The sequence below is a fragment of the Balaenoptera ricei genome, chromosome 4 (genome assembly GCF_028023285.1).
Source record: "Balaenoptera ricei isolate mBalRic1 chromosome 4, mBalRic1.hap2, whole genome shotgun sequence".
NCBI lineage: Eukaryota > Metazoa > Chordata > Mammalia > Artiodactyla > Balaenopteridae > Balaenoptera > Balaenoptera ricei.
Window position 1 is genome coordinate 103,463,419 of NC_082642.1, and position 288,358 is coordinate 103,751,776.

Below are 288,358 nucleotides of genomic sequence, written 5' to 3' on the forward strand. Positions count from 1 at the left end.
CAGTTTCTGTGGGTCAACTAAGAAAAGAACCGCCTCACACTGAGAGCTGGTAGGATATTTATCTGTTTGGGCCTTGCCTCTGGGAAAAGGGGAAAAAAGAAAATGATTCCTCTGAAATCCTAACCACATCTCTGCCCTCACACAAATTTAGGGCTAAAATTCACATCGATTGTAAGACTCAAATAAACCACATGCTAAAAATTTAGTTTAAATCAGGCATTGGTATGGTCCATGGCCAAATCCAGCCTGTCATCTGCTTTTGTACAGTCCATGAGCTAAAATAGTTTTTACAGGTTTATATGATTGAAAGAAAATCAAAATCAGAAAATATTATCATGACACAGGAATGTTACATGATATTTGAATTTCAGTCTCCAACAAAGTTTCACTGGTGCACAGTCATGCTCATTTGTTTACACACTGTCTATAGGTCCTTTCACTCTACAATGGCAGAGTTGAGTCATTGTGACAAAGCCTGTATAGCCCAAAGCCTAAAATATTTACTCTCTGGCCCTTTACAGCAAAAGTTTGCCGACCGCTGGTTTAAAGTGATCTCAGGTTGGCAGGAGCAAACACTAATGCTCTCTGGTAAGCAAACTTTATACACAAACCTCAAGGAATTCCACAGATAATGTTCTAAGGAATAAAAGTTCACTTTTTAAAGAGGCAGTCACTAACATTCAAAGAATAAGATAGCATGGGTGATAACAGAAATAACTAATTAGAGAATCCAACCTACCAAGAATATAGATACCCAAATTATCGGACACAGAATTTAAAATATGTTTTTATCACATTTGCCTAAGTCCATCTGGGAGTCTCTATCCAGTCATATTTCTGTATGTATTTGTTTGTTCACTCATCTGTTTTTTTACCTCCTGTCTTCTTTCTTCTTTTCTTTACAGAAGGTGATTGGTGGTAGTTCCTTTTTTTTTTTTCCTACATGCATTATAAATGCCATCCCTTTCATAGAGCAGGATATTTAGGGCTTAATTTTAAACTTTGTTTAAAAGATCCTGGAGGCACTTTAACACCAAGGTACAATCCCAACACTGGCATTTCACCTCCTTAGAATTTAACTGCCTATAATAGAATTGGGAAATTCTAGTCTACTGGAGTACTTACCACTAAGAAGTATTAGGGTTGGCAGCGATTCCTAACCAGGAGGGTTTCACAACTTCTGCTCAACAGGTAATCACTGAATTGGAAAATCTTCCATCCATTTGACCTTCAAATAGGTCAGCCACCTGAAGATACCGAGCCATGCTAGCTGATGCTGTGGGTCATGCTCTTTGCTCATATCACTAAGGCCTCACTCAACTCACCTTGTAAGAGAGGCCTTCCTGAGCACTCCTTTTGAAGATTCTCTCTTTGTATGTGGACCATTTTTTTTCAAAGTCTTTACTGAATTTGTTACAATACTGCCTCTGTTCCCGGCCTTTTGGCCGGGAGGCATGTGGGATCCCAGCTCCCCGACCAGGGATCGAACTCGCACTCCCCACATTGGAAGGTGAAGCCCCAATCACTGGACTTCCAGGGAAGTCCCTGAGCACTCCTTTTAAATAACCCCTACGTACACACACATTGTCTTACACGTTCCCCTATTTAATTGCCTTCAAAGTACTTCACATTACCCAAATAGTATTTATTCAGATAGTCACTATCTCTCTCTCTCTTCCAGAATGTAGGTTACATAATAAAGGAACGTCTTTGTCAGACATCCACATTACTGCTGTATATGAGTACTTGTATCCTTAGGACCTAAAAGAGTACCTGGACCAGGGGTACTCTTCACATTTAGCCAATTAATGGTATCTTGCCTGAAAAGATGAATGAAGACAGGTCTATCCTTTGCTTGAGACAAGTTAGAAATTATAAATTTTTTTGGTCTCTCTGTAAAAGCCAGTGACCTCTGGTTTACTTTCATCTCTGCCAAAGAATTCAGGATGGTCATGTCACACCAGGCTCCAGATTTCATTTATTTTCAGCATTGAAAACCCAGAGAGAAGAGGTTATAAGTTTTTGGGTTCAACTGCTCTTGAACTGTGAACTCTGTCCTTTCAATCTGTGCTCTCTCCAGCTGAGTGATCACAGCAACAACAATTATGTGGCCATTCCCAGTACGTCGAAACACCCCCCAGCTAAATTTACAAATGACAACGAACAAACCACCCTGCCTCTCCCAGAGTCAGTGTGCTGGGCTCATTTTCTCAGTGGAGTCAGCTTTCATCAGAGTGCGCCCCTGGAGATTCTACCCTTGTTGGAATTAAACTGGTCTGAATCTTGGCGGTTATTTCTTTGCCTTGTAGAATAAAGAGGCATATACATTTATTACCCTATTACCACACAGGTGACTTTTTCCAGTTACTGTTTATTGCTGTGTAACTATCCCAAAATGTATGGCTTCAAACAACAACCATTTTATGACATGCCTGGATTAACAAGTACAGTAGCAGCCAGCACAGAAGGGGTGGCTTGTCTCTGCTCCATGAAGTCTGGCACCTTATCTGAGAAGACTTAAAGACCGGGGATGACTTGATGGCTGGGGCTGGAATCATCTGGAGGCTCCTTCACTCACATATCTGGTGCCTGGACTGCACTGACATGTGGTCTGTCCACGTGACGTGACTCCCTCACCGCATGGCGGCCTCAGGGTGGTCACACCCCTCAGTCGGCGGCCCAGGGCTCCAAAAGAGAGCGTTACAGTGGACAAGGCAGAGCTGCCTCACCTCTTCTGAGTCCAGCTCAGTCGTCACACAACATCATCACCACCGCACTCAATGGTCAAAGCAGGCCCTCCACACTCGGGGGACGGGACAGACCTCAGCTCTCAATGGGAGGAGTGTCAAAAAATCTGCTGCCAATTTTTTAAAATGCTACACTCTCCTATCCTCTTAAATATGCGCCTCTCTCCATGCAGCCTAGTGTATCTACCACTAATAAAGGCTAATAAAAATGTCTCTTACAATCTGTGTAAGTTTTGGTATGTATCTTTTGTTAATTCATCTGCACAAAGCTTTGGTAACGCATCTTTTGTTACCTCAGCGGCATAGTAAAGGGGTTAGACTTGATGACCCTTAGTTTTCTCCCTTCCAGCCTTTACTTTACATGCTTCTACTATTGTAATGGGTTGAATTTCATAGTGTTATCCACAAATTCATATACACCTGGAACCTCAGAATGTGACCTTTTTGGGGCAACAGTGTCTTTGTAAATGTAGTCAGTTAAGAATCACAAGATTAAATCATCTTACATTTAGGATGGGCTCTAAATACAATGACAGCTGTCCTTGTAAGAAGAAAGGACACAGAGAAGGAGGCCATGTGAAGACAAAGGCAGAGATTAGAGTTAGGCTCCCACAAGCCAAGAAATCCCTGGAGACACCAGAAACTGAAAGAGGCAAGGCAGGTGTCTCCCTCAGAGCCTTCAGAAGAGGCTAGGCCCTGCGGACACCCCAATTTCAGACCGCTTGCCTCCAGAACTCTCTGAGAATCAATCTGTGTTGTTTAAAGCCACCAAGCTTGGGTAATTTATTATAACAGTGCTAGGAAATGAACACAGCTGGCTTCTTCCATCTCTTCCTTTCCGAAATCAAACCTCAGTTATCACAGGTAAAGGCTCCTCCCTACTCCGCACCCCGGACCTGCTCCCCAGTGACTCTGCGCACACGGCAACAAGACATGAGTGGAAAGGACAGAGACACTGGGGGACATGCTCGTCATCTAAAGCCGTAGTGCACCCAGGTCACCTCCGAATTGCTTTGTCGTTGTTGTTGACCTTGCGCAGGGGCAAAAAGTGAGGCTGAGGCTGAGGAGAAGTCCTAGTGTGTGGCAGACACAGACGTGCTCTAACGCAGGCTCCAGGGAGCGAGGCAGGGAGGACAGGGAAACATGTAAGTCGTGTCCACGGTAGATGCTACTCCTTGAGAAGAGACACCCAGCACGGCACAACTGCAAGGCTGAAGGACAAGTATCTATGTTCTCGAGACATGGAATAAAGAAGGGGTGGACTAGGTAGAATGATGAAGCCAAATCAATTCAGATGCTTAAAAATTTTTTTTGTCTGAGAAGCTGGAAAAAACAAGAAATAAAGAAAAAGTAACGTAATGGGGCATGAAAAATCTATAAGAAAATGCTAAAACTGCAAATGATTCAACTGTTCATGTTTTGACTTCTGAAGACTCTGCAAGCTGCCAAAGGCTGTCCGCTCCTTCTTGCCTTGAGAGACGCTCTCATTCCTTCCTCCTGACTCTGATGCAGCTCTCTCCCCACCTGGAGACTGCTGAGTCCAGAAATGTGCTGCATTCTCACCGGAGAGCGCCCCTTCTCTCTCCCACATCTCATTTAAATTTCTAATTCCCCAAGGCCTAAAAAAATGGATGCCTCAAGACAAGCTGAACTCAGAAAGTCAAAGTGAATAGGAAAAAGGGGTTCAATTACAGACCATGCACTCCCCTTATCTGGGTGACAAACACACTCAAGTAATTTGAGTTCCTGCCCTCATTTTACTTTGAAAGTGATTAGAAGGTCTTAATATATTTTGAAAGAAAGTATCTCCCCCGCCCTTATATTCTTCACAGACCACATGCTAAGCTAGCCTGTAAGAAGAAATTTTATTTCAAAGAAAGATTAGAAAGTGCCTTGTCGAATGCTATCAAAGCTGATGCTGAGATGTGAAAGGTACAGCTAATCAGATATTTAGAATATAGAGCCTTGCATCATTAAGAGGGTATATTTTTCATTTGCGCAAATCATTTTTGAGTAGATGGTGAGGGAAAAAAACTTATGTAATGAGGACATTAATTTTTACTTTATAAGGCAGAAGCTCACAAGGGGAGCAGCAAATGAGCTGAGCTGTTTACCAAAGGGCTTCAATGGAAGAAGAGCACAGGCGGTTGCCCAGCACAGCGTTCAGGTCAGTGAACACAGAGGCACTATTCACAGCCCTTCTGGAAGCTGCAGAAATTAAGCTTTTTTGTTCTTGTATTGTGGCCTGGTTGACTTTGCACCAGGTCGAAGCAATGATCTGTATAATTGCAAACCCTCCCCTATTACCAGAGCCTGTCACTTCAGAAAGTGATGTCTGGGCTCTGAGCCAGATTTTGGTTTCACCTTAGTTTTCAGGATACTCCATATTGATAAAAGGAAATATATTATGTTGCCTAAAGCAGGGAGAGAGGGAGCAGGCAGCAAAAGGGAGAGAGAGGAAGGAAGGAACAGAAAAGCAAAGGGAAAGAAAGAGAATGAAAACTGGGAGAGGAGGTTGGGCAAGAAGATGGTCTGCGAGGGCGTGAAGTTCTTTTAGAAACAGCATACCTGTATTTGTCTGTTTATGGAAAAGCAGTATGAGGAAGTATAGCAGATTTCCTTCTAACCAAGAGGGAAAATGACATGAAAGAATGTTGCTCTCTTGGTATGCTCTGCTGTGCCCTGTTCCTCTGGATAATTATCACGCTTATTCTTAAGATTTGCACTCAAAGAATAATTGTCCTCTTAAATCATGCATCATTCATTATTTAAGTTGAAAAGTAAGTGCACAGAAAACATTGCAGTGTGGGAAGGCACAATTCAAATTTAGTGGAGGCAGAGGACTTGAAAGAATGATGTGGTGGGATGTGATCACAGCTCCACTGAGTCATTCTGTGGAACTCATTTCTCCTGAGAAGTATTTAGAAAACATAAACGTCTCTAATAGAAAAAAACGGTCTATCACTCCTAGAAACTCAAATCTTCCCATAGGCTGCTGCCGTCCTTTTCTTTTGAGAAACATTGATCCATCTTCCCCTTAATTTCTTTTTGTCCCAGGTTGTTAGTTGGTCCACAATGAATGGCAGGAATAATCAGGGGATCAATACTGGTTAGTCCATAGTAATAGGGAATGTTTTCATACTCACAGGGCTGGGGAAGAAGCAATAATACAATTGCCCTTCTCACTGGCAGGTGAGCAACTCAAGAAATGGTGCACCAAACCCCATTACACGCTGCCTCCTTCCTCAAGGGGAAGGCAACTCTGCATCCTCGCAGACCCTTGGGTGGACAAGCTCTCCCCTCTGTATCCTCTGTGGAATCTCCAAGGTGACCAGGTCATGCCTTGCACCCCTCAACAGCTACAATTTTCTCTGTAACAGCTCCTTTCGGTTCTCAAAGTACATTCACATATATTAGCTTATTTGGTCTTCTAACCATTCTGCTTTCCTTAGGTGAAGAAAGCCTCAGAGATAAGTGGTTTGCTCAAGATTGCATGCCTAGTAAGAAGGGATTCTGGGCCAGGAATCCAGGTTTCTCACATTATAGAAGAACTAGACCCGCCTAGCTGCTCTGAAAACACCATTTGGGGTTGGACAGTGGGCCTAAGTAAATAAATAAATGAATAAATAAACAAGTTTTAATTTACAAAAGATAAGTAGGAAATGTGGCTGAAGATAAATCTCCTGGCCCTAGGTAATAAGACAAAACAAGAATTGGGGGTTGGGAAATATTAGCAGCAGAATCTCTACTTACGCAAAAAAAAATCTTGGTGTCCTTGTTTTTAAATTAATGGGATGAAAAAAGGAGTTATGACAGATCTCCTAGTCTCCCAAATGAAGTGAATCAGTGCACATTTTAGTGGCTGAAATTACCTTAAGGCTATGGACAATATATTAGTGTTTTCTAAGTTATGCTCTTCGTAATTAAAGATGATTGTGTGTTTATGCTTGATAAATGGGGAAAAAAGCAATTATAGCTTTTTATATCCCTATTCCTATGACCTATGAAAATTAGATAATTAATAGTTCTCTGCAAGAAAGAGCCTACCCCTTGGTTAGCACTTCTTCCTACTCACCTAAGCAAACCCCCTCACCATTACTTAGCAGCTTTCTGCCCATCCATCTGAAACCAGACTCATGTTATTCTACTTCTGCTGTTGCAAACTGCAATATGCCTTTTCATCAGTACTTCAGTCAGCACACCTACTACAATATTTATTGAGAATATACCATGTTAGGTACCAAGGGTACAAAAATGATCAAAGCATCAAAAGTAATCGTTCCTACTGATTATACCTGTTTTTTTAAACAGCAAAATGGCTGATTTAAATCTAACCATTTTATTTTGTATTGAAATACAGTTGACATATAACATTGTTCATTTCAGGTGTACCACTTATTTGACAAGTATGAGGTTGTATCTCATTGTGGTTTTAATTTGCCTTTCCCTGATGAGTAGCAATGTTAAGAATATTTTCATGTGTCTGTTGGCTATCTGTATGTCTTCCTTGGAAAATGTCCTTTGCCCATTTTTAACTGGGTTGTATGCTTTTTTTGATATTGAGTTGTATGAGTTCTTCATATATTTTTTATATTAAATCCTTATCAAATATATCATTTGCAAATATCTTATCCCATTCAGTAGGCAGCCTTTTCATTTAGTTGATAGTTTCCTTTGCTGTGCAAAGCTTTTTAGTTGGATGTAGTCTCATTTGTTTATTTTTGCTTTTGTTTCCCTTGCCTTAGGACATATATCCAAAAAAAATATTGCTAAGACCCACGTCAAAGAGTGTAATGCCTATGTTTTCTTCTAGGAGTTTTATGGTTTCAGGTCTTACATTTAAGCCTTTAATACATTTTGAGTTTATTTTTGATATGGTATGAGAAAGTAGTTCAGTTTGATTCATTTGCATGTAGCTGTCTAGTTCTCCCAACACCATTTATTAAAGAGGCTATCTTTTCCCCACTGTATATTCTTGCCTCCTTTGTCTTAGATTAATTGACCATATAAGCTTGGGTTTATTTCTGAGCTCTCTATTCTGTTCCATTGATCTATACATCTATTTTTATGCCAGTACCATATTATTTAATTACTGTAGCTTTGTAGTATAGTTTGAAATCAAGGCAGTGATACCTCCAGCTTTGTTCTACTTTCTCAAGATTGCTTTAGCTATTTGGGGTCTTCTGTAGTTTCATACAAATTTTAGAATTATTTGTTCTAGTTCTGTGAAATATGACACTGGAATTTGGTTAGGAATTACCCTGAATCTGTAGATTGCTCTGGGTAGTATGGACATTTTAACAATATTAATTCCTCCAAGTCATGAGCATGGTATATTTTTCCATTTGTTTCTGTCATCTTCAATTTCTTTCATCAATATCTTACAGTTTTCAGAGTACAAGTCTTTTTCCCCTTTGGTTAGATTTATACCTATATATTTTCTCTCTGATGCAATTGTAAATGGGATTTTTTTCTTACTGATAGCTCATTATTAGTTTATAGAAATGCAACAGATTTCCATATATTAGTTTTCTACCCTGCAACTTTACTGAATTCATAATTTAGTTCTGTAGGTTTTTGGTAGTGTCTTCTGGATTTTCTGTAGATAGTATCATGTCATCTGCAAACAATGACAGTTTTACTTCTTCCTTTCCAATTTAGATTCCCTTTATTCTTTTTCTTGTTTGATTGCTGTAACTAGTACTTCTAATACTATATTAAATAAAAGTGGTGACAGTGGGAATCCTTGTCTTATTCCTGATCTTAGAGAAAATGCTTTCAGCTTCTCACTGTTGAGTATGATGTTCACTGTGGTTTTGTCATACACAACCTTTATTACGTTGAGGCATGCTTCCTCTTTACCCACTTTACTGAGTTTTTATCATAAATGAATGTTGAATTTTATCAAAAGCTTTTTCTGCATCTGTTGAGATGATCATATGATTTTCATTCTTCAGTTTGTTAATGTGGTGTATCACATTGATTGATTTGCAGATATTGAACCATACTTGCATCTTTGGAATAAATCCCACTTGATCATGTTGTGTGACTCTTAATGTATTGTTGAATTTGGTTTGCTAATATTTTGTTGAGGATTTTTGCATCTATGTTTATCAGTGATATTGGTCTGTAGTTTGTATGTGTGTGTGGGAGGGGTGTCTTTGGTTTTGGTATCAAGGTGATACCTCAGAGAATGAATTTGGAAGCATTCCTTTCTCTTCAATGTTTTGGAATAGTTTGAGAAGAATAGGTGTTAACTCTTCTTCAAATGTTTTGTAGAATTCACCTGTGAATCTATCTGGCCCTGGACTTTCGTTTATTGGGAGTTTTTGAATTCCTGATTCAATTTCATTATTGATAATTGGTCTGTCCATATTTTCTATGTTTTCCTGGTTCAGTCTTGGGAAATTGTACATTTCTAGGAGTTTATCCATTTCTTCTAGGTTGTCCAGTTTATTGACATGTAATTGTTCACAGTATTCTCTTATGATCCTTTGTATTTCTGTGTTGTCAGTGATAACTTCTCTTTTATTTCCAATTTTATTTGGTCCCACTGTCTTTTTTTCTTGATGAGTGTGACTAAAGGTTTATCAATTTTGTTTATCTTTTCAAGCAACCAGTTCTTGCTTTTATTGATCTTTTCTATTTTTTTAATTCCCTATTTCATTTTTTTCACTTTCATCTTTATTATTTCTTTCCTTCTACTAACTTTGGGTTTTGTTTGACTTCTTTCTCTAGTTTTTTTTTTTTTTTTGGATGTAAGGTTAGATAGTTTATTTGAGAGTTTTCTTGTCTCCTGAGGTAGGCCTGTATTGCTATAAACTTTCCTCTCAGACTGCTTTTGATGCATCCCATAGATTTTGGAATGTTGTGTTTACATTTTCATTTGTTTCCAGGTATTTTTAAATTTCCTCTTTGATTTCTTCAATGACCCATATTGTTAGGAACATACTGTTTAAATTCCACACGTTTATGTCTTTTTAGGGGTTTTTTTGTAGTTGATTTCTAGTCTCATACCGTTGTGGTTAGAAAAGATGCTTGATATGATTTCAATCTTCTTAAATTTACTGACATTTGTTTTGTGGCCCAGCATGTGATATCTATCCTGGAGAATGTTCCATGTACACTTGAAAGGAATGTATGTTCTGCTGTTTGGGGATAGAATGTTCTATATACAGCTATTGAGTCCATCTGAAGTGTTGTTTAAGGCCAATGTTTCCTTACTGATTTTCTGTCTGGATGATCTGTCCATTGGTATCAGTGGAGTGTTAACATTCCCTACTATTATCGTGTTACTGTCAATATCTCCTTTTATGTCTGTTACTGTTTGCTTTATGTATTTAGGTGCTCCTTTGTTGGATGCATATATATTTACAATTGTTATATCTTCTTGGATTGATCCCTTTATCACTATGTAATACCCTTCTTTGTCTCCTGTTACAGTCTTTGTTTTAAAGCCTATTTTGTCAGATATAAATATTGCTACCCCAGCTTTCTTTTCATATCCATTTATATGGAATATCTTTTACACTCCCCTTTCAGTCTGTGTGTGTCTTTAGATATGAAGTGAGTTCTTCTAGGCAGCATATATATGGGTGTCATTTTTTTTATTCATTCACCACTCTATGTTCTTTGATTGGAGAATTAATCCATTTACATTTAAAGTAATTATGAATAGGTGTATATTTATTGCCATTTTATTAATTGTTTTATGGTTTTATAGTTCTCTATTCCTTTTTTCCACTCTTGATCTTCAGTTGTTATTTGATGACTATCTTTAGTGTTATGTTAGGATTCCTTTCTCTTCTTTTTTTGTGTATCTATTATAGGTTTTTGGTTTGTGGTTATCATGAGGTTCATATATAAAAAACTATATCTATTGGTATCTATTTTAAGTTAATGATCTGTTATGCTCAAACACATTCTAACATCCTTATATTTTTATCTCCCCTGCCCTGTTTTATGTTTTTGATGTCATATTTTACATTTTTTATTTTGCATATCCTTTAATTACTTATTGTGGATATAGATGATTTTACTACTTTTGTTTAATAACCTTCCTACTAGTTTTATAAGTGATTGATCTACTACATTTACTATATGTTTGCCTTTACCAGTGAGATTATTCCTTTCATAATTTTAATATTTCTAGCTGTGGCCTTTTCTTTGCCACTTAGAAAAGTCCCTTTAACATTTCTTGTAATGCCAGTTTATTGGTGATGAACTCTCTTAGCTTTGCTGGTCTATAACATTCTTTATCTCTCCTTCAATTCTGATTGATAACCTTTCTGGGTGGAGCATTCTTGGTTGTAGGTTTTTTCCTTTCATTACTTTGAATATATTTATTTGTGCCACTCCTTTCTGGCCTGCAAAGTTTCTGCTGAAAAGTCAGCTGATAGCCTTATGGGAGTGCCCTTGTATGTAACTAGTTGCTTTTCTCTTACTGCTTTTAAGATTCTCTCTTTATCTTTAATTTTTGCCATTTTAATTATAATATGTCTTACTCTGAACTATGCTTCCTAGACCTGGATGTTGGTTTCCTTTCCTACGTTAGGAAAGTTTTCAGCTATTATTTTTTCATATATGTGACTGCCGCTTCCTCTCTCTCTTCTTCTTGGACCTTATAATGCAAATGTTAGTATGCTTAATGTTGTCCCAGAAGTCCCTTAAGCTATCCTCATTTTATAAACTTTTTTTCTTTTTTCTGTTCAGCTTGGGTGATTTCTACTACTCTGTCTTCAGATTGCTGATCTGTTCTTCTGTATCAGCTAATCTACTGTGGATTCCTCCTAATGTATTTTTCATTCCAGGTATTGTATTCTTCAGTTCTGATTTTTTTTTTTTTTCTAAATTTTTGTTGAAGTTCTCACTGTGTTCATCCATTCTTCTCCTGGGATCAGTGAGCATCTTTATGATCATTACCTTGAACTCTTTATGGATAGATTGCTTATCTTCATTTTGTTTAGTTCTTTCTCTGAGGTTTTGTTTCATTCCTTCATTTGGAACATATTCCTCTGTCTCCTCATTTTGCCTAATTCCCTGTGTTTATTTCTATACATAAGGTAGGTTTGTTACATGTCCTAATCTTAGAGAAGTAGACCTATGGGGACCAGCAGCACACTCCCTCTGACCACCAGTACTAGATGCTCCGGGAGTGTCCCCTACGTGGACTGCATGCTTTTTTTAGTGCTGCTAATTGTGGGTGAACTGGTATGTGGGCCTGGCCCCTGGCCTGGCTGGTTGTGAGGCTCTGCCTCACGTGGTTGCTGCAGGCCCGCTGGCAAGCAAGGATGGCTCCCCAGGCACCTGGCTGTGTAGCCTGGTGAAGCCCGACTGCTGCTGGCTCATTGGTGGATGGGACAGGCCCCTGGTGTTAACAGGCTAGAGGAAGGATTCCAAAGTGGCACTTGCCAGTGCAGGTGTCAGTGTGGTAGAACAAGATTTCAAAAATGACTGCTGCCAGTGTCTCCATACCCAGGGGGAGTCCAGTTGCCTCCTGTCTCTCTGAGAGGCTCTTCAAGATCAGCAAGTGGGTGTGACCCCAATGCCTTTCAAACTACTGTCTCTGTGCAGGGACTCAGAGAATTGAGATTTTGTGTGTGTTCTTTTAAGAATGGATCTCTGTTTCCTATAGCCCTTCAGCTCTCTTGAACACAAGTTCCATTTGTTTTCAAAGCCCATCTTTCTGGGGGCTTATCTTCCTGGTGCAGGATCCCCAGGCTGGGAAGCCAGATGTAGAGCTGGGGAGGATCCACATAAGGGAGGATCTCTGCAGTTGCGATATCCCTCCCATTTGTGGGTCACCAACCCAAGTGTGTGGTTCTTGACTAGACTGTGTCTCTACTTCCCTACCTTTCTTTCTGATGTGGCTCCTTCTTTATATCTTCAGTTGTGGACAAACTTTTCTGCTTGTTTTCAGGTTGTTCTTATAGATAGTTGCTTTGTAAGTAGTTGTAATTTTGGTATGCCCTTGGAAGGAAGTGAGCTTGGAGTCTTCCTACTTCACCATGGTGATTGCCTCCCTCTCCCCACCCTTTTATAAAAATCCATCTGCAAATGGCTATGCTGCAGGGCAATAAAAGAATGGATATGGTGACTCTGTCCAAGGTGCCACTATAAACACTTCCCTACCTTTCACCCCCCCAAGAAGGAGTCAATGCTTAGATTAAAGTGCAAAATCTGGCACAATTAAACATATAGGAACCCTAATAATAAGTACATAAATAAGATATATGATGTGGAATAAAATCTTAAGACTGTAATAAAGTAGGTATTTATATCTGTTGGCAGCTTCAGCCCTCCTGGCAGTGCACCACAGATTGTACTTTAAAGTTTTCATTTTGTCAATAGGAGATTTTTTTTCTGAATGGTAAATAACTACATTGATCTGATATCGGTAATAGCCCTATGGATTATTAGAACATTTTCTTCCAAGTTACAGTGCCTTTGAAGTTTATTGCTGGTAATTTATTGCAGCATATTTAGCAGAGCAAGGGAAGACTGGGTTAGGTCAGACTCACAAAACACCCATATTTCAAACATCAAGGATTCTCTGGAATCTTATATTAACTGACTCAATAGCCTATGTGGTTCCACAGCTGTCTCCTTTATTCTCCCACTTTTACTCACTTAAAGTTTATCTGCTTCTAAAAAGAATATTATATGATTTAAATACACATACTTAAAATGAAGATTAAAGAAACAATTTAGGGGAGAAAAAATAATAATTTTATCCATACCTAGAATGAGATCATTACTGTAATTAAACACTTATTTTATCCACCAGCTTCTTAGTAGTCAAGGCTAACATTAAATGTAATATTATATAGTTATATTAAAAGGAAGCCCACAATTTTACCTGGGGAGGCATTTTCATGGCACTAAATTCCTGGACAATGGTTTTCCATTCTACATCATATATGAAACAGTAAGCAATAGAGCAAGTACAATGAAAAATAATAATTTTGGAGGTGATAATGAAATAGTCTTCAACTAGTTCTTCCCTATATCAAAATTTAATAAAAACCCAACAACACAGAGAAAAGTTTGACATGAATATAACTTTGTGGGAAGTTAAGATAGCAGTCCTGGTATATAACATCCTGATGATCTCATTTTTTACAAGGATAGAGTTTGAAGAACCTAGATAAGGTACTGCTTAGCCTGTCTCTTTTAACCACAATTTGTCAGTTATACTTTGAGTGGATGCTTTACAGGGGCCACTTCAAGACTGAGATCTTTTAAAGGTGTCTAAACTGCTGATTTTTTTGTGCTGTTGACTGATAACAGTGCTGTGACCATGAGATGGACTTTTGCTAAGTAAAATATAGATGAGGTTCCCTAATGTTTATTATAAGATACTAACTTTGACACCCCTTGCTCCTCTGGTACCACAACCAGAATGAGCTATCCCTGTTCAAGAGAGTGATTTAGCTTACCGACTACCCTGAACACCACCAAGAAAAAAAAATTTACAATTTTTGTCTTAACACAGTATGTATTAAGTATCCAGTCTTTGTCAATAATTCATTTGTTTTTTGAAAGACCAATTAGCTCAAAGTTACAGTCAGAGAATTGGAATCTTAAAATTGTAAGATACTCCTTCAACATTGGAATGTGAACACATTCAGTGACAGGTAACTCACTACTAAATGAGACAGCTCGTCTAGCTTTTAAAACATTCTAAATGTGAGAATGTACTTTCACATAATGCTCTTTTATAAAATTTACTTCTGCCTAACTTCTACCTTCAGCCTTTTCTTCTGCCCTCTGATGCATGCAGGATATGCATGATAAATAGAAAATATCCATTTCAAATCACTGCTATACAGACATTTTAATTACGCCATGGGTCAAAAGTTCATCTTTGCCCATAGTGATGTGTAGTGCACCTATATCATTTCAACACAGAAAGCTCATAGCACAATTGCTTTTTGTGGTGTTAACAGCATATGTAATTCTTCTCTAATGACTTAACACTTCTCTTCTTCCCCCTGTGGTGAGAACTTAATCCAAATGTTTTGCAGGCCTGCCCTTCCTACAGTTCCTAAAAGGTCCATGCTATTCAATATGTGCTTCCACCCCAACCTAGACCATGACTGGTTGGAATACAGATAAATATCTCAACCAAAGGCCACCAACTCATGACCTGAGTGCTTTGTATTACTTAAAGGAAATGGTCTCATAAGATTCTCTCTCTCTGAAGACAGATGTTAACCTATTGTGGTAATCATTTCACAATATATGCTGTATGCCTTAAACTTACAGTTATGTATATCAATTACCTCTTGATAAAACTAGAAAACATTATTTAAAGATTCTCTCTTAAATACAAAATACGTTGTTAGTCAACAGTGAATGTTAGAGTAGGAAGATCATGAATATTGGAGGATACCTTACAATTTAAGCGGTCACAGAGAAGCTGATTAATAAGATAAAATAAGTATTTAAAGAAAGGAGAGTAGAGTGTATGTGCAGAGGAGGACTGCCGGTATTTTATCAGGGCCCGAGTAATAGAGAAGAAGTTTTGACACCTGGTGCCTTCTGTTTCCACAAGGCCTAGTTAGAGTGGTTCCAATCCTCAGATCCCTATGTGAGCTCTGTATTCTTATAATGTCCTCCCACCTTTACTGGATCTGATCTGACTAGGTCTTTGTTCCTTAAAAATGAGATAGCCCTGACTGAAGAGGAATGAAATTCAGACATCCCAAGTGTAAAGATGGAGGATCTAAGTTACAGAATGAGATTTGAGTTAAGAACACGGACAGCTATATGCAGCATTGGCAACTGAAATCCTCCCATCTAAGTTCCATTTTATATGGGCTAATTTCAGTGACAGAGATTGTTTTATATGCTTTTATGCATAAAAAAGGCAGAAATCAGATTAAAACAGATTAACCATGACTCCAGTCAGCCTATGTGGCTCAGAGCGCAAGTATCTGCATATAAAAAATTAAGTGTACTTTGCACCATAGATCATCCCCAGGAACTTGGTCTGTTTCACAGTAAGATGCTGGTTCAGCATGCAACTTGTCCCAGTTCCAACTCCTGATAAGCAGGAGTTCAGACTGATGTTGGAAAGCCCCACTTCACATGAACAGAGCAGATCACGGAGCGTATGAAAACACACTCGAGGAATCCTCCTCACACACCTCTCATCTGTGGTTGTGCTGGAATTCCAAGAGGATAGATTGGGTCTGATTGAGGGACAGTGGGGCAAATGAGGGACAGAACTGCTTATGACTGCTAGGAGGGGAAGATATAGATGACATTTGAGAACAACTGGTTTGGAACATGATTCACAGTATTTTCCAGAAAGGGAGTTTGTAACTCGTAGCGCACAATTTTACACCATGCAATATGTATTCATTTTCCCCTCCTTCTCCACTCTATTATAGACTTTCAATGAGTCATTCTTGACACATGTTATATTGTTCTGGACACCAGTTATTTTGAAAAACAGTATGGAATAAAATGCTCTTTCATTCTTCATATCCCTAGGAGCTATTGATAATTTCATTTGGTTTGTAATATTTCTTTTTTTGATTCATAAAATATACCATTCACTGAAGCCAAGGTAATCACACACGAAAATAAAAACATTCGAAAGCAAAAATTTACCTCACAAAATTCCCATTTTCTCTATGCCCAAGGGAAGTTTTCTACTGGGAATTAGAGTGGGAAGCGAGAAGGGGGAGAGAAAAAGACAAAGACTTCACAGATAAAGTGATTTCTAACAGGCACAGGATATTTTTAAAAATGGCAGAAGTTACATTCAGCAAAGCCAAAGCAAAAAGGCAGAGTGAAATGAATCACACAAATGTCTGCTCAGAATCTGAAAATTAAAATACTACTCTGAATAAAACAGATATGATTCCCAATTGAACAATGAGCTGAAATCCAGGAAGTTTTCAAAAATAAATAGAAGGTAATCACGGTGAAGAATAAAGATAAGTGTGCCTTCTCATTTACATGTGCAGACAGTAGTTCCACAGACATTTGCTTATTAAAATGGATGGCTACCCAGACCGCAAGGAGCAAAATGAAATGGATCATAAAGTTGCTCATTTTAATGCTACAATCTCTCAATGAAAATGTATTTTCAAATTAAGATATAATATGCAAGATGAAATCTCAACAACATCTGAGTGATCATAGAATCACTGAGAGGGATTTTGAATTAGCCAACAATCTACTATTTGGGGCAAAGTGAGTTTTTGTCTAAGTGACAACCCATCATTATAATTCAAGGGCTTGTTAGGGTATCTCTGTATATCCTTCCCTCACAGACACTCGCTATTCTTACCTTTTCCAGGTAACTGTAGCTCTGCCCTCGTTGCTGCAGAGTGACTGGGTCAGCCATGAAGTTACTTATCTAGGCACCCAGGATATAAGCCCTACCTTCAATGAGTTTACATATCTGTGAATAAATTATTTATTGCTATTTAACAAACTATTCCAAAATTTAAGGACTCAAAACAACTTACTGGCTTATGATTCTGCAATTTGGGCTGGGCTCACCTGGGCAGTTTTTTTGTTTTGTTTTGTTTTGTTTTTTATTTATTTATTTATTTATTTATGGCTGTGTTTGGGTCTTCGTTTCTGTGCAAGGGCTTTCTCTAGTTGTGGCAAGCGGGGGCCACTCTTCATCGCGGTGTGCGGGCCTCTCACTATCGCGGCCTCTCTTGTTGTGGAGCACAGGCTCCAGACGCGCAGGCTCAGTAGTTGTGGCTCACGGGCCCAGTTGCTCCACGGCATGTGGGATCTTCCCAGACCAGGGCTCGAACCCATGTCCCCTGCATTGGCAGGCAGATTCTCAACCACTGCACCACTAGGGAAGCCCCCACAGCTGGGCAGTTCTTTTTCTCAACTTCTTGAGATCACTCATGGTGGCCTGACCAGGGGTGGATGATACAAAATGGCCTTATTTAACTAGATCTGCGGTTCCTCAGTTCTCTTCCACATGACCTTTCCATGTTTCTAACATGGAGGCAGCAGCCTTCCAAAACAGCAACCCCAATATTCAAGTACATATTAAGACTCTGTTTGCATCATTTTTATTGATGTTCTGTTGGCCAAAATCACATGGCAAGTCACACAGCCAAACCCAGAACCAATGTGGGAGAGAAATCACACAAAATTGTGAAATTCCAGAAGTCAATATTCACAGGGCTATTAATGTAACAGTACACTAAAACTCATATTTGAGGTTGAACATAAAACTCAAAGTTTAAGAATAAAGTACAAACTACTTAGCTTGGCATTTCTGCATATTCTTATCCCAAATCACCTTTTTGTTGTCCAACAGAAATGTTACAGTAGCAAAAACAACCATGTGCTTCAACCTGAAGACAAATTTGCAAGCCGTATCCAGAATCTGTTTTGCTATTGCTGAAATACACTCTTAGGGTCTCCAGCTCCTTACATCTACAGAGAATCCTGGCCATCCTTCTAGGTGCAGGTTATAGGTTGCCCCTTCTGTGAACCCTTCCACCATTGTCCCAACAAATGGGTATTTCTCCCTTCTCTAAACTCAGTATCAAGGTGGCACAGTGTAGTGGAAATGATTCAGGCTTCGGAATCAGACATATCTAGTTTCAAACCCCAGCTCTTTCGATTATTAGTTTGTGATTATGATCATATTACTTCAGGTTCCTGTTTTGCTTTTTATCCTCTTACTTTGAGAACATGTCTTGTCAAAGAATGTGAATCTTTAAAGACACAAATAAGTATTAACACCATTTTATTGCCCAAGCCTACCTCTCTGTCACTCCAATATCTAGTGTTTATTCAATGTTAGCTGAAGGCCGAAAAAGAGGAAAGAAGGAAAAGTAGAGAGGGAAGGATGGTTGGTATTCACTTTATTTCTTAAAGCAAATGACGTCAGTTGTAATACCTCTCTTTGTGAAGGGGGAAGCTAATGATCACTGCCTGGTAATTACTGAAACTGCTAAGCTGCTAAGACATACTAAGTGTCATTGTAGGAAAACATTTTTTTAACTGTAGTAGGTTTCTATCTGATAAGTAAAAGTATCATGGATTTATAGACCTAGAATAGATGCTAAGAAGTTGTTTAACCTAGCTTCTCCCTTCAAACAGAATTACACTGAATTCATGAAGACAAAGGTGAGGCTTGCCTTAGCAGTGGAGGGAAGGACAGATTCTGCTGAGAGGAGGTGTGGCAGGCCCATCACCTGGACAGGCTCCCATTGCTGAGACACCTTCAGGAAGATGATGATGGTGGATATGTAATTTCTAGCAAGTCACTGTTAAAACTACTTACTTTTTCGCAATCACAGGGATGTGTCTATCAGCCTGGTTTGGAGCAGTGCTAGAAAGTTATTGGGGAGAAAAAAGGGAGACAATGAAGCTAACAAGCAGGGAAACAGGACAATGTGATTTGAGTTGAAGGGAGGAAGACTTGGGTAAATGATTTTAAAAGTTGCCATCAGAAGAAATTTGTCAAAATCAAATTTTCATTTCTATGTGTACTTCCAAATGTCCTTATCTTGCACAGAACTATGTAAAATTTTCTAAGGATATCAACTGATGCAGAAAGACAAATACTACATGGTATCACTTGGATGTGGAATCTTAAAAAAAGTCTAACTCATAGAAACAGAGAGTAGAAGAGTGGTTTCCAGGGACTGGGGAGGGAGGGAAGTAGAGAGAGGTTAGTAAAAGAATACAAACTTTCAGTTATAGAATGAATAAAGTCTGAGAATCTAATGTATAACATGGTTAACTATAGTTGATAACACTATTAAATGTTCCCACCTAAAAAGAAAAAAAAGGTAAATATGTGAGGTGATGGATATGTGAATTAAGTCAATGGTGGGAATCCTTTCACAGTATATATGTATGTCAAATCATTGTGTTGTACACTTTAAATATCTTATAATTTTATTTATCAATTATACCTCAGTGAAGCTGAAAAAAAGGAAAACAAAGAACCAGTCTCTAAAACATTCCAATATTCATATTACAAAGGTCCTCGAGATGCAGAAAATTAAGAAAGCCTCTTTAGGCATTAAAGTTCAAATAAATTATTCAACCAGAACATTAGAGCTAACAATTTTGTCAATTATACCTCAATAAAGCTGAAAAAAAATTATTGCCAAAGCCAATGTCATGAAGCTTCCCTCTGTTTTGTCCTAGGTATTTCATAGCTTTAGGTCTTACATATAGGTCTTCAATTCATTTTGAGTTAATTTTCTTATATAGTATAAAGTGTCCAATTTCCTTCTTTTTTCACATGGCTATCCAGTTTTTCCAGCACCATTTGTTCCTTTCCCCATTGTGCAGTCTAAGAACCCTTGTTGAAGATCATGCATGTGCAGGGGGGTGGTTATTTCTGGGCTCTCTGTTCTGTTTCATTTGTTTATATGTATGTCTCTATGCCAGCACCATACTGTTTTGATTACTATAGCTTTGTAATATGTTTTAAAAGCAGGATATGTGAAACCTCCAACTTTGTTCTTTTTCAAGACTGTTTTGGCTATTTGGGGTCCCTTGAGATTCCATATGAATTTCTGCAAAAAATACCATTGAGATTTTGATAGGAATTGCATTGAATCTATAGACTGCTTTGGGTAGTATATACTTTTTAACAGTATCATGTCTTCTAATCCATGAGCAAGGGATGCCTTTCCATTTATTTGTGTCTTTAATTTCTTTCAACAATATGTTACACTTTTTAATGCACAAGTCTTTTACCTTAGTTAAATTTATTCATAAGCCTTTTTAAAATGTTATTGTAAATGTGATTGTTTTCTTAATTTCTTTTCTATTGTTCATTGTTAGTATATAGAAATGCACCTGATTCTTCTATGTTGATTTTGTATCCTGCAACTTTGCTGAATTTGTTTATTAACTCTAACAGTTTTTTGGTGGAATTTTTAGGGTTTTCTATGAACAAGAGTATGTCATCTGCAAACAGAGATAATTTAACTTCTTCCTGTCCGATTTGGATGCCTCTTATTTATGCTTCTAGTCTAATTGCTCTGGTTAGGACTGCCTGTACTATGTTAAACAAAGCAGTGAGAGTGAGCATTCTTGCCTTGTTCCTAATCTTAGAGGAAAAGCTTTCAGTTTTTCCCCACTGGATATGATGTTAACTGTGGGCTCATCATATATGGCCTTTATTATACTGAGGTAGTTTCCTTCTAGTCCTAGTTAAGTGTTTTTATCATGAAAGGGTATTGAATTTTGTCAAATGCTTTTCCTGCATCCACTGAAACGATCATGTGGGTCTTATCCTTCATTTTGCTAATGTGGTATATCACACTGATAGATTTTTGTATGTTGAAGCATTCTTGCATTCCAGGAATAAATCCCCCTTTTCATGGTGTATAATCTTTTTTTTTTTTTAATATTTATTTATTTGGCTGCACCATGGCTTAGTTGCAGCATTCAGGATCTTCATTGCTGCATGTGGCATATTCATTGTGGCGTGTGGGATCTTCAGTTGCACCATATGAACTCTTAGTTGTGGCATGTGGGAATCTAGTTCCCTGGCCAGGGCTTGAACCCGGGCCCCCTCCACTGGGAGCGTGGAGTCTTAGCCACTGGACCACCAGGGAAGTCCCATGGTGTATAATCTTTTTAATGTGCTGTTGAATTTGGTTTGCTATTAGTTTGTTGAGGATTTTTGCATTAATATTCATCAAGGATATTCGTCTGTATCTTCATTTTCTTGTAGTATCTTTGTTTGGCTTTGGTATCAGGGTCAGGGTAATGCTGGCTTCATAAAATGAGTTTGGAAGTGGTCCCTCTCTTCTAATATTTTGGAGAATTTAAGGAGGATTGATATTAATTCTTCTTTAAATGTTTGGCAGAATTCTCCAGTGAAGTTATCTGATGCTGGGCTTTTCTTTGTTGGGAGGTTTTTGATTACTTAACTCATAATCCTTACTGGTTATAGTTCTGTTCATAATTTTTATTTCTTTGTGAATCATTCTGGAAGGTTATAAATTTCTGGGAATTTATCCATTTCTTCTAAGTTATCTACTTTATTGGCATATCATTGTTCTAGTTTCCCCCTATGACATCAATTGTAACGACTACTCTTTCATTTCTGATTGTAGTTATTTAGTCTTCTCTCTTTCTTACATACTCTAGCTAGGAGTTTGTCAATTTTACTGATCTTTTCAAAAAACCAACTTTTAGTTTTGTTAATTTTTTCTATTGTTTTTCTACTATTTGATTTACTTACACCCTAATCTTTATTATATCCCTCCTTCTACTAACTTTAGGTTTAGTTATTCTTCTAATTCCTTGAGATATAAAATTAGGTTGTTTATTTGAGAACTTTCTTCTCTTTTAATGGATATACTTTCCACTGTCAATGATCTCTTTTTACTGCTTTCACTTTATCCCATAAGTTTTGATGTGTGTTTTCATTTTCGTTTGTCTCAAGATATTTTCAAACTTCCCTTGTGATTTCTTCTTTGACCAATTTGTTGTTTAAGAGTATGTTGTTTAATTCCCCCATAATTGTGAATTTTCCAGTTCTTCTTCTTCTATTGAATTCTAGTTTCATTCTACTGTGGTCAGAAAAAATGCTTGGTATGACATATTATGACTTTTAAAAGCCAGTCCCCAAAAGTTATATAGGGCATGATTCCATTTATATAGCATTCTTGAAATGACAAAATTATATAAATGGAGAACAGATTAGTAGTTGCCAGGAGTTAGAGATGGGGGTGAGAAGGAAGTGAGTGTGCCTGTAAGAGGGTAACAGGAGGGATCCTTGTAATGGAACTGCTTTGTATCTTGACTGTATCAATATCAATATCCTGGTTATTGTATTGTACTATAGTTTGCAAGATGTCATTGGGGAAATTGGGTAAATGGTATATAGGATCTTCTCTGTTTTATGTCTTACAATTGCATGTGAATCTACCATTACTTCAAAATTAAAGGTTTAATTTTAAAAATCTCTAGAGAGGCAAATATAGCAGTTGAGTTGAGAGTCAAGTATAGAATACAGAGTTTGCTGTCAGACAGAACAAGTTTCCAGTCCCAATTCCATCATTAGTAGTTGTTTGATTTTGGCCGAGGTCTTAACCTCCCTGAACCAGAAATCCCTTGTCTTTTGAATGGGGTTAGTAATAGCACCTATCCCATAGGGATATGCAAGGATTCAATGAATTAAGGTATAGGAAGTCTTATCCCCAAGCCAGGCACATGGTAACTCCAAAGATGCCATTCCTAATTATTACTTCACATTTTCTCTTTCTCAATACAGTCCACAGTTGGTGAGCATCATTTTAGGAACAGAGGAGAAATAACAAGATATAAAAATAGGAAGACTTTTTTTTTTACATTGAAGCTGAGCAAAGACTTAGTGTGAATATCTCAAATGCGTAAATTATAATGAGACACAAATGCAGTTATAATTAAACTAAGCAATTTTATGAACTAGAAACAAAGTCACTGCCCAGGTTTATGCATCTCCTTTTTCTTTTTTTATGAAACAGAGAACCAATTAAACAGCCTGAGTAGAAGTTTGAATTAGTATTAAACAGAGGCACAAAAGTAATAAAGATAATTCCTTGCTAGTTTCCCAAATTGTTAACAATAATAACTAAAATCAATTAAAGTTTTCCTAAGATGAACTTTTCCTTGGAAAAGAATTTCTGCGATGTTCACACTTTTATGAATTCAACTGCCCAGGTTTTTGTGCTTTCTTCCTTTAAGGAGTATGCTTTTCAAAATCAGGGGAGGCTGTAAGAGCATGTAGACCCTCTCTTTTACGGAATAGTGGTGGATGGAGATAACAAAGACAACTGAAGTCCCGTGAAAAAAATGTAAATTTGTCTTAGCAACTATTTTTATCTTCTTCCCTAACAAGCAGCTAACCATCAACCATATGGACTGAACAGCATTTGCATGTTTATTTTGACCTGATCACCAATTGCTAAAAAGGGAGGAAAAGAAACACTCTAGGTCAGGATAAAATTTAAACAGTGTGTAGAGTTGAGGATACCACGCAGCCTTTGCACTTTAAATCATCATGGATTCAAGACTTCACAGGGACTTCCCTGGTGGCGCAGTGGTTAAGAATCCGCCTGCCAATGCAGGGGACACGGGTTCAATCCCTGGTCCGGGAAGATCCCACATGCCACAGAGCAACTAAGCCTGGGCACCACAACTACTGAGCCTGCGTTCTAGAGCCTGCAAGCCACAACTACTGAAGCCCATGCGCTCTAGGGCCCATGTGCCGCAACTACTGAGCCTACGTGCTGCAACTACTGAAGCCCGTGCACCTAGAGCCCATGCTCCACAACAGAAAAAGCCACTGCAATGAGAAGCCCGCGCACCGCAACAAAGAGTAGCCCCCACTCGCCACAACTAGAGAAAGCCCACGGGCAGGAATGAAGACCCAATGCAGCCAAAAATAAATAAATTAATAAATAATAAATAAAATTTATTTTAAAAAAAGACTTCATAGGAGACAAAAATTAAATTTTAAAATAGAGAACAAAAGAACCCGGCAGAACATGGAGAATATGATTTTCCTAATGAGGTTTTACTATTGGTGAGGATGACTCTATTACCCTGGTGAAATGAACAGAACACACACATTGAAATCAGACAAACTTTAGTCAAAACCCAAGCTCTCGAATAGCCAAAGTAATCTTGAGAAAGAAAAACGGAGCTGGAGGAATCAGGCTCCCTGACTTCAGACTATACTACAAAGCTACAGTAATCAAGACAGTATGGTACTGGCACAAAAACAGAAATATAGATCAATGGAACAGGACAGAAAGCCCAGAGGTAAACCCACGCACCTATGGTCGCCTTATCTTTGATAAAGGAGGCAAGAATATACAGTGGAGAAAAGACAGCCTCTTCAATAAGTGGTGCTGGGAAAACTGGACAGCTGCATGTAAAAGAATGAAATTAGAACACTCGCTAACACCACACACAAAAATAAACTCAAAATGGATTAAAGACCTAAATGTAAGGCCAGACACTATCAAACTCTTAGAGGAAAACATAGGCAGAACACTCCATGACATAAATCACAGCAAGATCCTTCCACCTCCTAGAGAAATGAAAATAAAAACAAAAATAAACAAATGGGACCTAATGAAACTTGAAAGCTTTTGCACAGCAAAGGAAACCATAAACAAGACGAGAAGACAACCCTCAGAATGGGAGAAAATATTTGCAAATGAAGCAACTGACAAAGGATTAATCTCCAAAATTTACAAGCAGCTCGTGCAGCTCAATATCAAAAAAGCAAACAACCCAATCCAAAAATGGGCAGAAGACCTAAATAGACATTTCTCCAAAGAAGATATACAGATTACCAACAAACACATGAAAGAATGCTCAACATCATTAATCATGAGAGAAATGCAAATCAAAACTACAATGAGATATCATCTCACACCAGTCAGAATGGCCATCATCAAAAAATCTACAAACAATAAATGCTGGAGAGGGTGTGGAGAAAAGGGAACCCTCTTGCACTGTTGGTGGGAATGTAAATGGATACAGCCACTATGGAGAACAGTATGGAGGTTCCTTAAAAAACTAAAAATAGAACTACCATACGACCCAGCAATCCCTCTACTGGGCATATACGCTGAGAAAACCATAATGCAAAAAGAGTCATGTACCAGAATGTTCATTGCAGCTCTATTTACAATAGCCAGGACATGGAAGCAACCTAAGTGTCCATCAACAGATGAATGGATAAAGAAGATGTAGCACATATATAGAATGGAATATTACTCAGCCATAAAAAGAAACGAAATTGAGTTATTTGTAGTGAGGTGGATGGACCTAGAGTCTGTCATACAGAGTGAAGTAAGTCAGAAAGAGAAAAATAAATACAGTATGCTAACACATATGTATGGAACCTAAAAAAAAAAAAATGGTCATGAAGAACCTAGGGGCAAGATGGGAATAAAGACACAGATCTACTAGAGAATGGACTTGAGGATATGGGGAGGGGGAAGGGTAAGCTGGGACAAAGTGAGAGAGTGGCATGGACATATATACACTACCAAACGTAAAATAGATAGCTAGTGGGAAGCAGCCACATAGCACAGGGAGATCAGCTCGGTGCTTTGTGACCACCTAGAGGGGTGGGATAGGGAGGGTGGGAGGGAGGGAGACGCAAGAGGGAAGAGATATGGGGACATACGTATATGTATAACTGATTCACTTTGTCATAAAGCAGAAACTAACACACCATTGTAAAGCAATTATACTCCAATAAACATGTTTTAAAAAATAAAAAAAAATTAAAAAACCAAGCTCTACCAATTACTTGCTGTGTGACTTTAGACAAGTTATTGGTTTGGCCAAAAATTTCGTTTGGATTTTTCCGTTAGATTTTACGGAAAAAATGAATGAACTTTTTGGCCAACCCAATACTAACCTCTTCGAGCTGCAGGTTTTTCATCTGTAGAACTGGGGTTAAAGTAGCTGTCTTGCTGGTGGCCCTGGAACCAAGTTAGAGCATGTGGATGACATGCCCACCTCAATGCCTGGCTCACAACAGGAGCTGAGGATAGTGTTAGATCCCTTCCCTCTTTGCTCTTGTATCTTTTGTTTCTTTTGTTATTGTGGCTTACTGTTGGGTTCAAGTTACTCCCCACTACTGATTATGAAACTGTTCCTTAAGGACCAAACCCTGACTTTTCATGGCAACACTGAAGGAAAATGTGATGCCTGTCAAGTCTGGATATTCCATTTCCAGCTTACTACTGACAAGTAAATCCTTCTGAATCAATTGCAATCCACACATGCTAAATAAAGTTCACATAACATTCATTCTTTGGAATATTAAAAAGGAAAGAGAAATAGATAAAGGGAATAGGGGTTGGAGAAGAGTTTAACTCCACTGATAGGAGGCACTTTATAGATCCATGGGTTCATTCCCATAATCTTGCTAAGTGAGTGGTCTCTCCCATCACCTGAAGTGAAGGCCCCTGACTCATGCAGAGGAGCTTGAAGGTCTGCCTCTAACCCAGTTTCAGCGACCAAAAAATCAGAAAATTGATAAAGTGGTTGTCTCCTTGAAAGAGCGAAGTTAGGTGGGTCTCTCATGGGCCAAGAAGCAGGAATCTGGGTTTAAGCCAAGGTTGAAGTCTCCTTTGATTACTTATCCATTATGCTTTCACTTCCTTATGCCTTAACTTTTTCCTAATTGAATAGAAGCAATGTACCATTGTAGGATGTATTCTGACATGAAAAAATGTTAATAATAATGTGCATGAATTAGTACACGGTCAGAAAACTCTGATCCTTTTGTATGTCTCTGGTTATCCATCCTGGCATGTATGATACGTTGTTACAATAATGGCCCTAATGAATGACGTTTTCCTGCGTCTACTTCTCTTTGCAGTGTGGCTTGCCACTCCTCCTCTCAAGTAGAATCTATGTCCCCATCATTTGAATGTTAGCTGGGTTTGTGACTTTCTTGGACCAATAGAACGTGGTAAAGTGAGTGTGTGACTTCCAAGGCTAAGCCTGAAGATGCCTTGCAGCTTGTGCAGGGGCCCCATCAAGAGCCAACACCAACCATCAGACAAGCAAATGAGGTCATCTAGGAATGGCCTGGCCCCAAGCTCATCAACTAACTCTCTGAGAACACGTGAATGAGTCCAGCCAATAATAGAGGAGCAAAAGGATTTCCCAGCTGAGTCTAGTCCTGTCACACTATGATTTATAGTAAGAAATTTGGTCTTGCCTCATGTTTCTGGTAGAGCTCCTAAAACCCTTGGAATTTCCTAAGTGATGAGAGTAACAAAGGTGTCTTTTGTTATGTTAATGAAGTTAGGCTGGAACTGCACCTAAGGATGGAGGCTGGTTGTCAGGAAAACCAACCATGTTGGTTAGAGGATTAGGACTTTCAGTCCCACCCTCCTGACTTCCCAGGAGGGAAGAAGGGCTGGAGGTTGCATCAACTGCCAATGGCCAATGATTTAATCAAATATGCTTGTGTAATGAAGCCCCCATAAAAAACCTAAAAGAATGGGGTTTAGAGAGCTTCCAGGTTGGTGAACGTGTGAAGATGTAGAGAGAATGGTCCACTGGAGAAAGCACGGAAGCTCCGTGCCCCTTCCCCATACCTTGCCCTAAGCATCTCTTCCAGCTGACTGTTCCTGAGCTATATCCTTTTATAGTAAACTTGTGATCTAGTAAATGTTTCTCTGAAATCTGTGCACTCTAGCAAATCAGCAAACCCAAGGAGGGGGTCATTGGAACCTTCAACCTATAGCTGGCCCATCAGGAGCACAGGTGACAACCTGGACGTGTGATTGGCGTCTGAAGGGGGGCTGCAGCTTTATAGAACTGAGCCCTTACCATGCAGCACATGACGCTATCTCCAGGTAGACAGTGTCAGAATTGAGTTGGCATGCAGGACACCGAGCTGGTGTCAGAGAATTGCTTGGTGGTGTGGGGAAAAATCCCACACACTGTAAATGGGTGCGGAATCATAAGCCCAAATCTCCAATGCACAGAATTGTGATCACATACACAGTTATAGTTTTAAGCTACTAATTTCTGGCTTGGTTTTTTACTCAGTAATAGATAACTGACACACTAGGTGAAAGGACCTAGTGTGGCAAATTTTTGATACAAAATAAAAGTGAAGCACAGAAAACCAATCACCCCCACCTCCCATTTTTGTTACATCCAGTTGCCTTCTTTTTCCCTTCTTTTTTTTCCCTTGGTAGTTCTGCAACTTTTAAGATGACTAATCACCCTTTTTGTGCGATGCCTCCTGGATTTTCTTCACTACTTTCCTCCCCCCACCCTCGACCTCACAGTCTCCTCCTTCTCCACCACCTTTGCCAGCTTCTTTCCCTCTAGATTCTCAGCATCCCAGTTCTTGACTCTCTGCTATTCTCTCCCCGTCTCACTCCCTTGATGAGCTCACTCACTCGTGTGGGTTTCCCCTGACAATTATCTCCTCTATTCTGAAGTCAAACAAGTGTTTATCTATTGCCTGATCTCTGCACATCATTGATTTTCAATAAGCACCTGTCAGTTGCTTTTCATATGGTTTCATATGGAAAATAAAATACACACATTGACTGTGGATCTCAGAATTATGTTGGACAAAACTGAAAACATCTGAAAGTCTCTTAACTGGTTCTGATTTCAAGAGATTTCCCACTTGACTGTGAAAGTCTGCATATTAAATTCAGGTCCAAATATTTCCCATCCAAAAATGAGGAAGCCAAAAAAAAAAAAGCCAGTAGGAGTACAACTCTTATTGTCAACCCAAAGACACAAGATGAATGAACGACTCAAGTATTAAATACTCACATGTCACTGTGGCTTCAATACCTTTTTGCAATCCTCACTTAAGCATTCAAAGATGCTTCTGCCAGTTCCAAATAGGAATGCACATGTAGCTCTGGGCTTCAAAGACTGAAATAAAACAATAAGTTCAATTTTACAAGTCCTCAGAGTGAAAACAACTGAGATGTAGCCTTTTTCTGGATGTTGTGTGTTTCAATCCCTGCAGGCCAATTAAGTTCTTTCAAAGCCCCAGCAAGGGCTTGAAGGTTAATTAAAATGTGTGATTTAGGGAAAAGGGGAAAAACCAAACTCAGGATGGTATATAGGCACATACTCCACCAGCTGCCTTGGAAGGAACATTTAATTAACCAGCAGTGAGGCGCAGCACCTGCTTTCCCCCCATCTCTGCACAGATACCGCGGCTGCAGAGGCCAAGGTCTCAGTAGGTGATGTTTGCAAAGACAGCGAATGGAATGTCTCTCCATTCCCCACTCCCACTCTGTCCTCTCCTCTTAGACAAGGATCCTGCTTTTTAGTGTCTTTATTATCATACTGGGCTGACTTCCTCCCACAAATAGTAGATCCTTCCACACTGACCCTCCTCCAAAGCCCCACAGAGAAATTTTTCTCATCTCTCCTACTCCCCTTCCACACACAACTTGCCCATCTATTTTCTGCTTTTCAGAGTGGCAGCTACTTGGTTAATTAGTTAATGGCCTGTTACTATGTTAATCTCTGAAAACACCTACATTTAACTGAAGGGCCCATAGGGCTTGAGAGCCCATCAATGGAAAGGGGTGGCCAGCCTCGGAGAAAGCCCCAATGATGCCTGCCTCCTGGTATGCACACCTGTATGTGATCCCCTCCCACATTTTACCAGGGCTGGTCTGGGTGATCAATATCATATATCAGAAGTAATACTGTGTCACTTCCAAGAGCAGGTTATTAAAAAAAAAACTTCCATCTTAGGTTTTCTCTCTTTTTCTCTCTTGTATTACTTCCTGTAGCGGAAACCACAGGGTAGGAGCCCTGTGGAGAGACCTTCGTAGTGAGGAAGTGAAGAGGCCGGTTAGTAAGCTTGGAAGTGGTTCCCTCAGCCCCAGTGAAGCCTCAGAGACTGCAGACTTTATTGATGGCTTGGCTGTGACTTCACGAGAGATTCTGACCTAGAACCACCCAGTTAAGTTGCTCCCAGATTCCTAACCTACAGAAACTGTGACATAAATATATTGTTGCTTTAAGCCACTACATTTTGGGGTAATTTGTTATGCAGCAGTAGAGAGCTGATACAGAAAGTCTGGATCTTTCCCAAACTTTTCCCACTGAGCAGCACACAGAGGTGACTTGCTGAAGTAGAGTGAGCTGAGCACCATTTTCTGGGTGTTTCTAGGAAGAAAAGAGGAGAGCAGACACTTCGAGAAAAGTGTCACATGGGGAGGGGAGGGTGGGAACGAGAGGAGTGTTGCTGGGCAGAGTCAGCAGGTGCTGGAGAAGGAAACAGGTGACTGCTCAGGAGTCCAGGTTTTCTCCCTCGTCAGGTTAGGCTTTGAAGCCTCCTCTGTCCCACCATTTCTCATTTCCTCAGGCCTCAGCCACTGTGAGGCTGGTGAAAAGCAGGTCTCAGGACATGAACCAGGACCCTCTGAGGTTCATGGCAGACGACTGGGGCCAGAACCAGGACCCAGCGAAGAGGTCTAGGACTGGCAGGGACATCAGTTACTTTGGATGCCAGACTGAGGATTCCTTCAATACTGAGACTGAGGTCAAGGTAAGCACAAACCAGCTGCTCCTGGAGGGTACGGGCTCAGCTGCAGACTGGCTACACGCTGCTCTACGGCAGCCCGCCTGTCTCCCATGATCCCTGCCAAGGTGTGTATCTCCTTTCTTTACGGTTTCCTTTGAGGTGATGATACACATCTTGTTCCTTTTGCATGAAATGAGCTTTAGTGGGATGATTGCCCAGTTGTTAGGAGAAAGGACCTGGGGCGTGTGAGAGAGGAAGATGGCAATCTTGTTCGGTGGACCAGCTTGCAGAATCACATGGGCATTTACTAAAATGCGGATTGCTCAGTCCTATTCATGCATTCATTCATTTAATATATAGTTGTCAAAAGGTTTCAGGCATTGGTATAGGTGCAAGGATACAGAAGTAAATGAGTCAGATATCCCTGCGTGAATGAAGCTTACATCAGAGATTCTGATTCAGAACTGACTCTTCCTTCTGTGGCTCCAAGGTGCAGACAGGCTGATCAACCACTGGCCTAATCCAACCTTACACCCAACAAGGTGACTGTCTTCTTTTCAATACTCACTTTTTTATTATGCAATATTTGATACTTACTAAAGAATATAACATACATGTTATAGAATATAATAAGAGAATGAGTGCTTGTGAACCCACTACTGACTTATATCCTAGAACATCACTCAAACTGTCCCATCCACCCTTGCTTTCACCTCTCTCCTTCTCCTGCTTCCACCAGAGTCCTTCACCTCCTCGGTTAAGTTTATTCCTAAGTATTTTATTCTTTTTGATAATTATAAATGGTATTATTTCCTTAATTTCCTTTTTGGAAATAATGAGCTCATTATTAGCGTATAGAAAGGCAACTGATCTTTTTAATGTTGATTTTGTAACCTGCAGGTTTACTGAATTTGTTGATTATTTCTAACAGTTTAGGACCATTCACTGTGACCAAATGCAATTTATCTCTAGGATGCAAGGACTGTTCAACATATACAAATTAATGTGATACACCACATTAACAGAAAAAAGGATAAAAACCACATGATCACCTCGATAGATACAGAAAAAGCATTTGACAAAATTCAACACCAGTTCATGATAAAACTCTCAACAAACTAGGTATAGAAGGAACTTACCTCAACACAATAAAGGCCACATATGAAAAGCCCACAGCTAACATCTTGCTGAAAACCGAAAGCTTTTCCATTAAGATCAGGAACAAGATAAGGATACCCACTCTCACTACTTCTATTCAGCATAATACAGGAAGTCCTAGCCACAGCAATCAGTCAAGAAAAAGAAATAAAAAGGGTTCAAATTGGTAAAGAAGTTATCTCCATTTACAGATGACATGATCTTATATGTAGATAACTTTAGACTACACACACACACACACACACAAATGTATTAGAACTAATAAATGAATTTAGTAAGGTTTTAGGATACAAAATTAACATGCAAAAATCAGTTGCATTTCTATGATGTTCAAGTATGATAGATTAGTGGCAGTGGATTACTCTGATTAGTGGAAGATGTCTTTGGACTGAATCTCAGATAAAGAAAAGTTGCCTCCTACCTGTGGTATTTTGTAATTGGTATTGGGTGCAGGTCTTATCTTTTGGGGAGAGGTGCATTGTACAGTAGAAAGAGCATGGACTTTGGAGTCAGACAGACCTGAGTTTAAGTTCTCTTCCCATCACTCCACAGTTTCTGACTTTGTGAAAGCTATTTTCCCTCAACGAGCCTTTGTTTCTCGTCTGTAAAATGAGATTATTAATATTTACTTCACAGACTTATTGTCAGAATGAGATATATGATGTATATGAATATAGAATGCCTAAAATTTAGTAGAGTTTCATAAAATTTGGCTGTGAAAGGTGGCAATAGGAGAATAAGTATAAACAGTAAAAGCAAAAGCATTTATCAAGCACCCAAACCTTATGTAAGAATTCTTCCCTCTGAATGCCCAGACTTTTCAGCCACTCCTCCTTCCTCAAATTTCTCAGAAGCTCTAAACAGAGGAGAGAGTGTGAGCATGTCAGTGTAGAAAGGGGAAAATATCTACTCCCCATGGTGTTCTTAAACTTGGCCAAACCCACAGAAGCTTCCATGTGTTTGTGACTGAGAAGCAATAGAGTTGGAAAAGCATGTTTTGCCACCAGATCCCTCTAGCTGCAGATGTATTCTCTGCAGCTTACTTGTGGTGTTAGGTGAGTAATTCCTATGAGCCTTGGTTTACTCATCTATAAAATGGGAATTATGTCCAGCTCGTTAGCTTATTGTAAGTAAGACAGTATACATAAATCTCCATACACAGTCCCTGGAATCTAGAAAATGCTCACCAAATACTGATGTTCTCTCTTTCTGTTCTCCCATCTGAATCATTCAGAGCAACTCTAATAACTCCCAGAGATTTAGAAAGAACTCCAGGGTTTATTGCATGATTCAAGAAAAAGGTTATATTATAACCTTTCTGGATGTACAATCACTTCTCAAGAAAGAGGAAATCATTTGTATGCCCTAATTTTTATGTTATTTTTGCTCCACCTCCAGATAATACTTAAAATACACAGGATTCAAATAAATTTATGAATTATCCAAAGCACAGATGAAGCCTATATGAATGTTTAACTGTTACTTATAGACCAAGGACTAGCTCTATGAAAAAGATTTAGAGATGAAAGGGAACTTAGAGCACATGCAGGCTAAGTGCACACTCCACATGGGAATCCCATCCAGACCACCTTTTAGAGACAGAACAGTACTGGAATACCTGGATTCGAATCCCAGCTCTGCCCCTAATTATCTGTGTGACCTTGGGCAACAAACTCTCTGAGCCTCATCTCCTCATCTCTAAAATGGGAATAATTATAGGACCTGACTCTTAGGGTTGTTGTGAGAATTAATGTATCTGTATCTAGAGTGAAAAAATGAGGTACAAAACAGTTTGTATAATCTGTTCACCGTAAAAAATGCAATAATTGTGTGCACTCATATGTATGTACACACAGAACATCTCTGGAAGATTCATTAGAAACTGGTATCGTTGGTTCCTTCTGGGGAGAACAGCTTGGCATTAGGGATGGAAGGGACACATGCTTTTCATTATATCCTCTATCTTTTTAATTTTGTAAAGAAAGCTTGTATTATAATATATATATATATATATATAAAATATACATATGTATCAACAGTATCTATTTATCCTAGTGCCTGGTAATCAGTAAATGTAAGTGGTCACTGTCATTTTCAAGTGGCCATTGAGCTCTAGCTTGACACTTCAGGAAACTCAGCCCCTTACAAGGCAGACCTTCCACTATTTGACAGCACTGGTCCTGTCTTCTGGGACAGAATAAAGCAAGGCTACTCTATCCAGAGAGGCAGACCTCCCAATACTGAGGCAGCTAGAGCCATGCTCTGCACTGTGCCTCCTGTCATGAAGCGTTTCCAGACCCTCCATTCCCTGGATGACCTCCTCTAACTGCTCCCAGTTTGTCAGCGATCTTTCTGGAGTGTGTCATGCAGAACTAACTCAGTACTCCAGATGTGGCTGGTAAAATGGGACTCAGATTTCCATTAACAAAGAGTAACTCTGTACCTTTACCAAGACAGAATCACATTGTGTTGGGGGTTTTTGTCTCTTCGTTTTTGTTTTGTTGTAATATTATAAGGTCAAGTTTATTTGGTACTAAATATAGGTCTTTATCTCTTGGATTTTATCTTATGAGTATGATGCCAGTGTTCTAGCTGTTCTATCCTACTAATAGCACTTTGAATTCTTTCTATTTTTCCCACTTTTGTGTCAGCTACAAAGCTACAAACCAACAAGAAGCTTTCATCCAAGTCATGTGGAAAAGGGCATTTTCTTAAATTGCTGTTAGTAAGTGAGTAGCACTACTCCATCTCAGTGCGTAAGGAAACAAGGGTAGTGGGCATATTTTGGACATATCCATGGATGGTGTGGCCTGGAGGGACGCAATCTCTGCAAGGAGACAAAAGCCACTGATCATAGAAAAATCAATCGATCAATCAATCATTAAGGAGAGGCCCAGGAGAAGAAATACCCAGGCTAAAATTCACACTGAACAAGAAATGACCAATATTAGATACTCTCTGAGAAAATGGGTTTTTTTTGGAGAAAAGTGAATGGATTCCTAAACAGGGTAGAAAAAAGTTATCCAAAAGAGGAAGCATTCAATGGAAACTTCAATTAGTTCACAGTTCAGTGAGCTTTCCTAATAAAAGCAGATTCTCTTTCCTAGACACTCTAGAGGAAAAGGCTTTTTTATCTTGTATATGAAGACTTTCAGACCACATGATTTATACCTTCCACAAATGCAAATAACTATTAGATACAAAGGACACAGATTTCTTAACTTGAAGAATTTGCTTTAGAATTAAGAAGAGTGAATGAAAACATGTAAAGAGAACACAGTAATATTAAACAGCAACAAGAAGCCATGGGAAAAAATAAAAGGAAAGTGGGAAGGAAACCAAAACATTATTGAGAGCCTATTGTGTGCTAACTGCTTTCCATACATGATCTCTTTCATTCCTTCCCAAGATTCTTTAGTGTAAATAACCCACTTTTTGTAGATGAGAGAGGTAATTTTCTCAAGGCTTATAGGTAATAAGAAGCCAAATATGACTCGAACCAGGTTTGCCTGACTCTAAATCCTATACTCCCTCAATGCAACACATTGCCTCCTTGGGTTGCAGTCTATTTGGGGAGAGTAGATATATACAAACTGAAGAAATCAAATTATGCCAGCTATCACTGAACTGATAATTGACAATATTGATAACTTTTATAGCACAGATTAGAAATTGTTTTGAAGTTCAAAAGCAAAGAAAACCAAAGAAATCTAGAGATGTCAGAGAAGGTGGCTTCACAGAAAGCTTGACCATGTGTTGACCCTTACAAGATGGGTATAGAACTTGACTCGTTGTGGGGAGAGGGTAAGGAAAACAGAAGCCATCGTAGGAAGATAGAACCATTTCTTAAGAAAATTTGTTAAGACCTAGTGTGGTGCATGATATGGAGTGTGAAGAATATAGAAGAAAAAATGACAACTCCAAAGTGTAATGGTGGTCCCACTGACAAGGGTCAAAAGAAAGTAAGGGGGGGACTTCCCTGGTGGTGCAGTGGTTAAGACCCCATGCTCCCAATGCAGGGGGCCTGGGTTCCATCCCTGGTCAGGGAACTAGATCCCACATGCATGCCACAACTAAGAGTTCGCATGCCACAACAAAGGAGCCTGTGAGCTGCAACTAAGGAATCCACGAGCTGCAACAAAGGAGCCCACATGCCGCAACTAAGACCTGGCACAAATAAATAAATAAATACTTGAAAAAAAGGAAAGTAAGGGGAAAAGATGCTTTTAGGTGAAAGATGATAAATTCTTTTTAGAATTGTTGAACCTAAGATGACAGTGACTTACACAAACTAAAATCTCAGTAGAGGAAACAAACTAAAACTAGTGAGAAAACTGGGCTTGAAATATATATCTGAAGGGTACTTTACCATTGAGGTAATAATTGAATTTAAAGGTATTATTAATGAAGAGAAGAGCATAGTACAAGAAATAAGAGTATTGCTGAAAATCCATAGTTACATAATTAGAGGACCCAGTGAAAGGTCACTGGAAACCTTGTAAGAGTCTCAGAGTAGTGTAGAGTCACAAAAGCCAGAGTGAGAGATGGTCTCAGGTGTGATACCCTGAATGGCTGGCTTCAATTCCCTGCATCCAACCTTTGCCATGGGCTCATTAGAGATGAATGTACTTTTCTGCCCTAGACTTTGGGTTTACCTATATGACCTGTTCTGACCGACAGCGTGTGGGAACATGTGACAAGGTGGCAGCTCCAAGCCTAGGCTCTAAGAAGCTTTCCATGTTTCCACTCAGCTTCTTGTGTCTCTGCCATTACCGTGAGAAGAACATGCCCCAGCTTGCTCACTGATCATGGGAAGAGGATGGGAGAAATGTGGGGAAGAGCCTCCTTGGCTGACCTTAGTGTACGGCAGAGCTACCCCAGCAGCCACAGCCTGAAGCAAGAGCCACCAGCCAAATCCATCCTCTATCAGCCAAATCCCTAACAACCTGCAAAATGTGTGAGCAATAATGTCTGATGGTTATTTTACATCGAGTTTGGGGTTGGTTTGTTACGCAGCTACGGCTAAGCATCAGGATAGCTGACTTGAGCAAATATGTCAAAGATGATATAGAGAAAACAGTACTGAATTTGGAAACAGGGTAGCCCATAGAGATGTTTAAGAATAAATGATGATGTAGTTTGTAGTATTTGTTTGACAATGAAACACAGTCCCATTAGACTGTAAGGAGAATATAAGCTGGCAGTGTATGAAAACTAGGCTTTTGAGAGGGGCAGGGAGTTGGAATTCAAACATACCATCGGGGTGGGCTCTGAACATATTGCTAGCTGAACACATATTGTTGTTGCAGGCTGGACTACCTGATGATAGAGCCTTTTTCATCAGCTATCTTGAATAAAATGTGTCTGTGCTTCTGAATCAGTGCTGTTGGTACAGAATTCTTTAGAAATGCAGAATTATTATTTAAGAGCATATGGTCTGAAATGGCTCTAAAGAAATATCTTATGATGGACAGTGAAAATGTGTGTCTCTCAAAAATAAATAAATAAGTGATGATGTTATAGGCAAACTGCAAGTGCAAAAACTAGATTTCAAGGAATAAAGAACAGTGGGAAGAGTTAGGAAATGCACTCGTAAGCAGAAATCACTTAGATGAGAAGCCTTGAGGTTAAAATATAGAGGATAACTATTAGCAGGATATTCAAAGATCGTATCCCAATCAAAGTGGCTTGTGCGTTATCTGGAAGCACAGGGAAGGAGTCTGTGGCGTGCGGGTGGAGGGGATAGGGAGGCTGGTGTTTGTGGAGCAGGAGAGCCTCGATGTGGAGGGAAGGGTCCCCAGACATCAAGAGAGGAACGGTGTACAGCACAGAGCATAAAATAAGTGATTCTGCAATCTCCAAGGGGACATAATAAAGGAACTGAAGTCAGTTCCTGAATCAACAGGCCACAGATGGAAGGAGCATTTTCTCGGTGAAATCCTCAGATTGTGTTGCTAGCAATGATGGGGGTGTGAAAGAGTATTACATACTTGCCTGTGAAATTTGTTTTCCTTACAGTGAATAGGATTCTGAAAAGTCAAACATCTAACGAAGAGATGCATCCAAAGAGCTCTACAGTTTTTGTGGTGAGAGAAAGAATTTGACACCCTCCATAAAATTCAAGACCATGGCTTTGAGTGTCTTAGGGTACTTCTCAGTGACCAATCATGATGTCCAATGGGGAAGTGGAAGTTCTTGGGGTCACTAGGAGAGGAGGGAAGCACGTTGTCTCCTGGAAGAGAAGTATGATGCACTGATGCTCCGAGCTGTTACTGGACCACTCCAGCCTAACGAGAGTGCCACTATCTTCATGTTCCTATGACCCAGGAGGACACGAGATTTCCTTTCACTGGCCTGACTTCACAATCTCCAGCCAACTATATGACCGTATCTGTCTGAAGGCCTTTCAACATTACGTAATAGGACTATGAAACAGGCCTGAGAGCAATTCATAGATGATGCTGGTTCTGTTTTTGAACACTGGTTTGCAGGATGTTTCCCCAAACTGGCTGAGACCAATGTCTCCAAGCCGTCTGAGCAAAATGGAAGAGGAGCCGTTGTCCGAAGATCTATTCGCGGCAGGGCTGCTGCTGACTCACCAGGAGAGGCCACGAGCGCCACAGCAATCATGCCATCACCGGCAAGCTGTTCCGCCTCATTTCTGCTCTAATGGGGAACTCAGGACAATACTTCCTCTGCCTGCTCTGACCTCCGCGGAGTATTATCAAGGCTTCCCTCTGGCTCAGCACTCCCTGCTGCCCTCCCGCCTCAGCCTGTGTCTGGATGGTCAGGGAAACATTGAGACGTGGATGCTTGGGGCCACTGGCCCACTGGCTGCAGGCACATCTGCAAGCAAGTGAAGCCGAGGTTATTCCCAGAGCACCTGTCAGGTGGGGGGGTACACCTGAGAGAAAGGGATAGTGCAGGAGGCTGGAGGGAAGAGTTTCTTGGGTTTTCCAGTGAAGGAAAAACAAACGCACTGCACTCCGAGGAGAAGGGAATCCAGTGGCTGGCACGCTCCCAGACACTCATTCCAGAGGCACATTTGGAAATGCAACGTGGGACAAGAAAGAAGCCTGTAGGGTGGATCTAGTGACATTAGCCAGGATACCCACTAGCTACTCTAGGTTCAGATTTTAAAATTTGCTGTTGCAGTATGTCAGGCGGTTTATGATTGGCAGGAATTCCCTAATCAATGAATGCACAGTCCGCACTGGATATTGTTGTTGAAAAGCACACCCTTCCAACCTTTCTAAGCTCTCCTCTGTACTGCGGGGATGAGAAGCTCAAAACCCACCGTTCCCAGGCTCCCTTGCCAGTAGACCCAGTTAGATTCAGCCAGTGAGAAGCATTTGCTTGAGACTTTGAGGCAGAAGAGAAGAAGAGCCAGTTATGCTCTAAGTGGCAGCTGCAGACCAGGATGTGGGTATGTATCAGCAGATGACAGACATGGCAAGGATTTCACGTGAGGCTATCAGGCCTCCTCCCAAGAGCCATCCACTCTTCCATGTGGAAGTCAGCTAAAGCCACAGTGATGGCTTCTCGTAAGCCTGTTCTTCCTGGTTTCTAGACAGAAATCTTGCTTCCCTTTACCCTCCACTTCCAACCTAAGGCCTTCCAATTATGCTGACTCCAGTACCATTTATTCAACCTTTTCCTACTTCAGATACCTGGGGTAGCTTCTGTTTTACTGACCAAACCCTGACTGATACACAATCTATATGCTTCTGATTAAAGAATGTTTGCAAATATTGACATCTCTGGGTCCTTGACCCAAACTAAGCCCCAGCAATCCACACCCTCATCTGAGTAATAAAAGTATAGAATGAGATGGGAAACTGCTGGATAGTTTCCAGCATGTATTGCGTTCATACTAAAGAGAAAACAAAGAAAACTTCACATCATATGCCATCAGGGTAATCCAAATTAAAACAATAAGAAGATACTACTACACCTATTAGAACGGACAAAATCCAGAATCCTGACGATGACCAAATTCTGGCAAGAATGTGGAGCAACAGGAACTCTCATTCACTGCTGATGGGAATGCAAAATGGTACAGCCACTTTGGAAGACAGTTTGTTCATTTCTTACAAAACCAAACATACACGATCCAGCGATCACACTCTTTAGTACTTACCCAAAGGAGTTGAAAACTTACGTCCACACCAAAATCTGCATATAGATGTTTATAGCAGCTTTATTCATAATTGCCAAAACTTGGAAACAACCAAGATGCTGTACAGTAGGTGAAAGGATAAATAAACTATGGCATATCCAGACAATGAAATATTATTTGGCATTAAAAAGAAATGAGATATCAAGGCAGAAAAAGACACGAAGGAACCTTAAATGCCTATTACTAAGTGAAGGAAGCTAATCTGAAAATAATAATCTGTATGATTCCAACTATATGAGATCTGGAAAAAGCAAAACTACAGAGATGGTAAAAAGATCAATGGATTGCCAGGGGTTGTAGGGAAGGAGGGGTGAATAGGCAGAGCAGAGATTTTTAGGGCAGTGAAAATATTCTCTATGATACTATAATGGTGGATACACATCTGTGTATATTTTTTCAAACCCATAGAATATACAGCACCAAGAGTGAAACCTAAGATAAATTCCAGACTTTGGATAGTAATGATGTATCAATGTAGGTTCATCAGTTGCAAAATGTGCTACTCTGGTGAGGGATGTAGATGATGGGGAAGGCTCTGTATGTGTAGGGACAGGGGGGTAAATGGAAATCTCAGAACCTCTGTTCAGTATTGTTGTGAACCTAAAACTGCTCTAAAAAATAAAGTATATTAAAACATAAAGCATGAGAAAACACAGACACAGCACTCTACTCTCGAAAGCCACCTGCACTATACTTCCCACTGGCCAACTACTCCTCAGATATAATCTACTGGCTTCTTGGCTTTGGTTTGCAAACACCAGTTTTTGCCATCCTAACAACCTGGGTTATAAAATGATTATGAGCTCTACACCAAGCTCTTATCGGAATTTTCTGCAAATTGCAAAATAAAGGCTTAGTTCCCCAGATGGCTACACGATAATGTTGGATTTAAGGAGAGGCAAGAGGCTAAAAAATAACAATAACTTAATGCTAAGAGAGAAAGTTGTACGTAATTTGGCTGAAATGGTTTCCCCGGGAAGAATGCCCACTTGTCTCACGGAGGGGGCTCCAGCACAACGAGAACATGAGAGTTCCCGTAGCTGCACTCCAGATCCACCACGCTGAGGAAGACATCAAGACAGAGGCACTCTGCTACAAGGAGAGCACCTCAGGTCTTAAGGGCTGCACACAGATACTGCTCTAAGACAGCCTCGTCCAAGCCCAAGCCTCCAGCACAAAAACAAGCCCCTGAGACAAGCAGCTGAAAGCCAAAGGAGATGGCAAGGAAATGATAAGAAGGGGAGAGGAAGGGACGGGAGAGGAAAGGGGAAAAAAAAGGAAAGGGAAAGGAGAATCAGACTGTCTCAGGTAATACTCAGGGGCTGTGAGAAAGAAAAATTCCCAACAAAACACTGGGAAACAAAGGAGAGAAAATATCTGAGTTCCGTTAACTGAACTTAACTAGGACTAACCCAAGAGGAATTCCAGGCTGACTTCAGAAACATTTTTAACTAAAAGGATGAAAGAGGTTATTACAGCTTCTATTTGCTGTCTGGTTCAACCAAAACTTTTCCCCAGTAAGCTTCTCACCTAAAGCCTCATTTAGGAAAATATCATATAGTCATTTTTTTAAAAAAAAGAAAACTTTTAGCTCTATGTAGACATGAAAATTGTACAGCAGAATTCAAAGGGCTGTTAACACACAAACAACCCAAATTTTGAAAAGGCGCTCCTGGCTCTAACAGATCACCTGGTCAAGCTCCTCCTGCCCACCCCCAAATACACATGCACGCACAATGCACACCACACCCCTCTCACTCCTCCCACGGCTCTGGGCATCACATATTTGAAATCCATACACAAGCTTGTTGCCCTCGGCTACTTCAGTGCCTGACACAGGTTGAATGGGTGTGTTCAGCACCGGGGCAGTCTTGGCCTCAGTTACTGTGTTCGTGGCATGATTTGAGAAGCACTGAAAGCCCCCTGTGCAGAAGTGTGGTTTCTGCTCATCTTCTAGAGATTCTTGCTTTTCAAAGCAGGAGCATGGACCACGGCATCAGCATCACCTGCGAGCTCATTATGAATAAAGAACCTCAGGTCCCACCCTCAGACCTACTGAACCAGAATATGCATTTTAACAAGACCTGCGCGTGTTCTGTCTGCAAATGAAATTTGAGAAGCACTGCTCCACAGGGTTCCACATTTTAAGCCGTGCAGAGTCAATCACTGACTAAAGGCACTGCTCTCTTAAGTGTTCTAACTGGAAAGAGGGCTGTGGGACTTCTTTTACTCTTCACTGTGATATCAACTTACTGTGGACTTCAGGCAAGTCCAAGAGATGTAAAGGCAAGCTGCATAGGTGACTTTACATTTTCTAGTAGCCACGTTAAAAAGTAAAAAGAAACAGGTGGAAATAATTTTAACACTATATTTTATTTAACCCAACATAGACAAAATATAATTATGTCGACATGTAGTCAATATAACAACTTATCAAAGAGATGTTCTACATTTTCTTTCCTACTCTGTCCTTGAAACTCAGTGTGTATTTTACATTTACATCTCAATCTGGGCTGCCACGTTTCAAGTGATTGATGGCCACCTGTGGTGAGTGGCTTCAGTGTTGCCCTATGTACCTCACAGGATGGGTGCATATGGCTAGATAATTTCTGTGAACACACCTTATAAGCTCTAAATGCTGTCATCCAGATGGAACGCATAGGTTCAAAGACCACTTGAGTCTGTCATGTATTATGCCAACTATCACGGGTTCTATTGCCCAGTAGTACTTTCCTCCAAGACACTGAGCTGTGATCAGGACACGCTGCCACGTGTAGTTGTATTTGTCACCACAGTTGTGGTCTCACGGAATGAACACAGAATGCAGAGTCAGGACACACAGGGTGGAGTTTTTCACCCGTATCTTAGCTGTGTGACTTCGGGCAAGTCCAGTTTCACTTTTCAGCCTCAGTTTCCTTTACTGTAGAAATAATATCTCTTCTATGTATACAACGAATAATTGTGAAGACAAATGAAGATAGTATGTGGGAGTAAACTATAACATATTATAAAATGCTGGATATTGTCATTCTTGTATTTACCAAATGTAGCATGCCCGCACATAGTTGTTGATCGGGTACTAGGAACACAGATGATTATAGATCTTTCAAATTTTGAAATAAACTTCCTATTCATTGCCTCCTCTAGGAGAGAGCAACTTTTAAGGTTTGGTGGGCTGGGCTGTGCTCAGATGCGATGTTACAAATGCCCCTCTGCCGGAGCATGTGCCCCTGTGTGGACTGTTTCTGCAGCGGGTAAAGGATCGCGAAGGCAAGTTCAGATTAGAGCGACGTTAAGAACATGTATTTGGGGTCAGAAAGAGCCAGGTGAGAATGCTGGGCCTGCTACTCGCTCTCTGAGTTATTTTCCATTTTGAACCCCGGTTTCCCCATCTGTGAAATAAACTATTGCCTAGAACTGTTGTGAGGCTTCCAAGAGAAGACGCAGTCAAATACTCAGCACTGTAGCTGGCCCACAGTCTACCCCCATTAATCCACAACTGTTTCTATCATTATCTCAGCATAGCAGACGCCTGACACATCATCCTGGGAGAGGGAGGAGCTTCGGTGAAGTTCCAAAGTAGCCTGGCCAGTCATCTTGTTCGAGGGGTTTTGAGTGGAGGCTGCTGGCAGGTTTGCTGAGCAGGGACAGGCCCTCAGCTGGCACTCAGCTTGGTAACTTCAAGACATTTAGTCACATCCCACTGGACAGACTCACTATTTCTAAAGAGCCAGAGAAGCAGCTCACAAGACTGATGGCCCCTGCCAGTTCAGCCGGCTCCCACGGGGCCACCCTCAGAGCGTTTGGCTTCCCAGGGAGAACCTTTCTGCTAGATCGACTTGCGCAGATTGAGTCCTGCCTCACGAGTTCTCATCCCCGACAGGCACTCAATGAGTTTATGACAGCCAGGGTCATTATTCTGGCTGGATATCTGTAAGAAGTTCTATCAGCCCAAAGGATCTCCAATTACTTTCTATAGCTCTCCTCTTGTGAGAAGCCTTTTCTAGGAGTGACAAAATCCCTGGGTGACAGTGGGAGCACCAGAGGGGATGGCACAGGGCCAGAGCAGTGACATCTAGCAGGTGTTTATAGTTATAACTAACTGTGCCTTCGATGACAGAAGGCTGGAGGACCAACTGTCCTGGTTTATCGGAGACTCGGGGGTTGCCTTGGTTGCAGAACGTTTGCCAGATTATTGAGACGTCTAGACAAAAGGTCTCCTCCTCGGGCCAATAGGGTAGAGCAGCGATTCTCAAAATTTAACGCACACGGAGTCGCCTGGGGATCTTGATAAAACGCAGATTCTGATTCAGAAGGTCTGAGGTGGGACCTAAGATTCTTCATGTCTAAGAAGCTCCCAGGTGATGCTGACGTTGTCAATTCATGGACCACATTTTGACCAGCATTAGCAGACCGATAGGAGGCTTGGAAAGGCTTGGCTTGGCGTCCTGGCCACACCTCTCCTCAAATGTTATTCTTTGAACTCCACTTTCCTCATATGCTCGAACCAGATAGCCCCTGCAGATAAAACTCACTGTCGAGGCTACTCATAATTCTGTGTTTCTGATCCCTAATCTTCAGTCTCCCTATGCAGCCTCTACCCCTTACCACCTCTTACCCCTCCCTATTTATGCCAGTGTTCACACCCTCCAGCAGGGGGCACACAATCATACTGAACGAATGCCAGCTTCCTCTCCCCACTCCTCACACCTTCAGCAGTGGTGATTCCAAGTCAGCACCTGTAAAATGCCCCTCCTCCTCAACCTCACCCACTTCACCCATTTCCAACGTAAATGTGGATGACTTGGGTCTGAGTGTGCCTAAGGACATTTAGCCATAAACATTCCCCTCCTACATACAGTCTATTCTAGTTGTAGGTTTCCCCACTATGGTAGGCAGAAATCTAAGATGGTAGAAAGGATTCCTGCCCCCTGGTGTATGTACACCCGTACACCTTCTCCCAGTAATTCAATCAAATGCTAATCTAGGTGCTGCTATGAAAGGATTTTGCAGATGTAATTAATTCCCTAATCAGTTGACTCTAAGATAGGGAGATTACCCTTAACCGGCCTGACTTAATCAGATGAACCCTTAAAAGAGACTGGGCCCTTCTTGATGTGAGAGATTAGAACTATGGGAGGGATCTGATGTGAGGAAGATTCTCCATTGCTGGCTTTGAAGACAGAGGGTGCCATGTGGCAGGGAACTGCAGCGGACTCTAGAAACTGAGAGTGGGTGATAGTCAGCAAGGAAATAAAGACCTCAGTCCTCCAACTGCAAGGAACAAAATGTGGCCAGCCACCTGAATGAGCTCGTGATCGGATTCTTCCCCAGAGCCTCCAAATCAGAACCTGAACCAGTCAGCACCTTGATTTTAGCTTGTGAGACCATGAGCAGAGAATCCAGTTAATCTATGCCTGGACTTGTGACCCACAGAAATTATAGGTGATAAATGGCATTGTTTTAAGCCACCAAATTTGTGGTAATTTGTTTTGCAGCAATGGAAAATGAACACACTAATACACCCTCTCAGATTACCAAAACAGGAGAGCAAACGACCACCAGTCCATTTGGCTGGACTTTCCCTTGTATGATTTCCCCCAGGAATCAAAGCACACTGGGTCAAAGTATGAGTGAAATGATATGCACACAGCATCCAAAAGAAATGCTTATTAAAGTTGAGAACCATGATTCCTCTCTGATCTCACCTCTTACCATTATTTTCCTCACTTCCCCTATTCTAGCCATACAGGCCTCTTTGCTTTTCCTCAAATAGGTCAAGCGTGTATCTGCCTCAGGACCTTTGCACATGATGATCCTTCTGTCTACATCACTCTTCTCCAGATGGCTGCATGACTCCCTTCCTCATGTGCTGCAGGTCTCCACTCACATGCCTCCTTATCACTCACATTTATGATGTGCATGATTCGTCCCATATATGGTCAGGCCTTCCCTGACACTATTTATTTTATTTATTTATTTTTGGCTGTGTTGGGTCTTCATTACTGCATACAGGCTTTCTCTAGTTGCGGCGAGTGGGGGCTACTCTTCGCTGCGGTGCGTGGGCTTCTCATTGCAGTGGCTTCTCTTGTTGTGGAGCACAGGCTCTAGTCACGTGGGCTTCAGTAGTTGTGGCACGTGATCTCAGTAGTTGTGGCTCGTGGGCTCTAAAGAGCAGGCTCAGTAGTTGTGGCGCACGGGCTTAGTTGCTCTGCTGCATATAGGATCTTCCCGGACCAGGGCTCAAACCTGTGTCCCCTGCATTGGCAGGTGGATTCTTAACCACTGCGCCACCAGGGAAGCCCCCTGACACTATTTAAAATAGCCACCCTCTAACCCTTCCGCACCAACACCCACCAACATTCATACACACTCCCTATGTCCCCGCTTTATTGTCTCTCCTTGCTTTTTTGTCTCTTCCAAGCAGCTATTAACATCTATTTATTTGTTTGCTTTTTTCTTTGCCTCCCTTCACTGGACCATAAATTCTGAGAGAGCAGAGAGTTTGTCTGTTTGTTCACTCCTACAGCTCCAATGCTTAGTAGATGCCTGACACATGGTAGGCCCTCAAAAAATAATAATAAATGGCTATTGTAAATTGTGTGACATATTAAAACCTTCTATATAAGAAAATAATCACAATTAGCCAGATTAATGCACATATAAACTACCAAAAAAAAGCATTCTGACTTCAAATCCCTTTATAAATTTCTTCTATACTACTTATAACTTGAGTTTCTGTACCTAAAAATGCCTAGGTGTCTATAAACTGTCACCTGTGTTTGTGGGCACACATTCATCCACAGACACATACACACATACACACAAAGCTTAATACAGAGTACAAATAATATGCACCTTAAATGTGTTGTTGCAGGGAGGGAGTGAATTCTCTGTGAACCCTGAACAGCATGGCACCCACTGCCTTAGCACAAAGTAGAAGACACTTCTCCTGCAAGGAAAGGTGGTCCTAGTAACCATGTTTCTTCAAATAGCCACCTGACCAACTCAGCTTAACTTGGATGAAATCACCAAATCTCTGTGTCTAGCAGAAAGAGAACAAAGCGTATTTGTGTCTAAAAGGTGCCTTGACTGTTTCACGGTGGCCTTAATTTAGTGCTAATGGTTTAACTTCCAGGTTGCATGTCCTCCCTCCTTAAATAGCACTTAGTGTAATTGACGCCAGGTTAATCACTCTGCCAGCCAAGGGAAGTGTCCACAGGGCAGGAACCACATGCTGTTCTACCCGTGCTTAAAAAGAAAAATGCCATGCCTCTCTTAAGAAACAATGTTGTCTGAAAATAGTACCGAGACTCAAATGAGATCTTTGAGAAAAATAAAGCATGAAGCAGAAAGTGAGAGAGACAAAAAATCACCACTATCTAAGAATTAAGATGAAGTTTAAGGTGTTTATTTTTTCTTCCTTATGTTATTAAGTAATTTCCAAAATTATAACAATAGATGTATATTATTTTATAACTACTGACAATATAGTGTTATGTAAAAAAAAAAAAAACATGTATTAGAGGGAACACATTCCTAATTTTAATTGGGACTTGTCTTAGTCTATTTGAGCCGCTATAACAGATAACCATAGACTGGGTGGCTTAAAAACAGTAGGAATTTACTTCTCACAATTCTGGAGACTGGGAAGTTCAAGATGAAGGCACTGGCAGACTTGGCGTTTAGTGAGGGCCAGCTTCCCAGTTCATAAATGGCTGTCCTCTTACTGTGTCCTCACACAATGGGTCGGGGAAGCTCTGTGGGTTTTCTTTTATAAGGATACTAATCCCATTTATGAGGACTCTGCCCTCGTGACCTAATCACCTCCCAAAGGCCTTACCTCCTAATACCATCACATTGGGGTTAGGCTTCAACATATAATCTTGGGGGGACACAAACATCCAGTCTATGTCAGGACTACAAAGAACTGTGAGGCTCTAAGGAAGCACGCTAAAATGTTCACAATGAATATCTCTGAACAGTGGGATTGTTGCTAAATTTTATCCCTCCCCTCTTTGCTTTTTATTATTTTCTAAATTTTTAGTATGGGCTACCTTTTTAATTTAAAAACAAGTTGGTTAATTTTCTAAAAATTGCTACCATCCTGTTTTTGCAATAACTAAGCATTTTATTTGTTTGTTTGCCTTGGGTTTATTTTAAACAGATTTTGTCTATGATTCCTGGTATTATATATACTAAGAGGGGGAAAGTTTTTGTCCTGGAATGGTAAAGGGAGTGCTCCCCTTAAAGTGTCATCTTTTGGAAGGAATCTTGCCATCCTGCCTTTCCCTAAGATCTCCCCTTCACTAGTGGAAACAGGGCAGGTAAGGAGAGCGGCACTCCTGGCCTTACACTCATCTGAACACACAGCTGAGTGGCCTTGGAGATCAACCAGCACCAACCCCTTTCACAGAGGAGGAAACAGAATTCCTCACAGGAAAGGATTTGCTCAAGGTCACAACGTGTTGGTGACATCATAACAAACCCAGGTCTAGAATCTCAGAGAGAACCTGTATTCTCTCCGTTCTCTGCTTATCCTTTGGACTCAGATATAGAATCCTTATGAATTCTAAGCACAGTACCTTGTAATGTAGTAGACCCTCAACAAATGAAGGTTGGAAGAGTAGAAGAATAAATTTTTAAAGTTTTGAACATTAATGATCAATACTTTACATGGAGAAAAAGGAGGCTCTGAAAATAAACATCAATTCCTTTTCTTAATTTGACATGAGAAAAGAAAAAGCAGAGACAAAACTACCTTAAAAGTAGAACATCAACTCCTGTCTGCCCCCCGTGTTGACATCAGGCATCTGAATCTGTCCCCAGAAAGAAAGTTAAGATGACTCTGGTGATGGCAATGCACAGGGAGGCCTGCACAGATCCTTCTTTGGGTTTAAGGTCCCAAGAAACTGGAAAGAAATGTAAAAATGTCTATCTTTTCCTGGTGGGTAAAGAGAAAATCTCATTCAGTGGCCACAAGGGCGCTCCAGTAAGCAACTGATTGAGGAGCCTTCAAAACCCAACAGGATATCGCTCAGCTCAGCAAAAACCGAAGTGGCCAACACATGACAAACCTCAGGTACTAAAGGGACGTTTAAATGTACCTGGAGGCAGTAAAAGGAACAGAAAGAACATTTAGTCCCAAAAGTGGGGACAGTTTTAGAAACAAAGCACGTTTTCAGGATTTAGTACGGCTTACTAATAACGACGCAAAGGCTTCTCCAATGACAGGCTGCACATAAAATGCAGGGCTTGCGTTTCTTCTGTCAGTCTCCTGTCATTCGAACCAGCTAGATTCTCCTCAGTAGCTTTGCTTACTCTGAGAGGCACAGTCATTTCACACAACTCGGTAAACCACACCACTCTCAGAACACAGCAGCTGCCAGAGTTGATGGAATTTCTCCATCATCCCCATTATGAGGGCTTCCAGTGCTAGTTTTCATATTTTCCCATCTAGAGATGCTTTATCTGAAGATCCCCAAATTGCCTTTTTAACCTCAATCTTTGACGCAGGTGAACCGTAAACATGATAACCATAGTATACCAGATATCCTTTCACGGAACATTTTCTCACCCAGTTGTGAGATTACGGATTCAAATTTTCTTCATGGGATGAGAAAACAAAAGGTCACTGAAAACAAGGATGTGACATCATTGTCCTGTGTATCATGGGGTGGGGGCAATGGGCAACGACATGCATGTCGTTCTCATGGAGCTTCAATTTACTTAGATGCGCCCCTTATTAGAAGGTAGGTCCCTCTTCTCAAGATAATCTCCACTTCTTTTCATTTACTAAAACCATTAACTAGACTCATTTGGTAAAAAGATGGCTTTCCAGACAGAGTTGTCCAGGAACAACTCTGGAAATCTATCATGGGCTCTCAGCTTTAGAAAAGGGGCTTACATACAGAAGTCCCTTAATATGAATTATTAGATTTAAATAATCTGTGGAAGGCAGAATAATGGCCTCTGTTAAAGATGTCTATGTTCTAATCCCTGGGACTTGTGAAAATGTCTCCTTACATAGCAAAAAGGACTTTACAGGTGTGCTTAACTTAAGGATCTTGTGATGGGGAGATTATTCTGTGTTTTCTTGTGGGTTCAATGTGATCACAAGGCAGGAAGGTCAGAGTAAGAGAAAGGTTGAAGATGCTACACTGCTGGCTTTGAAGATGGAGAAAGGGCCACAAGCCAAGGAAGGCAGACAGCCTTTAGAAGCCAGAAAAGGCAAGGAAACAAATTCTTCCCTAAAGCCTCCATAGGGAATGCAGCTCTACTGACACCTTACTTTTAGCCCAGTAAGACCCATTTCAGACTCTGACTTCCAGAACTGTAAGAAACTAAATTTTGTGTTGTTTTAAACCTCTTTGTTTATGGTAATTTGTTACAGCACTAATAGGAAGTTACTACATAACCCAATTGAAAAGGCACATTTGAGAATTACCCAAATTATCCCTCACCCGTTTCTATCAAGAGATGATTAATAGACAGGAAAGCAACTCCAGAGACTTCTGGTGTGGACTCTTCCACTAGCCTCTTGCAGCAAAACTGTGCCACAGTGACCTGCAAACATGAGCACACAAAACTGTGGCCACCCTCACTTTGGCTAATATGCATTTCACAAAGTCATTTGCAATCAGAACAATCAATTTTAAATTATAGAGCTCTTTGCTCTGTAAATCACCTCTCTGGCCTTCTTTTTACTCCAGATTATAACAAATTCAAATACCTCAGTAGTACATGAACAAAGACACAAAGACATTGCCTAATGTGTAATTTGGGAGGGAGTTTAATGATACATCTGTCTGTTTTGACAAAGCACAGTCTTGAAGTATCTACTTAAAATAAAATCAGCAGATTGGCAGCGATTAAAAATGAAAGGCTATAAAAAGTTTAGGGAAAAAAAGCATTAAAGTCTAATAGCTTTTGGTTTATGTGCCGGAGTATAGTAAATATATTTCCAGCACCAAATTTCTCTCCTGAAATCTCAGAATTAGCTACTACAAAAAAATACCACCATTAAACACACATCAAAAAAAATCGATCCTTTATAAAGATTAGGCAGTGAGTCCACCTGGGATCCAGTAAGACTGGGTATGCATAATGTTTTAAGCTATTTTATGGCACGTTGCTGAACTCTATCTTTCAAACCAGTAAGGTAGGAAAGATATGCTATTACTTTGTATAAATATTGCCTTGAGATCTTTTTGATACTACACTAACCAAGCAATTTATTAAGGAATTTTGGAAGTTTGTAAGTTTAGGATATTCTAAATGATCATTTGGAAATATAATAACCATATAATGTATTGATATCTGTTCCCAAAAGCTTTAATATAGTTTACATCTTAAAGCAATAATGTAATGACAACCAGAGACAGCTACTATCAAAATGTAGTTTTTAAGTAAAGTTAGTCATAATATCACAGGAATTACCAGTGACTGAATGACACCTGTAAGAACTCTAAGGGTAAAAGCTACTGCATATGCAATAGCCCAGGACACAGAAGCCCACCCTGAATCACACCCCAATGCAGACCTCAGTTCCCTCCAGAGATTAATCTTCCTTTACCTTCTGGCTCCAACTGCACTTAATGTCTCCTTAGGTCACCTGCATACTTTCCCCAACTTATCGTATTGAAACTGTTGGAGATTTGTGAGAATCTAGTCCTAACCTTATAGATCTCTTAGCTGATATAAATTCTCTTGCACAAGCTCCTTATGTCATGGTAAAGTCTTATATGCAGTAACTCTCCCAAGAACTACAATGGGGACTTCAAAATAATTATACAGCTTTAAAAAAAAACTAGTTAATTGTGTAAATGGCTAAAAATGATTTATGGCATGGCACAGGACTGTGCAAACGTGGACCTTTAATACCTCTAGTATTATAACTACTTCCTTAGAATATTTCCTTAGAAGCCAAAGCTTCTCCAAGAAGAAAATAAAGGCAGGAAAGAATATAATCAAGGAAATAATGTTTATTCATTTATTTGGTAAATATTAAATTTTATAGCTACTATATGCTGTGTCTTGTGCTAAGTGTTGAAAATACAATGGGGGATAAGATGGACATGGTTGTGGCCTTTTCCCTCATGGTCTAAAATGACTGCGAAAGCTCCAGCCATCACAAATGCATTTCAGGTATTTGGATGTAGGAAAGGATAAAGAAGAGCATGTCTCCTCCATTTAAGGGAGGACTTGTTCACAATGTCACTTAAATCTCATTGATAAAAACTTAGCCACATATTCACAGTGCGCTGTAAGGGAGCTGAGAAAAATAGATTCTTAGGTGGCTGATCTGTGCCCAGTGTAAAAGTAGTGTTCTTATTTCTAAGGAAAGAGAAACAGATCTTCCAAGTTAACTAGCATATTCTGACATAGTATTTATTTCTTTTATATCCAACAGCACACAGCCTGACTTAAAGCATAGGAAATTCTCCATTTAGTTTGAATAATAATCAAGTGTGACAATATAAGAAACAGCTTTGTAATCTCTAAAGTGCCACATACATGTAAAATATTATCTTTGAGACAAAAATCAACTAGCTGTTAATTCAGGAAATTGGTACTTTCAAAACCCAGAGCCTGAGAGGTGTTATAGGACAAGACAAAGATCAATCCCATAATATACTGATTTTTTTTGTTAAACTTACAGTTATTTCATTTCAGATATTTATTTAGTTGCTAAATTAGTTATAACTAATAGTTATCTATTCATAGATTGGTTTACTTTTTAAAATATTTAAATATCATTCTTGTATAAAACATCTGTCCTCAGGCTTCTTTCTAGAATGCACTGCACACTCTCCTAATTTATCAAAATGATTCAGAAATAAATTCACTCATTCAACATATGTGTACTGAATGCCTACTGTGTAGCAGGCACTGTTCTATGTCCCAGATTATAGAATATACAATAAAAAACAAAAACATGCTTTCAGAGAGCTAGTGGGGGAAGAGAGAAAACAGAGCAAAGAAAATCTTTCTAGCTTTGCAATTTCTGTGAGTGATACAAAAGCGAAGAGAGAAACAGAACCATTTAATGCCCCTTTACCTCTATAATGATAAAACAAGCATACATGATTATTAATAAAGACGAGAGAGAGAGAGAGTGCAAGGGGGCATGGGGCGGTGAGAACATTTGCACGGCCGAATGAACCAGTTGAAGAGGAAGTGATTTTATAGTAAGGAGAGAAAAAAATAACAGAGGAAAAGAAAAAAGTTGGTAAATGTTAATGAAAGAAATAAATTCCCCCTACCTTGAGACGTGCCCCATAGGGTTAACAGAAACTGACGACTAACAGAATTTCTTGAGCTTGTCTTACAGAACAGCAGATAAAGCAACAGCTTGTTAAAAACCTCTCCGCTTACAACGCAACAAAACTGGCTAAAACTGGATGGAACCTATGTGGCCGATCAGCGTCTGCGCAGAATAAGCTTGCTTGTCCAATGGGTAACCTTTTGACATCACAGTCCAAATTTTCCCCACCTGTTTCATACCCGCTCGCCTAAAACTCGCAGACGCGACTCACGGAGACAGGGAGCATGCGTGCGCCTGCGCGTTAAGAACTCAGCAAGTCAATATTTGGAACGAATCTCTCTCACCCGTTTTCTTCCTCGCCCCAGAACCCTGACTCTTAAATAGCCACCTCACTCGGCCATGGGGAGACAGAGTTGAGCCTTGCCTCCTGTCTCCTTGCTTGACCGCCCTGCAATAAAGCTTTTTCTTTTCGCGGAAGGCCTCCACAGTATCTGGCCTCCCTGTGGCTTTCGGCAAGGGGCGCTTTGCTCCGTAACAGCCTCTGCACCAACCAATGGTGATAGTGTAGAGTGTTTTGCTGATGTGAGTACGACTTGGGATGATGATGATTAGGAACCTCGCCAAGTCTTCCGGGTGAAATCTGAAACTGGCGCTCGTACACGGAGCAGGAGATCTCTGCATCCCTGGCCAGACTCTTAAACGTTTACACAAAGGCTTTACCTGGGTTCAGTCACACCTACCATCCAGATTGTCTCAACGCCACCTTGCTCTCTCAAGGCTGCATCCTTGAAAACGGCTCCGGCTGTGGAAAAAGGTGGGCAGAATGTACATTCCAAGGACAGGGGCGGGGGTGAGGAGCCTCCGACTGCCCTGGTCCAGCTCGTGGATCAACCGACAGTCACGTCCTCTCCGTGACCTCCTCTAATAGATGAGGATGGCTGGAAAGGCAATAGCTTCTTTTCCTCTGTGATAGCTTAACAGACTGAAAAGCTCGTGGGCCAAGTGAGAGAGGAAGGGCCACCCCAGTGCAGAAGGAGGTGAATTTATCCATTCATTCATAGTGCTGCTGGGGCTAGAGGGGGCAAAATAGACCCAGTCCCTGCCTTCATGTGGTGTCCAGTCTAGTACAGACAAAGAGGAACAAAAAGAAACGTATATTCATAAGTTGTATATCGTACTCTGAAGGGAAAGTCAGGACTGTCGTGAGAAAATACATGTGGTCCTGTGATAAGTTGGGTGTGGTGGGATGGAGGCCGCTGGTCCGTGGAAACTAAGAAAGAGACATCTGAGCACGACACAAAGGATGCATAGATGTTAGCTGGGGGAAGAGTAGGCTAAATCCAGGAAAGCATTAAACATTAGAGGTTACTGGTGAGAAGATAGGTTTTGGAGATTTAAGTCACCGAAAAACTCCCATTTGCAGATGACTCATTTGAATTTGATATATAGTAAAACATTTTCCGTTAATTAAATGTAATATATCTCTAGCACTGGTGTGCTGGAGCTAGCTCGTACTGGCTCACTAGAGCCTATTGTAAGCATCTCTTCCCGAATCTGCATTTGGTGATGTCAAAATGGTAGCTTGAAATTGGCCATGGTCAGTCTTTACATCATGGAAATTGTCAAAGGATACACATCATGGCATTTTTTTTTTTCCTTCTAGAGAGCTTGTTGTTAAACATTTACCAGCATATCATTGCTCTTATGTCAACTAATGCCAGGATGGCTAGGCAAGAAACACCCAGAGAAAGGCAATGAAAACCAGTAATTTAAGCCATTCTAATTAAAAATCTGATACAATATTTTGATATTTCTCTAATGGTTTAACATCTTCGTAGAGAAAGTATCAAGGTTATTTTGGGAACAAAATAGAATAAGCACATACTTGCTGTATCTGTAGTAAGTTGCTTAATAACAATGGTTCTAGAATTTACCTAAGTGTGATAACATCACTTCTGAAAACAAAAAGTTGGTCATTTTTTGAAAACTACAACACATTTCATTGATTCATATTACTTTTTATCTATTCAACTTTAAACATTTAAGGGCTTCCCTGGTGGCTCAGTGGTTAAGAATCCGCCGGCCAATGCAGGGGACACAGGTTCGAGCCCTGGTCCGGGAAGATCCCACTTGCCGCAGAGCAACTGAGCCCATGTGCCACAACTACTGAGCCTGCGCTCTAGAGCCTGTGAGCCACAGCTACTGAGCCCGCGTGCCACAGCTACTGAAGCCCGTGCGCCTAGAGCCCGTGCTCCACAACAAGGGAAGCCACCACAATGAGAAGCCTGCGCACCGCAGCGAAGGGTAGCTCCCGCTCACCGCAACTAGAGAAAGCCCGCACGCAGCAACGAAGACCCAACACAGCCAAAATTAATTAATTAATTAATTTAAAATAAAAGATTTTAAACATTCAAAAACCTATTTTCTGATTACTAATTATTGTGCCAAGCTCAGCAAGGGAAATGCCAAAAGAAAACAGCAATCCTAGGACTCAGTTTTCAGTGTAGTTGGAATGAGGAGGAATATTTAAAAATTGGAAGACTACAAATGTTAATGAGCAGTAAGATGGAGAGAGGTAAGCATAGATAAAAATGATGAGGGAGGGAAGATGTCACTGAGAACTTCATCTGGGCTATCAAAGATGTGTGGAATGTCATTTTATTATTATAAGAACAATCTAACATACTGCTGGTTGGAATGTAAAATGGTCTAGCCAATCTGGAAAGAGTATGGAGGTTTCTTACAAAACTAAGTATGTGCTTACCATAAAACCCAGCAATTGCACTCTTGGGCATTTATCCCAGAAAAAATGAAAACTTATGTTCACCCAAAAGACTGTACATGTATGTTCATAGCAGCTTTATTCATAATAGCCCCAAACTGGAAGAAAACAAAAACAAAAACCCAGTTTGCCTAACCATTTTCCCTTCAATGGAATGAATGACTTAAGAAAGTGTAGTACATCTATGCCATGAAATACAACTTGAGATCTCAAGGGAATTATGCTGAGTTTAAAAACCAATCTCAAAATGTTAGATACTGTATGATTCAATTCTGTTTATATAGCATTCTTGGAATGACAAAACTATAGAGATAGAGAACAGATCAGTGGTTATGAGCGGTTAGTGAGTGGGAAAAGGGAGGGAGATGGCTGTGGCTATAAAAGGATAGTAGAGAGATCCTTATGCTGGAATTGTTTTGTATCTTGACCGTAGTGGTTGTGATATGAATCTATACATGCAATAAAATTGTGTAGAACTAAATGCACACACAAATACACATGCACACACACACGCACAAAAATGAGTGCATGTAAAACTGGTGAAATCTGAGTAAGGCTCATGAATTGTATCAATGTCAATTTCTTGTTTGTGACATTTTACTATAGTTTTTTCAAGATTTTATTATTAGGGGAAACTAGGTGAAAGATATACAGGGAACCCTCTGCATTGTTTCTTCTGACTACGTGTGAAACCATAATTATCTCAAAATAAAATGTTTATTTAAAAAGTATAACATAATAGTGAATAGGAATGAAAAAATAATCTCCATGATGTCATCACACCATTAAAACAATAATGGCCATTTCTTGTATTCTCGTGGGTAGTAGTTGGATAAACACACAGAATAGGATGGGGTTTATTAGAGTATCTCAACGAATAGTACATAACTCTAGTACGACAAAAATATCAGTCTTAGTTATTCTCTGTTAATATGAAATATGAGAAGAAAACAGTACAAAACTGCATTGCAGACTCAGTTTCCTCTCTTATTCATCCTATTCCACCTTTGATAAATATGTCATCCTTGGCTCTTCTGAGAGGATGTTAAGAGGAACATCAGATTGCCATTCAGGGCAGAATTGCTGTACAAACGGAATGCTTCTTTCTTTACCTTTCTCTTAATTTTCTATTATACAGAGACAATCAGCAACTTTATAGCAGAGTAGATCCCAGAGTCTTGGCCTGCTGTTATGTTGGAAAGTAAAACTTCAGGCTCAGAATGGCAGTGAATTATATATTTCATCTGATAAAGCACAAACCCATGCATGAATCTGTCTGTTTAGCTGTACTCAGAATCACAGAGTTTGGATCTTTATGTACAATACCCCACCACCACACACATGTACTCAAAACGTATACATGTTTTAAGTTCTTCTTATAAATGACTGTAAAAATTATGTAGAACTTACTGATGAAACTAAACCATAAATTTGACATTTGAGTGCTCTCTCCTGAGTTACCCCAGGTAACATCCAAAAGCCACAATTTAATTTTAGACCCAGAGTGAAAGGTTTGTGACTATGTTATTCAAACAAACACATGTTGCTGTGAAATGCCACTCTGGTCAGGCCATCTGTTTATCTGGGTGAATTCATTTAGTACACAGATCTGAAGGATAAATCAGCTGCTTTTTGGCATAAGAGGGGCCTTCAGAGAAGGCCAAAGTCTGTAATTCAGTTTCTGCTCATCCCTGGTCAAGCAAGAAGCCTTAATCAGAGTAGAGTGGCAAAGGGCTGATTTGAAACAGCAGGCTCTGGGCTCTATTTTTAAAGTCTCTCCTCCTAGAAGGTCCTTCAAGTTAGGGTGGACAATTATATGTGTGTCTCTGGTGCTTGTATGATATGACCAGGTATTATCTTGGGAATGTGAATTACACTGTTTATCCTTTCAGCTGTTTTTCATGCTATTGCTTTCAAAGCAGAGGTGCTTATGATTGTAGGTTGAAACAGAGTAGTTAGTGTTAACTGACTATTGTTATATTGTTCGATAAAAATTTCATCTGGTAAATTTATTTATTCATTTATTTATTATTTAATTTAGTTATTTTTGGCTGCATTGGGTCTTTATTGCTGCGTGTAGACTTTAGTTGCAGTGAGTGGAGGCTACTCTTCTTTGCGGTGCGCAGGCTTCTCATTGTGGTGGCTTCTCTTGTTGTGGAGCATGGGCTCTAGGCTCACAGGCTTCAGTAGTTATGGCACGCAGGCTCAGTAGTTGTGGCACATGGACTTAGTTGCTCCACGGCATGTGGGATCTTCCCAGACCAGGGCTCGAACCTGTGTCCCCTGCATTGGCAGGCAGATTCTTTTTTTTTTTTAACATCTTTATTGGAGTATAATTGCTTTACAATTGTGTGTTAGCTTCTGCTGTATAACAAAGTGAATCAGCTATACACATACATACATCCCCATATCTCCTTCCCTCTTGTGTCTCCCTCCCACCCTCCCTATCCCACCCCTCTAGGTGGTCACAAAGCACTGAGCTGATCTCCCTGTGCTATGCGGCTGCTTCCCACTAGCTATCTATTTACATTTGGTAGTGTATATATGTCCATGCCACTCTCTCACTTCATCCCAGCTTACCCTTCCCCCTCCCTGTGTCCTCAAGTCCATTCTCTATGTCTGCGTCTTTATTCCTCTCCTGCCCCTAGGATCTTGAGAACCTTTTTTTTTTTTTTTTTTTAGATTCCATATATATGTGTTAGCATACGGTATTTGTTCTTCTCTTTCTGACTTACTTCACTCTGTATGACAGACTCTAGGTCCATCCACCTCACTACAAATAACTCAGTTTCATTCCTTTTTATGGCTGAGTAATATTCCATTGTATATACGTGCCACATCTTCTTTATCCATTCATCTGTCGATGGACACTTAGGTTGCTTCCATGTCCTGGCTATTGTAAATAGAGCTGCAATGAACATTGCATGGTACATGAATTTGAATTATGGTTTTCTCAGGGTATATGCCCAGTAGTGGGATTGCTGGGTCGTATGGTAGTTCTACTTTTAGCTTTTTAAGGAACCTCCATACTGTTCTCCATAGTGGCTGTATCAATTTATATTCCCACCACCAGTGGCAGGTGGATTCTTAACCACTGTGCCACCAGGGCAGTCTGGTAAATTTAATAATTATGTATTTTTTTGTTTTGTTTTGTAAAAGTTTGTCTTTTTTATTGAAGTATAGTTAATTTACAATATTGTGTTAGTTTCAGGTGTACAGCAAAGTGATTCAGTTTTATGCTCTTTTTTAGATTCTTTTCCATTATAGGTTATTACATGATATTGAGTAGAGTTCCCTATACAATACAGTAGGTCCTTGTTGGCTACCTATTTTATATATATAGTAATGTGTATGTGTTAATCCCAAACTCCTAATTTAATCCTACCAACACTTTCCCCTTTGGTAACCATGTTTGTTTTCTTTTCTTTTTTTTGTTTTTTGAGCTGCTCTTTTTATTTTTATTTATTTATTTATTTATTTATTTATTTATTTATTTATTTATGGCTGTGTTGGGTCTTCGTTTCTGTGCGAGGGCTTTCTCTAGTTGCGGTGAGCGGGGGCTACTCTTCATCGCGGTGCACGGGCCTCTCACTATCGCGGCCTCTCTTGTTGCGGAGCACGGGCTCCAGACGCGCAGGCTCCGTAGTTGTGGCTCACGGGCCCAGTTGCTCCGCGGCATGTGGGATCTTCCCAGACCAGGGCTCGAACCCGTGTCCCCTGCATTGGCAGGCAGACTCTCAACCACTGCGCCACCAGGGAAGCCCTCATAGGTTTGTTTTCTATGTCTGTGGGTCTGTTTCTTTTCTGTACACAATTATGTATTTTTAAAACTAAAAATCTGAGAACAAAACAAATTCAGATATTGCCTGTACTTAGTGGAAGGAACACAAATTTGAAATCAAACAGACACCTTTTCACATGTCCACTCTCTTTCTTGACCAGCTGTAACTTGGGCAAGTTACTTCACATCTCTAAATCTGTTTCCTCATTTGTAAAACAGGAATAAGGGAAACTATCCCTCAAATTTTATGAGAATTGACCCAGTAACTGGCACACAATAGGTGCTGAATAAATTCTCACTGAAGTCTTTTATTGAGATTTTCTTGGGTAACAGATTTCCTTGAGGTGTGAGAATTGGCTCAATAATTGAGTAGGGCCTCAATAAATGTTTGTTCTAGTCCTTCACTGAGATTTTCTCCATAACAGAGTGCCCGTCAATTCAAGGCAGTGCGTGTAAGTGGTGAAGAGTGCAGATGCTGAAGCCAGACTGCCAAGCTATGAACACCAGCTGCAGCATTTTCTACTTAAAAAACCTTGGACAAGTTATTTCATCTCTCTGTTCCACAGTGTCCTCATCTGTCAAGTGTGGATAATAATAGGACACCTACCTCCTAAGGACTAAATGAGTTAACATAAAGCACTCAGAGCAATACCTGGCACCTGGCAAGTGCTAGATAAGGGTTAACTATCAGTATTATTATTACCATGGGTTGTTTGAAAACTTATATTTCATGGCTTGCATTTATTACTTTCAAAGACCATTTTTTTCTCTTGGTCATTTAATAAAACTAATTTTTTCCATTGTTTTATATTAAAAATACCTGGGTAAGGGACTTCCCTGGTGGTGCACTGGTTAAGAATCTGCCTGCCAATGCAGGGGACATGGGTTCGAGCCCTGGTCCAGGAAGATCCCACATGCCACGGAGCAACTAAGCCCGTACACCACAACAACTGAGCCTGCAAGCTACAACTACTGAGCCCACGTGCCACAACTACTGAAGCCTGCGTGCCTAGAGCCCCTGCTCCGCAACAAGGGAAGCCACCGCAATGAGAAGCCTGCGCACCGCAACAAAGGGTAGCCCCTGTTCACCTCAACTAGAGAAGGCCCGCATGAATCAATGAAGACCCAGTGCAGCCAAAAATAAAATAAATACATAAATAAATAAATTTATTAAAAAAAAATACCTGGGTAAATCTGGCTCTCTTCCTTCCTGCCTCATCAAGTCTTCCTGGATAACATTATACTTCAAATCCGGGATCAATGACCTTTATAAGTCTCTCCCAGGAAGGGAAGCCAGCTCGAAGTTTCTTTTGAATATCTGAATAAAAGTTTTTTGGTTTTTTTCTTCTGGTAAATCTACCCTCAGGCTTGACATTCTCTAGGGTTCCTTCCTGCATTAAAATTCTGTGAAGAAATCCTTTTCCACTCATGGAGATGATTAGGGAGAAAGAAACAAGTTTATCTAAATCTCTATGGGAAAGAACTGAATAATACAAATGGGACTAAGACATCCTTACTCCCTCCTCTTCTTCAATGATGAGTCCATTAATATATTTCAAGGCAATTCTATCACAATAGCTTGAAAAAAAAAACTTCCTTTTTGCTTTCCATTTTTATAAAACAGCATATTTAATTATATTAAATAAAAACCTACAAACCAGAATAATAGCAATGGTCTCCTTTTCAGAGAGAAAGGTGCCACTGCTATTCTCCAAGGGCAGGATAAATCTTTTGGGTGAATTGACATTGGGGTGATGGATTTGCACTCTTCCTGAATACTCTTACTCTCTGCTTCTCTTTGACCAGGGTAAGATGGTGCCTCAGGCTGGGAACATATGTTTTCTCCACAGCCATGGCACAAAGTGCAGCTGTCAGGCTACACCCTGAAGCTCTGAGTTGGTGGTGACAATTCTGTTCTTTACTGACCAGCCAAAGATGCAAAGTCAGCATTAACCAGAGAGGGCAGAAGTGGCACTTCATCTCATTCAGTTTGGCTATCTTCTAAAATAAGGGGGCCAAGACAGGGGACTATCCTTAAAAGAACATCCTGAGACTTTTCTCTTCTTCCCTAAGAAAAAAATCCTGCACTCTCATCCTATTTCAGATCTGGAGTCACATCACAATATCCATGAGGCATTGGAACCCTCCCAGAACTTAAGATAGTTCCCACTTCAGTGAAAAAGATCTTTCTTGGCAGTAAATCTGACCTTATACAGAAGGAGTGCTCACCCACCCAGTGTGGCTTTAGGGGCTGTGAAAATCCCCCTGAAGTTCCTCCCTCCCTGGCTATGCTCCCATCAGAACTGATTATGCAGATTTGGGGCAAATAATTTGTAATTTGAGATAAATTGTCTTTCGTTGACCTTTGGAAAAATGAAACTATGCAAAATAGGAGAGGACAGATCTAATTTTTTTATTGCTTATCAGACATAGAGACTGTTGTAAAAACTTAGCAGTGAAAATACTAAAGCTCCTTTAGAAATGTTTGGCGATGGCTGCAAACTGCTAGCCTCTTAGTTCATAGGTGGCCAAGTAATTGTGCATAAAATTCTCATGGGACAGGAGCGTCAGAAGGAAGAAAGCGCTGCTTCCCATTTAGGCTGGAGTAGCCTGACCTGGGCTGGGAGGGAGGCTGAGGAAGACCCCGTTGATTCTCCAGGGCGTCTTCAGAACGGTCAGCCAGAAGTACAGTGACCATAAGAACCAAGTGTGCTGGGACAGCTCAATTTCATGCATTTTTTCCTCAAAAGAGGCATTTTGCTAACTGTAACTTAATATGATCTAATTTTTATGTTGAAAAGACTTTTCCAAGACAAACCGGGGAAAAGTGTCCTTATCCCACATGTTCTGGTTTGAGGTTAGGAAAATACAGCCTTGATAGTAAGGAATGCATAAGTCAGAGCTGGGCGACTTGGTGACACAGTAAGAGGAGCACGGCTGAGCCCAAGCCAAGGCAGTGCAGGGCGGCGGGGGCAGAGCCGTGCCCCGCCCGCTGGAACCTGGGAAGGCAAGGCAAGGAGTCACACAGACCGCCTGCAAGGCCTGCTGCCTGGAGCAGGTCTGCTGGAACAGGGAGGAAGGTGGTGAAGCAGCCTTTTACACTACAGCTGCTCTGTGGCCTAAAAAGACACAGCCACATGTGGGCCCAGCCCAGGCAGGCGGCTGAGGTTTGCGTCCCTCCTCACTGTGTGCCTGACTCCTCCACCCGGCTATCCATCCTCTCCCTCCTCAAGCGTAAGACTTGGGGCAGTTTTTCTAGGAAGCTACTCAAAGTTTGTTTCAGGGAAAAAAGAAAAAAAAAAAATTTTTTTTTTTTTTTAATAGAAGACACCCATTGTTCTAGGAGTTCAAAATTGCTTTCAATCTTCCTGTATATGCTCTGAGTTTATTGGCACTTCCTTTAGCGAACGTCTCCAGAGCGCGTGCCGGACGTTTTGCATCTGGGGAGGGCCCAGCACGTAGGCCAAGCCTGCACTCTCCTCTCTGTGACTCCGGCACGAATCACCAGGACACAACGGTAAGTTTAAGTTCCAGCATTTTTGCCGCATGGGGTTCATCTCAACAAACACAAATTTATACCATTATGATTGTCACGCTCCACCCCTTAATTGTTCCTCTTGAACATGAGAAAATATGAGTTCCACACGGCAGCTAAGAAGCTGAAAGGATGTAATTTCTCAAGCAACGTGACAGGCAAACTCACTGACGTGCACATCACTGTTCTGCTTGAATGTCTCTCCTCTCGACGCGGAGGGTGATCCCGGCAGCCCCTCCTGTTGCTAGAAATGTTTACATTGAAATCAGGCCTAACTACCTGTGTTTTCAATGCTGTTTTTGAGACTATAAAACGAATACATATTTACTGAAATGTAAAATATCTGACAACACACAAAAACAAATATAAAAATCTATTTTAACCTCGTAAGGGAGTGCTGTTAATGTTTTAATGTATTTATCTCAGCGTTATTTATACAATATGCACCTACACATACACATTTACACGCCTTACCACTTGTGACATAATTGAGATTACAGGATATAGTATTTTGAATCTTACTGTTTTCACCCAATAATGTATCATTAATATTGTCCTACATTGTAAAATATTCTTCAAAAACATTTCAATGGCAGCATAATGTTCCATAGAATAAATGTACCATTATATATTAACTTTATTAATGAGTTTTTGTATTTTTTCCAATTTGCTCTTTCAAATAGTAATTTAATAAACATCTTGATACAAGCATCTTTGTCTGATTGTTTTACTATATCCATAGAGTAGATTGCTAAATGGGAAATTATTGAGTCAGAGAGTATGGGCTTTCTTTTTAGAAAAATGTATTAGTTTATTTTCCTAGAAGCAGTGTATGAGAGTATTATTTCATTATCCTGTTTCCAATACTGAATAGTATGATTTAAAAGTTCTTTATTGCTATAAGGAGTGAAAAACAGCCAAGTCTCAGTTTTTAAGAGGTTTCATTTTTCTAGGAAAAAAAGAAGCATGATTTTGTGTATGGCATATTTTCTTCACAACATCTATAGTAGTTCTACCCATAGGGCCGTCCTTAACTATCACAAATGGAACTATTTGGTGGTAAGTATGATATTCTCAATATAGAGTTAAACTCACCAGTCTCTGAGGCTGTGCCTTATGGAATCAACACATCAGAGCACCGGCTGCAAAAAGGAGAGGGAAAAGGGACAGGGCTGAGAAGGGGGCTGTTTTCAAGCTTGGAGCCGAGCAGGAAGGGCAGCCCTGACAGAGCTGCTGTAGCAGGAGGACTTTGGACACTGGGAAAGGAGGTGCTGGACGATAGAAAAGAATCTTAGGATATGAAGGTATTGAGACAAACACTGTCTAATAACTTGTCTTGTGAGGATGTTCCTACTGAGAGGAAAGCCTTGAGAGGATGCTGGAATGGCAGAAATCATTAAACACTCCTATAGCCATGGGTGTCAGATGGAGATGCTTGCTAGAAATGGAAGAGGTCAGACCTACCCATCTGGTGGGCAGCCTCCTGTCAAGCAGCACACAGTTGAAGGACATCCAGCTAGGAAGGTAGAGCGTGCCATCCCAAGGTGACAGCTCTTGTCCAAGCAGATGGCACTTGGCATTGGGAGTTCCTTGGGTGATCCGTGGTTCATGTCCCTGACCTTGACAGGGATGCAAAGCTAAATACACCGTCAGCTCAAACGTGAGGCTAGATCAAGGCGTTGCAACATGCAAAGACAGACCCCCCAGCTCTTAACTGTGGTTTGGGGAAGGACCAGCAAAGGTTAGGGGGACCCTGGATGATCTGACAATCTGGACAAATTAGGTCAGATCCTTGGGCCTAGACATCCAGACAAGAGGCCAGTTTCTAGAGCTCACGTGCAAGGTGCAAGCTGGGCAAAGAGATCTGCAAGAGCTGGGATACCGACTCCACGCATTCTTGTGGTGACGCCTGGGATTGAGCCCAGACTCTGCCTCCAGATGTGGTTGAGAGGTCTCAGCTACGGGGACTGGCAGACGGAGGGGGCAAGGAGCCAGGAATGGCATCAGAGAAAACAAGCAGAGAGCCCTTGAGAACTCCCCAAATGAAACTCAAAATATTGCATTTCGTTCTCACCATTCAAGTTCGTGAACAACTGGATGCTTCAAATGATAAATTGCAAGAGATTCACAGGTCAGGGGAAAAAAAAAGTACTTGAAGAGGCCCAGTGGGGAATTAACAAAACCCATAACTGTTAAAGTAGGCTAAAAGGAATGAAATGAGCAACCAAAATGAAGTGTATTGTGACACCAGCAAGGGGGGGACTTTTTAGCAGGAGAAGGATTTGCAGGGATGCATTTTTTAAAAAAGCCAGCTTATAAATCAAGAGCATGAGACTACTGATGACTTTAAAATGGCTAAGGTATTGAACTGATTTTCTTAATCTGTCTTTAATAAGAGAAATGGAACCAAGCCGCTGTTTCAATTAGGTGGTAATGTAGAGTTTGCAAAAATGTCCACAGCTGGGTAAGAAAAACCTGGAGACTGTATAAATATGCAGCTCAGCAGATCCTGATGAGATTCATCCTTGAAGTGATGCCTGCAAATAATCCACACAATGTGGGGAAAGGGTAGGCAAAGTGGGGAGGGGCCGGGAGACTGGAAAAAAGGAGGGAAGGCAGCCGCTTCGAAGAGTGCCCTGCAGCATGCTGGCGGAGATGGGTATTAGAGAAGAGGTCTGTGAGGTGTCCTCAGTACAGTCCTGGGAAGCAGGCATTAAAGCGTGTCACCACGCCAGGAAATACGCCTCAGGGTAAATTAGTTAGGCACATGGGGAAGGAGTTGTAGGTGGTGGTCAACATCACCATGTTTTCCTGCGTGTCTTTAACAAGTTCAAGACGGTTTGCCACGAAATGCAACGAAAGGCGCTTTTTGGAAGAACTACCCTAGTTTTGAAGTTCATATGTTATATTTTGTTCAATCCAGTAAAAATTTGCCAAATACATATTACATGCCTCACCTGTGCTGGAGGGGATGAAGGTGGCAAAAATATATTATATCTAGTCTTTGTTGTTTTTTTAAAAATATCTTTATTGGAGTATAATTGCTTTACAATGGTGTGTTAGTTTCTGCTGTATAACAAAGTGAATCAGCTATACACATACATACATCCCCATATCTCCTCCCTCTTGCGTCTGCCTCCCACCCTCCCTATCCTACCCCTCTAGGTGGTCACAAAGCACCGAGCTGATCTCCCTGTGCTATGCGGCTGCTTCCCACTAAGCTTATGAACTCATGGAAGCACCCAAACCAAATGAGAAAATAGTGCAAAATGGTGTAAGCTAAACTGTCAGCATGTGAGGTGCAGGACCTGAGGGCCAGGCCCAGGGACAGAGGTGCTCAAGTGGACTTCCCGAATGGGAAGACATGAAGAAGGGGGCACCTGAAATGGGCTTTAAGGAGGGGAAAGAAGAATCTACGCAAAGAAGAGAGCGTGGGCTGCCCTTGCAGAAGTTAGAATAGCAGGTCGTGTGCGTTGGGGGAGTAGTAAATAAGCTGATGGGAATAGAGAGCTCAGCTAGGAAGCAGGAGGGGCTCAAGTACAACAGATAGGAAGAATGCCAACTTGCAAAGTGTTAGAGTCCTCGAAAAAAGAACAGAACATGATTTGGTCAGCAAGGAGTTATTTTGCTGTTTTTGAGTGAGAGAGTGACATGAGAAGAGTGAACTTACAGAAAGAGGTCCAGCCTTGGAGAATTTGGGGAGGATTAGAGCACGGACAGACGGTTAGGAGGGTATGTCTTCAATATAAACATCATTTTTCCTGCCCCCACGCTGATCTAAGCCACACAGCCTCTCAGCTAAATGTCTGAACTGTTCTCTGAACTGGACACCCTACTGGAGTCCTTTCCCTCTTTGGTCAGTCCCAACATGGCAGCCAGAGTGATCCTGTTAACATATAAGCAGAGTATATCACTCCTCTGTTGAGAACCCTCCAGTGACTCCTAAACCACACAAGGAGAAGCCCAGTCCTGTTAATGCCCCACAAAGTACTACCTGATCCAGCGCCTGCCTCCCATTCCTTCTCAGACCTCATCTTCTACTTTTTACTTACTCATTGCTATTCCTTAAACATGGTGGCCATACTCCTGCCACAGGGCCTTGGCACCTGCTGCTCCCTCTGCCTGGATAGCTCTTTCCGCAGATGCATATCCCTCCACCTCCTTCCCACCTTTACTTATATATCACCTTCTCAGTGAGGCCTTCCCTGGCCACCCTATCTAAAGTTGTAAACCCTATGCCCCCAACATTTTCTAACTCCCTTCCCTGCTTTGTTTTTCATTCATATATATCACTTTCTAACATACAACTCTCTCAATTAAACTGTTTCCTGTCTCTCTTACCCTCTACACCCACGAGGCAGAGTTTTTTGTTTGTTTTGTTCATTGCCATATTCTCAGCACCTAGAGCAGAACTCAGTAGGCACCCAATCACATATATCAAATAAATGAATGGATGAATGCATAAATAAACATCACAGAAAGCTGAGGAGTGTTGAGGGTGTAAAGTGGATGGGAGCTCTGGAGAAATGGGGGATAACTATAGAGAGCTATACGAAGGTGCCAGAGGAGGAAATAAGGAAATGCATGTCCTCTCCTCAGAAGCCCTGTTGTTACTCAGAGTGTCTGAACCATGGGCTGATAAGGCCCAGTTTCATAAAGGGGAATCATCTTTGAAGCACGGTGAACATCTGACTGAGACCCATTAAGTGACCTGCTATATGAAAAAATCTCAACCTTTTCTTTCCAGGATATTCCTAATGAGGTTTTGAAACATGTACTTTTCCCCCTCTATCTTTAATTCTGCTTGATATTACTGAAAAAAAAATCCATTTTAATACTGGTCAGAAATCAGTATTAGTAATGTTTTATTCACTTCAAGAGTTTATTTTTAAAAGAGTATTTTGAGGTTTCTTATGACAAATACTATAATCCATTGTTTTACAATTAGAAGCCTCAAAGAACCTCAGATATGTGGAAATTGAAAATAAGGAAGAAAAAAGATATGAGATGAGTGATATGAAGGAAAGGAACATGAATGTGAGAGTGAAAAAAAAAAAAGAGGATAAAAATAAGAAATGGGTGGAGTCAAGCTTTTTCTAAAGTGCCGCTATAAAGAAATACTGGTAGGACTAGAGTTGAGGTTAGATCAATGCAAGCACAAGCCAATGGGTTTGGGGTCGGGGATGGGGTTGGCTTGCTCCCGCTCTGAGATGGACAAGAGAGGAGCTGGAGGGAGGCTTTGCACGAAGGGCCTCATATCCTCTCCACACCCATCTGGTAACATGCGGTCCAGATGGCTAAGGATACAGAAAGCATGTGTGGAGGGACTGGGAGGCTTAAAGGACCTGAGCAATTAACAGCGTCTGGGGAGGGATGGGGAGACTGATGTGACAGCCTTTCACATGTGCGAAGCAGGGAAGAATCAGTCCCTATGAGTAAGAGTACAATAAATATCACATCTCTTTCTTTTCCTCTAGTCAACTTTTTCTAAAACCGTGCTTCCATCCCAACAGGTGAGTTGGAAATTTGAAGTTATTCTTGCAACATTCTTCTCTTACCTTTTCTGTCTCAAGGTTATTTCAAAGTCCTGGGGTCTGACACAGTGGTGAGGTGCGGGTAGTGTCTCTTCAGGTTCACCACTGTGCCCTTCTTCGCCAGGACTAGGACACAGAACAGTCTTGCCTCCCATATTTCCTGGGGAAACATTTCCTCCGAGGCTCTGCTACATACACAGAAATGCCAGAAACAACATGCATGTCTGTATCTCTTTTGAGACCGACCGTCCTAGAGCATCTTTTTTTAGTTTGAGAGAAATTGCCTTTCTCTTCAAACTCTGTTCTCGGAACAATGGTTTTAGACTTCTGGGGAAAACACTGAAAAGAACAAAACAAACCTCCCCTGAGATGAAGAAACTACCCCCTTGAATGGGGAAGGAGAAAGGGGCAGAATACAGAGAGAAAGCATAGAAACTTAAACATTATCTTTCCACTCACAGAGCCTCCTTAGTCCACAAATAAATTAATAGTAACCAAACTAATGAAAGTAATCAGCTTCCTCCAATTTCTCTCTTGGTGTGGGCAGTGGAAAAGCACTACCCACATCCCCTTTCAGGGGAGGACTTCTCGCCCCAGCCCTTAGCTCCAGGGTTGACCTGCTGCAAAGGGCCTCCTGACCCTCTTGGGGTCACGGCCTTCCCGGGCTGCCCACACCCACTGACTGAGGGAGGCTGAGCATGGACACGGGCCACTTCTGCTCAGCTCGGGACATGATGCTCCAGACCTCCCCGTGGGGTGGGTCCATGTTTTGCACAACTGCATCACAGTTCTAACGTTTCTCTGCCCAATGTTGCTTCAGCCCCTTCCCTTCCACAAGTGCTCATCTCTAAAAAAATACCGTGCACACCCAAATCCATCTCAGCATCTGCTTCCAGAGAACCCAACCTGCAACAGTGCATCCAGGAACGGTCCTAGAAAGTTTATCAATAATATGGGATTTGGGAGCTGAATCACTAGCCCCCCGGCAGGCAATGAGGACCCAACTGATGACAGATGGAACACGGGCATCCTCTGGCCCCATGTGACAGTCCTAAGGGAGAAATAGTAACTATAAGGACAGTGGGATTACATGAGTTTTGCTAAGAGCCGCTGATACAAAAAAGATAATGGAAAACTGCAGGCAATTAATAGGCAATGGAAAGTCAAATATGAAAGTCAGAGGATCTCCCTGGTAGTTGACAAAGAGGCTCTCATATCCTGCAGCTGAGGCCCAAGCTCAGGAGTAAATCTAGTGCTGATCTCCAGAGACGGTTAAATACCTAACCAAGCAGACCTGTTAACTCATTGGGGGAAAAGGAGGTCCTGACACTTGGGATGGGAATATCTAGGAAGATTCCCCTGAAAAATTTGAATCCCCAGAATCCTAGGGTGACCAACTATCCTGATTTCCAGTGACTGAGGGGTTTCCTGGGATGTGGGACTTGCTGTGATAAAAGTGTGACAGTCCTGGGCAAATCGGGGCTGTTGTTTGTTCTCTAATTCCTCTGAATTCTCTGAGCCTTTTAGCACTTCCCTCTTGCTTGGAATCAATACAGACACCACTGCCCCCCTTCAAGACAGCAAGTGCCCTACTCAAGATCTGCCTCTACCTCTCCTCCTGGCTATTAGGCCTCTAAGTAGGATTAAGTTCCAACATAATCACCCAGGGTCATGCTGGACCTGATAAGAGAGAAAAGGGACTTTACTCCAAAGAAGCTGCAAGGCCTAGCCAGCATCCCCTGGCAGACGCAGGGCTGTACCAGTGGGACTGGATTCTGAGGCTGCTTGACTGAGAGGAGCTGGAACGTAAGACTGGATGAGGGAGAGTTTATTGATTTGGGAACACACTCCAGAGATACAGGATTTACAGTTTGGCAAGAACCCCAGGAGACGGTGTCTAGGACGGTACCTAGAAGCATGGAAAAAGCAAAGGCCCATATACTAAGTGAAGTTGGAATGCCAGAATGTCTTGGCAGATTGAGGAGGAAAGAATTAAAGGGCTCAGGATGTGAACATACCAGAGTAGATATATTATATATTATGAGAGGCCTGAAAACCAACCAAAGAAAGGCCTGGAGGAAATACCATGTACCAAGGCCATCAGGAATATGCTAGCGAGGAGCTGTGGCATCACTAAGGTGTTCAGCAATGATGAAAGCACCACAAATGGGGGTAGGATAGTACTCCACGTGATAGAATCCCACATAATAAAGGCCAGGTGTGCCACTGCCTAGCAAGGCAGGTGGATGCAGTTATCCTAATGAGCAGCCAGGTGAGGTAACATAGTGACCTCTTCTGCCTAGCAAAGCATCTTTTTGCTTCGCTTTTGATTTGAGCTGACAAATACTGGTCAACAGCATCAATCCCACACTGTAACTTTGGGCTTTACCATCAGTAGGAAAGGAAGTGTTTAGAAGCAGGGAGGCAGGAGATTGTGGACAAGAAGGCTGGTTTGTTCTTAATCACGGTTCATGAACTAATGCCAATTTGGAAACATGTTAGACTGGAATTTCAAAGGGCTAAAGTCTGAGATATGAACTACTTATTTTCTGGATGATTTGCCATCTAATTTCTCTAGAGCTTTCTTGCAGCAATTTCAGGTGTAGAAGGAATTGTTTTTTCCTTATGTGGTGCTTTTTGGTAAAAGCATAAATCTCAAGTTGAGGCTTTGCCCAGAACCTTTGGGGAGAAGAAATGCAGAGGCAAAATATCCGATTGCAAGAATTCACGATTCTGTATCTAAACATGAAGACTCATCCAACTTTTTTTTGACTCCCACTTTTGAATTCTTGCCCAAACCATCTGTTTGTGTGGAATATGTATGCTCTTTTGTTTACCGGCCATTTCCTATCCATTCAACACCTAACTAAAGTATATTTTCCAATAAGTTTTCTGGATGGATCGTAACATGTTCCCCTTTGTTGCTCTGACTTCATTCCAACACTTTTTTGACATTCTGGGGAGTGTGCATGTGTATGCACCTATCTGTCTTCTGGAAATGTGGCCATGATTCCAGAGTAATGAAGGCTGAGAAAGAGTCAAAGGCTATTTGGGAGTCTAATAATATAATAGGAAGGGAGACAGTCTCCCTCCTAATGGTTGTAGGAGTGGAGAAGGCTGATGACAGCCAGGTAGATGGTAGCTCTAGTTCCTAATTACTCTATGTCATATGTGCAGTTAGAGACGGTTTACGGCAGCAACGTGCTACAGTCAGCTGGCACCAGCCTTGCAGGTGCCAATTGTGTATGTCCCTTACCAACTTCAAGTTCAGTGGTGTCATGTCAATAGCTTAACACTGGCCATGGAAATCAACAAATGTTGCAAACCAAGTTTTTTTTGTTTGTTTTTTTTTAAATCCAGCAAGCAGATTTATCAGTGCCCTACCACATGTATTCTTTTTAATGTCCCACATCTCCCTTTAAATGGCTCACACTTTCCTCTACATTCTTGAACATACAGAGTGTATTTATAATACTGCTTTAATGTTTTTGTTTACTAATTCTACCCTCTAGGTCAGAGGTTGGCTACCTGTAGGTCAAATCCAGCCTTCAATATGACCCATGAGCTAAGAATGGGCTTTACATTTTTAATGGGTTGTAGAAAACAAACAAACATCATTAGCAGTCAGGGAAATTAAAATAAAATACACAATGAGGTAGCACTTCACACCTACTAGGACAGCTATAATCAAAAAGAACAGACAACAAGTGTTGGTGAGGATGTGGAGAAACTGGAACCCTGGAACCCTCATACACTGTTGGTGGGAATGTAAAATGGTGCAGCATCTTTGCCAAATAGTCTGGCAGTTCCTCCAAACGTTAAGCCAGAGCTTCCATATGATCTAGCAATTCCACTCCTAGGTATATATGGAAGAAAAATAAACACGTATGTTCACACAAAGACTTGTACATGAATAATTCATAATTATTTCCAAAAAGTGGAAACAACCCAAATGTCCCTCAACTGATGAATGGATAAAATGTGGCGTATCTATAAAATGGAATATTATTCGGCAATAAAAAGAAATGAATGATAAATGCTACACCACGGTTGAACCTTGAAAACACTATGCTAAGTGAAAGAAGCGTACACATTATAGGATTCCATTTACATATAATGTCCAGAACAGGCAAATTCACAGAGACCGAAAGTAGACTGGTGTTGCCAGGGACTGGGAAGGGGAAGGAGGAATGGAGGCAGGGAGCAGCTGGGAGTGGGTTTCTTTCTGGGGTGATGAAAATATTCTAAAATTGACTTTGGTGATGATTACACAACTCTCTGAATAACTAAAAAGCACTGAGTTTTACAATTTAAGAGGATGAAAATTATGGTATCTCAATAAAACGTTTGTTTGTTTTAAAATGGTTCCTAGATTTTGAGATTTCACAGGCCAATAAAGCATCCATCCCTAAAACACAATACAGGGATCCATCAGAGATGCCAACTCTTTCTTTAAAATAAGAACATTTAAAAAGTTACCATCTAGCATCGATATCATTTCATAAAAGAAGGGACATTTTAACACCTAAGGACTAATCAGGAATGAAGAACAATTATTTAAGTGGAATAAATTTAGTTGCGTTCAAAAAGTATTGTTTTCCACAAGCAATTACAATAATATGTAACTTGTCACATGTTTTAAAAATATTTCTAATACTGCTTGAAGTATAAAAGTACTCCTATTACTATTTTTAAAATCATTTTTTAAAAGGACTCCAGTATAGAAATCTATTATTTCTATAAAAGATGTTCTTTAAATCTTGAATTTTACAGTCATATAATTAGGCTATTAATTTTTATATGTATTTTAATATCTGATTTATTGATAATGAAAAAGTTTAGTTGATAAAAGCTTTATTCAAAACATGTCAAGAACCACATAGTTCAAAACTTCAAAAATAAAAGACAATTTCTGGTAACTTAAAAATAAAGAGTATCTAAAAACAACCACATTAACATCTATTTATAATACAATCTCAGAATCAAAGCTAATCTTAGTATTTCTATTTCTTGCCACATTTGAGCTAGAATCCTCCTCCTTATCCCACTACATTGTTATGAAACCCTTTCAGTTTTAACACTTAAAATACAATTTGGGTATTTTCTGTATACTATTGATCTCTTCCCATACGGAAAAATTAAAATAGTTCAAATGATTAGAAACTAATTTTCACTTTAAAAAGAAAAAGAACAGGTTAGTAAAACATTTCTTTTGAAAACAATGGGTGGATTAGTAATCTGAATTGAGCTACACAAGAACACATTTCTACCTGAGGACTCTCCAGATCATTCACTACGCATTTATATAGTACAGGACATTTGAAAAATACTTTTCATCATTTTTTTTTTTTTGTCAAGACTCGTAACACCCAGGTGCTGTGAAATAGCAGAATTAACCTTAGTTTATACAGGGAGAACCAAGGCACCATGGTGAGATCTTGCCAGTGCCAGAGTGAGACCTCATTTACCTTCTGACTTCTTATGTCCAGAGCCAGATGCCTCTTTCTGGAGGACATTAATTTATTCAATCATGGAAGTAAGAGCATGTGGGATTTGTTGTGGGATAACTAGTTTTGGCTCTGTAGGTAATAAGTTCAGAGGATGGACAAGGTAGAGAGGACAATTTCAGTGTGAAAGGGGGTAATGGGAAGAAAGTTAAAACCAGGGTACAGACTCTATTCAGACAGAGATCACTTTCCAGAAATAAAAACAGCAAAATAAGGATAGGAAAAAATAATAGCTATAGAGTTTCTCATTTCTAAGCCAAGGGGCTTTTATAAAATCACTTTAAAAGTAGGAGCTCTCTTGAAGACAACCTTTAAACACCTTATTTTTCCCCCTCCATAAAACCTCTGTGAGGTGGAGATTACTAACTTACAGGGATGAAACTGAGAAGTAAGGAAGTTAAGAGGTTAAGACCACATGGAAAATGAATAGGCAGGAGCAGATGTTATGTCTTAAGCTTCGGCTCAGGAATAGAAAAAGAAGGTAGAGGATAAACAGGAACTTTTCTGGATAGACAAGTGGAATAATCCAGGGATTCAGTAGCAACACCACCTACTTAACATTTTTTTACAAAGGACGTGGAATTTCAAGTACACAGTGAAACCTAAGATGACAAATGCTCTTCTGGGTATTGAAATGCTCAGTTGAAGGGAATACAGCAATAAGTTCTCATGAAACCATGTGAAAAAAGAGGCATTAATGAGCCACAGTGTGGGTAAGTGCAAACCAATGCATTTAGGACAAAATACTGCTGCCTGTAGTTAAAATATGATGGACGTGGAGCCATCAACATGACTTGTGAGAAGAAATTAACTTAGCCTGATCAATGTGTTAGGGTGGATTAAAAAAAAAAAAAAAAAAGCTGGTCATTATTGGCAAGAATAATGAAAACCAAAATAGTGATGCCCATGCATTTGGGAATCAGTGGAACCCTGGGCTTTATAGACCCATTGTGAGTTATTAAGGGACATAACGAATGTTTGAAGTTCATTCCTAACCTCTGGAGGAGACACATAAAACATTTCTTCATGGGTGTCAGACATATTTGTAGCAGGATAGGCCACAGTTCTAAGCCAGTGTAGCCAATCTGATGTTCTGGATTCCCAGGGGGGCTTTCCCTCGAGGCCTCCTCTAATCGACTTTACAGTTCAGTCCTGTGCCATGATAATAAATACAACCGGTCTAGGCCATGATACCAAGTGTCCTGCTGGGCCACAGGGAACCTGATCATAAAATCTTTAAATGGTAAGGCTGGGAAAAACCTCAAGAAGGGAACTGTTCAGTCTCCTGCCTCTAGATGGAGTAAAACACTGAAACATCTCAGGAAGCTGGTTTTTGTTTATTGAAGATTGTTTGGGATGGCAGTTGTAATCTAATAATAACTTCAAGTCCATTAGTCTATCTCCTTGGGTCCAAAGGACATGCCATGTAAATCATGTGCAAGTGGCAACTGTAAACAACACAGCTCTAGAATGGGAGCACTTAGAGGACAGGGCCCTGCCAACCTTTAACTCACGGAGATGCTGCTTTTTTCCATAAATATTCACAACATCTGTTCCCCTGAAACTCAGGCATTTATCCCTATACCTCACAGCTAGAGGTACCAGATACTGCATATAACTAGAGCTTTTTGGTGTAGGGAGGTATGTAGGTATGTAATTTGATATATATCATGGCTTTAGCCCCCAAACACTGACTATTCTGGGGAATGGAGCAATGGAAGTGATTTATTCCCAACCAATGGAATGGAGAATCCTTTTATTTGTCAGTGGTGGTTTCCCTTCTCCCTGAGATATAGAAGGAACTTCCACATCATGGTCTCAATTGATAATGTTTGATAAAAAGATGTTTAGTGTCATCTGAATTTTTGACATTCTCTTTTATTCTAGTCTACTCAGCTCCAAACTTCCACAGTCAAACAAACGTGAGTAGAGAATAACTAACCTAATAAGTGGAAATACAGTAGAAATAAACCTAATATTTTATATATTTCCACTGTCAAGGTAAATATGGCCTCTGTTCCTACCTCTAACCTTTTTACAGAGATAATGCAAAAGCAAAGATAATAAAATGGGCCTGAAATAGTGAGATGTTTGTAGATGTGAGGGTTCTGTTGTATGTGTGAACTCCAAAATGTTTTTCAACTGTGAATTTTAAGTCGGCTTCTCTCCCCCCTGCCTGTCTTTCTCTCTCTCTGATGCATACACACACACACCTCTAACAAGGAAAAGGCTGTCACTATTAAGGTGAAATGCCAGCAGGTGGTTGACATTAGAGCAGTGAATATACCTCACCCCACTGTGAAGGTGTGATAACACAAGGAATCCTTAAGAAATTGTTATGTTGAATGTAATTTGAATTATTTTGGCACATGTTAATTGGTCTTAATATACACCCTAGGAGTGTTTAGTTAACATTTAAAGTTCCCTAGTTGGGAATACACCCTCCAAAAGTTGTTAGTTAGCATTTGAAAAACTCAAGTCACTTCAGAGGCTACTACCACAAGAACTCAGCGCCAAAGACTTTGTTAATAAGTGATTTTTTTCAGTGGTCAAGTTAGTAGTGTTAAATGTATGTGGACTGGCCCAAATACCATAGGGCACTCCATCCCTTTCACAAAGAGGGCATAAAGTTCTAGCAAGCCCACTAGCCCTAAGATTCCTAGATTAGTAACCTGTTCTATGTCTAGAAGTTGAACAGAAATCAGGCTGCCTGACACCAAATCTGCTGTAATATTATTCGATTCATTTCTAATAACCCTTTTACATAAGATATCATTGGGTTCTCTAAAAGAATGGAGTGGGGACTCTTTCAAGCTTACATGACAGGTTGACTAGTACAGGATGTCTGTTCTGGTGCCTGAGTGTTTATAAAGATGAATGATGCAGACACTGGCTTAAAATCTGATTTCAGTGTAATATACCACCTGGTAAGGTTGGTGGGGAGGAGATGTACAGCCCTCACCCAACCCCTACCTACTGAAGGCCACTAAACCACCTAATAATTGCAAGTGACCAAATTGGCAAAGTCCAACTTACAACAATTTTCTTTAATGGAGGGAACACAAGTACCTTTCAGGGGCCATAAGATTCATCCAGGCATAGTCCATAGTTGAGTAGGCTTACAAATAGCAGTTTCTAGTTTAACAGAAGAACCGGAAGTCCCTGGTCCTCCTAGGTAGTCTGTAAATGGCCCAAGGATGAAGGGTGTTGCCAGTTCAGCACAGGAACAAGAGAAGCATAGAGCTGAACCACAGGTGGGGGCCCTGACATTTCTACTTTCACACCCTTCCTCCTCTTCTTCTGGCTTTCTACCAGAGCCAGCTCTCTTTCTGTCCACTGTAAGAGTGCCACCACCCCCTGGGAGTTCAATAAAGGTGAAACAAACTCAAAGGGGCAGTAAGTATATCAAATTACTCAGCTGAGGAAGAGATGTTAGAAGTTTGTGCCCTCTAAGACCGAACCAACTGGGATGGAGTGGCTTTAATTATTTGGTTGGTTATTTTTGCAGAGATGGTTAATCTAATGGGCATGAGACTCTTTCTGAGCTTTTTGAGAAGTTCGAAAAGTAAGTAAAAACGAGCACATGCAATTGCTTTCTTCTCAGTGAACATTTTTTTTATGGTTTTCTTCCATGTACCCTCTTATACCTCTGTTTTCCAAAAACATCAAGAAAGCCTCTTCCCTAACACCACTCCTCAAAAGCAGACTTAAAAGAAGTAACAGCTGACTGATGATTAGTGTGGTCTGTGGGTGTGCAGCATAGGAATGGGAGGCTGTCTGTCCCCACAGGGTCTCCTGGAAGGGGACAAAACAGGAGTTTGGTTCTAGTCAGTGAGATGATTCTCGTAAGGTTCTTGCCCTGGAATCCAGTCCATACTACACACTCAATAATGGTAGCTATTATTAGCAGTAATCTGTTAAACAAGAGCAACCACAGGTCAACAGAGCTTAAAAGGCTAAAATCCAGATATCAAGCTTTCCATATGACAAATGCTTATTATAGAAAAGGGATGTCTTCCACTTGCACTTGGCTATACTCAAATTAGCTCGAACTGAAATTTTCATCTGCCACTTGGTTCTCCCTGGGGAGACGCTATGGTACTCAAAATGCTGGCAAGGGTGCTGGGAGTTCAGGTTCAATATGCAACAGTACTAGAGTCATGGGTATTTTCATTTGAAGAGAACTTACAATTTCCCATCCATTATTATCTTCTTTAACTCTCCCCACATTTCTGAGAGGCTGACAGGGCAAGTATTACAATCTCTGCTTTACAGATAGGGGCAACTGATGTCCTAGACAGATTAAGTGGGAGTAGAACCTATTCTTCTGATTCTTGGTATAATGGTCTATCCTCTATGCCCCAGGGAAAAAGAGGCTTGAAGAAAGGCTCTATTGGATATAAAGAACAGCACTGAGAGACCAGCACACTGCAGGGGAAAACTGCACAATGAAAAACAAAATAGTAAATTTTACACTACTGTGAAAGAGGAATTAGGAAATCATTCTCAAAAGATGGATGAAAAAATATGTTATCCCTATGAGTAAACAAGGCCATAAAAAATTATTGAGGGGACCAGTTCATTTAGTTTACAGCACATTTCTTTAGTATCTACTACATGCATGTTACAGGGAGGCCTAGCACAGGTAAGAATTTTATATTACATGTCCTAAAGAGCATGGACTTCTTCAATTTTAGAACATATAAGGCGGCCAGGGATAGGGGAGTCCTCATAGAAAATAAATCACTGCCATTTAAGAATTAACCTAAATTCTTATCCCATTATGTCAGGGCAATCCTAACTGGTACAGATGCTTTATTTTAGTGTGGTGTGCAAAGGACCTGGTGATCTGCTACTGCAGCGATGACGCACGCCCCTGGAGCTTGGGCCGCCTACAAAATAGGCAATCAAGGCTGTGTGTTTAAGATGGAGCATGCACACTCCCCCTCGAAACGCAAAACTGCAACCGTAAGTGGATAAGCACTCCGGGGATTTATTTCTGTTTCAGTGAGTTTTAATAAACCAGTTATGGGAAGAGTATCTAGTAGCAGCTGTGGCTTATATCCTTAAGCCTCACTCACTGACCTTTAAGAGTCTAACTTCCAAATTTAAATGGCCATCGTCAAGTGGTCTAGCCTCCAAATTTAGAGATCAACAGGCTAATTTTGGATGGCATTTTTTCCTTGAGGGGGCTGGCTGATCAAAGCCCTTTAAAGCTCCTTTAAAATACTGAGCTCTATTCCACTCAGTATTTAGAGAGAACAGATGGGAGCCACCAGGATAAGCAATTATATACCTTCTGTGACCCATGTAAGGGGCCAACAGCTATAAAATCTACCAGTCTGTTAAAGAAATATCATAGCTGACAGAGAGGCAAAGAGGATATTGAACTAGCTGGCTGTTGAGAGAAGTGTCTACATCCTGAGATTTCTTTTCTATAACTACACTGAGAATGTTAAAAATTGCAATAGTGGCTTCTTGATGGTAGGGAGGGTAGAAGACAGGTCAAAGGGCTCTGAAACTCAGTGCTTCCAACTCTCTTTCCCTAGTGCAAATGAAGACATCTCAACTCCCCTCTAGGTCCAGGGTCTACTTTTGTGACATTAATTCAACAACCTGCTACCCAGCAGCACCTAGAAACCATCCCCAATGTGTAGGACATTTTTAAAGCTCACTAAAGGAGGCAATGCACCACAGTATCCTCCTCTGTAACATCTAGTATGTATAAAACACTTCCTTATCAAGGAGAGCTCTGACTAGAGTCATCTTTCTGTTGGAAAACAAGGATCCCTACACCTTCAGTTACATTAACTCACTGATGGGATTCCAAGTAATAAAGTCGGGTATCTTTCTGTGTCAGCTTGCTAGCAAGGGCAGTACACTAACTCTGAGGTAACATAGTGAAACAGCAATGATGGTCCTTGGAATTTACCCTTTGATTCCATGTAACTATCATCTTTTACAGAATTGCTGGTCACCCAGGTAATGGAGGGGGGTGGTGTATTACTACTGTAGAACAACCTGGATAATTTGTCTGACAAAGCATGGTAACTGAAGAAAGGAAACAAACACACAAGCAAGAACTAGAGCCAGCAAAACATGAATCATAATGTATCTTTGGTATCCCATTAGAAATCTATGTTAATATTCTCCTATTCCCTTGAAGCTTAGGTTGGAAACGTGTACTATTTTATTTTAGTGCTTATGTCACTCTTTCCTAATACATGACAAGTCTGCAGTGTTTTTTATATATCTGTGACAGACCCATAATCTTCCAGAACACATAGTAAAGCAATGCTTTTCTTAAGATATGAGGGCAGATGATTGACACTTGCACATGTACCTGTGTTCCTTCCTCTGCTCACCCCACTATAATTGCTACCTTCAAGCTCATCAAGGAAAAGCTGGCAAAGGGAAGTGAGACAACTCCAGACTGGTAAGTTAGTCACTGTATTATTTGCGTTTTAGTATCTCTTTACTCTTATTATTGACCAGTTAAAGTAGGGGAAGAGGGATCAAGGACCACACGTGGGTTTAGCACATATGCCATATTAAAGGCGCTTTTTGTTTTTTTAGGTTTTCAAATTCTCTACCTGGGTTTTAAGAGTAGGGGTTATTTCATGGTGATTTTCCAGCAGGCTTTTTTCTGAGGTAGATAAAACACAGACAATAAAAAGTCTGAAGAATGCAAAGGGTAGCCAAAGCCTGTGTGGATAGGATTAGTTTGAAAGAAGTTTCAGTAGTGAAAGTTGAGCCTGTCATATACAACACCACAGAAAAGAGGGCTCAAGGCTCAAGGCTGTCCACCAGTTAGACAGGGCTTCTAGAATTTAATAGGTGGGAAATAGGCTAATCTGGACTATAAAGAACACAACTGTGGGAACAATGATCGAGTAAGAGAAGAACCCTGGTTAGCACACAGCTCATCAAGACTAGGCCGATAATAGCAAGAAATATGCATCCCTCAGGACCTTGGTGATCAAGAAGGAATGCATATTACAATATCACAAGAGTCTAAAAGAAACCAACAGACTTGAAGGTCTGAACTGCCTTTTGTTATTGTTTCTGGGATAAACAACAAATTCTGCCTCTTTTCTCAGGCCTCCTGTTTGTAAGTAGGTATTGTAATTGTATTAAGCATGTCAGGAAAAGCCAAATCCCAACTAAATAATTAGTGAGATGGATTTTGAGCTCCTTTTCCTGCCCATTTGAGTTACAGATGAACAGGCTGGTCTGCCTGAGACCCAGTGAGGTTAATACTCCCAGCTGGGGCCTTTCGTTCTGGAGAATCACTGCTGTCATCCCAGGCAGATGCTCTACTTTTAAATGAACATGCCATTGTAGGCCAAATGTTAGTAGTTAAACACCATCATCACAGAAACACACAAAGCTAGAGTCAAGTTCACAAACACAGCTGGTGATTAAGAAACTCTTAATAAAAGGAAGAAATGTGCTATTGGCTCCAAGTCATTCATCACGACTTCTGATATACTTAGACTGGGATTGTTTTATATGAGACAGAATAAGATCATACCTATTGGCCTCAGTTTCTCTCCCTCAATCTAAGAATAAACATTTGTTAGAACACCACTGGAGAAAGAGGACAATCACACGTAATGTTCCCGTGGGTTGATGTAGACTCTCTCCAGGTCACGGCTTGGATGATATTTGCCAGGACTCCCGTCTTGGTAGCATATCTGATTGTAGAGGGGGTACATCTGCTGAATCCCATCTTCCCCCACTGGATTCTCATCTTCATAGTCAAATCTTCTGCTATTCAGTCCATTCTAAAAATTCAAACATTGCTTACATTATCAGAGCAGCTGTTTGTATTTTTTCTAGCTCTTGGGTAAAAACAGGCAAGAACAGAATTCATTACACATAAGCTACTGAATGGCAAGGTAAAGTTCAACAACTTATCATTTTCCAGTCACTTGTTGCTTACAATACCTGTACAAGAGTGGTGGCATCTCCTAAATAGAAAATTGTGACTAATGAGGACTGTAGTCAGTTTCAGGTTTCAAAATTTGGAACTGGTATCAGTTAAGGTAAACTGGAGAAAAGCAAGGTTGTGAACTGCAGGAGTCTCTCAGCAAGGCTCAAGCTTGGAATCCATGCATGAGATAATACAGAGAACTAAAACAACCAAAACAAAACCAAAAGAAGCTTCAGGATTCAGCACTGGGGAATTAGGGAAGAGACACAGTGAAATGAACTGGTATTTGACTGTATGCCCAACGTGGCTGAGGATAAGAAATGCTGTCAAAAAATAGCCTCTTGTCTTGACCTTTCTTCCTTGACTCTGGGTCACAGCTGACACCATAAAATGAACCTCCCTCATGCTCTATGGTGTGGCTGGTACTGAGCCTCTGTCAGGTTACTGGGTTCATAAAACTTGATTACTTCTAAGAGGAATAAGCAATCTCAAGGACTTTACAAAATCACCCCACCGATGCTCAGATAGCAGAGGTGAATAAAACAAATTTCATGGAAATAAAACAGTATTTTAATAAACATGGTGGTCCCCGGCTCTGCCTGGGCTGACCCTACTAGAGGACCATGTTACTTACAGGGTGCTGGAGACTGCCAACCTCTCTTCCTTTGAACTGAGTCTGCAGAGGCAAGTGTTCAGTCTGGAGGGAGAAGACAAAAAAAGACATGCAATTTAAAGCACCAAGCACATGATAAGACAGATAAACCAAGACCGCTAAGACTCCTGTTTTTAAAAGAGCCAATCATGTCTTGTTAAATGTCTGCCAACTAAGCAAAATGTTCCACATGAGGATGGGAAAAGTAACTACATTTCCTGAGAGTTGTCTCTATCTCCTGGCTCTAAACTTCTTGTAGAAGGAAGAAAATATACAGAACATCTGCTACAGAAGCTCTCATGCAAACTTGTTTACATCTTACTTGAGGTAACGTTCAGCACAGGTCTCTTGGCTTTTCTCAGTGGAAGAGTCTGATATTTTGAATTGACTAAAAGGGGTTTGGAGTGGTAATGAAAGATTTTATAGATGTATACATGGTCTGCTTTCGTTTCCTGTTGCTACTCCCTGTCTTCCAACCCCATACAGATCATAAAGGGGTTCATCGTTTTCAAACCTCAGCCTAAGAGAATCTTTCTCAGCTTCCCTTTCGCTTATGAACACATACTTACCCTTCAGCCCCAAGTTCAAATATCATCCCTTTCAGGAAGTGAAGCACAAAACCCTCAGACAGAGAGAGCCACTCTCCTTTCTGTGCTTTCACAGCATGTGTTATCACAATTATTTATTTGCTTTCTTCTTCACTGGATTGAGGGTGCTGGTTGGTGTATTTATAGACATTATCTCATTTAACTTTTATAATAATTCTATAAAACCAATGTCTTTATTTTACAGATGACTAAAACTGGGGCTCAGAGTGGTTAAGTAAGGTGTCTCCAGTCACACAGCTGGTGAGTGGTAGATGCCCTGTCTGATTCCTAAACCTATACTTTTATACCCATGCTTCTGGCTCAGTGCCTGGAAAATAGATGTTCAATAAGTATAACAAAAGAATGCCTGAAAGTCCCTGCATGTAGTCATATCTATCAACACGCTCTTCATTTCACTGTCTTTGCTCATGCTGTCCTTTTTGTCTGGAAGGTCTGCCACTTAACCTCTGGCACTTGAAATACTACCCATCTTGGCCTGACTAAAGTCATTTTTTTTTTCCTAAAAGGCTTTTCCACACTACCCACCAAAGTTTATTTACTCCTACTTTTCCTATTGTTCTTGTTTATACCTCCATTATAGCAGACATCATGCTCTGTCAGTTTTATGGTTCCTAATGTCTGTATCTTTCAACCTAGTAAACAGTGAACCTCTTCTGGCCATCCTCCTCCATCCCCACACCCTAGCTTGTGGTTCTGCAACAGTAAGAATTCAACAGTTAACCAATAACTTCATTGAAATATGAACTATCAACTCTTGATATTCTATATCATATGCCATGTTATCCAAATTATAAGTTATCTGTGACAAATTCATTCCCCCTGTCACATTCTGCATGATTCTAGGGTGCTTCCCACATGACTATTGATACTGACAGTACACACTGGTAAAAGTCCAAGGCAGGGCCTGCTTCATGGACCTTGTATTGCCATCCTGACATGCTTAATTTTTAAACAAGGGGCCCTGCATTTTTGCTTTGCACTGAGCCTCACAAATTACATAGATGGTGCCGGTCCAAGGAAAATAGACTCAGAAAAAAAGTAACCTAAAATTAAAATTAGCATTTTCTTTTGTTTCTTGGCTATTTTAGATGAGCCACGGCTTTATGAGCAGTAACAGCATTGCTAACCTTTTCTCGTGGCCTGAGATATAAAATCAGCCCGAAGCGGTACACTTGAAAATATTGGACAAGAAAAGAGAATTCCTAGGACTGAGCAGGAAGAAATGGTGTCTGGACACCATGAACAGTCTTCACTCGCACTGACTGGGCAATTAGCAAATGTTAAGTTCTTCTTCTCTACCCAGTATTGTAACCCTTCATCAGTAATCATTATACCTCACATGAGCCCATGAATTTTGTAGTACAATAGTTAATCAAATTCTTTATATAGACAGAAGCCCCACACATCCTAGGGATGGCCCTGCATTAGGGACCAGGGCTACGCAAGAGCATGCTGTGCTTGCCTCTGCACTACGTGGCCATTTAGCTTCTGACAAGATACCTAAGGAACTAAATTTAACCTAAATTCCTGGTACATGTGCTCTCTTTCCGCTAGTCCATAAACTACCCTAAACGTTGCATATTCTGACTTTTTTAATAAAGTTAATCACCACAGTTTACAGAAAAGTATCTTGCATGATACCTTTCATATGGTTGGTGCTTGGTATATATAAACTGAATTACCTATAATATTTTAACTGATGGATACATGATATATATTATTCTATTATTCTTGTGGTTTTTCCCAGAAAGCCTTGGGATACTCTGAATCTCTAATACGTATTTTGATTTCCCTACTTACATGTACTGTAACAATTTCTATTGAGCTACAAACCCATATTCACTTTCCTGATTTACTAAAGTCATGTAGACTTTCATTCCTGTCTTCCAAGGTGCTAACGACACTAGTTTTTGAAGTTTTATTATATATTTTCTTAATAAATATTTTTACTTTCTCTGACTCAACAAATAAACCAAAACCTCTACATTTTACTATGTGTTATATTTTAATCTGTTTCCATGTAGATAATATTTTAAAACCCCATAAACAGAGCTTTTAGAGTTACTAAGGTTTATTTTCGGGGATGACAGAACCAAGATTTCAAGTTGCTTTTGTCAACAAGTCTACAATCACCCTGGATACTCTGCTTGCTCTGGCAGTGGAAGAACTTCAAACTAGAGTTCCATTTGGAACCATTATCCCTACTACCAAGTTGGAGTCTTTTTGGTCTTCTCTCTTGTTTCATAATTTTACCCCCAAAATGCTCTGTACTTCCTTCCATGTCTCCCTTTTGCTCAGACTCTTTCATTGTGATTTATAGACCATAAACATTGTTCTTTTTAAACACATTCTCCTACCTTCCCAAACTTTTCTCTAAAATGTTCCCTCCAATTCCTAGCCCCAACTGACATCTGCCTCTTCCAGAATTTTCTTAAGCCTGGAGGAAGCAGGATTTCTTCTAACTAGTGCAAATCACTCCCACATCTACAAGAACTTCCATATCATTCTCTTATTTTTCAACTCTCTCTTTTTTTTTTTTTTGCCATGGATTCCTACCTCCTGGCATGCAAACATGTTCAAGAATCTGCCATCTTAAGAGATAAATGAAAATATCTATTAAAACTGTCTTAAATTCTAAAAGGTCATTATTAACTTACCTCTTAAAACCTCCACTTAACAAGATACCTAAAACTCATAACCTGCTGAAGGACCATCCATCTTCCCTCAGTTCCTAAGGTTGTAATAAGGGAAGGTAAACTAAGCACCCCACAACCTCATATCTAGTTTGTAATTGGTCTCTCCTCCTTTGCTACCTTCCCAATTCAACCATCTGCTAAGCGTCCACATCACATCCTTGGGTAACTTTACACTGCCACTTATAGCACACCAGACATACCCAAATATTTTAATGTTCATTATTTTTATAAGACCAGAGAATCTCAGAGTAGAGATTATATGAAGAATGTATGAATAATGAATTTATTAGTAAACTACTATGATTCCACCTGTAATGTCTTGAAAGACACAAAGTCCTTTCTACAGAGAAACTCCAGGCTCTGATGGAATCACTAGTAAATTCTACCAAACATTTCAAGGATTAATACTACTCTTAAATTCTTTCTGCAAATGGGAGAAAAGAGAACACTTTGTAACTACTTTTATGAGATTAGCATCACCCTGATACCAAAACCAGACAAAGATATTACAAAAAAAGAAAACTAAAGTTTTTATTCCTTATATCCCAAAACCTTAAACCAAAACAGCCCTCAACAGTTGAATGTCTAAACAAATTACGGTGTATTCATAAAATGGAATACTACTCAGCAATGAAAGGAAATTTATTCAAGCAACATGGATCTCAAAAATATAATGCTAAAGAAATTGGACACAAAAAAGCATGCTGTGATTCCCTCTATGTGAAATTCTTTTTAAAAAGCATAACTAGTATGTTGTGATAGAAGTCACATTAGTGGTTGCCTGAGGTGTCAAGGAGGAGTGGTCGTGGTAGAGGGTGTGTATGACAAGTTTTTCAGGTGATAGAAATGTTCTTGATTGAGGTAGTGGTTGCATGAATGTATAAAATTGGCAAAGCTTATCAAACTGTACACTTAAAATGGGTCATAGTGTTATGTCAATTATATCTCAATAAAGTTGAGCTTAAAAAAAAAAAACTATACCTTTCCATTTTATCACAGTCATTCCGTTTTGGAGGAGCATGCACGTGGAGGTGAATTCAAATGGGAATTCACCAACATAGTCTGGAATCTGGCATGATGCAAGGACACAGTAAATTCTCAATAAATATAACAGATCATCCTTGATGCAGGAGTTTCTCGACTCCAATATTCAATTGCTTATTTGTGTTCTAGTGACTGAGTTCCTAATCCATAGATATATGATTTCACCACACTAAAGGAATAACACATGAATAAATGGTTATCATACATCATTCACTAAGTATGGATTCCTCAAGGCATAAAGGATATTACATTCCTATCCATTAAGTACCTCTCTAAGCCATGACTAAAACTGTGAACCAAAAGTCAATTTTCCCTTTCACTTTTATTAATAGTTGTGAGAGCAGCCAGCCATGTTGTATGAGCAACAACTATAGAGACTGTGTTCTAATCAAGCAAAATTTACAACAACATTAATTAGGCACTTGTTTAATGAGATATATAATTGTTACTGTTCTCCACGATAATTACCGAAGCTACTCGCATGAATGTCTCTTATTATTACAGTAGACCCTTGGCATTCACAGATTTAACTTTGCTGGTTTTAACCATTCATGAGTGAATTTTACAAGGTTATGACAGGTTGTAATTTGTAACTTTGTTGAGACACAAATTTGAATGAAGACTGAGGAGATTTCTGACGTGGAATAGTCATTTAGCTAGTTAATGAGCATAGCAACTGTTAAGCTGTGTCTCTGTTATTCTCAACTCATATATGCATTCTATAAAAGATAGGGGTATTTAAGAATGTAGGGTTTCTCGAGGGAGGAGAGAAGATGGCGGAAGAGTAAGACGCAGAGATCACCTTCCTTCCCACAAATACAGTAGAAATACATCTACACGTGGAACTGCTCCTACAGAACACCCACTGAACGCTGGCAGAAAACGTCAGACCTCCCAAAAGGCAAGAAACTCCCCCCGTACTTGGGTAGGGCAAAAGAAAAAAGAAATAACAGAGACAAAAGAATAGGGACGGCACCTGCACCAGTGGGAGGGAGCTGTGAAGGAGGAAAGATTTCCACGCACTAGGAGCCCCTTTGCGGGCAGAGACCGCGGGTGGCAGAGGGGGGAAGCTTCGGAGCCACGGAGGAGAGCGCAGCCACAGAGGTGCGGAGGGCAAAGCGGAGAGATTCCCGCACTTCCCGCACGGAGGCTCGGCGCCGAGCAGCACTCACCAGCCCGAGAGGCTTGTCTGCTCAGCCGCCGGGGCGGGCGGGGCTGGGAGCTGAGGCTCGGGCTTCGGTCGCAGGGAGAGGACTGGGGTTGGCGGCGTGAACACAGCCTGAAGGGATTAGTGCACCACAGCTAGCCAGGAGGGAGTCCGGGAAAAAGTCTGCAGCTGCCGAAGAGGCAAGAGACTTTTTCTTCCCTGTTTCCTGGTGCGCGAGGAGAGGGGATTCAGAGCGCCGCCTAAACGAACTTCAGAGATGGGCGCGAGCCACAGCTATCAGCGCGGACCCCACAGCAACAGGGGCGCAGAGGGAAAAACGGAGAGACTCCCGCACAGAGGCTCGGCGCCAAGCAGCGCTCACCAGCCGGAGAGGCTTGTCTGCTCCCCCGCCGGGGCGGGTGGGGCTGGGAGCGGAGGCTCGGGCTTCGGTGGGATCGCAGGGAGAGGACTGGGGTTGGCGGCGTGAACACAGCCTGAAGGGGTTAGCGCACCACAGCTGGCTGGGAGGGAGACCGGGAAAAAGTCTGCAGCTGCCGAAGAGGCAAGAGACTTTTTCTTGCCTCTTTGTTTCGCGGCGCGCAAGGAGAGGGGATTCAGAGCGCCGCCTAAACGAACTCCAGAGAAGGGCGCGAGCCGCGGCTATCAGCGCGGACCCCAGAGACGGGCGTGAGACGCTGGGGCTGCTGCTGCCGCCTCCAAGAAGCCTGTGTGTGAGCACAGGTCACTCTCCACACCGCCCCTCCCAGGAGCCTGTGCAGCCCGCCACTGCCAGAGTCCCGTCATCCAGGGACAACATCCCCCGGGAGAATGCACTGCGCGCCTCAGGCTGCTGCAACGTCACGCCGGCCTCTGACGCCGCAGGCTCGCCCCGCCTCCTCTGTACCCCTCCCTCCCCGCGGCCTGGGTGAGCCAGAGTCCCCGAAGCAGCTGCTCCTTTAACCCCGTCCTGTCTGGGCGGGGAACAGACGCCCTCAGGCGACCTACACGCAGAGGCGGGTCCAAATCCAAAGCTGATCGCCAGGAGCTGTGCGAACAGAGAAGAGGAGGGGAAATCTGTCCCAGCAGCCTCAGAAGAAGCGGATTAAAACTCCACAAACAACTTGATGTGCCTGCATCTGTTGAATACCTGAATAGACAACGAATCATCCCAAATTCAGGAGGTGGACTTTGGGAGCAGGATATATTAATTTTTCCCCTTTTCCTTTTTTTTTGTGAGTGTATATGTATATGCTTCTGGGGGAGATTTTGTCTGTATAGCTTTGCTTTACAATAGCTTTATTTTACTTCACTATATTATAGCTTCTTTCTTTCTTTCCTTTCTTTCTTTCTTTCTTTCCTTCCTTCCTTCCTTCCTCCTTCCTTCCTTTCTTTCTATTTTTTCTCCCTTTTACTCTGAGCCGTGTGGACGAAAGGCTCTTGGTGCTTCAGCCAGGCATCAGGGCCGTACCTCGGAGGTGGGAGAGCCAACTTCAGGACACTGGTCCACAAGAGACCTCCCAGCTCCACGTAATACCAAACGGCAAAAATCTCTCAGAGATCTCCATCTCAACATCAAGACCCAGCATCACTCAATGACCAGCAAGCTACAGTGCTGAACACCCTATGCCAAACAACTAGCAAGACAGGAACACAGCCTCATCCATTAGCAGAGAGGCTGCCTAAAATCATAATAAGGCCACAGACACCCCAAAATACACCACCAGACGTGGACGTGCCCACCAGAAAGACAAGATCCAGCCTCATCCACCAGAGCTCAGGCACTAGTTCCCTCCACCAGGAAGCCTACACAACCCACTGAACCAACCTTAGCCACTGGGGACAGATACCAAAAACAACGGGAACTACAAACCTGCAACCTGTGATAAGGAGACCCCAAACACAGTAAGATAAGCAAAATGAGACGACAGAAAAACACACAGCAGATGAAGGAGCAGGGTCAAAACACACTAGACTTAACAAATGAAGAGGAAATAGGTAGTCTACCTGAAAAAGAATTCAGAATAATGATAGTAAGGATGATCCAAAATCTTGGAAATAGAATAGACAAAATGCAAGAAGCATTTAACAAGGACGTAGAAGAACTAAAGAGGAATCAAGCAATGATGAAAAACACAATAAATGAAATTAAAAATACTCTAGATGGGATCAATAGCAGAATAACTGAGGCAGAAGAAAGGATAAGTGACCTGGAAGATAAAATGGTGGAAATAACTACTGCAGAGCAGGATAAAGAAAAAAGAATGAAAAGAACTGAGGACAGTCTCAGAGACCTCTGGGACAGCATTAAACACACCAACATTCGAATTATAGGGGTCCCAGAAGAAGAAGAGAAAAAGAAAGGGACTGAGAAAATATTTGAAGAGATTATAGTTGAAAACTTCCCTAATATGGGAAAGGAAATAGTTAATCAAGTCCTGGAAGCACAGAGAGTCCCATACAGGATAAACCCAAGGAGAAACACGCCAAGACACATATTAATCAAACTGTCAAAAATTAAATATAAGGAAAACATATTAAAGGCAGCAAGGGAAAAAAAACAAATAACACACAAGGGAATCCCCATAAGGTTAACATCTGATCTTTCAGCAGAAACTCTGCAAGCCAGAAGGGAGTGGCAGGATATACTTAAAGTCATGAAGGAGAAGAACCTACAACCAAGACTACTCTACCCAGCAAGGATCTCATTCAAATGTGATGGAGAAATTAAAACCTTTACAGACAAGCAAAAGCTGAGAGAGTTCAGCACTACCAAACCAGCTTTACAACAAATGCTAAAGGAACTTCTCTAGGCAAGAAACACAAGAGAAGGAAAACACCTACAATAACAAACCCAAAACATTTAAGAAAATGGGAATAGGAACATACATATCAATAATTACCTTGAATGTAAATGGATTAAATGCTCCCACCAAAAGACACAGACTGGCTGAATGGATACCAAAACAAGACCCATATATATGCTGTCTACAAGAGACCCACTTCAGACCTAGAGACACATACAGACTGAAAGTGAGGGGATGGAAAAAGATATTCCATGCAAATGGAAATCAAAAGAAAGCTGGAGTAGCAATTCTCATATCAGACAAAATAGACTTTAAAATAAAGACTATTACAAGAGACAAAGAAGGACACTATATAATGATCAAGGGATCGATCCAAGAGGAAGGTATAACAATTGTAAATATTTATGCACCCAACATAGGAGCACCTCAATACATAAGGCAAGTACTAACAGCCATAAAAGGGGAAATCGACAGCAACACAATCATAGTAGGGGACTTTAACACCCCACTTTCACCAATGGACAGATCATCCAAAATGAAAATAAATAAGGAAACACAAGCTTTAAATGATACATTAAACAAGATGGACTTAATTGATATTTATAGGACATTCCACCCAAAAACAACAGAATACACATTTTTCTCAAGTGCTCATGGAACATTCTCCAGGATAGATCATATCTTGGGTCACAAATCAAACCTTGGTAAATTTAAGAAAATTGAAATCGTATCAAGTATCTTTTCCGACCACAACGCTATGAGACTAGATATCAATTACAGGAAAAGATCTGTAAAAAATACAAACACATGGAGGCTACACAATACATTACTTAATAATGAAGTGATTACTGAAGAAATCAAAGGGGAAATCAAAAAATACCTAGAAATAAATGACAATGGAGATACGACGACCCAAAACCTATGGGACGCAGCAAAAGCAGTGCTAAGAGGGAAGTTTATAGCAATACAAGCCTACCTCAAGAAACAGGAAACATCTCGAATAAACAACCTAACCTTGCACCTAAAGCAATTAGAGAAAGAAGAACAAAAAAACCCCAAAGCCAGCAGAAGGAAAGAAATTATAAAGATCAGGTCAGAAATAAATGAAAAAGAAATGAAGGAAACAATAGCAAAAATCAATGAAACTAAAAGCTGGTTCTTTGAGAAGATAAACAAAATTGATAAACCATTAGCCAGACTCATCAAGAGAAAAAGGGAGAAGACTCAGATCAATAGAATTAGAAATGAAAAAGGAGAAATAACCACTGACACTGCAGAAATACAAAAGATCATGAGAGATTACTACAAGCAACTCTATGCCAATAAAATGGACAACCTGGAAGAAATGGACAGATTCTTAGAAATGCACAAACTGCCGAGACTGAACCAGGAAGAAATAGAAAATATGAACAGACCAATCACAAGCACTGAAATTGAAACTGTGATTAAAAACCTTCCAACAAACAAAAGCCCAGGACCAGATGGCTTCACAGGTGAATTCTATCAAACATTTAGAGAAGAGCTAACACCTATCCTTCTCAAACTCTTCCAAAATATTGCAGAGGGAGGAACACTCCCAAACTCATTCTACGAGGCCACCATCACCCTGATACCAAAACCAGACAAAGATGTCACAAAGAAAGAAAACTACAGGCCAATATCACTGATGAACATAGATGCAAAAATCCTCAACAAAATACTCGCAAACAGAATCCAACAGCACATTAAAAGGATCATACACCATGATCAAGTGGGGTTTATCCCAGGAATGCAAGGATTCTTCAATATACGCAAATCAATCAATGTGATACACCATATTAACAAATTGAAGGAGAAAAACCATATGATCATCTCAATAGATGCAGAGAAAGCTTTCGACAAAATTCAACACCCATTTATGATAAAAGCCCTGCAGAAAGTAGGCATAGAGGGAACTTTCGTCAACATAATAAAGGCCATATATGACAAACCCACAGCCAACATTGTCCTCAATGGTGAAAAACTGAAACCATTTCCACTAAGATCAGGAACAAGACAAGGTTGCCCACTCTCACCACTATTATTCAACATAGTTTTGGAAGTGTTAGCCACAGCAATCAGAGAAGAGAAAGAAATAAAAGGAATCCAAATCGGAAAAGAAGAAGTAAAGCTGTCACTATTTGCAGATGACATGATACTATACATAGAGAATCCTAAAGAGGCTACCAGAAAACTCCTAGAGCTAATCAATGAATTTGGTAAAGTAGCAGGATACAAAATTAATGCACAGAAATCTCTTGCATTTCTATACACTAATGACGAAAAATCTGAAAGTGAAATTAAGAAAACACTCCCGTTTACCATTGCAACAAAAAGAATAAAATATCTAGGAATAAACCTACCTAAGGAGACAAAAGACCTGTATGCAGAAAATTATAAGACACTGATGAAAGAAATTAAAGATGATACAAATAGATGGAGAGATATACCATGTTCCTGGATTGGAAGAATCAACATTGTGAAAATGACTCTACTACCCAAAGCAATCTACAGATTCAATGCAATCCCTATCAAACTACCACTGGCATTTTTCACAGAACTAGAACAAAAAATTTCACAATTTGTATGGAAACACAAAAGACCCCGAATAGCCAAAGCAATCTTGAGAACGAAAAATGGAGCTGGGGGAATCAGGCTCCCTGACTTCAGACTATACTACAAAGCTTCAGTAATCAAGACAGTTTGGTACTGGCACAAAAACAGAAATATAGATCAATGGAACAGGATAGAAAGCCCAGAGATAAACCCACACACATATGGTCACCTTATCTTTGATAAAGGAGGCAAGCATATACAGTGGAGAAAAGACAGCCTCTTCAATAAGTGGTGCTGGGAAAATTGGACAGGTACATGTAAAAGTATGAAATTAGAACACTCCCTGACACCATGCACAAAAATAAACTCCAAATGGATTAAAGACCTAAGTGTAAGGCCAGACACTATCAAACTCTTAGAGGAAAACATAGGCAGAACACTCTATGACATACATCACAGCAAGATTCTTTTTGACCCAGCTCCCAGAGAAATGGAAATAAGAACACAAATAAACAAATGGGACCTAATGAAACTTAAAAGCTTTTGCACAGGGCTTCCCTGGTGGCGCAGTGGTTGGGAATCTGCCTGCCAATGCAGGGGACATGGGTTCGAGCCCTGGTCTGGGAAGATCCCACATGCCACGGAGCAACTGGGCCCGTGAGCCACAATTACTGAGCCTGCGCGTCTGGAGCCTGTGCTCCGCAATAAGAGAGGCCGCGATGGTGAGAGGCCCGCGCACCGCGATGAAGAGTGGTCCCCACTTGCCGCAACTAGAGAAAGCCCTCACACAGAAATGAAGACTCAACACAGTCATAAATAAATAAATAAAAGAACGTGAATTTCTTTTAAAAAAAAAGCAAACTGGGCTATTCATTTCAAAAAAAAAAAAAAGCTTTTGCACAGCAAAGGAAACCATAAACAAGACCAAAAGACAACCCTTAGAATGGGAGAAAATATTTGCAAATGAAGCAACTGACAAAGGATTAATCTCCAAGATTTACAAGCAGCTCATGCAGCTCAATAACAAAAAAACGAACAACCCAATCCAAAAATGGGCAGAAGACCTAAATAGACATTTCTCCAGAGAAGATATACAGATGGCCTACAGACACATGAAAGAATGCTCAACATCATTAATCATTAGAGAAATGCAAATCAAAACTACAATGAGATATCATCTCACACCGGTCAGAATGGCCATCATCAAAAAATCTAGAAACAATAAATGCTGGAGAGGGTGTGGAGGAAAGGGAACACTCTTGCACTGTTGGTGGGAATGTAAATTGATACAGCCACTATGGAGAACAGTATGGAGGTTCCTTAAAAAACTACAAATAGAACTACCATACGACCCAGCAATCCCACTACTGGGCATATACCCTGAGAAAACCATAGGTCAAAAAGTATCATGTACCACAATGTTCATTGCAGCTCTATTTACAATAGCCAGGACCTGGAAGCAACCTAAATGTCCATCGACAGACGAATGGATAAAGAAGATGTGGCACATATATACAATGGAATATTACTCAGCCATAAAAAGAAATGAAATGGAGGTATTTGTAATGAGGTGGATGGAGTTAGAGTCTGTCATACAGAGTGAAGTAAGTCAGAAAGAGAAAAACAAATACAGTATGCTAACACATATATACGGAATCTAAGGAAAAAAAAAAAAAAAGGCCATGAAGAACCTAGTGGCAAGACGGGAATAAAGACACAGACCTACTAGAGAATGGACTTGAGGATATGGGGAGGGGGTGGGGTGAGATGTGACAGGGTAAGAGAGTGTCATGGACATATATACACTATCAAATGTAAAATAGATAGCTAGTGGGAAGCAGCCGCATAGCACAGGGAGATCAGCTCGGTGCTTTGTGACCACCTAGAGGGGTGGGATGGGGAGGGTGGGAGGGAGGGAGATGCAAGAGGGAAGAGAAATGGGAAGATATTGTATATGTATAACTGATTCTCTTTGTTATAAAGCAGAAGCTAACACACTATTGTAAGGCAATTATACTTCAATAAAGATGTTTAAAAAAAAAAAAAAAATGTAGGGTTTCTCAACTCATATATGAATTCTATAAAAGATAGGGGTATTTAAGAATGTAGGGTTTCTCAACTCATATATGAATTCTATAAGATAGGGGTATTTAAGAATGTAGGGTTTCTCAACTCATATATGAATTCTATAAAAGATAGGGGTATTTAAGAATGTAGGGTTTCTCAAAAGCCTGTGAAGTTTCCTCTGTGAATGTCAAAGGGGTGCTGTGCTGTGTTATTAATCAACCTTTTCCTTTCAAATTTAGAAATTTTTTTTTTTTTTACTGATTTTTAGTTAATTCTTAGGTTTCTAATATCTAGAATCAAACATGATCAATGCAGATTGCCACTACACATTATACAGATTCGATGTATAAAGTCTACCTGGATGTTATTCCCCAAGACTTGAGATTTTATTTGCTTATAACTCCTCTTTCCCAATTTCTGGGAGAGTAAGGTTCATTTCTGTGTTCCGTCCATGCACTCCATACTATAAATCCTTTCCGGTTAACACTCTAAGAAGGAGACTGGGAGGTTTCCCCCAAACCTCACATGGTGCTATCACAGAGTAGATGTTCAATGACTCTCAGTCAGCGGTCACCACAAAAGTCTTGGGTGCTAGAGTATGTTGTGAAAGCTGTGCCAGTTGGACTAGAAACCTTGGGGTCTAAATTCCTAACTGCAAAGAATAGGGCAAAGTTAGGTCTGAACAGGTTCAAGAGAAGGGTGTGAACACCATGAAAATAGGTTCTAGATCCTTAGTACTCAGAAATCTTATAAAGAAAGACTGGAGGAGAGGGTCTAAGGTTAAAGAAGGAGAAAAAGGGAACAAAGAAGTTGGCTCAATAATGTCAACATGGTTAAAATAGACATCATTAGGCTCTGCGTAGACAAAAGAACAACTGTAACTTGTAAGGACTGACAAAAGATTCTTCCCCTACTCCTTGCCCCTTAAGGTAGGTGTTGTACAATATGCTTTAAATGTCCTCATATTCTTATATCATGTCCTAAAGGTAATTTTATTATTGTTCCTATAATAAAGATGAGGAAGCTGAGACTCAAGAGAGTTGAAGCAATGTTCCCAGTTCATAGAGCTAAGATTCAAATTCATATTTATGTAATTCCAAAGTCTGTGTCTTAAACCATCACACAAAGCTACCTATCTTCCTACCTTGAGTATATCCACTATCTTCCTAATTTGACTGCAGAAGGGGACTCAAAAGCAAGAACACAATGGGCACTTGAAAGGGGAGAGGGCATTAAACTGAGGGGAGAGACTGCGATGCTCAGTACTCGACAATTTTGCCAGCTGCTCTGAGTTCTCTTCATCTGAACTGGTCAAACAGAAGCTATGGCCTAAGTTACTTCCCCTCCTGCTTGCGCTCCAGCCTCAATTAAAGAAAAACAAAGGCAGGGCTTTTCCTGAGCAGTTTAGGACTCTCAGAGTTTTACCTCTGCCCCAGCCCAGGGCTGAACACATAATGGTCATTTGCTGTAGGATAATACTTTATAAAATTAATTTAGAGGGCATTTCCTCTCCTGTTTTATTGTTTGTTTATACCTTTCAGTGATATATTGATAGTTGGTACCTTGAGAGCAATGTCCAGTCCCCTAATTTATGATGTCAAAGCTTGCAATGACGCAATTACAAGCAGAAATGACTACAGAATGTCCTCATGGCAAACTTTTCAAATGTATGCTTAATCATGAGGCTTATTATAAGACAGAAGAATATTAGATACCTTATCCTACAAGGCAGCATTGGGTTTTTCTTAAGTTACTACAGAATTATAACTGCCTAGCTGTTGTTGAAACTGTTTTCTTATCCAAAAGGAAGACAGTGTTCCTTCTTACCACTGGTAAATAAATTTCATTACTTCTACTGAGTATACATTCTAGATTTTAATTTTTCAATGTAAAATTTGGTATGACACATTTTAATGAAATTTCTTATCTTGGCTATGGTCTCACTAATGCTTACCTTAAAATACACAAGAAAATGATACTTCACCTAAATTGTAATATGTATGCAAAGCAAAGTACCTAATTAAGGCAGACAGATGATAAAGATGATGGAAAATTATCTGCAGGCGAATGAGACACCCACATACAATACTAAGAGGTCCCCCCAGTCATAAATCCTACCCATTTAAAGGACACAAATCGAATGATTATGCATTCATATGTGCTATTTTCCACAACTAATAAATACCTGCACATGTTAACATCAGAATGCTGTGCTGTCCTTGTCACAATGGGCATCTTTGCTCTTCAACCCCTTGCCTTAACACTGCACCAAATTACCCACGCATATCACTTTATCTCCAAATTTGCCTACAAGGTAAACCTTCAATCCAGAGCCGTTAATGTATTTTCATCCATGCACACAGATGCCCTCAAAGAAGGTGTTAATTACCTCTTCTGTATCAGGCACAGTATTGTACTCCAAGCCACTATGTGCAGAAATACTATCTTCATAAACCAAATTCTAATTCCTCTCTAGAAACTATTAATATGGGCCTTCCTAAATCTCATATTTGATCCAATGTTCCTGAACTCATGGCACTGGAAAAAGATACTCTAATAAGAACTTCTTTGTTCTTAATAAGTTACGCTATTCTTAGCAAAAAGATAAAAAAGTAAAAAGAGCCTCCTAAAACCTTTAACACTAAACATATTTTAGATTGTGAAACAAAATGCAGTATACTAAATGTAGAGCACCACTACTCTTATATTCCTTCCTACTGAAAGGTGAGATAATACAGGAATCATTTCCCTTACCAATAATCTACTGTTTCTATTGAGGGTGTAATTAAAAGGTAGAAAATAAAATATGAATAGGTCTTTATCTGTTTGCTTAATGATTACTATCCCATGAACAATCTAAAGGATCCTTGAATATATTTAGTTAATAATTACATGTATTTTTTCCCTTGGGGTCTTACATTTAATTGAAAGGCATTTTTCATCATTTTCTCGAAAAGAAAAAAGAAAATCTAGGTAACATACACTATTTCTTCTTCTAAAGGAAGGTAACCTAATAACAGTAAAGAAGGCGAGACAGAAGAGAAATCATCTGCTATGGAAAGCTAATATTAACCTTCAGGGACAGCAATTTTGTAAATATAAAGCCCACAGTAGGCAGTTCTGTTTGAAACAGAGAAGTAGCTGTAATCCCAGTTTGGCATTTCCCTGCCCACAGGCACTAACGTCTTGAGCAACCTGCACAAAGGTACCGTGAGCTGGAATCCAGCTCCTGGGTTAAGCATGACCAGAACATGTCAGTGACTGGAACAGAGTTCACAGCACCAGTGGTTTAAGGAGGAGAGTGAAGTCTCTTCACACAAAAGGAGGGGAATCCTTCCAGTGGAGATAAGAAAATGAGTCAAGGATCTTTTGTTTGCCTTCAGTTTACTCAACAGAGTCAGGACTGAGTGTTCAATATATGCTCTTATTAGATGCCGCTCCTCTATCAGGCAAGAAACACTGCTTACTAAAATAAATGACAGTTAAAATAGCATTTCGTCTTCATGCCCACATAGTTTAAATGGCCAAACAAAGCCTGAGTATTTTCTATTAGCCCCTAGAACAGGCTAACAACTACAAATAACAGGTCATCCGCCAAGTCTGGGATCTGTAAATACCACTTCAACTGACATTCCTTCACTGGATACTGAAAGGAGTTGGTCTGTTAGGACATGATTATTTCCATTATTTAAAACAAAGAACTAAATGTGAACTTCTGGGGGAAAAAGCAGAAGGAGTAAATCACATTTTTAAAATATCAACTTAAAAGATATTTAAATTAATTCCATATTAATGGCATTTAAGGTGACATAGTTACCTAGTCCCTGCCCAAGCTGGAATAGCCCTAGGCTGTGGGTGACCCTGGCTGGAATGGATCTTACCTAGAGGGGCCTCCTTGGGAGCCATCAGCAGGTGCCACTGGAGCAGCAGCAGCTCTTTCCTTAGTCCTGTGCAGTTAGTTCAGACACAGTGCTCGTGAGAGGTGCCATCACGTTTGGGATACCTGGTCTGAGAGCTGATGGGAATTTTGGTGCTGCTGTTTATGAGAACTGAGCTCCACAGAGGTAAACTTCAGTCTTCTCTAAATGGGCTGGAAATCAATAGTCTGTCCTCTGAAATAACCTCATCATTAGTAATACTCTACCAATAGGAATGCCAAAGAACTTATCTGTTCCCCTGCCCTCCAGGAATTTACAACCTTGTTTCATGTGTCTTGTCTTCCAAACAGTTAAACAACAAAGCAACACAGTTTGAATGCAAACTACTCAAAAGCGGGAAACCTGTCTTATGCGTCTACTTTTTCTCTTCTACCACAGTACCTACCATGCCGTAGGTATATAAACACCTACTGATCTAATCTGATTATAACCTCAAAGCGCTACAGATCCACAATTTCTTATCTGAAAGTTTTAGGAACAGACGTATTTTGGAATTCAGAATTTTTCAGATTTTTAGAAAGGTGATATGCACTTATTCCATATATTTATAAAACATCTCCAGATCCTTCTGGAGAAGGGTCTGGAGATGTTTTATAAATATAAACCCCATACAGAACCCCATAATCTAGCATATAAATATTTCTGCAATGGAAATATGAGCATTCACATTAAGTAAAGAAAGTAATGACTATGTATAGCTTCATGAGAGTCAGCAGTTCAGGTCAGATTTTGGTGCAAAATGAGTTTAAAAAAAAAACTTCAGGGGCTTCCCTGGTGGCACAGTGGTTAAGAATCTGCCTGCCAATGCAGGCGACACGGATTAGATCCCTGGTCCAGGAAGATCCCACATGCCGCGGAGCAACTAAGTCCGTGCACCACAAGTACAGAGCCTCCGCTCTAGAGCCCGCAAGCCACAACTACTGAGCCCAAGCATCGCAACTACTGAAGCCTGCACGCCTAGAGCCCGTGCTCCGCAATAAGAGAAGCCACTGCAATGAGAAGCCTGCACACTGCAACGAAGAGTAGCCCCCGCTTGCCGCAACTAGAGAAAGCCTGCGCCCAGCAAAGAAGACCCAACACCGCCTAAATAAATAAATAAATAAATAAATAAATAAATAAATAACTTTTAAAAAAACCACTTCAGATGCCTAGAGATTTTTATAAATGTAGATAACAGATTGTGGACCTATAACACACATCATAAGAATGACAGCAATTCAGAGGCTAGAGCAATCAAGATAAGCTGTGGAGAGGTGAAGGTGAAACAGTATTAGGGAGAACCCAGACTCTATTGGTGGGGTGGGAGGACTCATCTGACCGCACTGAGGGTATGGGGGGTCTGACCACAGAGCATCAGGCTGAGAGTCCCAAGCCTCCAGAGCCACCCAGATTCTAGGCTATGTGAGCAACACAGTGAAAGCAGGGCCTGAGAAATATCAATCTAGACAGTGGTGATGATCACGATGATGGTGAGTGTGGCTTTTTAGAGCACAGGAAAATCCAGGATTTGACCACCAATAGCAGGGAGCAGAGAAGGGGAAGTGAGAGAAGGCAGAAAACACCAACAGACCTATAGCTATACACCAAGTCTGCAGATGCTATAAGCATGTACAAAAAGAGAAAATAAGAGGGAAAAATAATAAACGTAGGCCACGTACTTCATTAAAGGTTTATGGGACAGAAAGTATATTTGTCCATGACAAGAGAAACAGTGTAGATAATAGCAGAGATTATCACTACAGATTGAGTCGAATCATGAGAAAAATCACATTCTCTCCAGGAAAACAGATCACAGACTTGAGAACGATAGTTCTTAACGAGAGCACAAAGGCTGTAAAATCCCTGGGTGGGGAGTGAGCTGCTCATGTTACAGACACTGAAGCAGTTGTGAGGTTGGGGAGGAGGAGCAGAAGAAAAAGGGCTGCTGTGCCCCCAAAATATGGGTAACACTTTATGGGCCCCCATGAAAGATTAAGGCAAATCAGAGTTGAATCAAAGAATTCTGACCGAAAGCATCATGTGTGATTACAGGTGGAAGATCCAGAAGAGGTGAAAGCTGCTGGCCTGACAACGACAAGATGCAACAAAATGGGAGGGGTTAAACGTTATCACATGGAGGAATACACTGCCGCTCATGTGAAGATGAGGAGCAGCTGCAGGTTCAGAAATAGACCTTCCATGCTCACAGAGATGAAGCACGTTGTATTAAAGAAGAGTGGCATGCGCTTGGAAGAGGAGTCGTGTTTTCCTAACAGACTCAGAATGGGTAACAGATCAAACAGAGTAAGCACCATCTGTGTATGCAAGGAAAGGGCATAATGTTTGCTTTTGATTGTAGCCTGTTTTTTTTTTTTTTTTCATGTTGCATTTCTATGTAAGTTGCTTGGAAGAGAGGAGGAAAAGAATATACTCAATATAAGTAGATTCAAAAGCTCCAAAAATCTTCTATCACTTTCCCCCCAAAGAAGCTCAGAGTGCTTTGCTAGAATCTCAGTTTTACTTCCAAAAGGATTTGGGGAAGCTCAGCAGTAAGGGTTAGAACAGACAAAGGTTCTCAGAGAGACTTATGCAGGATTTCACAGTAAGTCTAGGTGCTTTACTGTGTTCATAGAACAAATGAGGCCTCCAACCAATATGCATGGTACCTGGCAGATCAAAGGAAAAGGTCAACAGGAAAAATGTCCTCCTGATAACAATTTGTGGGTGGAGAATTTTCTAACAGATACCATGGCACCATTAAGGGTGAAAGTTTTACTTCTTATGAACCTGAAGACCCACTTTAATTTTCTCCTTCTAAAATCAATTTTGAATACCATATCATCTTATTTTTGGTATGGTTTGGAGAAATATAAATTTTTAAAAAATAAATACATAAAGAAGCTAGGTAATCCAAATTTCTTTTCTGAGAAATAAAATCCAGGCTCACTTTAGACCCTTTAAGTGTGCAGAAGTAGATGAAAAGGATCTTGCTTTTATATTCATCCCTCCTCATCTAGATTTTGGCAAGTATCCAAAAGAAAAAGGAGATGTAACAGTACAAAGTCCTCAACTTATTTATTTTAAAATATCAGTTTAGTTGAAACTGCATTCAGTTCAAAACAAGAAGAGATGGCTCAGAATATTTAGATGATTAATGCCAGCAAATGCCTGAATGTTTCCCTATTTTGCGAAATGTTGAAAAAGAAATCTACCTCAAGAACTTGGCTACTTGGTGGGAATGTAAATTGATACAGCCACTATGGAGAACAGTATGGAGGTTCCTTGAAAAACTAAAAATAGAATTACCATATGATCCAGCAATCCCACTACTGGGCATATACCCAGAGAAAACCATAATTCAAAAAGACACATGCACCCCAATGGTCATTGCAGCACTATTTACAATAGCCAGGACATGGAAGCAACCTAAATGCCCATCGACAGATGACTGGATAAAGAAGATGTGATACATATATACAATGGAATATTACTCAGCCATAAAAAAGGAATGAAACTGGGTCATTTGTAGAGATGTGGATGGACCTAGAGACTGTCATACAGAGTGAAGTAAGTCAGAAAGAGAAAAACAAATATCGTATATTAACGCATGTATGTGGAACCTAGAAAAATGGTACAGATGAACCGGTTTGCAGGGCAGAAATTGAGACACCGATGTAGAGAACAAACGTATGGACACCAAGGGGAGAAAGCGGGAGGTGTGTGTGTGTGATGAATTGGGTGATTGGGATTGACATATATACACTAATGTGTATAAAATGGATAACTAATAAGAACCTGCTGTATAAAAAAAATAAAATGAAATTCAAAAATTAAAAAAAAAAGAATTTAAGATTGAAAAAAAAAAGAACTTGGCTACAAATCTGTGCAACAGATCTTTAACAGGGCAAGCTGGATGACGAAGTGAGTTGTTCTGAGAAAATGCATGCACTTCACATTATAGCTAAACTTTTTTCCTTAACTTAGCAGGAGATGAAATATATATATTTCAACTGTTTTTAATTTAAGAGTTTTTCTCCTTATGAGGTTCCACCCATATGTGCAGTGGGGTAATGTGATATCTCCCTATAAATAGCTTTCAAATGGCAATATGCACTGGAGTACGGAGCTCTGTTCTGTACAGATGCAAAGGCACCTGATGCGCTGGGAAAGGACGATGTATTAAATTGCAGCAGCTGAGCATCTTCTAGGTACAGTCTCAGAGGCTGTGGGATAACATAGCTGCTAAAGTCTAAGACTGTCCTTAATAACTGATGAATCAGAAGCAGCAGACTGGCTTAGTCCCTTTCATCTGAGGAATTCTAAAATGTTAGTGCAAGAAGGGCCTCTGGAATTATCCAGGAACAAATGCCCTCCTTTCACATATGAGGGAACAGGGTTCCAGAGAGGTAAAGGGATTTCCCCACAGGTTCACTCATGACACAACTAGGACACAAATCCAGATCCACATTTCTTGACTCCCATGCCAGTGATTTTTCCAGTATTTGTGTGAACTCTCGAGCTAGACTGCCTGGGTTCTAATCTCGGCTCTCATAGCTGGGGACACTGTCAAAGTTATTTAACGCTCTGAGCTTCAGTTTGCTTACATGAAAGATGAGGATCACACTAGCATGTGCCTCACAAGGTTGTTATAAGGGGTACATAAATTCATACATATAAAGCAGTTAGGACAATGCCTTGCACTTAACAAGTGCTAACTAAATGTGAGCTCTAATTAGTTAGTGTTAACAGGTGTAATCTCAGTTGGTAGGTAGCAAGGAACAAAAGAGTCCAAACCTAGAAGTCCTTCACTAGAAATTACCTTGGGGAAATTAACCCCTCAATCCCTCATTTATAGAACGGGGAAAATAGTAATTCCTACCTGAGAAGGTGACTATAAGGATTAAATGAGATGGTTCATGTGAAATGTTTACAACAGTGCCTGGCACATGAATAGCACTCAACAAATAATAGATATTATTCACAAACACTAATTCAATGAAAACTTGTAACTCTCTATCACCAACCTACTTCCTCCCTACTTAATACTGTCTCCTTCTACCTTTCAACTTTCTCCATCCCTAGGCCCAACAAAGAAGAAAAGAGTAGGGGATTTATTTTTCAACATTAAATAAGGGAAAGAAGGAAAAAAAAGTTTAAAAGGATGATTCATTTTATTGGGTTGGTCAAAAAGTTCATTCAGGTTTTGAAAAATCCCAAACGAACTTTTTGGCCAGCCCAATATATAAACAGCCAAATTTTCCAATATATCAGTGCATGAGAGCTGACACTTTGGAGAAAGGAAAACTGTATGCATGAGAACATTTTCAACTCACCAGAATACCATTTAGGGCCTTAACGAAGTAGAGCAGTAATTTTGTTAAATACAGAACAAGCTAATAAATGAACTAAAAGACGTGTTTTCCTCTCATATACTATTGGTGGTAGTGTACCTTGGTATAAAGTATAAATCTGTGGGCAATAACCATCAAAATAAAAATCCACATACCCATTAATTTCTACTTCTTAGGGATTCATCTAATAGATATGTTCTAGACGTATAAAAAATATATTTACAAGTTAATCACTGCAGCTGAGTGTGAAACTATTTCCCTAATTCTTAGTTCAAGATTCTAGGTATCTCTCCAGTACCCAGTCATATGTACCTATACATTGAGGATTTTAATGGAAAAGTAATATCTTCACATTAGACCCTATAAGTTAAGTGAATGGAATAATCATAAACAACTTTAAAATATGCTCTGGTAACCATGCTTATCATCTATTAATTTTCTACGATAGTGTATTTTACTTACCCTTGAGCACAGTTTCCGAGGGGGAAAAATGCTCATTGATAATATCACAATATCATGCTGTATTTGCCAAATACTGATTTTAAAACATCAAACATTTTGGGGAGTGATTATCACCAAGACGCTGGAGTAGGAGAACCCAGCCTCCAGCCCCCTACAAAAGTCAACAATCAGACAGATAATCACAAACAAAAACAGTTCTGAGAGAGCTCAGGAGTCCACTTAAGAATCTTTAGCAACATAGTGGAACAAAGAAACCTAAAAATAACTACAGGAAAAGGAAGGAAGAATAAAGTCATTTTGCCTGCATCATCCCATCCCCCAGGCTGGCACTGCTCAGCACCAAGAGCGCACTTCCAGCTAGAAAGAGTTCCACTGACTGGGAAAAACAGGGTGGGGTGAACAACCCGTCTTTCGGGGCACCACGTGAAGGATCCACCTTGGTTTCACCCCACCCAGAGACCAGCACAGCTGAGGTGTATGGAGATGCCTAGGAACAAGGAAAAAGAGCAGGGGCTGCCAAAAAGAGCCACACAGTGGCAGTAACCACGGTTCCCTGTAAACCACTCTGCAGAGGAATCCAGCAGCTTTTGTTGCTGAAGAAACCAACGGTCAACGTGGCTGCCATGAAATCCCTGCAGATTTCACCTTTTTTCACCTCAAGGCGTTTGCATTTGCAGACCACCAACTACCTGAGTTCTGCCCTATTCCCTCCCCTCCCTGCCCCCTCTGTAGCCCAGGATCCTCACTAGCAGCCAGCCCAGGCCTCTGTGGCTGCTTGGGTGCAAGACACCAGGCTAGACTCCCTTGGCTGATTCCCACCACATGCATGTGCTTGGGGCCAGCTGTTCTGGCTGCGCACTTGCATGCTGCTAGTCTATGCCCATCACTCGCCTCCACTGCCCTGGATGCACCTGTAGCAAGATCCTGCAGTCATAGAAGCCAAGGGCCCCACAGCTGTTTGGGGGACCAGATTCAGCCTTCTCTAGTCACTGGCCCGTACCACTGGGCTCACTTGCAGCTAGCCCTCTAGTTGTGTACCTGCACACCTCCAGCCCAAACCGAGTCACCTGCCTCCACTGACATGTGCCCATGGCAAGACCCAGTGGCCACAGTAGCACATGCTGAGAGCCAAGGTCTCCACAGCTGCCAGTGTGCCCACAGCTGGCCCCAATCCTTGCTGGCTGCCTTGGCCCCTGTCACTGTGTATGTGTCTGCAACCAGTGTCTGCTACACAGGTACCTGCAGCTGGCCCCCTGCAGCCGGCCCCCTGCAGCCTAGTGTATGCACACTACTTTCTCTGGCCACCACTTCTGCCTGCCTTGGTCCCTAGCTGCTGGACCTAGACGTGCTGCTGAAGACCTCAACACTGCAGATCCCCCCACAGGGCTTGCCAAGGACCACACAGTTGTTGATGCTGTGACCCAAGCAATCTGAGCCAAAGAGACATCATGCCTGGCCTGTATCAGGGCCACAATATGCCCCCACACTTGACACCCTGAAATCAGTGAAATTGAAGGCAGAAATTATTCACTCAGACGAGCTAAAAATAACGAACAGGAATTGAGAAAGCCTATTGGACTTGTGGAACACCATTAAGGGAAACAATCTATGCACCACTGGAGTCCCAGAAGGAAAAGAGAAGGAGAAAGAGGCAGAAAACGTATTTAAAGAAATAATGGCTGAGAACTTCCCAAACCTGGGGAGAAATTTAGACATCCAGATTCATGAAGATAATAGTTCACCTCATAATTTCAATCTAAAACAATTTTCTCTGAGTCACATTATAATAAAACTACCTAAAATTGAAAAGAGAATTTTAAAAGCAGCAAGAGAAACAAATTTCTCTCAAACAAGGGAACCCCTATAATGCTACAAGTAGATTTCTCAGAAGAAACTCTACAGGCCAGGAAAGAGTGGGATGATATATTCAAAGTGCTGAAAGAAAAAACAAAACAAAACAAAACAAAACTACCAACCAAGAATACTTTACTCAGCAAAGCTGTCCACCAGAAATGAAGGCAAGATAAAACATGAATATATACATGTACCAGTAATAGTAAGTATAAAGTCAGATTCAGAATACTGTACTACTGTAATGTGATGTGTTAACACTTTAGTATAAAGGATAAGGACAAAAGTATTAAAAATAGTTACAATAATTTCTTAATGGATTCACAACACAAAAGAAGTATATTTCAATTAAAATCACAAGATTTGGAACAAGACAAGGGTGCCCACTCTCACCACTCCTCTATAACAGTGTACTGGAAGTCCTAGCCAGAGCAATACAAGGAAAAAAAGAAAGGCATCCAAATTGGAAAGGAGAAGTAAAATTATCTCTGTTTGCTGATGACATGATCTTTTATATAGAAAATGCTAAAGATTCCACCAAAAAACTGTTATAACTAATAAATGAATTCAATCAAGTTTCAGGATACAAACCCAACATACAAAAATCAGTTGCATTTCTATACAATAACAAGAAACTATCGGAAAAAAGAAATACAGGAAATTCCATTTACAACAGCATCAAAAACAAAAAAAATATTGATACTTAGGAATAACCTTACCCAAGGAAGTGAAAGATCTATACACTAAAAACTACAAGACACTGATGAAAGAAATTGAGGATGACTCATGAATGCAAAGTTATCCTATGTTCATGAATCAGAATTAATATTAAAATATTCAAACTACCCAAAGTAACCTACAGAGTCAATGCAATCCCTGTCAAAATTCCAATGGCATTTTTCACAAAAATTTTCTAAAAATTCTAAAATTTGTATGAAACTACAAAAGACCATGAATAGCCAAAGAACAATAAAGCAAGAAGCATCACACTTACTGATTTCACACTATATTACAAAGTTATAGTAATCAAAACAGTATGGTACTGATATAAAAATAGACACATAGATCAATGGAATAGACTCGAAGTCCCAGAAATAAATTCATGAATGTATGGTCAATTAATTTTGACAGAGAAGCCAAAAATATACAATGGGGAAAGAATGGTGTTAGGAAAACTGTAAACGGTGTTAGGAAAACTGGGCAGTCACATGCAAAAGAATGAAACTGGACCACTATTTTACACCATACACAAAAATCAACTCAAAATGAATTAAGGACTTGAATAAAACTCCTAGAAGAAATCATTGGTCTTAGCAATGATTTTTTAGATTTGACACCAAAAGCAAAGGCCACAAAAGCAAAAATAAATAAGTAGGACTACATCAAACTAAAAAGCTTCTGCACAGCAAAGAAAACCATCAGCAAAATGAAAACGCAACCTATGGAATGAAAGAAAATATTGACAAACCCATGTCCAGTAAGGGGTTAATATCTAAAATAGAAGAGGTTCTCATATAACTCAACAGCAAAAAACAAATATCACCTGTCAGGATGGCTATTATAAAAAAGACAAGAGATAACAAATACTGGCGAGGATGCAGAGAAAAGGGGACTCTTGTACACTGCTGATGGGAATGTAAACTGGTACAGGCACTATGGAAAACAGTGTGGAAGTTCCTCAAAAAGTTAAAAATAGAATTACCATACATATGATCCAGCAATCCCATTTCTGGGTATATATTCAAAGAAATTGAAATCTGAATCTCAGAGAGATATCTCCCTCATTCCAATGTTCACTGCAACATTATTCACAATAGCCAAGATATGGAAATAATCTAAATGTCCACTGATGGATATATAGATAAAGAAAATACAATGGAATATTACTCAGCCTTTAAAAAGAAGGCAATCCTGACATTTGTGACAATATGACTGGACCTGGAAGACATTATGCTAAGTGAAATAAATCAGACACAGAAAGACAAATACTGCATTATCTCACTTATATGTTGAATCTAAAATAGTCAAACTCATAGAAGCAGAGAAAAGAATGATGGTGGTTGCCAGAGGCTGGGGAAAACAGTGAGTGGTTGGTAAAAGAGTACAAACTTTCACTTCAGGTCTGAGGATCTTATGTATAATATGGTGACTATAGTTGATAATACTGTTTGCACAACTGAAATTTGCTAAGAGAATAGAACTTAAGTGTTCACACCAAGAAAAATAAAAAAGATAAAACGTGAGGTGATGAATGAATTAACTCGATGGTGGAAATCCTTTTACAATTTATACGTATATCAAATTGTCTTGCTGTTTACTCTAAGTATTGGGTTGGCCGAAAGTTCCTTTGGGTTTTTCCATAAGATGTTATGGAAAAACCTGAACGAACTTTTTGGCCAATCCAATATATTACAATTTTATTTGTCATCTATACCTCAATAAAGCTGAAAAAAATAAAGCTATGAAATTGGGGAAAAAAAAAGACCACCCTAAAAAATCCTACCTGAAGATAAAAACAAATATATATTTTTATTGTATATTTATATATGATATGTATACTTACATATATAGATATAGATGTAATTTAAGTATCAGAAGAGCTTTTTTTTTTTTTTTTTTTTTTAATTTTATTTATTTATTTATTTATGGCTGCGTTGGGTCTTAGTTTCTGTGCGAGGGCTTTCTCCAGTTGCGGCGAGCTGGGGCCACTCCTCATCGCTGTGCGCGGGCCTCTCACTGTCGTGGCCTCTCTCGTTGCGGAGCACAGGCCCCAGATGCGCAGGCTCAGTTGTTGTGGCTCACGGGCCCAGTCGCTCCGTGGCATGTGGGATCCTCCCAGACCAGGGCTCGAACCCGTGTCCCCTGCATCGGCAGGCAGACTCTCAACCACTGCGCCACCAGGGAAGCCCCAGAAGAGCTTTTAAAATTATTTTATTCAACACCTTTGTCTATAACTCAGACCAGGTAATTTCCTAAATATTGTTCTTGAAATACAGAGTATATTAATCATTACAAATTCATTATTCCATAACTTTAATCTTCCATTGTGCAGCTAACAAGCTTATGAGGTAGTGATGTCCATTCAAAGTAGCCAAGTTACTTATTTATTTATGTTATTTTTTTATTTTACAAGCATGTGTGAAGCATCCAAATCAGCCCTCTGGGAAAACCAGAATTTCAAAGGCTTCCTCTGCTCTGCCAATGGCTAGTCTGTCAATTCTACATAACAAACAGGCAATATGGGTCAGGTTCAAACGTTTTGTCCATTGTATGTTATTCTGGTTCTTTTAGGAATACCATTTTGAAGAAATCCCTCTCATTCTCTAAGTAGTAAAGATCTAACCAGGAACTTCCCTGGTGGCACAGTGGTTAAGACTCCGTGCTCCCAGTGCAGGGGGCCCGGGTTCGATCCTGGTCAGGGAACTAGATACCGCATGCATGCCACAACTAAGAGTTCACATGCCACAACTAAGGAGCCAGCAAACTGCAACAAAGGAGCCCGTGAGCTGCAACTAAGGAGCACACCTGCTGCAACTAAGACCCGGCGCAACCAAATTAAAAAAAAAAAAAAAATCTAACGAATTATGTGAACAACTATTTTGCTTGAAAAACTTCATTGGCAAAGATACCAGGATATCCATACTCTGGTATCTTTGCCAATGAATAATTCTTTAAAAGAATTACCTGTTTCCTGATTAAAGTTAAACTAAGCTGTTTTAATAGTAAAAATTTTGATAATGAAAGATGAAACAAGCATGAAATGTCTTGTCATTTAAATATTCCTTTGTGTAAGTCCAGTGCTTGAGTTACATGGTGTTGTGGGTTGAATTGTCCCCCCAAAATATATGGTCAAGTCCTAATCCCGGTACCTCTGAATGCGACCGTATTTAGAAATAGGGTCTTTGCTGATGTAATCAACTTAGAATGAGGTCATATGGGATTGTGGTGGGCCCTAATCCAATGACTGGTGTCCTTATAAGAGGGGAATCTGGACACAGAAAGGGAGAACGTCATGTGAAGAAAACTACAAGACAAGGAATGTCAAGAATTGCTGATAACCACAGAAGCTAGGAGAGAGGTGTGGAAAGAGGTGCTCCTTTATAGCCTTCAGGCACTTTGCACATACCTTGATTTGGGACTTGTGTATCCAGGACTGTGAGAGAATAAATTTCCGTTGTTTAAAGACACTCAGTTTATGGTAATTTGTTAAGGCAGCCCTAGGAAACTAATATACATGGACACATACTTCAGTCATAGCTTTTGTTAGTGGTGGGAATATGGGGTAAGAGACCCCTTTTGGAGGCTAACTGCAAAACTCAGGGCAGTACCTGACAGTCTACAGCTCAGAGAAATAAAGCCAAAGGACTCCACATGGGAGACAGGTTTAAGACATAGCATCTAAATGTTTAGTTAATATAATTTTATTTCATAAAATTAAATATTTAAACTTTTTTATTTTTTTGGCCACGCCACGTAGCTTGCAGTATCTTAGTTCCCTGACCAGGGATCTAACCCTGGCCCTCAGCAGTGAAAGTGCGGGGTCCTAACAACTGGACTGCCAGGGAATTCCTTAAATATTTAAGTTTTATATAAATAAAATGTCATGGTAACCAGATGTTTAAAAGTGACTCAAAAATGGATACAAGTTTAAGATTAAAAAAATAATAATAAATACAAGGAAAACTAGATTTCAGATGTCTTTCTTGAAACTATGGTATTTTTCTAATTGTCCAATATTCATTCTAGTTTTATTAACTTATTGATGTCAAGCACAGTCACTTCTGAAATACAATTTCCTTTCCCATTTTGTACTTTTGTACTTAAGTTCCTTTTCTGTTTCACAGATAGTAATTCTGTATTCTTATTGGACTTTTTCTCTTTAAAAAAAGATTTACTTTGACAGTATTCCTAGCTTTTATTCCTTCCATCGGGCAATCTTTTCCTGATTTTGAGTTATCCCACTTATTTTATCCATATATGAAAAATAGGAAATACTCTTTCTCAAAACATTATTTATACAAGTAACTACAACCAAAACATTGCACAGGGAAGAAAAAGTCATTGTGACATGGAAATATGCGTTAATGAATTCCCACTCAAATATCTTTTCCTACTTAATTTCTTCTCATTAGCATTAAAATCTTTGCCTTCAGTCTCTCATTGGTCACGAAATGGTGTGACCTTCCAACAATGTATGGCAACTACAATGCAAATATAATGTAAATAGATTGTAAAGTGACATTACAAGTCTTGCAAAGATTTACATGCTTATATTGCTATCTACCATTTAGTTTTATATTTACACCCTTCAACAGGCTCTGGATACAAGAGTACACAAAGAAGAAGCAAACTGTATTTTCCAAAAATTGCTGCAACATTAATTTCCAGTCACACATGGTCTTACAGAATATAGTCCCCCAACAAGAAGTAAGAGTCTGCATCACCACCTTGCCTTGTATCCTTGAATCTTGAGCTGCCATGTAGTAAGTCTCGGTGCCCAGAAGCTGCCAAGCTAGAGAGCATGCAGAGAGAATACAGAGGGAGAGAGACAGAGACAGACAGAGACCCTCGGCGGGTGTGGGTGGGGGCAGGAGTATACATTGCTGGGGACCCTGGCTGTTTGAGCCTTCGCAGAGCAGGAACCCGAGTCTTCAGGTGTCTCCATCTAAAATCAATGAGGCTTCAGGTGTCTACAGCCAGCCACCATATGCCCGAAACTTTGTGAGAAACCCTGAGCAATAACCACCTAGTGGCACCTAGTCAATCCCAGAACATGATAGTAATTAAATGACTATTGTTTATTTAAGCCATTAAATTTGGGTGGTTGGTTATGCAGCAACAGAAAACCAACAGACTTTGGTCCTTGAAAGTGGGGTACTACTGTAACAAAATCTTCAACATGTGGCAGTGGCTTTGGGACAAAGCTACAGGCAACAGTTAGAAGGATACTGAAGAGAGAGCTAATGAAGCCTGATGGCTTTCAAGGACGCTTTTGCTGTGCACTAAAAGGAAGGTTAGGCAAATGCTATTGAAGCTGAAGGAAAGGGAACCCTATTATACAGTGGGATAAAGTTTAGAAGCACTGCTGCCTGTGATGATGTGGAGAAAAATTATATAATGAAATGGTAGATTTACTTTAGGAGATTTCTAGGCAACATGCTGTAAGTGCCAACTATTTTATTTTAGTTGTTTATAGTTTTTTTTTTTTTTTAAGGAATTGCTTAATTTTCTACATCAATATACCCTAGGGTAAACTACTAAGTGTGCCCCCGCACCCTGCAATTGCAAGATTTTGCCAGTTTATGGAGATAGAAACCTTTAGAACCTAGGTGAAAACAGATACTAAGGGTTTTGGATCAGCTAGAAGGAATGTAATGTTGAATCAAACAAAACATGTTTATAAAGATGTACTAAATCAAGATTCTTGATTCAATATATTGAGTAGCTGGTAGTAGCTCTAATAGTCAGGTTAGATGACCGAAATCCAGGACCAAACGTGGACTAGCCTAAATGAAGGTGAAATTCTAGCATTTCCTTGATATATTATAGTGGAAAGTATCCAAAGACTTAAGGAAACCAAATGTTAAGGGTGGGTTTATCATGTAAGACCTGTTTAGCCATCCCTTAACTGTGCACCTCCAGTAGAGTCCTGAGAACATTCTCTTGATCAATTCTGTATGAAATGCATTCATGAGGGAAGCTCTGGCATCACTGAAGAGCTCTGGGGTAGCGATTCTCTGTAAGCCAAGAATGAATGGGTACTGCTGCCAACGAACTGGCTCTCTGCACTAAATGGAGAAAACGGCATCCTGGGATGGCAGAAGCCAAGTGGCAGCATTTAACCACCAGAAAAAGGTGGGTGTAGTCCCAGACTAACAACCCTTGGGCACCAATTTTTGTTTGAAACTCTAATTACCTCATAGGTATAACACATCCTATGCCATCAGATTGTATCTGGAAAGCTTTATAATCCATACATATTTTATTTTCTCCCCACTCCACTTCTACTCTACAACATCACAGTTTTTCTTACTTTCAAGATTACCAGAGATGCAAGTTCATTCTTTATCTACTTCTGTTCTCAACATTGCTTCCTGCTATACCCCATTCTAATTTTTTTCTCCTAATAGTTCTGATTTCTTAATCAGAAAGTTTTTAAAATTAGAATATGTGCCCAGCATTTGAAAAATCTACACAGTGTAAAGCATATAAAGTAAGAAAAAAAGTGACACAAAAAGGTGTTGATGCGGAGGATGGGGAAAATAAGCAGGAGATTGTCTTCAAGTAAGGAGGCATGAATGTTACAATAACTGATTTTGATAATCCAACTAGGTCTTGACATCTCATTCACTCATTCTGAGTCATATCACTTTGGCTACCTATTTTTTCTCACACCAGCTCAGGGCATTAAAAAAATCACAATTTCTTAATTTTTATTGTATTAGTTAAAAAATTGGCAATGGGTTGGAATTTTATCTAAAATAAAGGTTAAATGTAATGGAGAAAAACACAATTAGGTTAGAAAATCAATATAACTGAAAGGAAGACATTTGGATTGACAGGACTGGCTGTCAAACACACACACACACACACGAAAGCAGACCATTTTAATAGAGGTACAGATGTTAGAAAAGAGGAGGTTCAAGTGCATTTGGCACTTACCAAATCTGGAGTATTGCAATTTGTTCCAGAAAACATATTTCATGAGAAATATTAAACTAGAATTTTCACAGAGGAGAGGGACCAGAGAGGGAAGATAAACTGTATCATATAAGGAATGGTTAAAAACACTGTAAACACTCAAGTTGGTTTTTAAAAACAGTGAGACCAAGTCAGAGAACTTTAAATATTGGAAAAAGCTACCAAACAGTTCCTGAAGGGTTGTTGTAAGCATTTGAGGTATGTATGAAAAGTAGCTGGGGTGAAAGAAATCTGTTCTTAATAGCTGCAGCTTAAAATGCTTAAAAGAATTCTGAGAATTACAGAAGTCAGAATTGGGACTAATTAGGTTGAAAGGTGGCTAGAGATTTCTAATTTTCTAGCAAGGCTGGCTATCAAAAATAAAATACAATGCCTTGGGAGTTAGTAAAATTATTAATGCAAGTGTGGCAAGTTAGGTAACCCATAATATCACATTCCTCATTTTTAAAATGAGGATCAGAGGCAATTAGTTCATTATGGGAAAAAACTACCATCAAAAACAGGATTACTCAGTTGTAGAGAACTTTAAAATAAAAATATAAACTTGAGTCACTTCTTGCAGAACCACATTACCTATTCATTATAAATCCTTATACATAAGAATCGTAACGAGGGTGAGGGAATACGCTCTGAAACAAGTTTGGTATTTGGACTTTTAATTACATACAGTACTTTGAGATATAAGGACAGAAAATAATAATGAAAATTAACCTAATAGAGCAAAAATGGAAAATAAATTTAAGTATAAGCTGCTTTTATATAAACTAAACAAATACAAAAGTAGAATTATAAAATTTAAAGTTCTAATTGGCCATTAGCATATCTTCTTTGATGAAAAGTCTATACAGTCAGCCCTTCATAACTGTGGGCTCCCCACATGAGGATTCAACCAACCAGAGACTGAAAAACAATTTGAAAACATTTTCCAGAAAGTTCCAAAATGAAAAATTTGAATTTCCCCACACAATGGTAACTATTTACATAGCATTACATTGTATTTACAGACACTTACAAAGCATTTACAGGTACTAGGTACAATGTAATTATAAGTAACTGAGAGATAATTTAAAGTATATGAAAGAATGTGGATAGGTTATATGCAAATGCTATGCCATCTTTTTTTTTCAAGATAAGCTTGTATTACTTTAATGAATTAATTTTTAAAATTGAAGTATAATTGATATATAACATTATATTAGTTTCAGGTTTACAACATAATAATTCAATATTTGTATATATTTTATTTTATCTTTCTTTTTTTTAATTTTTTTTTTTTTGTGGCATGGACATATATACACTACCAAACGTAAAACAGATAGCTGGTGGGAAGCAGCTGCATAGCACAGGGAGATCAGCTCGGTGCTTTGTGACCACCTAGAGGGGTGGGATAGGGAGGGTGGGAGGGAGGGAGACGCAAGAGGGAAGAGATATGGGGACAAATGTACATGTATAACTGATTCACTTTGTTATAAAGCAGAAACTAACACACCATTGTAAAGCAATTAAACTCCAGTAAAGATGTTAAAAAAAAAACCAAAAAAACTACCATATGATTCACCTATGCCATATTATATAAATGACTTGAGCGTCTGCAGATTTTCGTGTTTGCAGGGTGTCCTCGAACCAATCTCCTCCACCCCCAACCCATACTGAGGGATGACTGCACACATCTTCTGTCCACTTTTTTAAAAACTGGGTTGTTTGTTGTTTTCCTGTTATTGAGTTGCAAGACTTCTTTATGTATTTTGGATATAATTCCTTTGTCTGATATATATGTTGCAAACATTTTCTTCCAATCTATGGTTTGCCTTTGTTTTCTTACTGGTGTCTTTCAAAGATCAAACATTTTTAACTTTAATGAAGTCTAACTTACCACTTTTTTCCTTTTCTATTCTGTATTTTTGTGTTCTAGTACAATTAATTTGTTTTGCAAATTGCACGCACACACACGTATGGTTTTACAGTTTTACATGCAGTTCATATCTCAGCAAGAAGTAACCACAGCAAAATTTTTCAACTTTGTAGCTATCTTTTCTTGAATATAGCCTGCAATTTCTCAGGTTCTAGTTAAAAGTAAAGCTACTCTTTTATATCATATTTCTAAAGGGGTATTTGTGGTTTCCATGGGAACACATACATTAGTATTAAGGCATATAAAATGTTTCAAACAAATACATTTACATGGCATTTCTTTTAATAAACAGGATTGATAGCCTAAATAATTAATGCCCATTAAACATTTGAAATTGAGATTACCTTTGTAAAGTGCCAATGAATTTAAAATAGGAATTATTATAAAGCTAAGTATTTCCTTTCAAAGACCTTCAATTCTCTTTCTTCCAAAGTTACTTATGCACATGAAATATTCTGCAGTTGGCAAGTTCTATATTTCATCTACTATTCATTGTAGTTAAAACTACTGTAAAGATTTCATTCAAAGTGCATTTTAAGCTTTAGTGTCTATGTGGGCAGTCAAACAGTCATAATTGTAAACCAACCATAAAACAAGGTATAATTTGCATTTTAAGAAGAAAATCTTTTTCTTCTTTAAAAAAAAAAGGTGAAAAAAATGTTAAGTAATTTTTGCATATGTCAAATTGCTTTTTATGAAGACTCAGTAATACTACATGGAAATAGGTCTTGAAATTACACTCAATGGAAACATGGATAGAATAGAGTCAGTTACCTCTAATGTGACTGCTTTTAGTAACTCATGAACTAACTAATCAATTATATAGTTAAATATTATGCTCAGAATCACATTGAAATATTTATGCAGAACATTGGTCCCAAGTAACATCACTGTTATTTTTCAATCTACCACCAATATTATTTACTCAGGGAAAAAAGAAAAAAAGAGAATCAAGAGATAGTGTTAGGGGAAACACTGACTGAAACCGCCCGCCCTGGCCAGGCAAAGACAGTAACAATTTGCATGAGTTATTTTATGACAGGAGATGGTGGTAAGGAACACGGAACTAACAAGCCACCACCAACCAGAAGACTACTCGAAAGGTCAAAAGGAGAGAGAGGAGACGCCAGTCCACATGTCTTACCAATCTCCCAGAATCCTCCTTGCTGGAATCTAACGTGGCTGAGCAGTTGTGCGCACCACCAGAAAGGACCCTGAGTCAGAATGATTGGCCACAGACAACCCAGAAACTAATCTCATCACAGCAAAAACAGAGACTGCGAGCCATGTGGCAGAGCAGTCCTCCTGGGTTCCCTTACCCTCCTGCACTCCACCCAGGTGCCCCTTCCCAAAAAAGTCTCTTGCTTTGTCAGCACGTGTGTCTCCTCCGACAATTCATTTCAGAGTGTTAGGCAAGAGCCCACTCTCGGGCCCTGGAAGGGGTATCCCTTCCTGCAACAATAGGACTAGAATGGGCCTTGAAACTCAACTTTACTTCCAATTCAGAAATGGCTCCTATCACATACAACAAAAGACATCAGCTAAGTCCTTTAAACAAGGCCAGTTGGGAAATACGTACTATTAGTTCTTGAGATATCAGCCCCATTATCAGACAGACCTAACTAATGGAAAGGTCTTCTTTACACTGAGTATTCAAATCTATGTTCCTATGTCCTTCACCTTCTGGTCCTAGCTCTGTTTTCTAAAGCTACAAAGAAAAATTATACTCCCTAAATCAAAAGAACAGTAGGAAAACATCAAGTTGTTCAGCTCTGTGGAAAAACCAGATAAGCAACTATGTAATCATAGAAATGCTAAATGAACTAAAGCTGGGTCTCCTGAAAAACAAGAAATAGACAGAGTCCCTCCCATCAAGCCTCTTAGATAGCCTCATCTACCAGTGGGCAGAGAGCAGAAGCAAGAAGAACTACAATCCTGCAGCCTGTGGAACAAAAACCACTTTCACAGAAACATAGACAAGACGAAAAGGCAGAGGCCTATGTACCAGATGAAGGAACAAGATAAAACCCCAGAAAAACGATTAAGTGAAGTGGAGATAGGCAACCTTCCAGAAAAAGAATTCAGAATAATGATAGTGAAGATGATCCAGGACCTCAGAAAAACAATGGAGGCAAAGATCGAGAAGATGCAAGAAATGTTTAACAAAGACCTAGAAAAATTAAAGAACAAACAAACAGAGATGAACAATACAATAACTGAAATGAAAACTACATTAGAAGGAATCAAGAGCAGAATAACTGAGGCAGAAGAACGGATAAGTGACCTGGAAGACAGAATGGTGGAATTCACTGCTGCAGAACAGAATAAAGAAAAAAAGAATGAAAAGAAACGAAGGCAGCCTAAGAGACCTCTGGGACAACATTAAATGCAATAACATTCGCATTATAGGGGTCCCAGAAGGAGAAGAGAGAGAGAAAGGACCAGAGAAAATATTTGAAGATATTGTAGTCAAAAACTTCCCTAACATGGGAAAGGAAATAGCCACCCAAGTCTAGGAAGCGCAGAGAGTCCCATACAGAATAAACCCAAGGAGAAACACGCTGAGACACATAGTAATCAAACGGGTAAAAATTAAAGACAAAGAAAAATTATTGAAAGCAGCAAGGGAAAAATGACAAATAACAGACAAGGGAACTCCCATAAGGTTAACAGCTGATTTCTCAGCAGAAACTCTACAAGCCAGAAGGGAGTGGCATGATATACTTAAGGTGATGAAAGGGAAAAACCTACAACCAAGATTACTCTACCCAGCAAGGATCTCATTCAGATTCGATGGAGAAATCAAAAGCTTTACAGACAAGCAAAAGCTAAGAGAATTCAGCACCACCAAACCAGCTCTACAAGAAATGCTAAAGAAACTTCTCTAAGTGGGAAACACAAGAGAAGAAAAGGACCTACAAAAACAAACCCAAAACAATTAAGAAAACTGTCATAGGAACATACATATCAATAATTACCTTAAACGTGAATGGATTAAATGCTCCAACCAAAAGACACAGGCTTGCTGAATAGATACAAAAACAAGACCCATCTATATGCTGTCTACAAGAGACCCACTTCAGACCTAGGGACACATACAGACTGAAAGTGAGGGGATGGAAAAAGATATTCCATGCAAATGGAAATCAAAAGAAAGCTGGAGTAGCAATACTCATATCAAATAAAATAGACTTTAAAATAAAGAATGTTGGGCTTTCCTGGTGGCGCAGCGGTTGAGAGTCTGCCTGCCAATGCAGGGGACACGGGTTCGAGCCCTGGTCTGGGAAGATCCCACATGCCACCGAGCAACTGGGCCCGTGAGCCACAATTACTGAGCCTGCGCGTCTGGAGCCTGTGCTCCGCAACAAGAGAGGCCACGATAGTGAGAGGCCCGCGCACCGCGATGAAGAGAGGCCCCCGCTTGCCGCAACTAGAGAAAGCCCTCGCACAGAAACGAAGACCCAACACAGCAAAAATAAATAAAATTAAAAAATAAAAAAAAATAAAAAATAAAGAATGTTACAAGAGACAAGGAAGGACACTACACAATGGTCAAGAGATCAATCCAAGAAGAATACAACAATTATAAATATATATGCACCCAACATAGGAGCACCTCAATACATAAGGCAACTGCTAACAGCTATAAAAGAGGAAATCGACAAAAACACAATAATAGAGGGGGACCTCAACACCTCACTTACACCAATGGACAGATCATCCAAAATGAAAATAAATAAGGAAACAGAAGCTGTAAATGACACAATAGACCAGATAGATTTTATTGATATTTATAGGACATTCCATCCCCAAACAGCAGATTACACTTTCTTCTCAAGTGTGCACGGAACATTCTCCAGTATAGATCACATCTTGGGTCACAAATCAAGCCTCAGTAAATTTAAGAAAATTGAAATCATATCAAGCATCTTTTCTAACCACAACACTATGAGAATAGAAATGAATCACAGGGAAAAAAACGTAAAAAACACAAACACATGGAGGGTAAACAATACATTACTAAATAACTAAGAGATCACTGAAGAAATCAAAGAGGAAATCAAGAAATATCTAGAGAAAAATGACAATGAAAACACGACGATCCAAAATCTATGGGATGCAGCAAAAGCAGTTCTAAGAGGGAAGTTTATAGCTATACAAGCCTACCTAAAGAAACAAGAAAAATCTCAAATAAACAATCTAACCTTACACCTAAAGGAACTAGAGAAAGAAGAACAAACAAAACCCAAAATTAGCAGAAGGAAAGAAATCATAAAGACCAGAGCAGAAATAAATGAAATAGAAACAAAGAAAACAATAGCAAAGATCAATAAAACTAAAAGCTGGTTCTTTGAGAAGATAAACAAAATTGATAAACCATTAGCCCAGACTCATCAAGAAAAAGAGGGAGAGGACTCAAATCAATAAAATTAGAAATGAAAAAGGAGAAGTTACAACAGACACCGCAAAAATACAAAGCATCCTAAGAGACTACTACAAGCAACTCTATGCCAATAAAATGGACAACCTGGAAGAAATGGACAAATTCTTAGAAAGGTATAATCTTACAAGACTGAACCAGGAAGAAATAGAAAATATGAACAGACCAATCACAAGTAATGAAATTGAAACTGTGATTAAAAATCTTCCAACAAACAAAAGTCCAGGACCAGATGGCTTCACAGGTGAACTCTATCAAACATTCAGAGAGGAGCTAACCCCCATCCTTCTCAAACTCTTCCAAAAAATTGCAGAGGAAGGAACACTCCCAAACTCATTCTATGAGGCCACCATCACCCTGTTACCAAAACCAAAGATACTACAAAAAAAGAAAATTACAGATCAATATCACTGATGACTATAGATGCAAAAATCCTCAACAAAATACTAGCAAACAGAATCCAACAACACATTAAAAGGATCATACACCATGATCAAGTGGGATTTATCCCAGGGATGCAAGGATTCTTCAATATACGCAAATCAATCAATGTGATACACCATATTAACAAATTGAAGAATAAAAACCATATGATCATCTCAATAGATGCAGAAAAAGCTTTTGACAAAATTCAACACCCATTTATGATAAAAACTCTCCAGAAAGTGGGCATAGAGGGAACCTACCTCGACATAATAAAGGCCATATACGACAAAGCCACAGCAAACATCATTCTCAATGGTGAAAAACTGAAAGCATTTCCTCTAAGATCAGGAACGAGACAAGGATGTCCATTCTCACCACTATTATTTAACATAGTTTCGGAAGTCCTAGCCACGGCAACCAGAGAAGAAAAAGAAATAAAAGGAATACAAATTGGAAAAGAAGTAAAACTGTCACTGTTTGCAGATGACATGATACTATACATAGAGAATCCTAAAAATGCCACCAGAAAACTACTAGAGCTAATCAATGAATTTGGTAAAGTTGCAGGATACAAAATTAATGCACAGAAATCTCTTGCATTCCTATACACTAATAATGAAAAATCTGAAAGAGAAATTATGGAAACACTCCCATTTACCATTGCAATAAAAAGAATCAAATACCTAGGAATAAACCTACCTAGGGAGACAAAAGACCTGTATGCAGAAAACTATAAGACACTGATGAAAGAAATTAAAGATGATACCAACAGATGGAGAGATATACCATGTTCTTGGATTGGAAGAATGAATATTGTGAAAATGACTATACTACCCAAAGCAACCTACAGATTCAATGCAATCCCTATCAAGTTACTAATGGCATTTTTTACGGAACTAAAACAAATCATCTTAAAATTTGTATGAAGACACAAAAGACCCCGTATAGCCAAAGCAGTTTGAAGCAAAAAAACGGAGCTGTAGGAATCAGACTCCCTGACTTCAGACTATACTACAAAGCTACAGTAATCAAGACAATATGGTACTGGCACAAAGACAGAAACATAGATCAGTGGAACAAGATAGAAAGCCCAGAGGTAAACCCACGCACCTATGGTCAACTAATCTATGACAAAGGAGGCAAAGATATACAATGGAGAAAAGACAGTCTCTTCAATAAGTGGTACTGGGAAAACTGGACAGCTACATGTAAAAGAATGAAATTAGAAAACTCCCTAACACCATACACAAAAATAAACTCCCAATGGATTCGAGACCTAAATGTAAGACCGGACACTATCAAACTCTTAGAGGAAAACATAGGAAGAACACTCTTTGACATAAATCACAGCAAGATCTTTTTTGATCCACCTCCTAGAGTAATGGAAATAAAAACAAAAATAAACAAATGGGACCTAATGAAACTTAAAAGCTTTTGCACAGCAAAGGAAACCATAAACAAGACGAAAAGACAACCCTCAGAGTGGGAGAAAATATTTGCAAATGAATCAACAGACAAAGGATTAATCTCCAAAATATATAAACAGCTCATGCAGCTCAATATTAAAGAAACAACTCAATCCAAAAATGCGCAGAAGACCTAAACAGACATTTCTCCAAAGAAGACATACAGATGGCCAAGAAGCACATGAAAAGCTGCTCAACATCACTAATCATTAGAGAAATGCAAATCAAAACTACAATGAGGTATCACCTCACACCAGTTAGAATGGGCATCATCAGAAAATCTACAAACAACAAATGCTGGAGAGGGTGTGGAGAAAAGGGAACCCTCTTGCACTGTTGGTGGGAATGTAAATTGATACAGCCACTATGGAGAACAGTATGGAGGTTCCTTAAAAAAATAAAAATAGAATTACCATATGATCCAGCAATCCCACTACCGGGCATATACCCAGAGAAAACCATAATTCAAAAAGACGCATGCACCCCAATGTTCACTGCAGGACTATTTACGGTAGCTAGGTCATGGAAGCAAACTAAATGCACATCGATAGACGAATGGATAAAGAAGCTGTGGTACATATTTACTCAGCCATAAGAAGGAACGAAATTGTGTCATTTGTTGATTCGTGGATGGATCTAAAGACTGTCATACAGAGTGAAGTAAGTCAGAAAGAGAAAAACAAATATCGTATATTAACGCACATATGTGGAACCTAGAAAAATGGTACAGATGAACCGGTTTGAAGGGCAGACGTTGAGACACAGATGTAGAGAACAAACGTATGGACACCAAGGGGGGAAAACCGTGGTGGGGTGGGGATGGTGGTGTGCTGAATTGGGCGATTGGGATTGACATGTATACACTGATGTGTATAAAACTGATGACTAATAAGAACCTGCAGTATAAAAAACCAAACGAACAAACAAAAAAACCAACTAATACTAAACTTCCTTTGGGTTATTTGTATGGAAATATGTTAATATAAATGTTTCAGATATTACATGAAATTTCTAAAAATGTTATATGTTCTGGTATAATGTTACGTCATAATTCTAGTTATTACTTTAAAATGTGTATCTCAGAAATAACTAAATTTCCTTGTCAACTGCATTATTATGAACTTTCATCAAATCTTTAACCGTGGTCATTTTTAAGTCTTTTGTCATTTACAGACAGTTCTGGGTGTACTCTGATGCTTTTAAAAATGTTCCTATAAAAGGGTTTCATCTTCAAGGAATTCATGGAAAAGACTCTGACAAGTACAGGTTTCTGGTAACTGACTATACTGCTGAACTGAATGAAGAAGCATTTTCAGAACTCTAATGGAAAACTGATGAACTCATAAAAGTGCTAACAAAAGATCAAGATACAAAAAAATTAATTACATGGGACTGAGTGAACTGATGAGGATGATTATAATTTTTGTGACTTTCTGTTTGAATAAAAAAAAAAAAAAGGATCATACACCATGATCAAATGGGATTTATCCCAGGGATGCAAGGATTCTTCAATATATGCAAATCAATCAACGTGATACACCATATTAACAAATTGAAGAATAAAAAAAAAAACCAGACATACAGGAGGTCATCATAAGAGGTGATATTACATACATATTTGCTAGTAATCAGTACACAAAGGTAAAGAAAGTGAGTTGTGCGTTTTTATAAATGTGGGAATGATGATTTTTGAGCCTAATGATTTTTGAAGAATATTTGTAAGGCAGCACCAATGATTCAAACCAAAGTACCACTCTGGATAAGTCTTTTCCCCCAACGAGTCTTACTAATTCCTCAGTAATAAAATACTGTTTAGTCTGAATTATAAGATTAACTTTTTAATTTATACGCCCAAGGAAACACGTATATCGCTTTGGGGCTTATACCTTTTCAGAGTCAGATTCCCAAATAGCAAGCAATACATTAAAAAACAGTGAGTCAACAATAGGCTAATTGCTTGCCCTGCACATATTCCTAATTAAGCAAACATCAGTAAAGCAGAGTACATAAAATTGAGGGGACAAACGTCTTGGTTTGAGAACATGTGCCAAAGAATCAACAAAATAAATCTGGAATCATGCCGCAACTAAACTTAACCAGTGGCGACAGCATGTCTCTGGGGAAAGAGAGTGCTATGTCTACTATCATGCCCAGGAACAGGAAATTTGTACTATGGTAGGTTGGTAACTATGGAAACTCATCTGACAAATTGCAAAGGCAGACTGGGTGAAAGAGTCCCATACTCATAAAAAAATGGAATAACTTAGTGGCTCTAGGTCAAATGACTAAGGTTAATTCACCCAAGGATAAACTGGGGTCTTGACTACTTTATCCAAAACAAACCCTTTTGAATGTTTTTCCATCTATTAGATTTTTTAAATTTTTCTTAATTTTTGGCATTGTAAAGATTTCTAAACCAAAAAGCATCTTGAATTTAATTTCCGAGTGTTAGACAAGTGTAATACACGAAGTGTAATACAATTTTATTTAGTATTTCTGATTTCTAACTTGTAGCATTAAAAAAATATATATGGCCTATGCTTTATCGTTGAGGTTTTTTATTTTTAAAAAAAAGCCAATGGACTATTTAGAAATGTTTAAATTGGTTCATTCAAACATGATTTCTTCAAATTTAAGAGGTTTCCAACTTAAAATTTTACTTTAATGAAAATCTTCACTCTAATGTCATTTTATTTAAGAAATCTGAATCAACTAAATGAAAGGGTCAATTACCCCATTTTCTGGCTCTTCCTAAATGTATCTTATGTGTTTTCTAGTTACTCTATCATTTTATGAAATAGGGAATAAAAATGAAATATTAAATAAATGATATAATACGTAGCAGATCAGAAAATTAGAACCCATGTTACTCTCTACCTCTTGAAGTTCTGTAAGATTAATGTCTCCTATTACTTTTGAAAGTGACTATCACTGTGACAAGTTCTTTTCCTATAGTTCACATTGCACAGTTTATTCTGAATTAGATATTCTTCTAATTAGTTTAGGAGTATTTTTCAGATGTTAAGATATAGGAGCCATTTTAAATATAGGAAGAAAGTACTTTGAATTAGAATGATCAGAAATGGAGAAAGAGGCTATTAAGAAATTGGAGAAAAGGCTTGGCAAAGTGCAAGAAGTCTCAAAATTGGGATAGGTGCACTTAAATACATACTGACACTAAAGCACGAATATGTGAAATTAGGACAATCCTGGAAATTCTAGGATACAAGACTGCTGTCCCAATATGTTAGGAATGTTTTGATAATAGTCAATAGTCTGAGTTAGTCTCCCCATAGTGATTTCATGTTAACAGGTAGTAACAGATATCACTAAATTAATCTCTACTAATCTCTCTTATTAATCTCTGTTTATCTCTATTATTATTCTCTGATGGTAAGTCAGGCATTGTGGCAGGCATGGAGGCCGCACTAGCACTGCACACGTCACAATATGATAGCAGCTGCCTGAAGGAACACTCCATTTAGGTCAGCTTAATTTAACCAAGGACTCCAATAACTGAATCTGCTTAGGAAGAGTCTAAAAAAAAAAAAAAATCACTCAGCATAGTTTACTGTAATTCACTGAATGAATGAATGAACATTATAAGTTTAGACATATGGGTAACAATTATCTAAAACAATATATTATTTACATTATTCTCTCAAAAGTTCATGTGTGGCCTTTACTAATTTTTTATATTTAACATATCAAAATAATTTCAAAACAACAATTTGCCAAGATGAAAATTATGACTAAGTAGCCAAATTCAAAGTAAAGTTTGACTGATAATGTCTATGTAAAATTTAATTCACAAATAAGAAGTCTATTCTCTGAAAAAAATTTAGTTGCTTTGAACATTTAAAATAACTCAGCTCTCTGTCTCTGTACTTAAAAAGGAATCTCTCCCAATACAGGAAATCATGAGTGCTTTTAAATAAAGAATGCTATTAGGTGCCCTAAAATTTGGGAGGAAAGTTCATTGTACTTAGCTTACTGTACTTAACTTCAATATTTCTTTTACTTCTCATTACTCATGAGTCAATCAAGAGTCACCTCTAATTAAGAATTATAGTTCCCTGATGGCAGTGTGAATTTAACACAGATCTCAAACCACTCGAAATTGAATATTCTGATTGCTTCTCAGGTATGAATAGACTAAATTTAATTCTTCAAAAACCAAGGCAAAAAACACAAGTTAAGTAAATTAATGGTTAGGATAATACTTTTTTCAGGAGTTCCCAAGTAGCACTGAGCCATTAAAACAGTTTTATTCCCCAAAGTTTAGTATTAAATCTGAGTTAATATTTCAGACTTTAACATGGTTTATGAGGTGCTTTAAAAGTATTCTGGTGGTAATGTCAAAAAGTTGAGGTTCATTTCCAGTTATTAGGAGTGTATGGTGATTAAATCTTTGGAAATGATAAGATATTATAGATTGGCACCTTGTTACACCATCTTACTCAAAATTAATGATGGACTGGCTATAAAATTTCCAAGTTGTTTAAAATAAACTTTCTAGGTATTATATTACACAGGCAGAAGGATGAGGTGACACTATTATAGATTCTGCTGTCTTCTTTGTTCCCCCAAACTCATGGAATAACCCTCAGCTAGCTTGGGAAACTGACTTTGCAAACAATTAATTTCACTATCACAGCAACTCAACAATTCCTGAGTAGCCTTTGTACAGAGCAGTTTATTAGACACCAAGAAAGGTTACAAAGGCAGTAGTAAGTCATGGTTTCTATTTCTAAAGAGTTTATAATTAAGAAAATAGAAAAACAGGAAACTCACAAATACACATCTATTAAGAACAAATAGTGAGTATATAATTTTTATAATGAATCAGCTCTTATAACTCGTTTATGGATTTAAAAGAAAGAAAAAAAGATGAGATGTTTATAACATAGATAGGATTTAAAAGGAAGAAAGAAGGTGAGATGTTTATAACATAGACAGAACCAAGTGGAATTTTACTATAAAAAGTCTTACGAAAAGGTGTGAATTAAGTATTCTCTCTGGATTGCTCAGAACATCTTAAAAGGCCAACATTTAGTTCTTCTACTTTAATCATCTACTGCTTTTTTTTGGGTAATGAGTATTGGTGACTAGGATGAAGCCAGCTCTTTTCTATCATTTAATCTACATAAAATAATTCAATCTGTATTAGAAATAGTTCCGAGGGAAATACTGCATTACTTAATTTTTTTTTTTTTTCTTAAGATAGACCTAACTTTCCCACTCAGACAGTTCAGCTACAAATCAGAAACAATCAGAATCGGGGTCAGAGGATTTCAACTCCTTTCTGAAAAATCACATAATGAATGCACTGATGCTGGCAAAACCATTTAAAAATACTAAAATGCAATTAAACTCAGAATCTTTATTGCCTAGAAATCATCTCTCCAGGTTCCCCAGATCTGTGCTGGTTTACATGTATACAGTAAATCTGAAATAAAGTTTCTTAGAGTATTTCTATAATTTACAGCAAGTCAAAATAAGTGAATCTGAATCTTCTTAATTATTATAACAAAACTGTTAGGTCCCATTTGATTCTACTAAAAACAAGAGTTATTCTCTGTGCTAACTACTGTTTTTGATACAGAGATGAACAGAACATATAAAGAGATAATGGCTACTTCAGTACCATGGGCCACAAAATACTATTACAGAGGCCAAATCTTCCTAATTTCTTTATTTCTCAGGTGAGATTAGAATTACTCACACTAGTTATGTCTCCTGAGGATACCAGATACTGAAGGAACACTAGTGACGAAGAAAATCTACTGTCCTTGAAATATTTCATTAAATTTCCTAATTGCTGATGCTTATACAGGAAAAATAAAAATGATATATCATAAAAATATATTAACCAAATTAATAGAAACTAATAAAAATAGGTATTACCACAACACACCCACATTCCAGAAAGAAAGCATGGCATTACATTACCATCATATAAATCAGACTTCCTCAGAGTTACGAACTGCTCTTCAAAAATAAGTTTAGAGAATGACGACCAAGAGAATGGGAGAAAATGTTTCCAAATCATATTATCTAACAAAGGACTTGTATCAAAATGTCTTATTCTGCTCAGGTTGCTATAACAAATTAACATGGATTAGGTGAAGCCATTCTTTTTTTTTCTTTTTTCATTTTTTTTTTTAATCTGTCTTAATTTCTTTTTCTTTTTTTAATTGGAGTATAACTGCTTTACAGTGTTGTGTTAGTTTCTGCTGTACAATGAAATGAATCAGCTATATGTATACCTGTATGCCCTCCCTCTTGGACCTCCCTCCCAACACCCCTCTCATCCCACCCATTCTAGGTCGTCACAGAGCACGGAGCTGAGCTTCCTATGCTTTATAGCATGTTCCCACTAGCTATCTATTTTATGCATGGTAGAATCTATTATACAGAGTGAAGTAAGCCAGAAGGAGAAAAACAAATATCGTATATTAACACATATAGGTGAAGCCATTCTTTAAGCAAAGAATAAACACTTATTTCTCACAGTTCTATGGAAGTCCAAACCTGCTATGTGTCTAAGATTTTGGTTCTTGGTGAGGGCCCTCTTCCTAGCTTGCAGTCAGCTACCTTCTTGTTGTAATCTCACATGGCAGAGAAAAGAAAGAGAAATAAGCTCTCACCTGTCTCTTTTTACTGAGGGCACTAATCCCATTATGAGAGCTCCACCTTGGTGACCTAATCACTCCCAAAGGTCCCATTGTCAAATACCATCACATTGGTGATGAGGGTTTCAATGTATGAATGAGGGGGAGGGGCACAAACATGCATTCCATAACACAAAACATATAAAGAACTCTCAAAATCCAATAATTTTTAAAAATCCAATAAAAATGAGCAAATATTTGAACAGAGACTTCATTAAAGAAGACAAATCAGCAAATGAAAAAAACGTTACATGTATTAGTAACTAGGGAAAAAACTAAAATACTAATGAACTAACCACACACCTATTAGTACCTAAAATTTTTAAAGTCTGATCATAATAAATGGTAGCAAGGGTATGGAGCAACTCATACATTGCTGGTGGGAACATAAATGGTAAAACCACTTAGGATGACAGTTTGGCATTTTCTTAAAAAGTTACACTTTTTAAGTTACATTTACCATATGACCCAGTCATTCCACATGTACATGTTTACCCAAGACAAATGAAAGCATATGTTCACACAAAGACATACATAAGTGTTCATAGCAGCATTGCTTATAATAGCCCAAAACTGGAAATAATGCAAATATCCATCAATAGGTAAATGTATAAACAAAATGTAGTATCTCTACAAGGTACACCTATCTAAAAGGAATAAAGGAAAGACCAAAACAACATGAAGAAATCTCAAAATCATTATGTGGAATGAAAGAAGCAAGACCAAAAAAGAGAATCTACTGTATGATTGTTACATAAAATTCAAGAACATTTACACTAATGTATATAGATAGAAAGCAGATTAGTAGTTGGTTCCCTGGGGATGTAGAAAGGGAGCAGGGAAATGACAAGAGAGGAAGATTAGGGGTACCAGGAAACTTTTGAAAATGATGAATATGTACATTATCTTGATTGTGATGATGTTTCTAGGGTATGTATGTATGTATGTGTTTGTGTATCTGCTGTATGCCAATTATACTTCAATAAAATTCTTTCCAAAAAATGGGGGAAAAAACGTCATCATAGGCATTTATCTATTTGTCACTAAAATGTAAGCTCCATAAAGACAACAATTTTTAACTGTTTTATTGACCATGTATTCCCAATACTGACATATTAGCCTAAGAAATATGTTTGATAAATGGATGACAGAGAAAAAACAAAACGGAACTATGAATCAAAAGATGCAAACTCCATTTTAATTTCATTTCAAGCACTACTAAGCTTATAATAAAAGTATCAATAATTTCCAAAAGCCAAAGCAGTAACAGTTTTATCCTTCTACTGAAATAATTTCACTGCTTGGTCTCTTTAATAACTTTCTAAGAATTACATAGCTTCTTTTTAACTAACAATAATGATAATAACAGCAAGCACATAGTATTCACTATGTGCCAGGCACTGTTCTAAGGATGTAGCATATGGTAATTTATTAATCTTTATGAAACCGTATCAAGTAGGTTTATCTTTTCTCATTTATAAGATTGATTAGTAGAGCTCTTAGTAAAAATACCAATCCTTTATACTTTAGAGGTTGTACTAATATTTTATTTGAATATATTATTTAGATATTATTCATTTATAAATATAAATATTATAAATCAATATTTCATCCAAGCTTCATTGATCACAAAACTTTTTCCCTCCTCAGACCAGAACAAGGCCCTACAATTCTTTCACTACTTATCTCAATAATTACCACCACCTATTAACTGGAGGCAATATGCAGATGAAAACTTTGCTACTCTAGGGCAAAACCATCCTAGAAATACTCAGGACTCATTTACTTAAATATTCCACTCAGTCATTTAGTTTCCTTGAATTTGGAAGAAAAATGTTAATTCTTTTATCATCTTCCTCTCTCCCTTCTCCCTGACCCTAAAGCCCATAACTACTGATATCTGGTATCTGGAAACACGTTAAAATATTCAGATCCAGGGAGAAAACCAGACCATTAATAATTAGCAAAAACAGCTTATCTAAAAATACTATTGGAAACTGGCAGTGATATGTTGGAAAGATGAGTTTTGAGGAGAAATAATGAGAATCTATAAAACTATAAAGAGTAGTAGGGTGAACAGGTTCAAGAAAGCCATAAATGAAATATGGTATGATTAGTAACTGAAATTAAGATACCTGGAGGACATATCTCTAACTCCACAACTTGATAACAAGTAGGACCATCATGTTTCTAAAGCCACACAATTTGATAATATTAGGGCTCTAGTCATAACATAGTTTCTTAATTTTTCAATCTTATTTTATCACATAAATCTATGGGAATATGAGTCATCTTACTTAACACTGTATACCACAAATTTAGATACCAATGAACAATGTACATATTATTCATGCTGGAATCAAAACGAAAAATTTTCATATCTATTTATAAAATTTTTAAATAGCACACAAAAGAATGGCAGCTTGCAGGAAAAAAAAATGATCTTTTAAAATTTGAAAAGATGCTGAAACTCGCTAATAATGAGATTGCAAAATTGCAATTATATATTTACTATTTTTCACCTATCAGATTACCAATAATCAAGTGGAATACATATACCGTTGGTGAGAATGTGGAGAAACAGGCACTTTCAAACATTACTCACACGAGTGCAAAACAGTGCAATATTATAGAGGACAATTTGACAGTACTTATAAAAACTATAAACACATTTACTATTTGATGTAGCAAGATCAAGTCTAAAAATGTATCCTACAGATTATACTTGCATAGATACAAAATAGCATATATACAAAGCTATTCACTGCAGCATTACTGGTTTATTAAAATATTTTGACATTACAAACTATGTAATATATACACATTAGAATCTTAGTAGACATAAGAATGAGAATGATTTTTACCCCAAAAAGAAAGAGCTCCAGTATATCTTAAGAGGAAATGGCAAGGTATGTAACAGTGTATATATGTTACCTTTTATTCAAGAAAAGATAAAATGTGTGTGTGTTTCCTTGTCTATGTTTTACATAAACCATATGAAGACAAACAAAAAATTGATAAAAATGGTTTTCTGTAGGAGGTGGTGGGGGTAGGGTAAGTAGGAATGGAAAATGGTAGTAAGACTTCAGAAAATACCCTTTTATACTGTTTTGCATGTATTAGCCACTCAAAAAAAAAAATGTAGAAACACTCTTCCTCCACAACACTCTGCGATGAACATTTACAAAAATTTACTAAAGACTATGATATATGATAGTGAATTACTGGGGAAAAAAAATCATAATTTTTCCAGATAGTAAATTCTGCTGAAATACTAGCGGATGCAAACTATTATATATAGAATGGATAAACAACAAAGTCCTACTGTATAGCGCAGGGAACTGTATTCAATATCCTGTAATAAACCATAATGGAAAAGAATATGAAAAAGTATATATATACATACACACACACATATGTATGTGTGTGTATATATATATATATATATATATATATTATATATATGTACGTATAACTGAATCACTTTGCTGTACACCAGAAACTAACACAACACTGGAAATCAACTATACTTCAATAAAAAGTAAATTAAAAAAAACAGTGTTGTCTTGCTTTAAGAAGAGAAACACAGAACAACATAACAGAACTAAGAGTTCAGAAATATACCTAATATATATGGGAACTTATTTTAGGATAAAAGTGTCCTCAAATCATAGAAAAGGACAGACAATTCAATAATTTTTGGACAATTGCTTATACCATTGGGGAAAAAACGTAGGTCGCTACCTTATATCATAAGCAAACATAAGTTTTAAATTATTTAAAATAAAATAAAACATCCCATAAAACTGTGAAGAGTTTTGTATGATTTTTTAACATTTCAGATCAGGGAGAGAGGGGGAAATTGTCTTTTTAGATAATATATAACTTCCAGAAACTATAAGGAAAAAGATAAAGAGATTTTAACTACATAAAAACTTAAACGTTCTGTATAAGACACTATAAAGTTAAAAAAAAAGAGATGAATATAAGACAAAAGATTACTGTCCATATCAAAGAGCTGCTAAAAAATTAACAAGGAAAGTTCAAAAAGTAACTGAAAATTTGAAAAAAGATGCAAATAGGTGGTTTATAGAACTACAAATAGGCAATCAATTATGAAACTTCTTCCAGGAATCTATGAAGCTTTTAAATGAACTATTTTTCCAGTTTTATCAAACTGGCAACAACAACAACAAAAGTTCTACTAAACAGTATTAGAGAGGGAAATGGGTTTTAATATACTGTTTATGGGAATATAAATTAATACAGCTAGGTTGGCCAGCAATGTGACACATATTTAAATGTAAAAAATATTCACAGTAATTCTATTTCTTTGCATATATTTTATAAATACATGTGTACAATAAAGTATATAAAAGTACACTCAATGCAGCAATTACTGTAATAGAAAAAAAAAAAGGGAAAAAACCTAGGAATATCATTAAGTAATTGTGGTATATCAACACAATGGAATACTATTACAGCCATTAAGAACCAGACAGAGAAATAGCAATAGTTCTCAAACCTGAATGTGCATTAAAATTCACCTGGTGAGCTAGGTAAAATGCCCATTGTCTCCAAGCCCTGGGATACTGATTCAGTAAAACTGAATGTGTGTTCAAGAATCTTCATTTTTAATAACCCAGAGGATTTTGATAAAGGTGGCAACATTAGTCACTCTGAAAAATATTGGTAATAGAGTGGAAAAAGCAATTTCTATGACCACATTTATGTTTTTAAAGAAACTACTTGTAGATGTAAATATGGACAATGTATACTTCAAAGTAAACTTGTGGAAAAAGTCTGGGACGATATTTAAATTTCTAACAATGGTGACCTCTAGGGAAAGAAATAATACATTGGGGGATAGGGGGATGAAACAGAACTTTAACCGTTAACTCTAAATTTCTGTAGTATTTGGATTTTTTTGTACCAAAAATATATCTACTTATTACCTATAATGTTAAGAAAATAAAATGTCCTGAGTTAGTATTTGTTTCCTAAATGAAGACTCACTTTTCTAGGATTATCAACTAATAACATGACAAGCTGGCGGTATTAATTATTCTTTGCCTTCAGGCAAGACATTCTTCTTTCTATTTCCCTCATACTTATGTGTGCCTCCATGCATCTTCTCTGCATTATGGTAATAGTTCCATTCCCACTCAAGGAAATCACCTCCTCACAATACCAGGCCTCATCCTCCTAACTTATATTTAGAGGGAAAATTCTCAGGTATGAGTTTTGGCACTATCATCACAAAAGTAATGGTTAAGCAGGGGAGACAAAAGTTAAGTAGTAAGGAACTCTTTCTTTCTGTGGTTTCCCAAGGGTAGAACACTGATGGGGTAGAACAAGTGGGACTCTCTTCCTTAAAGCCATGGTAATATTTGGGAGCATGGCCTGGCTGTGAGGGCTAGGGACTAATGACTTCAATTAGGAATTACCTCATGAGTTTAAAGTTGACAAGTTATCTACTGAAGCGGAACATTATGAAGGCATTTACTATTACAGCACGCTACCATTGCATGAAAATAATTAGATAGTAATTACACACTTACAGATTTCTTGGTAACCAGGAAACAGTCCTATGTATTTTGCATTTTGATAACACAACATTAATTAAAACGCAGACAGCCATATAATTAACATACGACATTATAACACATGAATCATAACAAATTATCTTACTGATGGATAATGATTTTAGCCTAAATTATTCTCAAAATCTTTATAGAATTAAGAATTATTTCATCTCCAACTCAAGTTTTGACTCTCCTAAGCAAAATGACAGCAACCAGTTGACCCTTAGCAATATTTCATAGACTCAGTTTTATAGCTAGAAGAGGGAAACAATCAATCATGTTTTTCACCTTAATTTAACAGATGAGGAAAAAGTCACAATAGTACTAAATGTAAATGGTCTCTGACTCCCAAAGTCCAATGTTTGTTATCCACTGCAGATGCTGTCCCACCAATTTCCTTTCTAAAATTTCCATTACTCTTTCACATAACTGTTCATTTCCACCTAGATTTATGCTTGTGATTATGCAATTTACTCTAATCAACAACTGAGTAATTTTATCACATGTATCAAAATCCTACTTGCAAAATTGATCCATCCAGGAAGACTTCTCTGACTCCAAGGATAAAAACTGCAGTTTGTACCACTGTCAAGTCATCCAAGAAAAATCTTCCTTTTGTGTTTATTTAGCAGCGCTTACATATATAGAGATTAAATTTTCTTAACTAAAACCCAGGACACATGATCTGAGCCAAATAATTTTTTTTCAATTCATAAGCTTTTGTAAATATTTAATTTGAAAATAGTAAATAACAAGTAAATAAACTGATTTTAAGGACAAGAATAAAATTACATGCAATTAGAGTTGTACTAAAAAATTACTAATAACATTCTTAAAAAATTCCCACACCTAAATCTAGAAATCCTCCAGTTAGTGACTAGCTTTGTGGAGGAAGAAAGACAGCTATCCATCTGCAGCAGTTAACAACACCTTTAGCTAAATATTTTGTTGACATTTCACACTACTTGTCAAGTTAATTTATTTGCCAAAAAAGATGTGAGGCTATATTCTTTATGTGAAAACAAGAGTTCTGTAAAGATGGCGCATCTTCATCCCTAAGACACCAAACTTGTGCAAGATGACAAAGGTGGTGCGCATTGTCAGTGAGTGCACATGCCACGGAATGCTCCTCCCTGCCCCATGCTCAGGCAGGAGACTGATTATATGGTCAACCTAGGAACGGAAGCTGAGAACATCTTAACAGAAATATTCCTTTGCCTTACTCAAGCTGAAGACACAGGACATAATTTAGGAGAAAAATATTATAGTGTCACAGGTAATAAAACCCCAATACAGGGTTAGAGCCCCAGGAGGCTGCATGGGTGATAGAGGAAAAAAGCAAAAACAAGACAATTAAAGTTAAGAATAAAAGCATTATGGCTTAAACTTTCCCAAGTAGAGCATATTAATCTAGATATAGAATCTAAGACAGAGCATTGAATCAATACTTTCACACGAATTAGTGTAAACTGATTCCAAAAGAAATTTTAAATTATCGTTAAGTGTAAAATGGGGCCCAATATTCATGCCCAGAATTTTAAATTGGAATATAAACCTTTTGTTGCTAAATAAAGGAATGCTAAAACTTAGATGCATATACTGAAAACCTTGCATATACTGAAAAATAAACAAAAATAAAATACATATGCCAAGGAGAAAAACCTCTCCATCATACATTATACGCTACCATTCAATTTTTCTACCTTTTATTTTATATAAAAATGCATATTTTACAATGGATCTGTACGTCAATAAAACTTTATTAACAATAAGTCTTCAGCCATAAGCTTTTAGTAAATATTTGTACTCCTAAGACAGTGTTGATTTGTCTTACCTATACTGGCCATAACTTCTTTTCTTACCAATCTGTAGACTAAATTTGATCCCCTGAATGTTTCAGAGAAATGATTATATATTATTATGTAATATTTAATGTATAATGACTAGATAATATTTTGAAACAAATAATATACGTTGCTTAATATTTTTTATTTCATTTTATTTTACGTGTACTCGGGAACACTTACCTGATATAGAAGGTCTTTCTGAGGCAAAGGGGGGGACTGTCCTTCATACACAGGAGGTGGTTTATGTGTGGGTGGAAGGTCGATCCTGCATTAAAAAGTTTAAAAAATGCGATTGCCACTTTTAGCAAAAAAACAAAAAAAAAGGTGGGTGGGGGAAACATTCAAGATTCGCTTAAGTTTTGAGAATATTTTCCTCATACTAATATTTGTATTAGCATACATGTTTAATTCAGTTCTTACATTTCCATTAATCAATCATAATTGGAACAAAAAAGTGAACTGGTTTTAAAGGTTCTAATGTTTAGGACTAATCTGAAATAAACAATTCTTTGAAAAATTAAAAAAAGAAGCAAATAGAAGTATTTTTTGAACATTATTATTAAGCAAGTAATCTAGTATATGATTAATTAAGTACTGCACATTTTTACATATGACTTATGCCTACCAACATTTTAAATATAGTCAAACATGTGTAATGGAAAACACTTTCCTCCAAATATCATAAAAGTGATTCAAAAGACTATATCTTAAAATGATAATGAAAAAAAAAGTTTATACTATATTTTGGAAATAGTTCCATAATTAGTTTTCAAAAGCCATGGTCATTCTTAGAATATTCATCATGTAAATTAAGATTTTCAATCTACAAACCATTATAAATCTTGGCACCTGAAATAAATAAAGAGACCATTACATCCTTGGGGAATGCATTTATCTTTGCCAAAATGACCTAATCTACTAAAAAAAAGTATTTTCATATATTTTTAAATTGTTGCATTACAACAAAAATAGAATTAAATATATCTTGTAGCTCTCTGCATTTTAGAAAATAAGTTTTCATATATTCTCCTACTTTTGAAGATCACAGATAACTAATTTTCAGTAATTGAGATCAGTAAATCAAATAAAAATTTTACCTATATTAAAACATAAAGAGGATGAAAGCTATAGAGGCCAAAGAAATTACAAATTCTCACTTCTCCATGTGGGCATGAAATAATATTTTAAATGAACAGAATTCAAACAATAAATAAAATGATTACATGGATGTAATTACTAGCCTACTAGTAAATTATGTTTTTGAAATTATAGAAAACCTTGAGATAATTTGGCAACTAAGATGAAGTTAACCACAAGCTAGATACTCTTGAAATATTAGAGGAATCCGGTCTTACAGGTATTAGACTAAAAGGGTATTTTATAGTCCTTTTATTTAAAGTAGTTATTTCCTTTAATGTAACAAAAATCACAGCAAATGTATAGCTCCAAGATGCCATAAGTTATTTAGGTGAGAAAACCAAGGTTCATGGAGGTGATGTGACTCGTTCATGATCATACCACTAATTTGATCGTAATAGAGCTAACACCCAGGTGTCCTTAATCCAAAAAGATCAGTGCTCTAACTGTGCCAGATTAGAGAGGCTGAGACATACACAAAGCATTTATGAAGACAGAAGAAATACATTCTTTCAGAGCCAGCCTCATGTCCTCATATAAAAACATTAATAACCACACAAGAAATAATGTCATTTGTATAGAACTTCACAGTTCATAAACATCATCTTATTCTACTCTTATCACAGCCATATGAGGTAAGCAGGAAAAGTATTATTCACATTTCACAGATGAAGCAACAAAAGCTGCTGATGGAATTAAGTGAACTGGGACTTCGGTCTTTTGATTATACAACAGAGTGCAATTTCTGTTTTATAATTCTATCTCATGATTAGGTCCAAAACATTGCTTTCTCTTTAAATAAAAGCACATTTTGTAATACACCAAAACCAAATTTCTTTAAGATAAAAGCTTTAAAACTCAATGTATTAAATAACTTTTGGCAGTTGAAAGTTAGTTATATCTATACATAAGACAGGCATAAACAATTTAAAGAAGTAATTTAAACATCTAAGATTTTTTATATCTGTCTTTCAACTACTTCATGGAAGACCTGCATTTTTATTCAGAAGGCAGGACAACATAGAGTCATTATGCTACCATTTGGAAAGATATGTAATATACTGTAGGTTAAAAAGGTGTCTAATATATTTGTCTCTAGCAGCCCCTTGCAACTGTTTATTTACCAAAATGTAGTTAGACTTTCTGACAAAACCAGTCATCTTACAAAGACCTAACAGTATCTTTACTTCCATCCCTCAGACACTTCTCATATGAGTAGCTGTAAAGATAAAGACTGCCACATACTGAATATTCACAGTTGAACACAAGCAAAAAATTTACCTACACTTTGTCAAGGTAGGATGGTCTCTTTTTTCGAGGAGTCAACAGCACAGTCACAAAGATGGCAATGATGAAAAGGGCAAGGACAGCTCCGATTACAGCTCCAGCTACAGCTATAGAAGAGGTCTGCTTAAGTGGAACCTCTGTAAAGTAACAAAAATTAGGTTTTTCAAACAATTTTAAGAGTTCTTGAGTTTGTGTCCTCTGATCTCTACAATGTGCAAGGACTGATTAAGTATGTTATCCAATCACAAGCTTAGAAGACCCCAAATTTGATTTGTTACTTTTTGTAGCATTATGCTAACACATTTATTCCTTGCAAGATGTCACTTTAGCACTCCAACTTTACTTTTTTAAAGTTATGAAAAGAATATCCCCAGTCAGGTATCAATGAGTGAATCTACTGTCAACGGGCAAAGAATGTCTGGATGAGAAAAGAAGATAGAGAAAAGGATGAAAACTAAGTTCTTACTCTAAAAGGTGATAAAAAAAACCAAAAAATTCAGTATTCCTTAATGGAGTTAGCCAACAATGTATTGAATAGATTTTTACCTTTCATTCTATTAAAAGAAATTCTATGAAAGAAACCAAAAACCTTCAAGAAAGGGAAAACAACACTAAAAAACAGAAAATATCCCAGACCTAATAGTCAAAAAGTGACATTGCAAAATCTAAGATTTTAAAATATAAGTATTATTAAAACAGTACTTGCTGCAGATAACTTCCCTTAATTCACACACATTTAATACAAATTACACTTTAAGATAGTGTCTATACTACAAAATTATGTAAATTCTTCCCTGTCTCCTGGCTATAGACACACTCTATCATTTCTGAATACCAATTTCTCTTTTCCAGTCTGCACCACAAAATTTTATAAGAAAGCATGTTAAAAACATATTTAGTAGTTAGCATTTCACACAATTCTAAAAAAAAGTCACCCTACTTTATGAACTCCCAATTAAAGGAATTTACTAAAATTATTTTCAAATATAAGTATTATGGATATGACAAAACCATCAATCCTTATGTGTAGGTATTATTTTGACAATTTCAGCCATATTAAATCCAATAACTGAATTTTGTGGAGCGACCCATCAGTTACAAAGAACCTTCAATATACACGATTTTATCTTTCTAACCAGTAAGAAAGATATTTAAGGTAACATTCTATAAATGAAGATACTGCTATTCTAAAGTTAAATATTCTGCCCAAGGTCTTTCAGTCAATGAATAGGAGAGAACACAGGGTGAAATAAAGCTAGGTTAGGGCAGGATAGAAACCTCCACCTGTAAGCCCTTTTTGGGAAAGAATGGTTTTTCGCAACATCTAACGTAGTCTCTCCTTTTGGGTCCCCTATTTGGAAATGCAGAGCTCTTAGTCTTCAATTAAATTGACATTCATATACACCCTTAAATAATTACAATTACTGTTGGAATCCATACATGACAAATTTAAATAGAATTAAGCCCTATCAGTTTTGAAATATGTTTCACCTACTTACCATCATGGTATTTCCAAATACATACATAGTGTATTTAGAAGCATTTCCCAACTGTTCATATTAAAATGTGATTCATGTGGTGTTTTCGATTGCTAAAAACAATGTTTTACTTTCTTGCCAATTATAAAAATTTCTTTAGCAAACTAATGATCTTGGGTTTGTTTATTAATGGTTCATTTTATTAGCCTCATTCTAGACTAAAAATCTTATACCAATGAGCGCCAAGGAACCCAATCTGATAATCTTTCAAATACTGAATAGAATCTAAAAATATACAATTATTTTAAACAATATAACCAGCTTCACTGTTCAGGATGTTACCCTCATTTGCTAATACATATCTGGTTTATCTTCGTGTTGTTGCTCACTTCTCTAATCACTACTAACTCCATTTGAATATGTGCTACATGAGAAAAAGATTTGAAAACCAAGCCAGTCAAGTATTACTCTGCTCTTATAAATGTAGAAAAAAGACGTGGGATGATGTAGGGCCAGTCTTCTCTTCTACACTATCACTTTTCCCACCATGTAAGTTATAGTTTTGTATTCGGTTTTTAACAACAGGCCAATTGAAACCTATTAAGATTACATGACCAAGGTTATTTGACCAAGGTCATACACCTTGTCAGTGGCAAAAATAAAAAATCCCAATGTGTCAAGTATGCTACCTATTCTACACTAGTTAAAGACTTCCCTTTAATGGAAAATTTTCTTTTGCTAAGGAATAAAGTGGTCCTATCACTTTTGCCCAAGCGTGGAGAATTTAAATTTGGGTGTTCTTATTTTGATGATAATGACAAAGTTAATACCATATTTATGTAATACTTCTGAAATTATTTTTCAGAAACTCAGGTTACTCTTTGAATATAATTAGCCCAAATTAAGATTCTCAATCTTAACACATCATTATATATATATATATATATATATCACTCAATCCCAACACATCATTATAAATTCTTCATCAAACCTCACACCTCCTACAAGAAAGCCTTTCATTTAATCTTAGCAATAATATTTAATTTGGTAGTGCTTTGTAAGTAATAAATCAAAATCAGACTTTTAATATCCTAATGTAATTCCCAACTCTGAATATATACTATTTTTAATATCCTGAAGTAATTCTCAAGTCTATATAGATACTATTCTTTAAACATTTAAATTACGGTCTACTTATCCAATTCTATCCCATTAGTCTTCTAATTTCTAGCTCTAGAATTCCATAACTGAGAGTTGACTGTATGTATACTGTAACTCTTCCATCTTAATTTGAGCATATTTATTTCACTTGGTTCCATTCATTCTTTATTCATCTCTAACATTTTTTGCACAACTCTTCTTAGTACTGGAACAGGCTAGTAAGTGCTGAAATGAGGAAGTGGAAGAAAAGTTAGGTAGAGTCCATTTACCAATTGGATATCCTACTCTACATAGGTAAACTGATTAAGTACATATATGACATATATATCATATTTCCTTTTCTGATTCTTCAACTTACTGAGAAAAGAAGAAATAATATATTTAAGAGTATTAAGATTTTAAAAGTATTAAAGGGTGATGAACACTAGTATGAAATGCAAAGGAAGAGCTCAAGTTTCTTGCATTCAAGTCAAAGAATTTTGACGAAAATTGAGAATTTAGCCCCAACACTGCCTCCCCACATCCCTGTCCTCATAATCTACATAGACTCTATATTCCAACAAAACCACTACAAGGAGAAAAAAAATTTAACTAAGCAAATGTATAAAAATTTGGCATTTTTAAACATTAAGCTAGTTTACTGAGTGACTGACATGAAGCAACATTACCTTGCCATCACCTAAGGAGATGTTCTACTAAATCTAATTGTATGCTTCCAAGCAGCAGAAAACAAAAAGACAAAAGCATTAAAATATTTAGTATTAAAGGATTGGTGCATGTCTCCCAAAAGAATATCTTTCTGTTATCACAGCTGCTTATTAACCCATATACATTGGAAACTCACCTCCAAAAACAGAAAAACAGCATTCCTCAATACAACCAAAGTATACTATCCATAATAAAAGACACCATGCATATGTCTTATGGAGAAAGCTATCAAAAATCAGTTACAAATCATACAAAAAATTTAATACAGATATGAGAAATAACTTTCATTATTTTTTGAAAAAATATACACAAATATTACAGATATTAAACTGAATTAAAGTTTATCTTTGTTATCACTCTGATACAAGTGAATAAAGCCTACGTAAAGGCTATTCAAATATGTGCTCACCTGATTCACATCTGAAACTGAGGCATTATAAAGTTTTTAAAAGTTAAGTACTGGGCTTCCCTGGTTGCGCAGTGGTTGAGAATCTGCCTGCCAATGCAGGGGACACGGGTTCCAGCCCTGGTCTAGGAAGATCCCACATGCCGTGGAGCAACTAAGCCCGTGCGCCACAACTACTGAGCCTGTGCGTCTCTGGAGCTTGTGCTCCACAACAAGAGAGGCCACGACAGTGAGAAGCCCGCGCACCGCGATGAAGAGTGGCCCCCGCTCGCCGCAACTAGAGAAAGCCCTCGCACAGAAACGAAGACCCAACACAGCCAAAAATAAATAAATAAATTAATTAATTAAAAAAAAAAAAGTTAAATACTATTCCATACACTAAAATACGTGTTTCTGGCAATTTGCTAAAACCATTTAAAATGGGTGAGTACAGAAATCCATAGTCCCTTTTTACACTTACATTAAAACACCAAATCCCAACAATTGAGATGTTAAGTTTCATCCCTCTTTTTCTTCATTTCCTCCACCAAAACTTCTGTGATGCCATGGATTGATTCACAGCTTAATGTAATACCCTACAAACTTATCTTCCCAACTTTCATTTGGGTTTAAATTCATATATTCCCATAATACATGTTACTGTATTACCAAATTTTCCCCATGTGTCCCACTGTTTTATTTTTCAATAGCTGTTTTAATGCTTATCTTTACAATATGACATCTAAGCCTTTATATCCATCCAAATATTTATCTCACTATTTTTTAATAAAAGTCCTCTATTTGGGTCAGGACAGTCTCCTCAGCTTCTCATCCAACAAATTACCAATAGTAACCGAACATGTGCCAGGCCTTGTGCTAGGAATGCAAGGATAAATTTTACACAGTTCCTGTCCTCACAATAGAGCAAAAGCCTCAAGGTAGGGTCAGAGAATCCATAAAAATATTTATTTTCCAATGAAGCATAGGAAGAAATCATCACTTTTCTAAAAAAAGAGAGGGAGAGGGCATTTAATAAAAATTACCATTGTACTAGTACGGATTGGCACTGGTAGCCCTAGTTGGTCCACTTGTCAGGTGGCACCCTGCCACACAGGGCACCCAAAATTTCCTATAGGAAGTGTGGAGTGGGACAGTTCCAGAATGAAAGTAAGTAAACAGTTACATCTTCACTTGGTTGTCCCTCTCAACATAGCATCCTGTGACAGACATATTGTGATGTATGGGAGCTCAGCTGAATGAACTAAAAACTTATCTAGATTTAACTAAAAGTCAAAAATGTAAAGGAGGCATGATATGCGTGCTCTGACAGGTGAACATCTGACTCATAAACCAAGTGAGGGTATCTGTTAATCCGTGTTATATACTAGTAGGCATTTAATCCAAGTAAATGCCATTCCTGCAAAGAACTGACAGAATGTAAGATAACATCAATAATGTAGGCACAAATAACAACAAAACCCCACAAAAATGGCAATGCAAATAACTTCTTCCTAATACATAAACTTTACCAGTTACATTATGAAATAAAACCATGGCAATCTAATCAGATGTGACAAATCAAACCCCCCCCAATCAAATACATTTAGAAACCAAATAAAACAAATTTATATTCACTCTTATTAACAACAAACCTCACACTAAACCCATACTGTGCTAAAATAGCTAATGTGAGTGGTGATTAGCATGATACTGAAAAACCAAACACCTTGAACATGAAGACTAGCTCTAAAAACAGTAGTTGGGATGAAAACTGTTAAGGTTCCCAACAATGAACTTCTTTCATTTGAATCTACTTGTTTTCAAGAGGTAGCTTAGCTTTCATACCTAAAAACAAGTGTTAACATATACTCAACATGGACTTAAAACTTTGAATCACTGAATCAAAAAGTATAAAACCAAGATTAAAAAAAAATGAAGCACATTCAATTGTATGGTTTTCTCAAAAATGTTTTAGCAAGAAAAAAAGTTAACTTTTAAAATGAAGCACAATTATATTGTTTACCCAAATATTACTGTTTTAGTGAAAATAATTAGTATTTTAAAATGTTATTTCAGCAGATTAAAAATTTGTCTTTTTTGAATATTTTATAATGCATATAGCAAAATTCTATGGTAGCACATATATAGTTTATAAACTTATACGTATTAGGAGTACATACTAATTTTTAACTGATGGGCACAGTCAAGAGTATTGAAGAGCACTGATCTAAAGAAGATAATAACTAGAATAAAATGTGAGGTTACAATAGAGGAGATATAAGTTGATAAAAAAGAATTATGAACAGCAATTATTAATTCTAAAGGGAAAAGTTTCATAAAACTATAATTTGAGCTGGACCTTGAATATGGACTGGTTTCCCAATATGGCAAAAGGAGGAAAGGGTATTTCAGGTAAAGGGAGCAGCATGAACATAATTATTAAGACATCAAAGCACATGGTACGGTAAAAAAACAGAGTTAATAGATCTAGAAATTATGTAGGTTCCCTGTTAGTAGATCTAGGCTTTGAGCATCAAATGCCTGCTAATATTGAAAGAAAACGAGGTAAAGACTATGTGCCTTCTGATAGAGGAACATACCACCACTGAAGTAACCTTGCCCCCCAAATTAAACCTTAATCTTATCAAGGCTCTAGATCTGTCAACTTACAGAAAATACAGAGGAGCAACTGGCACAATCCAAACTGGAAAACTGCAGGACAGATGAAGCTGTTTCTTCACCAAAAAAACTGCATGGGAAAAGTGCGGGAGTGGGGAACAGCACACAGAGAACACACAGATTAAAAGACATCTCAACCAACCAATGTATGGATCACATTTGGTTACTAGCTAAAACTGCAAAAATATATGATTAGAAATTTGAACACTCACTGGATACTTGATATTAAGGAATTATTCATTTTTGGTGTGGTAATGAATCTGTGGTTACTTTTTCTAAATGTTCCTTAACTTTTAGAGCTACATACTGATATATTTACAGATGAACTAATGGCAGGAGGGATTATATAGACAGAAATTTAAATAAAACAAGACTGACCATGAACTGACAATAACGGAAGCAGGTACATGAACATTCATTTCATTATTCTGTCTTACTATTGCATATTTTTTAATAATAACTTTTTTTTTAAACAGGAAGGTCAAAGCCTCTATGTCTTGTTTCCTCTAGCTTTTAGATCAAACTGTCCCTTCAAGACTAGGTTTTCCCTGAGATATTTCTCATAACTGAGACTGTGAAATTAGGTATCATGTCTATGTAGAAGTATTATGCATGAAAGGAAATAAGGCCTTGAATTATTTTCAAGTTTTGAGATTTATACTTTAAAGTTATTCTGCTAAACTCACTTTCACTAGGCTTCATCCATAGTGCCCAGCCAGAACAAACAGCAGCTATTAACTAAAAGGCAAGTGAAATAAAACATCACAAAAATCATATTTTATCCTTCAAAATTGAAATGAACATGATAAAATAACTATTATCAAGGTTCAAGAAAAGAAATGACCCCAAGGGTAGGTATATATAGCAAAAGCTTTTGTAAGCAATGTTTGGTTTCAAGCTCTTGATGGAAACCTATCACTACTCAACTCAAAGTAGACATGTACTTTAAAAAAGTGCAGCTTACTGGAATAGAAGAAAACAGAAATGCATAAACAGAAACAATTTTTTAAAAAAACACAGAAAAGTTGGTATACTCTGTACACTATTCCAAAGATTCTTTCATGCATGAATTTTTATTGGTATAACAAGAATGAAACCAAACTTAATCCAGTCAAATTGTACGTTATTTGAAAAAAACTGCTGCTTGCTCTAAAATAGTTTAAAGTTTAGGGGGAAAAATGTATCAAATTTTAATTTATTTTATCTTAAAATATTTTAGGTTTTATAACAGTGTTTATTTAATTTTTATTTTATTTTTTTGGCCGAGCCGCGTGGCGTGTGGGATCTTAGTTCCCCAATCAGGGATGGAACCTGCACCCCCTGCAGTGGAAGCGTGGAGTCTTAACCAACAGACCACCAGGGAAGTCCCTGTACCATAATTTTAAATGTCAGAAATGAGGAACAGGGAGAAGGTAACTACAAACAATAAGAAACAATGTCATTCCTACTCAAAGCAGCTCACAAGCAACAAGTTAAAAACACTAAATGCCAACTTAAAAAATATTTTATGAAATGCGTTAATTCCAAACTGAAAGCTAATATATAAAAATTTGACTTACGTCAAAGTCACAGCTAACATTTAAAATTTATTTTAACTGCTCGGACTAGAGAGAGAAGATAATTCATGACTGTGGAGAATGTATATACATACTGATGATATGTATATATGAGAGGAATTATATGATTAATTAAAAGTAAATTTTATAATGGTTAACATGCCAACTTAGATGCTTCCTCAAACTTTATTTAAGTGTATCCTTAACCTGATATAGTCTTGTTTGGAAAGAGAAATAAAATAGGTTTCTAATTCCACAAAACATCATTAATTAAAGGAAACTAGGTTACACACACACACTCTCTCTCTCTCCAGCAAAAATAATAATGCGGACAAAGAAGGTAATCCAGAGCCATAGGCTTGTAACAGAAATATGCCTCTTAAGAATTTTTTAAAAAAACTTTTATTTAAAGATTTATTGAATGGCTATTGGGGCTACCACCTGATAAGTAACTTGGTTAAAAAAAAAAAAAATCCTTGGTACAAATTAAAACTAAATATATCTCAATATATCAAAAATTTGAGAAAAGAGCTTTTTATGGATGATACATTAACAAGTAAATAGGAAAAACAATCCAATCTGTAAATCATTCCCCTGTTAGAATTAAAGAATCAATATGGGTACCATTTCTTCCTTTCTTACACTTTACATTGATTACTTCCACACATTAACAACTTCTTGTTCATACTTTGTTTCAGCAGTATTTACCAAAAGCAAAATCAAACTAAAATCAGATGTTTTTGCATCTAATATTGCTACATTTCTCTCAATTTCTGCACTTATACATTGTACTTCCTATAGCCCCTTATGCTAACATTCAGCCAGGTTACCATTATTACTTTCCTATATATGGCTATCAGAAGCAATACCTACTACTGAAAAACCCTAATGGTTTCTTTAATGTTAGACATCAAACAGAAACCTTTCAGGCACATGGTAAAATACTAAATCTTTCAACTATAAAGTACTTCTCAAATACCACTTTTAAAGTCAACCCCTAGCCTATTAAAGTTTCAACATATTTTAATAAAAATGCAAAAAAGGGAAAAACAAAGAGTTGAATTCATCTCCACTGTATCACTGAAGTACTTTAACCACTGTGAAAGAAAACTCTAAAGTGAACACAAAAATGAAAAACCAGTTCAAATATAAAGGTAATAAATATAAACACGGCCAAAATAAAGTAAAACTATTCTTCTACCTTTTCCAAGAAGAGAGCAGGAGTTCAATACATCAATTAGCTGTGCACATTACTGATATTCAAAAAGTAATTAAAAAAACTGTTTATTAATATGACTATGTTTACAAACAAGTCTCTATGTACAGTAAACATACATAAAGCTCTAATAAACAACAGTGCAATGCTTCAGAAAGTCTTAAGCACTAGTATCATATCATATTCTTAAAATTCTGAAGTCTTTTAGTAGCTTGCCAAATGATTTAGAAAGGATGCAGAATATATCAAATACTCACTTGCAGTGTTCCATGTCACTCTCTACTGCCAAAAACAAAACAAAACAAAAACCAACAAAAACTAAACAAAAAACCCTAACCACACAATGGCCACTATTTAAAAGAAAGTTCATGATCACTAAGTAGATATTTATATTTTAAAATACAGTTCTTGGAATTCATTGCTAATTTCCTTAAGATTAGACTCAAGTTGTGATTTGTACAATATTCTAAATGGGATTACCGTTCTCAGATTCATATGACACTTCAAACCACTATTCTAAAGAGCATATTTTGCTCAAAGAAGCCACAAATTTGCATCTTCCATGGAAAAAAGTTTTAGACTCATCTTTCTTATGGCCATATCATTGCTAACATTTAAATAAAAAAATAAAGTCACTTCGATCATAAGGTATTATCAAGAAAGTTTTTCTTCCGATGATTGGGACCAAAGAGTCTTAATATTGGTCAGTGGTTAGCCATATTTAAACCAAATATTTTTAACAAGACATCAGTGAACTTAACTGTATCCTTAACCAACACTTTACTGTTATACTAAGTGTTTGAGGGAGAGAAATAAAATAGATTTCAAACTTCCACAAAATACTGCTAGTTAAAATAAAGGAAACTAGGTTATAATCACTGAGAATAAAGCCTTCACTACTTGCAAAATTCTATGAACATGTTAGAACTTTGCCTTATAAAAACATTTTTTTAGATTTGATGAGGATTGGGAAGGTGAAAAAAGAGGACCTACTTTGCCATTTTATTAACAAAATAAGTTATTTAATTTATGATTCTCCTGCTAACTTCTATTTCAACTCCCTGGCAAAACACCTAAGGCAATTCTACACAATCCTTTTTTCAAATGAATCATCAACAGATAAAACATATTCTTTGGTCTTCAAAATAGTTGTCATCATTATAATTGTATAGGACTCCACTGTAGAAGCAATTTAATTACCTAACAAAGAAGATCCACTTTTGAAGATTTAGGTAAGATTTCTTTTTCAAAAGATACATGGTTTTTGGAAAGGATACACTTAATTATGTAAAAAACAAAAAACAAAACAAAAGGACCTCATGATGTTTCCAGTTTTAATTGGAAAAACAAAAATCTTGAAACACATACATACATTTAGGAGGAAAAGGGGGATGGTTTGTCAATATCCATCAGCAAGTGCTAGTGATTGGTTCTATAATTCAGATTTTTTCTTGTTAAATCTCAAATTTCCAAGTTTATTCTATTTTTTTCCTATATATGTATCCATTTGAACAACATCAAGAATAAATGACTAAAACAAGATGGTCTACAAAATTCTCTGCACAGATTCTTGGCTGAAATATTTGTCTCATTTCTAAAAATGGTACTCCAATGCTTGTTTTACCCATGGTTTTCCATATACTGAAATGCCCTCTCTGCACTCTATTAAACTATGTACCATCTTTTCATTATTATTCTTATATTTAGGACATAAATCATTAAAACAAAACTACCACTTCATGTACCAAAACCTATGTTCACATGACAATATAAGCATTGCCCTCCAGAGATGAAAAAATTATAGTAATTATCATGTTTAAAAGGCATGTTTTTATTACTCTTGTATGTATTTTGGACAAAAATATTGATCAGCTAATTATGCTCTTCCACACATCATGTTCACTGAGTTTACTACCACAGTTTTTAGTGCAACAAAATACCTTTGAAAAGCCACTCTACAGTAATTATGGCAAGGCTCATTAAAATGCAGAGGTAAAGATTCCATTTGTATAGAAACAGAGAAAATAATGTTTGAAAAGAAAAGGTGTTTCATCAGGCTGAATTTTTGGTATACTAAAAATATACAGAAACATTTCTTGAATTAGTTTTATAGTCAATTTTGATGTAGTATCATTTAGTGGTGATAAATTTTGAGAGGTATATGTTTAACAAACATTTTACTTGAGATTATAGTCTTAGGTAAACATTGAATACACAATGCCAAAAGGTAGTTTCCTTTTTTTTTTTTTTTTTTTAATTTTTGTACCAAAAAAGTCATTCATTTAATGTTGACATTTCTTCTTACCTGTGTGCCTCAGACCAATAAAGTACTCTGCATTAAAATTTAAATCTTGAGACAGTAGTACAGCATTGAAAAAAAAACTGTAAAGCAGCTCAGATACACTGAACCCAGATTTTACATTTCCATTTGTCAAATTAGAATATAAAAAGTAAGCTTGAAAATCAAGTTGAAAAGCTTATTATTCCTCAAGAAAAAGTATGAACAATCTGAAAATGATCAACTAGTATGAATGAAACATTGTACATAGTTAAGTCACATTTAGTGGCTGCTAAACATACCACTCCCTCCTGGAAATTACGGAACCATCTACATGTGAAACTAAGTCATCTTCATTTTCATCATACTGTTCATCGCTGACGAACTTCATTCCCATTTTTAGATCTTCATAATAATCCATTGGTCTTTCAAACCTACTGAGATTTTCTACATTGTTCCACTGCGTTTTTTCATGCTCTTCTAAATAGTCTTTCCGTATTAGATTGTTCACTGGATTTTTGTTTTCTTTTTTTACACTGTCTGGGTAAGAATCAAGCTCATCTTGTTGAAGAACATCTATCTGTGATTCTTTTTGCATATCTGATGGTGGAATGTAGTTCTTGGCAAAGTAGTCTCCACGAAACGTCCGTCTTCTCCTATAGCAGAATATTCCAGCCAAAACACTTACAAGTACTACGAAGAGAGCCCCACCCACTACACTAGCAATGATTGTGCCAATTGTGTCATCCTTAATTGTTGCCAAAGTTGACAATGGGAAGGGCAATTTTTTTGGTTCTGTTGCTAGATCCTCGAAGTCAGCAGTTGAGGGATGCCACTGAATTGTAGGCTGAAGGGTGGTAGTAGTAGGAGGATCTAATGGAAACGGTAAAGATAGACAAGACACAGAAAGGCAAAGAATGTCAATGCAGGCTGATTCAGCAGCAAGTTGAAAAGACAGCACAGTTAATGAAAATATATTCATAGTAACAATAGTTTTTCATTCTTAATTTAAGATTAGAAAGTAGTGATACTTCTATATGTAAAAAAAAATAACAAAACTGACTTAGTCAGTTACCAATTATGTAAAGGGAATGAAAAATTATGTATGGCGTAAATCCTAAATTATTCTATTCCAAGTTTAAGCGTGATATTGTATTCTAAGAAATACTTTTTCTTTTAAATTAAGACTATTATTTAAGTGTCCTATATACAGCTGGCTTAAGAATTATCATTACTAAAAAATTAAATCGAATCATTCAAATGTACATTTTCTTAGCCAGTAGCACAAGGAAATAACAGAATAATAAAATAAAAGAATGAAAAAATTAAAATATGTTTTCTTGATATCCATCTTTACCTAATATAGTTTATTTTTGTAAGAGCTAAACTTATCTTTAAAAGAATGAAAAACTATAGATTCTTGTTAAGTGGCCATAGTATAAGCTGTTGACTTAATAATTCTCTCAAAAATATTTTCCTTAAATAAAGAAAATTCTTTAATTTTTAGAAAGGACATATGTAGTATATACCATTATTTAGTGATTTAAAAAATAAAAAGCACATATTTAAACTATGTTAGCCAGATGGGCTATTATCAAATGAGACCAATAGACAAAGTAAAAACATGTTATAAACTATATAGTGTTATAAAAATGTCATCATCATGTCTATACTCCATGGGCAAGATATCTGAACACTTAGGAAATTGAGAAATTTCAACCATGTCTGCAAAATTCAATGTCACATTGCTTTAGGATGGAGTCTCAGAAAGAGCAGCTAATATTTTAGAGAGAACATTCTAATGATACTTAAATATTAGATGCAAATGATCCTGTGTATTGCCATTAGATTACAGAGTAAATAGCCATTAATATTAAAAAGCAACTAAACATAAATAGTAAAAATTAAAGATTGGTTAATTATCAATTAAGTGGTATTTGTAGGTCATGTTACACAAAATTCTAGAGTTTGAAGAAAGGATGACTTTAAAAATCTTGAATTTCTTCATTGATAAAAAATAAATGACCCAAATGGTAATCTCCTATAATTATTTTTTAAATGAGTGGTACTGACAGAGCTTTTAAAAAGTGATTGTTAGAAAAATACTAAATCTACATGGGGTAAGTTATTCTAAAATTACAAGCTAAAGAAAAATACTTACTGAAACAGGTTTCATCACGGAATGCCATATGTATAGAATGTAGTAAAACTTTAGCAAGTACAGTGTAAAATGTAACAAGTACATTATAAGTAATTTCCTATGAGTTTAAACCAATATAACAGGCAATCCAGTCAAGTACCTTGAAGTGAATTAGTTACCATATTATATGTAAGTAAATAAATCAAAGAAGAATTTTAATTTGTGAGAACAAATTCACTAGCTGCACAAATTCAATCTTAAAAAAAAAATTGTGAAATTGCAGGATCATTTCTACTATAAAAGTAGTAAAATCTCATATAATCCAACTTCACAGAACTAGGATATTAAAGAAACAGACTAAAAATTAATCATTTATAAGACAACTCATGTATTTTCTGAGGAGGAGGATTAATGGAAGTTTTACATATTAAATGTCATCTTTACAATGATTCCCAAAGGAAAAAGTGTTATAATAAACAGGCATCAGCATGTTTAAACAAAAGCACAAATCACCTAATTAATGATTTAAAATTCACACATTTTTGTGCACATAAAATTTTTAAAGTTTTTGATAGCTCTTAATGAAATGGTATTTTTCTCAGAATAGTACATGTACACCTGAGCTCTCACCAAATATGATACATAACTGTACATTTTTACGAAGTATTCTTAAAAAGAAAAAATCACTGACATTTACTTCTACTTGTAATGTTCTTTATGTGAACACAAATGGACATCTACTGTGTATTTAACTGAGATTTAACAAAATACAACTTTCAGAAAATCTAACAACAAAAAAAGAGTAACACAAAAAAGTCTATTTAAAAATCTTATTTTGTCAGCAGTTCTAGAAATTTTCAAACTTACCAGCCCCTCCTCAACTAGTGTAAAAAAAACAGCATAGGGCTTCCCTGGTGGCGCAGTGGTTAAGAATCCCCCTGCCAATGCAGGGGACACGGGTTTAAGCCCTGGTCCGGGAAGATCCCACATGCCGCGGAGCAACTAAGCCCGTGCGCCACAACTACTGAGCCTGCACTCTAGAGTCCACGAGCCACCACTACTGAGCCCGCGTGCTGCAACTACTGAAGCCCATGCACCTAGAGCCCGTGCTCCGCAACAAGAGATGCCACTGTAGTGAGAAGCCCGCGCACCGCAACGAAGAGTAGCCCTCACTCGCCTCAACTAGAGAAAGCCTGCGCACAGCAATGAAGGCCCAACGCAGGCAAAAATAAAATAAATAAATTTTAAAAAATAGCATAGCCTCACTATTAATAAGAGGGACTACTGTTAAACGTTATATTTTGTATATTAAGCAATGGACATATCACGATTCACATGAGACATTTATTCATGTTTTCCAATTCTTGCTCTGCTCCAAGATAATTACAGTGAGAGTCATTCTTTGTGTAAGGAGGCAGGAGGACAATTTTGTAATCACTAATAGCTACTTATTTATCATGATTTACAAATCCTTCCCATAAATAAATAAGCATTCCTTATTTATTCAGTTTTTTTTATATTCTTTGCTAAATGTGATAAATAAATATATAACAAATGTAATAAACTAGTAGATTCTGAGTTCTCCACACACAGCTTCTTAAGTTTCTTTTTCAAATTAACGAGTTCTGCCAAATAGGAAAATGAACAGTCCAGTAAAACCTCTGTAGCTATAAAGTATATTTTAGCCTAATAATTACTGTGTTAAAAAAACTGAATGAATTGGTTCCCTTTTCTTTTAGACTATATAAATTGTTTAAATAAACAAAATCTATAAATGTTAAAGTTGAAGGATTGCTAAATTAAGTGTGTCTGATATGTCTGGATTGAAATTCATTCAAATGATATGATTTGAAATTCAAGATTTGCATAGGAATATGCTTTGATTTTTAGGCATGAGGAACTTAAGTGATATATGAAAATTTGCTTCTCTAGTCTCAGAGATGTAAGAGGTATTAGGGAAAAAACACACACACCAAAAGTAACTAGAAAAACACAATTTCAAGCAGTCGGTTAGTCCTGGACAAAGAGCCACTGTATCACCATGAGTAATAACTGAAGTTGAATATTGCAATCTTGAATATTGTACCTCTTGCACAATAACTTATGCCAATGTGGGAAAATGTATAACAAAATTTCAAATAATTTCCCTCAGAGTTGCTAATTCTATTCTGTTGTGGGTAGAACTTTTTAAGCCTCCAGTCATAGCATACGTTCCTTTGACAAATATTTTAAAATATCATTTATGAAATTTTAAAATATAAATTTTATTATTGAGATTAAAATGTTTTCCTAGAAGAAAACGGGTACATATAACTCACAATGAAAAAGATTAACTTTCTGATCATTTACTGTATAAGTTATGGCCTTTTATTGTGATAAAAGCCTACTAGTAGGCTTTAATAGTCAGTTGGGGAAAGCAATTTGTATCTAGGATACATGATATACACTAAGAAGCTCGTAGAGGAGCTAACTAAACTCAGTACAGTATACTGTATTAAAGACTCTGGACAGAAAATTAAAGTCTAATTCTTGATGATTACTTAAAGAAAACCATCTCATATAATGCTATCTTTTTCTGAAGTACTCAGTGGTAATTAACTGTGATTTTTCATATTTACTCAAAATTTTGCTTCCACTCTTATAAGACTTAGTAGAGGTTGATTTTAAAATATGTAAAGTTTATCATCAGTGGTATATTAGTACCTTTGTCAAAAATAAATAAATAAATTTACATAAATGCAGACTCTGAATTTTTTATTCTTTCCTGATTATTTTCTTCTCAAATGTATTCATGCATGCAACAAAAGTTTACTGAACACTTACTATGTGCTAAAGATTGCTGCAGAGGGTGAGAATATAGTATTGATTAAAGCACACAAAACTCCTGCCCTCTTAGGACATATGTTCTAGTGGGGGTAAAAACAGGCAAGCATATAAATAAAATATGTAGTATGTCACATGGTAATATGTACCGTAGAGAAAAAATAAGGCAGAGAAGAATGACAGACAGTAGTAAAGGGGTGAGAAGAGAGAGGTTTCAATTTTAAATATGGCTGTGAAGGTGATATTTGAACAAATATCTCTTTCCCTGAAGGGAAAGAGGTATGAGGATATCTGAAGAACATTCTAGGCAGTGGAAACAGAAAGTGCAATGACTCTGAGGCAGGAATGTGCCTGTTCTGTTCAAAGAACAGCCAAGTGGCCAGGGTGGCTGAAGCCAGGTGTACAAGGGATATAACAAGAGGTGAGCTCAGAGAGATAATCTAGGGCCATAACATGTACAGAGCTTATAAATCACTGTAAAGATTTGGTTTTCATTGTGGGCAAAATGGGAAGTCCATGGAAGGTTTGGAGGAGAGGACTGACATGATCCAACATGCCCTTTAAAAGGATTATTCTGCCTGCTCATCTGATGACAGATTGAAAAGTAGGAAAATTAAATGGCTGTTCTATAGTGAAGTAAAGGTTGCCTGATGGTTTGTGCCAGAATACTGGCAACAAAAGTGGAGAATTGGTAAGGTTCTGTATATAACATAATGAGAGAGCTCACATCAATTTGTTGATGGATGGGGTGGGGTATGAGAGGAAAATCAAAATCAGGAGTAAGTATCAAGGATTTCATGCCCTGAGCAAATATAAGGATGGAGCTACCAATAACTGAAAAGGCAAACAAAGACTGCTGGAGAAAGAGATTCGGTGGCAAGAGGCAGAAGAAAGATGAGGAACTCAGTTCTGAATACATATTATACTTCTACATAGGAGGTTAATGATCACTAAGAGGCAGTGGGACACACAAGTCACGAGTACTGGGAAATGGACCCTGAATACCAAAGATATAAATTTAACATATCACCAATAGATAAGATGCCAAAATTGAGCCTTGATATTTAAATGATTACATAATTAGAACACATTGAGCCTAGGATTTACAAGTAATATCCCACACCAAATTTTGTACAACAGAAATAAAAAGTAATCGGTCCTTAGGTAACCACATCTTAAATATGGATTTCCTGTGGCTTTAAGATTCCCTTTTTTTTTTTTTAAATAAAAAAACCTCTAAGGGAAGAAAGAGAGACTAATATACTAATAGATTTACACCAAAGCACTGCTGTTGGCAGAAAGGACTAGCTAGAGATGTACAAAGCTCTAATCTTCTTGTGAGATACATGCAAAAAAAAAATTGTGTCTCTATCATGTGCCAGGCACTAAGTGCTGAGTATACAGTAATAAAAATAAGCAAACACAAATTGTTTAAATATGAAGATAGATAATGGGTAAATAAATAAGCATACAACTACAAACTGTGGTAAATACCATGAGAAAATAATATGGGAAACTGTTCTTAGATTCAGCGATCACAGAAGGACTAAGAATGTAACATTAATGCAAGCTTAAAATTTCTCTAAAATCATGGAAAAGAATCTGAAAAAGAATATATATCTATACATATATAAAACTGAATCACTTTGCTGTATACATGAAACATTATAAATCAACTATACTTCGATTTAAGAAAATTTAGTTTTAGACTGAACAGAGAAAAAAATCTTAACTACCTATTATCTAATTACCATACAAACCTCCATTTCTCAAGATTCTCTTCCTTTTTCCTCTAACTTCCCATTTGTTAGACACAAAGATTGCTACATTCTTATAGTCAGGAGGGAGACGTTTAAAATATTTATATAATTTTTATAAATAAGCATTCCATTGATAATTTATTATTTATAGCTACACCCAGGAAAAATATACTTTTAGCTCCAACTATGTTTTGTAAATACCCAAATATATACTCAGTCAAACTGATAAAAACATTCACAGTGAAACAAATGGAATGCATAAAATCTAAGTTCTTAGTGGTTTATGGACTGACCATAAAACACATCTTAAATTTTATTTCATTGGAACATTTTCAGTAGCATTCCTACTTCACCTCTCAGTAACTCTATACGGTATAGCCTCATATTGAGTGACAGTGATATTTAATAAGAAGGTCATCAAAATTGATATCCTATTTTATTTATTAGACACATGTGCAGAGTAGCTTACCAAAAACAAACAAAAAAATCCAACATTTATTCTTGGTGTAAATACAAAAGAACCTAGAAAGGTACACACTACCAATAAAAAGAATATCTAATACTATTTAACTGAAAAATTAGCTATAGGCATAAGGTCTTAAAATGTATATGAACTTATTGCAGAGACATTTTGAATTTTTTAAGTAATGGAATGCCACTTTACATATGTATTTCAGGTAGAGTTGCTTTATTATATCTCTTTTAGATTATTTAGAAAACCTCACACTGAGGAATATGTATCTATCTTCACAAGTACAAATTACTGCCTAGATCATAGTGTTATTGTTATGATTGTTGTTACAGAAATAATTTAAGTAACTCATTTTGTGAGTAAATAGTAACTTACCTGAAATATAGATGACCTTTTGATCACTTCTTTGACCAAGGGAATTGGTCACTTTACAGACATAAACACCAGAATAATTGAAAGTCAGTGGATGGACAAAATGAAGAGTATTGTCTGAAGCCAATAAACCATCAGGCCACTGTCCATCCAACCTATATTTTAAAAGGCACAAAATTACTTTAAATATCTTCAGATTCTATTCATTGACAGCTATTTAAATAAGACATTATACTTCCTAGTTGTCAGTGAAAGAATCAGTATCCTTTAGGTAAAAGTCACTATGAAATAAAAGCACACGTTATGAATTTTCATTTTAATAGAGATGAATTAATTGATAAAGTCCATTAAGAATACCCATTCTTTCAAAATATCAATTCATATCAATTCATATAAGTGAAGCTAGGCTAACGTATTAGAGGGAATAGGAGGGAAGGAGAGAAAAAAATATGTGATTTTTAAAGAATTATATTTGGAAAACTGGAAAATTAGAAATATATATTATTTGAAGACATACCCATAGTATCAAAAGAATTAAAATAATTCTCAGTGAATTGTGAATCTATACATGATATATCTACAACTTTCTTAATGAAAAGTCATCATTTTAGTACATGATAATGTTTTAGCACCTTCTGTAACATATTTAAAGAGCAACATTTAATACTGAGCAAATAATCTATACTGTGCCCTATCCAAAGATGGTTAATTTCTAAAGCACCAACAAGGGTCTTCTTATAAAATAATTTCATTCATAAGGTAGGCATCTGTGACAACAAAAACCAATGCAACTTTGGTATCAATAATAACTCTTTTTAAATGGTTTCTCTACTAATTGGGTTAAAAGGTCCTATCTGGTGTACATATTATTATAAACCATAATAGGAATAAAATCCCACTATAAGAACTCTAAAACCATTCATTGCAATGGAACTAAGTATACTGTTATACCTCATTTTTCCAACCTTAGGGTATACCCCATGGGGGGAAAAAAACCAATAGGTCTTTATTTTGAAAGTGTTTTTACAGCCCATAAATTATTTTTTAAGATAAGAGGATAAAAAGTGAAGTAAACCCAGGCACTCAACTACTACTATAGTTTGAGCTAAGCAGATTTTCAAAAAGTGCATTCACTCATTCACTCAGCCATCCATTATTTAATTACTAAGAACTTACTATTTACCATACTCTGCTCTGCTGGTGTTGCTGAAATGCACAGGTAAATAAGATTTGGTCCTTGCTTTCAATGATCTAAGCACATTAGTAGGAGACCAACAACTAATTACAAAGGGAATAAGAACATAGAACAATGAAAAGGTAGAAAGAAGCAAATCAACACTGGAGAACAGATGGAAGGATTTTGGTCTGTGATCTCAAGTGCATAAAAGAACAATCAGTAAAATCTTTTACAGTTGCTCTGACTTTAATTTAGCATTGAAGGATAAAGATAATATTCTTACATGGTGTAAAGAACAAAAACAAAAACCCCATATCTTCTTCTTAAGAGGACTTTGGAAAGAACATTTTTACAAGCATCAGCTTTCAAAAGGTAAACCCTTTTTCTAGGAGTATAAGAATGAATATGAAGTCTATGTATCTTACCAGTTAGCTCTGTACTTTGGGCCCAAAATTCTAACCCCTTTAATTCTGAGAAATATAAAAATGGCTTATAATCCTTTAAAGTTGTTTATTCAAATAAGCTAGAAAAATCTAAATATCATATTAAACTCACAACAAATGACATGCTAAGCACCTTCCATGCTCCTGTACCTATGTTACATGATTTATATTCAATGTCTCTACCCTCACAAAAACTCTATGGGGTACCATTATCAATGAGGATACAAAGGATTAGAAAGGTTAAATAACTTATTCAAAAAAGACATCTCCAGGTACAGACACCAGGATAAGAACTCAGAATTGTATGACTTTTAGAAATACCCTATCACACATCTTAACCAATGCCTTCTTCCCACTTTGAAGAAAATGTAAATGGAAGGTCTTCTCTACTTTTTGTTTAAAGACAACAGATTGACCAAATATACTCTTTCCTCGCACCCACAAAATACCACCTAAAGTAAGATTAAAGGAATGAAAAAACTATTAAAAACCAACACGGAGAAAGAGAACAGGAGGTAGAATTCATCAGATGTTTCAACTAACTTTTAGAAGACAGAAAACAGATGGGGAAAACAATATATGCTTTAGGCCAATGTTTCCCAATCAGGAGTAATTCTGTCTCCAGGGGACATACCTGGTATGTCCTGAGACAGTTTTGGTTGTCACATCTGGGGGTGGGGGGAGTATGTGCCGCTAGCTGTAGAGAATAGAGGCCAGGGATGCCACTAAACATCCCACAATTCACAAGACTGCCTCCAACAACAAAGATTTATCCAGCCCAAAATGTCAACAGTGCCAAGACTGAAAAGCTCTGCTTTTGGCTGAAGAAGTGCTTGCAGGAGGCATATGAATGAGGAAGCAGCCAATGTGGTCCACTGAACCCAAGATCTGGACTTTGACTCACCGTACTGCAGAAGGCCAGAGTGAGGCAGAGGGCTAAAAATAAGGAGATCAGTTGAAAGTTGAAAAAGCAAAAAAACAGACTCCTCTCAACTCTGTACAGATACCAGGCATTTATGTTTTAGGCAAAATAATGAAGGTTAATTCAATAAATAAACTGAATGGCCATGAAAAAAAGAATTCTACTCTTCAGTAACTGATATCTGAAGCTCCCCCAGTGAAATAAACTCCTCTCTAGTTGATCACTCAAAGTGATCTACCCAGTAAGTACTCCCCATTTAAAATAAAATGCTGAAGAGTCTCCACTCAGCATTTTATTTTAATGCATCACTGTGAAATGACTGGACAACTGAGAAAATTAAGAAATATCTACAAAATGAAAGACCAAACAAACAAAAAAAAGAACCTGGAGGAAAAAAGAAACAATACGTAAGAAGCAGAAAAAACTCTGCAGAGGAAATAATTCTAGTATCTCTAGGAAGAAACAAGAAGATACTACATCCATAAAATACGAAAAGGATGCTATGAAAATGAACAGAGAATAAGAAAACACTCTTAGAAACCGAAAATATGTCAAAAGAAAATTTTCAATCAGTGGAGCAGAGGGATCGAGGAAATCTTGGAAGAACAACAAAAACTGAAAACTAAGTAAGAAAGAATGTTTAGTATACAATAAATAGGAATTCCAGTACAAACAAACAAACAAAAAAGCAGCGTTAATGACCAAGGGAAAAAAAAAAAGAAGAAAAGAATAAGAAAGAAGAGAAGAGAAGCGAAGAGAATCCACAGTTGACAGATACAATTCTCTAGACTGAGAAGGTGTGGGGCGTGGGGGGAGGGGTGCAAACACTGAGAAATATGAACGCAAACCTCAGTATAGCAGTTTGAAATTCCACAGATAAAGAGAATTAAGGATATTCAGATAGTAAACTACACAACTAAAAAGAAGCAATTATTAGCCTCAGGAAAAACAAACAGCTTTAGAAACAAAAGAAAACAAAATTCCAGTATACTACTTAACTCTCAGTAAATAATATTTACCTGTCATAGGGAGGCAACGATTACACAGTTTATTTCAAAGTAGCTTAATTTCATTGGGACGATGAAGGTTAGGAATATGTATATGAGTATGTTTATGTGTGAAGGGATAGATATAAAATTAAATTTTCATTTTCATAATAAGAAGTCAATAGACAGTGTTAAAGATTAGTAAATTAAGCAGCAGCAGTTTAAGACCGATGATGATAAACACCAGAAGGAATTGCTAACGTCGCCAAAGCAGCCTCCGAGGAACAGAATCGCGGGGGCCGGAAGGTGGGGAGAGGTGGGGCAGAAAAACACTTAGAAACTCTTAATTTAATTTCCACCTCTTAGTGTAATCATATATTACACTGATAAAAACAACTTCCAATATGCATTTAAGAATACTTTTGACTTTTAAATAATTTCTCTTTAGAAGTATCTAACATTATTACCTGCTCCACACAGATTTGAAGGGTGGTGGATTTGCATCAGCATTACACTTGAGATTAACACCTTTTCTTCCTACAAACCAGTTTCCATCATAGCCTGTTACTGAAACCTCAGGAGCGTCTATAAAATAAATGCATTACACAACAGATTATCTTTTGTTAATGATAGATGCAATACACAACGATAAAGCATTAACATAATACACAACTTTAGAAGTAGTGTATTTTCCTTCTCTCATATACGTAAGAAATAAGGAATACAATACTCAGTAAATACTGGTTGACTAAAAGAATGATTGAATGAACGGACAATGAGCACCAAACACTAGGCAGCTATAAGCATGTACAATTCTAGTTATTATGGACACAATGTAAGAATATTCACAAACCTATAATCACCAAAAGCAAAATGTAAGAGTCCTGTTATGAAATACGCAGAGGTATATGAACAAAGAAAATATAGTTGGATGAGACATGGCATTTAAGTACCAAGTCACTATATAAAACTGTCTTTAAAGAAATGTTTAATTCAAAAGGAAATATCCCCTAAGAGATATCAAGTCAATTACAAAAAAAAAAAAAAAAAAAATTAAGATTCCTTATATTACAATTAATTAATATCCTTTGGGCATGTAGAGATGTGACAAACTTTCTAAGACTATAATCACAACTAAAGTAAATTATCTGAGGCCTCAACTGTTCTAAAACATTAAATTTTTATTCACGGTCTAAAAGTACCCAAAGGTCTTTTAGCATATGTGTAATATAATTAGCTAAATGAGCAATTATCCACATCTACCATCAATATAAATTTATACCTTCAAACTGTAAAATCCAATACTAATCATTCATTCAACCACCATTGTTTAGCTCCTATTAAGTGACAGGCACTGTTTTAGATGTTTAGTATACATATAGACTCTGTATTCACAAAACTTATATTCTAAGGGTAACAGGAAAGATGACATTTTAAAAAATTTAACTAAAATCCGTTATGAGGGCCAAGAAGGAAAAGAAAAGGATACTAGGAGAAAAGATAAAGAAATGCTATTTGTGTATGGTACAGGGACGTTCCACCCTTCTGTGAGCTATACAAGTAAACTAGATAAAGAGTACATGGCCAGATGGGAAGTTAGAGAGAGACCAGGTCAGTCTTTAACTCTGCAGGGAAGCCTGAAGTCAATCAAGCAAGGTTTACAGAAAAAGTAGTAAAAAATTAAACTTTTTATACTAAGGTACAATTACCTTAATAATTAAAAATAAAAAATGTCTGCCTCTTATAAATACAAAGAATTAACAAACATTTTTTCTACCTTAAAATTGGTAATAAAAAATGTTACTGAAAGAACAGTACAGATATCTGTGAGTTTAAGTTATTTTCAAAGGAGGAGAAAATAGGTAGTAAAGTATCCCCGAAGAATACCTCCAAATTTTGAGATATGAATTTTGGATATAAGATTTTATCTCCTTAAGCTTTGTTTACATGTTTCAGAGGGCCCAATTAACAGGAAAAAAGAATACTCTGAGAACATTTTAGGAGTAGGCCACTAAATCTAAACCATAATTATAAAGTTTTACATAAGGAGAAATATTTTTACACATTTAGAATTTCATTCAGGCAAACAAAAAGTAATAGTATAAATAACTGAAGAAAATTTCAGTCATTATTACACACAGGGAAGAAAAAATACATATGAGAAAAATATTAATGGTACTTACAACCGGGATGTAAATTTTAAAAGAAAAAGGAAAAGTTAAAAGTATGTAAAAGCAAGAAAGAAAAAGAAGAAAAATTTTATTTGGATTCTCCAAATAAGTGAGGAGAAAAGAAGGTACAATCAGCCCTCTGTATCCATGAATTCAGCATCTGTGGATTCAACCAACTGTGGTTGAAAAATATTCAGGAAAAAAAATTCTACAAAGTTCAAAACAGTAAAACTTGAATTTGCTGCATACCAGCAACTATTTCCATAGTATTTACATTGAATTTATAGCTATTTACATAACATTTACATTGTATTAGGTATTATAAGTAATCTAGAGACTAGTTAAAGTACATGGGAGGATGAGTGTAGATTACATACAAATACTGATACTATGCCATTTTATATAAAGGATTTGAGCATCCTCGGATCTTGGTAACTGAAGGAGTCCTGGAACCAATCCCCCATGGATACCGAGGGACTACTACTAGGACTGTATTTGCACTCAAGAATACAATGGTAATAACATCCATGTAAGACAGCTTCTCAAGTTTAACCCTATAAATGTTTAAAAAGATCCTTAGAATTAGTTTTAAAAACCATTAATTATATCAAGTGTAATGAATATGTGTAAATTAAAATGCCATGAATGTCATATCAAAAAAAACAAAACAATAACAACAAAAAACAGGACATTTCCTTCAAAAACCTACCTAGATTTATGATCTGTGCATGGATGGAAATGACACCAGAACCTAAACACTTCTCCTAATTTTATCTTTAACCTACTTAATTTTCATTATCTTTGCTATATGCTATCTGCACCATCACTTTTTCTCTTGCTCAAAATTTTAAAATGCTACACAAAGAATGTATCAAAAATGAGAAACTTTATAGAAGAGGGGAAAGTATATACACACACACGTACATATCCACACAAACATACACACAAGAGAGTATCCCTTAACCAAAAAATAAAAGCACAAGATGGGCCAGGTTTGAACCTTATCTAAGATTATTATTATCCCAACGATGACTCTGTTTTACCTTTATGAGGATCTTACAACATGATCAATAAAATCAGACTAGAAATAATACTGAAAAAACACAAATTTTCAAACTAATTAAAATGCATCTAGGAAGTAAAAGATCCTTGGGTAGCATCAATAAAAATGAATAACAGCTAAATTAACTGGATTGGAGAAGGAGCTGTTTTTCGCCAAGTATTGCACATTCTGAGGTATAAATTTCCACAATTCACCTAAGTCTAGCTTATTTTTAAGGTCTAAAAAGGACAAGGCTAAATAATTTTAAGTTGGACAGCAACTTTAAAATCACTGTCTTTACAAACATAAATATGTTCTGGTTAAATGAAATTTCCATGAAAATATTCTTTTTTAATTAAGAAAAAATGTCAACAAGGAAAATCTATAACAATATCTGAATATTAAATATTCAAACTAAAGACAGCTTGATACAGAATTATGTCAAAGGGAGAAAATTAAAATAAAATGCATGATGTTTAAAAGGCAGATGTTACTCTTTACTTACACTGTATGTCTAATATGAAAGAATATCGGATGTCCTTTTCCAAGGCTGGATGTTTTACAACACAAGTAATCCGCCTTCCTCTAGCAAATCTGGTAGGAAAAAGCTTGTATTGGCTGACAATTGTTGCTGTTTCATTTGGAAAAGAAGTCGTAGTGGATTCCATTTCGCCAAGATCACCTTCCCAATCAATATGTGCAACTGGTTTTCCAGTGGCTGCGATACAAATGGCTGCTACTGTTTCATTTCCTCCATCAATTAAAGAATCTGGCCCTTTTATCAGGCTCACAGTGGGTTCAACTGTTTAAATTTAAAAAAATTAGTTACATTTCAATCAAAAGCATATTTACTCCTTCCAAGCCACAACTAGCCATATTTCATAAACTTAGAGACAACTGCATATAAAATACACACACACTAAATGACAACACCAGTTGGATTCCTGGAACGAGATCATGAACCAGGCCAAACAAAAAGCAAGACTTTACATAGCCATCACAAAGATGGCTCTCCTTGGTAAAGATACACTTTTCTTTACAGGGACAAATGAGTTTTCCCCAAAATTAGTATATAAAAAAAATTCCTGCAAATTTGATCATAATTTCCATTAAGAGATTAAAGGTACTACTACTCTGAAAGGAGATTAAAGGTACTACTACTCTGAAAGGAGATTAAAGGTACTATTACTATTACACTATTAAGCCCGTGGCACACGGGCTTAGTTGCTCTGCGGCACGTGGGATCTTCCTGGACCAGGGCTCGAACCCGTGTCCCCTGAATTGGCGGGTGGATTCTTAACCACTACGCCACCAGGGAAAAGAAAATGCGGTTTTAATATATAATGCTTCAATTTGCAGCAAAAATGTTTTACAACACATTTAATACAGGTACTGTTAAAATGTAATGTCACTAACAGTTTATTGAAATGTACATGCTACCTACCTTTATCTGGTATAAGAAAGCTCCTCAGCAGGGGAAGTAACCTTAATGTTAGACCCCTTTAATCTACCCTCCATATATATGCTAGCTATCTCTTCATATTTTCCAGCAAATTTTATATGCTCCTTTCTGTGTAAATTCCTGAGTACTCACCATCATGAATTCTTTGGCTCAAGCCTATAGGTTACTGTGTGCATTAAGTTTTTAATCTAAAAGACTTTTTTTCATTTCCAAAATTTCTAATTGGTTCATTTTTTTAATATTTTTTGTCTCAACTTTCTGTTCCTGAGATTTATGTGGGATCATTTAGCCTTAGATTATTATTTTGCAATTCTTTTTTTTTACTTTTTACTTTTAGATCATTTAGATTTGCATGCAATTGTATAAATTATTAGTTTTAACTACTGTATGGTTCATTTACTGTTGGACACTGGTGCTATTTCCTGTTTGGTACAAACAATTTTATAAGAAACATTTTCATTCATGTATCTTGGTATATCTGTATAAAAGTTCCTGTAGTTTATCCCTTGGTACTATGTTTATTTCCATTATTTACCAGATAATGCCAAAAAGCTTTCCAAAGTACCAGTTTACTCCCAATCTTAGCACTCTGGTTGGTCCAACATACCCACTACAGTTGATACTGTCAGATTTCTCAATGTTTGCCAACCTTGTAAGTATGTAACAGCATATCACTGAAACCTTGTTTCTAATTTCTCAGATTATGAATGACATTAAGAATCTTTTCTTGTTTATGAGCCATTTGGAATTTCTTCTTCTACAAAATAGCTATTAAAGCCAATTGTTTTTTTCTTACTGATTTGGGAGAGTCCTTTTCTGATTATATGTGAAAATATCTTCCACCAGTTTAGGGCTTGTCTCTTTACCCTATGGTGTGTTTTGATGAGCAGAAGTTTTTAATTCAAATGCATAAAATTTATCAGTTAACTGCTTTTATATACAGGCACACATCATTTGACTGCACTTTGCTGTACTGTGCTTCATTAATATTGCATTGTTCACAAACAGAAGGTTTGGGGCAACCCTGCACTGATCAAGTTTATCAGCTGTTTTTCCAACAGCATTTGCTCACTTCCTGTCTCTGTCACATTTTGGTAATTCTCACAATATTTCAACCTTTTTCTTTATTATTATATGTGTTATGATGATCTGTGATCTTCAATGTTACTACTATAAAAATGTTACAACGGGATGAAGACTCAGATGATGGTTAGCATTTTTTAGCAACAAAATGTTTTTTAAATTAAGGTATGTACATTGTTTTTAAAGACATAATACTATTGTATCAAAGCTACAATAAGGTATCACCTCACACCAGTCAGAATGGCCATCATTAAAAAATCTACAAACAATAAATGCTGGCGAGGGTGTGGAGAAAAGGGAACCCTCTTGCACTGTTGGTGGGAATATAAATTGATACAGCCCCTATGGAGAACAGTATGGAGGTTCCTTAAAAAACTAAAAATAGAACTACCATATGACCCAGCAATCCCACTACTAGGCATATATCCTGAGAAAACCATAATTCAAAAAGAGTCTGTACCAGAATGTTCACTGCAGCACCATTTACAATAGCCAGGACATGGAAGCAACCTAAGTGTCCATCGACAGATGAATGGATAAAGAAGATGTGGCACATATATACGATGGAATATTACTCAGCCATAAAAAGAAACAAAACTGAGCTATTTGTAGTGAGGTGGATGGACCTAGAGTCTGTCATACAGAGTGAAGTAACAGAAAGAGAAAAACAAATACTGTATGCTAACACATATATATGGAATCTAAAAAAAAAAGTGGTTCTGAAGAATCTAGGGGCAGGACAGGAATAAAGATGCAGACATAGAGAATGGACTTGAGGACATGGGGAGGGGGAAGGGTAAGCAGGGACAAAGTGAGAGAGTGGCATGGACATATATACACTACCAAATATAAAACAGATAGCTAGTAGGAAGCAGCCACATAGCACAGGGAAATCAGCTCCGTGCTTTGTGACCACCTAGAGGGGTGGGATAGGGAGGGTGGGAGGGAGACGCAAGAGGGAGGGGATATGGGTATGTATGTATACACATAGCTGATTCACTTTGTTATACAGCAGAAACTAACACATCATTGTAAAGCAATTATACTCCAATAAAAATGTAAAAAAAAAAGACATAATAATATTGCACACTTAACAGACTATAGTATAAACATAATTTTTATAACACTGGGAAACCAAAAAATTCACGTGACTGTTTTACTGTGATATTCACTTTATTGCAATATTTGCTTTATTACAGTGGTCTAGAACTGAACCCACAATATCTCCAAGGTATGTTTGTACTAAGAATTACCTGTCTACTTCAAGGCCAAATTACTATTATGTATCACATAGTACTTTGGCCTTGAAGTAGACCAAATTTCTTGTTCTCTGCAGAAATTTAATAGATTGACTTGTCCTCTGCAGAAATTTAAGAGATTGACTTATCCCTTCAAATGCTAAGCACTGTTGTTTAACAGTCTGTGTCCGATAATTCCAACATCTCATGCAGGTCTGTTTCTGTTGTCTTGTTTGCGCTGGCTGCTGCTTGTGGGGTCTTCTTTACTTGTATGCCTGGTTATTCACGCAGATGATATCCTTGAGTTTGAATAATTAAGGTAGAAATAATTTGAGGCTTAGAATGCAGTACCTTTCTGTGTTTTCTTCTGCTAAGCTAGCTCCTGAGAACACTATCCAGTGCAGGATCTCCTTAATTTCAGACTACCCAAGCAATATAAACCAGGCCTAGAAGTCTCTAAGAAGACTGGTTTACTACAGGTGTACTATTACTCTGAAAACGTTAAGCCTTTGGGTACCAGGAGCATATAAGAAAGGTTATTAGACATCCCATCTTGAGCAGACTTGCATTCAGATATTCATCTCTCTCACTTTTCAAGGTTCTCGAAATCTTAGTTCATCATCTTAAGTGTCTCTTCTGAATTGTCAAATGTCCCCAAGGTTGAATATAGATTTCAGCTTTCGGTACTAGGTTTATTTCTGTTTCTACCTTCTCTTAGATTTGGTCTAGTTATATTCCTCACTATGTTGTTATTTCTTTGAAGTTGTCAATGGTTTTTTAACATTTCACCTGCCCATCCCCCACCATGGGAGAGTTGGTGTGAATAACCTGTGCCATCAATAGAGGCTTTTATCTTCGAGGAACTTAAAAAATTATCTTAAAGTCAATTTTAAATTGTTATTTCTATTTCTTCTGAAGGGAATCAATCTCCTGGTTGTACACTTCATTTGCTTTCTAAAGTTACTTTTCTCATATTCCCCAACATTTAAAAGTTAACTTCTCTGTACCCTTCCCTGTCTAGTGGTTTTATTGTTGCTTCCTCTTAAGATGCTACCCAATGCCCTGTATACTCTGATTTGGGGGAACATGAAGTTTTCCCAGCCCTGCATTAACGCCAGGATTGTTAAGCCTACTTCTTTCTGTTGGTTCTTTCACCCACCTCAAAAGTTTCCTCTCACATGCACATAGATCAGTACTAAACCAAAGACTTCAGAGGGCCCTTCTGTGGGTCTCTAAAGCACACACATTCTTTCTCTCTCATGTTCCCTTCTTTCCAGTATTCTGCTCCACAAATTCTAATCACCTGTCCAATCTGTCTCTTAAACTCAGTGAGACTAGCATTCTCTACCTGAATTCCTTGTCACTGAGCTGTCACTGGAAACTGCCTAAGGAGGAGGCTGGAGCAATTGTAGAACTCATCTTGTTTATTTTCCTTCTTTCAGGGATCATAACCCTACCATGCCTATTAAGTTGCCTAGTTTTCTTGTTGCTAGAGAGAGAAAGGGTAAATCCAATCCCTGTTACTCCATCATGTGCAGCAGTGGAAATCTTTTTTTTTTTTTTTTTAATTACAGAAGTAATATTACTAAAAATTGGAAAAACAAAGAAAACTTATCCACAACTGTAATATCTTAACACAGTCATTATCATATTCTTCCATTTCCTTCTCTTATTTGTTTCTAGTTTCTATATAGATGTAATCATGGCATACCTACAGTTTTGTGGCTCATTTTATTTTCAAGCAGCAATACTTCTCTTGCTGCTTGAAATTTTAACAACTATATAATATCCCATATATCAAGAGGAAGTAACCAATTGTACAACTCTTCTGCTATGGGGCATTTGTTGTTCAGTGTTCCCAAAGCTTTTTGCTATATTACATTCCCTTAATTCAGTTTCTATTACTACTACTCCTTTGAAACTCTAATGTCACTGCCTAATCTATACACTCAATACTTTTCTTTGCCTATTCTCTTTGACTGATTTGGTAAAATTTGATACTTAGTACAGTTCTTCCCAATCAGTTCCAAAAGAATTAAGTTCTAACGGCTTCAGGTATCTGCTGTAAGTAATGAATTAACTTCTGGGCTATGCATTTAGAATGACAGTAGCTATGTGCCAGCCTTCGGAGAACTGAAAAAATGGTCACTGAAATCATTTTCTGTATGGCTTGATTCTCACTGTGGGAAAAAGCTGCTAGAGTAATCTTAAAAACTTTTATCTTCTCTTGATATGAATAATATTACTTTGACAGTTTTTCTCAAAGCCATCTTTTTGAATTCATCTCTATTTCTTCCAATCTCTGCCCTAATAAGTACTGAGTCTTAGGCCTCAGTCACTTTTTGTAAGTCTCTTAAAAACTTTTATCTGATAAACACTACTACCTGGATGATCCCTGATTTTATTTGCTTTTGATACAAAGCTTGACTCTATAGTTTCTAACCACCTACCTGGTATTGTTTGCCTATGTATCCTCCAACTCAATAAGCCAAATGTTGAGTTCATCATCTCATCCTCCCAATCCCCAACATGTTTTTCATTCAGATATGCCCATTTAAATTAATGGTAACATAATTTATTCAATCACTAAGGTTCAAAATCTGTTATTGTTCAAACCTCCCTAGTTTATTATATACAGTCAGTTACAACATTCTGCTAATTTTTCCTTTGTAGTAGCTCCCTTCCTCACTCAAGTGGCAGAAATTAGAAAATTAACTTCAAGCTTTCATGGCCTCATGGCTGAGGCATTATGATTTCAGGACTCTTCATTTCAATCCATCAAAAACACCAGACTCATTATCTTAAATCACAACTTTCATCACATTACTTCTAAATCAGGTCTACGAGTTAGGTATCCCTCTAAGCAAGGTGAGAAGATGGTCAAAGCAGTGTTTCTCAAACTCTACTGTGCATAAAAAGTACTTAGGGATCTTGCTAAAATGTAGATTTATCATTTAACAAGTCTGGGAGGGGTCTGTAATTCTGTATTTCTAACATGCTCCCAAGTGATGCCATTGCTGCTGGTTCATGAACCATGCTTTAAACAGCGAGAATCTGGGACTTCCCTGGTGGTCCAGTGGTTAGGGTTACATGCTTCCACTGCAGGGGGCACAAGTTTGATCCTTGCTCAGGGAACTAAGATCCTGCATGCCATGCGGCGTGGCCAAAAAAAATAAATAAATAAACAGCAAGAATCTGAGAATAAAAGAAGAGAGGTGAGAAGAAGTACAATGCTGTATACTAAGTTTGCATTTCCAGCAATATAAAGCTCAAATTCCCCATCATAATATTTAGATTACTTTAAAGTGCTCCTACTCTACCTTTCTAGCCTTTAATTCTTGTATTTTATATAAACCCTTTGAACAATCAACAAATTATCAGTGGTCCCGCAGAGGACACTTGGCCATGTTGAGAGACATTCTAACTTGCTGAAACTTAAGGAACTGCTCCTAGCATCTAGTGGGTAGAGGTCATGGATGCTGCTAAACAGTCTACAATGCACAGGACAGCTCATCACAAGAATTCCAGCCCCAAAGTCCAACAATGCCAATTCTGAAGAAACTCTGCCCTAATATATGCTGTTTTCTGCCTCCCTGCGTTGGCTCACTTATTCTCCTCCCTATACTTCTTTCCTTTTTGCCTACCTAAAACCTATCCACCATTCAAGGACTGGCTCAACTACTTTTCTACAAAACATTTCTAAACTACAGAGTTTATTTACCCATTCCTATACCCTACTTAGGTAACATTTAGTGTATTACTGCTACATACCAGAAACTCTTATAGGCTTTAGGGATATAAAGTTAAATTTTAAAGTGCACAGTTGCAGTCCACCACAAGTTTATAGTGAAGAAGACATATAATAAGCACTATGTTAATTGCTACAACAAAGATAAGCTCAAGATACAAAGGCAAAAGAGCAAAAAAACCCCATTAAATTGCAGAGGGGTAGATATTTCAAGAATGGCTTCCAAAAGGATGTGGTTTGATGAGTAGCCGTTAAATAGAAGAATCTGGAAGAAAGAGACAGGAGGAAAAAGGTGGCATTCCAGACATAAGAAAACACACATGTAAAAACACAGGTGTTAATGAAGTGCAAATAGTTAATTATGATTATAAAATTTGGGTTGCTGGGAGAAGTAGAGCAAGGAGTGGAATAGATGAAGTTAGAGAAGTAGACCCAGCTAAAAGTGTGACTAGTCTTATACTATCAACAGTCGAGCTTTAAACCATTGAGTATTGTGTTAATTTAAGGGGAATTACTAAAATTTAAAGCAAAAAGTCTTATTCACGAGTTCTCTCTTCTACATGCGAACTAGTTATCTATTTTTTCTTGACACTGAATTTTTCTGTGACTTTTTTTACCCCAATGGCTTGCACTTGATTTTTCAGATATTTATGCCCTGCCTTCCAATCAAAACAGTACTCAAAAGTATCAATTTTGTAAACGTAAGTTATATTTTTCCCACAGCTCTTAGGGCAGGCTCTTAAACATTAAAGCCTTCAAGTATTTAATTTTATTTCTATTTTTAAATAGTATTTCTCAACATGAAAAAATATATAACATATTTGGACCAAATTGCTTTCCTGCACATCAGTGACCCTGAAATCATGCCATTAAATATTAGAGGCTGTGTAGTTATTTGGTTCTCTGGAAGCAGACACTGAGATCAAATGAGGAGTACAAAAGGCTTATTAGGGAACAACATCTGGGAGAAAAGTGAAGAAGAAGGATTGAGTAGGGAAAGCTATCAGCAGACCTTACAAAGTCCCTGATAGGCAAACAGGCAGAGTCACAGCAAAGACCACCCATTAAAGGAGTTCCACTCTGGGTGGAAATGGCTACAGTTGCTTTTACTCCTTAATCCTCCTTCTAGGATTATAAAAGTACTCACCAGCTATTCCAAATTGGTTTACCTGTCACTGCAGGTGACTATTTTAATGCTAATAAGCTCTTCCTAAATTCTGCTATAAACTTTAATGGTTATCAGATAGGAAAAGGCAGAAGATCTTTCAATGCAAGCAATAGACCAAGATTCAAATAGCTATGCAAATCCACAACAGCAGAAATAAAATCTGATTTGAAAAACAAACATGAGATGTCAATGGCTCTAAGACCACAGTCACTTAAAAAATGGAAGAGCTTATTTAAAGATGGTAATTTAAATAAAGGTTGAAAATTTGAGGGGAAATAATGAAAATAAATGTCAAAGAAACTCAGCACTTAGTATTATAAATAAAAAACAATCTTTCATGAAGAAAGTAAAATAGCTATAAATTACACAGCTTTATATAGATACACAGGTAGACAGGGACAAGATTTAGTTTAAACCAAGAGTCTAAAATCATAGAATTTTATGACAGAACTTGAAAAAACATATCTGAATTCTTTTATTTTAAACCTACATTTATATATCACTTCAATCATTTTAAGTTCTTGAAAATACTTTTACAATAATCCTCACACCACCACCAAGATATACAATTCAAGTACACCTACCTAATACAGTTACAGTTGTAGAGGACTGAGCATTTCCAAGTGGGAATGTAACAGCTTTGCATATATATTGTCCAGAATCAGAGAATCCTATGTTATGTAGAGTAATTGTTGCATCATTAAGTGAATAGTTTTTAAACAAGACTCTTCCCTGATATTCTCCTTGAACAGAGAATCCATATTGAGGATGATGAACTGCAACAGTCTGTGCACTTTTGCCATGTATCTTCTCCCATAAAATTTGTGTGATAGTCTCATTTCCTTCAATTAAACACTTCAGCGAAACATTCTTTCCCCATACTGCTGTGACATGTGGCTCCACAATAACTGGTCCAGCTAAGGCACCTAAGGAAAAAGAAAAAAGCATAGTTCTTAAAAATGAAAAGAAGTTACACTAACATATGATGAAATTCCCTCCCTTCCTGCTTTCCTCTCTCCCTTCTTCTCCTTGTGTAAGTATACACACACACACAGAGGCACAGACACTAATGACCAAGTAACAGGAAGGACTGAAAAGAGCTAGATGTTCCCAGGGCTGGATTTAAGACCCAAAGAATGATTCTTAAGTGAATCAAATAATCACCAATATGTGTTGCAGTGGAAAAAGCACTAGATTGGGCCAAGAGTAAGCTTAAGAGCAGGTCCTTCCCCAGTCAAGCCACCAGGTAAGGTCCCAGCCCTAGCTGACACCCTGACTGCAGCCTTGTGAGAGACTCTGAAACAAAGGACCCAGCTGATCTATGCCTAGATTCCTGACCCAAAGAAACTGAGAGGTGATAAATATATGCTGTTTTAATACTATTAAATTTTAGGGTATTTTGTTACTCAGCAACAAATAACTAATACATTTAGGATCTGCCAAACCAAATATACTACCAAAGTTTCTTTCTTTGGAGAGTTCCTCTACCAAAAATCTGTATAAAACACTCGTTAAAGATAGACCAACTGCCAGAAAACATGAATTTAAAAAACACATATAAATGTGAAATTAAGTTTTTCTATCTCACAGATGAAGAAAAACTATTCTACAAGCAAAAGTTAAAATAAAATGATACCAAACTTCACTTTTATAATACTGATTTCCTTCCTAAAAGCAATGGACGAAATATAAATCATTTTAAGGAACATAGGACTAATACTCATGAATACTAAACTCAAGCAAGATGCTCTTCACTGACAGGTATATTAGAACATATATAACAAATCCTCGGAGAGTTTACAACTCACATACATGTCCTGGCAAAATAAATGCTCAAACTAAGAAGTAAACCAATATAAGCACTTGAATATGGAAACTGTATAAATACCTTTAAAGTTTAGAGTTATGTCTAATTAATATTTTTAAATAAACACAAAAATGCAAAAGGGTATCACTTAAAAAGATACCCAAGAAAAATGTGTTTAAACATATTCAACAGTTCCAAACAACAACAAAACCTTTACACAATATTATCTCCATGAATAATATTTTTTCCTTTTTGGGAGGAAAAAAAAACCATAAATGAATATATTAGATAAATACATACATGGATACATAGATAGATAGACAAATAGATAGTTAGATAAGAGGGCAAACTTTACCACCCAAGAGATGATTGAGGATATTACAAAAAAGGACCGACAATTCACACTGACCATACTTAACAGCTATGGAAGAAAAAGGCTTTCTTTTAGCCACTCCACCAAAAAAGTATCAAGTCCAAAAAAATTTACCATCATTGCTCTTATCATGCTTTCAAGCATAATTACAAAGCTTTTAAAATTTAACCTAAAACATATAAAATATGAAAGTATTCTAATGCATTTTAACAAGCTATCGTAAGCCTAGTACCCAAAACTACGCAAATGAAAGGGCAATTTACAAATATTGAAAATTTCATATAATATTATGAAAGAACACACAGCTCTTTATTTAAAGAAAAAGACACAATGATCAAGTAGGATATTCAAGAGTGTAAGGATATTTTTAGACTAGTCATCACACTGAAAGGTCACGTAACTTTCTCATCTGATGCCAAAAAGACATTTAATAGAATTCAATAGTCATTATCTGATTTTTTTTGAAAATTAGTTTATTTATTTTTTAATTTTTGGCTGCGTAGGATCTTTGTTGCTGTGCGCAGGCTTTCTCTAGTTGCAGCAAGCAGGGGCTACGCTTTGTTGTGCTGCGCGGGCTTCTCATCGTGGTGGCTTCTCTTGTTGCGGAGCACGGGCTCTAGGCACGTGGGCTTCAGTAGTTGTGGCACGCAGACTCAGTAGTTGTGGCTTGCGGGCTCTAGAGTGCAGGCTCAGTAGTTGTGGTGCACGGGCTTAGTTGCTCCGCAGCATGTGGGATCTTATCTTCCCAGACCAGGGCTCGAACCTGTGTCCCCTGCATTGGCAGGTGGATTTTTAACCACTGTGCCACCAGGGAAGCCCTCATTATCTGATTTTTAAAAAAATAACTAACAACTGAGAAAAGGATTCTTAATAATAAAGTAGATTTTTCTCAAATCAATGGCCATCACAACGCTAAAATTTTAAAGGGGGCATGGTTATTAATGAAAGACCAAGACAAGATGGTGCACTGTCATTATCATCATTCAACTTAGACTAGAAATTCCCATTCAATGAGACAAGAAAAGGAAAGAAGGAAGAATAAGAATAAGAAAGGAACAGACAAAATTATTATTTGAAAAACCTATTACTAGAAAAACCTAAGAAGGCCAAGTAAAGCACTATTAGAACAAATAATGTGGTTGCTTGCAAACCATGCAAACTGTATACAAAATGTATATTCATCATGCCATAACAGGTGATAACCTTTACAAATTTACTGTAGAAAAAGTCAATATTTGCAAAATATTAACATTTAAAACACCCATGAATAATGTTGTAAAGAATCTAGAAACCTGAGCAATTAACTTGAGTAAATGGAAGATATGTTCCTGAGAAGAAAGACGTAATACACACTATATAGACGGCAAATCTCTCCATGTTAGCACACAAATTCAATGCAACTGCAGTAAAAACCATGACAAAAATTCTTGAAACTAAACTAGGGACAATATGTTTAAAAAAAAAAAACCACAATAGCACAGTAAAGGGGAGAAAGAATACTAAAGTAAAAATAATAAAAACCTTAATGTCTTAAAACAATTGAAAGTACACAAACAGATCAACATGTAGAATGACATACAATATGTAATATGTTGTATGAGTGGGGAAATAATGAATTAGTCAAGACATGATGAAAGGACAAGAGCTAATATTTGGAAACAGATCTACCCTTGCTTTACTAAACACACACACACACACATACACACAAATCCAGATGGATTAAAGATCTAAATGTAAAAAAATGAGCCACATATTCCATATATACTGACAATAATTTTTTGCATATTCTGGAAGATAAACATTAGTTACTCTAAGGAGTGATACTACTAAGCATTAAAGAAAGAACTTTTAGTTTTTACTTTGTGTTCTTCTTTGATGTCAGAATCACAGTAAATAATGTTCAAAATAAAAGCAAATAAAAAATAAACAGAATCATCTTCCTCAGGTGGAGGCAGAAAAGAGATAAGATAAAAGAAGTATTATGGACTGAATGTTTGTGTTCCTCCAAAATGTATATATTGAATACGTAACTGGTGGTGGGGTCTTTTTGCGGTAATTAGGTTATATGAGGGCAGGGCCCACAGGCTGGCATTAGTGTCCTCATAAGAAAAGGAAGAGAGAGTAGGGCTCTCTCTCCCTCTCTGTGAGGACAAAGCAAGAAGGTGGCTGTCTACAAGTCAGGAAAGGGTCCTCAACAGGAAAAGCAGTTCCAAGAAGGAAGATACAAGCCAACCTGAAGAAACAAGAAAAATCTCAAACAACCTACCTTTCCATCTAACAGAATTTAAAAAGAAGACAAAGCCCAAAGGTAGAGAGTAGAAGGAGGAAAATAATAAAGATCAGAGCAGAAATAAATAAAATAGAGACCAAGAAAAAACCCCAAAAAACCCACCAACAGAAAAGACCAATGAAACCAAGAGCTGGGTTTTTGAACAGAGAAACAAAAGTTATAAACCTTTAGTCACAATCTTCCAGAAAAAGAGAGTCCAAATAAAATTAGAAACAAAAGAAAAGTTACAGCCAACATCACAGAAGTACAACAAACAATCATAATACCACAAACAGTTATACACCAACAAATTGAACAACCCCCCAAAAATGGATAAATTCCTAGACATTACAATCTTCTAAGACTGAATCAGGAACAAATAAATAGAAAATCTGAACAAACCAATTACAAGTAATGAAATTGAATCAGTAATCAAAAAACTCCAAAAAAAACTAAAGCCCAGGACCAGACAGCTTCACAGGGCAATTCTATCAAACCTTTAAAGAGTCAGTACCTACACTTCTCAAACTATTCCAAAAAGCTAAAGAGCAGAGAACACTCTGAAACTCATTCTGCAAGGCCAGCTTTACTCTCATACCAAAATCAGAAAAAGACACCACAAAAAAAGAAAACTGCAGACCAGTATCTCTGATGAACACAGATGCAAAAATCCTCAACAAAATATTAGCAAACAGAATTCAACAACACATAAAAAGGACCATACATCATGATCAAGCAGTATTTCAGGATGCAAGGATGGTCCAATATCTGTAAATCAATCAATGTGATACACCACATTAACAAAGCGAAGGGTAAAAAAGCACATGATCATCTCAACAGATACAAAAAAAAAGAAAAAAAAAGCATTTAACATCTATTTATGATAAACTCTCAACAAATTTGGTATAGAGGGAACATACCTAAACATAATACAGGACATTTACGACAAACCCACAGCTAATATCATACTCAATGGTGAAAAGCTAAAAGCTTTTCCTTTAAGATCAGGGACAAAACAAGCATGCACACTCTTGCCACTTCTATTTAACATAATATTGAAAGTCCTAGCCACAGCAATCACACAAGAAGAAGAAATAAAGGCATTCCATTTGGAAAGGAATAAGTAAAACTGTCATTGCAGATGACATGCTGCTATATATAGAAAAAACTAAAGTCTCCACCAAAAAAAATTGGAAATAATAGATTCAGTGAAGTTGCAGGTTACATAATCAATATACAAAAACTGGCGGATTTCTATACACAATGACAAACTCTCAGAGATAGAAATTAAGAAAACAATTCCATTTACAATTGCACCAAAAAGAATAAAACACCTAGGAATAAATTTAACCAAGGACGGGAATTCCCTGGCAGTCCAGTGGTTAGAGCTACCAAGGGCCCGGATTCGATCCCTGGTCAGGGAACTAAGATCCCACAAGCCGCATGGTGTGGCCAAAAAATTAAAAAATTAATTTAACCTAGAAGGTGAAGAAGACCTGTACGTTGAAAGCTATAAGACACTGATAAAAGAAATAAAAAAAGACACAAATCAATGGAAAGATATCCCTGTTCATGGATTGTTAAAATACCCATACTACCCAAAGCAATCTACAGGCTCAATGCAATTCCTATCAAAATTCCAGCGGCATATTTCACAGAACTAGAACAAATAATCTTAAAATTCATATGGAACCACAAAAGAACCCTAACAGCCTAAGCAATTAAAAAAAAAAAAAGCTGGAGGGATCACACTCCTTGACTTCTGACTATACTACAAAGCCACAATAATCAGAACACTATTGTACTGGTATAAAAATAGACCCATGATCAATGGAACAGAATAGAGAGCCCAGAAACAAACCCACACACAAAAACTCAAAATGGATTAAAGACCCAAATGCAAGACCTGAAAACATAAAACTCCTATAAGAGGGGCTTCCCTGGTGGCGCAGTGGTTGAGAGTCTGCCTGCCAGTGCAGGGGACACGGGTTCGAGCCCTGGTCTGGGAGGATCCCACATGCCACGGAGCGACTGGGCCCGTGAGCCACAATTACTGAGCCTGCACGTCTGGAGCCTGTGCTCCGCAACAAGAGAGGCCGCGATAGTGAGAGGCCCGCGCACCGCAATGAAGAGTGGCCCCCGCTTGCCACAACTAGAGAAAGCCCTTGCACAGAAACGAAGACCCAACACAGCCATAAATAAATAAAAATAAATAAATTAAAAATTAAAAAAAAAACTCCTATAAGAGAGCATAGGCAATACATTCTTTGAAATTAGTCTTAGCAATATTTTTTTGGATCTGTCTCCTTAGGCAAGGGAAACAAAAGCAAAAATAAACAAATGGGACCAAATCAAACTTAAACACTTTTTCACAGTGAAAGAAACCAACAAAACGAAAACACAACCTACTGAGTGGGGAAAGATATTTGCAAATGGTATATCCAATAAGGGATTACTATTCAAACTAAACAAAGAACTCATACAACTCAATATCAAAAAACTAAACAACCCAATTAAAACATGGGCAGAGGACCTGGACAGGCATTTTTCCAAAGAAGAAACAGATGGCCAACAAGTACATGAAAAGATGGTCAACATCACTATTATCAAATACAAATGCAAATCAAAACCACAATGAGATATTACCTCACTACTCAGAATGGCTATCATCCAAAAAAACAAAAAATAACAAGTATTGATGAGGATGTGGAGAAAAAGGAACCCTCATGCACAGCTGGTAGAAATGTAAATTGGTACAGCCACTATGAAAAGCAGTATGAAGGTTCCTCAAAATATTAAAAATAGAACTACCATATGATCTAGCAATTCCACTCCTGGGTATTTACCTGAAAAAACAAGAGCACTAATTTGAAAAGATATATGCACGCCAATGTTCAAGCAGTATTATTTACAATAGCCAAAACACAGAAACGACTTAAATATCCATAAAGAAGATGTAATACACACACACACACACACACACAAACACACACACACACACACATACAAAATGGACTATTAGTTATAAAAAAGAATAAAACTTTGTCATTTGCAACAAAATAGATAGACCTGGAGGATATTTTGCTTAGTGAAATAAGACAGAGAGAGACAAATATTATACTATATGGTTTCTCTTATACACAGAATCTCTTTATTTGTATCATCATATACAAATACAAATCAAAACCACAATGAGATATCACCTCACAGATAGAATAAACTAATGGGAGAGAGGGGAGGGGAGAGAAGGGGAGAGAGTTATGAAGGGGGGAGAGAAGGGAAGAGAGTTGTGAAGAGGGGCCCAACAGGTGAAGGGGTTTAAGAGGTACAAACTACTAGGTACAAAATAAAAAGTTACAAGGATACAATGTGCAGCACAGCGAATATAATCAATATTGTATAATAACTTTGTGGTATATTCTATATCAAATTACCATGTTGTCCACCTGAAACTAATATAATATTGTAAGTCATCTATACTTTAATTAAAGAAAAACTTTTTAAAAAAAGAAAAAAGAACCATGGCTAATGGCCACCATTACTAAAGAGAATATTTGGAGATAGGAAAAAGAAAAAATGGATCCACTGAGTCAAAAATGTATTTAAAATATTTTACAATACTTAAATGGGGAAAACCACTCTCAGCACAACAACAAAGAAAAACCACCAAGGAAAAAGTTGATAGATTTGACCAAAAAAATTAACCCTCTAATAACTGAAGAGCCTGAGCAGATATTTACCAAAAAACTATAAATGGCTTTTTTTAATGTGTTCAATTTTACTCATAAACAAATATTAATGAAACTATCAGGTTTTTCTTTTCGATTTTTTTTGTTTTAATTTCTAGGAGGTTATGAGTGGTTTTTTACTTTCTAATTTTTCTACAGAAACATTCTGAGTAGTTTTTGCTTGTTGCAAAAGTCAATTCTGGTGTAAAACTTTTTTGTTTGTTTCAACCCTTAAACCTTTACTCAAGGCTTTATACTACCCTTTAAGTACTGATAATTTGGCTCTCCCTTAGATTCCATGAGTTTCTAATGACCTATCTCCTTGTTTTTCAGTTAGCCAGAGTTAGTTTCTGTTGCTTGCAAACAAAAGTGTCTATTACATTTCCAATCCTAGACTAAACCCAAAAGTTAAAAGCCATTTCTGAATAAGATTTTCCCCCATGGAATCTTAAAACCGTGGAAAAACAGATTTTCCTTTGTGGTTCTTAGACCAAGGTCAATATTAGAATGCCTCACTACTCAAGATCTCCCAAACATTGAGCCTTCTTCCACCAACTTTCCCATCTGAAGCTTCACTGGAGCGTTTGACTGGAGAGCAGAAGTGTACTGGAGAAACAACTGTTTATTACTAAAAATCTAAGTTATTTGAAGTATGTTCTTCATTAATGGTGATGTAAAGCCTACAATATAAAGACGCTAAGAACAGCAAAGAACTGAACCTATCATGTCTGGCAAGACCTTAACTTTGTAATATCCTGGCTACTGTACACTCTAGAAGCCAAGGAAAAAACATGATAAGATACGATGTTCTGTTTCTGCTCTGTGTGTCTATTTGATATAAATCAAATAAAAAGTTTTGTAGTTAATCAACTGAACTTATCATTCTTTCAAAGAGAAAGACAGAAAGGATTGCTTTTCCCCTACCTGTGGCTCCCATGAAAACACAACAACCAAGAATAAACAACTATTCGGAATTTTCATGTGTATTTGACTGTATTGACTGAATGACTATTCAGTGAGTAATTAGACTATCCAGAGCATTCAAGTCATCAGGAAATATATATATATTGATCAAGAAGCTTCTAACAGAAAAAAATATATATAGGACTGATGTAACATCTATGGATTTTTTCAAAACAAAAACAAACAGAAAGACTTGACATTCATATTAGAGATCACATTAAAGAACACTGATTGAAATGGAAGTACGAGTAAAGTGGCAATTGTCCAAGAAATGAACCAAGAACTAAAAGAAGTCATCACAAATCTATCTTTAATACTATCCTTTTTGATATTTTAATATTATCATTTACTACATTTTACTTTTCACCCTACAAGAAATGACAGGCATCTTGGACATTTTAGGTCCCAGGATCTTCCAAATATTAGGATCTACAGAATAAGTATATGCAAATAGTATACAAATGAAACATTTATTGATTGTACTTGTACTGTGTCCAACTACAAACAACACTTCCAAACATCTCTAAAGTAGGGATCCTTTCAGACTCCTCAAAATTTAGAATAATTTTTTGAAGCAACGACTGAAGTAAGTATACATTTTCAAGAGACTAGTAAAATCAGAGAATCTAGGTATCCTCAACAGTTTCAGCACACTTAAAAACATTTTAGAGGAATTAAATATAACACCAGTACATTCAGTAATTAGTCTGAATTGTTTTAAACTGATAAATGTTTGCCATGTCAACTTCAAATATTTAACAAGAATCTTTTCAACAATATCCCCAAACAACACTCAAAACAGAGATAAGTGCAGACAGAGTAGAGCCAAGTGACTAATAAAATGTGAAAACTATTTATAAGCTGAAAACTCAAATACTATTAGAGTATGAAAGAATCTCTAACTCTGGGATCATAGGAGATCCTATATTCTAAGGAAAAGCTTGGATCACATATCAAAAATGGTTGAGAGAATCCAGGGCATTAATCTATCAGTATGTATTAAGTATGTACTTTGTTTCCAGGCACTGTTCTAGGTGCTGGGAATAGTACTGAACAGATAGATGTCCTTGTCCTTACGGGGTTTACATTCTAATTGGAAAGACAGAATTAACAAGAAAATAAAAAGATACCAGATAGTAAGAACTATGGAGGAAAATAAAGGAAGGTAAAAGGGACAGTTATTACTTTACGGTAGAACCATAACTTTTTGATCAAAGAGTGATAAAAGAAGGCCTTTTTAAAATAACACTGGAGCAGAGATTGGAAAAAAGTGAAAAAGTGAGAAAAAAGAACCTTTCAGTGTCCCTATAGTGAAGTGAGAGGAAGAATGGCAGGAAATGAGGCCACAGTGGCAGCAGGGGACCAGACTATACATTTGTAGGACTTGGCTTTTATTAATCCTGATAAAATGAAAAATTAGACAGTTTTTAGCAGAAACATGACATATTCTAATTTACCTTTTAAAAGGACTAAACCAAGGATTCCAGTTAAGAATGTATTTTGTTAAAGAAGGAGAGAGAAGATGGGGTCTGGACCATACTAATCAAAGTGGCAGTGTTAAGCAGTGGTCAGATTCTGGATATACTGTATTTTGAAAGCAGACCAAATAGGATTTTTGGTGATGGAACCAAATATTGGGTCTAAGATAAACAGAGAAGCCAAAATTACTCCAAAGCTATGGCCTGAGTAAGTGGGATGGTGGAGTTGCCATTTACCAAAATGAGAATTAGGAAGTGGAGCCATTTTAAGGGGTAGAGTTCAGAAGTGCAGTTTTTAACTTGTTAAGTTTGTGATACCTATTTCACAACCAAATGGATATATTTATAAGCAGCTGAATACATAAAAGTATGCTGTTCTGGAGAAAGTGATGGACTGAGAATGTAAATTTAGAGTAGTCAACCTGTAAAAAGGTATATAAAGTTATCAGGCTGAATGAAACCACTAAAGAGTATTAACAACACAAAGACTAAGCACCCATGGAGCATTCAAACATTTAAAGGTTTGGAAGTTAAATAGAATTCAAAAAAGATGGCAAAGGGTGGCCAGGGAAGAAAGAAGAGGACCAAGAAGTATCCTGCACAATAAGTTAGCAAGTACCTAGAAAGAGAGTGATCAATTACTCCAAATGCTGTGTAGGCCAAAAAAGAGGACTGATAAAAGTAACTAATGAATTTGGCAACTGTCTTTAGTGAGTGGTGAGGATAAAAACCTGATTGGACTAGATTTGTAATACTATGGACACTTCTGATTCTAGCCAAAGAAGAGTAACAGCATGTACCCACCTGCTTGAAACAACCAGATCAAGACAATAAGCAGCAGGCAACAAAAGATAATGATCCCCGGGAGACAGCAAACACACAGATGAGCCACATGACTGGCCTCAGCTTACCGCCCATAGTGAATTCCAGAGCCACAACTAGGGAGAGAGAACCTAAAGAGCCAGGCAGTCTCCCTGAGTCCTATGCAACCTCATACTGAAGATTCTACCCAGTAAAATCAGCCAAGAAAGCAAAATAAAAGGCATCCAGATTAGGAAAGAATGAAACTGTCTTTACTTGCAGAAAATACAACCATCTGTGTAGACTATCAGATGGAATCTACAAAAAAGCTACTATAACAAGGGTAATTAGCAAGGATGGTAGTAGTCTTATGTACGACCTAAGATCAATATACAAAGATCAATTATATTTCTATGAATTAGCAATGAAAAATTGGGAAGAAATTTTCAACACTGTTGTTTAGCATTAAAAAAAAAGGCTAAGGACAGATCTGACAAAAGCTATGAAAAACTAGTAAAGATAAAAGCTGCAAAATTGGCTGAGAGAAGTGAAAGACCTAAATAAAATAAATGGAAAGGCATACTTGTTCGTAGATTAGAAGATTCAATATTTTTTGAATTTACTTTAATTAATTTATTTTTTTATACAACAGGCTCTTATTAGTCATCCATTTTATACATATTAGTGTATACATGTCAATCCCAATTTTCCAATTCACCCCACCCGACCCACCACTTTCCCCCCTTGGTGTCCATACATTGGTTCCCCATATCTGTATTGCTATTTCTGCCCTACAAACTGGTTCATCTGTACCATTTTTCTAGATTCCACATGTATGCGTTAATATATGATATTTGTTTTTCTATTTCTGACTTACTTCACTCTGTATGACAGCCTCTAGGTCCATCCACGTCTCTACAAATGACCCAATTTTGTTCCTTTTTATGGCTGAGTAATATTCCATTGTATATGTACCACATCTTCTTTATCCATTCGTCTCTCAGTGGACATTTAGGTTGCTTCCATGATCTGGCTATTGTAAACAGTGCTGCAATGAATATTGCGGTGCATGTGTCTTTTCGAATTATGGTTTTCTCTGGGTATATGCCCAGTAGTGGGATTGCTGGATCATATGGTAATTCTATTTTTAGTTTTTGAAGGAACCTCCATACTGTTCTCCATAGTGGCTGTATCAATGTACATTCCCAACAAAAGTGCAAGAGGGTTCCCTTTTCTCCACACCCTCTACAGCATTGGTTGTTTGTAGATTTTCTGATGATGCCCATTCTAACTGGCGTGGGGGGATACCTCATTGTAGCTTTGATTTGCATTTCTCTAATAATTAGTGATGTTGAGCAGCTTTTCATGTGCCTCTTGGCCATCTGTATGTCTTCTTTGGAGAGATGTCTATTTTGGTCTTCTGCCCATTTTTTGACTGGGTTGTTTCTTTTTTTAATATTGAGTTGCGTGAGCTGTTTATATATTTTGGAGATGAATCCTTTGTCCGTTGATTGGTTTGCAAATATTTTCTCCCATTCTGAGGGTTGTCTTTTCATTCTGTTTATAGTTTCCTTTGCTGTGCAAAAGTTTTGAAGTTTCATTAGGTCCCATTTGTTTATTTTTGTTTTTATTTCCGTTACTCTAGGAGGTGGATCAAAAAAGATCTTGCTGTGATTTATGTCAAAGAGTGTTCTTCCTATGTTTTCCTCTAAGAGTTTTAAAGTGCCCAGTCTTACATTTAGGTCTCGAATCCATTTGGAGTTTATTTTTGTGTATGGTGTTAGGGAGTGTTCTAATTTCATTCTTTTACATGTTGCTATCCAGTTTTCCCAGCACCACTTATTGAAGAGACTGTCTTTTCTCCATTGTATATCTTTGCCTCCTTTGTCATAGATTAGTTGACCATAGGTGCGTGGGTTTATCTCTGGGCTTTCTATCTTGTTCCATTTATCTATGTTTCTGTTTTTGTGCCAGTACCATATTGTCTTGATTACTGTAGCTTTGTAGTATAGTCTGAAGTCAGGGAGTCTGATTCCTCCAGCTCCGTTTTTTTCCCTCAAGACTGCTTTGGCTATTCGGGGTCTTTGGTGTCTCCATACAAATTTTAAGATGATTTGTTCTAGTTCTAGTTCTGTAAAAAATGTCACTGGTAATTTCATAGGGATTGCACTGAATCTGTAAATTGCTTTGGGTAGTATAGTCATTTTCACAATATTCATTCTTCCAATCCAAGAACATGGTATATCTCTCCATCTGTTGGCATCATCTTTAATTTCTTTCATCAGTGTCTTATAGTTTTCTGCATACAGGTCTTTTGTCTCCCTAGGTAGGTTATTCCTAGGTATTTGATTCTTTTTATTGCAATGGTAAATGGGAGTGTTTCCATAATTTCTCTTTAAGCTTTTTCATCATTAGTGTATAGGAATGCAAGAGACTTCTGTGCATTAATCTTGTATCCTGCAACTTTACCAAATTCATTGATTAGCTCTAGTAGTTTTCTGGTGGCATTTTTAGGATTCTCTATGTATAATATCATGTCATCTGCAAACAGTGACAGTTTTACTTCTTCTTTTCCAATTTGTATTCCTTTTATTTCTTTTTCTTCTCTGATTGCCTTGGCTAGGACTTCCAAAACTATGTTGAATAATAGTGGTGAGAGTGGACATCCTTGTCTCTTTCCTGATCTTAAAGGAAATGCTTTCAGTTTTTCACCATTGAGAATGATGTTTGTTGTGGCTTTGTTGTATATGGCCTTTATTATGTTGAGGTAGGTTCCCTCTATGCCCACTTTCTGGAGAGTTTGTATCATAAATGGGTTCTGAATTTTGTCAAAAGCTTTTGCTGCATCTATTGAGATGATCATATGGTTTTTATTCTTCAATTTGTTAATATGGTGTATCACATTGATTGATTTGCGTATATTGAAGAATCCTTGCATTCCTGGGATAAATCCCACTTGATCATGTTGTATGATCTTCTTAATGTGTTGTTGGATTCTGTTTGCTAGTAATTTGTTGAGGATTTTTGCATCTATAGTCATCAGTGATATTGGTCTGTAATTTTCTTTTTTTGTAGTATCTTTTTCTTGTTTTGATATCAGGGTGATGGTGGCCTCATAGAATGAGTTTGGGAGTGTTCCTTCCTCTCCAATTTTTTGGAAGAGTTTGAGAAGGATGGGTGTTAGCTCTTCTCTAAATGTTTGATAGAATTCACCTGTGAAGCCATCTGGTCCTGGTCTTTTGTTTGTTGGAAGATTTTTAATCACAGTTACAATTTCATTACTTGTGATTGGTCTGTTCATATTTTCTGTTTCTTCCTGGTTCAGTCTTGGAAGGCTATACCTTTCTAAGAATTTGTCCATTTCTTCCAGGTTGGCCCTTTTATTGGCATAGAGTTGTTCGTAGTAGTCTCTTATGATGCTTTGTATTTCTGCAGTGTCCATTGTAACTTCTCCTTTTTCATTTCTAATTTTATGGATTTGGGTCCTCTCTCTCTTTTTCTTGATGAGTCTGGCTAACGGTTTATCAATTTAGTTTATCTTCTCAAAGAACCAGCTTTTAGTTTTATTGATCTTTACTACTGTTTTCTTTGTTTCTATCTCATTTACTTCTGCTCTGATCTTTATGATTTCTTTCCTTCTGCCAACTCTGGGGTTTGTTTGTTCTTCTTTCTCTAGTTCCTTTAGGTGTAAGGTTAGATTGTTTACTTGAGATTTTTCTTGTTTCTTTAGGTAGGCTTGTGTAGCTATAAACTTCCCTCTTAGAACTGCTTTTGCTGCATCCCATAGGTTTTGGATCGTCGTGTTTTCATTGACATTTGTCTCTAGGTATTTTTTGATTTCCTCTTTGATTTCTTCAGTGATCTCTTGGTTATTTAGTAATGTATTGTTTAACCTCCACGTGTTTGTGTTTTTTACGTTTTTTTCCCTGTGATTCATTTCTAATCTCATAGCGTTGTGGCTAGAAAAGATGCTTGATATGATTTCAATTTTCTTAAATTTACTGAGGCTTGATTTGTGACCCAAGATGTGATCTATCCTGAAGAATGTTCCGTGTGCACTTGAGAAGAACTGTAACTTGCTGTGTTTGGATGGAATGTCCTATAAATATCAATAAAATCTATCTGGTCTATTGTGTCATTTAAAGCTTCTGTTTCCTTATTTATTTTCATTTTGGATGATCTGTCCATTGGTGTAAGTGAGGTGTTAAAGTCCCCCACTATTATTGTGTTACTGTCGATTTCCTCTTTTATAGCTGCTAGCAGTTGCCTTATGTATTGAGGTGCTCCTATGTTGGGTGCACATATATTTATAATTGTTATATCTTCTTCTTGGATTGATCCCTTGATCATTATGTAGTGTCCTTCCTTGTCTCTTGTAACATTCTTTATTTTAAAGTCTATTTTATCTGATATGAGTATAGCTATTCCAGCTTTCTTTTGATTTCCATATGCATGGAATATCTTTTTCCATCCCCTCACTTTCAGTCTGTATGTGTCCCTAGGTCTGAAGTGGGTCTCTTGTACACAGCATATAGATGGGTCTTGTTTTTGTATCTATTCAGCAAGCCTGTGTCTTTTGGTTGGAGCATTTAATCCATTCACGTTTAAGGTAATTAGCGATATGTATGTTCCTATGACCATTTTCTTAATTGTTCTGTGTTTGTTTTTGTAGATCCTTTTCTTCTCTTGTGCTTTCCACTTAGAGAAGTTCCTTTAGCATTTGTTGTAGAGCTCGTTTGGTGGTGCTGAATTCTCTTAGCTTTTGCTTGTCTGTAAAGCTTTTGATTTCTCCACCGAATCTGAATGAGATCCTTGCCGGGTAGAGTAATCTTGGTTGTAGGTTCTTCCCTTTCATCACTTTAAGTATATCATGCCACTCCCTTCTGGCTTGTAGAGTTTCTGCTGAGAAATCAGCTGTTAACCTTATGGGAGTTATCTTGTATGATATTTGTCATTTCTCCCTTGTTGCTTTCAATAATTTTTCCTTGTCTTTAATTTATGTCAATTTGATTACTATGTGTCTCAGCGTGTTTCTTCTTGGGTTTATCCTGCCTGGGACTCTCTGTGCTTCCTGGGCCTGGGTGGCTATTTCCTTTCCCATGTTAGGGAAGCTTTCCACTATAATCTAGTGAAATATTTTCTCAGGTCCTTTCTCTCTCTCTTCTCCTTCTGGGAACCGTATATAATACGAATGTTGGTGCAATTAATTTTGTCCCAGAGGTCTCTCAGGCTGTCTTCATTTCTTTTCATTTTTTTTTTTTTTTGTTTGTTTATTCTGTTCCATGGCAGTGAATTTCACCATTCTGTCTTCCAGGTCACTTATCCGTTCTTCTGCCTCAGGTATTCTGCTATTGATTCCTTCTAGTGTAGTTTTCATTTCAGTTATTGTATTGTTCATCTCTGTTTGTTCTTTAAGTTTTCTAGGTGTTTGTTTTTTAATTCTTCCAGGTCTTTGTTAAATATTTCTTGCATCTTCTTGATCTTTTCCTCCATTCTTTTTCCGAGATCCTGGATTATCTTCACTATCATTATTCTGAATTCTTTTTCTGGAAGGTTACCTATCTCCACTTCATTTAGTTGTTTTTCTCGGGTTTTATCTTGTTCTTTCATCTGGTACATAGTCCTCCGCCTTTTCATTTTGTCTATCTTTCTGTGAATGTTGTTTTCATTCCACAGGCTGCAGGACTGTAGTTCTTCCTGCTTCTGCTGTCTGCCCTCTGGTGGATGAGGGTATCTAAGCTTCCTGATGGGAGGAACTTGCGGTGGGTAGAGTTGGGTGTTGCTCTGGTGGGCAGAGCTCAGTAAAACTTTAATCTGCTTGTCTGCTGATGGGTGGGGCTGGGTTCCCTCCCTGTTGGTTGTTTGGCCTGAGGTGCCCCAGCACTGGAGCCTACCCAGCTCTTCGGTGCTTACCAAAGGCGCCCCAGCACGGGAGCCTACCCAGCTCTTCAGCTAATGGTGGACTCTGGAAGGGCTCACACCAAGGAGTACTTCCCAGAACTTCTGCTCCCAGTGTCCCTGACCCTGTGGTGAGCCACGGCCACCCCCTGCCTCTGCAAGAGACCCTCCAACAGTGGCATGTTCAGTCTCCTATGGGGTCAGTGCTCCTTCCCCTGGGTCCTGATGCGCACACTACTTTGTGTGTGCCCTCCAAGAGTGGAGTCTCTGTTTCCCCAACTCCTGTCGAAGTCGTGCAATCAAATCACGCTAGCCTTCAAAATCTGACTCTCTAGGAATTCCTCCTCCCGTTGCCAGACTACTAGTTGGGAAGCCTTACGTGGGGCTCAGAACCTTCGCTCCAGTGGTTGGATTTCTGTGGTATAGGTGTTCTCCAGTTTGTGAGTCATCCACCCAGCAGTTGGGATTTCATTTTATTGTGATTGTACCCTTCCTACCGTCTCATTGCAGCTTCTCCTTTGTCTCTGGATGTGGGGTATCTTTTCTGGTAAGTTCCAGTGTTTTCCTGTCAATGACTGTAAAGCAGTTAGTGGTAATTCCGTTGCTCTTGCGAGAGAGAGTGCTCAATATTTTTAAAACATAATTCTCTGTAAATTGATCTACAGATTCAACACAATCCCAATCAAAATCTAATCAACCTTTTTATAAAAACTGACAAGCTATTACTAAAATTAATATGGAAGTACAAATGTAAATTTTTGTGACCTTGGCTTGGCAAATATTTTCTTAGATATGTTACCAAAAGCACAATCAGTGGATTTCATAAAATTTACAATTTTCTGTTCTTCAAAAGACACTTCTTAAGACAAGCCACTTATTGCGAAAATGTCTTTTGCAAATGAAATGTGATAAAGGATTTATAGGTGATAAAGCACTTGAATCCAAAATACATAAAGAATTATCAAAACTCCATAAATACAAAACAGGTCAATAAAAATGGGCAAAAGATTGGAACAGACACATCACCAAATAGCACATGAAAAGATGTTCAACATCATCTGGGAAATGCAAATTAAGGCCATGATAAGACACCACTACATATCTATTAGAGTAGCTAAAATTTAAAAAGACTGACACCACCAAGTGTTGGAGAGAATGTGGAAAAATGAACTGTCCTACATTGCTGGTTGAACTGTAAAACAGTACCTCCTCACTGGAAGATAATTTGGCAGTTTCTTTAACATACAAGCACCATATCATCCACCAATTTCACTCCTTTATCTTTACTCAGTAGGGAAAAAAAAAAGCATGTGCCTATACAAAGACTTGTACACAAATGTTCATAGCAGCTTCATTCTTAACAGCCAGAAACTGGAACTAACCCAAATGTCCATCTACAAGTGAATGAATAAACAAATTGTGGTATACCTGTACAATGAAATACTACTCAGCAATAAAAAGGAATACTCAAGTAGGAAGGAATCTTCTTCAACTTGATAAAGAACATCTATTTAAAAAACCTACAGCTAACACCATACTTAATGGTGAGAAACTAGAAGCTTTCACCATAAGATCAGGAACAAGTCAAGAAGGTTCCCACTGTTGTACCTTTTCAACATAATACTGGTGCAATAAGAATAGGAAAATAAATAATACTGATTAGAAAAGAAGAAATAAAACATTGTTCACAAATCACATGATCGTCTATGTAGAAAATCAGAAAGAACTGATTTTTGAAGACAAAAAAACTCCTCAAACTAATAAGCAATTATAGCAAGGTTGTAGGATACAATTGCTTTCCTATAATATTAATGATAAACAAGTAGAATTTGAAATTAAAAACACAATATCATTTACATTAGCACCCAAAAAGTAAAATATTTTGGTATAAATCTAACAAAATATGTACCAGATCTATATAAGGAAAACTAAAGGACTAAATAAATGTAGAATATTCCATGGAATATTCCATAGAATACTGAATCAATATTGTCAAGATGTCAGTTCTTCCCATCTTGATCTATAGATTCAACACAATCCTTGCTCCCAACAAATTGCTTTGTGGATATTCACAAACTGATTCTAAAACGTATATGGAATAACAGAAGATACAGAATAGCCAACACAATACTGACAGAAAAGAACAAAGTCAGAAGACATGCCATATGACTTCAAGACTGACTATAAAGATATAGTAATCAAGACAGTGACATTGGTGAAAGAACAGATTGATAGAACAGAGACCCCAGAAATAGATTAATTTTACTATAGTCAATTAATCTCTAAAAGAAACAAAGGCAACGTAACAGAGCAAAGAGAGTCTTTTCAACAAGTAGTGCTGCAACAACTGGACATTCACATGCAAAAATATAAATCAAGACACAGAATTTACACCCTTCATAAAAATTAACTAAAAATGGATTACAGACCTCAATGTAAAACACAAAACAGAAAACTCCTGGACGATAACATAGGAAAAATCTAGATGACCTTGAGTACGGTGATGACATTTTAGATACAACATCAAAGACATGTTCCATAAAAGAAGTAATGATAAGCTGGCCATCAACAACACTGAAAACTTCTGCTCTGCAAAAGACATTATCAAGAGAATGAGAAGACAAGCCACAGACTAGGAGAAAATGTTTGCAAAATACATATGTAATAAAGGACTATTAACCAAAATACACAAAGAACTTTTAAAACTCAACAAGAAAACAACTCAATTCAAAAAGGACCAAAGACCTTAACAAACACCTTACCAAGGAAGATGTACAGATGGCAAATAAGTATATGAAAAGATGCTCAACATCATATCATTAAGGAATTGCAAATTGCAACAATGAGATATCATTACACACCTATTAGAATGGCCAAAATCCAATCACTGACAACACCAAATGCTAACAAAGTTGTGGAGCAACAGGAACTCCCATTCATTGCTGGTGGGAATGAAAAATGGTACAGCCACTTTGGAAGACAGTTTGGTGGTTTCTTACAAAATGAAATATACTCTTACCATATAATCCAGCAACTGTGCTCCCTGGTATTTACCCAAATGAGTAGAAAACTTACGCCCACACAGAACCTTGCACATGGGTGTTTACAGAGCTTTATTCATAACTGCCAAAACACACAAGCAACCAAGTTGTCCTTTAGTAGGAGAATGGATTACTAAATTGTGGTACATCCAGACAATGAAGTATTATTCAGTGCTAAAATGAAATGAGCTACCAAACCACAAAAAGACATGGAGACACCTTAAATGCATATTGTTAAATTTAAAAAGCCAATCTGCAAAGTATACATATTAAATGATTCCAACTGTATGGTATTCTGGAAAAAGTAAAACTATGCAGACACTAAAAAGATCAGTGGTTGCCAGGGGTTAGAGGGCATAGAGAAATGAACAGGTGAAACACAGAATTTTTAGGGCAGTGAAACTATCCTGGTGTACTATCATGGTAGATACATGTCATTATACACTTACCAAAACCCACAGAATGTACACTACTAAGCGTGAACCCTAATATAAACTACAGCCTTTGGTTTATGTCAGTGCAGGTTCATTGACTGTAACAAGTACAGCACTCTGGTACGGGATGTTGCAGGGAGGAAGGGGAGACACACATGGACCAGGGGGGATACAGAAACTGTACATCCTATTCAATTTTGCTATTAAAAAATAAAGTCCTTAAAAAATTTTAAAAGGAATACTCATACAACCAAATACTACTCAGCAATAAAAGGAAATAAACTGATATATGCAACAATCTGGATGAATTTCAAAATAATTATGTTGGAAGAAGACAGAAAAAAACGTACATAGAGTATGTTTCAATTTATATAAAACTCTAGAAATTGCCAACTACTTTATAGTGACAGAAAGCAGATCAGTGCTTACTTGGGGGAAGAGGGTTAGGAAGGGATAAAATGGATGGTTTATAGGGGACACTAAGAAACTTTTGGGGGTGATGGATAACATTCACTATCTTCATTGTAGTGGTGACTCAACAGTGTATATACCTTTGTTAAAACTTATCAAACTGTACACCTTAAATATGTGAAGCTTATTATATGTCACTTATGCCCAGTAAGGCTGTTTTTATAAAAAAAAATGAGAATAGGAGAGGGACTGGAAAACATTTATTATACATGCAACTTTTGTGAGAATTTTTACCATAAGGGCAGAGAAAGAGATCAGACAGCAGCTCAAGAGAGATGATGGGTCAGGGAGAGTATTTTTTTAATGGGAGATGTTATAGCATATTTTTAAGCTGACTGAAATGACTGAAAAAAATTTATGAGACAAGAGAAGGGTCAATTGTTGAGAAGAGGCAGTATGGGACAGGACTAGAAGAGATACTGTTGGTCCTTCATTGTGCATCAGCTATAGCAGGCAGAGACTACCAGTACAGACAGATAGGTTGGTAGATATGGTGGTGAAAGTTCTTTTCTGACTACTTCTCTTCTCTCTTTAAAACAGAAAGGATTTCATATAATAAGAGGAGGTTCTAGAGGCGTAAAAAGAAAAAAGGTGTGAAACAATTGTGGGGAAAGAGTAGATAGACTGAAGTAACAGTACTCAAGTGAGACCCTTTAGATTACCTAAGACCTTTTCTGGTGGTTAATGAAGTCAAAACTATTTTCACAGTCATACTAAGATCTTATTTGTCTTTTTCATTCTCATTCTATCATGAGTATATGGTGGATTTTCCAGAGGCTACAAAACATGATACTCAGCAGGCTGAATGCAGAAGCAGGTATGAAAATACAGTTGTTGTCAATTAAGATAGACATTAAAGACATTCACAAAATAAAACACAATGCTACTCTTACCACTAAATTTTTTATAGGAAATACCTATTTTTCATAAAAATATGTTAATATGTAATGGGTTTATTATTTTTGAAGGAATTAAAGCATTTTTAAATTTCTCAGTTTTAATTTTTTTTTAATTATTTATTTATTTTATTATTTTTGGGTGTGTTGGGTCTTCGTTTCTGTGCGAGGGCTTTCTCTAGTTGTGGCGAGCGGGGGCCACTCTTCATCACGGTGCGCGGGCCTCTCACTATCGCAGCCTCTCTTGTTGCGGAGCACAGGCTCCAGACGCGCAGGCTCAGTAGTTGTGGCTCACGGGCCCAGCTGCTCCGCGGCATGTGGGATCCTCCCAGACCAGGGCTCGAACCCGTGTCCTCTGCATTGGCAGGCAGACTCTCAACCACTGCGCCACCAGGGAAGCCCTCTCAGTTTTAATTTTTAACCAAATAAATATTGACAGATAAAACCCACATTAAGAAAAGCTCACTGTAGTCCTCAATAATTAAAAATAATTAAATAAATAATTAAATTTTAATTAAATAATTTTTAAAAATCTTCTTAAATATTTATTTTATTTTTTGGCTGCATCGGGTCTTAGCTGAGGCATGTGGGACTTTTTGTTGAAGCGCGCGGGCTCTTCGTTGTGGCGCATGGGCTTCTTTCTAGTTGCCGCACACAGGCTCCAGAGAGCATGGGCTCTGTAGTTGCAGCGCGTGGGCTTAGTTGCCCCTGGCATGTGGGATCTTAGTTCCCCGATCGATCAGGGATCGAACCAGCACCCCCTGCATTGCAAGATGGATTCTTAACCACTGGACCACCAGGGAAGTCCCCTCAATAATTTTTAAGGGCACAAAAACGTTCCAAGACCAAACAGTTTGAGAACCGCTAGCTAGGAAAATGTATGATTTCAGAATAGTACCAAGAGCCACTTGTAATTACTAATCTTGAATTACAGTGACATCAGCTAGCATTCAGCTGCCTGACTGGAGAAACTGACAAGGCAGAGAGTAAAGATTTCAGCTAGGTTGCGAGTTTCACCAGGCTAGCACAATTAGAAGAGAGATGAGCAAGCAGTTGATGAGCAGGCAAAGAAACGATTTCAGCGGTAGACTACAGACTTGAAACTAGTCAAGAAGGAAATTACGATTAGAGGACTACAGAAACCAATGTAGCTAAATAATTACTGGAATTGAAGTATTAAGTAAAGTGAGGCAGAAAATGGGAGACGGTGGGAAAGTCAATCTTTCTGAGACTCAGTTTTCACACCTCATCATCAGCTTACAGTTGTGTATTCTTGAAAATTATCAAAGAGCTTTTACATATACCATTTCATCTGACCCCCACACCTCATCACCCCTCCCACAAAAAAAAAAAAAAAAAAACCACACTGTGAGGTACATAGGTACCTCATATGACAGATTAAGAATCAAAAGGGTTAAAAGACTTAGCACAGGTCATGTAAATAATAAGAGTGCCTTTGCTATAGTCCAGAGGATCAGGGAAAGCTTTGCAGGAGGTGGCATTTAAGCTGTGCCTTCGAGGCTAAGATTTTCATTGGCTAGGAAGACCATTCCAGGCTACGCAAAGATCCAGTATGAGGCCAAAATATAAATAAAATTAAGACTGAAGGGAAGGCTAAGTCCAAAATGGGTAAAGGGCAGTAACCAGAAATGACACAGTAGAGAACTAGAACTGAAGTCTTCTAATTATGCTATGGCACAGTGCTTAGCATTTCCTAGAACAGCTCTGTCCCAGCAGCTAGCCACATGTGGCTATTTAAATTTAAATTAATTAAAATTAAATAAAATTTAAAATTCATGTTTTCGGTTACACTAGCCATATTTCAAGTGCTCAGCTGCCTCATGTGGCTAGTGACTATAATACTGAAGACGACAGCTATACAACATTTGCTTCATTGCAGAAAGTTCTAGATGGCACAGTTTTAGAGCGGAATTCAATAAAGGGTAACTTCTAACTACAGGTCTGAGTTTTCTACAAAGCTAAAAAAAAATCAGCCTCAAAGAGTTAATTTTTTTTAAGGTTTAGATTTCTATAAAAATGATTTATATGTAACCGACACAGGAAATAACAGGTTCAAGAAACAGCAAACTTCTACTACAGTATATCCTATACATTAACACTAAAGATAAATTTCATGCCACTGTACAACATCTTCACCAATCTTTAAGTAGCAATTTCAGCCTTTCTAAAATGCTCTTTCTAAAATGCTGTTTCCATCATCTATTCTCAGTCACTACCTTTTAATTTCAAATAAGGAAAATACCTTGATTTAATCAACCCACATAAAGGTTCTCTTTAGTTGAATTTACCTTATGCTTTTAAGTACAACTCCTTTACATTTTCAGAACAGAAGCACAAAATCTTAGATCAGCAAGAGAATTTACAGGACATCTGATCTAATCTCATTTTACAGAGACTGTGAAGTGATTTGCCCTTATCATATGGCTAGTGACAAAACACAGACAAGAAGCCTCTTGGCTTTGAAAAGTAATCTTTCCAACTCCATTATGCTGAGCACATTATGAATAAATCCTAAACATTTCACAGAAAGAAAACCTAGAATGGCTATTAATGGAGACAATCAAAAGCTCAGTGATTTTCAAAATAAAAAGTAGAGGGGGGCTGTAGTTCTTAAGTAAGCACTACTTCCACTAGAGGTAAAATGCATGGGAGATGGGTTTTCATAACAATTACTAAGAATCTGCTCTTGCAATTCCCATTTCAAATTGTGAAATTTTAGCAATTTTGAAACACTAATGAAATTATGAGTTTCAATCACCATTATAAAATGTATTCCCCAAAATACTATAATAATTATATTATCTTAGGCCTTACTGTTATTCCAGCAGTAAAAACTTATAATCAACCGTAAACAATTTTCAACCAAGGGAATTGTTTTTTAACCATACTGATGAATTTACTTCTGATCCTTAAATTTACTTTAACCTAATTATAAATGATACATAAAAAACAGAAGGCCTGTGAACATGTTAATATTCTCAGATAAAGCACACACTGTAAAGAACTAGTGCTTTAAAGACACTGATGTATTATCAATCCTCATAAATGACAGCCTTCTACAATGATACACCTAAAAATTTTTACACACATTTACACAACATACAATAATAATCCAAAAATCTCAAACTTACTGTTTTAAAAGAGGTACCTCTAAACAAGTATATGGAGCTTATGGCTAAGTAGTGTAATACTTTTCAGACCTAAGAATGAGAATTAAAATCGCGAATGGTGGAACAGGATGGAATAAAAAAGCAAGAACTTCGGAGCCAGACTAACCTAGATTTAAGAACACAGAGACCTCTAAATTATTACCAGTGTGACCCTGGGTACTTGAGAGCCTGTTTTATCACCTATAAAATGGGACTATTATCACCTAATTAACAAGGTTTCAGTAAAATTTAAAAGGAAAAATTCAAACATGGGAGCATGCACTGACTAAACCAAAAAGAGGATTGCTAGAAAAACTGTTTGAGGTCCAGTTGAAGCTAAAGCCTGATTCTATAGGGGCACCAATCTGCATGGTTATATGATTTTCTTTTCTCCCCAAGTCCCACTAGTAGCTGAGAAGTAAGCATAAAGAATTTGTACAGCTGAACTGATTTAGAGTGAAGATTTTGCAAGATTTTTCACTGTAAGTGAAAAACGCTGGGGCAAGGAATTAGATATTACAAGTCTAGGTTGAAAAAATAAGTGAGCCAATATGAAAAAAATACAAGTATGTATGGAACATAGCAAGAGCTCAAATACTGCATTTCATTCACTGAATATTAAGCACTAAGTATTATAAGGTAGAAAACAGTATAGCCTGAGATTTCCAAGATGTGAGAATCTAGAAGAGAAAATAAGACATGCAAGGCAATGGATGTATGGTACAGCGATCATATAATTTGTCATCTAAGCCAAAACATTTTTTAGAGTGAAAGGAAGTAGAGGAGTATTATTGATAATTATGCCAGAAAAACAGTTGTAAGCCTAGACATTCCAAGGCAAACTGGGTTATATCACCTTTATGAAAGTCACCATAGTTAAGGGTGAAAACAGAAAATTGGGAGAAGGAATGACAGAAGCGTGTAGGGTGAGAAAAGTTGCATCTAGAAAGTGAAATTTTCCTTCAGCTAAGTCCAAACTAGTGATTCCTAATTTTGTTTGGTAATCTGTGGAAAAATAGTGGAATTTAAGCTGGATCTTAGGCAAGGTGAGTTTTTCCAAGCAGAGAATGGGCACTATGGGAAGAAGTACAAAAGTAAACAGATTCACAGAAACAGAAAATGCAAGGGAAGTTTGGAGAAGAAAAATCCAAGTATTGGTAACAAATAACAGAGATGAAGTCAGAAAGGTAAATTCTTAATTCAGTTTGTTTGCACATCCGTATTTCTCGCTAACACTTATTTAACACTTACCTCTGTTGACCAGGCTTTATGCTGAGAAAGGACAAAGAGGAGGCACATTCCTTGCCCTCCAGGAGCTTAAAGTCAAGTCAGGGAAAGTGTAAATAAGCAAGAGGGAAAAAATAAGTAATACTGAAGAGTGAAAATACAGGAAGCCAAAAACATTACCTAGAAAAATTAATGAAGCAGAAGTTCACATATTACAGTGGAAAAAATAAAGATGCAGAAAGAGCAATTAGGAGGTGTTAACCTGTGAATATGACCTTAGTTGGAAATCTTATAGACTCAAATGCATATATAAGAAAAAGAGAAATGCTAAAAATCAATAATCTAACCATTCATTTCAAGAAATAGAAGAATAGGAAATAAACCCTCCAAAAATAGAAAATGTAGAACAGATAATAATGAAACAGAAAACAAACATAAAAAGCATCAAGAATGAGTCATAGATGGGTTCTTTGAAAAGTCTAATAAAATTGATAAACTCCTGGCAAGACTGATCCAGAAAACAAAAAAACAAAATACGAACATGAGGAATGAGAAAGGGGGACATTACTACAGATCCTCCAGGCACTAAAAAGGTAGTAAGAGAACATTATGAACAACTTCATGTCAAAAGATTTGAAAACATGAAATTGACAAATTCCTACAAAAACTCAATGTGCCAGAACTGACACAAGAAGAATGAAAATCTAGACAGTACCATGATTATTTAATGAACTGTAACTAGAAATCCTTCCCATAAAAAAATTATTTCACGCCAGGATGGCTTTACAACAAATTCTACCAGTCAAAGAAAAGAAAAAAAAAAAAAAAAGTACCTATCTTAAACTCTTACACAGGATAGAAAAAGATGCAACAATTCTCATATTTTTTAATGAGTCTAGCATTACTTTGATACCAAAGCTTGGCAAAAGCATTATAAGGAAAGAAAATTACAGGCCAATTTAATTGATAAACATAGATGGTGAAGAAAAAATTAAAAAAAAATAGTTGAATCCTATAATATAATAAAGGATACATTCATCAAAACCAAACTGGGATTATTCCAGAAACACAAAGATGGCTTAACATTTTTTAAATGTAATTCACATTATTAAAAAAAAGTATATGATCATCTCAAAATTAAGATAAAGCACTTGATAAAATTAAACTCCATTCATGATAAAAATTCTTAAGCAAACTAGGAATAGAAACTTTCCTAATCTGATAAAAAAAAGTTTTATTAAAAAAAAAAAAAACTACAGCAAACATCATACTTAATTTTGAAATGTGGAACACTTTTTTACCTCGGAGATAAGGAATGAGACAATGATGCCTGCGGTCACCACTTTAATTCAACATCAATAGTGGAGGTCCTAGCCAGTGCAATAAGCAAAGGAAAAGGAAAAAAAAAAAAAAAAGTATAAGGATTGGAGAGAAATAAGGCTTTAATTATGTATAGATTGCATGACTGTATAGATGGAAAATCCAAAAGACTCAACAAAGTATATATACATACACAAACAGAAAAGTATAAGTAGTAAGTATGTAGTGGTAAGAACTATTACAAAGTAAGCATATCCACAAAACCATCACCCTGGTCAAGAAATAAATCTTTACCAGCACTCTAGAAGCCCCTCTCCCATTACTTTCTAATCACAAATCCTTCTCTCTTCCTTAGTAATAACAATTGACTTCTAACTTCATTTTATTCATTCTTAGTTGATGTCTTATTCCATTTCTGCCCACAGGTTCTACTACTAAGTCCCAACATCACCCTGCACTCTCAAAATTTATCACGTAAATCAATAAAGATGAAATCCTCTCCAGAACTTCCCTCTTATACCTGGAAATGTCTCTGTATTTTCACCTATCATTTTCTTTTTCTCTGCCTAGTAGAAAGAAGAGCCCCTCATCATTTCTAAGATTAGCCTCTCTCATCTGTGTTTTTAATGTTTCCACTTACTTTCTGTTCCTGGACCCTGCCATATCAATGTTCTTTTCCCATCCCCCTCCCAAAGACAGAGAAGTCTCATCATAAAAATTAAAAAGCTTTTCTTCAACTTTCTGTAGTGGACACCCATGGAAAATATATACTCTTGGGCTATGGCAATAACCGTATCTAGTTTCTAAGAGCAGCAATGTCAGTATAATAGGCAAAGCTACAATGTCCAGTGTTTCAAGGGGCAGAAAGCAATGACCTTGACAGACTGCCCCTAGACACTATCTTGGCTATGGTTCTGGATATGTTTCTAGATGCCTAGCCTCCTTTGGTTCTTCATTTCCATACCTGAACCACTCAATATCCTTCAATAAATTTTGTTTTAATCAAAGTTAAGTTTGAAGCGTTCGTAATTAAGAACCTTTACTGATGTCTTAGCTCAGGCTGCTATAACAAAATACCACAGACTGGGTGGTTTAAACAACAAACATTTATTTCTCACAATTCGGGAGGATAGGAAGTCCGAGATCAGGGTGTTAGCATGGTTTGAGTTCTGGTGAGAACTCTCTTCCTGGCTTGCAGATGGCTACCTTCTTGCTGTATCCTCAAAATGGTGGAGGAAGGAAGCTCTGGTGTCTTTCTCTTCTTATAAGGGCACCAATCCCATCATGGGGGCTCTAACCTCATGACCTCATCTGAACCTAATCACCTGCCAAAGAACCCTTTCTAATACCACCAGATTGGGAGTTAGGGCTCTAACATAGGAATATTGGGACAACACATTCAGCCCACAATAACTGATACATTATTCTTCCCCCTCAAATTATTTGCTCATGTTCCTCTTTCCCAAGAGCAGGCCCTACCCTACTACTTCTTCACTATCCCCTCATTAGTTAATTTTTTGGAATTTGACCCTTTTCCTAACCACTTGTACTAAATTACTAAGTCATCAATGCACTTCTCTTAACTACTAAATGTATTGGTCTATTTATCAAGTAAGAATTTGTTCCCAGATTATTTCTCCCCTCCCTCCCTCTTATCTAATCAAAGTATCTCAACCTTTTTTTTTTTTTTTTTTAGTATTTATTTATTTGTTTGGCTGCACCAGGTCTTGGCTGCAGCACACGGGATCTTTTTTAGTTGCAGCATGCGGGCTCTTAGTTGTGGCATGTGGGATCTAGTTCCCTGACCAGGGATCGAACCCGGGCCCCCTGCATTGGGAGCACAGAGTCTTAACCACTGGACCACCAGGGAAGTCCCCAAAGTACCTCAACATTTAAAATTTTTTCCAGTCCCCTCCCCACTTCCCCTTCCTTCCTTTCTCTCTCCTCTTCTCCCCCTCTGCCTCCTCTCTCCTTTAAACAGCTCATCTAATCCAAAAACCTCGATCCTGATAATTCCCAATTCCACGTTCTCCCCCACTACCCTCTCATAACAAATTTCCAACTACAGCTCTAAAATATGCCCCAGAGGCACAATTAAAATGCCTCCAAAAAGTTACCAGATTGATTCATCGATCCTTCTACTATCCTTTTCTAGTCATTCAAGAGAGAAACATAAGTTCATATCCAACTCTTCTATCCTCACCTATGATATCCAAACACCATGTTTGGGTGGACAACACTATGGACACTATGGACAACAGCAGTGGTTTTCCCTTTCGCTTGTCTCTCATGTATCCCATATATCTTTTACCTTGCTATCAGAGCTATAAAATATTCTCAAATCACTGACAGAAAGTAGTTACCTGCCTTCAAAAGCTCCTCACTGCCTCCCACACAAAGTCTAATCTCCTCAGCATCAGCAAAGTATTTAAAATCTATGACTTCCCTCCATAAAGCTCATACTTGAACCACATGGAAACATTAATTCCTTCCGCAGAGTTCTCAGTCCAGTGATCTTTTCAGCCTGGAATGCTCTCTTTTCCACTGACTTCCCTCAGAAATGGAAAACTCTTCCTTCAAGGTTCAGCTAGAAAATTAGGTCTTCTATTAAGTCTTCCTCCATTCCCAGTTAAACTGCTCCTTCTTCTGCAATCTCACAACACTTTATATTTCTAACATGAGACAATTCATTTTCCCTTGCGTTATGGATAGCTGTATTTGTAAAGCACTTTACTGCAGTTTAATAAGGATTTCATTTAATTTTCACAGCAACTCTATAAAGGAGCTATTATTTAGCTAAGTGTATAAGGACTGAAACAGGCAGAAAGCTTAATTAAGTAACTGGGTATAAAATAGACACACACACACACACACAATTTTCTAATTCCAAATCTGCTAACAATTAAATTTTACATTTCTTAAGGACAAAGACCCCAAGGGTCCTAGCATAGCCCTTTCTGTGTAACAGATGCTTTGTGTTCTAATAAATATTCTCTCCCCTGTTTGAAATAACCCTGTTTTACTTGTCTGAACTCGAATCATTCTTGAAGATATAGCTCAAAAGTTTCAATTCCTCTAATTAGCATTCCCTGACTCTTCCAAGCCTTACTGATCTTTTTTTTTAAGGCTGTATCATACTACTTGGTATGTTATTACAGATATCTAACACGCAGTTAGTCTTACAAATGGGTTTATAAGCTTGGGAGCAGCCATCACATCTTATTCCACTGTGATATCCTCTATACTACCTATCACTTGGTTGGTGCTCTATCATCTGTTCCCTGATTGATGTGCAACTAGTCCCCAATCCATCCCCTGCTTCAATCTGTAAACCTTTTATTTTTTGCATTACAGGTATACATCAACTGTTGTGACTAATTAAAACGTTGTCATATTTTGACAGTAAATATTATTCAACCCACTCTTGAAATTTAAAGCACACAAGTCAAGGAAGTATTTTAATCATTTCATGGGAGAAAAGTCAAGAGTGACTATTTTAGATGACTGTAGAGGGCAGCAAAGCAACAGTAGTATCCTCAAAGAAAAATAATGTATTTTTCTTAGGGAACTTCGATTTGTTTTTATATTTTAACAGATGCTGTTAGCATTAAAGCTTTTACAAGAGACTTTTTAACATGCTGTATAAAAGTTTCACCAGCTACTTATATATTTAAACATTTTCACTATCAGTTATAAACATAACAAAAATATATGAAAGCCCAGATCCTTTTATACACACATGGAAAATAAGTTTGATAAACAATGCATGGTTTCAAAATAGCCACCATAATTGCTAACTCTTTTAAAAATCTAAATAAAAGTCGACAATGTTTTTCACTGAAAAATGTAAAAATAATCTATCTTAAATACAGAAAAGAGTGTCAACAGTCTAAACAGTCTTATTTCTTGCTAGGAAAGATGTTTTCATTAGTATTACTAATTCTAGCCCTGATATACCTTCTTTTTGTCATTCAACTGAAAAGGCTATACCAGCTTTAAAAGAAAAATAACGAAATCTTTGACACTGTACAACAAACAGAAGGTAACAATTTAAGAAGAGTTTCTTACTGTTATTTCAATATTAAAGTTCACTCTGGTTTTAATGTGGACTAGGCAAATGAAACTATGTCATCAAAATAATCATATATTTATAACCTCAGAATTGCTTATAGGAATAGGAAAGCTACCATAAAAGTTGATGTTCAATACATCTGCACTATTTGCATATGTTCCTCAAAGTTTTTGTTGGTGGCAATGTTTTACCTCCTTTAAGTTTGACAAGCAGAAATCAGAGATTTAGATTTACAGTAGCTGCTACAGCAATTAACATATGCAGACTCATGGTTTAGTGAAAAATGCTATAACGTTTTAGCCCTGTGCCCTCAATGAGAAGGATAGAACTGTTAGCTATGTACCTTCTCCCATCTGAATCTCTTCAGTAAACAATAAATAAATAGAGAGGCTTTTTAAAAATTGTGCATTTAAAATAAAGGAACCAGGGTATCAGTAAGCAGATTTAAATACAAGATAGACTATTGTCTGACTTAGTTAACATTAAATTGAACTTATAACCATGAATGATTATCTCTAATCTAAATCAAATTAGAAGGGAGTTTGGAGTTCAGAATGACAAGGACACTTGTGAAATAAAATCTTAATCTACCCCACAGTAGCTATGACTAAATTAGATATCATATTAATAAGTTTTGAAACTCATGGCCTCAGATATTTTACTAATAACAATCATGTCTATCATGAATAACTCATAGAAAGAGTCACTATATGAAATTCATCTTACCACAGTTTCCCAGTACTAACATTTATTTCATTAATACTTCTGTATTTCCTCTGAACTGAAGCCATTAGAAGAGTCCAGCATGCTCTTGATTATATATAATGTTCTCACACGCTAAGTTGGAGTCCTAGCTGTGTACACCTATTTTTATATCTGCCTCTTGATTTTTTCATGTCCTTCCCAATAACAGCACTGGTACACTTCCATTACAAAACAGAATAGTTATCTTAAATAAACCCACTCTATTCCTAAAACTCAGACCCAGAGTGTGATGTGTTATACATAAAGTGAGGTATACCCCACAGAAGCTGCTTAAACTACATATATCCTGGGGTAAATAATATACTGCTAATTTTGCAATACCAAAGAGGAAGAATTGTATTCCTCCTAGGTCAATTTCGCAAATACCTCAGATTCAAAATGGGTAACGCAACGGGGAATAAAGAGACAGAGATAAAGAAAGCAAAAAGAATTTCTGGAAAAAAGAAAAGCCAACGAAGAACTTTCTCACCAAGTAACGTCTTTAAAGCCTATCAACCTTTTCTAGTTTATTAAATAAATGAATTATATGTATATTATATACATATATATATATATATTCATTCCTCTCCTATCTTGGAAGGTAGGGATAGAAACAACGTAAACATAATATCAAATATACAAAGCTCTCTAAGGATGTATTTCCTATAGTGTGTTCTGTACAACAAAGCTTCTGCAACATAACAGGTTGTTTAATTAGACTGCAAAAAAGAATATTTTACTAAAGAATTTCTTAAACCATTAATAAACTAATGCACATAGTGACTTTCCATGAGGGAGGGGGTTACATGGTTAGTTTTTCCCATTCCCAAATGTATTCAACCACAGTTCTTCCTTCCAAAAACATATCTTCTGAGACTAGTGTTCTATTAAACACTTTGGCAAACATTGCCCTAAACTTAAAAGCATGAAAAAATGAACAGAATTTGCTCGAGGGACTAAGGATTTGAAAGATAGCTAGGATCAGATAGGAAATGAAGTCAAATCCAGAAAAGTTTTTGTAGTTATTTATTACAGCTATTATTCTGTGTTATTATTTTATTTCAACATGGAAGATGAAATCATAAACCGAGTATTCTCTTGATACCATTTTGTTGTATAGCAAATTTGGTCAATTCCCTAAAGTTATAAACAGGGGGAAAAAAAGCAAATGTTTGGGAGCAAAACTTACCACCCCACAATGTCTCTTTGGCACACGATTATTTTGAGCTGAAAACAATCAAGGCCCAAAAGACTCAGGAAGAAATTTTGACCTTCCCCCTAACTGCTTAAAAAAATTTAGATAGTGGGCCTATTCCTGGAATTGAGCTATCGTCAGAGATATCTGCAAAAAGTACAGGCTAAGTGTGGTGGGGAAAGTCAGCAGGGCCTAGAGATCAGAGTCCACTCTGTGTCCCATAGTCTCTGCAAGGCCCAGCAAAAATTTGTTTACCAAACATTTGCTTTTCCATCTTCATGTGAATTGCCTTTCTCCCCTTTGAAGTCCCAAATCGCCACCCCCAGTACCCTCTTTTGTCTTTAGTGGAAGTTGGTATTTAAGGTGAGGGTTTCTGGCAGTTTTCCTGGGTCTCTTCCATGTATACATGCCCTTAAACTTTTGTTTGATTTCTCCTGTTAATCTGTCTCATGTCAATGTAACCCTTAGACCAGCCAGAAGAACCTAGAAAGGTAGAGAAAAATTTCTTCCTCCCTGACATGTTAAAACCTATACAGTTTACAAAATAACTTGTGTTTATTCTGTGATACATGCTGATGACATACAGTGAAGCCTGAGGCACAGTTTTTACTGCAAAGAGCACACACCACAAAACAACTTACAATTAAATTACTAGATAATGAATAAAAAGAGTAACTACTTTATAAAGAAGAAAAGCTCACTGTATGAAAGAAGTGGTAAGGCAAGGCTTCACAGAGAAAATTAATTTTAAACTGGGCTCTTCAGAATTTGAGTAGGTAGGAAGAGTAATAACATTTTAGGCCTTATGAGTAAGAGCTAGAGAAGGGCATAACCTACTTTGGAGACCACAAATAGTTTAGACCTGCACTGTCCAATATGGTAGCCACCAGCCATACCTGACTACTGAGCACATGAAATATAGCTTATCCAAACAACAATCTGTAAGTGTACAACACATCAGATTTCGAAGACTTCCTACAAAAATAAAAAAGGTAAAATACCTCAATTCTTTAATATAAACTGCATGCTGAAATGATAACATTTTGGTTATATTGTGTTAAATAAAGTATATTAAGATTAATTTCACCTGTTTCTTTTATTACTTTTTTAATGTGGCACCATAACTTAAAATTATGTACATAGTTCACATTACTTCTATTGGACAGTCCTGGTTTAGATTAAATTTTATTTTTCTATTAAGCTCTTGAAATAAAGAAATTTGAGTGCCCACTACATGCCTAGCACATGAGGGTACAACAGTGAACAAAATAATGACCACATCTGGTCAAATCATATATAAAAATGCTGTAAAAATAGCACCCATCCAGGGAAGAAACAATCATCTGAAGATGTCACTCAAAATACAAATGCCCCAATCATCAGGCTCCATTCCCCAAACCTCTTGCAAAAAATGTTGATCCAATAAGTCCATAGCGGGGCCTGGAATGTTGTTTTGAAAAAGATTTCCTAGAAACTAGGATCTGAACCTATCCACATACCCTACATTTGCTGACTAGCTAGCTGAGAATAGTGATTTATAGACACCCCCCCTTTTAAAAATTTTACTTCTTCTGAAGAAACCTGAGAGCTTAAAGTAAAGAGCCTCTACTGGTACAATAGCCAACCTATCTAAAAGAGCAAGTTTGATTTTTTTTTTTTTACTTTTTTTTTGGCAGCACCCTGTGGCATGCAGGATCTTAGCTCCCCCACCAGGGATTGCAACTATGCCCCCGGCACTGGGAGCTCAGAGTCTTAACCACCACGGGACTGCCAGGGAAATCCCTTTCTTTTTTTTTTAACTATTAAAGTTAAAAGAAACCAAGTAAAGTTAAAAAAAAAGAAAAAACTATTACAACCTCTTCTATCTATAGAGTCACATGTATAATTTACTATCTCACACCTACAAAATAATCGTCAGAAACGTTGAAAAGCATACTATCAACTCTCAGTCATTTAAACCAGTTATGAGCTGGTATGTTTTTACACATGCCTCAAATTCCAGTTTATGAATATCTACTCACAACGCTACAAGGTACTTCCTTCCTACTGATCTTAATTAGCAGAATGAATGTTGGGCAATTAGGGCTACAAGAAAACTAATCTCCTTGGATGTTATATTAAAGAGAACATGTAAAAGTCATAATGTAAGTATGCAATACAATATCCTTTCCAAAACAACTACAGTACCTGCAATATGGCTGTATCTAGACTTAACAGGGGGCAGCCTTCACTAAAATTTTAAATTTTAAATACACAAATTTTATTTATATAAATAATTAAGCTATGTCAGAGCCTTACAGAAATAAAAATCATAAGTTTAGGAAAGCATATGGCTGTAAGACAATTTTAGATAAAAATATAAAAGGTAATCAAAAGTATGACATTAATGGTGCTTAGATTTTTAGATCTGAGTTCCTGGCACACAAAATAATTCCATTACTTACTTAAAGGTTATTTGATTTTATCCTACATTTACACATTAATAGCCATTATTAATCAAATGCCACATCTTTCACAAACCATACAGCCAGTATTGTCAATTTTATGAGGACTTTAACAGATTACAGAATATGCTATAGCAATGTATTATTAACTCACTAATTTTTTAAGGGGTAAATTACAGAATGCCAAAATACTATTTTTTAACAAGGGTATCACAGCCAGCTTCTCTTCAATAATTTTCAAATAATAGGCAAGAAGCTGTAAGTTCTATTCCTTAACTATACAGATGCAAAATGTACATCAGTTGCTGAAATCACTAAATATATATATATAAGCGTAAGTGACATAAGGTAAAACGGTAAATACATACACACCCACAAATACATAATTGCCCAGCTTTTTCCAATTCCTATTTCTGATTCTGTAGCTAAATGCAAAAAGGAAAATTTGGTCTTTTTTGCTTCCTTTTAAATTTGGTTCACTTTCTAATTATATCTGTTTTGGATGCAGAAAGATTCTTATGGGCAATATGTATTACAGGCTCCAACCTGAAACTACCAGTAACTTGATAAGGTAGAAGTGAAATCATGACTCCCTCTTCAACTCCACATTTTTCAATATTACCACTAACATTCTGAGTGATCGTATAGAACTGCCCAGTCCTAAAATGCATTCTACATCATTAAGGGACGATTCAACTAGGTTCCATACAGCTACACCATTGAGTTAATTTCACCATATCCTAACATTCTGAAAGTTGGTCATCTGTATATTTACCCGAGATAAAGTTAAAAAATATTTAAAGAGCACTGACTGGGCTATACACTGAAAGAGGTAAAGTACAAATACAGCAAGTCAATCAACTTGAAAACTCAATTATTCAAGTCATCAGGGTAGAATTTAAGAATGACAAATATTAGGTTGGTTGGTTTATAATGTGCAATGAAATAAATGCTAAAATTTGAATGTACATTCCATGCATTCTAAGTGTTTTATTTTATTCTTTCATTTAATCCTCTACAGGCAAGAGGACAAGAACTCTATAGGCAAACTGATATTACCCTTTTTTTGAAAAGACGAGAAACCTTAAGTTTACTGAGGTTAAATAACTTGCCAACGATTCACACAGCTAGTAAGTGGCAGTCATTTTTCAGCATCAAACTGTTTATTTAGCATCTAAATCATAAACTGCAGAGAGATAGCAAACTTATTCCACCTACCACAATGTCTAATCTCAATAAGAAAATCTAACTCAACTGATTTTTTTTAAGTAATTTTTTTTCTCAGTTTACACTAGTATCTCTACCTAATGGGTTAGGTATCCTTCTTCTGGGTCACCCACAGTACACCTCATGCAGATCTCTGTCATAAACACTGAGCTTTCCTATAACCATCTGTTTACATTATGTCTATCATACTGCTGTAAGCTCCCTGAAGCCAGGACTCTGCCTTATTCATGTTTTATGTTCTCAAGTTCCTATCAAGTGCCATGAATATAGGAAGTTCTGAAAGTGCTATTCAATGTTCAATCATCATATTAGATCTTTTTTCCATCACCTTCTAAACATCCATTTAAGATATAACCCTGTTGAAAATGGAAAAAGTTGGAACTTAGGTCAAATAGTCTACCTTCTCTTTCATCAATACCGTATCCTAATATTCTCTACTCCTCAAGAAAAAATGTTGGAAGGGAAAGTAAGATAAATCTGATCACCTATGAACTGATTATTGCCATTATAAAGAAATATGGGCTTCCATAATTAAATAAATGAGGTTTATATCAAGTCAGATAGTGTTGAAAAATCTAGTCCTCTTGACCTTTACACCTAGGACTTTCTGAGGCTTTAAAAAAAAAAACACGAAGAAACAAAAAACCAACCAACCCTGACAGTTGGTTAACCTGTAAAATTCTCATTTTAAAATTTCAGGTCTTCAAATAAGACAAATAATGTACACCCTCAAAACAGCAAATCTCATTAGTTTTGTATAGCTTACAGAATATCATGTCTACCAGTTTGACTGCAAGGGTTTTTACAGCAGTAAAATTAACATGACATAAAAATTACCTTGTGCTAATAGATGATATTGCAGAAGTGTAGCATAGTTAAGGTCATGCTAAACATAAGCATAATGTCAAAATATCAGCAGCAAAAAAATAATAATAATAAATCTGTATGTGGTAAAAAAAAGTAAAGCATTCTGATTAACAAATCATATAATCATCTCTTCAAAGCCTAAAAATCTTCTCAACTCTAAGACTAACAACTCCCACAACATTGTAAATCAACCATACTTCAATAAAATTTTTTTAATAAATAAACAACTCAAACATCAGTAAGTGCCAAACCTTGTTAACTAGTAGTATGAATATCAGATCAACGAACAGGTTACAAGAAAATTCCGTTTCCATACTTACTAAGTATCCATAAATCAGGACAACTGTGCCATATTCAAAGACTGATTTCTAAAATACAACTTGACATTAAAAACTTGTCATAAGGGTTCACAAATTAGGGTGTTATAACACTATAAGCCAAAAGAAAGGAAGCTCTTTAAATGAGCAGTGCACAGTGACACAAAACTAGTGTCTGTCTCTACAACTACAAGCTGAGTTGACTCTAAAAACTTTAATTTACACCTCTCTAAACCACAGTCCATTTGCCTATACTACTTGAATTTTTAGGACTCTAAAATATCAAATCCCTCCAACAGCACATTATTAAAGAGATTTTTTTTAAACTCTTTTCTTCTTCCATGTGAAAACCAATGTGTTCCTTCAAAAAGTAATCAACACTTCACTTGCACATTCACTATGAAATTATTACCCAGGTTCAATTTCCTTGTATTAACTGTACATATTACCTTGCTTCAGTCTTCTACGGGGCTTTGCCTAGCTAGATAAAACTTTACTGGAGATACAAATATTCTCTCAGTCCTTACCACAATCTAAGTCAGAACAGTAAACTGTTAACATCCGCTCCCACTTTCCTCCCACCTAATTGTAATCCACAACCCTCCTGAAAGGAGAAGAACGGTACACAAATTCAATCTAGAATCTCGCATCAATCTAAAGCGGTAACAGCATTAAGACTTGTGTAGTGGAACCAAACATCTGGGGAGTGGGACTACAGAAACAATGTGGCTTAGTTAACATGCCATTTATCACACTATACTCTGTAAATCAGAACGTGTCATTACAGTGCTTGAAACGTGACGGTGATTTGGTAGTGGAAATTCTCAGCCTATAAGAGGCACTCAATCTTTTGAAAATTTTGCCTCCCTCATAACCAGCTACCCTGACACACCTACACGGTACAAGGGTACAGGATTCTCTTTCTTCTAAATCACACCATCCAATAAATCCGCACACATCTCTCCTTGTAGTAAATACTGGTAAAACTCCTGGTTTCATTTAAGATTTCATTAAACACTGAGATCCAACGCAGACTTATGTACCAGTAAAAATGTCTCAGGTAAAACACGCTTTGAGCAAGCCTAAGTTTTGCTTCTGCACTTTCCTCACCAAGTAAGAGTCATCGAATGAATAACATCCTGCAGTGTTCCGGTATTACCAAAAGACAGAGCTAGTCCCCAAAGACCGGTGGCCTTACTTTCCCACATCGCCGCCTTCCATTAAGGATGACTTAAGTCCACCTCTCTTGCATAAAACGGAGATCCTTCTTTTTTTGTTTTTTTAAAGCTATTCTTAACAAGTAGGCTTCTAGTCTCTGATACCTAGGAAGTGAACTTACAAAGAGACTACCTTCCAAATATGACAAAACTATAAGATAACGTGGGAAGAAAGGGAAGAGGCGTGGGGCTTGTTTTGATCGGAACAGCTGGGGCACGGTCAATGCAATCAGGTATTTTACACATACATCGAAGTCCTGAGGACAAACAGGGTTTGCTAAAATAAACACAGACAGTGAGAAAAACGTCCCACAAACTGGAAAGCAGCGACGGGCTCAATGCAAAGCGATCCAGAGGCTGCCAGGGCAGAAGGGGCCGGAGGACCGAAGAAAACTGTAGGGGATGCTGCAGGGTGGGTTAACATGGTGCTTCTCCAGGGTGGAAGGCGATGAGGTGTGGGAACCCGAAGGCTTCATTCCTTCGAGCTCTGGTCCCTAAAGGTATCTTAGCTCACAGCTCAAGTTTCACCCGGGAAAAAAGGAGGCGGCAAACGTGCATCCCGTCACCTTAGCCCCAGCACAGAAGTCCGCGCTCTTGGCTTCCTCCGCGAGCAGGCGAGGAAGTAACGGTCCCCAGAGCAAACACGGAGGAGCCCCGCGCACGAAGCACTCGGCGTCCGGGCGGAAAGCGCAGTCGCCGAACCCCAGCCCGCAGCGTGGCGAGCGGCGCGGCCGCGGGCGAGGAGAGCGGGCGGACGGCGCGGCACTCGCCGGCCCCGGCCCTTCCCCGGCCTCGCCCCAGGCGCGGCGAAAAGTTTCCAAAGTCCGCGGCACCCGCTCGCGCAGCCAACCGCCAAACACAACCGCTTCCCGCCCGGGAGAGCGGCCCACGCCGGCCCGGCCGCGGCCCCGGGACCCTCGGTCGCGCCTCCCTCAGCCCGCACCGGCCGCCGAGGTTCACCTACCACAGAGCCGGGAGAAGAGCAGCAGCGGGAAGAGCAGCAGCAGCAGCGGCGGTGGCGTCGGGGGCGGCAGCAGGAGCCCGGCCCCGGGGGGAGAAGCGGAGGAAAGTTGTGCTTTGCCGCCTCCGGGACACAGCGGAGCCGGCCCCGGGGTCCGCGCCATCCCCCACCCTCCCCCCGGCCCGCTCGCTCTCCGGCCCCCCGGCTCCCCCGGCCCCGGCGCCTCAGGCTGTGGGCGGCGGCGGCAGGCGCGGCGGCGGCGGCGGAAGGTCCGGTGCGCGTGTCCCTAACTCCCAGTTCTTGAGCCGTCACCGCCGGCTGACACTCAGCCGAGCACTCGCGGCTGCTTCGACTCCGCCGTCGCCGACGCCACTGCCGAGGCTGAGGCGGGAGCCGCCCGCCGCCTCCGCCGCCGCCGCCGCCACCGCCACTCCACTCCCCCCCAGCACCCGCCCGCCTCGAACTCCTGGGAACTCGGAACGCACCACCCCGCCCGCACGGGAGGGGGAGAGGAAGCCGACCCTCAGAGCGCAGGGACTCGCCCGCGCAACTCGCGCTCCCGTCTGATCCGGGAGTGCAAGCCCGACTCCTCCCACCCCGCCCTCCTACACACGCCCCTCCCCTTTCAAAAAAACCAAAAATCTTTTTTCTCCTCTTTGATAACGGGGTTTCTCCGAAAGCAGGGCTTTAAAGAGGACAGGAAAATCTGGAATAGGTTAGTAGGCCCCGCCCCTCGCGTTCCTGCCTCGTCCCCCTTCCCAGCGTTTCCAATGGTCTCGCCCACTCCGCCCCTAGCTGGTCCTCCGCGGCCCCTGCTCAGACCAAGGCGGAGGGCGGTGGGATAGTCCAGCTCACAGCTAGGCTCCCCCGAGCGGCGCTCTCCCTCTGGCGGGGACCGGACGAGAGGCGGGGGAGGGGAAGGCACGTTGGGGCTGCCTTTCCGTTGCCCATGCGAAAGGTTCCTGTCTGGGAAGCTGGACATAGGGTGCCGGACTAGTCATCTCCCTCCTCGCCGAGGGCTGAAAGGAGAGACTTTCTCCTTCCTGCTTCCCGGGACAGCTGAGCTCTCCGAATCCCTCCTTTCTTCCCAGCCCCACTTCCCCCCCAGTCCGCCGAGGCACGTTTGCACAGGCGTTTTTCTTGCCCCTTTCTCTGGGTGGGCAGTTTGGTGAAAGGGTCAACGGAGCCGGGAAAAGAGAGGGGCCCCAGAAGGTTTGCTTTTCTCTCTCTCTCTCCTTTGACCGCCGGGCTGTCCGCTATTCTCCCCCAGCGACTGGCAACAGGAGGCCTGGATTTCCCCGATCGGAGCGCCTGTAGTGCGGTGGTGTTTTCCTTTGGTTTTGTTTCATTTGCATGTTCGCACGTGTAATTTTATTTTCACTGCCTGTTTTCCTATTAACTGATCGCGGGAAAGCGACCTCGGGAAGTGCTAAACACGTGCCCGTGAGAGGAGCGTCCGTGATCCACCACGACCCTCCTTCACCCCGGCAGCTGCTCGCCTTGCCCTCTTTATTTGCCCGCCACGCACAGCCCTGGTGGCTTAACCTTGGAGCCACAGCCATCGGCGGTTCTGCGGGGGTGGTGGACAGTTTCGACTGTCCTGAGGGGGGCTAGAGGCAGAGGACACAGGTTCTCAGTCCTGACACCATTTTATGTTGGTTCTGCCGTCGCCTCCAAAGAGCCACAAATGTGCTCCAATAGGAAGAAAGTCAAACAAGGATTTAGCCGCCTGTCGCAGCTGAACTAATGCTTGTCTGCCGCCAAGATCACGCTGTCCTCCCCCTTCAATCACTAGGGTCTCCCCGACCTCCACCCACTGACTTACAATGTTTTACTCATCTCCAAGGCTACACACAATTCTACCCCCTGCCCGCCGCTCTTTTTTCTTTCTTAACTTCCGCCTCCCAACCTCTCTTCCAGCGCTGGGTTTAAATACCTCTTTTCCTCCACCCCTTTTCTCTCTCGCAGTCTATGCCTGTTGCCTCTGTCGTCCCCTGTAAGCCTGTCTCCTGCAACCACTCCTTTCCATCACCTAGTCTCAAGATGCACTTATGAAGAAACCTTGTCCTGCGTCGCTCCGAGAGATGCCCTGATGATGATCATAATTGACGAAATGTAGCTATTGTGACATTCCTCAGCTGTGCTGACACCACCGTTTCCCCTGAGAAAATTTCTTTTCCTATTTTCGCATTCCCTAAACCTAATTTCACAGTTAAATTTAGACAGAGCCCACTGCGCAGCGAGTAGCTAATTATCTGTTTAGATAGCACTTTAACACGTTGTTGATACTCAGTTAAATGTTAAACAACCAAAATTTTAATGTCGCTAGCAAATTTCATTACCCTAGCCTTTCCCTGATGGTTCTAGTCTCCAGGAAAAAAGTAATTTAGCCAACATTTGAAAAGGTGCCAAAGGCTTAATATGGGGGCCATCATGCAATTGCTACAGAGACCATGAGGGATTAGCAGTTTTAGTGCTTCTCAAAAGGATGATATGGAGCTTTAAAGAATATATTTCCTCCATATTTTGAGAATTGGATTAGTGGCATGCTATTCTCCTCTGACCTAAAGTTAAGAGTGCATGGAAGAGCAGTATTTATACATGTTATATAAGCATGAAAAGAACACCACGCTGGTGTTTTACGTGCATGCATGCATTACGTTTTAATAATAATAATAGTTTGTGTTAATATATCATCTTCAGCCAGAGAAGTCAAAGCAGGAAATTACTATTATCCCTACTTGACAGCCAGAGGAACCTAGGTACAGAAGTTAAGTGCAAACACTACAAGCCATGTGTGGTGGTCTCCCCGCCAGAACCAAGTTCTTGCCTTCCAGTAGACACCACTGACCTCTCAAGATTCCTTTAAAAAAGTTAAAAACAAGTTGACTAAGTTAACTCAAACTTCTACTTTCTAAGTGTCCAGTCTCAAATTGCATTCTCCTCAAATGAAGACATACCCACCTCAAGCTTTCCTGTAGAAAATTATTACTAGCTACGGAAAAAGATTTTATATTACGTGGTACAACTCACTTTTTTCAAGGGCCAGAATTACTGTTATTTTTTTAAAAAGGCTTTAACATGAGAGTATAACTGGGTTATACCATTTTCAGGCGTCTGACTTTACAGATAAGTTTACCTTTATTGTTTGAGTGACAAATTGGTTGAAGGAAACTTAATCATAGCTAACATTAATATTTCTGGCACCACTGAACCCAAAGTATGCACGTATTTTCCAAGAAAAAAAATTATCTGAACAAAAAGCAACATAATCCTAATGCCAACAGTGATTTCATTGTTTTGGGTTAAAAGTACTGATGGTGTCCATCCCACTTTCTGCCTTAAAGACTGTTGACCAATTATTGAGGTTCATTAGCTCTTAACTAAAAAATGAAGGTCGACATCTCAAAAAAGACATAATTATGTACAGTTTTGGGCATTTTACATTTACTCAAATAATCCAAATTAAAGGTTTGAGGCTATTAGAATTTCATAGCTGACTCTAAAAGAAGTATTTTTTTAGTAGAGGTGGGCTATTATGTATGTACTTCAGCTAGTTCTTTTACCATCAGCAATTTTTTTTATAACCTGCTACGTGAAGTAGTATAGCTTTTCCCTCAGTGGAAGAGATGAGCAATGCTTTGTGGAATATTTGAATTGGTACTATATTTGACAGTAAGTTGATGTTACCCAGCTAGAATCACAGTCTTTTATAGCAGAACTATGCAAATAGTTAAAAACAAGCTGCAAACCCACAAAAAAGTCCACCCACTTTTATCAAATACAGCTATTTCCTACTGAAAAGATCTTCCCCCATATATTCATACTGCTTTCTCCCTCTTACTTCCTTTGGATCTTTGCTCAAATTGCCTTCTATCATTGAGATCATCTATGACCACCCCATATGAAAGAGCTGCCCCCATCTCCAATCCCTATTTCCCCCACACACAACTTGCTTTATTATCTCCATTGCATTCACCATGTGACACATTATATCTTTATATATTGTCTGTTTTCCCTTCCCTAGAAGGAAAGTTCCCCAAAGATGGGCAGGGACCTATTTACTTTTTCACTGTTGAAACCTAACCACCTAGAACCATATCTGCCATATAGCTCCCAGATTGGATGATTAAATGATAACTGTAGTGACATAGCATACTCCAGTGCATATCTAATGGCAGACAGACTCAACAGAAGAATATTAATTTTTTAAGGTCTTGAATATATGATCATGTTGAATTTTTCAAGCTGCAAGATGGTTACTCTAACTGACCATGGCTTAACACTCTTGATTTAATTGCTGTTAGTGCTACTTATTAAGCTATCATCTCTCCACCCCATATTCACTCTTAATACTGGGGCTGGGGCTGTGCAAACATATGTCTTCTTTGCCAGCTATCGATAGGTTCGATCAACAGAAGTCATTAGAGGGAGGGTGGTAGGTAGGAGTTGGGGAGAAGACGTTTGTTCCTTTCTGTTTGCTTCCTGCTATCAACATCACCTCAGTGGCAATAGCCCGTCTTCCTGTCATCAGCAGTTGGCTCCAGCCTCCCACCTTTACATTGTAAGAACCAGACTCATCACAACACCTCAGAGTTACCAGCACCAGCTAGGCTATGCCTACTTCCCAAAGATCCATGCCCTAGCCAGCGAGATCTGTCCTCTGAGTTTCTTAGTTCTAATAACCCCAAATTTTCCCTTTGTTTCCCCAGCTTTAAGGTGGTAACGGCTTCCTACGTTACATATCTCTGAATCACCTCAGTGTTCCCCTTTTTGGCATGGAGTCTCCCCTTCATGCCCTGTGTAACAATACCCTATTATTAAGTTCCCTAGGTGACATAATATAGTTTCTGTTTTCCTGATTGAACTTTGATTGATGCTCTATTTTTCGGTGACTATTTCCCAAAACTTTCCCTTATAACAGTTATTTTTCTCTAAGTCAAACTGTTTAAAATCACAGAGCCCACATCAATCTGTCAATTAATAGAAATAAAAGCAACAAGGCAAATGAGCAAAATTTGTTCTATTTCATTGAAAATAATCCAAGTTAAGCAGAGGCGGGTTTGAAAGAAGTAAATTTGGAGGTAATTAGGCTGGTGTGTTAGTCATATATACATATGATTTGGTTTTTTTTGGTTGATGTTCCTGATCTAGATCATGGTAAAGACAAATAGAAATTTGAAATATTAGGTTGTTTAGGAGATTTATTTTACAGACCTTGATTGCCCTTGAGAATCATTATGAAACTAAAAGATAAGAGGATTACTTGGGAAAAGAAGAATTGGACTTCTCTCTTAAACCTACAATGAAAACATACATCACATAGCTATCTAAAGGCTAACTCTATTTATAATATACAACTCTTTTGTAGAGGCACTAGAGTTCCAAAGAATACAGTTTTAGGCACTGATATTCAGGTAGGTTAAATAAAAGGGTAGGGCAATCGAGCAAAGATGATTGAGCTCTTATGTGCTGAAGTTTATGTTAGGTGTTGGGAATGGAAAAACTCAAGTCCTGACCCCAAATACCAATAATAGTATTCTTGCAAACAGTGGAGGGATGTACAATATAGCAAAGAGCAGAGGATGAGTCTCAGGTCTGCCTAAAAGAGACTGAGAAACCCTAACAGCAAAGGCAACACTTGAACAGTCATTTTTTTTTTTGTCTGTGTCGGGTCTTTGTTGCTGTGCGCAGGCTTTCTCTAGTTGCGGAGAGCGGGGGCTACTCTTCGTTGTGGTGCGCGGGCTTCTCACTGTGGTGGCTTCTCTTGCTGCAGAGCACCAGCTCTAGGCACGTGGGCTTCAGTAGTTGTGGCTCGCGGGCTCTAGAATGCAGGCTCAGTAGTTGTGGCGCACGGGCTTAGTTGTTCCGTGGCATGTGGGATCTTCCCGGACGAGGGCTTGAACCCGTGTCTCCTGCATTGGCAGGCAGATTCTTAACCACTGTGCCACCAGGGAAGCCCCCCCTTGTTTTTTTTTAATTGAGGTAAAATTGGTATATAACATTATATAAGTTTCAGGTGTATCACATTATAATTTGACATCTGTATATGCTATAAATTGATCACCACCAAAGGTCTAATTACCATCCATCACCATACAATTTTTTTTTTTTTAGATTCCATGTTTGAGTGAAATCATATGGTATTTGTCTTTCTCCATCTGATTTATTGCACATAATGTAATACCCTCAAGGTCTCTCCATTTTGTCACAAATGGCAAGATTTCATTCTTTTTTAATGGCTGAGTAGTATTTGAACAGTTTTAAAGAATGACTAGGAGTTTGCCGTATGGATGGCATAAAAGCAGCTGAGGGGATATAAGAATGACAGATGGAAGGTTACAGAGGCATGACAGAGAATGATGAAACCACAGGTATTTCTGTGCTGCCAGAGGGTAACATGCAAAGGGAAATTAGGGGAAAAGGTAAAAATGAAGTTAGATAGGTAGGAAGGAATTTTTTTAAACCTTATAAAGAAGTTTGGATTTTATCTGGTATGTCATGTGAACAATTGAAGAACTTTGAGTAGGGGAATGACAAGATTAGGTTTGCTAGAAAAGTCAGAGAACAGTGTAAGGGTGAGGATGGATGGATTGTCAGGGGATTTAGGAGAGTTAGAAGCAGAAGTTTAGTAAGGAAGTTGTAGGGAGAAGAGAGAATGAAAGTGTGAACTTGAGCCGTGATAAAGTGGATGGAAAGGAGAAAATGAATTCAGGGGAATTTTAGTATTTTAGAACAAAATAGTTTTTTCCCACAGTGGTTTGAATGTGTGCTAAAAGATAGTAATATAGGAAACCGAGGGAAACAGGAGGCAAAAGACACATGAGTAAGAGGATGAAAAAGGATGGAAAGAGAAACACTCAAAAAAAGTAATGAAAATATGGGTAGAAGCAGAGGGATATTAAAAGAAGACAGAAAATGGGTGGGGGAAGATCAAATGGCAAAGGTTGAAATAACATAACTGATGTGTTTTTTAATTATTGGGCAAATTTTATAATTTACTTCCACTTTATATTATTCCTTTGATTCTTATGGATGTGTCTCAGGTTTCTGAAATATCCGGTACCATTTCTTTTATATTATGATTAATCAATAAATAATTATTGAATGGAAGGGAGGGAAAAGAGTTGAGTGGTATGAGTTGCCCATTCTTCTTACTTGGTGCCCTGCAGTGAAGCCTGTACTTTCCTTCACCACAACCTGGTGTTAGCAGATTGGCTTTGCTGCATAGTGGGCAAAAATGGTCAGAGAGATGCAAAGTTACTGGCTTTATAGATAGAGGAAAGGGACAATAAGACAAGGCATTTGGCAGTGCTTGGAAGATGGAAAAGATAAAGACATGGATTCTCCCCTAGAGCCTCCAGAAAGGAATGCTCATGCCTTGATTTTAGCCAGACCTGTGCTCTACTCCTGATGTAGAGAACTGAAAGATAATGAATGTGTGTTGTTGTAAACCATTGAGTCTGTGGTAATTTGTTACAGCAATAGTAGAAAACTAATTGTGACATAATGAGAAATACACATTTGATCTTCTACTCTCCAGTTCCTGGCACAGAGCTCCTGTAATGCTTGGAATTTCCTGAATGACATGGGTGAGAGGAGTGCTTTTTGTTATTTATAATAAGCCCCTTTCAACCATTTGTGTGCTTATGCTAATGAGGTGACTGGGGGATTTGGGCTGGTTGCCAGAGAAACCAACCCAGTGATTAGAGGGTTGGAAGTTTCAGCCCCACCCCATTCCCAACCTCCAGGATGGGGAGAGAAGCTGGAGACTGACTTAATCATCAATGGCCAATGATTGCATCAATTATGTCAGCTTGTAACAGGGAAGAACAAAATCTGACTCCATGTTGGATCTGTTTCTCTTACTTTAACCTTTGCTCTCCGTTGCTTTTTGTTACTATAATCACTAAAGGACTGCTGTCTATAGCTATAAGCATACATAATGGCCTCCCTCGGGGAACCCTGCCCCTCTGCCTAAATGTTAAACTAAAGTGCCCTTTTTAGCTCACAGGGAAACATTCTGACCCTGCCCACCTGTGAATGGCTGCAAGAAAGAAGAAATTAACACATCCCCTCCCTGAGGCTGGCCAAACCAGGAGATGTTTTGCAAGACATATGGCCTATTTACTTTACTTCCTCACCTCTTCCCCATCTCTGTTCTGTAAAAGAAACTGGCATCCAGACCCCATAAGATGGTACTCTAGGACATTAGTCCTCCATCTTCTCAGACGACTGCCTTTCTGAATAAAGTCGCTATTCCTTGCCTCAACACCTTATCTCCTGATTTATTGGCCTGTTGTGCAGCAAGCAGAGCAAGCTTGGACTTGGTAACAAACTTAATGAAACTTCTATTAAACCTCTAAACTCTGAGAGCTTCCATGTTGGTGAACATGTGAGGGTGCTGGGAGGGTAATGTACTCAGAGACAGCATGGAAGTTCTGTCCCCCTTCCCACAGATCTTGCCCTATACAACTTTTCCATTTGGCTATTCCTGAGTTGTATCCTTAATAATAAAGTAGTAAATTCTATTAAGTGTTTCTTCTGAGTTCTGAGAGCCCTTCTAGCAAATTATTGAACCCCAGGAGGGGGTCATGGAAATGCTCAATTTATAGCTGATTGGTCAGAAGTACAGTTGACAACCTGGAACTTGTGATGGGCATCTGAAATGGGGGCCGTCTTGTGGGGCTGGGTCCTTAATCCTTAGGACCTATGCTAACACGAGGTAGTTAGTGTCATAATTGAATTGTAGGAGTTAGTCTGGAAGGTTGGAGAATTGTTTTGTCTAGGAACCCCCCCTCCTCCACCACCACACTTGATGTCAGAAATTGGTGTGAGTAGAGCAGAGAGGAAAAAGAGTTTTCTTTTATGAATACAATTCCCCTTCACCTTACCTTAATTCTTTTGACCAACACTCAAAGACCTTAACATAAAACTCAGCATTACTTCTAACCACCTTACCTAGCTTTCCCTAACACCACCCTAGGCCCACTCCATTCCTGACCAGTCTGTTTGTTTTCTTCATGAGACTCTTTAGGACCCCTGTTCCATCATGAACTAACATCCCCATATCCTTACTTTTAATACTTCTACCTTCTTGAACTAAATAAAACATGAATTTTTCTCTGAAGTTTAAGAATCTTTGCATCCCCTTCTATAGAAAGCTCTTTTTTTTCCTACTTCTTCAACCTGTGCTGCCTGGAACAGGGCTAGGTGTATCTACTTCTAGATCATTGTTCTATAGACATCATTTAACAACCTGTCTTCTTTTGAATTTCTGTGTACACTTTTTACATTCTACTACTTGAGGACCTTGACAACATCAATACTTTCCAACCTCCTGTGGACCTTTGGTCTCAGTGGGAATTTCTCACTGAAGAGCTTTTACTAAACTAGCTTACTGTTTTCCTACCAGTTTACCATCATTATTGAATTTACTCTTCATCTTCCAAGTTTTGTTTTCTAACACTTATCTCCAAATCCATTACTCTCATTCTGGCTTTTCTGCCTTCCTATCCAGACTGGACTCCATGGTAAACTTCTCAATAATGCACTCACCAGCCTTTGTTTGCTTCGCTAGCCCTCACTAACAACACTCAGCATTCCTGCCATCGTGTTACCGAAGTTCTGCTCACCACTCGAAAGCCAGTACTCAAGAGACAGTTGTTGGTTGGAAAAGGAAAGGTTGTTTCATTGAGCCTAGCAACCTGGGGAGAAGGTGGACTTCTGTCCAAAAACCAACTCTGAAGATTCTGTTCGACCATGAAAGTTTTTGAAGGGAGAATCATTTGGGGAGGAGATCACAGTCTTCATTATCTTCCACTGTGTGCAGACTTCCTTCTGATTGGGTGGTGGTGAGGTAACAGGGCGGTGTTCCATGAATCTTGTGCTCAGGCTGAAGTTACCATCCTCCACATTGGTGGGGGCCTTAGTTCCTGCAGAACTCAAAGATAAATGTTATGTATATCCCTTGAAGAGGAACCAGGACCCTGTCCCATTCCTGCACTATTGTTTCTTGACTGCTCTTCCATTCTTTCTGCATTCCCTCCCTTCCCTGATAAGCAACTGTTTGAATCTGCTCTTTGGAGCTCAGGGAAGGTCAAGGAGGCTGAATGAAGCCTATTTCCTACAAACAAGAAATGGGGGAAAGGGAAAGGATTTGTATTCAGGAGGGCCCCAGAGAGTCCTGCTCCATTTCAAGAGATCAGGAGTTGCTTGATAAAATCTCAACAGGGCACAAGATACAATTCCTGAAATTTCATGGTATCAAACTGCCCCTTGGGTTCTCAAAGCTGTTCAACAGTCTTATAACCATCCTTATTGAAACCTTTACAGTGATTGCTCCAATGTTTTTCCTTTATCCTCAGGCCTCCATCCCTTTCCTTAGCCTATGCATTGTCATTGGATAACTTTGCTTATTTCCCTGAAAAAAAAACTGAAGTGCTCCTAGATGAATTGTATCAGTCACCTTCCAGTTTAACTTGTTTTGTGACCCTTTCCTCTCCAGAGCAATAATTTAAAAGTCTGTTGACAGTAACCTCATGTCCTCCCTCCCCCACAAATGGAACCTATGGATTGTTATACTCTAAGCAGCTGAGGATGGAAGAGTGTAAATACGACTCACCTCTTAGAAAAAGATCAAACACTTTGAGTATTAGAATTCTTAAAATCCAGTTTCAGAATCAGGAATCCAGCTTTAAAGACAACAGACTGCTGATAACTCTGCTGCCCTTTTGTACCCTACAGTCTTTCTGTTATGGGAATAAAACGCCAAACAAAAGTGTTGACCTAATGAATGGAACTAAATTAGAAAGCTACACGCCAGTTTGTCAAGAAAAATCAGCTCTATCCCTTTCATGATCAAATACTTTAATTCTAAGCTGTTCCAATTCAGTGTTTGAAAATATTATTTTGGTATAAAATGTACGTGAATATTTGGGTAAATAAATGTTTTGATGTTGTTTTCATATGTGATTCTATAACTAGATGGCTAGAACCTCAAGATTGGAGGGGGAATCTTTATAATTTTCTTTTTTTTTTCTTCCCTTCCTTCTTCTGCTTTATAATTTTCTTTGTTTTTTTTTACTCTGTCTTTTGTACATTTCATAGAAATTCCATCTATTTAATTCCTTAATTTGTCTTTTTTTAATCTAATTCCATAACTATCTCCATGGTTACTTAAATTACTGTGAAATAGACTACATTATTGAAAAAGATCTAGGCATTCATACTTCTATTGCAACTCACCTAGAGAAACTAAAATGTCATTTCTGCCAAACTCTGTATGTATAACAACATGAGAGAAATCCCTGAGAAACTGACCCTTTGCCTAATGATAAAATAATCTTTCAGAACTATTAAATATTTTATCCTAGAGGGATTATTGACAATGAGTGAAGGAACTACCCTTTCAAATGCTATGATAGAAGATATATTTCATTTATTCAGTAAATATTTATTCAGATGATCTGTACTCCATGCAATGGAGAGGTATCAATAAAGAAGACATAGAAGTCCTTTTTTTTCAAGGATTTTTTGGTTTAATAGGAGACACAGATATTAAATGAAAAATTATGCAATTTTTTTGTGACAATTTTCTTAATGTGAGGAAAAGTACGAGGTGCCTGAGAGTATATAATAGGGGACCCAAATCAATATGTGGGGTGAAAAAGAGCTTGATTGGTGAACTCTTATTTAAGCTGAGACCCAGAAAATAAATTGGTATTAACCTTATGAAAACCATATGAATGTGTATGTGTGTCTTGAAAGGGTTCGGTGTAAAGCCCACATGTGCCAATTATTTGTGTGTAGCTCTTGGCTCCATTCCTGACCTTCTGTGTTCTCTAAATCACAGGGGCTGGAAGCCAGAAAACTACATTTTGAAGACTCCTTTTTCAGCACATTTCCCGTTAATTTCTGACACCATGCAGCATTGGTAGGACATTTAGAGTAGGAGAAATGAAGAAGCCATTTTTTCCGCTTCTGGTGGAGCCTCTGGTAGCAGCAACAGAAGTGGTAGTAGGTTCTGGGCCCTAGTAGTCAGTAAAGGTTTTAGCAGCATCTACAGAAAGACAAGTGCCTGTTTAGTTCCAACTACAGTAGAAACAGGTATAATATCTCCCGTGTATCAAAGAGAAGTGAAGACTGGTGGGCTCCAGACCAGGGAAGAGAGCAGCTTCCTGATTTTCAGGTAATATCTCACCACTATAATGATCCTTGGGTTTTGTTTCTCTGGCTGTATACTGACTAATACAGAATAGGAGAATGGTATAAGAGGTTAGAGAGATAGAAAGGGCCCAGGTAAAAGAGATTCTTATAGAGACAATTTTTATGGACTGGGTAATTTCAGAGGCTAATGAGTGGGAGGATTATTCCAGCTATTTTGGGGAAGGGGCAGGGATTTCCAGGAATTGGACTACTGCCTACTTTTTGTCCTTTTATGGTCAGCCTCAGAACTGTCATGGCGCTGGTGGGTGTGTCATTTAGATGCTAATGTATTACAGTGAGTGTATAATGAGGCTCAAGGACTACTGGAAACTTCCGCCATCTTGGGCCTAGTCAGTTCTAACCAGTTTATGTCTGATCCTCAAGGGCTATGTCATTCTTTTAAAGGTTGTGCCCTGCCCCCTTCCCTCCTGTTTCAATAGGAAGAGATGATCTCTGTGAGTTGGAGGACACTCTAAGAATGGGTAATTAGGGGACTTCCCTGCTGATGCAGTGGATAAGACTCTGTGCTCCCAATGCAGGGGGCCTAGGTTCCATCCCTGGTCAGGGAACTAGATCCCACATGCATGCCGCAACTAAGGAGCCTGCCTGCCGCACCAAAGGAGTCCATGTGCTGCAACTAAGGAGCCTGCCTGCTGCACCTAAGACCCGGTGCAACCAAATAAATAAATAAATAAAATATTTTTTAAAAAAAGAAGGGGTATTTAAGCTGCCTGGAAATGCCACCCCAGTAGGGATAAGTACCATTTTACTGTTTGCCATCATCTGTCAAACAGAGACAAGAACAAATTTACAAGGACTTGCTTACACAGAAGCAGCACAAATTCTATTTGATTTTCTTTGGTTCTCAGAAATTTTGTGAGATTCTGACTGCTTTAAGCTCTGTCTATAAAAAACTCTAAACAAGTTGTCAGCTTAGTGTAAACTCTTTTTTACTTATTTATTACTCATGTTAAATCCAGTATAATATGAATCTGTTTTGAGAGGTTTTTAAAAGGAACTTAAAAAGGAGTAGTATACCAAACCGAATCTTTATTCTACCACCATTTAAGCCAAAATTAGTAGTGGAACTACATCCTGAATCATGCTGATTTGTAACTATTGAACTGTTTAAGAGCAGAAAGACTGTGTGTATTAGCTATTTTTGACATATTAACCTGTTAAAAAATTGAGCCCACAAAAGTAATAACACATTACGTTTTTCAGCCCAAATATTATACTCTGAAAAATTCTGCTCACTAGAATTGTTTTTCTAAAATCCAAATTTTTAAGATTGAAAATAAATGTAATTTCTCAGGAATATAACCTTCAGATGGAGCTAAGACCCTTCTATCATTTAAAACTCTTTTTTAAAAATTAATTAATTAATTAATTAATATTTTGGCTGCGGTGGGTCCTCGTTGCTGCGCGCAGGCTTTCTCTAGTTGTGGCGAGCCGGGGCTACTCTTCATTGGGGTGCACGGGCTTCTCATTGCAGTGGCTTCTCTTGTTACGGAGCATGGGCTCTAGACACGTGGGCTTCAGTAGTTGTGGCACGTGGGCTCAGTAGCTGCGGCTCGTGGGCTCTAGAGCACAGGCTCAGTAGTTGTGGTGCACGGGCTTAGTTGTTCTGGGGCATGTGAGATCTTCCCGGACCAGGGCTCGAACCTGTGTCCCCTGCATTGGCAGGCGGATTCTTAACCACTGAGCCACGAGGGAAGTCCCATATCACTTAAAACTCTTAAAATTATGTGTGAGAAGACACAATAGTTTTTGTTATGATAATATAGTCTCCTATTGAAAATAAGGTAACATTCCCTCCTTGCAAGTGTGTTGTTGCAAATCTACTTCGAAAGTTCTTTTAAAATCCCTTACTTTCATTCTTTTGCTTAGGGAGATTGTTCCTTTTCAGAGACCAAGTGTGACCTCCCAGTCATCTTTAAATAGCAACAATAGAAAGACTTCTTTGAAGTTGTCATTGGAAAAGGTATTTTCCATGTGCTGGGCTCAGAGTAAGACCCTAATTGATAGGCCTTTTGTAATTAAGTCTTAGTCCTCTTAAAATAGATACTCTTCTGTGATAGGCCAATAGTTATGTGTCTGTGTCGGAAAGTATAAATCATGCATTTTGGCCTTCCATATGAGTCCAGTGGAATATTCCCATTGCATCGACTAGGACTCACACTTGTGAAGAATTATGAAAACACGAAACACTTTGCATTAAAATGATATAACCATTTAAACACTAAACAACAGAAAAATATGTTTAAAATATGTACTGTTTCATATCTCCATAGCACTACAAAGATAATGCTATTTATAAAATTGAAAACAAAGCGAGAAATGGGTACAGTATCTTTTTATAAAAATTTGTTTCTGAATACAATAGGGCCAATGAACTTTTTGAATCAGAGAATTCTTAGATCTAAAAGTGTTCAACCTTCTTATGTTTTATACACAAAGAAACTTAGGTTCAAACGCTTTAAGTAACTAGCTCAAAGCTACACAGTGTTATCCGTTGAGTACTTTCAGCTGCACATTACAGATAATCTCAGGTACAGTAGCTCAAACAAAGAGGGATTTACTTTCTCATGTAATGGAAAGGCTGAAGTAGCCAATTGCTGATGTTAGTTCAGCTAATTAACAACATCTAAGGCCTAGGTTCTCTCAGTCTTTCTGCCATGGTCTACATAGATTTCTGCCTTTTCATCCTCATAACCTCAATGCTTGTGGTCACAAAAAGGCTGCAACAGCTCCAGACATTACAGCCAAATTAAAGGCAAGAAGAAGAGAGAATTGGAAGTGAACAACATCTCTTCAACAGTATACTGAAACCCCTCCCAAAAACCTTCCAAGAGACCTTCCTCATGTTTCCTTGGCTAGGACTGGGTCATGTATAATATCTACTCTTGGGATGGGCCTTTTAGCCTTCTGTAAGAATCATTTTTAGAAATGATTGTAGGGTTGGTCAACCAGCAACGCCAGTCAAGCATAGCTATTGTGATTTTAGAAAATCATTTTTCGTAAAATTAGAAATTGGCTATATTCTACCTAAATACTCTGGGATGAAAAATAATTCAAGGATGCTTAAGTTTCCTAAAGTGGAATTATTTCAGAATAATGGAGACAAAATAAGTAAAAGTGTCCTATTTTCCACATCGCTATTATTATATTACTATTACTGTAATTATTATCATCTTGCTTGACGGCAGGAACTTCCTTTTCTTTAAATATTGAAATTATTGGGACCTACCTCTTTTTAGGATTTTAGGTCTCTAAAGAGCAAATCAGGCTTGTGAAGAACACTTTCCACTAAATATTGTTCTGGGAGGAAAAGTTCTCAGCATGCTTGCAAGTTCTCACTCTACTCAGAGACCTTTGTCTTCTTTCTTTTGCATCCTTCTTTCCAAAAGACACTCATGGCAGAAATGAATCTAAGAGTCTCAGGTGTGGATCTCATTTGAGCCAAGTTTGCTTCTGCAGGCGCCAGTCACAAGTGCCTCAGAATCATGTTAACAGTGAAGATATATCTGCCCCTTTGCTCTTGAATGCGAGATCCTTTAATGGGTCTCTGAAGAAAACTAGGATGAGATGAGGTTGTGACACCTTGCTCTCCATGAAGTGACATGGCAGAAAGTATGATTGTTCAACTGCCATTTTACTGTATGAAATCTGCCTGTCACTGCTCTCGGGACAGAGTCAGAGACTCTCTGACTTATAATAAGGCTTAGCAGTGTGATTCAGCACCAAGACCACAGGCTTTGGTGTCAGAAGAATCAAGTTTTGAAGCTCATTTTCCCCACTCACTAATTCACTATATATATATATATATATCACCTAACTTCCATTTCTTCTTTAAAATGGGGATAATAATACTTTCTTCAAAGATCTGTTTTGAGAATCAGGTGGTATGTTAATTAACCATTTTATAAATGAGAAAGCAAGTTATAAATGTGTTATCTTGTTAATTCAGTAATTTCATTGAAGGTGAGTCCAATTGTGGGCCTACTTTGAGGCAGACTGGATTTCATGGATTTATAACAAAGTTCTAAAGTTTAACCAAGATAGTGTCTAGAAAAACTCCTCCTTCATGTTTGTATGTTCTTTCCTTGGCAATTGCTTGCAAAGGTGTAATCAGAGAAGGGTTTGAGTCTGTTTATAGTATTAAGCAGATTCCCTCTCTCATTCATATTGAGATTTTAAATTCTTTCCTTACACATCTAAGTACATCTGGTTCACTGCTTTTACCTTTACTACTCTATTTAGTAAGCCCCACTGACATCAAATAAAGAACTAATTTTATCTGGGCTCTTCTCTCATAATACTAGAAAAATGCAAGTTTGCTGGATGAAACCGGTTTAAATTCTAGAAAAATGAATAGACTTCTACTTACAAATAAATGTTCGCAACTTTCCATGACATTTATTTCGCAAATATGTAGATATGCTCAGGGATATTTTTTAATATCATAAGAATTAGGAGAATAATTTGTCCAGAATATCTAGAATCATTATCAAATATTTTTCATGTTTCATATGATGTTACTGTTTATATGATGTTCATATGTGTTACTCCCTCAGAGAAGCCTTCTCTGACCCTCCATCCTAAATTAGTTACCCCTGGTTATTTCTCTACATAGCAAATATTTATTTGATTTAGTGTTATAAGAGTATAAGCTTCATTATGACCTTGTCTATTTGGTTGACTACTACATACATACCCAGCACTTAGCTAATATATAGATGCATTCAAAGAATATTTGTTAAATGAACAAATGAATAAAAGCAAATGTGAACAGATAATGCTTTTAGTGAATATATTCCATATTTATTCACATATTTCCCTCTTCTATAAATTGGGAGGTAGAAAAATGGTACAGAGAGAAGGGAAAAAGAGAAGAGGAAAAGAGCAATTTAAAAAGCGAAGTTTCAGGGACTTCTCTGGCGGTCCAGTGGTTAAGCCTCTGCGCTTCCAATGTCAATATCTGGTGGGGGAACTAAGATCCCACATGCCGTGCTACGTGGCCAAAAGATGAGGAAAAAAAAAAAAATTAAAAAGCGAAGTTTCAGATCCCAAACCTGAAAATCTGGTCCAGAGAAAGTGGTGTCAAGGAGTTCTTGAAAATCCAACTTAATTATCCAGTGTTTGTGGTAAGGTTAGAGACATCTTTTTGCTGATCTATGCAAACAGTCCAAGTTTAGAAGGAAAAGACACAGAATGCAAAAACAGTCTTAAGAGGCATCTGGGAAGCAGGAGGAAGAGTGAGTGCTGAGTAATTCTCCCCTCCCTGCTCTTCCATGGAGAACAGGCTGGCTCGCTCTCATCCTCTCTATTCAGCTCCCTTTGTCTGCCCTGGTGAGAACAGGGGCACATTCTACCTCATACAAAGTGGTCCCCGGAGAAAGGTGGTGATGCTAACTGTGAAACTGATTGATGCGTTTGAGGTTCCCGAGTAGCCTGTCCTGATAGCTGTGGTTATTACCGTGAAATATATAAAAAAAAAAGTGTATTTGAAGGAATATTTTTTTGATATTTTTTCTCTTAGAGTGTATGCATGTGTGCACATGTATATTGAACATGTGGAGTAAGTAGAATTAGTAATATTTTTGCAAATGTGATTTCTAATTGTATAAACCATACTCTGAGTTACTCTCCTAGGTTTAAAATAAACTACCTCAGATATGTTAACCATTATTGGGATCCTGTTTAACAAATGAGTTCTAGATATTCGAGGATGGTACCTCCCATTTTATTTTGTCCCTAGGATACTGGATTTCCTGTTACACTCTACAAAGATTATAATACTTGATGTTTGAGGCATGTCTTTGATCTTAAGAATTCCTGCTCTGTGTGGTCATTGGCTCAGGGAATAAAGAGGAAAGTACATGTACCCAAAGGTTGTCTCATAAGGCAGGACAGCCCACAGTGATCCACTATGTCACTAATCTTCACAATTCAAAGAGGTACACAGAGAAGTTAGAGCCAGAGTTTAGAAGCCAGGAATTGCCTGTTGGCCACAGGACAGCAATTCAGCTCCTGGCAGTTTGCCTTTCTCAAAATTGGAGAATATATTGAAAAGGAGTCTTCCTTATATGAGGGGGAATATAAGCCATGGAGTTGAGGAAATACAAAAGAAAGAGTGACTTACCAATTTTTCTAAAGCTTCTCCAGAATCTTTCTCCCGGGCTGAAAGGAAAATGTGATCTAATTATCCCCATTGAGAGAAGTAAGACATCCATAAAGAAGCTATTTAATTTGTACAAAGGGAATTATCTAAAACTATACTCACATGAAGTAGGAATGATGGCTCCAACAGCTACTAACAGCTTTAATGCTCTGGAAACAAGCAGAGCTTCAAGATTGAGTATTTATGCCAGTGTATGTATTTTGTTAACTAAAAACCCTTCTCCTAAGGAAGTAGTTGGGTGTAAGGTGAAAGGTGGTAGGCTAGTCTACTCGCAAAAGATGAGACATCATGAGAGCCTTCCAGTGTCTGCAGTGACATACAAGGTGACCCTAGAAGTCATTTTTGGGACCAGCTACAGTCTAATTTCTATAGGCATGCCAGATCAAATATATTCTACTTCCTTGTTTGCTTTACAGTTAAAGGAAAGGGGTGTGGGGAGAATTGGAACCAAATACTACTACCTCTTCCCCAGACCCACTCCCACACATGGAAGCACAGTTCCCTGGCTGACAGAATCTGAGATCTGGAAGGGACTACAGAAATCATCCCATTTTAACATATTTGCTTTTTTGTTGACACAGGCCAAGGATGCACAGAACTGAATCAATTGACCTAAGTTAACGTGCTGTGAGAGGAAGGAGGCGGTACAGGACAGGAGAAATGGATTCAAGTCCAGGACCTATACCTAGAGAGCTTGGGCAATTTTTTTTTATTTTTATTTTTTAAGCAAGCTGGTTTTTATCTCACCTTGGTGTTGCTCTCGCGCCACCTGCTAGAGACACACCACTGGTCTTTTTCTTTTTTTATTTAAATAAATTTATTTATTTTTTGTGTATTTATTTTTGGCTGCGTTGGGTCTTCAGTGCGGCGCGTGGGCTTTCTCTAGCTGCAGGGAGCGGGGGCTACTCTTCGTTGCGGTGCGCGGGCTTCTCATGGCGGTGACTTCTCTTGTTGCAGAGCACGGGCTCTAGGCACGCAGGCTCAGTAGTCGTGGCACACGGGCTCAGTAGTTGTGGCTCGCGGGCTCTAGAGCGCAGGCTCAGTAGTTGTGGCATACGAGCTTAGTTGCTCCGCGGCATGTGGGATCTTCCCGGACCAGGGCTCGAACCTGTGTCCCCTGCATTGGCAGGTGGATTCTTAACCACTGCGCCACCAGGGAAGCCCACACCACAGGTCTTTTCATTAAAATAAAATTCCATCCACACCCCGTGGCCTGAGTTCAAGATCTGAGCCCGAGCCTGGCAGAGGAGCGGTGGGCGGCCATCAGGCTTGAGGCACCTTGTGGAGGTTTTCTGAGGCTGCTCGCTGCACACTGACTGTTTTCCGGCTCTGAGGATGGACGCCCGACTCCCAGGCACCTCCAGCGTTCGAGCTGTGGTTTCGGCGCAGTGGGCGTGGCCTCAGAAGGCAAGGGCGCCGCGATGCCCTGGCAGCTTCACAGCCGCAGGCTCAGTCCCCCACCCCGAGCCTGCCTCCCACCCCAGCTCTCATCTCCGCAAAGCACTGGGTACAGGATGGGGAAAGGTGAGGCATGGGTGGGGGCTCCCTCCTGACCGCCTGGGCGCCTGAGGTGGTCACTCCCATGCCCCAACTTGGCCACGACGCATTGCCCGGCCCGGAGCCACGTGGCCACCCACAAGTCCTAACAAGCATGGCCTGGGTGGCGGGCACACCGGCTCCCCAGTCCCAGCAGAGTGGCCCCTTCCCAAGCTCGGCCGGGGCTCCTGCGGAGGAGGTGGTCAAGCCGCTGGCTTCAGCAGGTCCTCGGGGTCCAGGATTTGAGGCCGAGCTTCACCTGAATGGTAGCGATGTATCTGACGCCGCAGGCCCGTGGGATCCATGCCCAGGGCAGCGTTAAGTACGTCTGAGAGTGGGGCAGGCCTCGTGGACAGTCCCTTCGGAAACTTGTCTCTGTCGCCTGGAATCAGGCTCTTCCCCACTCCTAATCATTACACATAACACTGACAGGTTAATCTCCCTGAAATACTACTTCTATCATTTCATGCTTGTGCTCAAAATACTGAATAGTTTTCTATTAGCACCATACTAAGCATCAAGTATTAATTCAGTTGCTTCTCCTGGGGCAGAAGTTGCAAACTTAAATACCTACACAGAATATATGTCTTACTGAAAAGGAAGTTGCTAAAACGTGGCTTCCTCTGGAGGGCTGCCATGTGGGAAGGTAGACTCAGTGATGCCAGACAGATCTTTCAATATTTCAAGAGAAAGGAAATGTAGATTCTTTGTAAAATATCTCCATTTTAAAAAGTGGATTACTAAATCAATTTTTTTCTTTGTGACTTCATTTTGTTTGTCAATTATGTCGAAACTATATTTCAAAGTCCAAACAATATAAGTTATATTCACAGAAGTCTTGCTCCCATTTCTGTTCACATCACCCTGTTCGGTCCCTCCTCTTGTAACTGCTTAGTGTTTGGTTTATCCTTCCATCATTTCTTTTTGAAAACATAAACATTATACATATGTACTCATATTTCTTTCAGTTTCTTACATAAACAATAGCACGCTATAAACACTGGTCTGCCCCTTGTTTTTTTCACTTAACACAGTTTGGATCCATATCCGTATATAGATATCTTCCTCATTTCTTTACCTAACTATATAAGATAACACTGTTATATACTATAGTTTTTCCAGGTATTGACAAACTACAGTCTGAGGGCCAAATCTAGCCTGCCGTCTGGTTTTTTTTTCTGATTTTTTTTTGGCTACATTGGGTCTTTGTTGCTGTGTGCCGGCTTTCTCTAGTTGTGGCAAGCAGGGGCTACTCTTCGTTGCAGTTCGCGGGCTTCTCATTGCAGTGGCTTCTCTTATTGCTGAACATGGGCTCTAGGTGCGCGGGCTTCAGTAGTTGCAGCACACAGGCTCAGTAGCTGTGGCTCGCGTGCTCTAGAGCGCATGCTCAGTAGTTGGGGTGCACGGGCTTTGTTGCTCTGCGGCATGTGGGATCTTCCCGGACCAGGGATGGAACCCCTGTCCCCTGCATTGGCAGGTGGATTCTTAACCACTGCGCCACCAGTGAAGTCCCTGCCATCTGTTTTTGTATGGACGTCAAGCCTAGAATGAGTTTCATGTTTTTAAGTGGCTGAAAACAAAATCAAAAGAAGAATAATATTTTGTGGCACAAAAGTTATACAAAAGTCAAATTTCAGTGTCCACAAATAAAGTTTTATTGAAACATAGACACACTCATTCGTTTATCGTCTGTAGCTGCTTTTGTACTGTGATGGCAGAGTTGAGTATTGCAATAGAGACCGTATGCCCACAAAGCGTAAACTATTTACTATTTGGCCTTTTATAGAAAACGTTTGCCAAGCCTTGTTTATTCAGCCACTCTACTATTAACAGAAGTTTTGTTTTTTCCAGTTTACTGCTATTCTAAAGTATATTCTTAAAGTATAGCCTTAGACACAAGTCATTTTGTATTTTTGCCAGTATATCTTTACAACAGATGCCTAGAATTGGAATTGCTGTGTCAGGGTAAATGCATAAGTAACTGCACTAGAATTAGTCAAATTCCTCTCTGTGAAGATTGTGTGATTTTTGCTGTCTCACCAGCAATGTATGAGAATAACTGTTTAGCCGTGGTCTCACAAACAGAGCATATTGTCAGATATTAATTTAAGTCGCTTTAACACACTGGAAGTTTCCAACAAAGTATGTCTAAACAAAAGATGCAGCTAGGGATCCACCCTTTTCTGGTCTGCAATGTATTATTGGTCAAGTAGTACTGTGTGCATGATAGTGTCTGGTCCTGAGCGTGCAAATGGAGACAAAGTCATCCCTGTCTGCCCAGGTTTGTGCACTTCAGGCCTGCCTGCCTCGCTGGAGGAGAGTGCCTTTATGTAATTGGTTCAGCCAGAGAGTCACCATTTTCTAGTTTACTCATTAGAAGTACCTTTTTGCAGTTTATTGCTACAGGGACTGGGTCAGTGGTGACAGAGGGTGGGAGAGGGGAAGGGAGTCAGCTCCACAATTTGTGACCACTGGTGGCGGGTGTTCAGACACAGAACTCATTTCATCTACCTATTTATTTTTTCTACTCTCTCCTTATATACACCATCCTTTAAGGCCTAGCTAGCTCAGATCCTATCTTCTCAGCAAAGTCTTTTGCAATCACTCTCATTAATCCCCCATTTATTTTATTAATATATTTAGTCAGTCAGTCAATCACCCTGTGTCTTACAGTCCATCACTAAACTGGATCATTTTCTTGATTGTTTTCTCTCATCCACCCTCCTTTCTCCCTTCCCTCTTCCTTAAATCAGCTTTCTCTCCATCTTCTAGCCCTTTCTCTCTTAGACAACAGAGTGCTAGGTATAAAGTAGATGTTTAATATCCAGAGTGGATAGGAGTGAAAAATATACACTGTGATGAAATGCACGAAATTTTCCAAAATTGCATCCAGAAAACACTTGAAAATTCTTACTAGTTTAGCTGCTGAGGTGGGGTGTTGCACCTGAATGGGATTTGCAGGTCTCTTCTTTCTGATTGTCAGGAGCAGATGTTATGTCAGAGGTTAAGTGTGAGTTGTGGTTTAACAAGAAGCTGAGGTCAGAGCCACCAGAGCAGCAGCAGATATCAGGAGATGGGGGAGGGATTAGGAGCTGGGGAGACAGGATAGTTTGACTAGTGGAGTGCTAGGTACTGCAGGGTGATCTGATTCCAGATAGAGGGGCAACAATGTGAGGGTGCTAGGACAGTTTCATTGGGTTGTGGTGATATGTTGAGAAGTCAGGACTGATGGTCTAAGGGGGGTCAGCAAACTTTTCAGATCTATATAATAAATATTTTAGGCTTTGCAGGCCATAGGGTCTCAGTTGCAACTACTCAACGGCTGTTGGAGTATAAAGGCAGCCCCAGACAATATGTAAATGAATGGATGTGGCTGGGTTATGATAAAACTGTGGATGCTGATTAGTAACTAATCTAGGATTCAAACACCCAAACAAGCATCTGTATGCATTTACCAATGAATATAGCTTGAAATTGGGTAAAGGCCCATAGTTTTAATAGGGACACCAGGTAAAACACAGGGCAGAATAATAATAAATCACACTCTCAGTTACCACCCATGTTTCACAACTTAAGACAGATTTAAGCGCTGACTCTGAAGTGCTATCTGTAAGGTGAAATTAGTAGAAAGTTTCAACTAAAAGTCCATTATTTTAGAGTTTCAGATAATGATGTGATAATCAACAATGAGTTGTAGCTTCTCTGGTACAAAACTCTAGTGTTGGATTGGCTCTAAAATATATATTTGAAGCTGTGAATTTCTGCACATCATTTATCCATGCATAAGTGAGGACACAGTGAAGCACACACCAACCTAACACTTTTTATCAATGATATAAGAAAATATTCCACACATACCTACTCTTCTTTACACTGCTGTGATTTACATAGTACTTACACACATATTGTTTTTACCATGTTATGCATAACTTCTCCACAACCCTGGATGGTTGGAAGGACAGATATTATTATTCCTGTTTTATAAATGGCACTATAAGGCTCCATGAAGTTAAGTGAGGGATTGGAGATTAAGAAAATGGTCTATAAAGCCAGATCTTAAACTGGGGCCAGGTTCACAGGTGTGCTACCTATGCAACTGTACAGGACTCTGCACTTAGAAGACCCTCATGCTTGGTTTAATGCTCTACTTTTGTTGCTTTGAAATTTTTAATTTATTAACAAAGGGCCTCACAATTTCATTTTACATTGGGCTCCTCAAATTATGTAGCCAGTCCTGCCTTAAACCCAAATGTTGTTACCATGTAATCTATATTTTTCTTTTGTTCATATATGTGTGTGTGTGTGTGTGTGTGTGTGTGTGTATATATATATATATATATATAATATGCTTATATATATACCATCCTAGACCTTGGCATATTTAATCGATTACCTTTGCATTTACTCATAGTAAGTCATTTATTTTCTTTATAAGACAACAAATAAATCCCTTCAAAATTCTGATGGAAAATGATTTTCTACCGAGAATTCTATACCTAGATAAAGTATCTATCAAGTGTGGGGTAGAAAGTAGAAGAAAAATATTTTCAGTCAGCAAAGACTCAGAAAATTTGCCTCCAGCAATATAGGGAATAAACTAGGAAATAGAAAGGTATGAAATCCAGGGGCTGCAACCCAGGAGAGTAGTCAAGGATCATCCCAGGATAGCGATGCAGCAGGTCTAGAGAGCAGCAGCCCCAAAGGAAACAGAAAGTTGAGATGGAAACTTGCTGTGGTCAGGATGGGAGAGAGAGGGGAAACTCATTTGATAAACACCTGATATGATGGGACTTCAGAAAAAAAAATTGAATGGTTATAAGAAGAACCTGCAAGAACAAAGTAAAATAATTAGGAATTCCAGGAACAAAACTTAAAAGGTGAGTAAGACAGAAAATGTAACCATAGTGCAACTGTTTGACTGATAGTACAATTACTTGACTCTGCAGTGAACATTTATATGTACTCAAAATACTCTCAACACAGTTAGGTTATTTAATTAAAAGTGACATAACTCTAGTGGGAGGAATGGAGGAGGGGTGGTGGTGGTTGTGTTGTGATAGCTAAATTCTCATCTATCATAGAAGGGCATAAAGAGTATCTAACATAGGTAAATCAAGAATAGCAAAATAAACATACTATTTATAAATACAGAAACTAGTAGCTAAAGAGAGGTTGCCTCTAGGGAATAGGGTTGGGGAGATACGGAGAAAGAAATTGTTGATATTCCTTATAACCCTTTCAATCCTACTTGATTTTTGTAAGCATATGCATGCATTACTTTTATGGAAATAGGATTTTAAAGTTGGAGTTCCGCATCAGTCATTAAAATGATAGAAATGAACAGACCGTGCTGTAATCTTTGCAGTTTACTCTGATAGATGAGCCCCTATTTCTTAACTAGCCTATGTGGTTCTAGCCCATGTGTTCTAATTCTTACTCTCCTGATGGAGGTGTTTTAAAGCTTAATTAGCTAATGCCTATAAAGGGATTTCAGGTGCTTGGATGAAAGTTTTCGTCAAAGTTGAAGCTATTTTTTTCTATTGAGAAATTTTAGGGTACATTTAGCTATGACTTTTATCTGACATCAAATGACAAGGAAATATAGGAAACTGAACATTAGAACTACCACATTCTATTATACACATAACATTCTATTATAGTCTGCTTTACTTTTAAAACTCTAGGTAATTTTAAAAATCAAAGGAAAATTAGCATTTTTACACTTCCTAGGGGTCACCAAAATGAAAGAGGGATAAAATATAGACAATAAAGTTGAATCAATTTTTAAGTGAAACTAAATGCATTCTGAAGACATAAATAAGATTGAAAAATTGAATGATTTTTAATATATCTCATGTCATTACCTGGTGTTAAATGGTATTAGAGAAGAAGAGTACTGCGATATAAAAATTTAAATAACATTTATTGAGCACCTACTATATACCAGACCTTTTGCTAGCTTCTTTCAATTACATAATCTCTTCCAATCCATTTCCTCTCCATTGTGCAGATAAAGAAATAGGTTTCAGAAATGGTAAGTCACTGTTCAAAATTAGACAGGTAATATGGTAAATCTATAGTTCAAACTCATAGAATCTAATTTTAAGTTTGTGCCTAGTTGAACATACCTTGAGATTTTCAGATAAAGCAAGTGAAACAAAAATAATGAGAGTAATAATATTAACAGGGTACAGGGGCAGCTGTCTCAAATTGCTACCAAATTTAAAAAGCTAGGAGTTGGCAAGCTGGGACTGAAACATTCACAGTAAAATTGGATTTAGTTTGGACAAAGCAGAGGTTAAAGCTCTATAATTTGAGGAGATTTAGACTCAGGCTTTCGTTAGGTAGCAGGAATAATAACTTGAACTTCTAGATCAGTGCTTCTGAAAATGTGGTCCCTGGACTAGCTGTAGCAACATCACCTGAAAACTTATTAGAACTGCAGTTATTGGGTCCCAATCCAGAAAAAGACCAATGCTTCTCCAACTGTGGGTGCATAGGAATCACCTGGACAGGTAGTTACAGCATGGATCCTGGATGCAGGAATTCTGACTCAATTGGTCTATGGCAGGGATGAGGAATTTGCCTTTCTAACAAACTCCAAGGTGATACTGATGCTGGCATTCCGCAGACCACAGCTGTACTTGAGTTACAGATCATTGAACCTCACTGTATGTTACCAATTAATTTTTGTTAAAAGAATGAACACCTGGATGAATGAATGAACCTTTCACCAGGACAAGGAATTGGGAAAAGGAAGTGGATAGGTATAGAGGATAGTTAGAACTGAAGAACCACTGGAGATAGGTGGAGCAGATAGCTCAAAGTCAAGGGGCTTGTTAGTCAGTGTTATTCCTAGAGAGGATGAGGTCTGCATAAGGTACTTATGTTGGGAGATGATCTGGAATATCCTTCAGCAGCCCTAGTTTGGTTTTATCCATTCTGCATCTGTTAGGTCCCAGACATGGCAAGGGAGGGGAACTTTTTAAAAAATCAATGATTGCAGCTAGTTTTAGCCAAGAATCCATGAGTCATTGGAGGGAAGAGGGTGCAGATGGAAATTAACTACTAAGTTTCAGCGTCATATTTTTTTCTCTAAGGCATTCGCGTCATATTTTTTTCTCTAAGGCATTCCCAAAATGCGAAGTTTGACCAATACACTGATAGCACCTTCTCTAAACTCTCTTGCTTTCATGTCAGCAGAAAGCAGCAGTGCCTGAAGATGCAGAATAATAATAATAATAACCAACTTTCATCGTATAAAAATAAAAATTTAAAGTAAAGATTTAAAACAGAAATAAGTTAAATATAAAATACATTTTGGTCTTAAAAAAATTCCATACCCACTACACCTTTCCACCATTTCCAATTTCTCCCCCAAATCTGGAAAGTAATGTTGAAATTACATTTTCAGATTCAGTTGAATATATTTGTTTTCTAGAACAAATGATCAGAAATATATTGTGTAATTTTTGTCATATGAGGGTCATATTTAACAAAATCAAACAAACACCACCATAGCAGAATTCAGAAATCCACAGAAAATTATTGTCTCTTGTGGTAATAAGTATAGAACAACTTTTCTTTTTCTTTCAGAAAGAAAACAGGAGATTTATAGAATTATAGAATGCGGAGGACCCCTTAGGAAACTTGAACCCTTTGCATTCAAACCAGAGAAGGAGGAAGTAAACAAAGGAGAAATGATTAAGTTTGGTTATGCATCCTGAGTAGTAAAAGGTATACAAAAATACAAACCCCAAAGCCTCTGAATTACAGAGAAGTCTGTGGGAGAAAGGACCCCACTCTCTTGGAGATATTTATTTTTCAATTAGTCAAGGATATTAGAAACATCTCAAATATTGGCTTGGGAATCTCTTACTTTGGGTTTCTCCAGAAACATGTTCAAGGATTTAAATCCAAGTGGTATATTTGGAAGGCGATCTTAGGAAGCACCAGTGAGGAAGTGAGGAAGGGAGATAGAGAAGGGAAGGTGGCCAATAAGAGCACTTTATTAAGGAAGTTACCATATAATAAAGGAGTTGAATCCTGCTGGAGACCTCTGGAGCCACTGTAGAACACATAATTCTCCCACCAATTCCAGCAGTCAGCCATTAGTTAAGGCTGTGGTGGGATAGAAATTCATTCTCTCGCATTGCTGGTCTGCCATGTCTGTGGGCAGAGAGAGTTCCACTGAATCACGTATTGGACTTGCATGGTCCAGAGCAAAATAAGAATGTGGAGCTCCTTGCTCAAAAAGCCAGGGAAAGGCCCCCTACCCCACATGGTACATGTGTGCATGCATATGTGTGTATATGAGTGAGTTTGTGTGAGTGCTTGCTACTTATTTAATATATTGCTCTGGCACAGGGATACTCACAGGGCAAATGCAGAGGCTCATAGTTGCTTGGTCCCTCCCCCAATCCATCCCACAACTGGGCACGTGGGATGTGCTGTATGCATGTGCCTGACCCTGACTTTCACTCAACCTGTGTCCAGACCCTCGGGCAAAGGCAGAAGGTGGCAGAAGTCACTGAGTCAGGGTAGGGGAGAGGCAGGAAGCAACAAGAAGAGGGAGTGCATATGAGTGGAGCCTCCAAACTCCTGAACATGTTCTACTGTCCCATTGGACTTCACTTATAGAACACAGGTAAAGATAAACTTACTAAGAATTTCAATATAGCAACAGCAGAGAATTATACCCCAAGCATGAGGTCCCCTTCTGAATACAGGAACCTGTAAGACTGCATTGGTCATACCCCCAAGAAGCTAGCCCTGATATGGTCAGCCAGGTGAGCCCTCTGGCAAAGAGATAAAGATGCTGGTAGCTGGAGAGTAGAGGGGACTATACTGGTGAAAGCTCAAGGGGATGTGGGTGGGACACCAACAGTGCATGGTACAGGCTCAAAGATTTAACCTGTAGATAGCTTTTCCTGTAATTAATTTAACCTTTCAAATGAGATCATAGGAAGGTTTTTTTTTTTTTTAAATAACTTTATTTATTTATTTTTGGCTGCATTGGGTCTTTGTTGCTGTGCGCAGGCTTTACTCTAGTTGTGGCGAGTGGGGGCTACTCTTCATTGCGGCGTGCAGGCTTCTCATTGCGGTGGCTTCTCTTGTTGTGGAGCACGGGCTCTAGGTGCGTGGGCTTCAGTAGTTGTGGCACATGGGCTTAGTTGCTCTGGCATGTGGGATCTTCCCGGACCAGGGCTCGAACCTGTGTCCCCTGCATGGGCAGGAAGCCCATAGGAAGTTCTTTAATTGGCCCTGAAGAGAGTTACTCCAACACTTGCAGATAATCTTTCCTTTTGGCTCACTCCCACACGTCAGGGAATGCATACATCATAGCAACTCATAGTTATCATACATCTAATATGTATGGTTTCCTGAACAGGCTCAATCATGTATTGAATATATTTATTGAGCTCCTATTATGGACCAGACACTGTGGCAGCTGCTAAAGATATAGTGATGAACAAGACCAATAGACTCCCTACTATAATGGAGTTTATGTTCCAAGTTGCACTCAAGGAATCTTCTTGTATCCCACTGAAATTCTCCCCACATCTTGGAAGTGGTGCTGGTATTTGGAAAGGAGAAGTGATATCCTTATTTCATGTCAATTGTATCCCTTGAGAGTTATTCATGAAAATGCAACAGCTATATTTGCCTATGTTTAAATCCATTTAGAATCCTTGTTAGGCTATAAATTCTGTGGAAAGTCCCCTGGGTTAATTAGAGATTTTGTAGAAATAGTTCCTTATATTCCTTTTCACAATGACAAGCTCACCAGCATATGATCCAGGATAAACACATAAGCAGTGGTTTTTAATATACTTTGGTTCCTAATTGTTCCTAATTGTCATAAGTTTGCTCTAAAAAGCAAAGCTTTGTAATAGATCTGTACTTCCCACCTAACTCATTGGGTTCACTTTTTCTATCAAAGTGAATTAAGCCAGAAACTCAGTCTTCTATTTGGGACTCCATCAATTATGATCTTAAAACTGTTCCTAAACATTTGGATCTTAATTTCTCTTCAGTGACCCATTAAAATATGAAAATAGCACTATATTGATGGTTTCTCTCTCTTTTTTACCCTATCTTTGGTGTGAAGAAGATTTTAAGAAATAACTCCTCAACACCAGCAAGGCTTTCAGAACTGTGAAAGAAAAATCGCATCATGAAACAAAATAATTCTCACTTTGTTCCTGGAAGAAAATGGTCATTGTTTCTTAACTCTGAGGTAGTTCTTGGTATGGTGAGCGAAATGGCAAGAATAATTGAGAAAAATAGCTGTGTGTATCACAAAAGCCAAATGCATCTTTTCTATTACATAAATAATGATCAGCTCTTACTGACAGTTGTTATTGTATATTTAGAAAAGAGGTGTTTATATTCCTAGATATGATATGAAAAGTCTCATATCTCTTTCACTATATTTGTAGTGATTTAAAATATCAGCTGCAGCATGCACTGTGTATCCTGTCCACATAAAGATGTAATATATCTTAGAACATACCTATCTCAAATGAAGCTGTTGGTAAACTATCTTTATACATCTGATTCTAGAAGAGCACAAATAGCGTGCATAAGAAATATCAAAATAAGTAACATCACATATAAATCCGATTTGGGGCTTCCCTGGTGGCGCAGTGGTTGATAATCTGCCTGCCAATGCAGGGGACACGGGTTCGAGCCCTGGTCTGGGAGAATCCCACATGCCGCGGAGCAACTAGGCCCGTGGGCCACAGCTACTGAGCCTGCACGTCTGGAGCCTGTGCTCCGCAACAAGAGAGGCCGCGATAGTAAAAGGCCCGCGCACCGCGATGAAGAGTGGCCCCCGCTTGCCACAACTAGAGAAAGCCCTCGCACAGAAACGAAGACCCAACACAGCCAAAAATAAATAAATAAATAAATAAATTAGAAAAAAAACAAAAAAAAATCCGATTTGTTTCTTTTAGTGTTGAAAATTTTATTGATAGCTGTATATATCTTTTATTGATAAAATCATATGTAAAGAAAGGTTTTAGGCATTTTAAATGTATTTTATGCCACTTTAGAATTTTTGTTTTCTATATAATATAGAAAAATAATTGCAAAACATTCCACTAGCGAAAAATGGCAGCATGAAAGAAATTTCTCATTTCTTGCTTATAAAAATCTCTAAAACCAAAGAAACATGTAAGAAATCCTAGATTAGCCATACTCTATTTAAATGAAATAAATGTGAAACTAAATTTAACCTTTGTTTGATGGCTCTTCTTCACATCTGCTATTGCAGAACCTCCAGCCTCCTGCAGAATTTCCTACAGTTATTTCTGAAGGATCCCTGGGGATGTTTTATCATAATTGCTAAGTTCCATTGCATATTATTATATGGTGTCATCCATTTTCCTTATCTCCAACTCTGACCTGAATCTGAGGATGCTCAATGCTGAGGGGTCTGTTGTCTATAGGGCACGTGAAGATGGTCCACAAGTGTCTCTGTCTCCCACAAATGTCCTGCTCACCTCTTACAGGCTGCTCTGTTGGGAATGGCCCTCATTTTTTCTGGACACTGCTCTCTCTTGTCAGATTATTTCCTTTTCCTACTAGGTTCTCCTTCAACTGATGTGATAAGTCTTCTAAGAAGTCAAAATTTCCACTAATAGTAAAGAAACTTCTCTTGCTCCTGCCATACGTATATTTTCTGCTGAGCTTCATTCCTTCTAGTGCTCAAGTCTCAAACCCTGAATCATCCTTGATTCTTCTCTTTTTTTTTTTTTTCACATCCCACACCAATTCATAAGTAAACTCTCTTGGCTCTACCTTTAAATATATCCAAAATGTGACCAGTTTTCATTCCATCTACCTCTACCATCTTACTCCAAGTCTCTATCATCTCTTGCCTGGGCTATTATAATAGTCTCCAATGTATGCCCTTGCTTTCAGCTTTGCCACTCATACAGCAGCGAGAGTGATTATTAAAAAACCCATGTCACACTTCTGCTCTAAACACTTCAATGTTTTGTCTCTGACTCAGAATGAAACCCAAAGGATGTACCTTATTTTACACAGCCCTTAGTGATATTGGGCTTGCTACCTAATACTTCATCATCTTCAACTCCCCCTCACTAACTCATCACTCACTCTTAACCCATATGTTCATAAAGCTTCTTCCCTTCCTTAATTTTCTGCTCTCTGCAACTGTCACCTTTTTAGAGAAGCCTTTCCTAATATGACTCCCTTATAAAAAAAGAATAGCTTTCCCTGTCCACTTATATCCCACCCACTTTCTTGTCCCTTAACTGACTTTTTCATCTCAGCACTTTTTGACATCTGATACATTAAATATTTATTCAATATATTTGTTTATGGTCTGTCACTCCACATAGAACATCAGTTCCATGAAAGTAGCAATATGCTGTGTTTTGTTCATAACTGTATCCCTAGAACCTGGCAAGTAGTAGGTGCTCAATAAATATGTATCAACTAAATAAGTGGATATGTTACTGGGACAAAATTCTGGTATTCCTGGATCTTTGACTAAATATTATAGTAGTAACATTATATCCTGCTATAACTCCAAGCTATTATATCCAATAATAATACTACCACCAGTGATTAAGAAATCTATATTTGGTACTGAATGAGTGGCCTCAAATGTTTGGCTACCTTTTAGGGAAGGTTTGGCTGCAAGTCTGGGTAGCTGTAATGAGAATATCTTAAGATGTGTTATATCTAAATTATATTCATCATAAAACTTATATAAAGGATAATTTTTAGTTATCAACTTTTAATTCAATAATATCTAAGGTTTTTCTCAAGTTATACTTTATATACATTTTCTTTCAAAGTTAAATAACTGATAATATATACTCAAGAGAAACAGAGATCTAAAAAAAGAAAATTTCTTATTCTATTTGTAAACCCAAAAGGGAAAAAAATTTGTGAATGAACAGGACTAATTTTTTTTTTACATAACTTACATAGTTTTTTAAAAAAATGTAAGTGTGGATTTGTTTTCCTGCCTTTGTCTACAATGTCTTTCTCCTTTCTGATCAAAGTAATAATTTATTTCTGTATAAATGACAGTGAATTTAAAACCTTCCTTCAGAATAATGTAATTTAAATGAGGCTATTTTAAAATGGGCTATTTGTCTGCAGGAAAGCTTGATTAGGCCTAAAAATCTATCCAAAGAGATTTTTTTGAAAGTCTTGTAAAATTTTTGTTAATATCTTCAGCAACTCAAATTGGCTTCCCAACCTATAATTAGCTTCCTTAATCCCTGGACAATATTTCTAGCCTCTAAGGGCTCTTGTAGACCAACAAGGGTGATCTGCAAAGCATGGAGAGAGATGTAGGAAAAAGAAACAGAGTAATTAGGCCATAAAATAGATAGTAATCACTTCCCTATGTTAACTAGCATTTACAACATCCTTTGAAGTCCTTAGAAGTTTCATGCCTGGGAAAAATATGAAGGTGAGAAAAATGAGATATGAATAAAGAATGATCTTTTGGAACATGAAATACCAGTATAAAAATCTTCAGGCCAGGGGAAAACTTACTCCAAAAATTTCAATTTAAGTTCTGAATTAGACAACCTCATTAAACAAACATTCTCATTATCAGATTATCATTTCTGCAGTGCTGTGATTACAGAGAATGCCATAATTAGAATCTTCAATAGCAAAAGAAAAATTATTTAATACTATTGTAATACTTTTCACCTGAAAAATGGAAACTTGCCTTCTTTTATCTAAAATAATGTAATGCTTAAAGGCTGCTGAATTGCAATTATTTCAGTTAATCTTTATGTCCCAGGCTGAATGATTAATCCATCAAGGCTTAAAAATACATTTGCAGGCATTTTGATGGGGAATTCATTTCTATAAATGGCCTAGATTATTTTCCCTTTTTTCAGTAAAGGTCATCAGAGTAGAATGGTAATAAAAAGCTGTGATTCTCAAACTTTAGTGTGCATGTGAGTCATCTGGAAGGCTTTTTAAAATTGCTGGGCCCTACCCCCAGAGTTTCTGAGTCAGTAGGTCTGGGTGGGGCCCAACATTTTGTATTTCCAAGAAGTCTCTAGGTGGAGCTTATGCTGATGGTCTGGGAATTATACTCTGAGAACAGTGAACTGCTAGTTTAAATTAAAGCAAGTGGTTACCCCACAAATCATTTTCTTTGAATTTATGTCTATTTTTTAATTGGAAAGATGTTTTTAACATGCAAGGAAAAATGTTTAAAATAGATTGTTCAGATATGATTTTTAAAATGCACTGAGCTCTCTACTGTGTCTTAATGAATCTTATTTGGAGCTTACCAATAGCACACATCCTCAAGATTGCATACCTAAGCAAAGTTTAAAGTTCTAGCTGTAGCGAAGAATCTATACATTTAGAAAACTATTGGCACATTACTTCCATCTCCTAATACCAATCAAATGAATGGACTTAAGAATAGATAATATTAAATAAAAATCTTCTAGTTTAGATTATATTCATTCATTATCTAATACTTTATTTACACTGAACCAATTTCTGGAACTCTTTATTAATACATTGAAGCTAGCTTACTTTGAAAGAGTCCTTGATCTAGGCTGTACTTTTTCTTATCTTTCTTGACTGAAAAAAAATTTGCATGATCAAATGTACAATGCCAAGCTATTAAGATATGATTCCCAATGGATATATTCTCATTGTAAATAAATTTCTCATGTCTCAATTATCTTTTGCTCAGTTACATGTCCAGTTTGAAGGAAGGTACTATTGAAATAAAGATGAGAAACAAAGGAGTAGAAAATTCACTTCCAGGGTCATAGCAGTAAAAATTATCCCCTCAAAAGGTTTTTTCCTTAATTTGACCTGATTGCCGTTGTCTGTCTATACCTAATATAGGAACTTTTCAATTTTCTGTTCTTTTGCTCATTTTGCACACATTATCTTCACCAATATAACTGATGTTATGACTTGTTTTCAGCCTGTCTCTCCACCTCAGACATTCACCAAAACACCAGAGATGGTCTGTCTTGTCTAGAGGAAACTGACATCATTTCCATGGACATACTACCATTAAAGTTATTTGGAATTGATGACCTGCTGTCTTCCTCTATCGTCCCAAGGTGACTTTTGCTATTTGCACCTTTCCTGTTGAAACTGGTATTTTATTTAATTAATTAATTAATTTATTTATGGCTGTGTTGTGTCTTCGTTTCTGTGCGAGGGCTTTCTCTAGTTGTGGCAAGTGGGGGCCACTCTTCATTGCGGTGCGCGGGCCTCTCACTATCGCGGCCTCTCTTGTTGCAGAGCACAGGCTCCAGACGTGCAGGCTCAGCAATTGTGGCTCACGGGCCTAGTCGCTCCGCAGCATGTGGGATCTTCCCAGACCAGGGCTCGAACCCGTGTCCCCTGCATTGGCAGGCAGATTCTCAACCACTGCGCTACCAGAGAAGCCCTGGAACTGGTATTTTACGTTCACTAGGCTTCTCCCAGGTTTTGGAATTTGCAGAGATGCTTCTGATTTATAAAGCAGCCCATATCCTTTTTTTTTTTTTTTAAATTATTTATTTTATATTTATTTTTGGCTGCGTTGGGTCTTCGTTGCTGCGCACGGGCTTCTCTAGTTGCAGCGAGCGGGGGTTACTCTTCGTTGCAGTGCGTGGGTTTCTCATTGTGGTGGCTTCTCTTGTTGCGGAGCACTGGCTCTAGACGCACGGGCTTCAGTAGCTGCAGCACATGGGCTCAGTAATTGTGGCTCGTGGGCTCTAGAGCGCATGCTCAGTAGTTGTGGCGCACGGGCTTAGTTGCTCCGCGGCATGTGGGATCTTCCCGGACCAGGGCTCGAACCCGTGTGCCCTGCATTGGCAGGCGGATTCTTAACCACTGTGCCACCAGGGAAGTCCCCCTTTTTTTTTTTTTTTTTTTTTTTGATGGTGGTGGTGATTTTCATTTTATTATTTTTTACAATAAGGGTGTAATCTTTATACTTCATACACACAAAATAAAACAAGAAGTGCTTATGAAAGAGTCCCTGCCCCCACCCCCATCTCAAAACATCCTGAACGTAGCTATTCAATAGAACAGAAAAATCAAGACATGTTTGATTTCAAAATTTCAATAAAAAAGCAAAGCATGTAATGCAACAGCTGTTCAACTTCCCACTCTAAAATAGGCACCGTCAGACAAACAAAACTCCCAGTATGTTAAATTTCTCCAGCAAACATTCCAGTATAAATGTTCTGAACTGTAATCAGCTAGTAATTAATAATGGGACTAGAACCTTAGAACAGAAGTTATATTGCTTCCCTGCACCCCTTTCTCTTACAATTAGAGGGTAGAGGTATCAGGGGATACAGAGTCAAAGGAAGAAGGATTAAAAAGAAATTCCCAAAGTTGCTGTTTTTTGGACGAGAAAGGAAGACAGCATTTTACAAATGTTCAAAAAATCCCAAGGCAAGTAACACAATTCATTCACTATCACTCCTACTAGAAAGAATAAAGACATCAGCATCTTATTATATAAAACTGTACCTTCAGAAGTGTATTACAAGTTCACCAGAAACTATGGATGTAGTTTTAGGCTTCATCAAAGAAAACAAGCTCAGATCAAGTTAGATGCTATACACCTAGCCTAGCTGGATCGGTGTCTGGAACTGCTCACTGTGTCACCCTGAACAGCTGTAAACTAAACAATAGTATGTAACTCCAGAGGAAGCTTAAGGATTGAGGATATGTACACAGCTAATTATATCTCCCCTGCTTCGCGCTCTTCAGAGCTCTTCCTGTCTTCTGATCTGCCATTAGCGTTCTCATAGGACCGCTTCTTATCTTTTCGATCTCTGTCACGAGGTGATCTGTCTCTTGAATTCCTGTCTCTGTCACGTGATGCTAAGTCGTGTTCTCTGAATCTCTCTTTTGAGGATCTCCTCCTGGATCGCTCTCTGCTCCTGTCTCTAGAACTGTGCCCACTTCTCCGGTGGCTGCGGCTGCGACTACGGCTGCTGAAGCGGGACCTGTGGCGATGGCGTTTCTCCCGGGATTTGGATCGAGTTCTCCTTTTCCGTTCCCGTGACATGGAGCGAGATCTATGTCTGCGATGCTCTCTGGACCTGGATCTTTTAGGATTCTTGCTACGTGATCGAGACCTCCTCAGCTTCTCCCTTTCTTCTCCCTTTCTTCTCTTCTTTTCAGGCGTTCCTGGTTTCTTTTCTCCTGCTTCTCAGCTACAACTCTCTTTAATTCTTCAAGCTTCTCTCTTATTTCAAAAAATCCCAGATGCAGTTTACCCCCAAAATGAACAGCCAGTCGTCTGTCATTATCATGAAGACCTAAACAGGCAGAGCAAACTTCACAGACTCGAAGTTTCTCCTGCTGGAAACTGGAAGCTGGCATAGAATTCCGATAAACTTCCTCTGCTTCTCTTTTCTTTGCCCGTGCTTTCTCTACTTCATCCATTACTTTCTGGGATTCCTCCACATTCCCTTCAGCTCCTAGCTGTTCCACCTTAGCCAACAATTTACCGATTTCTTCATTTAACTCATGAACACGTTCTGCCTTTGCTGCAACTTCAGCACTAATCTCTTCCTGAGTTTCTGCTAATCTTTTCTTAGCCACTTCTGTTCTTCGATCACAATCTGCAATGAATGACTTTAGATGATCCATAGCGTCGAGTTCAAAGAAAAAATCTTATTCTTTGGATGCAATTTCATAATCTGCTCTTAAAGCCAGGTCATGGACTTTCAGACATTCTCCAAGATCCATTCTAGTTCCAGACAGGACATCATGGGGGCAACAATTCAGAAGGTGACTCTTGCATACTCTGTCATCACTGAATTCGATTCGTTGACGAGTAGTATCTCGGCTCGGCGAATGCGGGGCGTTTCTGACACTCCCTTGCAGACTGAAGTAGGCAGGCATAGATACACTGAACGCGGTACCCTGCTTCCATTTATGCAGTATGCCAGGCATCGGCACGATTTTCAGTGGCACACAGGCGGTTGCCACCACCAGGGCCTTCTGGCCCAACACAGCAGTGAAAATCCAGTCATTTCAGCTAAATAATATCGTGGACTTGTAAACATGGGTTCATTGGTAAATCCTTTTAGTCGTCCCGGGAGGTGCCCATCAACTGGTCCAGCATCGCGCGCATCTGGGCCTGCGCCGACATGGCGGCGGCGTAGTGGACGGACGGACGGACGGGGGTGGGGCGCAGCCCGGGCCCTCTCGGGCGGGGGGACAAGGGGAAGGGGTGGCGGAAGGTGAGACGCTGTCTCGGTTGCCGCCGCTGCCTCGAGGCGTGCGGGAAAGGGAGCGGGAGGGGTTGCAGGAGAGTCCGGGCTGCGCTCCTCACGACGACGCGTACGTGGAAGGCAGCAGCCCCCGAAAGCGACCCTCGTTCCCTCACTCTCCGTCGGGTTCCTGGGACAGAAGCAATGCCGGCTAACCAAGCTCTCGTCCCCAACACCGCCACCCGCCGGAAGACGTCAGCCCCCGCTTCAAGCTCTGACGCCGCTCGCCGCCATCGTCGCCGCGACGTGAGCGCGCACGCTCCCCCATATCCTTTTAAGTGTATCTTTTCTGAATAATTTTGATATAAAATTTCATGGATAAAGTAGTCTGATGAAAATTCAAAGATAATATTACTAAAAAAAAATCATATATAAGTATAGTATTATAAATATATATAGTATTAAACCTTGGACTATATGGAGTAGATAGCATATTCCCAAAAGTTAAACCTTAGCAGGCCATTACAATCGTTTAGGACCCTTTAGAAAAGATGCTATTCTTCCCTTCCTGTCCCACATTCAATCTCAGAAAACCTGCCCATTTCTCATTCTCAGAGCTCACGTTCCATCCCTGTGAACCGGCAAAATGGACATGTAAATCTAACATTCTGGTACAAATGATTGACTTTAAGGAGACAATATGGGACTTGAAAACATGATTTAGAATTTTTAGGTAGTTGGTTGTAGAAGCTAGTCTTGGAAAATAATGTAGATTCAGAGATGGAGGACACCATACCTATACATGTAGAAAAAGAGAAGAGTAAAGCAAATAAGCACAGAGGAGCAGGGAAAAGATAACATTTGAGCTGGAGAGTTCCTGTCAGCTTTCCATTTCCTGACCATCCCAGATATACTCCTGTCCTCTGGAATAATTTTACTTAAGAGTGCTCAAGTGAATTTCTATTTCCTACAACTAAATTATGCTTGACTAAGACAATGCTTATGGTTAAGAGTCCTTTATTTCCAGTTGCAGGGATAATAGGGTAACAAGGATAACAGACTCAGTATCAGAGCTACCATGCTGTCCAACCCAATCACAATTTTTTCTTTATTAACAATTTAAATTAGAAAAGTAAAAAGTAATACTTTGTTAGTTAAAAAAAAATCATATAATACAGAAGTATAGAAAGTTAAAGATTCATATCCCAAGTCTGACTCTCTCCTGATGCTATTCCTCAGAAGTAAATTCCGGTTAACCATTGTTACATATCCTTCCACATTTATGTATTTACAAACAACAAACATACATTAACGTACATATATATATGTCTGTGTATGTATGTATGTATGTATGTATCTATCTATCTATCTATTCCTGTTCAACTTAGATACAATGTCTCTTGTTTATTCTTCTCCAGACACAGGAAACATCTGCTCAGGGTCTCCTGTATAAACCCTTCATTGGTCTGAGGCCAGCCATCAATTGCTTTTTAGTTTTTTTTTTCTCCAAGTAAAACAATTCCAATTCCATTACCTTTTCTTTGGTAAATATGTTTAAAAATTATTTTTTCTTTTTCTCACTACAAAAGAAAAACTGGTCTCTGAATTAAGTGCTCTAATAAAAATTTTTAAAAAACACGAATATTATATTTTTAATACTGGCTAGCTCTGTATCAAAGTCTCACCATCTGTATAATAGGATCGTTGACTCATCCAGTTGGTTTTGAGGCTTAATTTTGTTTGGCATTCAATTGATTACTCTCAGCTAATAGATATCATAGTCATGTATAGTATGATGTCATCTCAGTTAATTCATTGTCTCTCTTTAAATTTATCCTAAATATAAATACGGTTTCTTATTTAACAAGATGTGACTATCTTAAAGCCAAAGATGGAGAGCATATATTCTTAGAGATATTCTTCATTTCTCCACATTCCTTCCATAATAGTGATCATCTAAATTACCCATTGTACATCAACATCTGAATACTTATAAAAACCTAGAGAAAGCTCTTTTTTTTAATTAAAAAAATTTTTTTATTGGAGTATAATTGCTTTAACAATGTTGTGTTAGTTTCTGCTGTACAGTGATGTGAATTAGCTATATGGATACATATATCCCCTCCCTCTTGGACCTCCCTCCCCCCCACCATCCCACCCATCTAGGTCATCACGGAGCACAGACCTGAGCTCCCTGTGCTATATAGCATGTGCCCACTAGCTATCTATTTTACACATAGTAGTTAATTAAAATATGTTTTATAGACTTGGTATTTCTGAGATATCCAAATAGAAAAAATATCCCTTAGGGGCTTCCCCTTCAATTATTTTTTAAACCTCTGTTTTAAAAATAATCTTTGAGGGGGCTTCCCTAGTGGCGCAGTGGTTGAGAGTCTGCCTGCTAATGCGGGGGACGCGGGTTCGAGCCCTGGTCTGGGAGGATCCCACATGCCGCGGAGCAACTGGGCCCGTGAGCCACAGCTGCCGAGCCTGCGCGTCTGGGGCCTGTGCCCCGCAACAAGAGAGGCCGCGATAGTGAGAGGCCCGCGCACCGCGATGAAGAGTGGCCCTCGCTTGCCGCAGCTGGAGAGGGCCCTCGCACAGAGGCAAGGACTCAACATGGCAGTCAATCAATCAATCAATCAATCTTTAAAAATAAAAAAAGTAAAAATAATCTTTGAAATATATCATACATACAAAGAAGTGTGTAAAACCTATATGTAATGTTTAAATAATAGTAAAATAAATATCTCTGTACCCACCATCCAGCCTTAGGAAATAGGATGGTATCAGCCCTTCAGAGACACCTTGCCAAATGTATCTCTTTTACCTCTGAAATAGAAGTAGCCTCTATCCTAAATTTTTATTCCCCTTGATTTTCTTTATAATTTTGCCACCTAGATATCTATCCTTTGACATTATTATATTGTTTAGTTTCCCCAAATCTTAAACTTTATACCAGTTGAGTCATACTGCATGAATTTGTCCATGATTTCAGCCAAATGATTTTCAGATTCACTCATGTTGATGAGAACAGGTTGCACTTATTCATTTCATTGATGAATAATATTTCATTGTATGAATATTTGACAATTTATTTATCAATTTTACTATTGATGAATTTTTGGGTTGCTTCCATTTTTTGCTGCTTTTGAGAATGTTCATGAACTTCTTAATTATTTGCCTAGAAGATGGACTGCTTGGTTCCAACAAAAAATATTTTTTTAACACAAAGCAAAGGTCCTTGTACATAGTAGGACCTGAGAAATGCTTAAGCGAGTTAATTTCTATAATTTAACAGTTGATTTGAAGTCTTTTTAATATTTCCTAGCAAATATGTGCTGAGGAACAAATATGAAGAACATATTTGTAGATGGAATGTAACATGGAGACTTAGTAATTGTTTAATTGGATTTACCCATCCCAGAAGGAACTGAACCCTTGCTGAAGAAAACGCAGCACAACTAGAAAGGGATAACTCATTCCCATCATGTGTGTTCTTTGCTAGGCTACCAAGCAAGAACACATTTGCCCAGCTAAGCCCTCTTAAAACTTTTTGGGACAAAGACAGATAGAAACAAGTACAGTAAGTCAAATATTTGCCCAGCTGACTTTTTCTGTCAAGTTGGTCTCTGTATGGGTGGCAGTCAGTTTTCCCTTCAAGTCTCCTTCTGGCCCTTCTGTTACCATTCAAAACATTCTCATTCCCAACAAAAAGCATTTATTAAGCACTTAGTTATTCACTGTATTGCAAATGGAATCATGGTTGCAAAGTGGATTAGTGCAAAAGGGCTGTATCTTTTTGTTACTGAAGAAAGGACTTAACCTATATCTTATGTTGTTTAACCTATATCTTATGTTAGGACTCTAGTTGTAATATCAGTTCTTTCCAAACAGTTTGAATGATTTATATGCAAGAAAGGCCTAGACGGTAGGAACACAAGGGTAACTATTCTAATGTCCCTGTAGTCACCTGCAGCCCCAGGGAGCCCTGAGTTTGCCCACCATCTTCCGCCTTTGGCAGGAAATATTAAGAGGTCAAGTACTTCTGGCCTTGGAATTAGGCTCTTCCATGTCCCTTATGGCAGGGGTGTTGATCATAACAGTTTTGTAGATTCCAGATTTGCTTGCCTTGATTGACATCAGTAACCTATCTGATTTCTGTCACTTTTCTTGCCTGAGTTCCTGACTTCAAAAGCTTGGCTTATTTCTTTTGTTTCTTTTTTTTTTTTTTTTTTTTTTAGAGGAAGGCTTGCCTTTTTTTTTTTTTAAGTATTTGTTTATTTATTTATTTATGGCTGTGTTGGGTCTTAGTTTCTGTGCTAGGGCTTTCTCTAGTTGCGGCAAGCGGGAGCCACTCTTCATCGCGGTGCGCGGGCCTCTCACTATCGTGGCCTCTCTTGTTGCGGAGCACAGGCTCCAGACGCGCAGGCTCAGTAATTGTGGCTCACGGGCCCAGCTGCTCCGCGGCACGTGGGATCTTCCCAGACCAGGGCTCGAACCCGTGTCCCCTGCATTGGCAGGCAGATTCTCAACCACTGCGCCACCAGGGAAGCCCTCTTTTGTTTCTTAATAATCATTATTCTTTACTGCTGAAGTGACAAATGATTCTTGCAGATGCAGTTCCAGGTGTCCCAAATTACAGTTGAGGTGTGAATAACTTCCCCCAGCAGTGAACCACGTTTCCGAGTGTTATATTTGACTTTACCTACTTAGATAGCAGGTTAGCAAGAAATCCAATTTCTTTCCCTGACACTCGTCTCCCTCCCAAACTCCCTTTCATATTCCAAGGACCAGTCCTGCTTGTTCCTGTCTTCTTGCCAGCTTTATTGCTTTTATATTTCTTGCAAACAATGCCTAACATAATTCCTATGGCTAGAGGCTTCCCTGGTGGCGCAGTGGTTAAGAATCCGCCTGCCAATGCAGGGGACACGGGTTCGAGCCTGGTCCGGGAAGATCCCACATGTCGCGGAGAAACTAAGCCCGTGCACCACAACTACTGAGCCTGCACAACTACTGAGCCCGCGTGCCACAACTACTGAAGTCCGCGCGCCTAGAGCCCGTGCTCCTCAACAAAAGAAGCCACCGCAATGAGAAGCTCGTGCACCGCAACGAAGAGTAGCCCCCGCTCACCGCAACTAGAGAAAGCCCGTGTGTTGCAATGAAGACCCAACACAGCCAAAAATAAATAAATAATTCCTGTGGCTAAAAATTCTTCCTTCAATCCAATCTGTAGAGACTTCTAGCTCAAGGGTAATAGGACGCCACTTACTAGAAGAGTGCCTGAGGTCAGCTGCCTCCTCCCTTGTTTTCTCTTCTTTATAATATCAGCCTGCTAAGGCATTAGAGCTACTACAAACAAAATCTAACAAAAATGTTTCCCATTATATTATTTTATTTAGTAATATCATCCTGCTAAGGCATTAGAGCTACTACAAACAAAATCTAACAAAAATGTTTCTCATTATATTATTTTATTTAGTAACATATTAAGTTAGAAAAATGAGAAGTAATATATGCTTATCTTGTTACAGAGGGGATTTGGACTCATCATTTTGATGGGGTTGTCAGATAAAATACAGGATTTCCAATTAAATGAAGTTTCAGATAAACAATAATATATATATATATATATATATATATATATATATATATATATATCTATCTTTTTATTATAAGTAGGTCCCAAGCAACATTTGGGAAACCTTGTACTAAAATATTATTGTTTCTCTGAAATTCACATTTAACTGGGAGTCCCATATTTTAGTTTGCTAAATCTGGCAACGCCACCCCTTGAGCTGGCGGACTTCAAAACTGCCAACAGATGTTGGTTGCTTGTTAAAAAGCCACTACCTGCTCCAGCACTGTGCTGCTGCCTCGTGATGTTGCCGCTGAAGCTGGAGACAACCAGAAGTCCGGTAATCATTTAGAACGGCTGGTGTCTGCGAAGATGACGTTTAGGATGAACTTTATGCTCCAGCAGCTTCTGCATCAGTCAGTGCAGATCATTTATTGTCCACTGATGGTTTAAGATTTCAAAGAAGGATCGTCTTACTCCCCAACACCTTCCTCAGTGCTGCACTAGGACAAAGGTGTTTCATGGTAAAATTACCCCGGGGCCCTTATATTCTAGCGTTTTAGATTCATTCACATAATTACTTCAGGAAGACACAGCCTGCCTGTGGCAAGACTGATTTGGGATAGGTTCCTCTATGTAGAACCTCTCTTCTGTCAGACATGTCATCTGGTACTATCTTTTCCTGCCTCTGTGGTGACTTTATTTCCATGGCTTTTTTTTTTTTGCCTTTCCTTGTCACTGGGCTTCTGTTGGGGTTATCCTAATCTATTCTAACAAATTTCAGTAATCTTGAATCTTGGGGCAAAGTGGTTTGAGCTCCTGTACTCTTGTATCCCAGGAAGCCACTAATCTTATGCAAGTGTGGTTCCCTCAGGCAGTTTCAAAGATATTGATAATATCAGTAGTTTATCTTAAGAAGGAAGGAGGGGAGAAAGGAAGGAAGGGTAAGAGATGGGGAGAAGGAGGGAAGGAGAGAGAGAGAGAGAAAGGGAAGAAGAAGAGAAAGAAAAAAATAGAAAGTTCTACCTCCGCACTGGGCATTAAAAAAAAGGAAGAAAGAAAAAAAATTGAAGTTCATTGGACATAGTTAAATCATAAAATGCAATACATTTTTAAATTTGGGGAAAATAAAGCAACATTGATCTCAAAATCTAGCAATAACCCTTATTAAAATCTTTGGCCCTCCAAATATTTTTTCTGTGCATGCTTGTGTGTGTGTGTGTGTGTATGTGTGTGTGTTTGTGCATTCTGTGGGAGTGTATATATAATCACACATACAAATGAGTTCATACTCTACAGCCTAGTTTCAAATCTCCTTTTTTTTCACTTAATATTATATAATAAATATTTTTCCATATAATTAAAAATACTTCTAAAATAGTATTTTAATAGCTAGGAAATATGCTATTGATTGTAATACATAATTATATTTAACCAATCACCTATTTTGTACATATAAGTTATTTTCAATTAACAGCTTATGGCTAAACCTTTGCATACATCTTAAATTATTTCCTCAGAGTAAACTATCAGCAGTAGAATTTCTATAACTGGGTAAAGGGGATTTTTCCCATATAGTTAAAAAGATTTTTATTTTGAATGATTTTAGATTTACAAAGGAGTTGCAAAGATAGTACAGAAAATTCCTATATACCGTTCAGCCAGTTTCCCCTAACGTACATCTTACATAACCATGGCACATTTACCAATACTAAGAAATTAACATTGGTAAATATTAAACTGAGCTTCAGCATTAACATCTTTCTTTTTCTGTTCCAGATTCCAATCCATATAACTATGTTGCATTTAGTTACTATGTCTCATCTTTTTCAAATTGTTTTCCATGACCTTGACACTTTTGAACTGTACAAGTTAGCTATTTTGTAGAATGTCCCTCAGTTTGTATTTGTCTGATGTTTTCTCATTATTAGACTGCGAATGTGACCATATGATTTTAAGGTTTTGACCTATACATTTGAAGCCCTGTTGCCTATGAGTTATAGGCTAGTTGAAAGAAGTTGTTGAAGGCAGGAAATCTATTAAAATGATACATACATACCTTATTTATTTTATTTGCTTTATGTACTTTCATGTGCCAGCATTTTAATTTTGGGCCAAAGTTTTGTCTGTTTGTTTTGTTTTCTGTTTATAGTACATTTTATTGATTGGAACTCTGAACCACCTTTTTTCCATAAATCACAACTATAATTCATAAATCATTTATGATTCTAGTTTCACTTTGCTTAAAATGGAGAGAGAACTTAAAACACTTGAAAAGCAGCTTTTCAAAATTTTTACAATTTCTTTTGCATTTGATTCACCCACATCTGATTTGATAGCAATTTTTTTTCTTTAAAAACTGTATATTCATTGAGTCATTTCAAAGCACATGGTTCCCACTGAAAAAACAAATCATTTTCATTTCATCAGATTATATAATATTTAATAAATAACAATTATAATAATGACTAGAACTGAAATGGTAAGTTTAGAGAAGACATAATCCTCTTGATAAACCCCTTTGGTTACTAAACATTGAGAAAGCAGCAGTACTTAGGTAGTTTTGAGAGAAGCCCCCTAGCTTCAAGCATTCAGTGTGCAAATGGTATTAGACAGTGTGCTTTGTAGAGAGAACAGTGGGTGCTGGTTAACTCAGAAAACTGGTTAAGAAGAGGCCAGTTAAGGGAGCTGCTGATGTATTGCCAAATTGCCATTCAGTAAAGTTGTAACCTATTTATGCTTCCCATTACCTGATCGGAGAGTTTCTATTTCCCCACCTTTGATGATACTAAATAACAGTATGTCCAACTAGATTTTATAGAAATAATCTATATTAATAGTAGGAAATTGACAGTTACAGAAAGATAGAGAAGATGAAAAGGCAGAGGGCTATGTACCAGATGAAGGAACAAGAAAAATCCCCAGAAAAACAACTAAATGAAGTGGAGATAGGCAACCTTCCAGAAAAAGAATTCAGAATAATGATAGTGAAGATGATCCAGGACCTCGGAATAAGAATGGAGGCAAAGATTGAGAAGATGCAAGAAATGATTAACAAAGACCTAGAAGAATTAAAGAACAAACAAACAGAGATGACCAATACAATAACTGAAATGAAAACTACACTAGAAGGAATCAATAGCAGAATAACTGAGGCAGAAGAACGGATAAGTGACCTGGAAGACAGAATGATGGAATTCACTGCTGCGGAACAGACTAAAGAAAAAAGAATGAAAAGAAATGAAGACAGCCTAAGAGACCTCTGGGATAACATTAAACGCAACAACATTCGCATTATAGGGGTCCCAGAAGGAGAAGAGAGAGAGAAAGGACCAGAGAAAATATTTGAAGAGATTATAGTCGAAAACTTCCCTAACATGGGAAAGGAAATAGCCACCCAAGTCCAGGAAGCGCAGAGAGTCCCATACAGGATAAACCCAAGGAGAAACACGCCGAGACACATAGTAATCAAAGTGGCAAAAATTAAAGACAAAGAAAAGTTATTGAAAGCAGCAAGGGAAAAACGACAAATAACATACAAGGGAACTCCCATAAGGTTAACAGCTGATTTCTCAGCAGAAACTCTGCAAGCCAGAAGGGAGTGGCATGATATACTTAAAGTGATGAAAGGGAAAAACCTACAACCAAGATTACTCTACCCGGCAAGGATCTCATTTAGATTTGATGGAGAAATCAAAAGCTTTACAGACAAGCAAAAGCTAAGAGAATTCAGCACCACCAAACCAGCTCTACAACAAATGCTAAAGGAACTTCTCTAAGTGGGAAACACAAGAGAAGAAAAGGACCTACAAAAACAAACACAAAACAATTAAGAAAATGGTCATAGGAACATACATATCGATAATTACCTTAAACGTGAATGGATTAAATGCCCCAACCAAAAGACATAGACTGGCTGAATGGATACAAAAACAAGACCCATATATATGCTGTCTACAAGAGACCCACTTTAGACCTAGGGACACATACAGACTGAAAGTGAGGGGATGGAAAAAGATATTCCATGCAAATGGAAATCAAAAGAAAGCTGGAGTAGCTATACTCATATCAGATAAAATAGACTTTAAATTAAAGAATGTTACAAGAGACAAGGAAGGACACTACATAATGATCCAGGGATCAATCCAAGAAGAAGATATAACAATTATAAATATATATGCACCCAACATAGGAGCACCTCAATACATAAGGCAACTGCTAACAGCTATAAAAGAGGAAATCGACAGTAACACAATAATAGTGGGGGACTTTAACACCTCACTTACACCAATGGACAGATCATCCAAAATGAAAATAAATAAGGAAACAGAAGCTTTAAATGACACAATAGACCAGATAGATTTAATTGATATATATCGGACATTCCATCCAAAAACAGCAGATTACACGTTCTTCTCAAGTGCGCACGGAACATTCTCCAAGATAGATCACATCTTGGGTCACAAATCAAGCCTCAGTAAATTTAAGAAAATTGAAATCATATCAAGCATCTTTTCTGACCACAACGCTATGAGATTAGAAATGAATTACAGGGAAAAAAACGTAAAAAGGACAAACACATGGAGGCTAAACAATACGTTACTAAATAACCAAGAGATCACTGAAGAAATCAAAGAGGAAATCAAAAAATACCTAGAGACAAATGACAATGAAAACACGACGACCCAAAACTTATGGGATGCAGCAAAAGCAGTTCTAAGAGGGAAGTTTATAGCTATACAAGCCTACCTAAAGAAACAAGAAAAAGCTCAAGCAAACAATCTAACCTTACACTTAAAGAAACTAGAGAAAGAAGAACAAACAAAACCCAAAGTTAGCAGAAGGAAAGAAATCATAAAGATCAGAGCAGAAATAAATGAAATAGAAACAAAGAAAACAATAGCAAAGATCAATAAAACTAAAAGTTGGTTCTTTGAGAAGATAAACAAAATTGATAAACCATTAGCCAGACTCATCAAGAAAAAGAGGGAGAGGACTCAAATCAATAAAATCAGAAATGAAAAAGGAGAAGTTACAACAGACACTGCAGAAATACAAAGCATCCTAAGAGACTACTACAAGCAACTTTATGCCAATAAAATGGACAACCTGGAAGAAATGGACAAATTCTTAGAAAGGTATAACCTTCCAAGACTGAACCAGGAAGAAATAGAAAATATGAACAGACCAATCACAAGTAATGAAATTGAAACTGTGATTAAAAATCTTCCAACAAACAAAAGTCCAGGACCAGATGGCTTCACAGGTGAATTCTATCAAACATTTAGAGAAGAGCTAACACCCATCCTTCTCAAACTCTTCCAAAAAATTGCAGAGGAAGGAACACTCCCAAACTCATTCTATGAGGCCACCATCACCCTGATACCAAAACCAGACAAAGACACTACAAAAAAAGAAAATTACAGACCAATATCACTGATGAATATAGATGCAAAAATCCTCAACAAAATACTAGCAAACAGAATCCAACAACACATTAAAAGGATCATACACCACGATCAAGTGGGATTTATCCCAGGGATGCAAGGATTCTTCAATATACGCAAATCAATCAATGTGATACACCATATTAACAAATTGAAGAATAAAAACCATATGATCATCTCAATAGATGCAGAAAAAGCTTTTGACAAAATTCAACACCCATTTCTGATAAAAACTCTCCAGAAAGTGGGCATAGAGGGAACCTACCTCAACATAATAAAGGCCATATATGACAAACCCACAGCAAACATCATTCTCAATGGTGAAAAACTGAAAGCATTTCCTCTAAGATCAGGAACGAGACAAGGATGTCCACTCTCACCACTATTATTCAACATAGTTTTGGAAGTCCTAGCCACGGCAATCAGAGAAGAAAAAGAAATAAAAGGAATACAAATTGGAAAAGAAGAAGTAAAACTGTCACTGTTTGCGGATGACATGATACTATACATAGAGAATCCTAAAACTGCCACCAGAAAACTGCTAGAGCTAATTAATGAATATGGTAAAGTTGCAGGATACAAAATTAATGCACAGAAATCTCTTGCATTCCTATACACTAATGATGAAAAATCTGAAAGAGAAATTATGGAAACACTCCCATTTACCATTGCAACAAAAAGAATAAAATACCTAGGAATAAACCTACCTAGGGAGACAAAAGACCTGTATGCAGAAAACTATAAGACACTGATGAAAGAAATTAAAGATGATACCAACAGATGGAGAGATATACCATGTTCTTGGATTGGAAGAATCAACATTGTGAAAATGAGTATACTACCCAAAGCAATCTACAGATTCAATGCAATCCCTATCAAATTACCAATGGCATTTTTTACGGAGCTAGAACAAATCATCTTAAAATTTGTATGGAGACACAAAAGACCCCGAATAGGCAAAGCAGTCTTGAGGCAAAAAAATGGAGCTGGAGGAATCAGACTCCCTGACTTCAGACTATACTACAAAGCTACAGTAATCAAGACAATATGGTACTGGCACAAAAACAGAAACATAGATCAATGGAACAAGATAGAAAGCCCAGAGATTAACCCACGCACCTATGGTCAACTAATCTATGACAAAGGAGGCAAAGATATACAATGGAGAAAAGACAGTCTCTTCAATAAGTGGTGCTGGGAAAACTGGACAGCTACATGTAAAAGAATGAAATTAGAATACTCCCTAACACCATACACAAAAATAAACTCAAAATGGATTAGAGACCTAAATATAAGACTGGACACTATAAAACTCTTAGAGGAAAACATAGGAAGAACACTCTTTGACATAAATCACAGCAAGATCTTTTTTGATCCACCTCCTAGAGTAATGGAAATAAAAACAAAAATAAACAAATGGGACCTAATGAAACTTCAAAGCTTTTGCACAGCAAAGGAAACCATAAACAAGACGAAAAGACAACCCTCAGAATGGGAGAAAATATTTGCAAATGAATCAACGGACAAAGGATTAATCTCCAAAATATATAAACAGCTCATTCAGCTCAATATCAAAGAAACAAACACCCCAATCCAAAAATGGGCAGAAGACCTAAATAGACATTTCTCCAAAGAAGACATACAGATGGCCACGAAGCACATGAAAAGATGCTCAACATCACTAATTATTAGAGAAATGCAAATCAAAACTACAATGAGGTATCACCTCACTCCTGTTAGAATGGGCATCATCAGAAAATCTACAAACAACAAATGCTGGAGAGGGTGTGGTGAAAAGGGAACCCTCTTGCACTGTTGGTGGGAATGTAAATTGATACAGCCACTATGGAGAACAATATGGAGGTTCCTTAAAAAACTAAAAATAGAATTACCATATGACCCAGCAATCCCACTACTGGGCATATACCCAGAGAAAACCGTAATTCAAAAAGACACATGCACCCGAATGTTCATTGCAGCACTATTTACAATAGCCAGGTCATGGAAGCAACCTAAATGCCCATCAACAGACGAATGGATAAAGAAGATGTGGTACATATATACAATGGAATATTACTCAGCCATAAAAAGGAACGAAATTGAGTCATTTGTTGAGACGTGGATGGATCTAGAGACTGTCATACAGAGTGAAGTAAGTCAGAAAGAGAAAAACAAATATCGTATATTAATGCATGTATGCGGAACCTAGAAAAATGGTACAGATGAGCCAGTTTGCAGGGCAGAAGTTGAGACACAGATGTAGAGAATGGACATATGGACACCAAGGGGGGAAAACTGCGGTGGGGTGGGGATGGTGGTGTGCTGAATTGGGCGATTGGGATTGACATGTATACACTGATGTGTATAAAACTGATGCCTAATAAGAACCTGCAGTATAAAAAAACAAACAAAACAACTAATACTAAACTTTCATTGGGTTATTTGTATGGAAACATGTTAATATAAATGTTTCAGACATTACATGAAATTTCTAAAAATCTTATATTTGTATTTGTATGGAAATATGTATGGAAATATGTTAATATAAATGTTTCAGACATTACATGAAATTTCTAAAAATCATATTTGTATTTGTATGGAAATATGTATGGAAATATGTTAATATAAATGTTTCAGACATTACATGAAATTTCTAAAAATCTTATATTTGTACTTGTATGGAAATATGTATGGAAATATGTTAATATAAATGTTTCAGACATTAAAAAAAAAAAAAAAAAAAGTAGGAAATTATATCTTGGTGATTACTAATGATACTGAATTTTTTAAATCATTTTACTTATTGATCATCTAGACTGGGACCTGTTTCAATGATCTGGTAACAACTCTTCTATTCACTGCTGTATTATTAACCTGGGACTGAACTATTGCCTCCCTCCAATCAACCCCTGTCTGGTGACGCCCAGCATGAACATTATGAGTCTTCTTTATTTAAGAAGCCAGATACAAAAGGAGAGGGATCATTCAGTAATAGGAGGGGCATTCAGCATGGAACTTAGAAACAATATGTCCAGATAAGCCCTGCTACTTGTAGTTTTATAACCTGCCACCTCGTCCCTCGCCTCTGTAACATCCACTCCCACTGTTCTCCTCTTTGCTGGTCTTGGTACTGTTCTTGGAACACACTGAGCACGTTCCCACCCAGGGCCGTTCTGTGGGCTGCACCCTCTGCTGGGAACGTTCTTTCCCCAGTTATCTGCCTGGATAGCTCCCTTACCTCAGTGAATTCTTTGCCCCGATGCCACCTTTGCACTGGAGTCCACACTGATTACCCTACTTAAAACTGTAACTTATCACCCACACCACTTCTGACTCCCTTTACTTTTTTTTTTCTGTAGCACCTATAAATTTCCTTATTTTATATCATCTACTTATGTATCTCATATAGTGTTTAATTCTGTCTCCCATTGCTAGAATGAAAACTGCATACTAGATATAGGGCTCTTCGTTTGTTTTGTGTTCTGATGTATTCCAACCTTCCAGGGCAGTGCCTGGCACACGGTAAACACTAATATTTGTTAGATGAATGAATTAAATTAAAAAGAAGACCTTCAGGTATGCAAAGGAAAGATACAGAAAAGGGAAGTCCCTACTAGGGTACTCTATCTGGAAAAACGTGTGTTTTATTCAGAGCCTTTGGAAGATGTTGCTGCCCTCTTTCTTGTTCATCCTATAGGAGTGACTTTGGATCTTCAGATCACACAGGTCCATCCTTTGTAACTCTTCACGTGGCTTGGTTCACCCACACAAACCCATGCTGGGGCTATAAAAAAAAGCCACTCCATAACTAAAACCTCTCTGGATTAGAGATCTCCACACTCCAGTGACAAACAATAACAGTTTTCACTGGTCTAAGAAATATCTCTCGGATAATTCTAGACTGTTCAATACTAGATGTCTGTGCTCAGGCTGCTGTAATAAAGTACTGTAGACTATGTGACTTCGATACAGACATGTATTTTTCACAGTTCTGGATGTTGTGAAGTCCAAGATCAAGGTGCTGGCAAGGTAGGCTTCATTCTGAAGTCTCTCCTCTTGGCTTGTAGGTGATTGCCATCTTGCTGTGTGCTCACATTACCTCTTCTTTGTGTGCTTGAATTGGGGGGCAAGCTTCTCTGGTGTCTCTTCCTGTAAGGGCACTAATTCCATCATGAAGGCCTTACCCTCATGACCTCATCTAACCCTAATTACCAACGTAAAACCCCCATCTTCAAAAATTGTAGGGCAACCTAAACATTCAGTCCATAACACTGAGTGATCGGGACCCTGAGTTCTGTAGCCCTATGTGTGAGAAGCTTTAGGGAACACATCCCATACCATTCTTTCAGAGCTCACCAGGCAGATATTTGGCCTAAGGCAATCTTTTTTCCCAACCCTTGGAGGAGAAAGCCAGAGAAATTGCTGTAGGCAAAAGCACTGTTGTTTCTCATTTTCTTTCATTTCACTGAGACTATTGACTTTTTAAAAGTTTAAGGAATTTTAAAGGATATTTTGTTTTGGACAGTAATGAGAGACTACAGGTTCTACTTTTGTTTAGGACAGGGAAAGCCACACACAAAAAAATGTTGCCTCTGTACTAACAACAGGAATAATCCAGATAGTCTAAAAGAGCCTATCTTTTCTTAAACCTATCAGAGAACCAAGTTGCAAGGCAGCTAAGGCAACTGAATCTCAAAGAGTAATAAACCCCTTTGAGGAGGAATGGGACATACAAACTCTTTTACTTTTAGCAGAGCAAGGGAGGAAGAGGTGGCCTTCAGGGAAGCAGCTAAGAAGAAATCATCTAAAACGCCAGTAAATTCCTATAGGCCATGTGTGGGCTAGCATATCAGTTGAGGATAACTGGGAGGCTGGTTCACGAGGGGAATTCACAGTGTTTTCCAAACTCTTCTCCATAGGCTTACCCTGGATGCTCACCAGATTAGGGTCGGGCAGGAGACCAGAGAGAGCTGTTCTTGGAGCCTCAGAAACAAGGGAAGGTCTGGTTGCCATGGGGAGAGAAGCAGGAGCACTGAAAAGGCCCCATCCCCAAGGCCCAGGTGCACAGAATGCCTAATTTTGGGGCTAGACTAGGAGAATCAAAACCACCCCCAATAAGCAACAGCAGTCTCCTGCTGAGGCAGGGGGCCAGTGCTCGGAGAGAAATGCCCTCTGAGGTGCAGGTGTGCAGGGACTGATGAAAGCTGAGGGTGGAACAGGAACACTGAGAAAAGCCCTCCAGCACCGCAGGCCTCACGCTCAGCACAAACCACCACTGGAGGGATATGAAGACCGTGGTGCACTGAGATAACGATAGCAACAATAAAGGTCAAACAGGCCTTTTAGGTGGGTTGTAGAAGGGTTGAGAAAGCACACATCTTATGATACACCTTTTCGATCTTTCCTGCCTTACTCTTGGCTCAAGGCTTTTGATCTTAACAAAATGAGCGCTTGAGAGTTTCGGTTACTCCACTGTTGGTAATCCAAAAGCAGTGAGGGCCCTTCCATAGAGCGGCCCAAGTGGCGAGATGGTGAGTAGGAAAACAGAGAGTGTGGGAGGAGCAATTAATAATTAATCGCTGCACTCATCTGTTTGGTCCTCAGATTTACCATAAGCTGTAACATTCCATGATTCTAAGTCAAACTTTGTGAGCAGTTATTTGTTCTGCCTTTGTGAAAGAAAGAATCTAATTTTAGGAGTCCTATGCCTGCTCCTGCCTGTTGCTATGGTTGTTGAGGTTTGATTTTGTACCGACCTCCTGGGCCTTGCACCAACATTCATGCTAGTGCAGCTAGACTAAGTGGTTGTGGCCAGGGTAATTATAGGAAAATTCATTTATTATTGTTTCCAGTGGGATAATTTTTTTCAAATACTACATGCTGGAAAACATGGACAGGCAATTTGGCTTTATGAAACTTCCACTAAGAAAATCAATATAACATAGGCAATGGTAAACGTTAAGCTTATTTTTTTAAACGACATTTCCCTAGATTCTCCAGCACATTCTCTATCAATTCTTCTATGAATACTGTAAACATTAACGAGAGGATATAGCATAGTTGAAGAGACAATTCATTTTTCAAGGTTAAATTTACTTATAACGCCTTCTTAGAAGGCCCTCTACTTTATATTCTGCATGTAAACATAACTGCACACAGTTAGGAAATACAAACTTAAATATGTTGATTACCATATAATTTCTATAACTTCACGTATGAAGTGCCCAAGATTTCAACTTCAAATTTAAATATAACACATATTCAAAAGAGAAAAAAAACAGTAACATTTATTCATACAGTTCTTCAGAATTTCAACTGAAAATTGATTCAGCTGATTACTGAATCAAACCTGGAATTCAAGATTACCTTGAACTTGTTACAGATGCGATTAAAAAAAATAAAAAGCAGCAACCACCTCAAACAACTGTTTTCTACCTACATAATGAGTTAAAAGCAACTGACAGTTTGGTTTGTTTATAAATTATATAGGCTTGTTCTATGAAATGTAGGGAAAAATGCCTGTCTTAACTCAATTTCCTTCATATTCTTGAGGCGCTGGAAAAAAGATAACATAAGCAAGTTAACAGTTCTTTCATTTGTAGGTGAGGATGGTCTTAAAAATAAAGGCAAATGCTATCTATATTAGAACTTTGATGGAAGAATCTCATGATTTGTTAGTATGCCAGGGAACAGTCAGAAGGATAAAAGAGAGGAAAAAAGGAAAGCCCATGGCATCCATTCTCTCTGTCCTCCTACCTTCCTATACAAGCTTTTACCAAACAAAAGTTGGTGGGATTATAAATCTTGCCTTTCTTATGTCCTCCACAGACAGGGCAGGGATGGTCTTTTTTTATGTCGATTTTTTTTTTTCTTTTTAAAATAGCCTTGGGGGCTTCCCTGGTGGCGCAGTGGTTGAGAGTCTGCCTGCCAATGCAGGGGACACGGGTTCGAGCCCTGGTCTGGGAAGATCCCACATGCCACGGAGCAGCTGGGCCCGTGAGCCGCAATTGCTGAGCCTGCGCGTCTGGAGCCTGTGCTCCGCAACAAAAGGGGCCGCGATAGTGAGAGGCCCGCGCACCGCGATGAAGAGTGGCCCCCGCTTGCCACAACTAGAGAAAGCCCTCGCACAGAAACGAAGACCCAACACAGCCATAATTAATAAATAAATTAATTTAAAGAAAAAAATTTAAAAAAAAAAAAAAAAAAATTTATAAAAAAAAAAATAGCCTTGGATCTTCTTCTTCTTCTTCTTCTTCTTCTTCTTCTCCTTCTCCTTCTCCTTCTCCTTCTCCTTCTCCTTCTCCTTCTTCTTCTTCTTTCTCCTCCTCCTCCTCCTCCTCCTCCCCCTCCTCCCCCCCTCCCCCTCCCCCTCCTCCTCCCCCTCCTCCCCCTCCTCCCCCTCCTCCCCCTCCTCCTCCTCCTCCTCCTCCTCCTCCTCCTCCTCTTTTGTTTTTTTGAGATCGACACAGTACAGCTTTATACAGTGGCCACAGAATGGAGAAGCGGGAACTAAGTACACAGATCAACTTCTCGGCCATGTGTTGAGAGGGATTTAATTTTTCTGGATCCTCTTTTTAAGATATATGTAGAAAAATACAGCAGGCACTTTGATTTGCTGGAGCCCACACAGTAGTTTAGAGTTAGCTCTTGTGATAAACACTACTTGCTTCAAGAATTAGTTTGTTAAACACTTCTGGATTAGTAGAACTTCAATTTTATTCCAGTGTAATTTGAACAACTAGCAAATTCTATATAAATTTTTCATAGTTTTAAAAAATTTTTTTATCATACTTTGTTTTTTCTGAGCACAGGAATAATACATGTTCATTATATAAAACCCAAACATTACAGAAATATGTCTCGTATAAGTTTTCCCAAAGACATGAATAGTTTAGGCCAGTGGACTTTTACTGTGCAGCTTAAAATGGTCTGATGACAGTCTGTGTTATGCAGAAAGATAATACATATGGACAAATAGAATTTCTGGTTTCTCAGAAGTTACCACAAGATATGTGGCTGTAAAGTTTAATAAATCTCTTCTATCCTTCTTATGCCTCATTCTGAGTCTATTCTCACATTATAAATTATGATATCACCATTTTCTTTCTTTTTTTTTTTTTTACCACCGGTGTATGCTTATTGTCTCCTGATTTTGCTTTCTGCAATGCTGTAAGCTTTCCAGAAATAGGTGAAAGTGCTTGTTTTACATATTCAGGAAAACTTACTAAGTATTTTTTTTTGAATTTTTGAATTTTATTTTATTTTATTTTTTTACAGCAGGTTCTTATTAGTTATCCATTTTATACATATTAGTGTATACATGTCAATCCCAATCTCCCAATTCATCACACCACCACCACTCCGCCACTTTCCCCCTTTGGTGTCCATACGTTTGTTCTCTGCATCTGTGTCTCTATTTCTGCCCTGCAAACCAGTTCATCTGTACCATTTTTCTAGGTTCCACATATATGCGTTAATATACGATATTTGTTTTTATGATACCACCATTTTCAATCCATTTTCAATCCAATGAGCTCCAGGCTCAGCTCAAATATCCAATGATGCTGTCAGCAGTTGCCCAAAACAAATTCATTTTGTTTGAATTAGATCTTGGCTCATTAAAAATATCTTTACCTTCCAAATGATGAACAAATATATAGGCCAAAAAGAAGACTTATAATTGAAAAAGTTTTAGTTTAATATCATTCATTTAACATTTACTAAAGGTTAATTAAATAATATTTAAACAAATTATATTTAATAATTTTATTATTCTGCTTCTGCATAGCAAGACCTTACCTACTGGAATTTAGTTAGCCAGCAACCTTACCCACCCGTAACATAGCTTGAAACTAAAAATAAACAAAAATAGATCACTTAAACAAAAGCTCTTGCTCCTCATTTATAGAAGGCTTTCTCAGGGCCTCTGTCAGAAACAATTTGTTCTTATGTAGCACATAGTTTTACTAAGCTTTATATAGGCTATGGTTTTAATAAGCTTGGCTATCTGGCTTATAACCCTTTCCTAGGTTAGAAGAAACACGTTAGGAGAGGAGAGAGGAGCTTCTACCTGCAGAGATATTGGCAACTGTAAGAATTAAGAACTGTGAGCTTGAAGAAAAGAAAAGAGAATTAAAAAAATTATAAATAACAGACCTAATTATTAAAAAAATTTCGATTTAGGTTTGGAGTAATAAGTCCTTGAGTGGTCCATGGTAGACCCTAAGAATCACAAAAACCTCTCTTATACACCCAAGGTATTTGTAGAACAATTCATCACCCAGATTAAATTAACTGCTACCTTGCTGTTTTTTGAAGGTAAAAGATCTCTTCCAAGCTCTCAACCCTCTCAGTAGTAGGCACTTTTTGGTCCTACTCAGGCCGAGAGTAAATTGTCCACATTTTTGACGCTCTAGTCCCTCCCTGACCAGCACCATTGTTCCCTCACATACCCTCTCACTTATAACCCAGGTTATCTGCTGTTAGTATGACATGGTAGAAAGGATACTAACTTTTGATTCAAGCAGATATGGTTTTGAATCAAGCTCTGTTATTCACAAACTCTATAACCTGGGGCAAATTACTTAACATCTGTGAACTCCAGTTTAATCATCTGTGAAATGAGGATAAGGTAATAATATTATAGGGGTACTGTGAAAATGTAATATGAAAATGTCTAACCATGCATAGCATATGTGTCCATTATGCCATTATAAACAAGTTACCCTCACTCTCCTCTGGTCACTCTTAACTGCTGACTTTCTGATTATTCCGTAATCATGGAAAGCTTTGGCACCTGGCTCACTGGCTTCTTTTCCTCCTCAGGGCTTGACATCATCCAGTCAATATCCCCATGCCATTATTACTTCACTGATTTTCAGCATCATGTTGTCAGGTGTTGACTTGTGCCTTGGTATCAGTAATATCCGTTTTATTTCACTATTTCCTAGGTCTGCTCTACGTCTGAAATTTTAAATTCCAAGTAATGCTCTTTCTGATTATTGCCTCCTTTTCCTCCATCCTCATTCTTTTCTTGTATCTATATTTGCTTTCAGAAAGCATTAATATCTCTAGTCAAATAACTGCTTAATTGTCTTCCAATATATCAAGTTCTTTTCCTTACTTTTTTCCTATCCAGTCTACACCTGGTGATCCAAGACTTCAAACACTCATGCAGTACTCTCTGCTGTCTTGCCCGTTGTCCTTCTAAGGTATCCACTCCCAAAATTCCTGATCTATGTACAAACTAGCTTTTCTGTTCATACAAGTCCTTTAACACATATACTCGTTGCAAGTATTTTCTCTCAATCTATGTCCTGCCTATTCATTTTCTTAAATAGTGTCTTTTGATGGGCAGAAGTTTAAAATTATGAAGTCATTCTATCAAATTTTTGCATGTGGTTAGTGCTTTCTGTGTCCTAAGAAATCTTTGCCTATTCCATAGTATCAATAACAAAGAATTTCTCATACATTTTCATTGGAAGTTTAGCTTTTACGTTTAGGTCAGAAATCCATCTCTAATTAATCATTGTGTATTGTGTGAAGTAGGGCAAAAGGTCCTTTTTTTCCATGTACCTAGTTGTTTTGCCATCATCTGTTGAAAAGACGTTTCTGCCCCTATTGAATTATTTTGGCACCTGTATGGAAAATCAATTGATCAAATGTGTGTATCTCTTTATGGATGCTTTATTCTATTACATTCATCTGTTTGCCTAAATTTATGCCAATACACTGTTAGAAAAGATATCTGTATGGTCCCTTGCATTTCTGTATGTCTTGTGAGCAGAAGTACTGATGGCCTTTGCTCTGGAATATCTTTTCAAGGATAAGAGATAGTGTCTCCCTCTAGAATAAAAGGCAGGCTTGTTTATTGCCTAGTACAATAAATATAATAAAAGTAATGTCTCCCTCCTAGGCAAAGGTCAGGCAGGCTTACTGCCTATTATAAAAAGATTTGGGTTCCCTAAACTCAGGGTTCCTCTCCTGTAAATGCACTCTACCGTGTATACAATTATCATCTGACCCTTTTTGTGATATCCTGTGGGATACTCTAGCTTTAGCTATTGCCATGAGTAATAAAGTCCTTTATCTCTGACTCTGGACTGTTATGTCTTCTGCCAGCATCCTTGAAACTGTGGCAGTCTGTAAGGTCTAGCAGATGCCCTATCTTGGTGAATACTTTACGTTTATTTGTAAAGAATGTATATTCTCCCATTGTTGAATGTAGTGTTCTACAATTAGTTTAAACCAACTTAAACCAATTAGTTTAAGTTGGTAGCTGCTATTGTTCAAATCTTCCATGTAGTTACTTTTTTCCCCCCATCTAATTGTTCTATTAATGACTCAAGGAGAGTCATTAATATGTTTTCATAATATTATTTTTCCCATTCTTTTACTTTTAATGTTCCGTACCTACTTATTTCAATGACATTTCCTTTAAAAAGAGTATATTTTGATTTTACTTTTTTACTGTGTTTGACAATCTCTGCTTTTAATTTATATGCTCAGTACTAATATATTTAATATAATTATTGATACTTTTGTGCTTGTCTACCACTTATTTTTTCATTTTCTATTTGTCTTGTTTGTTCTTTGTTCATTTTTCCCCCTCTTCTTTTTCTGGATTAATTTAGTATTTATAAGTATTCCATTGTATCTCTTCTCTTGGCTTTTCACTTGTAACTCTTTCTTTGTGTGTGTGTGGTTTCCTTAGGGTTTACTATATGCATCCTTAACTTATAACAGTCTACTTGGAATTAACATAATATCATAGGATGTATAATTTAAGAATATTAGATATTATACTTACACTTAACCCTTTCCAAATTATTGTACCATTGCAGTTATCTGTTTAATTTAATTTATTTATTTATTAGAATGCAACTTTTTATTTTTCTTTCAAGGGAACAATAGAGCCATTAACATTAGCAAAGAATGAATTATCTTTTAAGTTTCATGTGTTTGAACCAGATGTGGCTCATACTGATGACTGTCCCTTGTCATAAGTTTGTTCCTTCTGCATAATCTTCAGTTCAAGCTAAAATTACTGAAAAATAAGATTAATGTATTGAATTGTTTTCATCATACAGCAAGGAAAATATTTCTGGAATATATGGAGTGTCACTTGTGTACCATGTAATAATGAACATGTAGAAATATTACATTATGAGATTCTCCACATTCGTTATCACTTTTTCTTTTAAAAGGTAAATTATCTTTTGAAGGTATTAAGAAACAAGAACAAAACTGTTATATATTTGCCTAAACATCTACCATTTCTAGTGCTTTTCATTCCTTGATACAAGTTTGAGTTTTTGTCCTGTCTCATTTCATTTCAGCTTAAGGAACTTCCGTTATGATTTCTTGCAGTACAGGTTTGCTTATTAAAAAAAAGTTCCTTAACTTTTGTTTATTTGAAATGTATTTGTTTTGCCTTCATTTCTGAAGAATTTTTTGGGAAAGCATGAATGAAATTCTAGATTGATAGTTTTTTCTTTCAGTGCTTTACAGATTCCACTCCATTGTCTCTGGCTTGCACTAGTTCTAAGGAGATGTCAATGACCATTCTTACTGCTATTCCTCTGTATAGGTCTTGTTTTTCTTGATTGCCTCTAACATTTCCTCTTTACCTTTGGTTTCAGCATTTAGAATATTAATGTCTTATTGAGTTTCCTGGCTTTGTGGGTTGATTTTTAAAATTAAATTTGGAAAAATTTTAGTCATAATTCATTTGAATATTTTTCTGCCCAATCTCTTTTTCTTCTGAATTCTTATTATGTGCTGGACTTCTTGATAATCTTCTACAGGTCACAGACTTTTTTTTTTTTTCCTCTCTGTGTGCTTCGGTTTCTAGTGACCTGTGTTCAAATTTACTGGGTTTTTTTTCTGCAGAGTCCAATCTGCTGTTAAGACCAGCTGGCAAATTTTCGCCCTATTAGAAATATGGTAATTTTGTGGTCTAAAATTAATTTCAGTATTTTTTAGAGTTTCCATTTATCAGTTGAGATCTTCCATCTCTCCACTCATTATGTCCATATTTTCCTTTTAATCTTTGAACATATATTTATAATACTTGTTTTAAAATGCTTGTTTGGTCATTCTAACATTTTTGTAATCTCTTATTCTGTTTCTACTGCTTTTTCTTAGGGGAGTGGGAGTCATGTGTCACATTTTCCTGCTGCCTCATATGTGTTATAATTTTTGATTGTATACTTGATGTTGCGGAAGATACATGTGGAGAATCTGGATTATGTTGTCTTTCTTTAAAGAGTGTTGACCCTTTGAGAGGTGAATTAATTTACTGGCAACTTTGCTTGATAAACAGTAATTTTTATTTTAGGTTTTATTAGGATGGATCTAGAGCAATCTTTACTTTAGAACTGGAAAAGCCCTACTTCTAAGCATGGCCTTTCTGAGACCTCAGAATGCCCACAGTGTTTAGCAAGGTCTCATTACCTCTTTTTATTTAAAAAATTAATTAATTAATTAATTAATTTTTGGCTGCGTTGGGTCATCATTGCTGCACGCGGGCTTTCTCTAGTTGTGGTGAGTGGGGGCTTCTCTTACTTGTGATGTGCAGGCTTCTCAGTGCGGTGGCTCCTCTTTGTTGAGGAGCACGGGCTCTAGGTGCATGGGCTTCAGTAGCTGTGGCACGCAGGCTCAGTAGTTGTGGCTCACAGGCTCTAGAGTGCAGGCTCAGTAGTTGTGGTGCCCGGGCTTTTTTGCTCTGCGGCATGTGGGATCTTCCTGGACCAGGGCTCGAATCCATGTCCCCTGCATTGGCAGGGGGATTCTTAACCACTGCACCACCAGGGAAGCCCAAGAAATCAGTTCTATTCTTAACTCCTGGGTTTATCCCCTCTGTTTTATGCTCACAGCCGCTATCACACTTCCAGAGTCATAAAAACCTGCATCACCAGGAATCTTGCAGTTGGCTCCTAATTTATCTTTTTATCACTGGTCTCATTTTCCTGCTATGTATTCTTCACATTTATGCTGGAATAGTCCTTCCAAAATATGAGCCTGATAAGTCTAAGTCTCCTTCTTAAAGTCTCCAATGGCTTCTAATAGGCTTCATAATATAGTTTTTTTTAAAAAATTAATTAATTAATTAATTTTGGCCGCGTTGTGTCTTGGTTGCGGCACGCGGGATCTTGGTTGAGGCATGCGGGATCTTTTCGTTGTGGTGCGCGGGATCTTCACTGCGGCGCATGGGCTTCTCTCTAGTTGTGGCATGCGTGTTTTCTCTGTCTAGTTGTGGTGCAGGGGCTTCAGAGCGCGTGGGTTCTGTGGTTTGTGGCAAGCAGGCTCTCTAGTTGAGCCCCGCGAGCTCAGTACTTGTGGCACGCAGCCTTAGTTGCCCCGTGGCATGGGGGATCTTAGTTCCCCGTCCAGGGATCAAACCCGTGTCCCCTGCATTGGAAGACGGATTCTTTACCACTGGACCACCAAGGAAGTCCCTAGCCTTCATGATAAATGTTAAACTCTGAATCCTGGCATTCATAATTCTTCATTATTCGGTTTATGCTTACTTCTCTATCATTAAATATCTTGCAGTTCTGCCACCTGCACCCCATTATTGTGCCAGACCAATCTCCTTTGAGTTCACAGAATTCTTTGTGCCCTTTCCTCTTCTCTAGCTGGCTAATTTCTCTTTATTCTTTGGAAATCAACTGTCTTTGGGAAACTTCTCCTATCCCTTATCTCAAAGTGCCCCCCCCCTACTTTAAATTAGGTGCTCCATTTCTGAGCTCCTACAGTACCTTGTGGTTATCTGTAGCATAGTTACTGTAAAGTTGCTCTATAACTTTTATTCTCTTGTTTATCTCTCATACTATCATATAAATTCATCAAAAAAAGGAACTTTCCTTTCATCAAAGTACTCAATAATTGATTACTGGGAGAATAAATAGAGCACAGTCCAATAGTTGTACAAAGTTAAGATCATGGATCATTAAAAAGATTTAAAATTGTATTTCATATACTATATTTAAGAAGGCAGGAAATATATAAAATGACTTAGAAGTGTTTCTGTCCAAAATACTTAATGTTTTAAACATGATTCATATCTTCGGAAATGCAGAAATCCTTGTTATCCAGAATAATAGAAGTTATGGTTTGCTATGATTTGTTGTTAGCCCTGTAATTTTTAGCAGTAGTGAAGGCAACCATTTTTAAAGTACAGAATAAAAAAAAAAAAAAGAAGAAGAAGAACTTAGGTTGTCAGGCAAAATTGCAAATTGCTGTCTAAAATATAGACCAGAAGGGAATAGAGCAGATTTCTCCTGAAGAGGTCTGTCAAAATTTCTCTTCATCTAAATGCGTCTCCTTTGAGACAGGCAGATATCTGCTTTTTTGACCAGGGACCGGAAAGACTTGACCCATTAACTGCTGCCTCTTTTGTACAAGTTAATAATAGTCTCCATTTGTTATTTGCTATGATATGGCACCTTTACTTATATCAACAAACTGAGAAATGAAGCAATTTGCCTCAGGTTAAATAGCTTAGAGATGGTAGACCAGTGTTTAACTTCAGGCCTGTGTGGCTAAAGCTTGCAAGTATCCCATTTAACACCCTGGAGTACCAGAACCCTTCCTGTTTTCATGCCCTAGATGGTTGTTAACCTAGACCCTATCCTAATTATGGTGATAACCATGGATCATAAACACAGAACCTAATGTAAGTATTGTTGCTACCTGTTTTAGAACAAAGCTCTCTTACTGGTGAATAAAACCTCCATCAAATATTCCACTTTTCTTATCTGTAACATTTTACTGATAATCATTCCTTATGGGAAGAATAAAATTCTTTGTAATGAAAGTAATGTCTGGTATTTGTAAGATATTACAAGATATTTATAATTAAAAAAATGTCTTATAAAGTCCTTTGAGCTGCTTGAAGAGATGTGTAATATGAAAGCAAATTATTAGTGATTGAAATGTGTTTTCCACAAATCCCACCAGTTGTGTTAAATGCAGTCTTACAGTAACAGTTTGTTCAGCCAAGATTAACATAAGCCAATATACACATTTGTAGAAAAATTCAACCCAGTTACTTTGAGAAACACTGACATATTTTAGATCAAAATGCCAAAAAATTCCAAGTGTCTTAATAATAAATTTTTAAAATGACATATTTTAGAGAAAAACTCCTTAAAAACACCTCTGTGCTCTTATGTTACATCTATTATACCAGATATTGAGTTACATAAATGGGCAAAAAGAAGAAAAGCAACTAATCTCAATAGTTACAGCTCTTTTTCTTTCTTTTTTTTTTTCCGTAGTTGACATATGAGGCAAGTTGCCTTAAAGGTCATTAGCCACATGTTCTGTAGATAAATCTCACAAGTGTTGCTGTTTAACTTGGCAGGGCTGTAAAATATTAGAAAGTTGTGATTGAAATTGAAATTCTGAAAGTTTCTGTAAAGCCCTAAAACTTTAAAACTTGAAGCTATGATAAGATTTGTTCATGCTTTCTTTGTTTTGTAAAATCAAACAACAGCAACTTCTGGCTCTTTTATCTCCTCAAATACAGCTGCAAGTATCCCTTTCTTGGTCTAGAGAAACATATCTATACATACATACCCCATAAGAAATCAATGTGTATATGTGATTTTTATTGACACTTTGGGAGAATGGGGAGAAAGCTATCAGAAATATACCTATTATATTAAATATACCTATTATATTTTTTAGTCAGAAGATTAAGGAAAAAATTAAGACTATAAGGCTGGATGAGTAAGTTTTAACAAAACATTTTAAAGATAAATACAAGGCAGGGACTAGCTAAAAATTATAATTTCAGATGTCTGCATGAAAAATTTAAACTATAGTATTACAGGAAGTCAATTAAAGCATTTTAGGAGTTATGCATGCTAATGAATCAATAGATCAAGTAGATCAAATAGACTTCAACCATCAGTATAAAACATGTACTGGAATTTGGAGTTTTTATTCCATCACAACTTGGTACAATCTTTCAGACACTTAGTTTTTGACTTCCCTAGGCCTGGAACACGGTTTTCTCTCTTCCTACCCAGAGCCTGTTGATCCTTCAACATCAACATCATCATGGCTTTCATCTAAACAGCCATATTACTTCTTGTCTAAACCATTCATTTGTACTGCCTTGTGGATATTTCTGAACTATTACCTCAAAGTGCAATTTATTTATTTATTTTTTTTTTAAAACTTATTTATTTATTTATTTATTTATTTTTGGCTGTGTTGGGTCTTCGTTTCTGTACGAGGGCTTTCCCTAGCTGCGGCAAGCGGGGGCCACTCTTCATCGCGGTGCGCGGGCCTGTCACCGTCACGGCCTCTCTTGTTGCGGAACACAGGCTCCAGACGCGCAGGCTCAGTAGTTGTGGCTCACGGGCCCAGTTGCTCTGCAGCATGTGGGATCTTCCCAGACCAGGGCTCGAACCCGTGTCCCCTGCATTGGCAGGCAGACTCTCAACCACTGCGCCACCAGGGAAGCCCTCAAAGTGCAATTTAATTCTTAAGATTTTCAGGGCAGAAACCAAATCCTTTACTGCTTGTATGCCCCCAACCACCTAGCACAGTGTAGGTACTTTAAAATTCATTGAAACCTGTCAGGTAAACATGGCTGATTGAACAAAAGTATTCATCTTTGCTCCCTCCCAAATTTCCAGCAAAATTACAGGAAGGAATAAAAAAGGTACTGATTTATACAAGACAACGAGAATGGGAGAGAAGATAGCAGTGAACAAGAAAGATAAAAATTGGGGGAAATATGACAAGTGGATGGATGGAACACTTAATAGGGCAGGGGAAGATGACTCTTAAAAGCAAGCAGAGGGAGATAACAAAATACAAACTTATTCATCTGTCAAACCGTAGAAAGGCTCAGACATGAAAGGTACCAGTTAATCAGAAGAAGGGGTGCTGTGGTCTAAATATTTGTCCTCACCAAATTCATCTGTTAAAATCCTAACCCCCAAGGTGATGGTATCAGGAGGTGGGGCCTTTGGGAGGTGAAAGGTCATGAGGGTGAAGTCCTCATGAATGGGATTAGTGCCCTAATAAAAAAGACCCTAGGCTGCTCCCTTGACTCTTCTACCATGTGAGGGTACAGTGAAAAATCTGCATCCTGGAAGAGGGCTCTCACAAGAAGCCAACCATGGTGGCACCCAGCCTCCAGAACTGTGAGTTTCTGCTGTTTACAGGCAACCCAGTCCATGGTGTTTTGTTATAGCAGCCTGAATGACAAGGGGTACAATGGGGAGTGAAAACAAATGCATGGGTTTAAGACATAAATTAGGATTGGACAGTCATCTAGGTCCCACCCCTCCCCCATGCAGCAAGTGCCCACCGTTCTGTCACCTCCAGAGGAAATAAAAGGTTTGGGTTCAGAGGAAAGTTAGCCATAAGGACTCTAGACTTGTGGTTGTCAGGCACAAAGATGAATGTGGGTAAACTGGCTAATTCAAAGCATATATAATGAATAAGAACACAGCCCTCCCTGCCTTCCCTGCTCAAATCCCAGAAAATCAGCAGTCACCTCCTCCCTGAAGCAAGAATTGGGAGGCTCCTTCTCTGAGGAAATTGAAGAGACACAGAGAAAATAACCAGTGATAGTGACATTTTTGTATGACCTAGCAAAAAGGCTAGTTGGCCACCCAATCCCCACAGTGAAGTGCTTACTCTCAACAAGAATTTCGCACACATGGAGTTTCCAATAAGTCTTATAGTACATGACTTTAAAATCTGAATGTGTCATCAAGGATCACCTGCCAGTTGGGGAATTCCTCCAACACGAAAGAGCAAAACAAAGAAAAGGAACAAGGTAAGAGGGGTCATAGTGACTTCCAGAAAAGCAAAGAACTGATATATATATATTTTAAAAATTATTAGCACCTTTAATTATTTATTTATTTATTTTTTGGCAGTGTTGGGTCTTCGTTTCTGCGCGAGGGCTTCCTCTAGTTGCGGCAAGCGGGGGCCACTCTTCATCGCGGTGCGCGGGCCTCTCACTATCGCAGCCACTCTTGTTGCAGAGCATGGGCTCCAGACGCACAGGCTCAGTAGTTGTGGCTCACGGGCCTAGTTGCTCCGCGGCATATGGGATCCTCCCAGACCAGGGCTCGAACCTGTGTCCCCTGCACTGGCAGGGGTATTCTCAACCACTGCGCCACCAGGGAAGCCCTGATAGATATTTTTTAAAAAGAGATTTGACTGTGTGGAAAAGTGAAACAAGAGACTTCTGGAAGTTGTGTGAAAAATTAGCAACTCAAAATTGGAAAAAAAGCTAAGAAATTCTTAACTATAGGGGAAAATAAAATTCAGTCAAGAAAAAAATGTAGGGAATTCCCTGGTGGCACAGTGGTTAAGAATCCACCTGCCAATGCAGGGGACATGGGTCTCAGCCCTGGTCCGGGAAGATCCCACATGCCACGGAGCAACTAAGCCTGTGTGCCACAACTACTGAGCCTGCGCTCTAGAGCCCGCGAGCCACAACTACTGAGCCTGCACGCCACAACTACTGAAGCCTCTGCACCTAGAGCCTGTGCTCTACAACAAGGGAAGCCACCGCAATGAGAAGCCCGCGCGCCACAAAGAAGAGTAGCCCCCGCTCACTGCAACTAGAGAAAGCCCGTGTGCAGCAACGAAGACCCAGCACAGCCAAAAATAAATAAATAAATAAATTAATTAATTAAAAAAAATGTTCATACTCTTTAAAAAAATGTAATATGATGTGATCTGGCAGAAAACATTAATGTAGGTAGTAAATACTGAATAAACAGTCTGGTATTTTTAATTTTGTGGGCTGGGGAAAGAGAAAGCACAGTAAAACTGCTTATGTCTTAAATTATGAGGAAGCTAAAAACCAATGTTTAAATTGATAAGACATAACAGATTAGATATATTTTTCAATATGAAGTTAAGTGCCAGAAAAAAAAGAGCCACAACATTGGATGTGACTATCTTTGGTAGCAGGATAGGTTGGAGTCAGGGGGCTGTTGTTTCTGTTACAAGCCTTTCAATTCTGCATGTTTCCAGGATAAATACAAAAATTAACAATTACTTTTTGAATGCTGGGATTTAATTTACTTCCACTGAGAAGGTTCAACCCGTTTTACCTTGGTGTTTAAAGTGTCCAAAGGTGTCTGTTACTCTAAAGGAAGGGCGAAAACAGGAGTGCACCTTTTCTCCTTTCACACCGAAATGTTGCCTGGAGTGGAAACTAGAGGCTTCCGTAGGACCTGCATGCTTTGATCTCAAAGATCAGCCCAGAGGGTCCTCTCTTCTTCCAAATACTCTCTGTAAAGGCAGCATTCATGTTACCAGATGCAAGCCTGAGAACCCCTGTTGGGAGGAATCCTCATTTCCTGCTCCTCTAGTTTCCGGGAGGAAGGCATTTCTCTTAATGCTTCCGTTATTCTCTACCCACCCCTCCACTGGCTCTGCCCTCAGCAAGGAGAAGGACTTCATCTCATTGGCGGATTTGAGGGAGGGGAGGAACAGGGCGTGTCTGGGCTGTTCCTTTCTCTTGTCTTGGGAGTGTTCATCTCTAAATGTGAGCAAATCGAGACCAGCGCCTCTTTGATCTACCAGGTAGAGTCTCTCTTTTACCCGGAAGGCTCCCGAATGGGACGTGTGGCCGTTTATTCAGTGCTGCCAGTAACCGCGTGGGGTTATTCTGTTCGCAATTAGGAAGCCCGTTGTTGTCCCATACCTCTACTCAAGCTTTCAGTAGTAGTAAAGAGGATATTTTGGTTCCATCAGCCAATTATCCTGTTTAGTTTAGTTATTTATCGGGCTGAGTCTAATTCAACAGTAACTCTATCAGGTATCTGGTTGTAGTGCCTTCGGTTTTCTCAGTTCTGTGGAATTTTCTGTGGTCAACCTGGTGGCAGTGTATAAATACCATTTACATAAATGCTAAATTTAATGGCCTTATAAAATACTTCCTTGCATTGTGTAATAAATCAACTATATAACGAGAAAAATGAAGAGATTAAATTAAATCTTTATTTGCAAGCTACTCACATTGAAAATGTAAATAAAAGTTGTCAGTTGAGATAAGTAACACTATTCTTCTGGGAAAACATGGAAGTTAGGAATATGAGGATTCAGTAAAGTGAAAAGTTGATGAAAATGCCGTATACTTTCCCATTGTATCCCAAGAGAATGAGTTCAACCCACATAAGGAAATTGATTTATATAACAAATGTGCTTTATAACGTAAAATTAATTGAATGTCTTCTGTGTGCCAGGGAATGTTTTAATGATAGGGATACAGTAGTCCACAAAACAAAAACCCCTACCCTTGTGGAGATTACTTTTTTTCCCCAGCTTTATTGAGGTATAATTAACAAATGAGATTACTTTCTAATGGGCAAGACAGATAATGAACCCTAAATATGTAAAATATATAGTATGTTAGAAGGCAACGAGTGTTAATGGAGAAAAAAATAAAATAGGAAAAGTGAAAATTGAGTGTTGAGGTTGGGGATGAGAATCGCAGTTTTAAAATAGTGCGTCATTTGAGTAAACACCTGGAGGAGATTGAGGTGGCAAATCATATTTTCATCATCTTTAAACATGCTATTTATGTTACTAAAGGAGTGAGTGAGATAAAGAAGAGGTCAAAGGACTGAACCTTGGGACACTCCAATAGTAAGTGTTGGAGATGAAGTGAAGGGAGATGAAGAAGAAACAGCAAAGCAGTCTGTAGGAAGTGTTGTGGAAGTAACTGTGAGAGGCACTTTACCATCTGATCGTGTGTACAGAGAGAGAGAGGCTTAGGAAGGTTTAACGATGGTTAGTAACTGAACTTGGCCTTAAAGAATAAGTAGCACATCGATGAGCAGATTATTTTAGACGGGTAGAAGTGAGCACAATGGCAGTGATTGAGGCATGTGAAAAAAAATCAGATTTGGAGACTGATGACTAGTTGAGTGTACCTGGAAGGAGGGTTGGTTGGGGTAGGGGTAGGAGCAAGATTTGCTGACAGGAGTTGGGAGAAGAAAGATGCAAAGTGGAAGTTGAAATGATGACCATCTTTAAGGAGCTATGATTTCTTATCAGGTATGTGAGCATTATAATGGAGATAAGAAAGAACCATCAAAGCTATGGTAATGATGTTTTAGTAATATTACTCTGGTGACCTTGTAGTTTTGAATGGGGTAGGATGGAGGTTTAGCACTTAAGAGACAATTCCCATGGACATATCCAGAGATGGTGAAAAACAAAGATAATAATGGATTCCAAGAAATTGACTTTGTGCGTAACTGTATCCAAATCTGTTGTGGCTTGACAAATGGACTTGACCTTCTAATATCCTGCCCTCTGATAATTCCTCTCCGAAGTTTATCTAAATTCTACTCACCCTTGAAGGCCTAGTTTGAGTTCCATGTGTTTTGTGTGACTTTTTTTGGTAGTTTGTTCCAAAACGTGAAAAATGAAACATTGTTCATTACAAACAATGAACAACCTGATCTCTCTATGCTTTATTACATTGAAAAGAAAAGAAAAACTTTTTTTTCAATTTTCACTGTGGTTGCAAATTTATCTTTGTTGTTATTGGAGAATTTTAAAGCCAGAGAACATGTAATTTATTTCCTTTATATTACTTTCCAACATGCTGTAGTGTTTTATTAAATTTTATTATTTATCCTCGTGATTATGTTTATGAAATCAAGTCACCTGAACTCTTTCATGGACTCTATACCACATACAGAGTAATCTTCATAGTCCTTTAAGTACCATCATCCTACATTTTAAGTTTTCTCTCCTGTCATTCCCCACCATTTCTGTGGTTCAGTAGCTGTTCCCCCATCACTCAAGCTGCCAGCTTCTTTCCTTGACTCCTTTATCATATTGGTTCTGGCTATCTCAGGTACTGGATGTTCTTTTTTTTTTTGGTAAAACTTTAATTGATATATAACTTCCATATCATAAAATTCATCCTTTAAAAGTGTGCAATTCAGTGAGTTTTAGTATCTTCACAGGTTGTGCAACCATACAATATCTATTTGCAGAATACTTAAAAGTTTTCTATTTTATTGAAGTATAGTTGATGTACAATATTATATAACTTGCAGGCACACAATATAGTGAGTCACAATTTTTAAAAGTTATACTCCATTTATAGTTATTATTAAGATATTGGCTATATTCTCTGTGTTATACAATATATCCTTGTAGCTTATTTTATAAATAATAGTTTGTACCTCTTAATCACCAACCGCTATATTGCCCCTACCCCCTTCCTTCTCCTCACTGGTAACCACTAGTTTGTTCTCTATATCTGTGAGTCTCTTTCTTTTTCGTTATATTCACTAGTTTGTTGTATTTTTTAGGTTCCACATATAAGTTATATCATATAGTATTCGTCTTTCTCTGTCTTATTTCACTTAGCATAATACCCTCTAAATCTATCCATGCAATTTACTCGTGGGTATATATCTGAAAAAAACAAAAACACTGATTTGAAAAGATACATGCACACCAATGTTCATAGCAGCACTATTTACAATTGCCAAGATATGGAAGCAACCTAAGTGTCTATCAGCAGGTGAAGGGGTAAAGAAGATGTGCCATAAATATATTCAGATCCTTTGCTCATTTTTCAATTGAGTTATTTGTATTTTTATATACAGACATAAATACACACAATGGAATATTACTCAGCTGTAAAAAAGAACGAAATTTTGCCATTTCAACAACGTGCAGAATACTTTTATTGCACTAT

The 288,358-nt window shown here is 38.1% G+C and overlaps 2 protein-coding genes across 4 annotated transcripts; both read right to left on the bottom strand.

Moving 5' to 3' along the window:
- Positions 1–72,608: 72,608 nt before the first annotated feature.
- On the bottom strand, positions 72,609–215,929 carry NECTIN3 (nectin cell adhesion molecule 3). 3 transcript variants are annotated; one of them, XR_009502943.1, is made up of 10 exons: positions 215,485–215,929; positions 175,146–175,487; positions 166,368–166,664; positions 163,117–163,234; positions 159,125–159,276; positions 140,092–140,230; positions 137,850–137,934; positions 83,079–83,141; positions 82,043–82,295; positions 72,609–72,857 (listed from the first exon to the last, which is right to left on the bottom strand). XR_009502943.1 is itself a non-coding variant. In XM_059921187.1 (9 exons), exons 1-9 carry the CDS (start codon positions 215,642–215,644, stop codon positions 82,116–82,118), a joined length of 1,536 nt encoding a protein of 511 aa, XP_059777170.1. In that variant the 5' UTR covers positions 215,645–215,929; the 3' UTR covers positions 73,839–82,115. The 3 variants fall into 3 exon arrangements, 2 of the variants coding, with proteins under 2 accessions (XP_059777170.1, XP_059777169.1); XM_059921187.1 differs by lacking the exon at positions 72,609–72,857 and having other exon boundaries at positions 73,839–82,295; XM_059921186.1 differs by lacking the exons at positions 72,609–72,857; positions 82,043–82,295; positions 83,079–83,141; positions 137,850–137,934; positions 140,092–140,230 and adding an exon at positions 150,594–152,427 and having other exon boundaries at positions 215,485–215,926.
- Positions 215,930–251,326: 35,397 nt separating this feature from the next.
- On the bottom strand, positions 251,327–253,310 carry LOC132365444 (putative RNA-binding protein Luc7-like 2). The gene is given in 2 exon segments (XM_059922171.1): positions 251,327–252,556; positions 252,559–253,310. Coding segments are annotated over 2 exon segments (1,170 nt in total). The 5' UTR covers positions 253,304–253,310; the 3' UTR covers positions 251,327–252,131.
- Between the last annotated feature and the right edge of the window lie 35,048 nt (positions 253,311–288,358).

Bases quoted from the DNA above. Each gene is read 5' to 3' on its own strand.
- NECTIN3 (XM_059921186.1), bottom strand. From the start codon at position 215,644: ATGGCGCGGACCCCGGGGCCGGCTCCGCTGTGTCCCGGAGGCGGCAAA. The intron at 166,665-175,145 runs GTAGGTGTACTT...AAATTTAAACAG, and splicing joins TACAACTGTAACTGTATTAG to TTGAACCCACTGTGAGCCTG. The intron at 159,277-163,116 runs GTAATAATGTTA...TTTAAAATATAG, and splicing joins TTCAAATCTGTGTGGAGCAG to GTTGGATGGACAGTGGCCTG.